The 262,801-nt window shown below is 47.7% G+C and overlaps 2 protein-coding genes, 1 non-coding gene and 1 pseudogene across 3 annotated transcripts; 3 read left to right on the top strand and 1 right to left on the bottom strand.

Moving 5' to 3' along the window:
- Nucleotides 1-7,657: 7,657 nt before the first annotated feature.
- Nucleotides 7,658-10,154, top strand: DRD5 (dopamine receptor D5). Its single transcript, XM_020908699.2, has one exon. The coding sequence runs from the start codon at nt 7,674-7,676 to the stop codon at nt 9,582-9,584; it is 1,911 nt and encodes a 636-aa protein (XP_020764358.2). The 5' UTR covers nt 7,658-7,673; the 3' UTR covers nt 9,585-10,154.
- Nucleotides 10,155-46,390: 36,236 nt separating this feature from the next.
- SLC2A9 (solute carrier family 2 member 9) lies at nt 46,391-251,052 on the bottom strand. Its single transcript, XM_070457990.1, has 12 exons — nt 250,990-251,052; nt 242,271-242,369; nt 225,952-226,112; nt 214,629-214,753; nt 209,356-209,501; nt 173,559-173,691; nt 145,123-145,310; nt 132,977-133,087; nt 113,265-113,366; nt 109,904-109,979; nt 72,327-72,454; nt 46,391-47,246 (listed from the first exon to the last, which is right to left on the bottom strand). The coding sequence occupies exons 1-12, from the start codon at nt 251,050-251,052 to the stop codon at nt 47,013-47,015; spliced, it is 1,566 nt and encodes a 521-aa protein (XP_070314091.1). The 3' UTR covers nt 46,391-47,012.
- On the top strand, nt 145,504-145,576 carry TRNAG-GCC (transfer RNA glycine (anticodon GCC)). The gene has a single exon. It is a non-coding gene; the product is annotated as a tRNA-Gly (tRNA).
- LOC110137858 (protein S100-A11 pseudogene) lies at nt 189,780-190,303 on the top strand (annotated as a pseudogene).
- Nucleotides 251,053-262,801: the final 11,749 nt, after the last annotated feature.

The raw sequence follows: 262,801 nt of genomic DNA, 5'->3' as shown, positions 1-262,801 counted from the left end.
ACTTAAATGGGCGGAAAATCCAACAAAGAGGGGCTGTATGTATATGTATAGCTGATTCACTCTGCTGCATAGCAGAAGCTAACACAACATTGTCAAGCAACTATATTCCGATAAAGGCTTCCCCAGTGGCTCAGTGGTAAAGAATCTGCCTGCATTGCAGGAGACACAGGAGTCATGAGCTCGATCCCTGGGTTGGGAAGATCCCTTGCAGGAGGAAATGACAACCAACTCCAGTATTCTTGCCTGGAAAATTTCACAGAGGAGCCTGACGGGCTTATCCACAGGGTTGCAAAGAGTCAGACATCAATGAGCACGCACGCATAGACTCCGATAAAAGTTAACTTCAATGTTATTTATTTGCTATTGGAGAAACTCAGACGACTTGGTGAGGTCACCGCTTCCTGATTAAGCTGTGCAGGGGTTTCCAGACTCCAGACGGAGCGCTGTGATGGGGGAGTTTACAGGCTGTGAGCTCCCGGGATGGGGCTGAGTCTACATCTCTTCAATTCATCTCTGATGTTCAGTACAGTGTCGACCGAGCAGGTACTTAGCAAGTATCAATGATGCCACACATGGTTAACTGCCTTTGCAGATGCAATTCCTCTGCTTGCTAAGAAAACCCTGACTTTGGATGGGGATGCAAAGTCCCTGGTCTCAGGTGACGACCCACGGTTTGTTGAAGCCAAGCACGGGCACTTTGTTCCGTTTTCCCTGGTCCTGTAAACAGTTTTCGAACTGCTTTGTAGATGGGGTGGCCACGTGGTTCCCTTCTGGCTAATGAGACAGAAGGTCCTTCTAAGAAGCTTTTCTTCACTGGTGGCAGGTGAGAGACACATCAAGAAAAGTCCCCCTGACATAGTCTGCCCCCATTTTGCACCTGGAGGTTGAACTTGGTCATGATGCCAGAAGCCATAACAGTCATCCTGTGACCACGAGGCCCCAAGGACGCAAAGCCACAGTGTTGAGAAGGTGAAGCATTTGAACGAAAAAATGGAAAGCATCTGGGTCCTTAGTCGGATCAGTGAGCTTCTGCACCAGCCCTTGCTGGCTTCCTCTGAATTTCCTGCTGTGCTGTGTCCAGTCGCTTTAGGTGTGTATGACTATTGGCGACCCTATGAACTATATAGCCCATCAGGCCCCTCTGTCCATGGGATTCTCCAGGCAAGAGTACTGGAGTGGGTTGCCATTTCCTTCTCCAGGGGATATTGCTGACCCAAGGACTGAACCCACACCTCTTATGTCCCCTACATTGGCAGGCAAATTCTTTACCAGTATGTACATCTTCAGTGCTTAAACTGTGAATGGTCAGCCTTTCCATTATGCACAGCTGAAAGCATTCTTTTTTAATTTTGAAAGCGCTCTTAATCAGTACGTTTATTTAAAGTTTCTTTAAAAACTTATTTTATGTTTTAAATTGTAGTTGATTTACAATATTTCAGGTGTAGAGCAAAGTGATTCAGTTGCACATATATAAACATACATATATATTCTTTTTCAGATTCTTTTCTATTGTAGGTTATTACAAGATATTGAGTATAGTTCCCTGTGCCACACAGTAGGTCCTTGTTGTTAATCTACTTTATATGTAATAGTGTGTGTGTTAATCCCCAATTCTCAATCTATCCCTCCTCTGCCCTCTTTCCCTTCCTTCCTTTCCTCCCACCCTCCCTCCCTTCCTTGTTCCTTCACTTTTCTTTTTTTTTCACAAGGAATTCATGGATTTTCACTTTATTGAGTAGATTATAGTCCACTATTATGATTATTAGTTCTGATGCTCACATTATCCCAGATTTGGCAAGTGGGAGCCCCTTTAACTTGGTTACCATGTCCTTTCGACATTTCCATCATTCTTTGAGCACTTTCTTATCTTCTGGCACCATGAGATGTCCTGCACTCGTGTGGTACCTTCTCCACCCAGCTCTGGCCTCAGCCATTTCTCTGAGATTCTCTGAGTCCTCTTGGAGATGGCTGGTATTTATAAACCAAGATCTCGGTGCCCTGTGGATACTGAGCAACATTCCTTTTGAAGCCACCAGAAAGGGAGCAAGGCTTACTCATCGGTGTATTAGTCATGTTAACCAAAGTGACCTGGAGAAAGAAGCATATATCTTGCTCATGGAGAGTCTGATGCAGGCCAGTGGATGCTGGGAGATTCCATCTTTGCAGCCCTCATATCCCCACATGACATCATTGCCGAAGAGATGGCCGAGGAGTTAAGCCGGTTCTCGAGGTGCTTCCAACAAGGAGCATCATTTTTGCTTGTGTTTTTAATTGCCAGAAGCACAAGGGCAGCACAGAGAACAAATGGGTCATTGGTGCACTCTCCCCTTTCTACCACAATGCTTTTCTTTTATTCATTCAACAAATACCAGCTCTGCTCCTTGTAGCCAAGCTGAGTCCAAGGGGCTGAGATAACTTTATCTCAGGTGGTTTACAGCAGGGGGAGAAAGGTGTCTGTGTGTGTGCATGTGCACGCACACGTGGGGTTGCAAAGAGTCGAACATGACCGAGTGACTTTCACTTTCACTTTTCACTTTTCAGGGATCAAATCCATGTTTCTTATGTCTTCTGGGGCTTCCCTGATAGCTCGGTTGGTAAAGAATCTGCCTGCAATGCAGGAGACCCCAGATCAATTTCTGGGTTGGGAAGATCTCCTGGAGAATGGATAGGCTACCCACTCCAGTATTCTTGGGCTTCCCTGGTCGCTCAGCTGGTAAGGAATCCACCTGCAATGTGGGAGACCTGGGTTCGATCCGTTGGTTGGGAGGATGCCCTGGAGAAGGGAAAGGTTACTCACTCCAGTATTCTGGCCTGAAGATTCCATGGACTGTATAGTCCATGGGGTTGCAAAGAATAGGACACGACTGAGCGACTTTCACTTTCACTTATGTCTTCTGCACTGGCAGGAGTGTTCTTCACCACTAGCGCCCCCTGGAAGCCCTGGGGAGAAAGATAGGCAAACAGTAAGTGAACAGACTGTCACATGAGAGCGGGCCTGCGAGTTGTAACAGTGGTCGGTGCCGTGTGCTGCAGCAGCACTGAATGGTTACCTCCCTGGAGTCCTGAGGAAGACCCATCTGGCAGGTCCACTTGCACTAGGTTTGAAAGGTGAATGGGAGTTAACTCCCACTCAGAAGAGGGGTTGGGACATCTCAGGTGCAGGAGAGATCTAGGGCAAGACCCGAAAGGAAGACCCGAAAGATCTAGGCATACAGGGAGACGAGGGAGGCATTTGGGGTGAGTGGAAGATGGGGTCTACTGGGATAGACTTGGGAGGCAAGGGATGAGGCTGATAACAGGTGGATAAACAGGTACATAGGTGGTGACCAGACTGTGCTAAGGAGTTTGGGATTAACAGATTAATGTTTGTTAGTTGGGTGAATAATTAATAATGTGGGTCATGAGGCATCATGAAAATGTGTTTAAGTGGATGAAAGTCGTCCCGTCTGTGTATTAGGAGGAACTTCTTGATGGCTGAGCATCAGATGGAGAGGAGAGAAGACACCAAGACCAGGGACCTGTAGGGAGGTTCTGGTGACCGTACGGGCGGCATGTGATGAGGACCTGAATTGGGGGTGGCAGAGGGGACAGAGAGAAGGAGTTGGTTGTCGGAGCTATCTGGGAACAATGACATCATACTGCGGACCATGTGGCTGATTATATTTGCTCACAGTTGCTCCTGGCCTTCTCAGTGGACAGGGCATAGTTCTCACTTGCCCGTGTGACTTGGCTTTGGTCAAGGGTGCATGACTGACCATGTGCTCCATCTCACCCCAGGCTCCAAGTATGTGTGTTACCATTTTAATGACAAGGAAACTGAGGCTCAGAGAGGTTAAGTAACTTGCTCAAGGTCCCAGAGCTAGTATATCAGAGAAGAGGGATTTGAACCCAGGACTGTCTGACTTGCAAAGCCCTCTCCCACCCTACATGAGTATGCTAACTTCTGGGATAGCTACATGAATATGCTAACTTCTGGGATAGCTACTTTTACCTGCCAGGAAAAGCCGCTTTCAGTTTTCTGTGTTTCTGAGGTGGGAAGGGGTGGGGCCCAGGGAACCAGCCCTTGGGTTTGAAGAGACCCCCAGGTCAGCATCAGTGGATGTGTGCTTGAGAGGTCTTCTCCCACCTCTGGGATGGAGGCTGATAATTCACCTCTACCTACCTGCTCGGGCTCTGCTGAGCCAAGCTGAGCATGTTGCCAGCCTGTGTGTATCCCATAGGCAAGGAACTAAGCCTGCCCTGGTGTATAAGAGAGTTGACTCTTGATGCTAGCCACGGCAGTAGCAGTGGCAAAACCCTGGCTGTTGGCCTATTGATTTAGCTGGATGTCTCAGAGAAGCAAATCCAATTTAAAATACATCTTCAGAAAAAGAAGGATCAGTGAGTTGAAATGGAAAGCTATTAGCTGGCTGAATTAGGAAAACTCCCTTTGTCCTAAAATGGTCTAAGAAAAATCCTCTTAGTACAATTTTGCAGGAGCCAAACGTGTGAGAGGATCACTCTGTCTCTGTCATCCTCTGAGGGCAGGGCTCTGGCTTGGATAAAATAAGAGAAGGAGTTTATTTAGTTGCCTTGTTGGTTAGAACCTGTGCCGATGAGGCTGGATTCTGAGGCTGACCCAGGAAACTCCTTGGTTCTCAGGCTGACCAGGAGACTCCTTGCCCAGACTCCCTGGGCACTTTGTATGCCCAGTTCTTTTGAAAAAATGTGGAGAAAGAGCTTGGATGAGAGAGGGCAGCCACTGCTCACACAAAACCATCATCCCTAGCAGGCAAGTTGCTCCTGGTGAGGATGGGAGAGACATGGGCTGAAGCACTCTGCTGCTGCTAAGTCACTTCAGTCGTGTCCGACTCTGTGCGACCCCATAGACGGCAGCCCGCCAGGCTCCCCCATCCCTGGGATTCTCCAGGCAAGAACACTGGAGTGGGTTGCCATTTCCTTCTCCAGTGCATGAAAGTGAAAAGTGAAAGTGAAGTTGCTCAGTCATGTCCTACTCTTCGAGACCCCATGGACCGCAGCCGACCAGGCTCCTCCGTCCACGGGATTTTCCAGGCAAGAGGACTGGAGTGGGGCGCCATTGCCTCCTCCACTGGCAGCATATTAATTTAATTTGCTTGCATTAAGGTCTTGTGGATAAAGAGGAAAATCTCAATTTCCCTAAATGATGAGACACCTGGTCTTTTGGATAACAGAGGGAAAAGTCCTGGAGTTCTGAAGTCTGTCTTTTCACAGACGAAGCTTCATGCCTTTGCATGCTGTTCCCTCTGCTAAGAATGCCCTTTCAACCCCAGAATGCTGGTGAACCCTGTTTCACGCTCCAGCTTGAACATCCTCTCTTCCGTATTACCCTTTCCTCTGGTGCCTGCCCAGGTCATCACTCATACTGGAATGATTCTGGTATCATCACATTTATCTCTTAAACTACTACGATCAACTCGTTTTGAAGATGAGGAAACTGAGGCTCAGAGAAATCAAATAAGCTTCCCCAAATCTCAGAGTTAGTCAATACCTGTTCCAGCCTGCCCTGCCTTTCCTTCTCTTTTCCCCTTTGCCTTCTTCACTGAGATTTCAACACAAAGGGAGACTTCCTCAGGAAAGACCTCCCTAAACATTTTGTCTTGGTCAATCCCACCTATTGTACACTTTCATAAGGCCATATACTCTTCCTGCATAGCACTTGCGACAGTTGTAATTGTACATTTCTCTGGATGACTCTTGGATTAAAGCCTATACCCAATACTAGACATAACCTTGTGGAAGGAAAGGGCAATGTATATATATTGGCCTTCCTGGTGGCTCAGGGGGTTAAGAATCTGCCTCTAATGTGGGAGACCTGGGTTCGATCCCTGAGTTGGGAAGATCCCCTGGAAGAGGGGATGGAAACCCACTCTAGTGTTCTTCTCTGGGAAACCCCAGGGACAGAGGAGCCTGGTGGGCTACCGTCCATGGGGTTGCAAAGAGTCGGACACAACTGAGTGGCTACACCTTGACATATATATACCTTTGTATTCTCAGCAAATAAAACAGCAGCTGGGACATAATAGGTGCTCAATAAATATTTGTTGGATAAGTGAATGAAGAACTGAAATTCAACCCCCTGTCTCTAAAGTCCAAGTTCTTTTCTAATATCACATGTTGCTGCTCCCCAGGAGGACAAGATGGGATGGAGGTAATTTCAGTGTGGGGGATTACAGTACAACGCATTAGAGAAATTACCATTTGTGGGGTGTGTGTGTGTGTGTGTGTGTGTGTGTGTGTTGGTAGTGGTTTGAATCCAGCTTGTGTGTGGAGGAGGGGCAGAAGCTGGGGCACTGGGCAAGGACATAATGGTTAAAAGACTTAAAAGGATCAAGGGTTGCAGGGAGCTACTGAAGGTTTTTCATTATGAGAGGCTCATAGTTATATTTGAGAAAGATCACTCTGTCTGGCACCGAGTGGAGAGTGGATAGAACCCAGAGGCTAGGATCTTGTCATCATGAAACAGCTTAGAGGAGGAATAGTCCCGGGCAGGGATGTCAGTGGAGAGAGGGGTGGTCCAGCACCTAGGAGATGGGGAGGGGAACTAGTAAGTGTGAGTAAGTCCTTAGTTTTAGACATAGACCGCTGGACAGAGCGTCTTGTCATCTATGGGAGCAGAAAGCACTGACGCAGGGAGACGGTTTGAGCGGGGAGAGGCTGTCTAAGGACGAGCAGGCTGGCTGTGGGACTAGGGTGCAGGTGGGGGCCAGTGTGGATGGGGCAGGTGGGTCAGGATGGAGCGAGACTAAAGAAGGGATAAGAGAGTCCAGCCCGTTTCTAGATCTCAGTGCAGTACAGGTGTGTGGATCAGCGGGTCTCCAGTGAGACTGGGCAGAACCCTGCTGCCTCGTCCATTTCTGTCTGCAGCTGCTTTCCGTGGAGCTTAACACCAGACCTGACCACTCACAACTGGAGCTTGTCAGCTGGGAGGGAGGTGAGATCCAGGCACACCGCCCACTCTGTCCAGTGTTTCCCCACCTTTGTTTTAAGAATCTGGGCTTTGGGCCATTATTCAAGTGTCAGCTTCCTCTTCCGTTAAGAATGAGACAGGAATCCATCCACCCCTCTGAAGGAAGGTCTGAAAGCACCCTGCAGGGGGAAACCCTGGACTGGCTGGAGGTCCCTCCCTCCTGCTTGCCTGCTGTATTCACCCGAATTGTTCCCCAAAGGGAAAGCCATGTAAGGATTGGGGGTGGGCGAGGCGAAAGGGTTTTCCCAAGAGGTCAGTATTAGGATGGATGCTCGGAGAAGTTGGGAGGAGATGTTCCCTGGAGAAATCACCTCCTGGCTTCACTGAAACCTACACCACCCGATGGGGAAAGAATCGTCCCCCCATTTTGTGGAGGAGGAAACCAAAGCCCAGGGAAGTTAAAGAAGACTCTTAAGGTCACATAGGCAGGAAAAGAGTCCAGAGTGGGGCTTCGGTCTATGAGAAATCCAAAGCCCTCCTCTTGAAACACTTTCCCGGTCTAGAAGCCAGTGATTACAAACGTGGTCAGGGCCAGGGCACCAGGGCTGGGCTGGCACCTCTTCAGCTTCCTGGGGGCGCGGGTCTGGGTCTTCCCAGGGCCAGGGTCTGGTACTAGGGCGCTTCCCGAACCTGCGGGTTTGGTCGCCAGACTCTGGCGGTCTCTGCGTGCAGAGTAAGGGCGCCAATGCATAGGTGGGGCGGGCGCGCGGGAGACTGGAGCGCCGAGGCGCTGGGGCGGGAGCGCCGGCCCCGGGAGCAGCCGGGGACCGAGCAGGCAGCGCTCGCCCGGCGCCCCCGCCCCCTCGGGGGCGGCTCGCTCTCCGCTTCTCCGGCTCCGAACCAGACACAGCCGCCACCGCCGCCGCCGCCGCCGCCGCCGCCGCCACCGGCTGGTGCGCTGCCGGCGGCCGGGAACAGCCCCGCGAACACCAGCCGCTCCCCGGCACCGGAGGGGCGCACCGCGGCCACCAAGCCGGTGGCACTTGAGGATGCGAGAGGGGTCCCGGCGCGCTCCGGGGACCCCCCCAGCGCAGCACATGGTGAGCGCTCCCCGGGACTCAGGGATCCCTTAAGCTGCGGTTCCCGGGGTGCCATCCCCCGGATACCTGATGGGGCCGCCCGGGGGGCGGAGGGCAGAAGTCAGGACCGCGCGCAGCCCGCCTTTGCCGCCGAACGCGATATGCTGCCTCTGGGGCGCAACGGCACCTCGCACCGGGCGCGGTCCGGGCAGCAGCAGCTGGCGCAGGGGGGCGCCGTGGGGGACTCGGAGGGGGCGACGCTGCTGGGGCCAGCGCAGGTGGTCACGGCCGGCCTCCTGACCCTGCTCATCGTCTGGACCCTGCTGGGCAACGTGCTGGTGTGCGCGGCCGTCGTGTGCAGCCGCCACCTGCGCGCCAAGATGACCAACGTGTTCATCGTCTCTCTCGCGGTGTCCGACCTCTTCGTGGCGCTGCTGGTCATGCCCTGGAAGGCGGTGGCCGAGGTGGCGGGTTACTGGCCTTTTGGGGCCTTCTGCGACATCTGGGTGGCCTTCGACATCATGTGTTCCACTGCCTCCATCCTGAACCTATGCGTCATCAGCGTGGACCGCTACTGGGCCATTTCCAGACCCTTCTGCTACGAGCGCAAGATGACCCAGCGTGTGGCCTTGGTCATGGTCGGCCTGGCGTGGACCTTGTCCATCCTCATCTCCTTCATCCCAGTCCAGCTCCATTGGCACAGGGACAAAGTGGGCTCCAGGGATGGGCTGGACCCTCCATCCAACCTGGCCAACGGGACGCCTTGGGAGGAAGCCGGGGAGTCGGATAGGAGTGCGGAGAACTGCGACTCCAGCCTGAACCGAACTTACGCCATCTCATCCTCGCTCATCAGCTTCTACATCCCGGTGGCCATCATGATTGTGACTTATACGCGCATCTACCGCATTGCTCAGGTGCAGATCCGTAGGATCTCCTCCCTGGAGAGGGCCGCGGAGCACGCACAGAGCTGCCGCAGCCGCGACACCTGCGCACCTGACACGGGCCTCCGGGCATCCATCAAGAAGGAGACCAAGGTCCTCAAAACCCTATCGGTGATCATGGGGGTCTTCGTGTGCTGCTGGCTGCCCTTCTTCATCCTTAACTGCATGGTCCCCTTCTGCAACGGACACCCCGAGAGCTTCCTCTGCGTCAGCGAGACCACCTTCGACGTCTTCGTCTGGTTCGGCTGGGCCAACTCCTCCCTCAACCCCATCATCTACGCCTTCAACGCTGACTTCCGGAAGGTGTTCGCCCAACTGCTGGGGTGCAGTCACCTGTGCTCCCGCACTCAGGTGGAGACGGTGAACATCAGCAACGAGCTCCTCTCCTACAACCAGGACACCGCCTTCCACCAGGAGATCGCAGCTGCCTACATCCATCGGATCCCCAACGCGGTGACCCCGGGGGACGCAGAGGTGGACAAGGAGGAGGAGGCAAGCCCTTTCGATCGAATGTCCCGAATCTCTCAGACGTCCCGGGAGGGTGACCCTGCTGGCCAGTCGGTCTGGGAGCTGAGCTGCGAGGGGGAGATTTCGTTGGGCAAAATCACACCTTTCACCCCAAATGGATTCCATTAAGCTGCCTAAGCACCCTTCTTTGCGGATCAACATAGCTGCACAGGCATTAACAAGCATGCAGAATACACACGGGACACACATAAATATATTTTCACTGCTGCTAAGTTTATCAGGCCTTCAGTGTCGGTGTAGTAGCCCTTGTGCTCAGAAACCTCAGCGACTGATTTGTTGTGGAATGATTTGGAGAGAGCAGTTGGAAAAATCTTGGTCAAATGTACCCTAAGCCTAGCAGAGATGGACCCACGGTTCTGCTAGAGAAGATAAGATGGTAATTGATTCCCCCCCACACCAAAAAAGTGGTACTTGGTCTTTAAAAAATATACTCTCCCCTCCCCTTTTAAGTGAATAGATTGTTCATTGTGAACAAGTGACTTCAATGTGTTTGGGTTGATTTTTAAGCAATAGGTTCAATCTGTGTGTAGCCTGATGGGGACTGTCTGTATGTCTTTCCTGTATCTTGCTTCCTGTGGCCTGAGTTTTGTAGTTTCTGCTTTCTGTATGTCTTTGCTCCAGCTGAGGAATTCTTCCCGATCTGTTCTGATGTCTAATAAACACAAATTATGTGTTCTATGGGGTGATTATTGTTGCTTTGCCAGATTGGTTTTCAGGACAGCTCCTGGAGAAGCCACAATAGCATCCTTAAAAGCAGGGATGATTTTGGCTAGGTCTGGAAGCACATATTTATTTTCTTTACTGACACTTTGGCTTTAAAGGTACACACAGGGGCAAGAGTTTCTGATATCTCAGACTCTTTAAAAATTAGATATACACATCTCAAGTCTATGCTGAAATCTGGCTCCATGCCACAACATCAAATATGGACTTCTTAGGCTCGCTATCCCAATTTTTTTTTCTCAGTTGGAATCTTCTTTTCAAAACTACATAATGTAAAACATTTCTCCGGATCCCTAGACAGATGCTATTGGTTCATTGGTTCTATGTTATTCATATAGAATAATTGCTGGTCTTTCTCAAACTCAAATCTATAACATTTTAAAGTTAGCTGACTTTTGATCTACTGTGTTTTCTGAAGGAGCTTTGAAATGTTTGAGTTGATATGCTTTAAAAAACAAATCCGATTTTTAAATAGACATTTTCATTTGTGGACAACAGGAAGTGAGGGAATGCATTTTAATTAAAATATAGGAGCCAGAGATGGTATTTGAGTGACCCTGAAATCAGGAAATCTTTCAAGGTGCTCAACAAAAAAGCCCAGTGAATTCCAGTCTTTTAGTTTTTCCTCTCTGCCACCTGCACTGCAGAGGGGAGGCGTTTAGTTCCAGAGCCATTCCAGACCAGAGCATCTTTTTACCCTTAGATCTAAACGTGAGCATTGTTAATGGAAGCAAATGAAATGTGAATATGTAATTTCATACAAGTCCCTACTTTGAAGCAGGTTTCTCAAGGACAGTTCAATCAATTTTGGTCTCTTTAGGGATAATTTTATTGTCAGTCTCTTGAACAACCAGGTCTTGCTCACTGCAATATGTGCAGTGCCTGGCATGTAATGCTTAATAGACAGTTGTTGAATGAATAACGCACTCTCTCTGGAATGATGAGACTGAAAGTGAATCCTATTTAATACATTAGTTTTCATTTATGACTGAGTCAAATTGATCTGAGGTCTAATGTTCCATTTGTGACCCCTTGTGAGCTGATTGCTAAGGGGACCATTAAGGAAATCAAGGACAGGGAAAAGCATCCTGCTTGGAGATTCAGGAGAGAGCTGTGTGACCTTGAATGGGTCAACTAACCTCTCTGGGCCTAACTTTCTGTCTGCCTCTGTAAATTGAAAGACTTATACTAAGGCACAGTTTTCCAAATCATGTTCCATGCTGCAAAAGTCAGTAGATAAGGTCTAGGGTGAAATAAATTTAGCAAACCCAGGTCCAATATCTGTTTCCTACAGGGCTTCTTAGAGCTTTACCTGTCAACAACAGTGAATCTCCAGGCAGGAGAGAATTCTGCATTGTTTTCTAATGTCTTTGGCCTCATGAATCCTTGTTTGGGGCAATTCCTTTTTGCTCTCTTGCTGGAGGTCACAGTTGCAGGGAACACAGTTTGAGAAACTAATTGGTCTGAAAATCTCAAAAATGCAACTCTTCTATTCTAAAGGACCCGCTATGACAAGAAAATTTTTTAAATTGCTGCCAAACATCTTTCTAGGCCCAAGTTCAAATAATTTCTGTGTTAGAAGATGAATTATGTGGGAACTTTGGGAATGCCTTCTGCAAAATACTACTCATCATCCATTATAATCATTTATACCTACTATGTGCTAGGTACTCTTCTAGGAATGTAATCCCCAATTAACTCCTCTGGTGTCGGGAAACTTATGTTTTGTTGGGAGAGAGACAGCAAACAGCACTTCTCCAGATGATGCTACTACAAAAAAATACTGTACTGTACTGCAGGATTCTGCCATCCAGACTCTGAAATGTCACATCAGGCAGTGATAACTGAGAGATTTGAAATAAACCAGAGTGAGTTGAGTGATGTGGCTGCTGCTTAATTTAGGGCGGTCAAGTGGGAGTTATGAAGGGAGACTCAGATGGAGAAGGAAGGCTCAGGGTGACCATAGGGTCCAGGGGAGGAGTGCTCTGGGTGGGGGGGGGGTGTGTGGCCAGTCCTGAGGGGTGCCGTGGGAGAGAGAAACATGCCCAGGTGACTGCAGGGCTGGAGAGGGTTACGCTCAGGGCAGTGGCAGGCACAGTAGAGGCTCATTCTGTGCCCGGCTGCACATGTGCAGATTCATTCAATCCTCGCAACCCCACAAGGCAGGCACTTCTGTTACCCTCATTTTACAGACGGGAAATGAAGGCATTAGGAAGCTCAGGAACTAGCCCCGGGTCACACAGCTCATAAGTGGCCGAGCTGGACTGGAGAGCCTGGCCGTGGAGTCTTCCTAAACTGCCCTGCAGAGGTGAGAGGAGCTGCCAGAGCATCTCCTTCAGCAAATGCACTGATGCTGGGATCAGGGTACTCCTCGTTCACTTGTTAATTACCTGGTGAACAGATGCACCCCTATGAAACACTGCGGTGGTTAAGTTGCTAAGTCGTGTCCGACTCTTGCAATCCCACAGACTGTAGCCTGCCAGGCTCCTCTGTCCATGGGATTTTCCAGGCAGAAATACTGGAGTGGCTTGCCATTTCCTTCTCCAGGGGATCGTCCCGACCCCGGGGTTGAAACTGGGTCTCCTGCACTGCAGGCAGATTCTTTACCGACTGAGCACTCCTATATCCACATGTAAAGCTGATTTTCTTTTTGTTTATTTCTAAAATTAATCTTCACATTTTATTTTTTTGTTGGAGGATAATCGCTTTACAGTGTGGTGTTGGCTTCTGCCATACAGCACCATGAAGCAGTCATAATCGTACATATGTCCCCTCCCTCTGAAGTCTCCCTCCACACTCCCATCCCACCCTCGAGGTCATCACGGAGTGCCAGGCTGGGCCCCGCTGTTACACTGTACACACACCCTGGGTGCTACTTTGTGTTTGGAGGGGAGGCAGGAGTGGAAAAAGCAGCCTGTATTTTGACCAAGTGCTTTCCTAATCCCTAGTTAAATCTCACACTAACCTTACATACTATTATTTTCCCATTTTACAGATGAGAACCCTGAGGCACAGAGAGCTTAAGTTGGTTGTCCAAGGTCATATGACGAGTAAGCGGTGGAGCCAGGTTTTTCCCCAGGCCTGTGGTTCTCAGTAGGGACAGTTCTCATCTTGGGGGATGTGTGGCCGTGTCTGGAGCATTTTTTGGTTGTCTAATTGGGTGTGAGGTGCCATCTAATGGGTAGAGGCCAGAGATGCTGCTAAACCTACTGTGCACAGGATGACCTCCCACAACAAAGAATGATTCGGCCCTGAATGGCCCCTGAGCCCAGGTGCCAGATGCCTGCCCCCAAGCCACGCTGCCCAGGCTTTGAAGTACCTCAGCCCCACGTTCAACATTTAGCTCCCCTTTTATTTATTGTCTGAATTTGGGCATGTCTTCTAGCTTCAGTTTCCCTGTCTGAGAAATGGATACCTTAACCCCAAAAGTCTGGGCAAGGATTGAATGAGTCTGTGTAACACTGAGGTTATTTTTGTGTCTTTCTTTTCCCCCTTCTTTTCTTTCTTTTAAAGAACTGTACATTTGATACATTTTAAGACGACTTGGAGGTTCCTTGCTTGGGTAGAGCTACCTCGTCCTGGAAGTCAACAGTCCCAAGAGCTGAGACTCGTCTTGTCTTGTTCCCACAAGTCTTGTTCTCCTTCTCAGCTTAGACCAATGTTGCGCATGGAGTCCTGAGGTGGTGCCCGCTCCGCTGTGTCTGACTCCTTGTGACCCCACAGGCTGTGGCCCACCAGGCTCCTCTCTCCTTTACCGCGGAAAGCCATGGAGTAGTTGCCAGGCTCAGGTGATGTCCCTGAGTATTGCTGCTGCTGCTGCTAAGTCGCTTCAGTCGTGTCTGACTCTGTGCGACCCTATAGACGGCAGCCCACCAGGCTCCCCCGTCCCTGGGATTCTCCAGGCAAGAACACTGGAGTGGGTTGTCGTTTCCTTCTCCGATGCATGAAAGTGAAAAGTGAAAGTGAAGTCGCTCAGTCGTATCCGACTCTTCGCGACCCCATGGACTGCAGCCTACCAGGCTCCTCCATCCATGGGATTTTCCAGGCAAGAGGACTGGAATGGGTTGCCATTGCCTTCTCTGGATGTCCCTGAGTAACTAGGTGTTTACACAGAGAGTCTGAGGCTGTGTAGTCTGTAGAGGTGGCGGTCCTCACATCTGGGGCTTATCAAAGGCTTGCAGGGTGGAAATCCTCACGAGGAGTGTTATCATGGGACAGCACACCTGAATGCCCTTTATAACTAGCGAAGTGCCTGCGGAGTGTTACCCTCCCAGTCCTCCAGTGAGGTCGTTCCAGCCTGCCCGGTGAAGAGGTGAGGCAGTTGACCTGGGGAGGGGTCCAGAGCCTCACCCTCGGTCACCCAGCCGGAGGCACCCACACTGAATTTAAAGGCGGCCTTAATCCCAGCATCCTCTCCACCACACTGCATGGAAGGAGCACGTGATGACAGATGCGTGGTGAGCATGTCCTTAAACTTTGCATCTTCACTCCCCTCAACCTGGGGCTTCTCCATGGCTCAGCAGTAAAGAATCTGCCTGCCAGTGCAGGAGCCATAGGAGACACAGGTCCGATTCCTGGTGTTGGGAAGTTCCCCTGGAGGAGGGCATGGCAACCCACTCCAGTAGTCTTGTCCGGAGAATCCCATGGACAGGGGAGCCTGGTGGGGTAGAGTCCACGTGGGTTGGAAAGAGTCAGACACTACTGAAGCAGCTTAGCCTTTCTGTGCTGATTTCCTAAAAACAAGGGATTTTCTTATCTAACCTACATGCCTTATCAGATTTCATGATAATGGTTTTTCATAGTGAAACAAGCCAAGACATGTGTTGCTGGTTCTCTTTGTGTGTGCCCATCACTCAGTAGTGCCATCCCATGGACTGTTGCCTGCCAGGCTCCTGTATCCTTGGGATTCTCCAGGCAACAATGCTGGAGTGAGTTGCCATGCCCTCCTCCAGGGGATCTTCCCGACTCAGGGGTCAAGCCTGGGTCTCCAGCATTGTAGGCAGATTCTTTACCTGTTGAGCCATCGGGGAACCCCAATAGTGCTTCAAGTTTCTCTAAAAGGACAGAGCTGGGAAATAGATATATGTATATACATACACATACATATTCATGTGTACTTATGCACATTTCCATAAGGATTCACATATCTCTATACCTAGCCATGTACATATATTAAGTCTGATAGGTTCATTCCATTATTTGTGGATTTTAACATCATCACCCTGATTTCAAATCCTGACTTTCTAATGCCTTAGAAAGAGAACTGGAAGTCAAAGATTGTTACTCACCAAGTTTTTTTTCTTATCATTAAAATGGGGATATTGACTGGACTTACCTTTATTAGCAGGGTTGCACTATATGGCGCAGGTGGAGTGTGTAAAGCCATGCACACAGGGAGAATCAGAAAACCATCAGCTCTGTGATCGTGTTTATAGCACCTGAGGACACTGGGAAGGACCTCTGTGTCCAGGTAATAGTTCTGTGCTCCATTTCAGGGGTAGTGTGGGGAACAAGACCTCGGGGCCACGATCTAGAAGAGGGATAGGATGGAACAGCACACCAGACTTGGCCATTCCTGGAACAGAAGGAATAGGACAAGATGTTGAGCTTGATAAGGATGCCAGGGGAGATCTGAGAGGAGAGTGTTCTTGAACTCATATGGAACCCCTGCAGCTCTAGGTCACTTTGGGGAAGGACTTAGAGGGAACATGCCTACCTCCTTTCACCAGTGGGCAGAACCAGCAGACTCCTGCTTTGAGACGGTTAAAGAGGTGCGGTTTTGGCATTCCCAGTTTGGGGCCTGGGGATGCATGTGTCCCATATATAGGATGTTAACAAATTACTGGGTCCAGGGGAAGCACTTAGAAGCATTGCTTTCTATTCTAAGACCATCTCCAGGAGCCTACACTCCACCAAGAGTAACAGAGTGACACTTAGCATTTGCTGGCCACATACCCTGGGCCAGGTGCTTTATCTTCCTCTTTTCATACTGTCATTGCAATATTATAAAATAAGTGCCATTATCTTCATTTGGAAGATGAGGAAAAGAAAGTTCAGAGCTATTCGGTCATTTGTGTAAGTTCACACTGCTAGTGTCAGAGGTGGGATGTGAAGAGAGGGTTTTCCATAGATGGAACCATAGTCTTCCTCCTGGAGAGCCCTCCTTCTGGGCCTCACACACTCAGAAGAGGGTCACTCCTTCATACGTATTACCCCAGGGGTCTTCTCTGAGCTGAACATCTTGGGTCCAAGACGTGAAACCAATCCTCACCAGGCCTGATTGTACCTTTCCTCCACATGTTGGCCCTTGTCTATGCTTTTCCAATGCCCTTTAACAACAGACAATTAAGCCTCAGTTGTCTATATCAGATTTGGTGTGTTAAGAATCGGAGGGTTTTAGCTTTCCACACCCCTAATAATTTCAAGAATTGGGAAAGCGTGTCTAATATTGCTTGTCAGAGACTGTAAATATGGCCCAGTTCACATGTCAATTTCAGTTCTTTGGTAGTGGCTGCTGAAAGTCCTGTGATGAAAAAGATTCGAAGTCTGCATCCCACTCAATGGAAAAGAGGTGCCCGATTGACTGAGGATATCTGTCTGGGGCTTAGGAGATGGGGGACACATGCTAAGTGTAAGCACTTGCCATTCTGGTTCTACCAGTGGTCCTCAATCCTGTCTGCCCCATAGAAGCACTTGAGGATTAAGATATTAGTGTCTGAAGCTCACTCCAAACCAGTTGAACCTGAATTTCTGAGGAATAGAAACTATGATCTGGTATTTTGAAAAAATTGATTGTGTTTGAATGTACAGACACAATTAACAAGCAACACTGGTCAGTACAATCCATTAGGCAGGTTTCAAATTTATCTGCCTTGATCCCGCCTTGATTCTTCAAGTTGTACTTTTCCTACAATATTTGATTGGTTCTTACTAGCAACGACTACTTCTGACAGTACTCTAGAGCTCTTATTCTCTTTCATCAGTCTTAGATTTTCCGCCACACACACACACACACACACACACACACACACACACACACACACACACACACACACACACACACACACACACACACACACACACACACACACACACACACACACACACACACACACACACACACACACACACACACACACACACACACACACACACACACACACACACACACACACACACACATGCAATCCCAATGGCTAGTCTTTGTGGAAGATAATCTAAATAGTTAAACCAACTCGAACCTCACTGCAGGTGTGGTTAGAACACTCTCATTGAAGACGAATCCTAAGGGTCCTTTTACTGAAGGAAAATAATCCAGTGGGCCAAGAGGTAATATTTTGCCTCTAATTCTCAGACTCCTCACTGGTAAGATGGGATGAAGAAAATGAGAAGTATTTAGTAAGTTCCTAATAAATATTTGCTGATTAAATAAATTAGTGGAGCACAAAATGAGAATATTTGTTAAAAATCTTGAAAAGAAGGAGAAAGATACCACAACGTATGCTTTGCCTCTTATACCAGAGACAGTGGATGTCTTGTGCTTCATATGCCTATAGATTCGGAAGAATTCTATTCTAGGAGCTGTGTGTAAGGATTAGTCCTAAGGAGCTTCCTGCAATCCCTGGGCCTGATTTGATGAGGTTCTGAAATTTGAGCTGATGCAAAGTGGGAGGAGGCTTTCAGGGATCTTGGGAGGGGAGCGCATGTATTTTTCTTGTGGGAAGAATGTGAATCATTGGGGGAAGCCAGAGGACAGACAGGTAGCAGCTTCTGAGAAGGCCTCCAAGGACCCCCCAATCCTGGTATTTTATCCTGTGAAATCCCCTCCCCTCCCCTTGAATGTGGACTGAACCTAATGACTGGCTTCTAATGAACAGACTGTGGAAAAAAAATGATGGATGTCACCTCCGAGATTAGATGACAATAGACTGTCGCTTTCATCTCACTCGCTTGCTCTTGTTCTGCCAGAAGCCAGCTGCAGGATCATGAGCATCCTATAGGGAGGACCAGTGGCAAGAAACTGGTGGGGGCCACTGGCTAACAGCCAGCAGGGACCTGAGGCCTGCCAATAGCCACCTGACTTGGAAGTGGAGACTCCCTAGGTTGAGCCCTCACATGAGACTGCAGCCCTGGCTCACATCTCCATTGCAGCCTGTGAAGGACCTTGAACCAGAAGACCCAGCGAAGCATGGCCTGGGCTCCACACCCACAGAAACAATAAGGTAATGAATTCTTGGTGTTTTAAGCTGCTGAGTTTTGAGTTAATGTTTTATCAAGTGGTAGATAACTCATGCAGAAGAACAGGGAGGGAATAGCATCTGCCAAGCCCTTCACTATCCTCAGTTGTTCAGTTCAGTCACTCTGTCATGTCTGACCCTTTGCGACCTCATGGACTGCAGCACACCAGGCCTCCCTGTCCATCACCAACTCCCAGAGTTTACTCAAACTCATGTCCATTGAGTCCTTGATGCCATCCAGCCATCTCATCCTCTGTCATCCCCTTCTCCTCCTACCTTCAATCTTTCCCAGCATCAGGGTCTTTTCAAATGAGTCAACTCTTCACATCAGGTGGCCAGAGTATTGGAGTTTCAGTTTCAACATCAGTCCTTCCAATGAATATTCAGGACTGATCTCCTTTAGGATGAATTGGGTGGATCTCTTTGCAGTCCAAGGGACTCTCAAGACTCTTCTCTAACACCACAGTTCAAAAGCATCAATTCTTCTGTGCTCAGCTTTCTTTATAGTCCAACTCTCACATCCATCCATTACTACTGGAAAAACCATAGCCTTGACTAGACATTTCTCTAGTCACTATCCTCAGGTGTACTATAGACTTTCTCATTTCATCCTTGTGTCAACCTGGATGCAGAAGATGCTGGGCAAATGCCAGAGATAAGATGTGAAGTCAGATCCTTTGATTCTAAAACCTGTGCTAATTTCTTAAGTCCAGGATGCTACCCAGGAGACATTTTCCATGTTTCTAAAGTCAGCAGTATCAATAGAATGACTAATGCTGGTGCTCAATGGTTTGCATACAATGAGCCGTTACTAGTGTCTGTACACTCAGCAACCTGCTGTTGCTGACCCCCTGTGTGTCTCCCATTAAACACACACCAGGACACTTAGGCACACATATCTCACATGCACACACAGGCCCCTGTTATACACTTGTGCCCAAGCTACATTTATAAGCATGTTAGCTCACATATGCACACATAGGCGTGCACTGGCACACACATGTGCCCTCACATCCACCCACTCTCCACCTTCATCTTCTAAGAAAAGACTCTTTATGACAGTCCTTTCCTAAATAAACATTCAACATGGTTTTCACGCCTGAGCAGAAATGGCTACTGTCATTTATTTTCTTTAGTAATATCCCATGTACTTTAAGCAAATCTGAAATCTGACTGGAGACTTCAGAAATCATTTTGTCTACCCCCTTCACCATGCACATGCAGAAACTGAGGCTCAGAGAATGTGGACTTGTCTAAGAAGCCCAGCAAGGTTGTGGGAACTAGAATCCAGGTCTTCTGACCTCAGACCACTGTTCTTTCCCTGGCAATATGCACCTGTCCCAGAGGCTGGGGGTTGGGGGAGATAGGGGGTTGATGGGTGGGAGTATGGGGGGTGGGGGAGATGGCGATGTTGGTAGGGGGCATGGATAGCACTCCTTGACCTTGGAAATTCATTTCCAAAGGAGATTATATGTGCAAAAATGTTCAGAGTCAATTGTTCTTTCTGTGTAAAAGAAGTTGACGTTTATTCTTTTCCCTACACTATCCCCTGTTAAGAAGGAACATTGTTCACCTGTTTGTGGATTAAAAACAGATACCCAGGGATTTTTAGGACCTGATTAATTCTGAGTGAAAGAAGTGTGGAGAATGATAATTTACAAAAGAAAAATGTTAGCGCTTAGGGGGGCAAACCAGCATTTCAAAGGCCAGTTTTTTGTTTGTTTTTGGTGTTTCATGAAAGAGAGCAGGCCTTTCTGTGCAAAGTGTCAGGAAGCTGTTTTCAAGAAGGAGCTCAGTGGGGAAAGAGGATTTTAAAAATGAATTGAAAACAAACTCAAAGGCACTGGACCTTCATTATAAGTTCCTCCTGTTGGGTGAGAAATAAAGAATTTAAACAACTTTTCATCCCCTTTCTTCTTCTCCTAATTTGGTAAAATTATTTGGATATCAGGCAACAAAGAATGAGCATAACACCTGGAAGTGAGAGATTTGGGTTCAAATCCCAATTGTGTCATTTTAAGTAAATGATGCATCTTCTCTGAATTGGGTCTCCTCAGCTCTGATAATGAAAATCATCATGTTTATATCACAGGGTCACTATTAATGTACAAAAAGACCACTTGCTAGAATTTCCTTCATACCAGATGCCCTGTTAGAACTTGGGCAGAGTGATTTCACTGACCCTTCACAGCAGCCCTTTGAGTAGGTCTGGGCATTCCTCTTGTGAACTTCCCAGGTGGTGCTAGTGGTCAAGAACCTGCCCGCCAATGCAGGAGGTATAAGAGACACAGGTTTAACCCCTGGGTTGGGAAGATTTCCTGGAGGAGGGAATAGCAACCCACTCCAGTACTCTTGCCTGCAAATCCCATGGACAGAGGAGCATGGAGGGCTCCAGTCCATAGGAGTCAGACATGGCTGTTGTGACTTAACACACACGCCCAGGCATTCCTCTTGTACAGGAAAAGATGCTGAGGTTCAGAGAGGTCATGCTCCTTGCCCCAGGCCACACAGCTAAGAAGTGATGTTAGGGATTCCAACCCATGGCTGTCTGACTTGCTGCCATCACACATGGTAAGAATGTGATGACAACAAGTAGCAAAACAAAACAAAACCCACAAGCTCTAAAGACATTTGATTGCCCATTTGGTCCATCCCCATCCCCGTGCTAGGAACCCAGGATTTAAAATGGATTAACATTATGTGCTCTGCTTCCAGGCACCTGATATCCTGCTCTGTGGAGCCCTCAGAGGCTGGGGAGGAAGGGAAGTCTGGCAGTTTTGGGGAGGAGGGGTGATGCTTTTGAGTTTAGCTTTGGACCCATGTTTAAGGTGCCTTTGGGCATCCATGTGGGTGGATGAGGTTCGGACCAGGGCAGAGGTTTGGGTCTGGGATCACCACTGCCAGATATAATAGCCAACATGGATGACTGCTTAATTTGTGCCCTGGGATTTCCAGCAGTTAATCTACTTGGTCCTCACAATGATGCTGTGATGTAGCTGTTACCTTCATCCCTGCTGTGCAGAGCGATGAGGGGACCTGCTTGTACTCCACACTCAGGCAGAAGGTAAAACCTCAAGGCAGATGGTTCTCATGAGTCCCAAGTTTCTCCCACTTGATTCACGGATCAATCTCCTCCCTCAAGCTCCAACATCCCCTCTATTTTGAGTCACTTTCAGTCTCGTAAGAGCTCCCCGTGCTTTTGTCTCACTTCATTAGATCCTTCTGGTCACTGTATGTCAGAATTCTTCTCCCTGAGACCTGGAAAGCAATTTTGTGACCATTGGGTTGAAGGACCCTCAAGAAGATACCTTTATATGCCGATTTGTTGTTGTCGTTCAGTTGCTGAGTTGTGTCTGACTCTTTGCCATCCCATGGACTGCAGCACACTAGGCTCCTCTGTCCTCCACTATCTCCTGGGAGTTTGCTCAGATTCACGTCCATCGAGTCCATGATGTCATCCAACCATCTTGTCTTTTGCTGCCCCTTTCTCCTTTGCTTTCAGTCTTTCCCAGCATCAGGGTCTTTTCCTATGAGTCCCCTCTTCACATTAAGTGGCCAAAGTATTGGAGCTTCAGCTTCAGCATCAGTCCTTCCAATGAATATCCAGGGTTGATGTCCTTTAGGATGGACTGGTTGGATCTCCTTGCAGAAGGAGGCACTAAGCCTTAATTCCCGATCAAACAGAAGGCAGGAAAAAGTTCACCATCTGGACTGTGGTGAGGGAGGCACAGACCTGGTTGGAACACAGGCTCCTGAGCCCCCAGTCCTGTTCCCTGAACAAGTACAGAACATGTCCATGCTCTCTGCTCCCTGAAGACCTGGAGCTCCAAAGAACACTCTGAGCAGGGAGAGTCTTGATAATTGTGATTTATTGACTGTTTGCTACATGCACACACTTCCTGCTAAATATTGTATAAACATTAACTCATTTAATGTTCACAGGAGGTAGGTGTGATTAACACTGCCTCTGTACCAATGACAAAAATAGAGGAATGGAGAGGTTCAGTGCCTCGCCCAAGATCACACAGTGAGTGTACCAGAGCTGAGATCCAGACCCGGGCAGTGACTCTCTGGCCTTTTCTTTACACCAAGCACCCAGCCTGGCATGGCTTCGTGGCTCATGTTCTAGTAGGACTGGGTCCTGGGGGCCATGGGAGAGCCCTCAAAGGCCCATCCAGGCATTGATCTGAAAAAAATGCACAACCTAAAAGTTGAAGATTATGTTTTGTTCAGTGGACAAAACTGAGTCTGGGACATAGCCTTTCAGATAGTTCTAAGGGACTGCACTAGACAGGTAAAGGAGAAGCTAGGACATACAGTTTTTGCAACAAAGACCAGGTAGTCAGAACAGCAAAAGATGACTGTTCATTAAAGAAAACCAGGTATCTCAAGTTAAGGAATTCAGCGCTCTTTTATGTATGGGAAGATGCAGGAGTGTGGGCTCACTGAAATCATTCCTTTAACATACATCTCAGCTCTCTGGACTTCAAGGAGATCAAACAAGTCCATCCTAAAGGAAACCAGTCCTGAAAATTCGATGGAGGGACTGATGCTGAGGCTGAAGCTCCAACACTTTGGTCACCTGATGCGAAGAACTGACTCATTGGAAAAGACCCTGATGGCTGGGAAAGATTTAAGTCAAGGAGAAGGGGATGACGGAGGATGAGATGCTTGGATGGCATCACTGACTCAATGGACATAAGTTTGAGCAAACTCCGGGGGATGGTGATGAACAGGGATGCCTGGTGTGCTGCAGTCCACGGGGTTGCAAGGAGTCAGACATGACTGAGCAACTGAAAAACAGCAACAACAGCCCTCTGGGGCAGTATCCTGTGCTTTCCCATCCTGAGTCCCCCCAGGGTGCACTGTTGGGGAGGCTGTGATGTGAGGGCCTGATGGGGCAACATCCTTTGTTTTTCTGCTATGGCAATACCATTTTTTCACTGATGGATCCCCGTGTTTTCTCGAGCAGCCCTTGTCAACAACCCCTTGACGTTATTAAGGATGTTTTTCTGACCTTCACAAGATCCTGTGTAGCTGTTCCCAGACCATTCCCAACTCCCACAGCCGTCCTTTCTCCGATGAACTTGACCTGTGTTTCTGATGGACCTGAGGGGTTCATTTGAAGGCAGGAAGTGAACACGGGTACCATTCTCAGTGGAGTGTGTGTCACATTGGAGGTGAGGGGTCCATCCGGAGGTGGAACCTCAGCCCCCAGTGACATCTGCCCCCTTTGTTCTCAGGGTGCTGGAATCCTCTGATCAATGATTTTATTCCACATGTGGAAGCAGATCTCTCTCTAGGAAAGGGCACACGGCCTCCAACCCACACAGTGGTGCACAAGTGGCCAATGCCAGCATGCTCATCCGCCTGCTCATTCATTCCTTTGTTAATAACAAGAGACTTTGGTTTTTTATTTTATTTACTTATTTTTGGCTGTGCTGGGTCTTTGCTGCTCTGGGCGGGCTTTCTCTAGTTGCAGTGCGTGGGCTTATTTATCCCTGCGGTAGCTTCTCTTAGCCAGAGCACAGGCTGTAGGCACACGGGCTTCAGTAGTTGCGGCTCACAGGGTCAAAAGCACAGGCTCAATGGTTCTGGCTCATGGGCTTAGTCGTTCTGCAGCACGTGGGATCTTCCCAGATCAGGGAGCAAACCCATGTCCCCTGCATCGGTAGGCAGATTCTTACCCACTGCGTCATCAGGGAAGTCCAACCCTGCTCATTCTTCGGCAATGTTTTTTTTTTTTACCAGCTTCTAGGTGCTGGGGTTCTGAACTGGGCCCTGGATTGCAGAGGCAGCAGGATAGAGACTGTGGAGCCCAGGAGAAAGAGGATTGACTGATTCCAGGAACTGTAACAGGGTTGAAAGGCCTTGGTGCCTCACGAGAGACAAGAACACGCAGGGAGGGAATTCAAAGAGGTTGTGTACGCCTGCTAAGTTGCTTCAGTCCTGTTTCTGCGACCCTATGGACTAGCTTGCCAGGCTCCTCTGTCCGTGGCATTCTCCAGGCAAGAATACTTGAGTGGGTTGCCATGTCCTTCTCCAGGGGATTTTCCCCACCCAGGGCTTGAACCTGAGTCTCTTTCTTATCTAAAGGGAACATCAGGAAATATTTTGTAGCTAAGATAGTATTAAAATTTGTCCTTAAAAGGTTTGTAACATGAGAACAGATGAAAAGGAATGGGAGAAAGCAATACGGGAAGGATCAGGATGAGCAAACAAATGAAGGTGAACAGATATCTCATCCCTCCCAACTGAAACTGAAGATGTTTTGGCTCTGAAAACAAACATTTTAACCATAAGTATATCAACACTGACAAATATTTCCCAAGCAAGTATTTTCCAGTATAAAATGCATTGAACAAATTAAATGCATTGATCCCTTTTCTCTTTGGTGCAATTAAGTGATTTACAACATTACTTTCCATTTTCTTTTTTCAAATCTTACTAAATTTATATTGATCGAATCAATTATTTTCTTGGAACACCTCACAGTGAAATTTTGATTCATTAGTCAGTTTCTTTTCCCCACATCAAATTTCATGCATATCTTTTGCCATTGTGTCTTCTGTTTGTGGGGGGAAGGGAGTTACTTTTAGCAAATTATCATTTAATTTTGCCACTGCCAGGCTGATTTTTTTAATTGATGATTTACATCAGTAATATTCATTGTGAATTAGATTAAAAACTAATAATTTGGATTCATCATTTAGCTGACCCATGAGAAATTTGTGAGTAAATCTTAGTTGTCCTAGAATTGGTGTTTTGTCCTGGACTGACAAATTATACCACTAATTGGATTTTTTAAGATACTGCCCATTAGGTTGAATATTGTAGCTCATTGTTTATACTGTGGAGCAGAGAGAAAGAATAGGGTCAAGACGGCAGGGTAAAAAGATGTGAGTCCTTATTTCAGCTCAAGAAGCTGGAGAGAGCAAAGCACAGGGCTTTGGACAGGGGTCCGCGATCCTTGGTGATGTTGGTCACTAGTGGGCAGGGGGATGCTTGGGTCTTAATATCACAGCTGAACCAAACACTGCAGGGTTTCTTGTTGTAGCTTCACAAACTAGTTTAGGTCATTGCTAAGAGTCCTTTTATTGCAGGCGGTTGGTGTAATATAGTGGCTAGATGTAGGAGAAGCGTAGGGTTTGAATTTTGTCTCAGTGCTCACTAGCTGTGTTACCCTGGGCAAGTGTCTTTGAACATTTGCTTCCAGGTCTGAAAAATAGCAACGACACCTATCTCATGGGATGCTGAGCACAGTTCTTGGCCCCTGGTCCATGTCCCATAGTTCGGGTCCTTGTTTTCAGGAATTAATGAACCAACTGCAGAGGACTTACACATAAGCACTACATACATGCTGAGTCTTCTCCTCCCTTCCCCCATCATTCTCCTTCTCCTTCCTCCTGCTCCTCTTCGTCTTCCTCTCCTTCTCCTCCTCTTCCTCCTTCTCCTTCTCTTTCTCTCTATTGGCTCTGTTTCTCTGGAGAAAGTGAAAGTGTTAGGCGCTCAGTCATTTCTGACTCTGCGAACCCGTGGACTGTAGCCCGCCAGGCTCCTCTGTCCAGGGGATTCTCCAGGCACGAATACTGGAGTGGGTTGCCATTTCCTCCTCCAGGAGATCTTCCTGTCCCAGGGAGGGAACCCACGTCTCTTGCATTGAGAGGCAGATTCTTTATCACTGAGTCATCTGGGAAGCCCCATATAATGTAATAGTCAGGCTCTATTGTGATAATGCTACTTAACGAACAATCCCAAACATCTCAGTGCTAACAGCAAACATTTACCTTTCACGTTCATAGGTAAGGGATGGCTCTACAGGACTCTAGTGAGTTTGGCTAGGTTCAGATGGTCCTAGGGCTAGGCTGTGAGTTGGGCTCATGTCTGCTTCATTGGCTCTTCCTAGGGGGTCCAGGAAAGGAGCCCCAGCTCTCTGAGGCATGTCTCACTCAATGCCTTTCCTGGATGGAGGCATCTCTAAGTTTGTTCACATTCCATTGACCAAAGTAGGTCGCACAGCCAGGCTTGCCATCAGTGGGGGGGTCATGAAGGGAGGGGAAGCAAATGTTTTCTGAACAATAAATATATAATAACACAACCTCCCAGAGCATTATCAAATGTTTCTTGAGTGCTTAATAGCTACCAGGAAATGTTCCGAGCACAGAGATTCAGAGGTGAATCAGACAATGACTCAGCTCACAAGGGCACTCTCACCCCCATGTGGTCCCTGCCGTAGCCGGGGGCACAGGAGGCCACGAGGAGGGCCCCCCCACCCAGGAGAGCTTCAACCCTCCGGGGTCCAGCAAGAATGATTTTAATTCTCACGAGCTCCATACATCAGGTATCATATCTCCTTTACATATGAAGGAACCAAGACTCAGAGAAGTTAACTCACTTTCTTTTGGTCCCACAGCCAGGAAATCACTGAACCTGGACCCAAAGTCTGGCCAGATTGTCCCAAGGCTCCAGTCATGGTGCTGGACTCAAGGGTCAAGTCAAGGTCAGGAGGGCCACAATAACTGATGGAGACTCCCAATCCTGGCAGGAGGCTGGTCCTTGGTCTCCACAAACACAAGCTCCGGCAGAGATGTCTGTAAGCCTAGATCTTCACAGCTGGACTAGTGGCTTCAACCATCTGGAGGGCAGATTCAACAACTGCCAGCAAGATGTGCTGTCCAGAAGATGCTTTCTGCATGGCCCTGCAGTGCTGAGTCCCCAAGCCCAACCCCAAGGTGCCTGGTGTTCTTGGTTGCCTAGAGTTTTCACCTCCTTTGTCCCCAGTGCTGGGCGCCTTCCCTATTTAAGTATTATCCTAGGTGATCACTGCTTACAGAAAGTCCATATCCTTCATTTTCATTGATAGAGTTCTAGCCAGAGCTCTAGCCAGTGCCTGGCACCGAGCAGGGGCTGAATAAGAGGGTGTGGAGGGCTTCTCTGGTGGCTCAGTGTAAAGAATCTGCTTGCCGATGCAGGAGACACGGGTTCCATCCCTGATCTGGGAAGATCCCACGTGCTGTGGAGCAGCTAAGCCTGTGCGCCACAGCTACTGAGCCTGTGCTCAAAAGCCTGGGGCTGCAACTACTGGAGCCCCTGCACCTTCGAGCCTGTGCCCTGCAACAAGGGAAGCCGCTGCAGTGAGAGGCCCGTGCACCGTAACTAGAGAGTAGCCCCTACTTTCTGCAACTAGAGAAAAGCTGGGGCAGCAATGAAGACCCAGCGCAGCCAAAAAGAAAACAAATAAATATAAAATTATTTAAAAAAACAAACAAAAAAAAAAAGGGTGTAGAATGAGTAAACGACTGGCTGGATCACTAGAGGCTGCTGTGTCCCCTGCAAGGAGAGCAGGTGAGGTTTCTTTTTGTTCCTGTCCTCTCTCGAATCTCTGGAGGCATCATGACCAGAGTGGGTCTGGGGCATGGAAACATCAGAGTCCCCCCAGGGGACACAGGCACAGAAGCGAAGACTTGGCCCTCCCTTGGGTGTCTCAATAAAATTGGGATGGGATGCCTTCGTCTTTTGTCTTCTGAGAAGTAACCTCGATGTCCACGGTGCTCCATAAGCTGGTGTTAACCCTTAACCCAAATACTCCCCTGATGAAATGCAGTTAGTCCAGACGAATCAGCAGTGGTACCTCCCCCATCAGTCTAGAGCATCTGTATGGTCACAGACCTGCACCCCCACGTCCACTCCAATCAGAGCCTGCCAGAGAAGCCTGATTTTCTTTGTGGGTTATTTATAACCAAATCACAGCGGGAATCATTATGGAAAGAGAGCTGCTTTCCTCTCCTCCCTCAAGGCTGTCAATTTCTCCATTTCAGGTAAGGCTTCTGGCTGCAGTGATAAGACTTAATGAATTGGCTTGTGAATGGAGAGTGCTAAGGGCAAAGGAGCCTTATCTTTAAGAGACAAAGAACCCCAGAGATAAATAGAGCTTTTCTGGTCTAACTATCCCATGCCACAGATGGAAACACTGGAGGATCAAAGAAGTTAAAAGACAGTTAGGAAAAGGGTGGGTATTTGGAAATATGAATCTTCAGTTCTAATTCAGGTTTAATCACTCATAATATGCATGATTTAGAGCTGGTTACTCAGTGTTTCTGAGTTTTCTTTTCTGGCAAGTGGGGAGAGGAATATCTATTCTGTGATTATTAGAGATGAATGTCTAAGTAGGTGGCTTATGGGAGTTGCTCCAGTGATGCTGAACGAAAAGAGTTAGTGCTGGAATTATTGTTCTCTTCCCATCACTGCACATGGCTTCCACCAGCTTCATGCTGCAGAACAACAGACTTCTGTGTTCCCTGCCTTCTCAATCTGACTCATTTTGATTTTTCATGGAAACAGAATAAGCAGGATCTATGGGAGTTCTTGGGGCTTCCCAGGGTGGCTCTAGTGGTAAAGAACCCGCCTGCCAATGCAGGACAGACAGAAGAGACATGGGTTCTATCCCTAGTCGAGAAGATTCCCTGGAGGAGGGAATGGCTACTCACTCCAGTATTCTTGCCTGGAATATCCCATGGACAGAGGAGCCTGGTGGGCTATGTCTCATAGCGTTGCAAAGAGTCAGACACGATCGATCAACTTAGCATGCAGCACATGGAAGTTCTTATTCCTCTAGATGGACAGTAAATACCAGCAGGAGGGCTCAGAGTAGGACTGAAGGAAAGGCTTGCTCCATGATCTTCAGGAACCCCATCCCTTGGTGTTTTCTCCGTGTTTGGTGAATTGCTCTGCAAAGGAGCATTGTAGGGCTCCCTCCCACAGAGGTTTCTGCCCCCTCAGCTCCTCTCAATAGCAGTTCTGGTGAGCTCTCAAAAGATAGCCATCTACAAGCCAAGGAGAGAGGACTCAAGAAGAAACCAACCCAGCTGCCACCTTGACCGCCAGCCTCCAGAACCGAGATGACAAGCTTCTGTTGTTTAAGCTGTCCAGTCCGTTGTCTTTGTCATCACCCATTTAGAAAACTAATAGGGTCAGTTGCACCCCCTTTAGCTGGAGAACAAGTGAGGCTCATTCTCATGGTGCTACATTTAAAAACAAAACAACTTTCCCCTACCTTCATTTACAAAGAACACAGCTCCTCCTCCGGACGCAGACACAAACACCCACACAAGAGGAGCTAACAACAATAATGACGGAACTGGGGGACAGCGGGACCTTAACACCAGTCTGTGTGCCTGAATTGGGTGTCACTGGGAATTCTTCCTCAGATGTGAGCCAGTCAGAGGCTTGGAAGTCACTTGCCAATCAGGGTCTGCCATCTTTTGCTGCCTTTGCAGACCTTTCTTCTGCCATGTGCGTTGGACACATGGCTCAGCCACCCCTATTGCTCCAGCTGATAGCCAGCCAACCACCTGGCACATGAAAGAGGCCATCCTCTGTCCACCTTTCTCGGCTGACCCACCATCTGGCCACAGATGCAAGAGCAAACCCAGCCAAGATGAACCCAGAAGGCGCTCCTACTGACCCAGACACTCATGAACTAAACAGTTTCGGACAAGGTTTCCTACAGCTGTGGCTATGGCTAATTGAGGGTAACTATAACCTAAAAGAGTGAAATCTAGTTGAGGGTGTGGTCCACTGTGGGTTCAATGCCCCCCATCAGAGACACTGTAGGACTGTGTCTGAAGGTCAACATTATAACTCGAGGGATAAGAAGTGATGTATTTACTGAGTATTTTCATTCCTTAATGTAAAGAGCTGTTTCCATGGGCATTAACTCTCCTGAACTTCCCAGCTGTGGGACTGAGCCAGCTTTCATGGCTTCAGAGAAAGCCTTGAGGCAGAAGAGTTGGGAGATCAGACAGCCCTTGCGATGAGGAGCTTCTGAGTGCTCGGGAACTGTCCGTCTTCACAGTGGTTGAAGTCAGAGGTGGGCCCAGAAGATGTGGGGTGAGTGCTAATGGCATCTACTGAAGATGGGGCATCTTAGTGATGGATGGAGTACCAGGGAAGGAGGGAGACTGCCTTCAGAGAAGGGGTTTGAGAGTGCTCTGTAAACTGCCGAATATATGAATTGCAACGGTTATTCTTAATATATGGGGGGATACCTCTAATTGTAAACATTTCAAGCAAAGTGGGAGTAGGCACAGGCTCCCAGGAGCCTGGTTGGGGAATCTGTGCTGGGGCTGCAGACCTGGAGAATTCTTCTCCATTCCATGCAAACAGCTCACTGGAGGAAGCTGTCTGCTTTGCTAAGTGTGGCCGTGTTCCTGCTTCCGTAACGACAGGGATTATGAGCGCGAAATAAGAGCTTGTTAGCCAAGCTTATTTACTCAGGGGCTAAGCCTGTTCAATGGCCATTCCAGTGGAGGAAGAGGAACATGTGTGTATGTTTGACTAGAGATGAGGGATTCACAGATGAATGGTTTGGGGAGAAACGTTTCCTACACGTGCTTTTTTTTTTTTAAAGCCAGAATTTGAAATGAAAAGAAATGAATTTCAAAGAAGTGGCAGTCTGTGGATACTGACAGTGAAAAATTAAATGGGGTCCAGGGGGTCGACCCCAGGCAACACTTCCCCGATGTGTTCAGGAGACAGTCAGCACCATGGGAGAGATGGGCTCTGCACGCACGTGGAGGATGGGCCCGAATATTCTCTTTAGCAATTCATCTCCCCTAGAGGATGGGCAGGAAGTCAGGTTCCCTAATCTTGCCTCCCTCAGAGCTCCCAAAGGAAGTTGATCACAGGAACATTTTGGGGGCAGATCTCAGATAACTTCTCCAGGAATACCTGTAGGTACCAGACTTCATGAACATATCATTAACCCACTTCCTTCACAGGTAGGTGGTCCCAGGGGAAAATAGACTTGCTCAGTGTGTATCATGGGAGGAGGGCTGGCCAGGGTATCAGAAGGGCTGGCACCTGGCTTAGTACTACCTTGCTGTTTGATCTGGACAAACTACCCATCTTCTGTATTGGTTTCAACATGTCCAATTCTTTCTGTTTTTCTCATCTGTAAGATAGGGTTAATAGTAGTTGGGTTGTTTGAAGATTGAATCCAAATTCACGGAAAATGCTTAGAGTAGCCTGGAACATACTATGACCTATAGGCTGTTACTGTGATGATGACATGATAATGATGATGAGCTGAGCTTTTGTTTATGATTTTGCTACATCATCTAGCAATATTGTCATTTGTTGATTGTGTGTCTACCATGAACTATACTAAGTTCTTTCTATACATTTTGTTGTTCAGTCCTAAATCATGTCCAACTCTTTGTGACTCCATGAACTGCAACACACCAGGATTCCCTGTCCTTCACTGTCTTCCAGAGTCTGCTTAAACTCATGTCCATTGAGTCAGTAATGCCATCCAACTATCTCATTCTCTGCTGCCTCCTTCTCCTCCTGCCCCCAATCTTTCCCATCATCAGGGTCTTTCCCAATGAGTCAACTCTTCACATCAAGTGGCCAAGTATTGGAGCTTCCAATGAATATCCAGTCCTTCCAATGAATATTCAGAGTCAATTTCCTTTAGGATTGACTACACATTACATTATTGGTTTTAATTTTCAAAACAACAATTAGGATAGGCAATATTCTTCCTATTTTACAGATGAGAAAACTAAAACTCAAGAAATTTTTGCTACTTTCCCAAGACCCCAAAGCCAGTAAACAGCAAAGTCAGGATTCAATACCCACCTGAAGTCTCATTACCACGAAGAGTAATTTACTGTCCATCAAGAAAGACCAGGGGAAATCTTTGACTTCCTGCTTTACAGAGACACTTTCCATCTCTCTCTGAACCCTTATTCTGATCGAATATTCTTAGTAGCACTTATTATTATTTGATATTAAGTTATATGTCTATGATCTGTCTGGCCTGTGGAAGGCAAATTCTGGAAGGACAGTGTTCTTTAACTGTGGTGTCCTCGGCACTGATAACTCAGGTGACACATAGTAGGTTCTCAATAAATATTTGTTGGGTCAATGAATGAATGGTACACTTACTAAACACCTGTGTGCTAGTGAATGTATTCGAGCCTCTGGATACAATAGTCACCAATGAAGATTGCTTCCGTATTGGGATAAAGCTTGGAGGAAGTTATACTGTAGTAGGTCTAGTTTCACAGTGACCTGGGAAAATGGACTTTGTCACCCCTACATGGTCATTCTCTTAAAAGCTGGGGAAATGGCACTCTGCTCAGGGCAGATGAGAGGCGCTGAAGAGGATGCACTTGATTTAAAGTAGCTTTTGGGGAGATGCTGGTACTGGTCAGAGAAGCACTTGATGGGCTTTTAGGACTCTTAAGGACTGGAAGAGACCAAATCCATCAATAATCTTTTTTTTTTCCTGAGCTGCGTTCTCAGCCCACGCTTTGACTTGCCTGGTGTGGGCAGGTGTTTACGCGCAGTTTGGGCTTCAGTGCTGGGGTCTGAGTACAGAAAGATTGACCCTGTTTCACAAAATAACCCCAGCTCCACGTTGCATCCATCCTCTTGGTGTGTGGACAGAGGAGAACTGTCATGATTCTTGGGGGTGGCTCCTTCATGAGGGACAGTTCGGGTGAGGTCCTCTCCCTCATGCCTTTGTACCTCTCTGGCCTCGGTCACCTGTCATCTCCTCTGGCTCGGGACTGCTACCATATGGAAGTGCTGCGTCCCTGGAACATGCCAGGCTGCTTCATGTTCCCATGTTTCCACTGATTTTATTTCTTCAAGAATGCTCTTTCTTCTATCTTTGCTATGCATTCCTACACTCTGTCAAGGTCGAGCTGAAGTGTCTTCTCCTCCAGGAAGCCATCCCTGCTTGCCATCACCTTCCCTGCTAATAGCGGGTCAGCTGCCTCTCCTTAGAATCGATAGCCCTTTTTGACATTTGCCACAGACTTCTCCTGCCCATTGAACTGAGCTCTTCAAAAGCAGGCACCATTCATTCTGCTCTCTCGTTCACTGCTCACTCCAAGTGTGCAGCATTTTTGCATGATGGATACTTATCAACTGGATGATTGATCATTCAAAGACTCCATAAACTTAAATAACCAGCGTTGATCTCAGGAATCATATCGACCTTGCTGGGGTGTAGGGGCCAGGGTCCCCCAAATCAGCCTGAGTCTTGATGGAGGATTTGGCTAGAATCCAAGATCAGCCACCCAAGTCCTTGGCCAGTGCCAGCATCCAGGGCCATTTCTCCAACATCTGCAGAAATGCTGGTCACCTGTGTGCTTCTTATTATTCTCTAGGCTCTGGGTTGAAATTGTAACAGAGCATCCTTACCTTTCAAGTGAATTTGAATGCTGTGGACCTCCAGGCTTTGTTTAGCTCTTCAGTCCCACCACACCCTGCCATCTGGCAGCTGGGTCAACTCAAAGGCAGGATGGAACCAGGGATCAAGTTCACTCTTTCCAAGGAGGTCCCCTGGCTCCATGGCTCTGTCTTTGGCCAGGTGGAAGCTGCCTGCCATGGTATCCAGGCTAGATTTTTGGGCTTGTGTTCATTCCTTTCTAGCAGTTGTGCACAGCTTCCCTTTACCTCAGGCCAGACTTTTCTCTGACAGCCTATTTCCATTTTGATGAGGTTCTGGGCACCCTGGGACCAGCATTGGTCCATCCTGGTGTCCTTGGCTGTTGGCATATTACATACCTGTCTTTCAGGAGCCTTTGATCACACTGAAACTTTAAAGCACAGTTGGGGCTTCTGCTGATGCGCTGCCTGTATCAGACACAGTGGGGCTGGTCAGCCTTTGGGGTGGTGAGTGGTACCTGCTGAGGGACTGGATGTGGCCAGTCTCAAGTGGAGGTCACAGCAGTCACTCTGGGGCATGGGACAGGATAACACTTTTACCCCTAAGCCAGATGATGAGTTGATGGTTGTTCTGGGGTGCTCGCTTCGGCAGCACATATACTAAAATTGGAACGATGGTTGTTCTGGGGACTGTGGTTTTCCACATGAGGAAACTGAGACTCAGTGGGGCTACAGAACCTGGTAGAAACAGCTTCCTTGGGGGGCCAACCAAGGTGGCCCTTGAGATGAGACTTGGAGGATAGTTTGGAGTTTTCCAGGGTAAAAGAGATGGAAAGGCATTCAAGGCAGAGGGAACAGCACCTGCAAAATCTTAGAGTGGAAAAGGAATGGAGCTCAGGCAGGGATGGCAAATGGGACCAGAGACGAGGATTTTTTTTTTTCAGTCTTTCAACAAGCATTTATTGAAGATACAGGCACTGAGACTAATGCAGTAATATTGATACAAGATCAGATCCAGACCAAAAAAAACGTGTTAAGCTGGGGAGGAACACAAGCACTTTGTTGTAACTTGTGAAAATAAGTATAGGAAATTGCAAGTGCAAAAGACACTAGATTTATAAGATTGCAAGAGTTTATTTTATTTTATTTTTTTTTTTTAATTAGTTGGAGGCTAATTACTTTACAATATTGTAGTGGTTTTTGTCATACATTGACATGAATCAGCCATGGATTTACATGTGTTCCCCGTCCCGATCCCCCCTCCCACCTCCCTCTCCACCCCATCCCTCTGGGTCTTCCCAGTGCACCAGGCCTGAGCACTTGTCTCATGCATCCAAACTGGACTGGTGATCTGTTTCACCCTAGATAATATAATGTTTTGATGCTGTTCTCTTGAAAGATCCCACCCTCACCTTCTCCCACAGAGTCCAAAAGTCTGTTCTATACATCTGTGTCTCTTTTTCTGTTTTGCATATAGGGTTATCGTTACCATCTTTCTAAATTCCATATATATGTGTTAGTATACTGTAATGGTCTTTATCTTTCTGGCTTACTTCACTCTGTATAATGGGCTCCAGTTTCATCCATCTCATTAGAACTGATTCAAATGAATTCTTTTTAATGGCTGAGTAATATTCCATGGTGTATATGTACCACAGCTTCCTCATCCATTCGTCTGCTGATGGGCATCTAGGTTGCTTCCATGTCCTGGCTATTATAAACAGTGCTGCGATGAACATTGGGGTGCACGTGTCTCTTTCAGATCTGGTTTCCTCGGTGTGTATGCCCAGAAGTGGGATTGCTGGGTCATATGGCAGTTCTATTTCCAGCTTTTTAAGAAATCTCCACACTGTTTTCCATAGTGGCTGTACTAGTTTGCATTCCCACCAACAGTGTAAGAGGGTTCCCTTTTCTCCACACCCTCTCCAGCATTTCTTGCTTGTAGACTTTTGGATAGCAGTCATACTGACTGGCGTGTGATGGTACCTCATTGTGGTTTTGATTTGCATTTCTCTGATAATGAGTGATGTTGAGCATCTTTTCATGTGTTTTTTAGCCATCTGTATGTCTTCCTTGGAGAAATGTCTGTTGAGTTCTTTGGCCCATTTTTGGATTGGGTCATTTATTTTTCTGGAGTTGAGCTGGAGGAGTTGCTTGTATATTTTTGAAATTAATCCTTTGTCTGCTGCTTCGTTTGCTATTATTTTCTCCCAATCTGAGGGCTGTCTTTTCACCTTGCTTATAGTTTCCTTTGTTGTGCAAAAGCTTTTAAGTTTCATTAGGTCCCACTTGTTTATTTTTGCTTTTGTTTCTAAAATTCTGGGATGTGGGTCATAGAGGATCCTGCTGTGATTTATGTCAGAGAGTGTTTTGCCTATGTTCTCTTCTAGGAGTTTTATAGTTTCTGGTCTTACGTTTAGATCTTTAATCCATTTTGAGTTTATTTTTGTGTATGGTGTTAGAAAGTGTTCTAGTTTCATTCTTTTACAGGTGGTTGACCAGTTTTCCCAGCACCACTTGTTAAAGAGGTTGTCTTTTTTTCATTGTATATCCTTGCCTCCTTTGTCGAAGATAAGGTGACCATAGGTTCGTGGATTCATCTCTGGGCTTTCTATTCTGTTCCATTGATCTATATTTCTGTCTTTGTGCCAGTACCATACTGTCTTGATGACTGTAGCTTTGTAGTAGAGCCTGAAGTCAGGCAAGTTGATTCCTCCAGTTCTATTCTTCTTTCTCAAGATTGCTTTGGCTATTCGAATTTTTTTTTGTATTTCCATACAAATTGCGAAATTATTTGTTCTAGTTCTGTGAAAAATACTGTTGGTAGCTTAAGGATTTAAGGAGGCACGTGGAGAGGGTGGGGAGATCCAGATCACAGGGTGAAGGGCCCTGGGGGCGGTGCAGAGGGGCTGTAATAGGGAGTCGCGGAATTTTGAAAAGGACATAACATGACATATCTGTGCTTTAGAATGATCCATCTGTTGCTCTAGGGACAGTGGTTTGAGGGACAGCAGTTCTGGAGCTATTGCAATGATGCAGATGGGTGAAGATGAAACTCTGATGGCAGGACACGGGGAGGGTGGAGAGGAAAGGGAAACACACCTTTAGCATCATCAAGGCTTGGATGCTGACTTTGTGTCGTGGGAGAGGAAGGCAGAGGCTGGTGGCCCTCGGGCAGGTGAGGGATGCTGCTGTCCCCTGAGTTAGGGCGACAGAAGGAGCAAGAGGTGTGACTCAGAAGGGGGTGGACACGCTGATTTGCAGCACCCCCGACAGCGTCCAGTGGGCGCTGTCTAGCCGGTACCGGAACCAGGTCTGCTGCTGGGAAGGGGGTTCTGGCAGGAGGTGGTATCTGGCAGTCTTCAGCTGGACGGGTTTTTGAAACCGTAGAAGTGAGAGATACCGTCCGGGGATGGCATTTAGATGCGAGATGGGATGAAGGCTGAAGGTGGCTCGTCAGTAAGAATAGAAGGAGCGTGAGTCAGCAAGGAAAGCTGAGCGGGAATGCTCAGAGAAGAGGGCGGCCCGGGAGACCCCATGTCAGATGATTCAGTGCGCTACAGGTCACTAATCTCCCCGGGCAGGCCAGGGGAAGGGCTCTGGAGGTGATCTCTGAACTTGAGCCTTGAAAAGTGACTGCAGCTAGTGAGGAAGGAGGGATTTGGAGAGGACAAAGAAGTTAAGGACACACCGAGGCATAACATGTGACACTATTCGGTGACATTCTGGGGAAAACCCAGAAGCAGGCTAATGAAGGAACAATTCCTTGGCTCTGGATAGCTTTCCAATACAGCCCCTGACGAGGTCATTCTTGTGCTTCAAATAAATACTCAAAGTCCCCAGAGGCTCTAGCAGGTTTCCCACGGAGTGTTCCGTGGATGGTTATAGGTGTCTCATCCCTCCTGTCTAACTATGTTTGGAAAAGAGTGGGTTAGACAGAGTTAACTGGGTTTCCATACTTCCAGACCTCTCAGAACTTTCAATGTACTCTGTGACTGTCCTCGAAAGGGGATTATAGGAGGGATTTCCCAAACCCAAGTGACCACGGAACCCCTCTTTCCTGGGGGCCCCTGGGGTCTGGAATTTCATGAAGCACTCTTTGGGAACAGTTTGCCTTCAGCACCGAGTCCTTATTCCTCAAGATGGCATGCAAAGTCCTGTTTACTCCTTTTTTTTTTTTTTTAATTAATTTATCTTTGGCTGTGCTGGGTGATCGTGGCTGCTTGCAGGCTTTCTCTAGTTGCAGAGAGTGGGGGCTACTCTTCACTGCGGTCGCAGCCTTCTCACCGAGGCGGGTTCTCTGGTTGCAGAGCACAGGCTCTAGGCTCATGGGCTTCACTAATGGTGCACACAGGCTCGGTAATTGTGATGCCTGGGCTTAGTTACTCTGTGGCATCTGGGACCTTCCCAGACCAGGGACTCAAACTGTGTCCTCTGCATTGGCAGGCAGATTCGTAACCACTGGACCACCAGGGAAGTCTCTTGGTTGCTTCTTGAGTCTAGAGTCTCACTACATCTTCTTACCCTCCTAGAAGCCCCTGTGCCCTGGCCTCACCAGTCACAAGTGTGTTTCCCATGTGCTGTATCAGCATGTGTTGTTGGATCTCTGAGTAGTAGCTTTTCCCCTTTTGCAGGCCAGGCCCTTTCTCTTTTCTGGGGCTCCCTTCAGTGAGAGCCCGCCTCCTCCAGGAACTCTTCTCTGATTCTCTCAGTTGGGTTAGGTGTCTTGCTTTAATTCTGTATTGCACCTTGCTTGCCTCCCTCCATACCAGAAATCTCTCCATGATTCTGTGGTGCTGAAATCATGCACCTGCTGCCTTTCTCATCAGACTTTGCTCTCTTTGATGGCACGGTTGGGCTGGGTTCATTGCTTTATTCCTGGGGTTGGCCATATACTGAGAGCTTCTAATCATGGTTTTGAGTTAATGGAAAGATGGAGAGAGACAGAGACAGACATTGTTGTATAAAATGTCCGCAGGGCTAATATTCTTTGGCCAGCTGTTACCAACCTACCAGCCTTTCCTTACATTCTAGAGTCCTGTCCAGTGTAAAAGACACTTTCTCATAACTCTCACACTTCCTGAGATGATAAGTATAGTTTCATACTTGATTATAATTTAAAAAGAAATTTTGGAGTGCGGTTGCCAGTGCTTCGCATGCACAAATAAAGATTGTCCACACATGGGATGAAGCCTCATAAACCCAATCTCTGAGAAAGGCTGGTTCTCCCTTTTACACCCCACTTGCAAGGTGAGCAGCACTGTGAGTGCTGGAAGGAACATCATCTTCTGGCTTAGGAATCTTTCCCCTCTGTCTTATTTGGTCTTGTGCTCAGAGCTGCCCTGCATAACCCCAGGGGGCGCCATTCATGAAAAGGAAGTGGCAACAGGATGGCCCTGGCTTGGACCCTCCCTGGAAGGCACCAGTTCCTTCTTGTTTCAGACGCTGGGCTTTCCCTGCAGCCCTGGAAGTGGGAAGCATTTCATTTGGGTCAACTGGTCTTCCACGGGAGGCCCGTGATGCAACCGAATAGAAAGAGGTAGGGTCTATACGTCTCGTTTTGGAGATGATTGTAATTTTCCCTAATTTGGGGAAACCCATTTTCATTGGAAAAGATTCTGATGCTGGGAGAGATTGAAGGCAACAGGAGAAGAGGGTGACAGAGGATGAGACGGTTAGATAGCACCACTGACTCAATGGACGTGAGTTTGAGCCACGTCTGGGAGATGGTGACGGGCAGGGAAACCTGGTGTGCTGCAGTCCATAGGGTCGCAAAGAGTTGGAACATGACTTAGTGACTGAAAACAACAATAAATTTATTTTGTGACATGATGTGGCATGGTAAAATGAACATTGGACTAGGATTTAGAATATTTAGGCTCAAATATAAACATCATCACTCGTCATCTAGGAAATCTTGTGCAGGTCCCCAGACTTCAGATTAATTTTTTTTTTTTTTTTTTTTTTTTACCATATACAAATGGTACAAGGTGGTGGGGCAGGGTGAGTGGGTCAGAAGTCCTTGGGGGTCATGTCCCTAATCCAGCCTCAGACTCAGATGCTGAGGTCCCTGGGGGCACTGGTGTTGGGCTCAGAGGCTGTGGAGCATCTGGTTAGTGGGGGTTGGAGGGATGGGGCTGATGGGTATAGTCAGATGACTTCTCCATGCCAATATAAATCACTCTGCTGACCACCAAGGGGGAGATGGTTCAGGGAGGGTCTCTGGGGCATATTGTGATAGAGAGAAGGGAGCAGAGTGGTTAGAGTAAAGGAGGAAACCCAGGGAAAGGCTGGAGAGAGGCAGCGGGGTGGGGCCAATCCCAAACAATCCCTCCTGGCCTGCGTGGCTCACCACATCCTGCCCTCTCCCAACCTCTTTTGGGATCAATTATTCAACCTTGGGGAACCCCAGTGGCTAAATGATGAGACAAATACCTGCCCTGGCATAGTTGACATGAGGGTTAGAGAAGAGTTCATCTTAGTTATTCAGCACAGCTCAATAAATTATAGATATTCTATTAGTATTAATGGCTTTAACCAATCCTGACCTATATAACTCTGCCCTAGCCACACTCCAAAGTCCTTTATCCATGTGATGTGTTGCTAAACCAGTTCTCCCCCTTCTAGATTTGTGCATGATGGTACTCTAGAGGGAAATGGGTCCAGTTGACCTACCTTATGGGTGGGCACTTCCGATCCATGAGTACCAGTTTGATGCTATTCTTCTTATCGTTCTCTGGCACCAATTGAAAGTCACATCCCAAACACTTCCTGGCATGGCTCCATGTTCCAAGAGTTTGCACTCCATTTATCACCACTGGATTTGTTTTTGTGGCATGTATCTCCTTCCACTTGAATGTCAGTTTCATTATAGTTGGAAATTGTTTTCTGTACCCTCATTATCCCCAGCACCTGGGACACTGCAGGACAGAGTAAGTGCCCTGTGTATTAAGAGTGGTGAGGCACTATCTCATAGGTAATGGTGGCCAGTTTTGTGACCTTGGCCAAGTTGCTTTTCTAAGTCTTAGCTTCTTCTGGTCTAAAGTCAGGACAATAATACCTGGAGATCCAGCTTGACTTCAGGCATCTCCAAGGAGGCCTCAAGGAGATGCCTCGAAGGGTAAGGTTTTTGCAGACTCACCATGGCCTGACTTTCAGCCTTAAAGATGAAATCTTCTTATACCTGAGCTTTAGTTGGACTGGGAATGACTCATTCCTACTATTCTCACAAGAGACTGATATATAAGCCAGGCATGGTGATTTACTAATTTGTGCTATGAAAAACAGAATTATTGACAAAAATCAGAGTTCAAATTGGTTTCAGCATTTTGCTGGAAGCCAATTTATAATGTGAAGCCTGTCAGGGCATTATGGAATGAGAAAAAGGGGTGCTAGTCAATTGGTCTAAATATTTGTTATTTCTGGCATCTGGCTTTGATAACTATGCATTCATTTCCAAAATCAGGAGGACTGGACAGGCTGGGTCTATAAGTCAGGGCATTCTTATCTTTGAGGAGACTGGTGGTCTCTTCCCTGTGATGATTCAAGTTTTGTTTTCAGGCTTTTGCAGCTGATTATCATCACCTTATGAGAGACAGAATTTGCCTTGGACTCTGCAAGTTTTAGTTTTATCTTTTAAACTTTTCCATCTTCTGGCTTGCTGGGGTCTCCCTCCTCGATTCTAAGCAGCTCTGGGAAAGTTGTCAATTAGATTGCACTACCCACTGCTTGCCACTTCTGAGTTGAGCATCTGAGCAACTCATTGTCCCTGGCCACAGTGGTTGACCTGGCCACATGAATGTGAGCTGAGTAGCTGAGTAGCACAATCAAAATCTTTTTGCTGGCTATCTGGACACTGGGGAACAGTAGACTGTTTGCAAAGCTGGCCACAATAACCCTTCCCATCCCCTGTGCCCCTTTGCAATGAGACTTTAGCCACCTCCCATGAAGAGGTGGAGTCTATTCCCCCTCCTCTTGAATTTGGGCTGGTCCCATGAGTTGCTTTGAACAGTCAAAGAGATGCTTTTTGAGTTCTGAACCTCAGACTCTAGAGGTTTTGTAGATTCTGTTCTCACTCTTGGAATCCTGTTGCCTCGTGAGCAAGCCAGGTTGCAGCTGCTTTGAGATTAAAACATTTGATGCAGACAGAAATGATGGAGAGAGAAGCCCAGACATCCCAGCTATTATAGCTATCTCAGTTGAGGCCCCTGACACATGAATCAGACCATCTGAGGCCAACCAGCCTCCTGCTGACACCATCTGACTACAAATTCCTGGTCAGCTCCAGAAGATGCCACATAGATTCAAAGAAGTATCCAGCTGAGCCTTACCTGACCTGCTGACCCACACAACTGTGAGCAGAAAAGTGACTGTTACTTTAAGTCACCAATTTTCATGGTGTTTTGTTCCATAGCACTAGAAATATGATTTTTTCCCTCCCATTGGCAACCAAGCCGAGAAGGTGCAAGGCTGGGGCTAAAGGAGGCTGCTATAATGAGAAACTCAGAAGTGACAACTAAGTAGAGACCAGCAGAATGGAGAGATGGCAGAGTCGGGACCATGAATGATATTATTTGAGTCCCTGAATCCAGGCAAGAATTAAGTTGGCTGCCTTACTAGCTTCCCTGTTGAGCTTACTAGCTTCCCTATTCCCTGTTGAGCAAAAGAAAAACTTCCTGCTTTAATTTTTAAGTTAGTATGAGTTAGGACTCTGTCCCCTGAAATTAAGGAGTCTTAACTGATACACATTCATTGGCTGGGTGTGTGCTAGCTTGTTGCTGTTGTTTTAGTCATTAAGTGATATCCGACTCTTCGTGACCTCTATGGACTGTAGCCCGCCAGGCTCTTCTGTCCATGGGATTCTCCAGGAAAGAATACTGGAGTGGGTTGTCATTTCCTCCTTCAGGGGATCTTTATGACCCAGGGATTGAACTGCATCTCCTGCTTTGGCAAGTGGATTTTTTACCTCTGAGCCACCGGGGCTTCCAGGTTTCAGCCAAATTGTACTGTTCTAATGACTTCTGGTATCTTTAAAGTATGTCAGTCAAAGTTCCTTGATTAAAAAAAACCTCATTCACAATTTGTTCATTCATCAGCTCTCTGTTTATTACTCATTATGATAAAGGACTGTGGTTACTGCTAGGGATTTAGCAGGTAACCAGGTGGTGCTAGTGGTAAAGAACCTGCCTGCCAATGCAGGAGATGCGGGTGATGTGGGTTCTATCCCTGAGTCAGGATGATCCCCTGGAGTAAGAAATGGCAACCCACTCCAGTATTCTTGCCTGGAGAATCCCATGGATAGAGAAGACTGGCGGGCTATAGTCCACAGGGTCGCAAAGAGTTGGACACGACTGAAGCGAAGCATTCTTCTTCTTCATGACACATTAGGTGTCCCCAGTATCCACTTCAGGCTATTTAGTTAGAACTGGGCTAAATTACAAGAAGGTAAAGAAATGGGCATTATGAGCAGATGCACAACCTACCCCACAGTTTTGTTGTGAGAACCAAAGGGGGTAATATGTGTGAAAACATCTAACATCATTCCAGCATAAAGATATTTATTTTTTTTTTTTGCTCATGGGATGAAACCACAAGCCCATTTCTGAAGGATCTGATCCCATCACTGAAAATACCTTCATGTAGCTGTTCTTTTCTACTTCTAAATCTTACTCGGAATGTAACAGTCTCAGTTTGCCAAATAGTGGGGTAGTGAATAGAGGAGATGTGTCTGCTCTAAATTTAAGAGGCATACAGTCCTGGAACTCCTGGAGGTCTGTGCTTCCAACACACTTCTGAAATACAGCCTCCGTCCTTTTACCACCCACACTTCCTGCTGAGAACACAAGTTTTTTTTTTCCCGTTTTCCTTAATTACTTCCAAGCTCTAGTTCTTGGCTGAGACAAACTGCAGTCCCCAAATGCTGTGATTTAATGAGAGGAAATTTACTTGACTTACTGTACAAATTTGCCAGGGGAAGTCATTCTGATAAAGATAATTACATCCACATCTTAGTGTAAATTACAGCAAATGTTTGAAACTGTGAGCAGCTGCTGAGTCCTGTCACTCAACACGACCTCCCTCCTTTGGGGCGCACAACTAGCTAATGAAAGTCCAGTGGAAGAAAAACGAGGTCTGATAATAACCATCTGACTGACCCAAGTCCCATCATTTATTCAGTTGAGAAGTAGTATCAGAATAGGGTGTTTCCTGCATAGACTGAAGTCTACCAGTCAGAGATGGAAGCTGTTGGGGAGGGCTTAGTCCCAGGCATATTTAGGAGATGGAGTTGGTGCCACAGTCGTTATTTTTCAGTCTAGACCAAAACTAGAGACCAGGCTCATCTTCTGCTCTTATCCTCACATCCCCCTTGTTTGGTCACACCAATAGTTTGCTATTCTCTGAATATGCCATTTACTAGTTTGCTCCAATGCCACTGGCCCTTTTGTTTCAAACACCTTCTATCCATCTTCTTAGTCTGATGAAGGCCTAATCTTCATCTGACATGCAGCTCACTTGCTTTCATTCAAAAGAATCTGTCTTAATCACCCCAGGCTACAGTCATTCTGTCCTCAGGGCTCCCATCACATCTTCTTCACAACTATGCCATGGTATTTATTCATTCAGTCAATATGTAATGAGCAGTTACCAAGAAGATGGTATCCTGAGATGAATCAGTTATTTTCTTGTAGGATTCCAGAGTCTAGTAGGGGAGACAACTTGAGTTAAAAAAAAGACCACCACAATTCTAATGCAGTGATTCATCATGAGAAACACTCAGCTGGATGAATCACAAGCTGGAATCAAGATTTCCAGGAGAAATATCAATAACCTCAGATATGCAGATGATACCACCCTTATGGCAGAAAGTGAAGAACTACAGAGCCTCTTGAGGAAAGTGAAAGAGGAGAGTGAAAAAGTTGGCTTAAAGCTCAACATTCAGAAAACTAAGATCATGGTATTCAGTCCCATCACCTCATGGCAAACAGATGGGGAAACAGTGGAAACAGTGGCAGACTTTATTTTTTGGGGGCTCCCAAATCACTGCAGATGGTGACTGCAGCCATGAAATTAAAAGATGATTACTCCTTGGAGGGAAAGTTATGACCAACCTAGACAGCATATTAAAAAGCAGAGATTACTTTGCCAACAAAGGTCCATCTAGTCAAGGCTATGGTTTTTCTAGTAGTCATGTATGGATGTGAGAGTCGGATTATAAAGAAAGCTGAGTGTGGAAGAATTGATGCTATTGAACTGTGGTGTTGGAGAAGACTTTAGAGATTCCCTTGGACTGCAAGGAGATCCAACCAGTCCATCCTAAAAGAGATAAGTCCTGAGTGTTCATTGGAAGGACTGACATTGAAGCTGAAACTCCAATACTTTGGCCACCTGATGTGAAGAACTGACTCATGTGAAAAGACACTGATGCTGGGAAAGATTGAAGGCAGGAGGAGAAGGGGACGACAGAGGATGAGATGGTTGGATGGTATCACTGACTCAATGGACATGAGTTTGAGTAAACTCCGGGAGTTGGTGATGGACAGGGAGGCCTGGTATGCTGCAGTCCATGGGGTCACAAAGAGTTGGACATGACTGAACGACTGTACTGAACTGAATCCTCAAGGAGGCTAGATTGGGCTTCCACAAATGATGACATTAGCACATTACAAGGGAAAGCCCTGAAGTACAGCTGCTTACTAAACTTCTGCTTGTGTCACATTTTCTGATATCTCAGTGCATGGCCAAGTCCAGACTCAGTACAGTAGGGAATTATACAAGAGCATGCATACTAGGAGGCCTGATTCACTGGGTTGATAATTCCACAACCCACCACAGACAAGCAGATGTCAGGGGGTCACAGTGGAAGGGATCAGGGATACATATTAAAGTCATTGTTCTGGAGACAAGGGGCTGGGCCAAATTCCTGAGGTCCCTAGTACAGTGATAAGTGCACTAAACTTAGCTGGGTTTGGAGCTGGAAAAACTCCAAGGGTTTGGATCAAATTAAATGAATCCAATAATATATACTTCAGAGGTTATCTCCAGCATTGTGAGCAATAATGTGAAAGTATTTTGCAAGCTTATAAAGAAGAAAAATTAGAACATTAGTCAGAAATCCCAGATCAGCACCATAGACAGCTCCCAGACTACCTCAAAGCTGCAGCAACCACACAACATGAATATGAATCCATGCTCCCTTAACATGCAGTCACCTGTGCCCCGGACAAACAGACTGCTGACTGTCTAAATTATTGGGCTTGCTTCATATATTCTCATTTGGCTTGGGCTCTTCCCTGTCATGACCCAGATGAATTGAATTTGGGTTTAGATGTGAGGAAGAGAAACCCCAAATAAGAGTAGCTTAAGCAAGACAGAAATTTTGACTCTCACATGCAAAGGTTATTGCTAGACAGTTCAGGACTGTTACAGCAACTCTGTTCCATGAAGTCTAGACTCGGGACTCTAACTGCTTACTGCTGTGTATCCTTAGGGTGTGACCTTCAACATCATGATCTAGGTGGGTGGTCAGTGCTCCTGTAACTACATCTGCACTGTTTCATTTGCTCCTTCCTCCAAGAAAAGCAAGTCTTCTGGTGTGCACTATGGACCAGAAATAGATGAGAGGGTGTTACATGTGTGAAAGTAAAAGTCAGTAATCTTGAAATTCTGAGATGAGGAGACTCATTCTTAACATTGTCCTTTTTAATGGAATGGAGTTCCATTTGTGGTCCTGCTTCTCTTAGCTTCTGGAAGTTACTTCTCACATCTGCCTCTCCAGGTCTTCTATATTGATCCCCTTTATGCTCCCTGTGAGCACATCTGATATTCAGAAAAGATGTTTTGGAAGCCCCCCGGGATGGCCTGGAAGAGATAGAACCTGGAGGGTGGTGGGTTGGGAGCAGCCTCTCCTGAGTCTGAGATCCACAAAGCAGGGTCAAAGATTGGAAATGGGCATTGGTTAGGAGGTATGAAAACTTTCATCCAGGATCAGAGCCAAGGGTCCCTGAAGGCTTCAGGATCCAGGCTGAGGGCCGCTCAAGGCTACTATTGTTAGAGCTGGAACTGGAAGCCCTCCGAGTCCTCTGTCAGACCAGATCGTTGACCTTTGAGAAAGCATTCAAATGCTGTGTCCCCAGTTTAATTTCGAAACCATGGGCTAAGTCGTGAAGAAGGCAGGACATGGATCTCTACAGATGAATGCTGGGTCCACTAAAAGATAGCATGATTCCAGCTGCCAGAAGACTTTGGGGGATTCAGCTGTGAAGAAACCCCAAATGGGTTGCAATGTTAGATTAGCAAAGGCTTATTTTAAAATATTTCATCAGGCTAAACTTGCAGGGGACTCTCCGGTTTTAAAATGGTGAGCCCGTCCGTTCAGACAACCCTGTTTTTTGACTCATTTCTCCAGTGCAGAGGAGGAGTCTGGGTCAGGCTGAATGTTTGTCTTATCATCAGTTACCGATGAGTCAGTTTTCCCCTCTGGTGGGTATGCCTTGTTTCTTCTGGCGAATGCCTGGCTGATTTCTGCATGGGTTCTGTTTTTGGTCTCAGGCAGGACAAAATACAAATAGAGAGCACCTGTGAAGCAGATTGCAGCAAAAACCAGGAAACAGTAGGTGTCCAGACTTTTCTGTGGAAAGGCAGAGATAAAAAGGCATCAGAAAGACAATTGCTAGACTGGCTGCAAAACCATCTCTGGGCTGATTTTTTAAAATATAGTTTTCCATCCCTGGATCAACATTTCTGGGTTAAACATGGCATGTGTGAGGCTGCCTCTACAAGCCACGGTGCCTTACAAATGTCTACCTGAGGCGTTCTCACATGAGGCACACATGAATCAGCTTCAAACCCTGGCAAAGATGAGGAAGTGGAAGCTTTTATTTATTTTGAAAACAAGGCATATAAAAATGAATCATCATGGGGACTTCCCTGGGTAAGTCCAGTGGCTAAGACTCTGAGCTCCCAATGCAGGGAGCCCAGGTTCCATCCCTGGTCAGGGAACTAGATCTCACCTGCTGCAACTAAGAATCCCACATCCTGCCACAAAGATCAAAGATCCTGCATGCTGCAGCTAAGACCTGGCATAGCCAAATAAATAAATAAATATTAAAAAAATTAATCGTCACGAAAGCAAAACGTGATACTTGCTGAATGTCATCCTATGTCCATATTTACCATTAGCCACATTCCACCCCTCCAACGCCTGCTACTATACACATGAGAAAAGTGTGATGTCAAAAGGGAAGTGAAATTCCCCAGTTGATAAGAAAATTACAGCGCACAGGCTAGGTCAAGATAACACCATTTTTTTCTAATATGCAAAAGATGTAATTCACTGATTGCTCCCCTAATACAGCTTCACACAAATAAGAGAGACTAGAAAAAAGTGAAATGTTGAAGGTAATCACCCAACAGTACTTTATATATCCTGACTATAGCACTTAATGCTTGGACTGGAATGACCCTGGCCACTGCACTAGACCTTGAGCTTCTTCACGACTCGGTCACCTCTAGGGCCTCTGTGTCTATCCACTGCCTGGCTCGTGGTAGTTGATCAATAAATGTTTGTTAAATAAAAGACTTTATAGGTTCCGGTTGTCAGGGCTAAGCTTTTTTCATTCCACAAAGGTCTGTTGATTCAAAGATGACACTATTTTTGAATGATACCTCAGAGTCAGCAATATCATTATTTTAGTCAATTACACGCTACTCTTTGATTCGACAAACACTTGATTTTGACACATGACATAGTGTTGAAGGGCTTGATCTCTGGATCACCCCCTAGATCCACCATTTACTGACTCTGAGGCTCTTGGTGCCTCAGTTTCCACAGCTGTAAAATGAGGATAATAATGGGAGTTGAAGGCTGTTGTAAGGATTAAATGAGACATTCTCTGTAGAAGTCATAGGGCAGTTCTGGATGGCATAAACATTCCACACCTCAGAGGGCTTGTCTAGAAGGGTATGTGCTTTCCACTTGTCCGCAGAGATTCCAGGAGCAGAACAGAGAAGAGGAAGCATGGGCTCTGAAGTCATTTGTGTGGGATTCAAATCCTGACTCCATCATTTACGGAGGTGTCAACCCTGAAGATGTGCCATTTAAGATAGAACTTCAAAGCACTGATTGAAGTTTCCCCATTTATAACACAGTCTATACCACATGTTGCTTTGAAGATGAAATGAGATATATCCACCTGGGCTTTCAACATCTCCACTTGTATGCTGAATGGGCATCTTGACTTACTGGGTCTCAGTAGAGCCCCTAAACCTGTTCCTGCTCTGGTCTTCCCCATCTCAGTTGATGGCACCTCCATCGTTCCATTTGCTTAGACCAACTAAACACTTTTTCTCTCTCACACCTACATCTGATGCATCAGGAAATCATGTCGTCTCTACCCTGATGTATATTCTGAATATGAGCACTTGTTACCACTTATCCTGCTACCATTTTGTTTCAAGTTATCAGCATCTCTGGGCTTCCCTGGTGGCTCAGTGGTATAGAATCTGTCTACAATTCAGGAGATGCAGGTTCGATCCCTGGGTCTGGAAGATGCCCTGGAGGAGGGCATGGCAACCCACTCTAGTATTCTTGCCTGGAAAATCCCATAGACAGAGGAGCCTGGTGGGCTACAGTCCATGGATTCACAAAGAGTCAGACACGATTGAAGCAACTGAGCACACACACATATCGTGTCTGGGTCGGACTGTTAGTATAGCTTCTCAATGGATTTCTCTGCTTCTCTGGTGCCCCCTGCTTAATATTATCCTCGAGAGAGAAGCCACAGTGATACTGTGAAGCAAAAGACAGAGTGTGGGGGCTTCCCTGGTGGTCCAGTGGTTAGGGATCTGCCTTGCAATGCAGAGGACGTGGTTTCCATCTCTGGATGGGGAACTAAGATCCCACATGCTGCAGGGCAACTAAACCCATGCACTGCAACTACGGAAGAACAACTAGAAAGTCTGTGCACCACAACAGAAAGATCCTACACACTGCAACTAAGGACCTGATGCATCCAAATAAATAAATATTTTAAAAAAGACAGAGCAGGCCACTCCTATGCTCCAGAAACATCATGACATCCCAAGTCGTGTGAGCAAAGCCTAAGTCCTTACCATGGCCTCTAAGCCCAGCCACCACTCAGCCCCCTGACTTCTCTGACCTCCCTCTCCAATGCTGTTTCTCTGCTCCTGCTACAATGTCTGCCTGACACTCCTCCAGCATCCTGCCTCAGGACCTTTGCACCTGCTCTTCCCTTTCCCTGGAATAATCGTCACATGTCTGCACATCTCACTTCTCTTCATCTCAGCTCTCTTTCTCAGAGAAGATCTTCCAGCTTCTGCTTCTGAAGGGCTTCCCCAGCTCTCCACTTACCCTGCTTCACCGCTTACCAAATGACTCTCCACTCCGCAGCAGGATCCTTCGCTAACCCTCTCCCCCACCACGAGGTGAGCTGCCGGAGGACAGGCATTGTTATTTTTCTTGTGTTTCCAGAACCTGGGAGACCACTTGACACAGAGTAGGTGGTCCAGAGGTGTTCACTGGGTGTGTAGACGCACTGAGGCTTGGAGCAGCTCCCTGCCTACCCCGGCCGCACCTGGAGATGCCGGCGACCTCTCAGAGGGGTCACCTGCAGAGCTGTCTCTGGCTTGGGTTCCTTTCTCACAAGACCCAAAGGGTGGAGCTGGGATTTTCCTCACCATGTCACAGAATTGAGCCAAGAAACCTCCGGTACTGCGGGCACCTTGGGAAGGAACACTGTCCACCGTGGGGCTCTCGGAAGCCAAGTTTATGGGACGGCCGGGTGAGAGCGCCCACCTCCGAGGCACAGGTCCTACTGACCCTCGGAGGAAAAGTCTGGCTGAGTCACCCTCATGGGGGTGGAACTTGCGGCAGACACACATGCCCCCCAGAATCCCCCAATCCTAGAGCTGGCTGTGCAGATACCTGCTCCTGAATGAGAAGCGTCATTAGGAGGGTGTTGGGAGGCGGCTGGAGATGGAGAGAAGGGACTCGGCTAGACAGGCATCTCCTCTGCCGGGTTGGTGGAGCCGGAGCTTTCCCACGCATGTGCACTTCCCGCCTTGGGAAAACAGACGGGTCCCTTGTTACACATGGGGAAATCAAGGCAGAGGGAGGTCATCCTGCCTGTCCAGGGTGACACGTGGCGGGGTGAGAATGGGGCTGGAGAGGTGGAAGAGGCCAGCCCGATCTGACAGTTTGTGTGTGTGTGTGTGTGTGTGTATGTGTGTGTGCGTGCACACACACACACACATAAGCTCAGTCATGTCTGGTTCTTTGTGACCCTATGGAGTGCAGCCAGCCAGGCTCCTCTGTCCATGGAATTTTCCAGGCTAGAATATTGGAGTGGGTTGCCATTTCCTTCTTCAGGGGATCTTCAGGGCCCACAGATAGAACCTGTGTCTCCTGCATTGACAGGTGAATTCTTTACCACTGAGCTACCCTGGGAAGCCTGATCTAACAGCAGGCTAACTAACAGATCTAACAGACTGATCTAACTGTTGATTTAACATTGACTGATCTAATGTTCCCACCTACCCTATGGCACGTGTGCTGTTTTTCCGATAAGAAAACTGAGAGGGATGCAGTTATGGGTGCAGTGTTCAGGACCCAAGAGGCAAAAGCCGATTCAAACCTGGCCGTCTGTCCCCCAGCCGGTGTTCTTCACAGAGTGCTCACAGTCTAGAAATTAAGGATGGGGGAGAAGACGAAGAGAGACCTGGCTCATGAGTCAATGAGAAACCCCCCAATGTACAGCACAGGGAACTCTATTTAATGCTCCGTGGTGACCTAAATGGGAGGCGAATCTGCAAAAGAGGGAATATATGTACATGTAGAGCTGACTCACTCTGCTGTACAGTAGAAATTAACACAATATTGTGAAGCAACTACGCTTTAATAAAAATTAATCTAAAAAAGAAAAGAAAGCAGTCCTCAAAAAAAAAAAAAAAAAGAGAGAGAGAGAAAGTCAACAAGAAAAAGAAGCCTTGGGCCACGCGAAGCCCAGAGGTTCCTTCAGGAAGTCCGGGCCAGCACTGGAGAGGGCAGGAGGAGACCTGGATGGATGGGGAGCAGAATGGCTGGGAGCTGGAAGTTCACCCTGGTCCTGGCAGCTGAAGAACCTTCGTCGGCATCTGCCCTAGATAATTTCCTGCCAGCAGTCATGCAGCGACCTGGCATTATTGCGAGCTGTGACTGCATTTAATCTGGGAAGAGAAATGCACTTATTAAGCACCTCCTGGGTGCCAGCAATATTACAGACATTATCTCATCTGATCCCTGTAGCTCACAATGTGATAGAGCCATTTATCTTTCCTTTTTTTTTTTTTTTTTTTTTACAAAAGATGAAACAGGATTAGAGAGCTTCTGAAACGTGTCCAAGGCCTCGTAGGGGTCCATGAGAGTCAGGACTCACACTGAAGTGAGCCCACCTGGGAGCTCTCACTCTCCATTACCTCTGAGGACTCCCTTGCTGGTGTGTGTGTGTGTGTGTGTGTGTGTGTGTGTGTGTTTTGGGGAGGGGAGTGGAAAATACGTTACTGGGATCCTTTGGTGTTTACGAACAGCAGTTGTGAAGCCAATCTTCCTAACCTTCTCTTACAGATGAGAAAGTGAGAATCAGAAAGGGCAAGTGATTTGCCTGTAGTTCCCCAGCTGGTGTCTGAATTTGAATCCAGTTTGACCTGATCTGGCACTTCCTGGGTGGCTCAGATGGCAAAGAATCCACCTGCCAATGCAGGAGATGCAGGTTGGATCACTGGGTTGGGAAGATCCTCTGGACAAAGAATGGCAACCCACTGCAGTACTCTCGCCTGGAAAACTCCATGGACAGAGGAGCCTGGCAGGCTACAGTCCATGGGGTCACAAAAAGTCGGACACAACTGAGTGACTGACACTTTTCCCTTTGACTTGATCTGGAGGCCATTGTCTCCCTTTCATTCCTGCCTCCCTTGGGCAAATTTATTCAGTGAAGCAAGTCTGGAAAAGTACTGTCAGAAAATGTATGTGTCACTTTCCCCCTGTCTCCTCTCTTACTTTACAACAACTTAGAAATTCACCTTCTGCCCAGCTGCTCCTGAGAAGTTACTCAACCCCTCCTAAATATGGATGGTGTGGGAGGGTCTGTCCAGTGTCCTCTAAACTCGGAGATTTTAGGCAGCACATTTGTAGTGAGAAGGACCCTGTCTAAGAAGCAACAGACCTTGCTAAATTCTAGATCAGACTCCAGCAAATATGCAGCTCATCATTGATGCTGGGGAGTGCCACAATCCATCTGGGCTTTATTTTCCTCATCAGTAAAATGGACATAATCATATTGGAGGTTTTCTGTGAAACACTTTCACATTCACAAACCTTGGTTCATAAATTAAAAAAAAAAAATCTGACTACTCTAAAATCAAGAACATCTGTTCATCAAAAGCTACCATACAGAGATGTTTCTTTGGTACACTAGTCCACCATCCTCTTGGCCTGCTGACTTTCCATATACAGTCACTATTTCTTGCCCCAACAAAACAAACAAACTAAGAAAAGGTACCATACAAAGAGTACAAGGGCCACAAATGGGGAAGTATTGTGATACAAAGTGAACAAAGAATTTATAACCCTAATTAAAAAAAAAACTCTTCTAAGTCAATAAGAAAATGATGACCTTAATAGAAAAAAGGGCAGAATGTATGGACAAGCAGCATTTTACAGAAGAGGAAATACAAATGGCAAATACACTTGTGAAAAGGTGCTTATTGTTCTTAGTAATTCAGAATAATATGAGTTAAAATCATAATTTTATACCATTTCACACTATCAGACTGGCAAGAGTGTGAAGTCTGACAATGACACTACCAAGTGCTGATGAGCAACATGAATTTTCATACCCATGGAGACACAACTGAGACTGTAAATAGCTACAGCTTCTTTGGAGCACTGCTGGGCATGCCCAAGTCAAGGCGAGCTGTGTGCATCCTACGACCCAGCAACGACACTCAGAGTGGATCTGTCCTAGTGCAACAGAGCCAGACCTTCTGGCCCTTCCCCCCACGCCCTCTGCTGGCCTTTTGTCAGTGGAAAATGTTAGTCAAAGAATAAGTTTAATCAGAGAAGTGAGAATATGCAGAAACAAGGAAAATGGTCAAAGGAGACCAAATAATAATTTACTCATTAAGCATAGTCAAGGACCTTTAGATCCTCAAGGGCTATAGACAATATTCTAAGTCATTTCCTGTGAGCGTCTTATAGACACTGAAACCCTCACCAGGTGGAGAAATTAACTACATGATGACCAGACTTTAACTGTGACATAAGCTGCAACTATTCTGAGCGTTGGCCTCAAGGAAATGGAAACCCTGGAACTAAACATTAACTCTACCTAAAACAATCAAGATGACTGTCAGAGCTGACTGTACTCATTCTGCATGTAGCCTACAAAGGCTCTTACCCCTACTCGTCATGGGGGGAGTTGGTCTTTGGAAAGATGGCTGCCCTCCCACTCAAGTTGCTGGCATCTAAAATTCAGCAAACTTTCCTTTCTACCACCCTGGCCTGTTCATTGGCTTTTGAGCAGTGATCAGCCAGACGCTGATCTGGTCAGACCGCCCCCCTCCACGCCCCGCCCTCTCGGTAACACCAGAGGTGCACTCTTTGACTTTCTATTAATTAAAAGTTCAGTTCTTCCATTCCACTAACCACGTGCAGGTCTGCAGGCGTCACAGGGCTGGTGTCTGTCTCCTGCATTGCATAGCAGATGTCAACATTCCCGTCAGCACGGAAACTCTTGAGCGTTGTTCCAGGATGTTCATGATAGCACTATTTCTAGAGCAAGGAAATGGGAACAATGCCAGTGCTCATGGGAGAGGGAAGGGATAAATACACTGGGATACATCATACAAAGGATTCTTAGAGCAGTCAAAACCAAAGACCTGTAGCTGGGCATATGACACAGATGGCACTCAACAGTATATATGGTTCAGAAAATACCTTCAGGATGATTCTCTTTGTATGACTATAAAACCAGGAACAGCAAAACACTAGCTTGTTAAGGGACACATTCATAAAGAAGTCAAATCCTAAAGAAACCCTAGAGAATAATTAGCACAAAATCCCTGCTAGCGATTGGAGAGAGGCACCCAGGGGATTAGGCTTCCCTGGTGGCTCAGTAATAAAGAACCTGCCTCCCAATGCCAGAAACACAGGTTCGACCCCTGATGTGGGAAGATCCCCTGAAGAAGGAAATGACAACCCACTCTTATGTTCTTGCTGGGAACACCCCATGGACAGAGGAGCCTGGCATGCTACGTTGCAAAGAGTCAGACACAACTTAGCAACTGGACAAGACAACTCAGGGGGTTGAAATGGCTTACACTGGCTAAGTACACTGATTTTTTCCCTGATACTTTTATATATAATGCATCCTGTAATTATAATAATTTTTCTCTTTGTGTATGTGAATGAAAAATATTGCCTGCCATATCAGCAAACAAAGGATGTTGCAGCGATCAAGTCATCACGTGAGAGCTGCTCTGATGGTGAGCCCAGAGGGAACTCCGGATAGAAACATAATGCTTCCTGCCATCAAATCATCAGACACTGTAGTCAACCCCCAACGGTACACCCTGAGGAAACTCAGGATGAGAAAACTCAGGGTATTGGCCCCGCATAGATAAGGTGCACATCAAAGGAATGATTTCAGTGAGCCCAGACTCTTGCATCTTCCCATACATAGAAGAGTGCTAAATTCCTTAACTTGAGATATCTGGTTTTCTTTAATTCATTGCAATCTTTGGGTGTTCTGACTACTGGTCTTTGTTGCAAAAACTCCCATATATCCTGGTTCCCCCTGCTGCCTCTTTGGAACAGCATCTCAGAGTGATGCTGAGTTTTTGCCTGAGTTTTTTGCCCACCAAATAAAACATAGCTCTCATCTTTTAGGTAGTGCATTCTTTTTCAGTTGACATGCATATGATATATTTCATACTCTTTTGCGTATGATGTGTTCCATAACATAATTTAAAAATATAAAGTGTTAGTCGCTCAGTCGTGTCTGACTCAACTACCACCCCATGGACTGTAGCCCTCCAGGCTCCTCTGTCCATTGAATTCTCCAGGCAAGAATGCTGGAGAGGGTTGCCATTCCCTTCTCCAGGGGATCTTCCTGACTCAGGGATCAAACCCAGGTCTCCCTCATTGCAGACAGATTCTTTACCATCTGAGCCAACCAGGGAAGCCCATATTTATATTGTGTAATTGAAAGAACCTATACTCAAATAGTAATTCACTCATGGTGAACAAGTATCAAAAGGAGTTTTACCAAAAGGAAGTGCTAAAGCTCGAGTCAGACGCAAGCACTTTAATTTAAAAAAATCTTCCAGGATGCAGGGCTCACCCTCCTAGGTGGTTCAGCTGAGGACAAGTCTGGAAGTGGAAGGAGGATGCTCAGGATCTCCTGGGAGCCTCAGAGGGAAGAAGAGTAGTAGACACAGTAGAACCCCATCAGGTGTAGGTGCTGGGCCCTCTCACCCAGGTAAACTTCCAACTTACAAAAAATAAGCTATAGTCACATCCTTTCTCTAAATATACCTTTTGTGTTATTACAAATGACCATGAAAATGTTTCATAGTCTTTAATATGGAGAAAAAAATTTTCTTTTGGGAATGCACTCTACCACCAAATTACACTAAAAGTGTAAGGCAATTGTGGCAAAGTGCTGCTTTTAGGCAAAGATCCTTGAGAGCAAAGAGAAATCTCAGCTTTCTCCTCCAGTTTATCAGAATGGTGTGAATACAGAGCAGCTCTTTAAAACTGCCTGCTTTCCTGAACAAGGAAGATGCATGTGAAGTAAACGTGCAGGGAACAAAGTTGTGGGCTCTGGCAGATTAGTCCTGGATTCCTTTGTGTATCAGCCTTGTTGTGTGCGGGTAGGGGAGGGCATGGGCACTGCCTAGAAATCTGATCACAGTTACACATTCTAGATGCAACAAAATGATAGCCTGGTGCAATTCTGGGTCCACTTTAGAAGTAGCCATCAATCAGATGATCAAAAGCAAAAGGTGTTCTGAGTTAGAATGAAAAATTCCTTCAATAGTGGCTCTATCCTCCAGAAGAACTGACCAGAATTCTTCCTTACTTTACTTAGAAACCTTCCCTTCCTCTTTCACCCTAGGTCCAAGCATGTCCACAAACCACTGTGAGCATATCCTACTGTTTGTGAGTTGGTGGCATTCCAACACTCTCTGAGGACAGAGGGCACATGTCACCCCTCTCTGGGTACCAGGAACGCATCACAGTGTCTGGCATGGACTCTTTTCATACATAAGTTAATCACAGTATGTTTAGAACAGTGCCTGGCATCCAGTGTAATGTGAATGTTGGCTCCCCTCTCTGTGGGCACTGCACAGTATAGAGGAGGATGTTTGAGGCTGGACCACATCAGGTAGAAAAGTGAAAGTCATTCGTAACATCTCCTATCCTCTTAGCAGATTCTCCCCAAAGTCCTAGCATGTTTCTTTCTTTCAGTGGCTCCTCTACCTAGCCTCCCCTTGACATCTCCACTCTGGGAGTCGAGCCCAGGGGTGGGCAAACTTTTCCTGTAAAGAGCCATCCAGTCTCCATCAGAACCTCTTGGCTCTGGTATTGTGGGAAGGCAACGGGCGACGATGAAGCACACATGAATGTGCTTGGCTGTGTTCCAATAAAACTTTATTTACAAAACAACTGTCCTTCCTCCACATTGGTTCTTGGCCACTCCCACCTCCCACCATACTTCCTGCTGACTCTGTACCTCTTCCTCCAACTTTTCAGCTCCTCACCTGGTGTCCAAGCCCAGCCTGGGTTGTAAGTTCCATGATGGCAGAATCCATGTCCCCAGATCTCCATTGTAACCCGAGCCCGAGGCAGTGCCCAGCTCATTGTAAGCATTTTCTTAATATAAATATGTTGAATGAGAGGATAAAAGAATGACATGGGGGGACTTTTATGGAGATGCATGAAGGTACAAAAGGGGGTCCAAGTTAGATTTTCACAAGGAGACAAAAGCATAATTCCTCTGCTTAGTTTCCACCCTCACCCATGGAGCTGGAACACTGGCTCATCGGTGATTTACAGTGAGCTCTCAAGGCCTGGAACACCATTTAAGAATTGATGGGAAGTTAGGTGCCTTACACTTGTAACTCCAATTCCGCAAAGAGCTTTAAAAGGTCAGGCTGTTCTACTTTAATAGCAGAGTGGACCTGAAACCTGAGGATGCTTCCAGGGAAGCTAGAAGAGGGGGCAGGGATCTTAGGAGTGATTTACTTCTCTGGTGTGGGTTGTGGCTTCAAAGTCACTGGCACATGTACAGTTAGGGTCTTGGTGGTGCTGTCCAGGAAGCTTTGAGGTCGACATAGCCCCGTGGCTGCCTGATGGGTAGCGTTTCAATTCAACGAGCTCGCTTGGAAGCCACATTAACAACCCTGCTGACACTTTCCACTCTCAGCCGCGGCCTCATCCCTGGTGTGTCTGCTCCCTGTCCACCTGCTCTCAGAACCAGTACTGCCATGCTGCCGCCCGCCCAAGACAGACACCGGAAATCACCTTTGACTACTTCCTCCCTCTCTGCCTGTCTTTGCTATAACATGTCTTTGCTATAACATAAAGTCTTGATGACTTTACCCTGAAACATCTTTTCTCTTTCTTAAAAAGCATACAACTTTTGAGAAATATCATATGGCAGTCCTTATATGTGGAATCTAAAAAGAAATGATACAAATGAACTTACAAAGCAGAAAGAGACTCACAGACTTAGAGAATGAGCTTCTGGTTGCCGAGAGGAAGTGTCTGGGGGGAGAGATAGTTAGGAAGTTTGGGATAGACATGGGCACACTGCTATATTTAAAATGGGTAAACAAGGACCTACTGTACAGTCCATGGAACTCTGCTCAATGTTATGTGGCAGCCTGGATGGGAGGGGAGTTTGGGGGAGAATGGGTACATGTATATGTGTGGCTAAGTCCTTTCACTGTTCATCTGCAACTATCACAATATTGTTAATCATCTATACCCCAGCAGAAAATAAAACATTTAAATTAAAAATAAAAACATATACAACTTTTTATCAAGAAAGAATTTGCCCAAACCTTAAGTGCACTGTTGTTGTTGTTTAATCACTAGGTCGTGTCTGACTCTTTGCAGCCCCATGGTCTGTAGCCCGCCAGGCTCCTCTGTCCATGGGATTTCCCAGGCAAGAATAATGGATACCATTTCATCTCTAGGGGTTCTTCCCAACCCAATAATTGAACCCACATCTCCTGCATTTGCAGGTGGATTCTTTACCACTGAATCACCAGGGAGGTCCCTGTTAAAGGCATAGTTCAGTGTGTTTGGAGAAAAGTATGCCCAGATGTAACCAAAACCTCTCTTAAGAGGCAGAACACCTCTATTACTCCAGAAATTTCCTTGTGCCATTTTCTAATCAATTCCCCTCCTCCCCGCCCCACCCTTACTGTGCAACACCATTCTGATTTCTATCACCTTAGCATCCATTTCTCCTGCCCCTGCCCTGAATCTAGTTCCCAGCAGGCAGCTGAAGAAGTGCTTTAAAAGCACAAAATGGATCATGTCTTAAAATCATGAAGTGGCTTCCCAGAGTCTTTCGGATAAACCCCAAATCCCTCCTGTACTTTCAATGCCTTGAGGGATTTGGCCTCAGCTCCCTGTTCTCCCTCAGAATGACCTGCAATCCTCTCCTTTTGTTGGATGCCTGCTCCGTGCCTGCTCAAGGCTTCTGCCAACATCTTCTTCCATCTCCCTGCCAGGCATCGCCTCCCTCCCCCCATTCCAAGCATGTGCTTCCTTGGTCTTAGCTTGAGAGGTCGTTACACAGGTCAGCCCAGTTAAGCCCTTCGTTTTACATCCTCCTGTGAAACTACACACTTCCCATGAGTCACATCTGTTCTTTCCGAGATGTCAGGGCAGCCTGTACCTCACTGTTCACTTCCCTGTCTCTAGGTCTTAGTATGAAGCCGGCACCCGCAGGGGCTGAGCGGGTGAAAGATGCTCTCTCCCTGGGCGGAGTACCTGGCCCATCCAGAGAAGCTGGGGGCAGCTTCGCTTCCTCTTGGAGCCCACCATCCCAGATCAGCATCAGCTTTCCTCCTTGCTTTGCACAGGCATTTGGGACATGACCTAATATTTTTCAAGTTGAAAAGAATCATCTTCTCCCCTCCAGATTTTGTTGAACTCAAAAGGAATTTTTTAACTCCAGTGGAATCCAGCAGGCATATATTTGCATGTAATTTTCTTCCAATCAGAAATTACTGATGCTCATGGCAGAGGCCAAGTCATCTGGAGGAGTTTACAACCGATGACCCAAAGGTCCTAAGGATGCTGACCACAGCAAAGGCTCAGAGGAGAAGGCAGTCAAGTAATCTCCCCAGGGATCAAGGCAGCCTGGCTCAGTCCATCTAGAACACTTTGCAGGAGAGGAGAGAAAGGGAAAGGAGGGCAAGAAAGCAAGCTTTGGGAGGCCATGTGTCCCGATGGCTCAGCTAGTAAGGGATGGTGCAAGTTTCTGGTGTTTATAATGGTTGATCTTTCTGTCCTGTCTCCTCTTTCCAGGTGATCCTAAGATCTCCCGGCAGGAAACAGCCTTCCCATAGTGATCATGACAGCAACTGTCCCTTGGCATCTGTGGGTAGACACTGTGCTGAAGCCTTGACTTTGTCTCTTATTCTTCGGAGGGCCCTGCTGCAAAAGTGCGGGCAATTCTCTCATTTTGTAGACATGAAAATTATGGCTTGGAAGGTAACCAACATCAGACAAAGTTTGACCAGCCTGCTCTTTACCAAACTTTGTTGTTGTGCGGTCACTGTCATCTCTCACTCTTGGTGATCCCGTGGACTGCAGTGTGCCAGGCTTCCAAACTGCTGAGCTGCAAAGCCAGGATTCAAGGTCAGGTTGTCAGGCCCCAACGTCTGTGTGGTTTCTTCTTATTTCTCATTTGTACCTGGAGAGTGGCCAAGATGGCATAGAAAGACCCCAAGCTCACTTCCTTTTAGGATGACACCAAAGTCATAACTGTCTGCAGGACAACCATTAATGAAAAAGCTTGGAACCTACCAGAAAAGATCTTCTACAACAAAGACATAAAGAAGGAACCACAATGAGATGGGTAGGAGGGGTGAACTCATGATGTGATCATTTGTAGCTAACATAGTACCTGGTACATAAGGGCAATAAGAATAACCACCAATCACAGCAGCTACCACTTACTAAGCCTCGAGTAGGAAATGGCTAACCATTCCAGTATTCTTGCCTGAAAAAAAATCTATGGACAGAGGAGTCTGGCAGGCTACAGTCCATGGAGTCACAAAGATTTGGACACGGCTGAGCGAATGAGCCTGCACACGATTTGTATGTTGAAATTCTATCCCCCAGTGCCTCAGAGGGACTGTATCCGGAGACAGGGTCTTTAGGAGGGGACAAGGGAAAACGAGGTCATATAGGTGGGCCCTGATCCATGTGACTTGTATTCTTATAAGGAGAGACTATTAGGACCAGACATGCACAGAAGGAAGGCCATGTGAGGACACAGGGAGAAGATGGCTGTCTACAAGCCTCAAGAGAGAGGCCTCAGAAGAAACCAACCTTGCAAAGGCCTTTGTCTCAGGTGTGAGAAAACAACAATTCTGTTGCTTAAGCCCCCCAGTCTGTGGAACTTTGTTATGGCAGCCCCAGGAGGTGAATACAGTGGCTCTTGATTATGGCTGACATGGCTCCCAGAAGGGCTCTAACATGGAAATGGTTCATTTATGGAGACTACAACAAACAGAAGGTGATCCCATGGGAGGGTCCCAGTAGGGTGAGCTTGTGAGTCCTGTATTTTTCCAATGCCTTCATCATTGCCAGGGGCAGCCCCAAGAACCTGGCTCTCTGCCTTCGCTCCCATCCAGAAAGGAAATTTAACCATCATGTTCTCTGGCTTGGGTCAGGAGGCTGACATTTCCCTAATTCTAAATGTGGCCTCCTGACTAGTGTCTCCATCAGTGTGACCAGCAAGGCCATTCAGCTCAAGTCAAAGTCATACCCTCAAGGTTTCCTGAACAATCCCTGAAAACCCAGAGACCCTGGGGAAGTTCTAGCTGGCAGGAACTCTTCCACAGTCCACAGAATTCTCCAGGCAAGAATCACATCCATGGGCATAAGGAAATGTGTATACTAGGATGCCAGGTGAGAAAAGCAGAAACCAAAGCAAAAAAAGTGGTTCTAATTTTTATAAATATGAAAAATTACCAGTATTTGAAGGAAGGGTAAGAAACAGCATCATTAACTCATAACATGAGTGTTTTCACTATATTTTCATAGTTGCTACAGTGCACCTGAGCCATGTATAATTAGAATTGCCTCATAACTATACAAGGGCTTCCCTGATAGCTCAGTTGGTAAAGAATCTGCCTGCCATGCAGGAGATCCCGCTTTGATTCCTGGGTCGGGAAGATCCGCTGGAGCAGGGATAGGCTACCCACTCCAGTATTCTTGGGCTTCCCTTGTGGCTCAGCTGGTAAAGAATCTACCTGCAATGTGGAAGACCTGGGTTTGGTCTCTGGACTGGGAAGATCCCCTGGAGAAGAAAAAGGCAGCCCACTCCAGTATTCTGGCCTGGAGAATTTCAGGCCAGGACTATACAGTCCATGGGGGTCGCAAAGAGTCGGACAGGGCTGAGCAAATTTCACTTTCACTTTTCCTATCTATCATCTTTCTTTCCATCAACTGCCTTCTGTTATTTTTTTGGTGAAAATCTGTATTGTTGCTTCATGTCTGTGTTTTAAATTTACATAAACAGCACCGGGCTACAGACTCCACTCGGTGCTTTACTTGTTTCACCACTGGGTTTAGATTCACACATCTTGTTGATCAAGATTTAGTTCACTGCTTTTCACTGCAGCATAACGTTTTGGTACCGTATACCTACTATGCTTTATTCATGCTTCCCCCAAGGTGTGGTTACTCAGGTTACCTTTCATCCCTTGTTGCCACAGATAGTACTGTAGTTAATATCCCTGCACAGTACCTTTGCAAAAATCTCTGGGTGGAGTTTGGGGTCACAGGATATATGGATACTCAATATTAATTGGGCTTCCCAGGTGGCGCTAGTGGTAAAGAACTTGGCCTCCAATGCAGGAGACACAAAAGACGCGGGTTCAATCCCTGGGTCAGGAAGATCCCCTGGAGGGGGAAATGGCAACCCACTCCCACATTATTTCCTGGAGAACTCCATGGACAGAGGAGCCTCACAGGCTACAGTATATGAGGCTGCAAAGAGTCGGACACAACTGAGCGACAAAGCAATATGATGAATTGGCACTAGACTGCTCCACCAGTACCTGAGGGCTCCTATTTCCCTAGGTCTCTGCCAACACTTGGTATTCTCCAGATGTCTAATTTTGACAACTGGACAAATACACAGAGGTATGTTATTAGGGTAGTTTGCCTTTCTTTGATTTAAACGAGTTTAAATCTTCTCTTCCCCTGTGTTACCATTTAGGCTTCTTGTCTGGGAAGTGCCCTTTCCTATTTCTGATCCCCTCTCCTAGAGGGACTCGGGCTCTTTTATTGTTGACTCACAGGAGGTCCTTCCTACTCTAAGTGCTAATCCCTGATTGGCTTAGAGGTCACACATGGCTTCTGTCATCATCTGTAGAACCCTTGACCTTGCCATTCCTCATTGGCTGGAAACCTCCCCCCACTCATTTTGATATAATTGGACGTGTCCCTTCTCTCCCCACTGTTTATGCTGTTAGGGGCCTTGTTCATCCCCAGTCTGGGTCACAGAGATGCCTTCCTACTTTGTCCTTTGTTTGATTTTTAGTTTCACTTTTCACATTTGGTTTTTGAATTCATCTGGAATCGTTTCATACATTTCATCTATTTAGTCCTGGTTCCTTCTTTTTAAAGTTTGAAAGTTTTTGCTTATACAAAGGGTTCAACGGGGAGAACTATTAAAAAAGTTGCTGACCTATAAAATGCCCTCCCTCTAAATAGCAAGGAAGAAGGGACCGAATATTTTTGGAAGGCTCCGTGCTTTGGAACTTCTGAACTGTGGCGCTAGGGTCACATCCATGGACATCCTGCCTGGGAACAAATCGACAATCAGCGCTGCACTAACGGGCCGCTGGGAAAGGGAAGGAATGAGCTGGGCTGAAGGTCAAGTTTAAGGAGGAAAGAAGACCTGGCCATCAGATGGGCCTCTCAAGAAGCCCTTGTTTTATGGATAAAATCTTCTGATGATGATGCCAATGGCAGTGTTGAAATCATATAAATCTTTTGTGGACCAGTTCAGAGGTGTCTGAGTTCAACTTTAAAGGCAGTGCTGCTGATTGGCTGACACTGGTCTGTAACTAAAGGTGATGAAGACCAACGATGTGTGATTGGTCCTGATGGCAAGATGACTGTTATCAGCTTGGCTGTCCGTCCAGCCAGGGTGATGCATCTGGGCCAGGTGCTGCCTTATGTAAGATCCTCCTCCCCACTCTGCAAAGTGGATTTACTCTGCTCCTGACTGCTTTCCCCACCCCACTCCCATCCCCTCGCCATCATCCTAATCCAACCCTGAGCACCATTTCTCCTACAGGTGACAGATAACCTCAGCCACCAAGTCTCCCTGCCCACAAGCTTTTCTCTACCCGCTCAATCCAGCCTTCAGGCTGCCAGGATGAATCCAGAATGATGGATACTTCTTGGTCTCCATCATTGTTTCCTAAGTATATGCATGGTGGATTCTCAACCACAGCTATGCTTAGAATCATCTGGAACACTTAAAAAAATACTAATAATTACAATCCCCTCCCCCTGCCCCCCCCCCCCCCCCCACTGATTCAGAATCTTTGGTGGTGGCAGGTCCCAAGCATTAATCGTTTATCTTACGCACCCTTCCCCCTGATCCATGGATCTCATGTTTCTGGAGCTGAGAACCCCTGGTCTACAGGATCAATGGCAAGTTTCTAGCGGAGCATTCAAGGTCTCGTAGGGTCTACCCAGCATTTACTGAAGAAATATCAGATGCCTGACACAAAGGCCTGGGATGCAATTACTATTTTTGTTCGTACATGAATATCCACTCTGTTTCCGGCTACTAAGTGTGTCCAGGCCCTTTTGTAATCTACCAGGAGCCCTACCACCCCAGAACTGGCATCGCCTGACTCCTCCTAGGGGTCTCAGGGCCACCTTGTGTTCACTCTAGGGGGCAGCAGTCAAGAACCCAGCATCACATCCACCGGGTTTCTTGGTACCTCTGACCTTGTGTCCAAGCCTGGCTTCCAAAACCCACCTGTACTTTGTGTCATCAGCTATGCAACACTTTGACTTTGGCTCAAAGGAGACTCAAAAATCTTGACTTTCAACACCTTGACTTTGGCTCAAAAATCAGGGAGACTGATTTGGGACTTCTGGCCTCCACAGCTAGAAGACAGTAGATTTCTATTGTTTTAAGCCACCCAGTTTGTGTTAATTTGTTACAGCAGTCCCGGGAAAGGCACACACTCCCCATTCCTCAACTCTGTGTTACTACTTTGCTGACTCGCATCCCCTTCAGACTCCCTGAAGTCCCACCTGCTGAAACTGATCCACCTGTCTGCATCTTTGCCATCCCCACCCATGGCCTGTCCGCCTGTGTGACCCATGTGTAATCAAACTCTGCAAGTATTGTGATATCCTCTCACAATAACTCTAGGAGGAAGCTCTGTTATCATCTTCCATACACAGACGAGGAACAGAGGTCTGGAGAAATCCCAGCTCAGACAACATATCAGCAGAGAGCAGGGACTCAAACCCAGGTCCTCTGATGACAAATCCTGAGCCCTCAACCTGTTTCCAGGCTTATTAAGTGCTATAAGCAGAGCTCCTAAAGTTGTGGCTAACTTGCCGGACAGCAGGGTGGAAGATCCACGGAGTGATTGCCCCGGCCTCTCACTCAGCACGCAGAAGCATCAGGGCAGCTGGGAGCCCAGGAGCACGTGGTGATGGGCATGTCTGCTCTGCAGGCTGACAAGAGCCAGTGTCCATCCAGTGCCAGGGAGAGTGGCCTCCAGGCACTGGGCCAGGGGCTTGACACAGGATTTCAGGTCGGTAAGAGGGGTAGCCAGGCCTGCTCTGACCACTAGCTTCCACCCTAAATCGGTTCCCCCAAATAATATGCTGGAGGAATTTGACAAGAGCAAGTCCACAGTCACTTAGATCCTTGGTTGTTGTCAGCTAGTTACTCAGTCGTGTCCAGCTCTTTGCGATCCCACATACTGTAGCCTGCCAGGCTCCTCTGTCCATGGGGATTTCCAGGCAAGAATACTGGAGTGGGTAATCATTTCCCTTGTTGGCAAAGTAATGTCTCTGCTTTTTAATATGCTGTCTAGGTTGGTCATAACATTTCTTCCAAGCAGTGTCTTTTAATTTCATGGCTGCAGTCACCATCTGCAGTGATTCTGGAGCCCAAAAAATAAAGTCTGACACTGTTTCCACCGTTTCCCCATCTATTTCCCATGAAGTGATGGGACCAGATGCCATGATCTTAGTTTTCTGAATGTTGAGCTTTAAGCCAACTTTTTCACTCTCCCCTTTCACTTTCCTCAAGAGGGTCTTTAGTTCTTCTTCACTTTCTGCCATAAGAGTGGTGTCATCTGCATATCTGAGGTTATTGATATTTCTCCTGGCAATCTTGATTCCAGCTTGTGCTTCATCCAGTTCAGCGTTTCTCATGATGTACTCTGCATATAAGTTAAATAAGCAGGGGTGACAATATACAGCCTTGATGTACTCCTTTTCCTATTTGAAACTAGTCTGTTGTTCCATGTCCAGTTCTAACTGTTGCTTCTTGACCTGCATACAGATTTCTCAAGAGGCAGGTCAGGTCCGTCTAGTCAAGGCTATGGTTTTTCCAGTAGTCATGTATGGAAGTGAGAGTTGAACTATAAAGAAAGCTGAGCACCCAAGAATTGATGCTTTTGAACTGTGGTGTTGGAGAAGGCTCTTGAGAGTCCCTTGGACTGCAAGGAGATCCAACCAGTCCATCCTAAAGGAAATCAGTCCTGAATGTTTATTGGAAAGACTGATGCTGAAGTTGAAACTCCAATACTTTGGCCACCTGATGCAAAGAGCTAACTAACTCATTGGGAAAGACCCTGATGCTGGGAAAGATTGAAGGTGAGAGGAGAAGGGGACGACAGAGGATGAGATGGCTGGATGGCATCACCGACTTGATGGACATGAGTTTGAGTAAACTCCAGCAGTTGGTGATGGACAGAGAGGCCTGTCATGCTGCAGTCCATGGGGTCGCAAGGAGTCAAACACGACTGAGTGACTGAACTGAACTGAGCCATTTCCTACTCCAGAGGATCTTCCCAATTCATATATCAAACCAGCATCTCCTGAGCTGCAAGCAGATTCTTTACCTCCAAGTTGCCATGGAAGACCTTAGAACCCTTGACAGTGTCATTTCCAAGCCTGTATTGGCACCTTTCACCCTCTGCATGGGAGACACTGGTGAAGATGTGTGGCTCTTGGTGGACACTGTAGAGTCCAGTGGTCAGGAATGCACACCCTGGAGGTGCAAGGGTTTCAGTTCCCCCTCCGCCACTCGTGATGTTATCTGGGCAACCCTGGCTAAGGGACTTAACCTTTCTTTTTTTTTTTTTTTTTTTAATTTTTATTAGTTGGAGGCTAATTACTTTACATCATTACAGTAGTTCCTGTTATACATTGATATGAATTAGCCATGGATTTACACGTACTCCCCATCCCAGTCCCCCCTCCCACCTCCCTCTCCACCCGATCCCCCTGGGTCTTCCCAGTGCACCAGGCCCGAGCACTTGTCTCATGTACCCAACCTGAGCGGGTTATCCGTTTCACCCTAGATAATATACATGTTTCAATGCTGTTCTCTTGAAACATCCCACCCTTGCCTTCTCCCAGAGTCCACAAGTCTGTTCCATACATCTGAGTCTCTTTTTCTGTTTTGCATATAGGGTTATCGTTACCATCTTTCTAAAGTCCATATATATGTGTTAGTATACTGTAATGGTCTTTATCTTTCTGGCTTACTTCGCTCTGTATAATGGGCTCCAGTTTCATCCATCTCATTAGAACTGATTCAAATGAATTCTTTTTAATGGCTGAGTAATATTCCATGGTGTATATGTACCACAGCTTCCTCATCCATTCGTCTGCTGATGGGCATCTGGGTTGCTTCCATGTCCTGGCTATTATAAACAGTGCTGCGATGAACATTGGGGTGCATGTGTCTCTTTCAGATCTGGTTTCCTTGGTGTGTATGCCCAGAAGTGGGATTGCTGGGTCATACGGCAGTTCTATTTCCAGCTTTTTAAGAAATCTCCACACTGTTTTCCATAGTGGCTGTACTAATTTGCATTCCCACCAACAGTGTAAGAGGGTTCCCTTTTCTCCACACCCTCTCCAGCATTTATTGCTTGTAGACTTTTGGATAGCAGCCATCCTGACTGGTGTATAATGGTACCTCATTGTGGTTTTGATTTGCATTTCTCTGATAATGAGTGATGTTGAGCATCTTTTCATGTGTTTGTTAGCCATCTGTATGTCTTCCTTGGAGAAATGTCTGTTTAGTTCTTTGGCCCATTTTTTGATTGGGTCATTTATTTTTCTGGAGTTGAGCTGGAGGAGTTGCTTGTATATTTTTGAGATTAATCCTTTGTCTGTTGCTTCGTTTGCTATTATTTCCTCCCAATCTGAGGGCTGTCTTTTCACCTTGCTTATAGTTTCCTTTGTTGTGCAAAAGCTTTTAAGTTTCATTAGGTCCCATTTGTTTATTTTTGCTTTTATTTCTGAAATTCTGGGATGTGGGTCATAGAGGATCCTGCTGTGATTTACGTCGGAGAGTGTTTTGCCTATGTTCTCCTCTAGGAGTTTGATAGTTTCTGGTCTTACATTTAGATCTTTAATCCATTTTGAGTTTATTTTTGTGTATGGTGTTAGAAAGTGTTCTAGTTTCATTCTTTTACAGGTGGTTGACCAGTTTTCCCAGCACCACTTGTTAAAGAGGTTATCTTTTTTCCATTGTATATCCTTGCCTCCTTTGGGACTTAACCTTTCTGTGCACCCATTTGTCTGTCCATCTGTGAAATGAGGCCGTAATGGCACTTGCCACACAGGGCTGATGGGGGATCAAATGAATTACAATACGTACAGAGCATAGTAATTCTTGATCAGTGTCAGCTCTGACTGTCCGTCTGGCTGGCTTCCTACTCTGTTAGCGTCCTCTGACTGTGGTAACAAATTACCATAGATGCAGGGTTTGAAACAACAGAAATGCAGGCTCTCACAGCTCTAGAGGCCAGAGCCTGAAATCAGCATTACTGGTGTTAGCGGGGCCACATTCAAGTGTCCTGTGCCTGTCGTGGGTCCTTGACAGACATTACCTCTCGCTTCGCCATTCATTTGGTTGTGACCAGACCTCGGGCTACACAACTGGATACAACATGGCTTAGGGCCTGGCCTGCAGGCTTTGGTCACCTTGTTCTGGAGACAGACACAGAGGTTCACCTTCATGGCCCCGTTGTCTTGGCCTGTACAGGGGGGTGGGCTCTAAGGATTAGGTGTGTGAAGATGAGCTTGCCCACCTCTGGGGGCCCTGAGACCCTTGTGCTTAGAGGACTCCAAGCAAAGGCTTGTTGATTGCCTGGCAGAGTTGCATTTAGGGGATTCACAGGGAGGGGGCTCCTCTGCCTACACTGAGATGGACCATGTCCTTACAAGCTTCTTGCTTTCCAGGAGACCCCACTGCCTGTTTTTCATGATGGGCTATGCTGACCCAGTGGGCTTCTGCAAAGAGGGTCCTGCAGTTGGAATTCCTCCCTGGGCTCCTCCAGACCACCTCCCTCTATTCACTAAATGGCTACAAACATTGCCCAGCAAGGTCAAGGTCAAGGTCAGGGTCAGGTGGTCCCTCTCTGATGTGGGACCCACATCTCTCTCCAGCTCTAGACCCAGATGCCAAAGGCAGTGACACAACCTGAGCCTGATGCCTCCCAGGGAATGGATCAGGGACCTGCCTTCCAGGCCTGCCCAGCCCTGTCTTTCTTTGCCAGTCCCTGGACTTCTCCCTGAGCTGCTGCAAGCCCTGAAACTTGCACCTGTAAAGAGTGATTCCCCAGGCCTCCTGTGACACCTGTGCCCTGAATCTCTGAGAGGAATCAGCCAATCTGGATGCTCTAAGACAGGCATGCACACGTGTATCACTTGTGCCTGGTGGGGCCTGGCTCTGTGAGTAGGGGGCACCACGTCTGCCCCTGAACCTTTAAACAGGGCTGTGCCCTCCTTCACCTTATCCCCTGCTCCTGACCAGGCTCTCGGCATCCCAGGGACTGACTTCTCTATGAGGGCAGCCTGATAGCACAAATAGAAGCATCCGTACATGTGGTGACAGTCTTAGCATGCGGCTCTTTCAGGAAGGGCATCATGGCACTCAAGAGTCCTACTCTGCCCTGGCTCATCACAGCACAGTGACCCAGCATGAACAATGATCCCAGAAACCTCTCAGGCTCCTGGGGTTTCCAGCCAGGTGGGCGCCCAGCTGGAACTGAGTCGGATGAATGAAGGTGACCCCCTAATACATCTTCAAAGCCGTCAGAAATTGGGTTATTGTGAAAAGAGTGTGAAACCTGTAAAAACTGTGAAGGGAGAGGAAGGGCAGAAGTCTGTGGCTGTGACCGTATTCTTACAGATTCTCACCAGCTCCCGGGACTTGGGCAAGTCTCCCAAGCCTGCTGAGCCTGACTTCCTCCCTTGAGAAGCAGCCTAGAGCCCTCATCAGGGAAGGACACAGACTTTCTATCTCCTCCCCTTTGGGACACTAGGCAGCATGCATTTCTCCTTAGGTAAGGTGTGGCTGTGTGATTTTCACTCATGGGAGTTTGCCTGGAACACACATTACTGCCATGCCAAGGCCTTAACTGGCAGGTGTGAGACTTGCCACATTCCTTCCACCTGCCATGGGGCGGTTATTCCAGAGGGAGAGGGCTTTGCCAACCATCATCCCTAAAGCTCTGGGGCAGAAAGTGAAGCTGCTCAGTCATGTCCAACTCTTTGCGACCCCATGGTCTGCAGCCTACCAGGCTCCTCCATCCACGGGATTTTCCAGGCAAGAGTACTGGTGTGGGTTGCCATTTCCTTCTCCAGGGGATCTTCCCGACCCAGGGATCAAACCCAGGTCTCCCTCATTGCAGGCAGAATGCTTTGCCGTCTGAGCCACCATGTGCTAGGGGGAAAAAAAAAGCTCTGGGGCAGAATCTGCACTTAATCTATAGGAAGATGGGGAGCTATGAGCTGAGAGAAGAACGATTGGAAGAGAATTCTCCCCACGGTAATGAATATTTTGCTGACGCCCAGCTCTGTTGGCTTGGAGCCAAACTGGGAGAAGCCATTGAAGGTCTGAAGTCAGTTGAACAGACGACTTGTTATGTTCTGAGCACAGCCGGACAAACATGCCCCGAGGATGGAGTAGATGGATGTGGATTCCCTGGTCCATGGCCTCCCCATGTCACTTATGTTTCAGAGATGCAGTGGCTGCAGCTAAGTCAGGAGGCTTTACAAGTTACACAGTGGGGCAGCCCTTAACTCTGATCCTGAGAAGACAGAGCAGTAGTAGATGGAGAATGCAGAAGAGAAGAGGGGGCGGGGCGGGGCCACCAGTTTGATTGATGACTTGGAACCTCGGGCTGACCCCGTCTACTCTCCGAACCTCAGCTTCTCTGTAGGATGGAGAGGATGAGAAAGCACAGTGCAGGGCTGCCTGAGGGCATCGTGAATTCATAAAACCCCAGGCCAGGGGCCTGGCGCAGAGTAACTGCTCTATAGCCGGGCATGTAGGAGTTCCCATCATGTGGACCTGCCTGCAGCAGAGTCTCTGAAATGTGCCGGGCTTGGTGCTAGTTAAGGAACAGGCAGAGAATTAATGGAGGGGCTGGGGAAGGTTGAATTAAGCCCCCAAAATGGAGGGTGGGTTCTTGCTCAGAGGTTTCCGATGGAGTCTCACCTTCACCTGGTGTCACCTGCTCTCTGAGCAGTGGGGAGCCCTAGTGGGCCTTAGAGCAGGGAAGCCTAAGCCTCCCTCCTGGTGTGCAGCTGGGCGCCTTGCTCTGTGAGGAACATTTGTAAAGTCCTTGTCTTTTGTGTTCCTGGCCCTGGAGAGCTCTCTGACATCTTTTATCGCCTCTCTTGTCTCTTGTGCTCCTTTGGTTTCAGCCACACTGGCCTCCTTATACAAAAAGAACTTGTATCTGTTTCCTGAGTTATCATTCTCCTGTCAAAGGTTGTCACCCTTGGGACAATGACCCCCATTAGCTGTGGTGATGCTGAAGACAACGAGGATGCTACAGGCATGTCAGGGTGGCATGGGTACTGGAACCATGACACGGACCTTGTCTCACACCAGGGCAAGTGCATTGCAGGTTTGAGATTCTCACCGAGGATTCCCTGCAGACCTTCAGTGATGCGAATCTGCCCCAAGACAGCCCTTAGCACTCAGGGGCAACTCCCAAAAGATACAGGAGGGAGAAAGAGGATTAGAGTTTGGGCCAAAGCACATTTCTCCTATCCTCAGGCCAACAGAATTTCTATTTGAGAGAGAATCAACCTTTGCATTATGAATCATCCATCACTTGGAGGGCCTCTCATGACCAAGAGCTCCCGTGTCCGTCTCACCTGAATGAATGGGAAGAGGAGGCCGACGGCAAAGTTGGAGAGCCAGTTGATGGTGCCCACCACGGTGAAGGCAGCTGGCCGCTGGGCTTGCTGGAAGAACTCGCTGGTCAGGATGAAGGGAATGCCACCTGCAACCAGAGCCAGGGCATGGGTTAATCACCCCAGGGAGGTCTGGCCACCAGCACCCATCTCTTTTTGGCAGGGGAGCCCCTCCTGGTAAGAGACGGCTCTGCCTGGGAGAGTGACACTTTGGGGCATGAGTGTTGGAACTGTAGCCTGTAACCCCTAACGATACATAAACCATTTCTCTGACCTGGTCCTCCCAAATGAGAGATGATTCATCTAGGCTCTCCCGTCTCAGTTTGGGAATCACTAGGTTGGACTTCCCAGGTGGCAATAGGGGTAAAGAACCCACCTGCCAATACATGAGACATGAGAGACTCGGGTCCAATCTCTGGGTCAGGAAGATCCCCTGGAGGAAGGCATGGCAACCCACTCCAGTATTCTGGCCTGGAGAATCCCATGGATAGGGGAGCCTGGCGGGTTACAGTCCATGGGGTTGCAAAGAGTTGGACATGACTGAAGTGACTTAGCACACACGCACAGGCTGGATTCACTCATTCCATCAAGATTCAGTGATTACTGGCTGTGCTGGGGCTGGCCCCACAGTCCTGGAGGAGAGTGGTCATGCCCCTGCCCTTCTGAGACTCCCTTATCTGGTGGGGGAGAAAGGATGACTTGTTTATTACAAAGGAAGTGAGGGAATGATAACTAATGCAGCATGTGATAAGTGCTGGAGGAAATGCTCAAGGCAATGGAGGGGTGGACATCCACGTTAGCAGTGGTGGGGAGAGCTCTCTGGGCAGGTGATGGTGGAGATACAGCTTGAAGGAGGAGATGCAGCTTGTGAAGATTTGGGATGATCATGACGATGGAAGGACAAAAGGGCAGAGACCCTGAGGGATGAAAAGGATTGAGAAGACTCCTGAGAGTCCCTTGGACTGCAAGGAGATTAAACCAGTCAATCCTAAAGGACATCAACCCTAAATATTCACTGGAAGGCCTGATGCTGAAGCTCCAAATACTTTGGCCATTTGATGCAAAGAGCTTACTTGTTGGAAAAGACTCAGATGCTGGGAAAGATTGAGGGCAGGAGGAGAAGGGGATGACCCAGGATGAGATGGTTGGATGGCATCACCGACTCAATGGACATGAGTTTGAGCAAGCTCCAGGAGATGGTGATGGACAGGGAGGCCTGGCGTGCTGCAGTCCATGGGGTCACAAAGGCTCGGCCGTGACTGAGCAACTGAAAAACAAGGTCTATAACAGAGGCCATCCTGTTTGGACATCTGAGGGGGGTGGAAAGAGGAAGGAGATGGGATGGCCAAGGTGAGTACGGCCAGTTAAGCAGCCTCTGGAGATCAAGGAGAGAGGCTATCATTGAGGAAAACTGATGAAGGGTTTAATGGAGGGGTTGATGTGATCAATTTGTGTTTCGTAGAGACCACTGCTGTTTGGAGGAAGGACTGGAGGATGCAGAGGTTGATGTAGGAGGCTGTTGGGGCTGTCAGGAGCAGACGATGGTGGTGTAGAGGGTTCGGATGGTGGCAGTGGGGATGGATGGAAGGGGCTGATTTGGGTAGTTGCCACCCCATGGATGCAAAGCTTTCAGGATGAGCATTGCACCCTGAAACCACAGCACTCATTGTCAGGTTCAACCAATCAACCCAAGGTCACACAGCCAGGACCAGCTCAAGCCTGTGTCTCTCCAGAGCTTTCACCACGACTGCCCCAGCATGCTGCCAGCAAACCTTGGAGTCTGCACCTCAAAAATGACTCAGAATGGACCACCCATGACCCACGCCCTGTCCTGGCCCTGCTAGACTGTGAGTCCTCCAGGGAAGCTGGCATCTCCATTTGCCTGGCAGAGTAGACAGGTGGCTGATATTTACGTACTTGAAGTAAGTGCTCGACATTTGATTTTGAAAAAGTTTGATATACTGTTTGCTACAAAAAGGTGGACGCTTTATCATGAAGGTGTCTGTCAAAACGATGTGCAGGGACAACGGTTGCCCCCTGAAGTCCGTGACAACCAGCCTTAGGTCTGTGGAGCACGTGTGAGTGACACTCCCACCGCCGCAAGCATTGCTGCACATCCCGGGGGCAGTTCACAGGGCTGAGAGCTGGTGTTTCACCTTCCTGACTTCCCTGGGTGTGTTTTGGAAGCATCTGTAGATAACTTATTAACTTATTAACACTTCTGCTGCTGGTTTATTAGTTTACAGTGCAGCAGAATATTGACAAGCCTGCCTCCTTGCACTTTCTTCATTGTTCAGGGCTGAGGCCACGACTTGGTTACTGGTGACGGAGCCTCCTCCCAGCACGGGACCTAGGACACACACAGCAGGTACTCTGTAAAGATTCACACGATCAGTGGAGGAATGGTTAAGACACCTGGGTTCACAGGACATCTACATCATGTCTCCTCTCTCTTTTCTTCTCAGGCCTTCAGGCCACCCCTGCAGGACAAATATAAGCAACCATGAGAATCCTGCACAGCCCACAGTGCCCATAGGTTTTCATTTCCATTATTTCATTCGAACTTCCCAGCCAGAGAAGGTGGTGAGACGTGGCAGGTTAGGGCTCTGGTGTCAGTAAGAACAGGTGGAAGTTCTGGGTCCACCAGATCCCTCTAGAATGCAGATCTATCACAAGTGAGGTATGATAGAAGGGACTTACTAGTGGGAGGAGGGGGTTTGTGAGGTTTAAATGAACTACTGTGTGCAATCACTTAGTATAAGTCTGCCCCATGTGAGGTACTGAATAAACGTTAATTATTCAATAATTGTTAGCTACTAGATAATAGTTTTAAACTCATCTGCATTATTTCCTCCCATTTTATGAGCTAACTATAACTCAAAGAAGGGGCGTGACTAGCCCAAGGTCTATTGACAGGAGTGATAATGGTGATGGTGATGATAGTGATGATGGTGATGGTGATGATGGTGATGGTGATTATAGTGGTGATGATGATGGTGATGATAGTGGTGATGGTGATGATAGTGGTGATGGTGATGATAGTAGTAATGGTGATGGTGAAGATGATGGTGATGATAGTGATGATGGTTGATGGTGATGATGGTGATGGTGATGATAGTGGTGATGGTGATGATGGTGATGGTGATGATAGTGGTGATGATGATGGTGATGATAGTGGTGATGGTGATGATGGTGATGGTGATGATAGTGGTGATGGTGATGATGGTGGTGATGGTGATGATAGTGGTGATGGAGATGGTGATGATGGTGATGGTGATGATAGTGGTGATGGTGATGATAGTAGTAATGGTGATGGTGAAGACGATGGTGATGATAGTGATGATGGTTGATGGTGATGATAGTGGTGATGGTGGTGATGGTGATGGTGATGATAGTGGTGAAGGTGATGGATGATGGTGACAGTGATGATAGTGGTGATGGTGATGATAATGCTGCTGGTTGTGATAATGATGCTAAAAATGATGGTGGTGGTGATGATGATAATGATGCTAGTGATAATGATGGTGATGATGGTGATGGTGGTGGTGATGATGGTAGAGACAATGGTATTTCTGCAGCTGCTGAATGATGGTGGTGGTAACTGTGGCAGGCATTGGGAAAAGCATTTGACATACATTATTTCACTTAATTATTACTACTATGTGGTCATAGGATTCCCTGGTGACTCAGATGGTAAAGAGTCTACCTGCAATGCGGGAGACCCAGGTTCAATCCTTGGGTCGGGAAGATCCCCTGGAGAAGGAAATGCACTCAGTATTCTTGCCTGGGATCCCATGGATGGAGGAGCCTGGTGGGCTACAGTCCACGGGGTCGCAAAGAGTCGGACACGAGTGATCGACTTCGACTTTCACTTTTTTTTTCACTATGTGGCAGTATCACATGACAGTTAGAGCATGCCCGGGCATATCACACGATGGTTAGTGCATGGGATGGGATGTAATTATGGTTAAGGGCGCTGGGCGGCAAATGGCCCTCAGCTCCTGTGTCTCTGGCTCAGCTGTTGCAACACCAAGTTTTCTTGGACAACTGCAACCCTGGTGCCCACCACGAGGAGCCGTCTGACACAGGTCTAGTCTCACAACCTTTCTCCCGCAGGGGACAAACCTGATTTCAATTCCCACATCTCTATCTACTGGCTATGTGACCAAGTGAGTGAGTGAGAGTCACTCAGTCGTGTCTGACCCTTTGCGACCCCGTGGACTGCAGTCCTGCCAGGCTCCTCTGCCCATGGAATTCTCCAGGCAAGAATACTGGGGGTAAGGACATCTACAGCTCTGTTTTCACATCTATGAAATGATGATAAGACTAGTTCCTGCCCCTTAGCATTGTTTTGAGGATCAGATGCAGCAAGCTTAGCAATGTGTGTCTGTCCTGTTATTTATGCTCCCGGCAAGCCTCTCTAAACATTCTTTAGTTCCCTTCCTCTTGCTCTGCTGTTTCCTAGCTCTTGCCAGGTACCTGAGAAAAATCTCAATTTCTACATAAAAGAAATAAAATGCAGCTGTCCAAACTTTCTTATGATTCATATTCATTAAAATTCTTCAATGGAACCACTATCGTCAATTTCAAAAGCCCTTTAAAAGGCCTAGAAATCCCTTTAAAAATCTCCATCAGTGTGTCCATAAATCACATAATCCTTTAAAACACATTTTCCCCTGGAGTACCAGCTTTGAAAAATAGCTTATGAAAATTTTTGAATCAAATATAATTATTTTGAAAATTCTTTATGGCTATTCTGCTGTTTTTCACTAGGCTTAATCTTGTTTGTCCATTGGCTCACCCATTTTCATCCAACGTTTATGTACCAAGTCCTTTGCTGAGTATTTTCAGAATCTACTAGTTCACATCCTAATCCTCCACTGGACACGTGAGGAAACCAAGGCACAGCGCAGAAGAATGGCTTGCTCAAGGCAGTACAAGCTGTAAATGATAGTGAGTGCCAAGTCATGTCTGACGCTGTGTGACCTCATGGACTGTAGCCTGCCAGGTTCCTCTGTCCTTGGGATTCTCCAGGCAAGAATCCTGGAGTGGGCTGACATGCCCTCCTCCAGGGGAATCTTCTCGACACAGGGATAGAACCCACGTCTTATGTCTCCTGCATGGGCAGGTGGGTTCTTTACCACTAGTGCCATCTGGGAAGTCAGACCTGATCCCCAAACCAAGAGCTTCTGGTGTGGGGAAAAGATTCTCTCCCTTGCTCTTTCCCTAGGAGATGTTAGACAGAGGATAAAGACAGGGTTTCCAAAGAGCTGTGTTTTATGATGGTAAGCACAGCCTGCAGCTTGAGGACAGGGAGCTGGCGCCGGAGCCCAGTCAATGCAGGAAGGAGGCTGAATGCTTGGGAAGCTCCACAGCTTTGAGGTTGCCAATTCAGCCAAATGGGAGAAGCAGGGCTGCCCCTCGTCTCTGGGGAGCTCGGATGCCCACACCCTCGTAGCACTTGTGGAGGCTTGTCCCATCCTGACTCAGTGGGCGCCTCTGGCTCTGCAAACTGCAAGGTGGGAGGTTTCAGTTCTCCTCTAAGCCTCAGTTTTCCCACCTATAACCTGAGCACGGGGGTGAGCTATTTGAAACCTCAGTAAGATCTGTTGACTTGGCACATGTCAATTATGACTATGCCAAGGCATCCGGTCTAACAGCTAAGAGCACTGGCTTTGGAGTCAGATAAACTCTCCACTTCTAGCCTGTGTGTGTGAGACCACAGGCAAGTCACATGGCTCTAAATTTTCCCGTCCATAAAGTGAGGATAGAGCCATAGTTCCTACCTCTTAGCATCGTGTGGGGATTAAATGAGACAGGGCTGAGGACTTCCCTGGTGGTTCAGTGGATTAGAGAATCTGCATTGCAAAGTGGGGGACTCAGGTTCAATCCCTGGTTGGGGAAGTATGATCCCACATGACTCAGAGCAACAAGAGAGGATCCGTGCATTGCAGTGAAAGATCCCATAGGATGCAGCAATGATCCCATGTCCTTCAACTAAGACCTGAGCAACCAAATACATAAATACTTACAAAAATGAAAAAAATGAGACAGTGCTTGGCAAAATGTACAATACATAGCAAAGGCTCAACCATGTCAACTGCTATAGCTCTTCTTCTCTTCATTCATTCACTTAATATACGTTCATTGTATATTGACTATAAGCCAGATGCTGGGGGGCTTCCCTGGCAGCTCAGCGGGTAAAGAATCCGCCTACAATGCAGGAGACTCTGGTTCAATTCCTGGGTTGGGAAGATCCCCGGAGAAGGGACAGGCTACCCACTCCGGTATTCCTGGGCTTCCCTGGTGGCTCAGCTGGTAAAGAATCTGCCTGCAATGCAGGAGACCTGGGTTCTACCCCTGAGTCGGGAAGATCCCTTGGAGGAGGGCATGGTACCCACTCCAGTATTCGTGCTTGGAGAATCCCCATGGACAGGGGAGCCTTGTGAGTTACAGTCCATGGGGTCACAAAGAGTCGGACATGACTGAGCGAATAAGCACAGCACAGCAGCACAGATGCTGGGATGTTGATGGTGAGAAGCAGATTTAACTGCTGATTTCCAGGAGCTGCCAGCATCTGGGGCCCCACTAAGTCGAGAAAGCCAAAGCTATCACAAGACTAATATTCTCCTGGACCATGCCTCTTCTGAGCAATTTTAACCATAAAAATAGTTCAGGCATTAAATACTTCCTGTGCGCCAGGCTCTGGAAAAGTTTTCCCTTTGTGGAGTTTTAAATTATTTCAGAGATCAAGTGACAAATTTCACAGGGATATGGCATCAGACATGGTTGATCATGGGTAAGGAGGAATTACAAGTCACCAGGAGTCGCTGCTCTGAACTGAAAGAACAAAGGCAGTTTGCTCCTTTTGTGTCCAGAGATGCTGCAAAATTGAGTACCACCTGGAGACTTTCCTGGTTGGTCAGTGGCTAAGACTCTGTCCTCCCAGTGCAGGGGGCATGAGTCCAATCCCTGGCCAGGGAACCAGATATGCCACAACTGACAGTCTGCATTCTGCAACTAAAGATGTTATGTGCTGCAACTAAGACCTGCAACAGCCAAATTAATAAATAAAATAAAATATTAAAAAATCAGGTACCACCTGTCCAGCCCCATCCCCATCTGCCAGATGGGGAGACTGAGGCCAGAGAGGTGAAGTGTGAGTCTCCATGTTTGAGGATTTACAAACTAGCCTGTCTGCTCTAGTCAATGTCCTCCCTGGGAATTCCTAGCTCCTGCACATGCTGACTATCCCCACTGCTGGGAATGCCCCCGGCTTTGGGCACAACCCAGGTCACAAGGGATGTAGCAGTTGGTTTATCATGGGCTTGGCTCCTGGTTTTTGTTTGTTGTTCAGTCGCTAAGTCGTGTCCAGCTCTTTGTGACCCCATGGGCTGTGGCCCATCAAGCTCCTCTGTCTTCCACTGTTTCCTGGAGTTTGCTCAAATTCATGTTCATTGAGTCAGTGATGTTGTCTAACCGTCTTGTCCTCTGTTGCCCCCTTCTCCTGCCTTCCATCTTTCCCAACCTCAGGGTGTTTTCCAGTGAGTTGGCTTTTTGCATTAGGTGGCCAAAGTATTGGAATTTCAGCTTCAGCATCAGTCCTTCCAAAGAACATTCAGGACTGATTTCCTTTAGGATGGACTGGTTGGATCTCCTTGCAGTCCAAGGGACTCTCAAGAGTCTTCAAAAAAAAAGTCTTCAGCACCACAGTTCAAAAGCATCAATTCTTTGGCACTCAGCCTTCTTTATGGTCCAACTCTCATATCTGTACATGACTGGAAAAACCATAGCTTTGACTACACAGACCTTTGTCAGCAAGGTATACAGACCTTTTTAATACACTATCTAGGTTTGTCATAGCTTTCTTTCCAAGAAGCAAGCATCTCTTAATTTCATGGCTTCAGTCACCATCTGTGGTGACTTTGGAACCCCCCAAAATAAAATCTGTCACTGCTCCCACTTTTTCCCATGAAGTGATGGGGCCGGATGCCATAATCTTAGTTTTTTAATGTTGAGTTTCAAGCCAGCTTTTTCCCCTTTTCACTTCCTTGAGGAGGAAATGGCAATCCACTGCAGTATTCCTGCCACAAGAACCCTTGAATAGCATGTGGCTCCCAGTAGGTGATAATATATAAGTCATGCCACCTTTCTCCCCTTCCTCCCAGCCTAAGCACAGCCCAAGAAGTTAGCCAGCAGACGTCCTGACCCCAGCCTATGTTCTCGCTTGCATAAAGCATGTCTCCTAAGGAAAGGGAAGGGAGGCTCCTCTAGTTGGGAAAGTGAGATGCAGGTGTGAACTGAACTAGACAGGAGGAGGAGGTCCTGTCCCCACCACCTATTCCTCCCATGGATGGCATCATTGCCTCTTCATTCCTTTATTCTTTGCTTGTTTGTTATATTCTTTGTGGGCAGATATCTTGTTTCTTTTCCTCCCTGTAGCAACCTGCGTCTATTAATAGATGTTTATGCTCCATAGATGCTGTGGAATGGATGACTAGACAGGAAATTATGACAGTTAAACAGGTCTTGTAATTGTGAGTGGAAATTTACTCTGTGGATGGAGGGCTAACAAGGTCCTGGGGCCAGCATGGGGCAGAATACGGGAGAGGGTCTAGAGGATGCTCTCTGGGGGGAACCCAGCTTAGGATGGGGGAGATAGGATAGAAGAGGCATCGTTTGGAGGGTCCACTGGGTGGATCCCAGGGTATAGATCACTATGCGAGGGGGTTCGGAGTTTGCAGGTGGGAGGTGCAGTGGCCAGCCATAAGGGTTTGGCAGGAGAGAGCCATCGTCAGATTTCTGATGGGAAAGTATCGCCGGGCACGGAGTGGAGCTTGCATTGGTGAAGGGAGAGTGAGGAGGCAGATAAAGACGCTGGTTAGGACATGATCATTGAGAACTTGAGGAAAAGAACTGGAAAAAGTTTGTGTAAAAGCACTGCAAGGCTTTCAGCATCATTAACGACCATCTTCTGTGATTCTCACTGGAATTTGCATGGGATCAATCATAGATTTAGCTGCCTTCTTGAACTGCGCTCCACCGAAACACAGAGTGAGTCCCTTTTTCACTACCAATTAGTGCGTTTTGATAAAGACTTTATTCCAGTGGAATTTCTTTCATCTGGACTGTTAAGAAGACCCATTCTTCAGTTTGAAGGTTTCCATGCTGGAGTTTCTGGGGGAGGGGATGCTTTTGAAGCATTTCAGGAGAAAAGAGGCCACATAAGGCCACATGGACTCTGCTAATTCTAATGAAAAATGAGGAGCTGCACACGCTAATGAGCGCAGGCAGCTAATTAGCAGGTAGGAAAACACAGTTCAAATCTATCAGGACCAGCTCACAGTGACGTGTTTGTTCTGTTTGGTGGGTTCACACCCTCGGATGATGCTTCAAAGCTTGGTCAGGAGTTTACATTTCCACAAAGTCAGAGATCAGAGGTCTCCATAGTCAGCTCTCCTGTGCACATTTCAACACCCTTCCTTTGGATGAGCACTGGAAGGGCTGTCGAAGCAGACAGGCAAGGGTGCCTGGATAAGGAAGGGTCTTTGGTCCGGGTGCTGCAGCTGAAGGCAGCCTGGAATGAGCCAAGGCAGTCACACCCTCAGCCTGGGTCTTGGCAGAGTGGTTTTGTACGTTCATTTAGTGTGCACAAACGACTGAGTTCTTGGCTCTGAGCTGAGGTGGTGCTGAGCACTGGGGACACAGTTCCAATGGAGTGATGGTCCCCGGGCTAGATGGCATCTTAGATCCTGTGGGTTCATGGTGCTGTCTGTCTCGAAATCCCAGAATGCCGAAGCACATGTGGTTGGTGGTCCACCCTTATTCCAGGCCCCTCCCATCTCAGGGCAGCTGGCCCAGCACCCTCCTGCCAGCTGCAACCCTGGCACATGGCTTTGTCTGGCTTTCCATCAGCCAGAGGGCTGGGAAGTTGACACCTCTTTCTCCCCAGACTGACTGCAGGGAGTTCGGATGCATACTTCTGAGGGGATGACTCTGAAATGTACATTTCCTACAGCTTTTCAGCAGGATTCTGCTCTGGTTGTCTGGAGAAGTAATATGCTCAGGACTGTACCTTCCATGGGTTGGGAAGACCCCCTGGAGGAGGCAACCTACTCCAATGTTCTTGCCTGGAGAATCCCATGGACAGAGGAGCCTGGCGGGCTATAGTCTCCCTAGGGTCGCAGAGTCAGACACGACTGAGCAACTTAGCATGCAGGAAGAACGTCTCTTCCTTCCACTTCCTTCCTTTCCCACTTCAGTTGCCCATTTTCAGGCATTTCCTGGGATCAACCCCCAAATATTAATAAACTACTTTCCTCGAGTCCTTAACTTATCATCTCTTTGTGGGAAACCCATCCTTGTTTTCAAAGTCCTGCACTGCCCAAGACTGAAGCCCAGGCCAGCCTGCTCTTTTCTGAACAGCAGTTGAGATATAACCTAGACTCCTGGGCCACTAGCTTGTCCCAGCTTTGCAAACAGAATATCCTGCATTTCAGAAACCCTGGGGGTGGCTGGTCACTGCACTGGCATATCAACTTATCTCCTGACTGATTAGCAGAGGTTATTGTGTTTATGAGATGTGGGGAAAGAGAAAATTCAAGTTGTCAATATTTCCGGATGAATCGAATTGATCTCCAAAAGAACTGAGCAGAAGAAGAGACAGTGGAAAGGGCTTTCAAATGTGAGTTTGGAGAGGGCAGGAGCTGGGCTTTGTGGAGACTCAACACATGAGCACTGCGGAGAGCAAGAAAGATGGAGAATGAAGTTTTCAACATATCCTGCTGCCTGCTGTCAATGGTGTCCTTGTGCCTGGATATCTGGTAGAGTTTAATCGCTGCTTCTCTTTGGCTAGAAGACGTTCTGTAAATGCGACTTGGCTGAGGCTGACTTACAGCGGGCAGGCACTTTCAAATTCATCAGGAGTTTTCCTCTGCTTTTTCCTTGTTCATCTTCGAGGGTGGCCATGTCGTGCCCCATTGATCAAGGGGTGGGGAGACCGTATGATGTGTTTTCAGAGACTTGGGGGCTGCTCTTGATAATGACATCTGGACACCCAGGGCAAGCTGACACTGTTCCAGGCAAACCGCTGAGGAGGGAATCGGCTCAAGGTGAAAACTCTCAACTGAGGTCCCATAGCTGGTCAGGCAGTGGCAGAGGAGGGATTCAAACCCAGGTCTACTGGGCCTTCCATAGATGCTCTCAGTCAATGCAAACAGTTTGAATATAATAATAACCACCACGTGCTGCCTGCCCATGGTGTGGCTGCCTGTGCAGAGCTATAGTAATTAATTAAGTGATTAACATATATTAATTACTATATACTAATATGTAGTTAATTAATTATAGTAATTAAGAGCTGCTTGCTCTTTCTAGGTAGGTCGTGTTATCCCCAGCTTAAAGATGAAGGAACTGAGTCTCAGAAAGGGGAGGCGACTTGCCCAAGGTCATTCATCTAACACGTGGCAGGGATTTGACGCGTCGTCTCCCTGTCACGCCAGCGATGAGGCTGAGTCAGGGTGCACAGGGAAGGAAGCCCACGTAAACAAAACGGGAAGCCCAGGAGGGACGCTGGAATACATATCAAGTGGCCAAGTTGAAGTGCTCTGTGCACGTGTGACCTCAACAGGCCTTGGGGCTTTTCCTCACTTTCCTCGGAGTGTCCTCAGTGGACAGGTGAGCTTATTCTTCTTTTCCGGCAAAATCTCAAATCTCCTCAAATCCTCGTGGCCCCCAGCTCCTGCGGCCGTGGCAGATGTTCAGGCTGAGATAGAAGCTCCCCTTGGAAGTGGGGGAGCGCTGTCTTTGCAGAAGTAGCAGCCCCAGCTGTCTCCATCCCAGACTGGCTGTGATGTGCCTGCCTCAGTACAGCTGAATCATTTCCAAATCAAAAAGCTGAAGTCCACGGGGGTCCGCTCAGCCTGGGCTCCTGAGGGTGGGGGAACAGAACCCTTCCTGCTGGGCGGGACCACAGCTGCTCAGCTGGCCTGTTTTCACAGCCTCGGTTCTCCTGCCAGCCAAGCTGCTACCTTGCTGGACAGGGCAAAGCCAGCGAGGACAGCCTGCAGGGCCCAACCACACCTGGCCTGCACCTGGTGGCTCCTACGGGATCCCCTTCCCTTGCCTTCTCTTCTCACCTGAAAAGCTCTCACGTTTTAAAATTTACCACTGCCCCCTTCCTCTGCAAGCTCATGGCCCCCTGGCACTGGGGAACATGACCAGTCACTGCCCGCCCCCCCAAGGATCCCTGAGGGCTAAAGGGACAGGCCTGGCCTAGATGGAGTGCTTGGGAAGGGGTTAGTGAGAGAAGGGGTGGACAGTGAATGAATTGGTGCCCTTCCATTCACTTCCATTCAGTCCTGGAGGGCTGGACTCCAGGTGTGCCTGGCTCCTTTCTATGGAGTCCCATCAGCACAGTTCCTTGTATACCTCAAGTGATGGGGAGCTTACTTCTTGCAAAAGAATGAATTCAGCCGTTACATGGAGCCTTAGCCTGAGTCCCGCCCCTCTCTGAGGCCCTGGCTTCGGGATTCCTCCTTCCCTGAAAGGTCCTCCCTGAGGCTGGCATGCTCAAAGACCACATCTTCGTCTCACTCACTGGTGCATCTTGCTACCTGGATCAGCAACTTGGGAGCTGCAAGCAGGGAATCACACCAGGGTCTGTGCACTGGCTGTCCCCTCTACCTGAGCTGCTTGTCTTCAGATACCTGCAAGGAGGCCTCCCTCCCATCTCTCAGATCTCTGCTTCATTGTCACCTCTCCTAAGGAGGTCTTCTGTGCCCCCTGCCCGTCTCAGCACCCTTCCACCATCTCATCCCTCTCATTTTGCACAACCTTTCTTTAGAGCACTCATCAGTGTTTTTACATATTTATATTTTTATGTGCTTACTCTAACCCTCCTCTGACAGAATATCAGCTCCTTGGAGGCACATACATTGTCTTTGTTCCATTTGTTCAGTTGCTAAATCATGTCTGACACTTTGCAACCCCATGGACAGCGGCACGCCAGGCTTCCCTGTCCTTCACTACCTTCCGAGTTTGCACAAACTCATGTCCATTGAGTCAATGATGCCATCAAACCATCTCATCCTCTGTCGCTCCCTTCTCCTCCTGCCCTCATTCTTTCCCAGCATCAGGGTCTTGTTCCATGCCCTGCCCTAATTTCTAGAACAGTCTCACTGTATAGAATATGAGAGCACAACAAACATTGGTCAATGGATGAATCAATGAATGAAACCGGCTGCCTCTCCACTAGGTAAGTCCTACTCCTCTTTGCTTCTCCTGGGACTAGAATGGAGTCATATGCACAGAAGGTGATTACTAACAACTTGCTGAATGAAAGACTGAAAATACAGCCACATTGCTAACATTTTGAGATTGGATCAAATCCCTCCTTGCTTCAATATTCCAGTAATATCCCACTGCATTGAAAATAAAATCCTAGCTGCTTACCAGAAAGCTACAAGTTCCTCCATCTCTGGGCCCCTCTTTCTGTCCAACTTCACCTCTAACTTCACTTTTCTCCCTTACTGACAACACTCCAGCCTTCCCTGAACCTGTCAAGCTAGTTTCTGCCTCAGGACCTTTGCACATCCTTTCCCTAGATCCTCACAGGGCCACTTCCTTCTCAGCATCCCAGCCTTGCCTCCAGTGCTCACAGCAGCCCTTCCTGCCCACACTCACTAAAGGCAACTCTTCACTTACCACTCCAGTTCTCAACCTATTTTTTCCTTCTTAGTTCATGTCACTCATCATAAAGTATTAGTTTACTGGACAGGGTCCTATAAATATGCACTTGTTGGGGGTGGCTGCTTGGGGTCTGAGCACTCCCCCACCTCATCTCGCCTCTCCAAGAGGCTCTCTGCCATTCATCCTGTGTCTCGGGTGCCGGATCAATATAAGGAGTGCTTGATAAATACTTTTAAATTAATGAATGCACTTTCCTGTCAACCTTACTCATCCTGCTCCTCTTTACTGTACCTGACCCTCAAGTTCAAAGAATTTGTACTCTCCAGGTTATTTTTCCAGTTTGTAGGTCATAATTGTTTATAATTATTTTACAATTTATACCATGCTCAGTTGCTTCAGCTGTGTCCTATTCTTTGTGACCCCATGGATTGTAGCCCACCAGGCTCCTCTGTCCATGGGATTCTTCAGGCTAGAACACTGGAGTGAGTCGTCATGCCCTCCTCCAGGGAATGTCCCTGACCCAAGGACCAAACCCGTGTCTCCTGCATTGCAGGCAGATTTTTCACTGCTGAGCCACAGAGAAGCCCTGTATAATTTATGTATTTATGTATGTTATTCACATAGTCACATCCAACTCTTTGAAACTCTATGGACTGTAGCCCGCCAGGCTCCTCTGTCCATGGGATTCTCCAGGCAAGAACACTGGAGTGGGTTGTCATTTCCTTCTCCAGGGGATCTTCCCAACCCAGGGATGACACCTGGGTCTCCCGCATTGCAGGTGGATTCTTTACCATCTGAGCCACCAGGGAAGCACTTTATAACTTATAATCATGTATAATAATTTCAGGCTATAATTATTTGATGTTTATCTTAATTAGATGATGAACTCCCAGAGATGGAAAATGTCTCTGACTCTCTGTTTCTGCATCCTGAGGGTGGAACACAGTACCTGGCACATGGTGTGTGTTCAAAATACTTTGTTGAATGAAATAATTGGGACCATAACTGAGAAAGATAAAAGAGCAAAAAATGTACTGTAAACTGCCAAATACGTTTCAGGAAATCCATGCACTGAAGCACATGCCTGAGTTTTCTTTATAAAGGAAGCCCCGCAGGCCCTTTTTAGACCTAAAAAGCTTGATTTTCTATTTTTGCACATTTTATTTAAACAAAGAAGCCGGGTGCACACAGGGAAACACTTCAGGGGTGAGACAGCACACGGACTCGCGCCAGCTCCTCCCCTGGCTCCGTCTGAGAAATGAGACTTCACGGTGGGTGAAATTTTCCATTAGAGACGCCATTGTCTTAGAAAAATAACCCTCGGCCTGTTCTGTTTGATGTCCTCTCAGAAGCAATTCTCTTCCCGAAGACTTGTTTGATTTAGTGAAGACTCAGGTCTCCAGAGCTTGGCCTCCTGAACTGCAGAGAGCTGGGTGGAGGGTGGGGGGCGTGGAGGGTGGGACCCACTTCTGCTAAGACGACACCCAGCAGGGGCTGTTTTCTTAAGCACAGGAAGCTGACCTGTGGCTTAGGAAACTTTGTAAGAGCCCCGCTCCTTGGGTGCTTTCTGTAGGCTGGAATTCTATTAGGCACTTGGCAGACATTTCTTTTACACTCAGATCACAGCTTTCTTGTATCCATCATCCTCCTATTATAGGTGGGACTGGACCAGAGAGCTGAGCTAAGCTGCCCAAGGTCACACAGCTGGGAAGTGGGGTCCTGGCCTTCGGGCTCAAGGCTGGAAGAGGATGAAGCACATAGTTTCTTGACTACATCAAGTGGCCCATGGGAAACATAAAATAAGAGGAAATGCCGTTTCATATTGCAGAGTTTCTCTTCCCCTTGTGCAAACTTGGAGCGTACAGGATGCTGTGACAGATGGGATGCACGCGTGAGCAGTCACTCAGTCATGCCTGACTCTGCGACCCCATGGACTGCAGCCGGCCAGGCTCCTCCGTCCACGGGATTTTCCAGGCAATGTTGCTGGAGTTAGGTAGCCATTCCGTTCTCCAGGGGATCTTCCCGACCGAGGGATTGAACCCAGGTTTCCTGCATTCAGATTCTTTACTGTCTAAGTCACCAGGGGTGCCCAGCAGATAGAATAATGTCCCCCCAAAGAAGTCCACATTCTAGTACCCAGAACCTGTGACAATGTTACCTTACATGGCCAAGGGACTTTGCAGATGGCATTAAGAATCTTGAGATGCGGAAATTCTCCTGCCTGATCAAGATGGGCTCTGTGTCCTTAAAATAAATGTCTATGCAAGAAGGAGGCAAGGGGGTCGAAGTCAGAAAAAGAGATGTTATGACAGAAGCAGAGGTGTGAAGATGGAGGAAGAGACGAAGAAAACAGGAAAGAATAAATTCTCCCCTAGAGTTCCTATAGGAAGAGCTTCCCTGCAGACTCAGTTTAGACTTTTAGGCTCCAAATTGTAAGATAATTAATGAGTGTTGTTTTTGTTGGCTAAGTTTGTAGTAATTTGTCACAACAACAAAAGCAAACAATGCAGAGTCTAAAAGATACTCTGTTCTTGCAGACACTGGCGCCCGAGAGAGACTGTGGCTTAGAGCCAAGAGGTGGTTTGAAGACCCTCTCTCCTTTCTGTCCTGAGCGTGTGGGCATCGGCATTTGAGTCATCGCCTGCTGCCCCCTCTGCGCTGTCTTCTCTTCCTCCAGCTCTCGGGATGTTCTGTTCCCACATGGCTTCACATCTTTGTTCAATTGTCACCTTGTCTCTAGGACCTTCCCTGACAAGTTGCAAAATCTTCCCAGAGAAGCTTCCTGGCCGCCTCCCCTGCTCAAATGTTCTCTGTAGTGCTTATTCCAGTCCAATATACTTGATAAGTGAATTTTCATATTGTTTTATATTGTTTCCCTATACAAAGGATAGAAAGTCAAAGTGTTAGTTGCTCAATCGTGTCCAACTCTTTGCGACCCCATGGACTGCTGTGGCCCACCAGGCTCCTCTTTCCGTGGGATTCTCCAGCCAAGAATTCTGGAGTGGGTAGCCATTCCCTTCTCCACGATACACAAAGGATAATGTCTCACTATAATAAACATTCCAGTGCAGTTCAGTCACTCAGACATGTCTGACTTTTTGCCACCCCATAGACTGCAGCATGCCAGGCTTCCCTGTCCATCACCAACTCCTGGAGCTTGCTCAAACTCATGTCCATCAAGTCGGTGATGCCATCCAACCAAATCATCCTCTATCGTCAGCTTCTCCTCCTGCCTTCAATCTTTCCCAGCATCAGGGTCTTTTCCAATGAGTCAGTTCTTCATATCAGGTGGCCAAAGTATTGGAGTTTCAGCATCAGTCCTTCCAGAGTGACAGGCATTTTGTATTTTTTTATTCTTTATCATTATCCCTAGCACCTATAGGAGTGCCTGGCATGTGGCTGCCATTAGTAACTATCCACTGAATAAATGGATGCATTTAATCCTTACAACTTCCCAGTGAGGTGGGTGATATTATTATCTTTAATTTTCAGGTGATGCCCAGAGAGGTTAAGCAACTGGCCCCAAGTCACACAGTTGGTCAGAGGAAGGATAAGTATCTGAACCACGGAAGCTTCTAGTTCTAGGAGCTTCACTTTAGATTACTGTTATGGGATGAATTGTGATATCTCTAGAATTTATGTATTGGAGTCCTAACCTCCAGGATCTCAGAATGTGACTGCATTTGCAAATGTAGATTTTCAGATTAAATGAGGTTATATGCACGAGTCCTAAGCCGACCTGACTGGTGTTTTTACGAGAAGAGGAGACTAGGACACTGACACATTAACAGGGACAACCATGTGGGAACACGGTGAGAAGTGGGCTTTCCACCGCCAAGGAGAGAGGCTGCAGAAGAAACAGCCCTGCTGACACCTTGATCTTGGACTTCCCGCCTCTAGAACTGTGAGACAACACATTTCTGTTGTTTATGCCACCTGGTCTGCAGGACTTGGTTATGGCAGCCCCAGTGAACTAGTACACTCGCTATACTTTGGGCACCTGATGTGAAGAGTCAGCTCCTTGGAAAAGACTCTGATGCTGGGAAAGATCGAAGCCAAAAGAGAAGCAGGCAGCAGAGGATGAGGTGGTTGGATGGCATCACCGACTCAATGGACGTGAATGTGAGCAAACTCCGGGACGTAGTGACGGACAAGGGAGCCTGGCGTGCTACAGTCCATGAGGTCAAAGAGTCGGACATGACTTATCGACTGAACAACAAGTACTGGTTGAATTACAAGGCAGAGTCTGATCTGGACCAGCTTACCTCTTAACCCCTCCTGCCAACATTCCCAGCTCCCCTGTGACACCACCAGCCTCCTGACTTCCTGCCATGTCCAAATATATCCTTTCCCATGCCTTTTAGCCTTAGGAAATGCTGTTACTACCTGGAATGTGCATAACCACCACCCCATGCCTTTGCAATGGTGTTGACTCCTAATCCCCAGAAACCATGAATGTTATCTGGTATGACAAAAGAGGTGCTACAGATATGATAATGTCAGGATCTTGAGATGGAGATCTTGAGACTCTTCTGGATTATCCTACCGAATTCGGGTGCATGCAGAGTTGCTCACTCAGTTGTATCAGACTCTTTGCCACACCATGGACTGCAGCCCAACAGGCTCCTCTGTGCATGGGATTTTCCAGGCAAGAATACTGGAGTGGTTGCCATTTCCTACTCCAGGGGATCTTCCTGACTCAGGGATTGAACCTGCGTCCCTTTCATCTCCTGCACTGGCAGGTGGAGTGTTTACCACTGAGCCACCTGGGAAACCCTCAGTCCAGGTGGGCCCAATATAATCACAAGGCCCTTATAAAAGGGAGGCAGGGGGTCAGAGAGGAGAGAAGGTGCTACCCAGCTGGCTTTGAAGACTGAGGAAGGAGCCACAGGCCAATGCATGCGGGCAACCTGTAAGTAGGGAAAGGCCAGAAAACAGACTCGCCCAGACCAGAAGGAACCAGCCCCGCAGACACCTTGACCCTGTCCCACTGATGACGGTTTTAGGCTTCTGGACCCCAGAGCCCTGGAGAATAAACATATATTTGTTCTGAGGCTAGTGGGGGTTTGTAACAGAAACCACAGGACTCTGACACAGCCCCTGCCCCACCCTGCCTTGCCCCCAAGAATTTCTATTAACCTCTCAAGAAGCAGACACTTTTTCTGCTCCTTTTTATAAATCCCAGGCCCTGTTTAGCAAAGGTGACTTCTTGCCTAGTATTCACGTTGTGTTAGTTGACATTTACATTGCATGGGTAACAGGAGGTTAAAACAGAGCTTCATTTGGACTCAGAACCAAGACACAACAGACGCAGCAATTGCAAAGTCAGCTGCAGGTTTCTGCCTGCACGGGGAAGGCCAACAAGGGTTGGTTTTGGCTCTTGAGCCCCTTCACCCACTGTGAGGTTAGAAGTGGGTGAGACAGGAGAGAAGGAGAGAGCATTTGTGTGGAGATTGAGGGGTGCAATTGCTCAACTCTGAGCCCTTCTGCCATCGCAAGAGCAGGTGGGGCCCTCCATGTACCCCATCTCCTAATCCCTGGAGCCTGCGAATACTGCTTTCTATGGCAAAAGGGATGGATGGTTAAGTTAAAGTTCTTAAAATTCAGGCTAAGGACGTGCTTATCCTGGATTATCAGCATGGGTTCTAAATGCAATCACATACATCTTTCCTGCCATAGCAGTAAATAAAGGTTGTTACAGTCATCAGCGATTCGAGCCACCACCAAGGGTGAACAGGTGAGCCCTGAGGGGACTCAGGATGTGAAAATACGGCATACTGGTCCCAGAAAGCTGAACGTGAAAGTCATTCGGTCGTGTCTGACTCTTTGTCACCCCATGGACTATACAGTCCATGGAGTTCTCCAGGCCAGAATACTGGAGTGGGTAGCCATTCCCTTCTCCAGGGGATCTTCCTAACCCAGGAATAGAACCCAGGTCTCCTGCATGGCAGGCGGATTCTTTACCAGCTGAGCCACAAGGGAAGCCCAGATAGCTGAGATGCATATGAAAGGAATGATTTCAGTGAGTCCAAACTCTTGCATCTGCCCATAAATAGAAAAGGGCTGAATTCTTTAACTTGAGATTTCTAGTTTTCTTTAATTAGCAATAGTATTTTGAAGTTCGGACTACCTGCCCTTTGTTGCAAAACTTCGATATAACTTGTCTCCTCCCCAACCGCCCCTCTCAGAGCACGTCTGTCAGGATCACTTGAGATGCTGCCTTCGGGGCTGGACGTCCTAAAAATTCCTGCCTAATAAAACATAACTGTCAACCCTCAGGTTGTGAATTTATTTTTAACCATGTTTATATGGGAGAAGTGGGAGGGGGCTGGGGAGGTACATAGAGGAGGAGGCAAGATGAAGATGTGGCAGAGATTGGAGGGATGCGGCTACAAGCCAAGGAATGCCAGCAGCCACCAGCAGCCAGGAGGGAGGTGTGGACAGACTCTCCCCTGAGCCTCTGAAGGAGCTCAGCTCTCCTGATACCTTGATTCTGGACCTTCAGTCTCCAGACTGTGACAGACGAGGCTTCGGTTGTTAAAGCCATCTGTTCGTGGCACTTTGTACATCAGCCAAGGGACACTAGTCACCCAGACAGAGATTCCTCCTCTCACCATCTCAGAGGCTGCAAGGAACAGCTAAGTGACAAATCCCCCTGCCTGGTCCCAGGATTGCCCCATCACAGCCAGGAAGAAGACTGCTGCTGGGGGAATCACAGGGAAGCCTAGAAGCTGGGGTTGGGAGGTGGTGTGTGTGTCACTGACTCTGGGGCTGCAGAACCAGTGTTTTCAAAACTTTCCATCTTTCTGTTGCAGATCCAGCCTTCTTCCCTGAAACCTTGGAGGGCTCAAATTCACTCTCAGAACAGCATTTGCTTAGGATCGCTTCTGAGGGACCATCTTTTCTGGGGACAACTTGGCAGACAATCATAGAGCGCAATGCCGAATTAACACGGCAGGAGATAAACTCACTAATTAACTCTGCCTTAGGCTGCAGAAAAGAGATAAGGAAGGAAACTAAATGTCTGGAAAAACAGGAGGGAGAGTGGCAGGAAAGGTGATGTCAGAGTCAGATAGATGTAGGTTCAAATCCTGGGATATCTCCGCACCATATGATGTGGGCAAGGCATGCTCCTGGAGCCCAGGTGACCATGTCGGGAATAGTGTGTTTCCTTGGCAGGATGCTCTGAGGATGAGGGTGACTGTGGTACCTAGCTCTGAACAGGTGCTCTGCCTAAGGAAGATAATATTAATTTTAAAAGTTCCCCTTGGTCTTCCTGAATAAACAGAAAGCTTACTGTGAGCTTGGCGAGCAGCTTGCCCCACCATCTGTTTGGCATTAGTGATGATGCAGACGATGATAACTTGATGATAGAAGTCTGTCATTTCCAAAGCCCACTGGCCCCACATTGACTGCTGCCTGGGAGACAGAAAATATTTTCCTGCCAACATCATGGCTAGCTTCCTAGAGCTACGCTAACACATCACCAAAACATGGTGACTAAAAACAACGTATTTATTCTCTTGCAGTTCTGAAGGCGAGAAGTCTGAAATGGAGGTGTTGGTAGGGTTAGTTTTCTCTGGAGGCTGTGAGGGAGAAACCATCCCATGTGTTTTGCTTTTTTATTTTTAAAACAGTTTGTATTATTTATTTATCTTTGGTTGTGCTGGGGGTCTTCACTGCTGCACGCAGGCTTTCTCTGAGTTGCACGAGCTTCTCATTGCAGTGGTTTCTCTGGTTGCAAAGCCTTCAGTAACTGTGGAACAGGGGCTCAGGAGTTGTGGGCTCCCAGGCCCTAGAGTGCAAGCTCAGGAGTTGTGGAGCATGGCTTAGGTGCTCCACAGCATGCGGAATCTTCCAGACCAGGGATAGAACCTGTGTTCCCTGAGTTGGCAGGTGGATTCCTATCCACTGCGCCACCAGGGAAGTCTCCACGCCTTTCTCCTAACTTGCAGTGTTGCTGACACTTCTTGGTGTTCCTTGGCTTGTAGGTTCATCGCTCTGATCTCTGCCTCCATCTTCATGTTACCCACTGTCTCTCTCTGTGTGTCCTCTCCTTGTCTTATAAGACACCAGTCATTGGATTTAAGGTCCACCCTGGCTCTAGTCAATCCCAAGGGAAATCAGTCCTGAATATTCATTGGAAGGACTGATGCTGAAGCTGAAACTGAAGCTGAAGCTGAAAACTGATGCGAAGAACTGACTCATTGGAAAAGACCCTGATGCTGAAAATGATTGAAGGCAGGAGGAGAAGGGGATGACAAAGGATGAGATGGTTGGATGGAATTACTGACTCAATGGACATGAGTTTGAGCAAGCTCTGGGAGTTGGTGATGGACAGGGAAGCCTGGCATGCTGCAGTCCATGGAGTCGCAAAGAGTCGGACACAACTGAGTGACTGAACTGAACTGACGCTAGGACGATGCATCTTGAGATCCTTAACTAATTACATCTGCAATGACCTTCTTTCTAAACAGGGGCACTTTCTGAGGTTCTGAATGGATGTGAATCTCAGAGGTGGGTATCAATGTTCACCGCATTAAGGTAGAAAAGAGCACAAACTTCACCATCCTCTGACATCAGTAGCATCTACATGTATGACTTAGAAGAGCCACAAATTTTTGGAGGCTCATCTTCCTCACGGTCAAAATGGGAATAAGACAGTCTGCCTGTGGGGCTGGTTGAGGGCTGAGTAAGATGGCTTGACTGAGATACTCAGCACAGAATCTGAAATGCTGGCTAAATACTCAATTGTTCACACTGTCAGCACTCTCATACAACTTTCATGTTGTCCTGAGAGCCGTGGAGGAGAAGTGGGTAGCCAGTAGTCAGTTTGGCCAGCTTACAGGTGTGGGTCTCTGGGTAGCCCCATGGTTGGTTACTAAGCCTGGAAACTTCTACAAACAAGACAGTGCTTTTGGGCTGAACTGTCTGCTTGGGAATCTTCCAGAAAATGTGCTAAAATGCCAATCCTGTTGCCTACCCAGCAGTCTGGATCATGGATAGGGAGAACCACAGCGGGTTCTGAAACACAGCCACCCAGCTAGAGGGCCCCTAGTCTGGCTCCTCTATCCATGGAATTCTCCAGGCAAGAACTCTGGAGTGGGGTTGCCATTCCCTTCTCAGCGGATCTTCCTGACCCAGGGATCGAACCTAGGTCTCCTGAATTACAGTCAGAATTCTTTACCATTTGAGCCACCAGGGAAGCCTGAATTTGGCACAGCCTCTCATTTCACTGAGGTCAGTTCATCAAAAGACAAAGATGTAAAATTCATTTGTGAATAAGAGAATCTTATTCTCTTACTCTATCGATGGGTGTGTATCTCTTGCTCTCTGCACCTTTGCTATCCAAACTCTGGCTTTCCAATCAGGAATCAAATAAATTAACATAAGTGTGCTGATATATCTCTCGCTATCCAAACCCTGTTACTTGCTGTGTATATCAGTCTTTGGAATAAAATGGATTTGGAGAGCGAAGAAGACATACATTCTTACTGTTGATACAGATATATTTTATGCTGCTCAGCTATGCTTTTTCTTGCCCCAGTAGCCTTCAGTTACAACAAGGAACTAAATTTAAAACAAGGGGGACTTTTCTCCAAATTCACTTATGCAGGCAAAATGAAGAGCAACACTGAAATAGATGAAAGGTGTTAAAATTGTTGGGTTCCACACAAAGTCTCTACATTCTTAAGAGAGAATTAAAAGGAATAAGATAAATTCTGCAAATAGCTTTTCTCTATGACATGGCTTTCAGGGATTTGACCATTCAGTGAGTCGACTTTTGATGAATTAACTTTCTGTAAATTGCTTTGCTTCCTGCATGGCCAATAGGTGGAGGAGTGGGTGTTCATGTCATACGTTGAGACCTTCAAAATAACTAGGGTCTTTGACATTATCCTGTAGCCTGTCTTCACCACTGCAGTTTGCCTTTTCAAATTATGTCAGTGGAGTTTGTCATACATTTCCAGCAGGGACGCTAACTTTTGACTGTTACTTAAAGTAAGCTCCCTTGAGGGGAGGGACTGTGTGTGTGTGTGTGTGCATGCGCACATGTATACATGTGTGTGTGTGCATGTTTGGCTCATGATTTTATCACCAGGACTTGAAGGATGGTTTTTCCAGTTTGCAGTCAATAATTATTTGTGACATGGGTGAATAAATGAATGACACCTATTTCTCCCTAAAATGAGAGTCTTGAATTGTCATCCCTTGCCTAGTCTATGGTTACAGCTTCTGGAGACGTTGCAGAATGGCCATGGTACTTTTCAGCCCCTCCAAATGGAGGTAAAGTCTTTTCCACACCACTCAGTTCCGGGCTGGCTTTTTGACTCCTTTTGGCCAAGAGAAAGGGACAGAAGTGAAGCCTGGACCTTGGCAGGTTTTGTACATTTCTTTTCTTCAACTTGGCTACCATCTTGTAAATGAGCTGGGCTAGCCTGCTGGGTGGTGACAGACATCGAGTCACTCCTCTTGATTACAGATCAGTGGTTGAGGCCACCTTGGACTGACTGGAATTCATCCAATCTGCCAGCCAAATGCAGAGATGCATGAAGATCAGCAAAGCCTGGGCCAGGTGTAGCAAAACTACTGTGTCAGTGCATAGACTTGGGAGCAATTATAGATTTGTTGTTGTTGTTCAGTCGCTCAGTTGTGTCCAACTCTTTGAGACCCCATGGACTGCCTCACACCAGGCTTCCATGTCCTTCACTATCTCCTGGAGCTTGCTCAAACTCATGTCCATTGAGTCGGTGATGTCGGCAATTATAGGCGGTTATTGCTTAACCTGCTAAGTTTTGGGGTTATTTGTTACACAGCGATAGCTTCCTAATACATTCCTTAATGACCCCTAAATTTATGCCTCTTAAGCCTCTCTCAGGCTTCCCAGATTGTTCAAGTGGTAAAGAATCTGCCTGCAATGCGGGAGATGCAGGAGACTTGGGCTTGATCCTTGGGTGGAGAGGATCCCCTGGAAGAAGAGATAGTACCGCATCCCACTCCAGTATTCTTGCCTGGAGAATCCCGGGGCAGAGAAGCCTGGTGGGCTACAGTCCATGGGGTCTCAAGAGTTGGACATGACTTAGCTACTGAGCATGCACTCACTCAAGCCTCTCCCATCTTCCGTATTTCCCCTCCATGTAGTCTCCGCAGTACAGACTTTTAAAACAGCAGTCTGACAATGTCACACCGTAGCCTGAAACTCCTCAGTGGCCGCCTACTTCCGGGAGGACAAAGTCCAGCCTGTGAGGGCCACGATGTCCTGGCCCTATTTTCCTTGTGTCTGGACCCTCCCTGCTGCCCCCGCGCCCCCGCTGTCTCCTCCTGCGACACTCTGTGCCCTTGGAATCCGCCAGCACACTCTGCTCGCTGACTGTTGGCCTCTGCCCAGATGTTCCTTTCGTTTCAGCTGGGCCACTGCTGACCCCAATGGCACTTTTGCAAATGAGAAAATGTGCCCCTTCCTCAAGGAAAAATACTTTCTACAGTAAGTAGGTTTCTGTATGACCTGAACCATCACACACCGTGGCCCAGCATGGCTTCACCGAGGAAACTCTCCAGACACCTGGCAGGCGGCAACCCTGGCTGGTGACCATGCGTGCCAACCATCTGCTCACCCAGGGCAGGCACACCTGGGCTTCCCCCACCTCCCACCCTGATGGCGGGCATCCAGGCCAGATTTGAATTCAGGCGAGGGATGGCCATCAGGCAGCTGAAAGTGGATAAGAAAGGAATGTCTTTCCTCACACATGTGAGAGGGGGCCACACACGTGTGTACATGTATGTGTGAACCAGTGTGTGAGGCGTGCTTTCCTGAGTGCATGCACGGCTGGGTTTGCCTGTGGGCTGATGTTCTCCTATGTTATGTCTGTCTAACACGGGGATGATGCGTCTTTAGACGTGGCACCATGGGCAGTTCACGCTCTGAGAACTATGATTGGTGGCTCGGCTTGTTTCAACTCAACACTCAGAAATCAGCTTAACTTTACTCCCTCCAGGTAACCTGACTTCCCACTTGTCCAGGAACTGTCTTCTTCATGCTTCCACAGTGCCAGGGTCCTGACTTCTCTTGGTAGCCTACTGCATGTGGATGTTAAGAGGTCGGGCTCTAGATTCACACTAACCTGAACTGGAACCCTGGCTCCCCTGCTAATTTGCAGTGTGACTTTGGGTAAAGCACTTAACCTCTCTGAGCCTCAACTGTCAATCCAGCCCCCTTCTCCAGTGAGTCAACTACTTCCTCTTCTTTTTCTTTACTTGAAAACTGGCTCTAACCAGGGCTCCAAGCTCCTGGTTGGGATGTTTCTCATTCCTCTTCATGCTCTTGGGGATGAAGTTACAGCTTGTACTGACTTAAAAAAAAAATCTATGAGTTTACCTTCCTCATGCATTCTCAACTGGGATGAAAATTAGTTCTTGGAGGTGGAGATGGTGGCGAAAGTCTTAAATATAGCAACGGTCCACAGGGCTCCCCAGAGCTGTCAAGCTCAGTCTTCACAGCACAGTCCTGTTTCTTAGTATCTAATTTCTCTTATTTGGGAGAAATGATTATTAATTAAAATTCATCTCCCTGATGCCTGTCAGGCTTGGGGGGTGGGGGTGACCCTTCCCTCTGTCCATCTTTTATATTGAACCCATTCACCTGCCTCTCCTCTGAAAATAGGCCATTTGTGCAATTTCCTTTGAAACCCCAGCTGACAGTACCTTCCTGCTGGACCTTGACCTAGTTACAAATTTCTATGATAGTTGAGAGTTTGCAGGGTAGTTTTAGAAAGGTTATCTCATAAGTCCTTGCCCCGGATCCCAGGCGGTAATGGGTGTGGGCGTTTGGTATCCTCTTCTGGATGAAGACAGTGAAGGATTAGAATCCACATTACTGGAGTTCAATCTCACCTTCTGCATCAATCCCTTTTAGAGATACAAATATGTTCTGAGAAATGACTGCTACTTTTTTTTTTTTAAGCCTGGACTTGTGAGACATTCCCATTTATTGTCATTAAGCCATTAAAAAATATTAGAACTGTATACCTATTTGGTGTCAGGCTGAGATCTCTTGATTTATAGCTCTAATCATTTTAATGTATGTAGACTGATGTCTTCCACCCAGTCATCTCTCCTTGGTCAAGAGGGTTAGAGATTGATTTACTTATTACTCTGTTTTTCACACAGTTTCTTAACTTCTGAGGAGGAATGAATCATCTGACTTGACCTCCATCTGAATTCTGGGCTACTTGATGCAACTGAGTGGAGGCCAAGGCCATGGATGGAGTTACTCTCTCATTTATTCATTCATTCAACAAGCAGAAATGTCTGGGTACCTATACCTGCCAGGCACTGTGCTAGACTCATGCTTGGGGAAGATCTCTTCCAAGCAGGACCTGGCCTCCTGCCCTGACCCCTGATCAGGCAGTTGAGGCCTTGCTGCCTGCTCACTGAGCTCCGTTCTGGGGCAACATCCCCAAGGGACAGAATCTCACGCCTGCACCTGGCCTGGCATAGTGCCTGCCCCATGGCATGGGGTTCAGAGCCAGACAGAGCCAGGGCTGACTCTGGACTTCCACCCACCTTTGCCAGCTGTGAGATGTTGGATTTGACCTTGCAGATTTGAGAGAATTCAATGGGGTCATGTCCAAGCAACATTTGCCCAAATGCTGGTCACTTGACATCCCCTGGTTCCCTTTCCTTTCTTCCTGCTCCTGCCCTTGGGTAAATCCACTGAACGAGATCACCCATTCCAGGTCTGTCTCCCGTGGACTCCTCCAGGGCAGGAGCAGCATGTTTTCCATATCCTCCCCCCAGGCAGAGCAGGTGCCAGGCTGGCGTTCAGTTCATGTCACGCATGTGTGTGGTTTGGACTCCATTTCCCTTGACCCCTCTCCCTTCTCCAGGCTCTCTCTTGGGTCTGCTGGGCTTAGCCTCTCCCCTTTCCAGGTCTCATGGGCTCCGTCAGGGTGGATCCTCAAAGTTCAGTCCCAGATCCAGGCTTGCACTTCCAACCTTGGCCAGTGGCTGAATGAACCTCCGGCCTCTCCCCTCGCAGTGGTGCCCAGTGCTGCAAGGGGTTCACAGTGCCAAGGCCACAGGGGGCGAAATGTCCGAGGCGGACGTCCAACTGTGGTGAATGAAAACTGTTGCCTGTCATACTAGTAAACAACTAGTTGGGTCACTGCAGCTACCCCCTATGGTGAGCCCTGAAGGGACTCAGGATGGAGGCAAATGGGCTGCCCAGTCCCTGCAGTCACCCCAACAGTGCACCCCAGGGGACTCGGGACTGGAAAGAACAGGAGGCATGCATGCAAGCAAGTCGCTTCAGTTGTGTCTGACCCTTTGTGACCCCATGGACTGTGGCCCGCCAGGCTCCTCTGTCCATGGGATTCTCCATGCAAGAATACTGGAGTGGGTTGCCATGCCCTCCTCCAGGGAATCTTCTCAACCCACAGGTTGAACCTTCATCTCTTACATCTACTGCATTGGCAGGCGGGTTCTTTGCCACTAGTGCCACGTGGGAAGCCCGGAAAGAACAGGATACTGGCCTCCACTAGCTAAGGTGCAGATCAAAGGAGTGATTTCAGTGAGCCCAGACTCTTGCATCTTCCCAAGACACAGAAAAGCACTAAATTCCTTAACATCCTTGAGATATCTGTTTTCTTTAATGAACAGTAATCTTTTGATGTTCCAACTACCTGGTCTTTGCTAAAAAAACTATATATCCCAGTTCCTCCCCTGTCTCTTTGGAGCAGTCTCTGAGAGGCTGCCTCTTGGGCTTAAGTCCTCAGTTTTGTCTGCTGAATTAAATGTAATTCTCACCTTTCAGGTTGTGCATCTTTTCAGTCTACAGACAGATCAATGTCTGGATGGGATATCTGAGAACCCTCCCGTGGTCCCCAGGACCCAGGACTGCAGGAGCATCAGCCACAAAGCCACGCCAGGCTGGGTGCTTGGTGGGGAGAGAGGGCTCTGGAGGGTCACTGCCCGGGTCCGGATCTCAGCTCTGCTGCTCTGAGTGACCTTGGGCGAGTCATTCATACACTGTGCGGCTGCTCTTCCGTGGTGGCAGCGACGCTGTCTGTCTCGTTCACTCTTTACCTCCAATCCTGGCCCAGAGCCTGGCACTGTGGGATGATAAATATACATTTGGCTTTCCCCCCTGGTTTCTGGTAGAGAGCACAGTTCCTGGTACAAAACATGGAGTTCCTCAAACCCTTGGAATTTCCTGAGTGATAGGAGTGTCCTGAACTTCCCCAGTGGTTCAACGGATAAAGAATCTGCCTGGAATGCAGGGACCGCAGGAGATGCAGTTTAGATCCCTGGGTCGGGGAAGATCCCCCAGAGGAAGGGATGGCAACCCACTCCAGTATTCTTGCCTGGAGAATTCCATGGATAGAGGAGCCTGGTGGGCTACAGTCCATGGGGTTGCAAAGAGTCAGACACGACCAGAGTGGCTTAGCATACCATAACATGCAGGAGTGTGTTGTTTTTCCTAATGAGCCCCTCTCCTCCCCACCTAACCTGGTGACTCATGTGGGCTCTTGGGTGCAACAAGAAGTTGGCCTTGCTAACACGGCCAGAACTCAATCCCCCAGATGTAAATCTGGGGAGGGGTGGTGGCCTGGAGATTGAGTTCGGTCCCCTATGGCCAATGATTGACTCAGTCATGCCTACGTAATTAAACACGACAGAAACTCCTAAGGGGTGGGGTAGGGAGTGTGCAGGTTGGTGGACTCACAGAGGGGCTGGGAAGGGTGTACACCCCCATAGCACATGGATGCTCCACACCCACTCCCCCATCCCTTTTGCTGTGCACCTCTTTAGAGTGAACTGTTTTAAACAGAGCACGTTCCTGAGCTCTGGGAGTCGTTCTTGCAAACATGGAGCCTGAGGGGATCCGTCTTGGGAGCCCCTATACTTCAGTCAGCCAGGCAGAATTGTAGTCACCTGGTGACCCCAACTGCAGCTGGTGTCTGAGATGGGGGAAGGCTTGTGGGGCTGGACCCTTAACTTGGGGGGTGGCGGGTTTCTGTGCTCACTCTGGGTTAGGGAGTGTCAGAACTGGATTGCATTGCTGGACATGCAGCTGATGTTAGAACTGGAAGATGGGTGTGGGAAAAAGGGCATTTGGTATTGGAAAACACAGTAGGGACTCCATGAGTGAGTGTTGAATGAATGCATGAGAAATACAGTCATGCACTGAGTGCTAACCAGTTGTCAGGCCCTGTGTTTCGTGCCTGGAATACAGAAGTGATAGAAACAAGGTCTCTGCTATTTCCAGATATTAGAGGAAATTGAGCAGCCTCGGCCATTGTAATAGGGGGTGGAGAGGGTGAGGTTAGCAACAAGTCTAGGGGGTGGGGCTGAAGGGCACAGAGGAGGAGCTCTCTAGTTTTAAGAAAGGTTCAAGGGTCAGTGTGAGTGGACAACTATTTTTAAAAGACTTTTTTTTTTTTGACGTGGACCTTTTTTAAAGTGTTTATTGAATTTACTACAACATTGTTTCTGGTTTCTATTTTGGTTTTTTGGCTGCAAGGCATGTGGGATCCTAGCTCCCCAACCAGGGATGGAACCCATAAACCCTGCATTGGAAAGCAGAGTCTTAACCACCAGACCAAGAAGCCATTCCTCAGATGGATTGTGCCAAATTGGCACTTCCCATCTACCTCTACAAGGATTAAATCATGAGCTGCTGCAGCTGCTGACCTTCAACATCCCCTAAAAGTTTAGGTTGGAGATCAGAAGTGGGGCACTCTCTGCTCTGGGAAAAACTGGCAGGACAGCTCTTCAGGTAGTTGGATGGTTTCAGAAGCTGATCTTATGAGCCCAATTCTTATGTCTCCTCATATTTAGAAAGGCACTTCATCCCTTCATGGTGACATTAGCTCCCCATAACGAGCAGAAAACTTCCATAAAGATAAGTGCTCAGTTGCACAAACTCCCCCTTCACCAAAATCACATGTATGTTGACCTTCCCCCCACCTCTTTGGAGCAGTTTCTCAGAGCTATCTGAGATGCTGTCTCCCCGGCTGCAGTCCTCATTTTGCCTCAAATAACAACTCACAACTCTGACACTGTGCAAATTTTTCCCCCTTGACAATGGGAATGCATAAGGGTGGGCCCTAGGTGGGAGGACAGATGTGTAAAGTCAAGGACACGTGAGTGGCATGGGGCAGCTGCCACCAGCTCCAAGTGGCTGGAAAGCAGGGAGAGTGTGGGGTGGGCAGCGGGAAGGGGTGGGCAGGGCAGAGATCCCCACGGTCCCTGCAAGGGTTGGTACATGCGGGCGGTCTTTTCAGATTACATCACTGTGATGGGCAGAGGTGTCCCCTTTCCAAGCCAGGCATGTGCTCCCTGGGGGCTCAGACGGTAAAGAATCTGCCTGCAATGCAGGAGACCTGGGTTCGATCCCTGAGTCAGGAAGATCCCCTGGAGAAGGGAATAGCAACCCCATTCCAGTATTCTTGCCTGGAGAATTCCATGGACAGATGAGCCCGGTGGGCTACAATCCTTGGGGTTGCAAAGAGTCAGACACGAGTGAGCAACTAACATCATTAAAACATCATCACATGCTCCCTGGGCACTTGGCATACTCCCCCATCAGGACGGCACAAGCCTTCTGGAAAGCTCAGATCAGATCCTGATGCACCCATTTATACGAACAGTGATAACTCCATCTTGCTGTGTGGACCAGGGTGCATCAGTCCTCCCCCACTGGCTGGTAAACTGCCCTTAGAGGGTTGAACTCAGAGCCGGCACAGTCCGTTCGTCCTAAGACTTTTCAAACTGCAGTTGACATGCTTTGAGGATCATCTCCTTTCCCTCAAAGATAAAGCTCTTTTATCCTGTGCCTCATTTATTAGGCCTCTCTGCCACTGCCTTGGGGTTATGCACACAAATAAAATATGTAGCAGGAAACTGCCTTTCTTGCTTTCTTTCTTTCTCTTCACCTAATTTCAACTCCCTGTCAAGTCTCCTTGCATTGATCCGCTCACCACAGAAGCTGCCTCAGGCAAATGTACAGCTTCTCTCTTGGGAAGATGATTTTTTTCCATTTAATCATGGAGGGGCAGGCTGCTTGGGAGGCCCTTGGCCATTTATCTCCCAGCGGTTCCGAGCCATGCATTCCCAGGGTAGTTCCTCCGGGGACCTGTTCCTTCCTGACCACTTAGGGAGATGCAACATGATCTCACAACCCCAGTGGCAAGGCCTCTTGGACAGGTAATTTCCCCGGGGGCTTAAGCTGTGTGCTGTCAATGTGAGTCCAAGTGAAGTTTCTAAGCCCTGGTCAATCTCGTGGCTACAGTAGCTGGAGTGGGCGGCACCCAGCTGCTGGGTGAACATGGGGTGTCTAGGGGAGCAGAGGGTAGGGACCAACAGCTGATCCAAGATTGGGGGGGTGCACCTAGACCTCCCCTTAGGGAGCCTCCCAGCTACTGATGGAGAGCAGATTCTAAAATCCCTGAAACTCAGCACAGTCACGATCACGAGAAAGCAGCATTTGCAAATGCTGGGAGGGGAGCCAAGGTCATGGCAGGAAGGGCGAGATCTTGGGAAAAGGCACAGAAGGCAGAGCTTTGTAGGTTGGGTCAGGAAGGCCTTTCAGGCAGGTTTGCGGATGGGTTCAATTTAGCATCTTTGTTTAAGTGGACAGAAGAAGGCCAGTCTGTCCACGGAGAGATCATGTCAGCACTCACTGTTCTTCCTGGAACAGCTGTTATCAGAACAAAACAGAACAGCGCTCAGATCCCACTAAGGGATGTGGGGCTTCCCCTCAGTGGTCTGACTCAGCCCAGAGCCCATGTCCGCGGGGTCCCTGCCGGCTGGCACTGCCCAGGCCCACCGCCCTCGTCTGGTCCTCGCTTCCTGTAGCCTGGGTTTCCCACCTGGCCCCCGGCTCATGCCACTTGGCTACATATATTTTCCCATCTGCCTTCCAGATCTGCTCTTCTCACAGCAAACCTGGCCTGCGAAGTTCATGCTTAAATATCTCCCCCCAGCAGACCTCTCTGGAGCTCAGAGTAAATCTTAACGCAATGCCCCTGGACCTGCCTCCAGCTCCTCGCTGACTTCCGACTGGTCCTGGGCTGTGTCCCCACCCCAACCCACCCTGGACAGCGGTTCTCACTGGGTTCAACCCTGGAGGTCCAACGGAGCCTGTGTCAGGAGAGGTCCGAATCAGCATCCACTCTAGTTCTCTCAGCCCCTCAGGGGATTGTAATGCTTTCAGCCAGAGTTGGGAAAGATGGCTCTTGCCCAGGGATTTCCAAGTTTGGCTGCAAGCTGGAATCACCTGGGAACATTAGAAAATATGGCCTGGGTCCCACCCCCAGATGCAGCCTGACCATCAGGACTTTTGAAAGCTTCCCAGGTGATTCAGCAGTGTTTGAGGACCACTGCTCGGGCCCTGCTGGGTTATTTGTGGTTCCTTTGCAATTAACCTCCTTTTATATCCTGGCATTTCTGCTGTATTGAAATTCATCTTTCCCTCCCTCCTAAGCTAGCTCACTCTCCTTTTTTCCAAAGGTCAGAACTGAGGGATTCTAGAAGGGCTGGCAAAATTTTTCTGAAAAAGGCCAGATAGGAAATATATGAGGTTTTTTAGATCACTGCGGATGGTCTCTGTCACACCTTCTTCTTGTTTTCCCCTTAAAATGTAAACACCATTCCTTGCTCATGGGTTATACAAAATAGGCCATGGGCAAGATTTGGCCCACAAGCCATAGTTCCCTGATCTTGGACCACAGCATTGGTTTGTTAGCTAGTGAGTTCCCTATCATTGGAAGCAATCAAGTCATAGTCAGAGGACTTCTTGGCAGGGAAAGCATAGCTTAAGCTTCCAATGAATAACTGGACTGAAAATTTCTCTGTTCTTTCACGAACTTAGGATGCCTTCGTTCTAATTCATCCCAGCTCCTGGGCAGAGTTTCTCATCTGCCAAAGGATCTCTGAGGTCCCCTGGGAGCTCTGAAAGCATCCCCATGTTCTGTTCTGCCTCATTGTGAAGGTCTGGATGTGTCACACAGCCTTTGTGTCAACAATAGGTGCTATGATTTAGTTATGTGAGTTTGAGACAAAGAAGAAAGACTGCTCCTGCTCCTGACCTGTGTGCACAGATAACGTTTGAAGCAGGAACAGCTGGAAACCATGAAAATCAAAGTGTTCTGAATTCACCTTCAGCCACGGACATCTGACAACTAGACACAAATGGCAAATTATACCTTTCTGTACTGACACAAACAGGACTGATTCATGATAATGCAGAGTAGACCTATCACATGAGGATAAAGATAGAAGTTTTCTCTCTTATCCCAGATTCTCTGTGTCAGTCCTGAGGTCAGTTTCCCAATGGGCCTAATTCTACCCACCTTTCAACAACCCGCCAATGAGAAATGACCATGTGCATTGTTGTTGTTTAGTCGCTAAATCGTAACCATGTGCATAGGTCAGAGTTAAGATTACAGGTCCTAGAACAAGGTGGTGTCAACTCTAATCCAGCACTCACCTCTTAGATATGAGGCTTGGGGAAATGATTAAGATTTTTACTTTTCATCTATAAAGAGGATATAAAATTAGTTTGGGAAGGGAAGGTTTTGCAGCTGACCTGTAATTCACCTTCTACAGCTGGGATAGGGAGAGGGAAAAGAGAAAAAATAATAACCTGGTCCATTCTGTATATAAACTTGCTAATCCAATCTCATAATGGTAGTTGTAGCAGAAAGATAAGAGAGTCCTTATGTACAAATGCTTTAAGGATGCTTTACCTGGCTTATTTAGAATGGGATGTATAGCTATGCGGAGAGTTCACTGGAAAATGTCAGTGTCAGCTATGTAATTATCAAAGTGAAAATGAAGATGCTTCATGAATAAAATATCTTCTGGATGTGTATTGTCCTGCATGTTTTATTCAGAGACTCTGGGAGTTTAATCTGGACCAGAGTGCACTCTAATCTTCAAGGAAGAATCTAGGGAGCCGTGCTGATGGCTTTAAACTTCACCTATGTCTTATGATGACCAGTATCCTGAGAATTATTAGTCAAGTTTGAGTCTGAGTAAAATCCCTGATTCTTACTATTTTATTTTCACAACTTGATTCTGTGTTATCTAATATTCATACAGGATGTTTATGAGCATTCAAACACTTAAAACAGGGCCTGGAGCATAGTAAGTGCTCAATAAATGTTATTATTATCAGAGAACTGGTGTGAGGACTAGATCAGGGGACAGAGATCAGAGATTGGAACGTGCTGGAAAAGCTCAGAACAGTGCATGGATGTGAATTGCTATCCTTTGCAACAGGGTGGGAAGAGCACAGGTTTTAAAGATCTGGGTTCCAATCTTGACTCCAAAATTTTCCAGCTGGTTTATGTTACGGGACCATGTAACCTCTCTGGGCTTATTTTCTCATCTGTAAACTGGAGCAGTTAATCCTAATTTCAAGACTATCATGCAGATTGGGGGTGATGTGTGAGAGAGATGCCGTGTAAACAAGAGAGCTTAATGCCTGAGCGCTACTATGTGTGAGGCCAGGATGGGGCAAAGGGCAGGATGGGGCCAGGGAAGCCCTCAGCCATGGCCTCTGTGTTTAACCAAGTCACTTTGGGGTGACTTGTCCCCTTCTTGGAAGAGCTCTAGCCGTGACAGTGCCTGTTCTGGCTCCCTTCTGAGCTCTGAGGATGAGATAATGAACCACAAACAGGTTCTTTTAGAGCTTATTTTCTAGATCGAGGGAGACGTGCTAAACCAGACATCAGCGGACCGCAGCCTTCAGCCCGCACCCAGCCTGCCACCTGCTCTCGTGAATAAGGTTTCTTGGGGACACAGCCGTGTCATCTTTCATTTACACACTGCCTGTGGCTGCATTTGCACGACCACTGTGGAGCTGCAGAGTGGCCGTGGAGTCTGTGGGGCCTGGAAAATATTTACTGCCTCGCCCTTTACACAAAAAGATGGGCAATCCCTGTATTAAATCCTCATCTGAGAATACCGTGAGCAGATGAGCCAGGGAGAGAGGCTGAGAAGGAAGTAAACCAGGATAATGTGATCGAGGGTAAGTGTGTGTGTGTGAGTGACTGTGGCTTGTGTGAGCACATGTGTACATTTGTGTTTGTGTATCCTTGTATGTGTATGTGTGTGCATGTGTATACTTGTGTTTGTATATGTATGTACACTTTGTGTATGCTTGTGTATATATGCATGTGTCTGTGTACATTTTGTGTGTGCATGTATGGATATGTGTGTACTTGTGTGTATGTATATTTGTATGTGTATATTGTGCATATGTGTATGTGTATATATACTTTGTGTATGCATGTATGTGTGTGCATGAGTGTATGTGTATACTTGTATGTGTGTGCATGTGTATACCTGTATGTAGGTATATGTACATAAGTTTGTGTTTGTGTATGCTTGTTATGTATGCATATGTGTATGTGTATACTCTGTGTATGCATATGCATGTGTGTGTGTACTTATGTGTTTGTGTACGTGTGTGTTGATTTTAGACTAAGTGGTCAGGACAGGCCTCACGGGGCAGGTGAGAGGCCGGGTGAGATGGTCACACTAGTCTATGAGCCCCACGAGAGCAAAGACTGCCCCCTGGGTTTATTTCCCACAGTCCCTGGTCTTGCATGGAGCCGCCGGCTGCCCACCTCCAGGGGCCGCGATGTGACAGCTGCGTGAGGAGTGGGTGGTGTGGAGGCCCTGTGGGATGGAGCATATTCCCCCCTTGAATCTCCTTTAACTGCTTTGTGGGCTCCTGGTTCGTCCTCTTGTCGTTAACTGTCCCCCTGTCCCCTGGAAGATACCCCCTGTTCCTCCAGCCGTCTCGTCACTGCAGCAGTGTGTGTGCGTCTGCACACGCATATGCATGTCTGATATCCTCCCCCAGTCGTGCCACGGCCCATCCCACCATCTCATTGCAAACTTCTGTTGTCCCTGGTGGGGATAAACATGACAGGACATGGAACATCATGGCCTGTGAAAATCAGCGCAAGGGAAGAAAGAAAAGTTCAGGTCCGTTTGTTCTGATAGAAATATTTTCATCAACAGAGAAACCCAAACAAAGGAGAACCACAGCAGGGCCTCCAGGAGAGAGCTCTGCCTGGAGACACCTTCCCAGCCCCAGCACGGCCTCTGACGGGGCCCCTGCGGGACACAGGCCCCCAAGCCAAGCGTGGCAGGGCCCCTAGTCCCACCCGCCTGACCATCTGAGGCCCTGGAGGAGCACAGGGCCTGCCCACTAGGGAAACGGCAGAGCTGGGGCTGAAACTGGGTCCAGGGTAAACTGGGGCTCAGAATACTCCAGACTGGACGCTCATGCAGGGACAGTGACAGGTGGTGGTTAGGACCCAGGGGCTGGGCGATTCCATCCCTGCCCGCTCTAGGCAAGCAGCTTCCCTCCTCTGCCTTCTCTAGGGCTGTCACGGGCCTTAAATGAGATAACAGGCATCGAATGCTTGGCCAAGTACAGCACATAATCAATGGTGAATAAATCCTAGACATTGCCATTATTATATCATTATACCTTCCATATGAAAATGTAGCCTCTCTGTGGGCACAGACTGTAACTTGAGTATCTTTCATTCATCCCAGTCCCAGCTCTCCCAGCTGTTAAAGATCGCTATGTTGTAGTATGTTACCACCTACGCATCTTTGAGTGAGTTTGTTACTGACCATCAGGTGGATGGAAACCAAGACGATCACTGCATTTAAATAGGTGGGGACTCTCTGTTCCCCCTCCACTCCCAGTGGCGCTTGTCCTTCCTCAGACCACAAGCTTTGCATCTGTACAATGAGAACACCCTGCCCTGGTGGCATCGTGAGTCCCTAGGCCGGCGGGTGAGGAAGGAAGAGAGCCTTACCTGGCCCACTGCAGAAGGCGGCGATGACGGCCAGAATGCACACGATACTCAGGTAAGGGATCCAGGGCGCGTGGTCCTGTGAGAGAGCAGTTGGGCAGATGAGGGGGCGGTCATGGTGGAGGACCTGAGTACCAACCCCCCCCCCCAGCTCCTCCTTGATCCATCTGTGAGACCTGGGGCAGGTCACTTTACATCTCTGAGCCTCAGTTTCAGCATCCATAAAGTGGGGACGATAATAACCCCTACGTCATTCCATCTGTCTATCTTACAGAGGTCACAGTGAAATAGAATGATGCCTGTGAACATTTAGCAAAGTCCCAGCATTTGGCTTCCCAGGTGGTGCAGTGGTGAAGAATCAGCCTGCTAAAACAGGAGATCCCTGGGTCAGGAAGATCTCCTGGAGGAGGGCATGACAACCCGCTCCAGTATTCTTGCCTGGGAAATCCCCTGGATAGAGGAGCCTGGCGGGCTACAGTCCATGGGGTCTCGAAGAGTCAGACACGACTGAGCAACTGATTATGCACAGCATATGGTAAGTGGTAGACAAATGAATAACACCATTTGAGGGCTTAGTTGGAAGCAGTCAAGATGAGAAAATTTTACAGGCAATTTCACTTTTAAAAATTTTTCTCTAGGCCAATCTCTGTTATCATTTAAAATGCTATCTTTCTCTCTCTGCTGTCCTTACAAGGTGTGAGATGAGTTAACTCATGTCATTAAATATGCTTGGAGAGGCTGTCACTTGTCTGGCGGGTGGGGGTGGTGACTTCACGCCGGGTGGGAGAGAAGTTTGGGAAATCGCTTCTGCTCTAGCAGACTGGATGGTGATGATGAGAACGTGTCTGAGAGAGACTTGGGCCCAGTCTAAGAGAGACTCAGCGAGGAGAGGAGTCTATGCTTACCTTTGAAGGCTGAGCCGAAGTCAGGCAAGAGGAAAAGGAAAGGAAAGGTGTTCCAGGAGAGGGTGTCCCATGGGCAAGGGTGCGGAGGCATGGGAGAGCCCAGTGAGGACCTCCAGGGTGGAGGGGAGCGGGTAGAGGGGAGAGCAGCCCTTCCATGCCAAGCTAAGCCCACCAGCTGCAGCAGGGTCTAGGGCTGGGAGGAGCCTCATAGCCTTTTGTACTAAATGGGTCTGATGCCTTGAGTCATCCATCCATCCATCCATCCATCTGTCCATCCACCCATCCATCTGTGCATCCATCCATCTGTCCATCCACCTGTCCATCCACCCATCCATCTGTCCATCCATCCATCTGTCTATCCGTCCATCCCATCCATTCATCCATCCATCCATCCATCCATCCATCCATCCATCCATCCATCTGTCCATCCACCTGTCCATCCACCCATCCATCTGTGCATCCATCCATCTGTCTATCCGTCCATCCCATCCGTCCATCCATCCATCCATCCATCCATCCATCTATCTATCCTTCCATCCATTTGACAGATTATTCCAAGGTCCTCCTGGGAGGTAGGAATGTAGAAATGATATGGGCATGGTCCTCACCCCTACAACTCACTGTCCATTGGTAGAGAGAGATGGTTCAACAATGAAAGCCAAGGCTATGTGTAAAGCAGTGTTTTAGGTCTGCCCCTGGGATCCTGGGGAAGACAGAGGAGGGTGCTTCAGACAGCGGGTAGGGGAAGGCTTCCTGGAGGAAGGGGTATCCAGGAGGAAGCCAGGGTCTCAGAAAACAAGAGAAGCCAGTTGAGCAAGGAGGGCGCTGGGAAGAGGAAAGAGCCAGGCTCTTTCACGGGCAGCTGCTGGGGAGCAGGGCTGGGGCGACAGAGATGAGGGTAGCTGAGCAGGAAGGAGCTCTGAGACCTTGTGGGGTGAGGCCCAGAGGGGTTCTCATGCTCCAGATGGCCCTTCCAGACGTCTGACTCACTCCACAGAAAGACCACGACCCAGAACATCCAGCTTGGTTGGTCCAAGGAGCCTATGAGACTGTTCAGGACAACCCCGTCTGGCTGTGGGGAAGGAAGGTCTCTGCCAGCACATAATCCCAAGGAGGAGATTTCCACCTCCAGCCTGGTCAGCATGCCCGGCAACAACTCCTTTTTGAAGGACAAGCTATTGTCTCTCAGACATGTGCTAAGGCGCTTCAGTAGTATCCGAGTCTGTGCAACCCCATGGACTGTAGCCCACCAGGCTCCTCTGTCCGGGGGATTCTCCAGGCAAGGATACTGGAGTGGGCTGCCACGCCCTCTGCCAGGGGCTCTTCCCGACCCAGGGATGGAACTCAGTGTTTCTTCTGTCTCCTGCATTAGCAGGCGGGTTCTTTACCACTGATGGCACCTGGGAAGCCCACCAGCACGCCGACGTTGCCTTTTTCTAGACCTGTGGGGACATTAAGACCTTTGGCAGCTGACCACCACATGTGATTTCCATTTAGGGATTCATTTTTGAAAACTGCAAATTCTCATTGACCACTGTGACCTTGCCCCACACTTCCCACAGGGCTGAGATGACCTTGAGGCATGGTGTAAATGCCCAGTGAACACAGGCTGCCCTGAACAGTGCAAGCAGCAGGAGGAATCCCCAAGATCCCAGGACATGATCCCAGCTCTGCCCTTGCCCCGCTGTGAAAGCTTGGGCAGCTTCTTCATTGAGATGTATGTCTGTCTCCTCATCACCATTAAAGGAAAAGATACCACTTTCATAAGAATTAGCTCTGGCTCCATGCATCCCCCCTGCAAACAGGCATTCACTGAGCACTTACTGTGCTCCGGGCAGTGCTGGCCGCCCTACAAGTGCATGTCTTATTTAATCCTCACGATAGCACTGGGCATAGGGTAACCATCCCATTTTAGACACGGGGCCCTGAGGAGCACAGAGGTTAAGAGACTTGCCAAAAGTTTCATGGAGGGTAAGTGGGACATTCAGGATTTCCACCAGGCAGCTGGCTCCAGGGCCCCTGCTGGTACCCACGGGCATCGATGTGGTAATTGCACAGGGGTCTCAGGGCCGTGCCAGCCACCCTGAGCGGGAGCGTGAGAGCTGAAGGGGGCATCTTCGGAGACATTTACTGCAATCTCCTCTATTCCACAGATGGGTAAACCAAGGGGGACGGATCTTGCCCAAGATCACGCAGATTTTAGTGACTTCCTGACAGGGCCAGAAGTCAGGTCTCTTGTTTCCCCCTCCCTGGCCCCCGCCCCTGTCCAAGGACCCATTACTAACACCTTTCCCCAAGGGCGCTCAGCAGCTTCAAAGCTGAGATGCCCTTGGAAACTCCACATCACAAGAGTTGCCTATAGACTGGACGGACTCCCCGAGCCAATGGCCCCAGAGCACGAAGCCAAAAGCCACACCCATCCTGAACTCCCTGGGGAAGGGACAGGCGCGTCCTCTCACCTGCAGCGTCAGCGTAATAGTGAGGATCCCAAAGAAGAGGGCCATCAGCCCAAAGCCGCCAATGAGGAGGGGTCTCCGTCCCACGCGCTCGATGACCAAGCCCTGGGTCAGGGTCAGAGAGAGATGGTTAGTACTCCCCTTCTAGCAGTGAGTGAAGGGGACCCGTGGTGCTGGGGTCATGGTTAAAGGATGGCTCTGACCTGGAGACCCCCGGCCACTTCCTCCAAGGCCACAGCCAGAGAGGGAGGGAGAAGAAAGTCACAGTTCATGAGCACCAGCTCGTTCACCTTTCTCCTGATCTTCCTCATCGGGGAGGATGGGTTTATCCTCAGAAGGGACATAGTTGCCCAGCCCTCCCCCCACCTTAGGAGTCAGTAAGCAGGCAGAAGGCAATGGCTCTCTATTTCTCTACGCCGTGTGTTGTGGATGTCCTAGGGGTAGACTCCCGGGGCATGGCACTGGGGTGGGAGTGGGCAGAGAAGTTCCCACCTCCTGCCTCTAACTGGCCCTGAGTCAGTCGATGCTTCTGTCTCTGTCGCTCCTCTTTCCTGATGGTGGTGGGTTAGTGTGGGTGATTGAAGCTGATGACCATTCGTCAAGCACCTGTTATGTGCCAGGCTCAGTCTTTCTATGTGTCCATTCATTTACCTGTCACTAAAACTTCATGAAGTGTTTTGTTACCCTCCTACACTGTTGGCGGGAATGGAAATTGATGTTGGCACTATGGAAAACAGCATGGAAGTTCCTCAAAAGGCTAATACTAGAGCTACTATATGATCCTGCAATCCCACCCCTGGGCATAGAGCTTTTTGATTCATTGTTGTTGTTCAGTTGCCAAATTGTGTCCAACTCCTTGCAACCCCATGGACTGCAGCGTGCCAGGCTTCCCTGTCTCCATCTCCTGGCATTTGCTCAAGTTGATGATCACTGAATTGGTGATGCTATCCAACCATCTCATCCTCTACCACCCTCTTCTCCTTTTGTCTTCCATCTTTCCCAGGATCAGAGTCTTTTCTAGTGAGTCGGCTCTTCGCATCAGGTGGTCGAAGTATTGGAGCTTCAGCTTCAGCATCAGTCCTTCCAATGAATATTCAGGGTTGATTTCCTTTAGGACTGACTGGCTTGATCTCCTTTTTTTCTGGAGAAAATTCTAATTTGAAAAGATACATGCACCCCAAGGTTCATAGTAGCACTATTTACAATAGCCAAGACAAGGAAGCAGCCGAAGTGTCATGTCCATCAACATGACATATGGATAAAGATGTGATGTGTATATATATGTATATATGTATATATATGTGTGTGTGTGTGTGTGTGTGCATATATATGTGTGTGTATATATATATACACACACACACATACACAATGGAATATTATTCAGCCATAAAAAGAATGAAATAATTCCATTTATAATGCCATTTATAGCAACTTGGATGGACCTAAAGATTATCATACTAAGTGAAGTAAGTCAGAAAGACAAAGACAAAAATCATATAATATCACTTATCTATGTAATCTAAAATATGATATAAATGAACTTAATGAAATAGAGATAGACTCACAGATATAGAAAGCAAACTGATGGTTATCAAAGGGGAAAAGAGGTGGGAGAGAGATAAATCGGGAGTTTGGGATTAGTAGATACAAAATACTACACATAAAATAGATAAACAAAAAGGTCTCACTATAGAGTATAAAGAACTAGGTTCAATGCCCTGGAATGGAAAAATAATGGAAATAATGGGGAAAAAAAACATGAAAAAGAATGTGTATGTATAACTGAATCACTTTGCTATACACCAGAAACTAACATAACAGTGTCAATCAACTATACACCAGTTAACATTTTTTTTTAATTTAAAAGTTAAAATAGGTTCTATTATTTGTTTGATTATATAGGTAAAGAAACAGACACAGAGGCTTTGGAAACCTGGTTACGGTCATGAGGCTGGCAGGAGGCAGAGCGGGCATCCTCTATAATCTTTCCTCGTCCGTAAGACATTAATATTTTCCCCAGCAGAATAGACAAAGCTCCACTTGGCAGAGCTCACAGATGCACCTGGATGCCCAGCGCCTTCCTCCCTGTCCCCTGACCCTCCTCCTCTGTAGAAGGCTAGGCATTTCATCTTTGTCTTCCCAGGACCCAGAGGACCCCCTGGTAGGTGTGGAGCCAGCATCTGCTGATGGAGTGAAGGTTTATCTCTGTATGGCGGGTATGATGATCCTCCTTTCTCAGAGGAGAGGGAGATGAGGATGGCAGGTTTACCCCGTGGGAAGCCAGGCCCACTGGGAGACATGGAGGTAGCAAAGGTCAGACGTGGCTGGGAAAGTTCTAGAGAGAGAGAAGGGCATGCGTCTAAGTCATCTCTCCTCTCCCAGCTTTCGTGAACTGAGTCCATCAAAGGGGAGGACCTGGGAGGGGCTGCCAGGACCAGAGCAACATGGCAGGAAGCTGCGTCCCTGCGAGGTGGGGATGAAGAAGTTTGGGAACACCCGGGATCAGAGGTCCAGCAAGATTATGGAATTTGTCAAAAGTCACTCAGAGCTCCTCAGAGATGAGAAAGTGGGGGTAATGCTCTCTCACGCCCAGGGATGTTTGAAAAACAGCTCTACTCTTGAACTCAGTCATTCACCTTTTGGATATTTACCCTAAGGAAGTAGACATTTGGTCAAAACTTTATGAACAAAGATCTTCTTCATAGTGCTGTTTATGTCTCCGTGGCTTCAGTCATGCCTGACTCTTTGCTGTAGTCCACCAGGCTTCTCCGTCCATGGGGCTCTTCAGGCAAGAGTACTGGAGCGGGGTACCATTCCCTTCTCCAGGGGATCTTCCCTACCCAGGGATCGAACCTGTCTCTCTTAAGTCTCCTGCAGTGGCAGGCATGTTCTTAAGGAAATAGAAATCTAGAAGTCCATCAACAATTGAATTAGTTAAATAAATACTGGAACATCCCCATGATAATTGTGTAGGGATTCACATATTTTCAAAGAATTTAAAACAACAGAAAAATCTTTAGGATATACTTTTAAGTGAAAAGAGTAGGGCATAAAGCTATAGAGACATCGACAGTTTTGAAAATTGCAACTATATGAAACTAATGCATTCTGGAAAAATAGATGCTAAAATAGTTTTTAATGGCAAACTGTAGTTGGGGGAATAATGTATGATTGTGATTTTACTTATTATTTTTCTGTCTTTTCTAAATTTTCTGCAATGAGCTTTTTAAATGAGCAGCCATGTAACTTTTATTTCCATCTAGTTTGCTCCCCTTTTTTCTACTTCATTTGCAGCTCTCCCATTACATTTAGTTTATGTTTTCCAACTTCTCCATCTCTTTTTTTTGGATGTTCTTTCTCAAGCCTTTATCAAGTGTAATAGAAAAGCTTTTGTATATGTATATAATATGTATACTATATATATTTTAGGAAGCTCATAAATTTTCACCTAAAAATTTATGACATGTTGATTCCACTTGTTTGACTTAGTATGAATAGAATGCTAAATTTCTAATTAAAAAAAAGATATGCAACAAGTAACAAAGGTTTACTGTATAGCACAGGGAACTATAGTTAGGATCTTTTTTTTTTTTTGCTAGGGAATTTAAAATTTAATTCTATATCTATGTCCACAGGATTTATTATTATTATTTTTGGATCTGAAGGGCATTATGTTTAATGCACAAATCTCATTTCAAACGATCATACACTAGAGGATCCCATTTATATAGCATTCTTTTATATATATATATAAATTTTTTTTGTTTTTTAATATAAATTTATTTATTTTAATTGGAGGCTAATTACTTTACAATATTGTAGTGGTTTTGTCATACACTGACATCGAGGAGGGGTTCAGGATGGGGAACACATGTACACCCATGGCAGATTCATGTCAATGTATAGTCAGGATCTCATAATAACCTATAGTGGAAAATAATTTCAAAAATATTGTATGTGTATGTGTATAACTGAATCACCTTGCCATGCACCCGAAACATTGTAAGTCAACTATACTTTAATAAAATATGTATATTAAGGAAGAAAAAGAATTTGATTAATTAATGTACTTTTAGCTGTGCTGGGTCTTTGTTGTGCATGGGCTTTCTCTGGTTGTGGAGAGCAGAGGCTAGTCTCTAGTTGCATTGCAGGGCTTCTCACTGAGGCGGCTTCTCTTGTTGCAGAGCACGGGCTCTAGGCACGCAGGCTTCAGTAGTTGTGGTGCAAGTGCTTCGTTGCACTGTGGCATGTGGAGTCTTCCCAGACCAGGGATTGAACCCGTGTCCCTTGCCTTAGCAGGCAGATTCTTAAGCACTGGACCACCTGGGAAGTCCTGCAATGAACTTTTCTAAATTAACAAAGGGTTAAAAGACTTAACTAACACTTGAAGATGCAAACCCCTACTCCCTGAGTCACCAATCCAGTCTTGACTCTTTCCCAAGCATCCATGATTTTCAATACCTGCACTGGGAAATTTTCATCACCATGTACAATATGTTTCTGCTACAATCTAAGGACGTCATAATCATCCTTACGCTTAATGGGGTCAAACCCAAAGTTACAGCTGGCACTGGAAATGCAGGCTGCTCATAACTGGACTATCTGTGGGCTTCATCTCATAAGCATCTTAGAGGATTCAGTTAGTGTAGCCAGAGACAAGAGTGCAGAAGTGACTAGAGATGTCACCATGACAACCATCACAGTCACTGGGAGACATTGAAGTTGCTACACTGAGATTGATGCATTGTCACACCTGAACTTGTTACTGACTTCACTGCGCTGGATATTTTCCATTATTTGTATTTTTTATTTTAGTTTCTTTAAAGGCACAGTCATTGATTTCAGAGTCAGGAAGTGTGCCCCAAGAACAAAGCAGCCAAGACCCACTCTCATACCATCGTGTCAACATTCAAGTGCTTTCAGGGGATCTGGCTGCTTCTTTTCACTAAAGTGTCTGCACAAAACAGTAACCTGAGCTGAAGTAAAGCTGAAACATCGTCTTTGATTTGGAAACAGTTTGTAAATGGTCTAGGAAGATGCCAAGGAAATGTCTGTGAAACAAAGAGAAGATGGAAACCCTCTCCATCCTAATGGGAAACAAGGTCAGTCTCCAGGGCTCTCTTCTTCCTTTAAATAGCACTGAAGTGCATCCTGTCAAAAGGGATTAGAGTCAACATGGTATTTCCACTCAACATGGAAATCATTAGTGAAGACATGAACTCAAGGTGAACAGCAGCCTCTGAAGGCTCCTGGTGTCAGCTAGGGATGAACTGTTAGCTTCCTGATGCTTTAAAGAAAGTCCCTCTGGGGACTCCTGAGCCAGGGCAATTAATCTATTCAGCAGCCATTTACCTCCACCTGCTGCCCACTCCATAGTGCTAGGATCAGTGGTGGAATAAAAATGGTAAAGCTTTTTTTCTTGTTAGATTGATGTGTAGTTAGATTCAGTAAAATGTACCTGTTCAGTAAAATGTGCAGTTTGGTAAGTTTTGTGAGACTTACACACTCATAAAGCACTGACCACACCAAGATATGGAACATTTCTGTCATCTCAAAGTTCCCTGGCCCCAAGCAACTGCTGATAGCTTTCCACCAGTATAGATTAGATTAGTTTAGATGAGATGATATTTCCTTACTGGTCATCAACATACTTTTGGGATTCATCTGTGTTGTATACATTTGTAAATTATTCCTGTTTAGTGCTCAGTAGTATTCCATTGAATGGATATACCACAATTTGTTTCTCCATTCATTAGTTGACAGACATTTGGGCTGTTTCCAGTTTGGGCTCTTATGAATAAAACTGTTATGAAGATCAGTGTTCAAATCTCTGTGTAGATGTGTGTTTTGATTTCTTTTGGGTAATTATTTATGAGAAAATGGCTGGGTTGTATGAGTAAAACTTGACAAGAAACTGCCAAACTGTTTTCCATTTAAAGTCCCTCCAGCAGTGTACTAAAGTCCCAGTTACTCCAAATCTTCATCACCATTTGGGACTCTTCATTGTTTTAACTTTAGTCATCCTTATGGTGAGTTGTGGTATCTCATTATGGGTTTTAGCTTTAATTGCCCTGATGATTATTGGTGTTGAGCAAATTTTCATCTGCTCATGGTGGGTTTTGGTATTTTCTTTCGTAAAGTGTCTATTCAGTTTTCTGATCTTCAAGGGGGTTGTTGGTCTTCTTATTGTTGAATCATTGAGAATTCTTCACATACTCTCGATTCAAGTCCCATGTGAATGTGTACTTTGCGAATATTCCCCAGTCTGGCTTGCCTTTCCATTCCATTAACATGCTTTTAAATAGTCACAGCTTTTGCTTTTTAGAAAGACTCATTAATTACTTAGCCTGCATTAGATCTTGTTTGCAGCACATGGGGTCTTCATTACATCATGCGGGATCTCTCCTTCTGGCACATAGGCTCTCTAGCTGTGGCATTCCAGGTCAGTAGCTGTGAGCTTAGAGGCATATGGGGTCTCAGTTCCCTGACCAGGGATTGAGCTCACATTCCCCTCACTGTAAGGCGGTCTCTCAACTGCTGAACACCAGGGAAGTCTCCAGCTCTTACTTTTACTTTTGATGAAATCCAACTGGTCAATTAAAAACAAGCTTCATCACCAGAAATTCACATCAGTTCAGTTCAGTCACTCAGTCTTGTACGGCTCTTTGAGACCCCATGAACTGCAGTACACCAGGCCTCCTGTCCATCACCAACTCCCGGAGCTTACTCAAACTCATGTCCATTGAGTTGGTGATGCCATCCAGCCATCTCATCCTCTGTCATCCCCTTCTCCTCCTGCCCTCAATCTTTCCCAGCATCAGGGTCTTTTCCAATGAGTCAACTCTTCGCATGAGGTGGCCAAAGTATTGGAGTTTCAGCTTCAGCATCAGTCCTTCCAATGAATGCCCAGGACTGATCTCCTTTAGGATGGACTGGTTCGATCTCCTTGCAGTCCAAGGGACTCTCAAGAGTCTTCTCCAACATCACAGGTCAAAAGCATCAATTCTTCGACGCTCAGCTTTCTTTATAGTTCAACTCTCACATCCATACATGACTACTGGAATAACCATAGCCTTGACGAGGTGGACCTTTGTTGGCAAAGTGTCTCTGCTTTTTAATATGCTGTCTAGGTGGGTCATAACTTTCCTTCCAAGGAGTAAGCGTCTTTTAATTTCATGCTGCAATCACCATCTGCAGTGATTTTGGAGCCCCCCAAAATAATTCACATAATATTGTACAATTATGTTTCAATTTAAAAAATAGTTCATGCTTCTTACATCCCACCTAAGAAATCATTGCTTACCTCAAGGTTGCAAAGACTTCCTCCTATGTTCTCTTCTAGATGTCTTGTAATTTTATCTTCTATGTTTTAGTCTATGGTCAATTTTGAGTTAATTTGTTTGTGTAGCATGAGACAAGAGATGTTTCTTTTTTTTTTTTCGATGTGACTATCTAGTTTTTATGGCACCATTTCTTAATAAAGACCATCATTTTGCATTAAATTACTTTGGCACATTTTGTATTTCTTTACTTTATTCTATGACATTGGTCTGTAGCTATCCTTATTGTCAACACCATACCTTGATTATGGTTTAGGGAACACCATTATAGCACTTACTATGTGCCAGACATAGTTCTAGACACCTTTATATATAGCAATAACTTAATCTTCATAATATCTCTATTATGCTATTAGGGCATGCTAATAGGGTATGCTACTGTCATCCTCTGTTATATCCAGAAATTGAGGCTCAGAAAGGTTTAGCAGCTTACCCAAAGTCACACGGAGGCAGAGCCACCATTTTAGTCCCGGCAGTCTGGTTCCAGAGTCTTGCTCTTAACTCCTGTACTATATTACCTGTCCTCACTGTCAGTAAGACAAAGTAACATCTAGAACTTTGAAAAGAACACACTTTCCCAAAGCTTTCTTTCCTTCACTGTGGGAGACCCTGGCACTGGGGCACAGAGGAGAGACAGGCGTCCCTGCCCTTGGGGAATGGATGAGCTGAATTGCGTCCTCCCCCGAGGACAGGTTGAAGGCCTAGCCCCTGGTGTCTCAGAATGCCACCTGATTTGGGAATAGGGTCTTTGTAGAGGTAACCGGGCTTCCCTGGTGGCTCAGTGGTAAAGAATCCGCCTGCCAATGCAGGAGACGCAGGTTCGATCCCTGCGTCTGGAAGGTCTCTTGGAGGAGGAAATGGCAACCCACTCCAGTATTCTTCCTTGGGAAATCCCATGGACAGAGGAGCCTGGTGGGCTATAGTCCATGCGGTCACAAAAGAGTTGGACACAACTGAGCAACTAAACAATAACGACAACAACCACACAGGTGATAGTCAAGTCCCAATGAGGTCCTTAGGGCCCTAATCCAGGATGACTAGTGTCCTTACAAAAAGGGAAAAATGTGCACACACACACACGCACATAGGGAGAAGGCCATGTGAAGATGAAGGCAGGGATCAGGGTGATGTTTCCCCAAGCTGAGGAGAGCCAGCGATTGCCAGCAAATGTCCAGATGCCAGGGGAGAGTCCTGGAACAGATCCTCCCTCAACCTCAGAAGGAATCCACCCTCCAACACCTTGTTTCAGACTTAGGACCTCCAGAATGGTGAGAGGTCTGTGTCTAAGCCACTCAGTTTGTGATGCTTTGTTATGTAGCTGTAGCAAACCCATACAGGGAGCTCAAGTCTGATGGAGAGCAGGGCTTAGCATATTGTCTGTTAAATGATGAAGCAAATGAAGAAAGAAGGAAAGGGTGGAAGGAAGGAAAAGAGAGCCTAAGGACAGGGAAGCCTGGCATGCTACAGCCCATGGGGTCTCAGTCAGACACGACTAAGTGACTGAACAGTAACAAAAAAAATTCCATTTATTTCAAATGTGACTCAATCAAAGCTTTCAAATCTGACTTAATGTGTCTCTATAGTATTTCACATACATTGCGCATACTCAATCACTTCAGTCATGTCAGACTCTTTGTGACCCTATGGACTGTAGCCTGCCAGCCTCCTCTGTCCATGGGATTCTCCGTGAAAGAACACTGGAGTGGGTTGCCATGCCCTCCTCCAGGGGGTCTTTCCAATCCAGGGATCGAACCTGCAGCTCCTTCATTATAGGCAGACTCTTCACCACTGAGCCACCACGAAGCCCTTCACTTAACATTACTTTATATGAACTTTATAGGTCAATCTTTGTCTATACTGTGTTGCCTGTTTGCAGCTAAGTGTCTAGGGTTTGAAGAACTCAGCAGCTGGTAAAACTTCTGACATCTCAGGGTTGGCAGGGCCCTGTAAGAGTTCACTCAGTGGACTCAATGGTAAAGAATCCACCTGCCAATGCAGGAGATGCCAGAGACGTGGGTTCGATCCCCAGGTTGGGAAGATCCCCTGGAGAAGGAAATGGCAACCCACTCCAGTATTCTTGCCTGGAGAATCCCATGGATAGAGGAGCCTGGCGGGCTACAGTCTATGGGGTCACAAAGAGTCGGACGTGATTGAGCACACAGATAAATACACCATGTTCTTCTGTCCTATTCCAGGCCGGGCCCTTCCTGATCCTGCTGGCTCCTGTGGACTCAGCCTTTGCCTGGCCTGACTTCATGCTCCTGAGCAGCTGTGTATGCTGACTGTGTGCAGGGCTTCAGAGAGAGGACGCGCTGATGCCGGGGTCTCCATCTCCTTCAGAGCACCTGATCTGACTGCTGGGAGGCAGAGGACGTGGATCCCAGCCAGAGGCAAAGCGCTCCATCTACTTAGCAGATGCTCCTTTCCCAAACGGCTATAATTGAGTCTCACTCAATTAAGCAACTATGTACTGAGTGCTTATTATAGACTGGCTCTTAGCCTAGGGGAACTCACACAGACCCGGGCTGCAGAAATCCAGCTTGACAAAACTGTCAAAATTTCTTCAAACCTACTGTGTCACACACACACACCACACACATACACACACATGCATGCATGCACACAATCTGAACACTGGAGCAAGATGCCTCCCAGACAGAGGCCAGCACTCCAGTATTCCAAATGGTGGTCCTTGATCTTGACACTTGGGGATGGTGGGGTCCCTGAGGAGCCCTTGCCACACCAACAATTAGTGATGCTCTAGACAGAAGCTGGATGATTGGTTAGGCTTTACTTATGGAAGGATGCGAGAAAGGAACACAGGATGCACTTGTTATTATTGCTGATTCAACTCTCTTGCCAAGAAAGGAAAGCCAACACAGACTGCATGAGAAAAAATGTCAAATTACCACATTACTTTTTACTGCTAGTATTTCTGTTTTAAATATGCAAGTGCTAATCTAATCTTTGCCTTCACAAATTTCAGACTGAAAAGAAGCAGAGACCTTGTAGAGCTGTGGTTATCTGAGAGTTTAAGTCTGTGTTCAGAAGAAAGGGTCTCAGAAATCGTTTTCTACTTGAAAATGGCTCTCTCTAAATTGCGCGTTAAAAATAATCCACTGAAACATAAATTTTGTTTGGAAAAATGAAAGTCGCCAGTTGTGTCCGACTCTTTGCAACCCCATGGACTATATAGTCCACAGAATTCTCCAGGCCAGAATACCGGGGTGGGTAGCCTTCCTCTTCTCCAGGAGATCTTCCCAACACAGAGATCGAACCCAGGCTTCCCACATTGCAGGTGGATTCTTTACCAGCTGAGCCACAAGGGAAGCCCTTTGTTTGGAAATTCCTATTTCAAAGATGAATGTGTGTGAGACATGTATCTCTGTTTGGGCCAAAGGTATGAGAAAAGAAGAAGGTAACTTTCAAAATGATTGTTATTCCAGGGTGGTCAAATGCTCCTTAAGTATAATAAATTCAAGTGGTCTTGAGACATTTCAAGCAAACGGCAAAATCAGACTTGGATGGGAACCCCCTGGAATCACAGCAGAGGTTGCCAGCAGACCAGGCTTCTCCAGGTTTTCAAGTCCTGGGAGGACCTTCTCCTCTTGAGTCACTTTAGAAATGACTTCAGGCCAGTGCTTCTGTAGCTTCTAAGGGGGACATAGCCCTCCCTCCTTCCTCTCTTGGGAAAGTAAAATGTGGATCTTAAGAGGTTTATGATCATAATTTAAACCATTCTCAACTTTCGGCAGACGGGAAAAAAAATAGCTCTTAAAGGAGTTGAGAAAGACAGAGTGGCCAGCGGACTTGGGAGTCACTGCTCCCACATCTGGAGCCTGGGATCCCCGCCTTCCTCCCTTGGATGGGGGACACTGTGGGAAAACCCAGATATGGGAGAGCCCAAGGAGGCTACTGGAGTGATGGGGAGGGAATCAGAAGAAGTTTGGTGGGAAATAAAGTTTTAGGCATGTGGCAGGTGGGCTGCAGAGAACATCCTTGGCCAAACTCAGAAACAGAACCACCTGATTAAAGGTATCATGAGTTGGGAGTGAGTGGGAGGGTTTGTTATTGTTGGTTAATCGCTAGGTCATGTCCGACTCTTCAAAACTCCAAGGACTGTAGCCTGCCAGGCTCCTCTGTCCATGGGATTTCCCAGGCAGGAATACTGGAGTGAGTGAGTAGCCATGCCCTCCTCCGGGGATCTTCCCGACCCAGGGATTGACCTGTGTCTCCTGTGTTGCAGGAGAATTCTTTACCGCTGAGCCACCGGGGCTTCCCAGGTGGGAGGCGTACTTTGGAGAAATGGGCTTCCAGCGCAAAACTACTCGTCTGCTTGGGGATGCTGCGCCCTGACTCTGCACCCGCCTTCCTGGCTCCCCTTCTAATGCTCCCTCCCATGAGGAGGAATCCTCGGAATCCGAGGGTCCCCATGTCCACAAGCATTCTTCTCACCAGGCAGTAGACTGCGTCAGTGCTTCTTGAATGATGATGTAAGCGCCAGATATGAAAAGCTGCTTAGCCAGTGTTTTAACTTCTCAGCTCTGGTGGGTGCTGCCCACTTGGACGGCGCCCGGGGAAGCCATCTTCCAGGGAGCTTGGGGGCCGAATGAGAAGCATGGGTGATTCTGTTTGATGTGACCCCTCCCCACCTGAAATGGTCTGAAATCTTTGTTAGAAACATTGGGGACTTAGTCTTTTAGTGGAAGTAGGGGGTTGTTTCTCCCTGCCAATCTGTGGCCCACAGAAATACTGCAGGATCATTATACATCAATGGAAGAGTCTCCCCCTGTCGGGGAGGATTGAATGAACTCAGCTTTGAGGCCAGCCATAGAGCACCTTCAGTTTGATGATTCACTGGGTAAAGCAGCCTCTCTTCAAGCCTCCCCACACTCTCCCTGCTTCTGTCCTCACCACCGCTGCCCACATCTGTTCATGGTGGCCAGAGAGATCCTTCTAAAACGCAACAGGACACCCTGCTTCGACACCCTTGGCTGCACCCTCTCCAGCCCCGCCGGGCCCCAAGCTGTCTCTCTAATTTGCAGACATACTCCTGCTCCTGCACAAAGCCTACTCTAGACATCCTCCACCCGCCTCTCCAGATCCATATGTCCTGGAGGAACACCTGCAAGATCAGATCAGCAGCCCCCTTGCCCTCTGAAAAAGTGAAGTTGCTCAGTCGTGTCTGACTCTTTGCAGCCCCATGGGCCCACCACGCTCCTCCATCCATGGAATTTTCCAGGCAACAGTACTGGAGCGGGTTGCCATTTCCTTCTCCAGAGGATTTTCCCGACCCAGGGATCAAACCTGGGTCTCCCGCATTGAAGGCAGACACTTTACTGTCTGAGCCACCAGGGAAATCCAGAGAGTGTCACCAAATACGGCTCCTATAAGAAATCAGGAGGAAGGGAGTGGGGCCAGGTGATGGTCCCCTGGTTCCTTTCCTACAAGCACATTGTGGCTGCTGGGTCCTGATGACCTACAGACCTGCCCATCCTGAGTGAATCGGCCCTCCAGCCCCTCCTGTTCGCTGAGCTGGGTCGGCCCTCTCCTGCCGGGGTCTGGCTGATGCAGGCCTTCCCTCTGGCAGCTCCCTCTGCCGTCTATGTTGTTTTGTTTTTACTTTACAGCCACGTGGCACGTGGGATGTGTCTTCTCCAACCAGGGATCAAACCCATGCCCCTTGCACATGGGATGAGGGATCTCCCCAGCTCCAGTATGATCTCCATTAATTATATCCGAAATGACCCTCTTTCCAAACCAGGTCACACTCTAAAGTACTAGGGGTTAGAACTGTATGATCTGAATTTTCAGAGGACACAGTTCAGTCTATAACAATAATGAACAATTATTGAGTGCCTGCTCCATGCCAAGCACTGTGAATTACTGTATGATTCTTAGGATAAACCTGTTGAGAAAAGGATTTGTTCTCACCCCCAAGAGGAAACTGGGGCCCAGAGAGGCTGAATAATGGGCCCAAGGTCACCCAGCTGGTAAGTGCAGGGCCTGGGGACCACATCACACTGCATCATCACTTCCACCCACTATCTCCTCTAATATGCAGCTGATCTGGGGCTCGAGACTGAAGGAAACACTCAAGTTTTTGATGAAATTGTGAGACTTGTTGGGAAGCAGAGTGGGTGGTAGAAATCAGTAGATTTTTTTTAACTTCAGCTCGATGACATAGTCCATTCCCTGACAATCGCAAACGCTTACTGAGGAAAGAGTAAGAGTGGTTTATATGAATTCTGCTTCCCCTGATTTAAAACGCATCCCTGCCTCTTAATGGAATGTCTCGCTTTCCACAAGCCAGCCATGTGGTGGCGGACCCTCGGGCCCGCGTGGCCTGAGTGACACTCCGTGGACCTTCACTCATCAGAGAGTTTATGCTGTGTCAAGAAGGGCAATTTGGAAAACCAGCTCTTTCTGCAAGATGGCAGTCATTTACAGCTGCCCAAGCTGACCGGCAATGCCAGGAGCCGAAATTAATTGCAGATCAAATGAACAAAAATGTCTTTCTTGGTGTTTTTAGGGCCCAAAGCCATTTTAATAGACTGTCAAAAATCTCAGTGAGAAGAAAGAAAAAAAAAAAAAACTTGGCAAGTCCTTTTGATAGGCAATTACTGCCCAGGTTTGGAGGAATAGTAAGTATATATTTGGAAACAAGGTAATAAGAACTTGGGAAGGGCAAGTGTTAGTTGCTCAGTCATGTCTGACTTTGTGGCCTCATGGCTCCTCTGTCCATGGAGTTTTCCAGGCAAGCTGCCATTTCATTCTCCAGGGGATCTTCCCGACCCAGGGCTTGAACCTGGGTCTTTCACATTTGCAGGAAAATTCTTTACCATCTGAGCCACCGGGGAAGGGGCAAAAGATGTCCTGAATACTGACTGTCAGGACCACCCAGGGGACCTTCGTGTACTTTGGGTTTTGTTTCCGTGACAAATTCTGTAAGGTGGTGCATTAGTTTTCTGTGGCGGCTGTAAAAAATTACCACAAACTTAGTGGCTTAAAGAAACATATATTTAGTCTCTCACAGTTCTGGAGGTCACAAGTCTAAAACAGGTCTCATGGAGCAAAAGTCAGTCGTTGCAGGTTTGATTACCGGGCCAGGAAGATCCCATGTGCTGCAGTTCAACTAAGCTCATGCACCGCAACCACTGAACTGCGCTCTAGAGCCCAGGCACAGCAACTATTGAGCCCAGGTGCCTCAACTACCGAAGCCTGTGTGCCCTAGAGCCTGTGCTTCCCAACAAAAGAAGCCAGCACAATGAGAAGCACTTGCAGGGAAACGAGTAGCCCCTGCTCTTCGCAACCACAGGAAAAGCCTGTCGACAGCAACGAAGACTCAGCACAGTCAGAAATAAATAGATAAATAACATTAGTTTTAAAAAGTCAGTTGTCAGCAGGGCTGTGTCCCTTCTGGATCTGTTCCTCACCTTTTCCAGCTTCTCAAGGCCGCCTGCACTCCTTGGCTTGCGGCCCCTCCCACCATCTTCACAGTCAACATTACACCACCTCCACTACACCATCACATCTCTTTCTCTGAATATGGCTCTCCTGCTTCTCTTGTAAGGATGCCTGTGATTACCCTGGACCCACCGGATAATCCAGGATAACCTCCCCATCCTAAACCTTTGACTTCATCACATTTGCAAAACCTCTTTTGCCAGGTAAAATAACACATGTGTGTTTCCAAGAATTAGGATGTGGACACTTGGGGAGTTGATATTCTGCCTCCCATGGGTGGGCATGGTTATGTACCCATTTTAAAGATGCACAAAGAAATCCAGAGATGTTGGGCAATTTCCTCCAAACCACTCAGCTGGTAAAAAGATGATTAGGATTTGAATTCAGAGCCTCAGGTCCAAGAGTCCAAACTCTTTCTCCCTTCAACACATTTGTTCCATCCCAGACTCCCAACCTCATGCTGAATTTAATCTCATTATTTTTCTGGGGATTAGGGTAAATGTTACCATTTTAAGGACTGTTTCCAATGAACTAGTCTGCATCTTCAGCTCTCCTAGAAGATAAACTAGGGAGGGAGTGCAGGTTGGGAGCTTGGACACAGGGCCATGGGCTGCACTTTACCTGTCTAGCTCCTGCTGGCCCTTCAGCTCTCAGCCTCTTGGGTCCCTCCTCCAGGAAATCCTCCTGGAACCCCTGTTTCTCCTGAAACCCCAAGAGCTCATCCCAGTGTTACACAAGGCACATGTCTGTTTCTATGACTTTCTCCTTAGGTCACAATAATGTTACTGGTGACCTTGAACCACAAGCATGATATAAGCCACTTGTGGCATGGATGGACTCATGAATGAGTAAGTCCACCAACACCTGGGGCTTCCCTGATAGCTCAGCTGGTAAAGAATCCACCTGCAAAGCAGGAGACCTGGGTTCGATACCTGGGTTGGGAAGATTCCCAGGAGAAGGAAAAGGCTACCCACTCCAGTATTCTGGCCTGCAGAATTCCATGGACTATGGAAGTCCATGGGGTGGCAACCAGTCAGATACGACTGAGCGACTTTCACTTTCACCAATACCTGGGCTTCCCAGGTGGTGCTAGTGGAAGAGTCCGCCTGTTAATTCAGGAGATGCAGCAGATGTGGGTTCAGTCCCTGGGTCGGGAAGATTCCCTGGAGGAGGGCATGGCAACCCACTCCAGTATTCTTGCCTGGAGAATCCCTTGGACAGAGGAGCCTGGTGGATTGCAGTCAGACGCGGCTGAAGTGACTTAGCACGCACATATGCACCACCAACTCTATGAAACCGATGTCCCTGCTCTGGGCCCTCACCGAGATGCCCACACCTCTGGAGTGTACAAGATCCAAATGACCGTGGCCCATCAGAATCCAAACTTGGAGAAGTGGGCAGACTCTTCAGAGGTTGTGACCCCTAGCTCTGATCTTAGAAAACTCCTCTGTTTCTCTCCCAGGAGGACAAAGTCATTTTCCTCCTTCCTGGGACTAGTCCTCATAAGCAGGACTTCATCAAAGGCTGTCGGCTTTATAGAGGGTGATCTGCCAGCCAGAGAGTGGGCACCAGAAGCCGGGGGTCAGAGAGACGGAGGCTGGAAGCATCACCACGCCCTCTGTTGGCTCCTTTTTCAAACAGTCACCGGACTGCCAGGACTGATGTGTACCTTCCTGAGACCTCAGGTAAAGCACTCAGGGTCTTGGGAAGAGAGAGGCCTTAGATGTTAGTGCTCCCCACGCCCTCAGGCTCTGACCTACTGCTGTGGGATCCTGAGTAAGTCATTTCTTTTGGTCTTGGTTTCCTCAGATGGTTGGACAGCATCACCGACTCAATGGACATGAGTTTGAGCAAGCTCCAGGAGTTGGTGATGGACAGGGAAGCCTGGTGTGCTGCAGTCCATGGGGTAGCAAAGAGTCAGACACGACTGAGTGACTGAACTGAACTGAATTGGTTTCCTCAGCTATGGAAAGATTGCAAGAGACCCTACAAAGTTCTGCTCTCTGCAAGAATGTCCATCACAGCCTTATTTAAAGTGACAAACAATGGGAACCTACCTAGCCAGAACGAGAATAATTCACACTCACTGAGTTACATCACGTGCCAGGCATTGTGTTCATCATGAAGTATGTGCCCACTTGTTTAATCCTCACTCCTTCCCTATGAGGCGGGGATGGTGTCCTTATTATAGAAATGGGGAAACTGAATCACAGAGCTGTTGAATATCTCACTGGGGTCATGCAGTTTAAAAGGGGTGGAGCTGGGATCAGATTCTGGCCAGTGTGGCTCTGCCATTTGCGCAGAGACACTCAATAACCCCACCCCGTAGACAACGGTTAAGGACATGGCTTTACAGCCAATTCTTGAAGAATGATACAGCTGTCACAACTAGTGTTAATTCAGAGGGGGCAACAATCTGTGTACTTTTTCCGTATATGTGTCATACTTCAATAAAAATTTCCCTGGTGGCTCAGTCAATAAAGAATCGCCTGCAATGCAGGAAACCTGGGTTTGATCCCTGGGTTGGGAAGATCTCCTGGAGAAGGAAAGGGCAACCCACTCCATATTCTTGCCTGGGAAATCCCATGGACAGAGGAGCCTGGTGGGCTACAGTCCATGAGGTCACACGAGTCGGATAAGACCTGATGACTAAACCATCACCATCAATAAAAATTTACTCAAACAATAAATAATAAAATGGAAAATCCTTTGGGCATAAGTTTAGGTGGACAAAAAGCAGAATTAAAACTAGTCTAGAGACAGGAGTTTTAAAATTATAGTTGATTTACAGTTTGTGTTCGTTTGTGGTATATAGCAAAGTGATTCAGTTATATGTATATATTTATATGTATGTACACTTTTTCATATTCTTTTCCATTATAGGCTATTACAAGATGTTGAATATAGTTCCCTGTGCTATACAGTAGGACTTTATTGTTTATAATATATATAGCAGTGTGTATCTTCTAATCCTAAACTCCTACTTTGTCCCTCCCGCCTACACCTTTCCCTTTTGGTAACCATAAATTTGCTTTCTATGCCTGTGAGTCTGTTTTGTTTTGTAAATTAGTTCATTTGTGTCATAGTTTAGATTCCACATATAAGTGGTATCATATGATATTTGCCTGACTTACTCCACTTAGTATGATAATCTGTAGGTCCATCCATGTTGCTACAAATGGCATTATATCATTCTTTTTATGGCCAAGTAATATTCCATTGTGTATATCTATACCACATCTTCTTTATTCATTCCTATGTGGATGGACACAGGTTGATTCTATGTCCTGGCTATTGTTAACAGTGCTACCATCAACACTGGGGTGCATGTATCTTTTCGAATTACAGTTTTCTCTGAGTATTGGCCCAGGAGTGAGGCTGCTGTATCATAGGCAACTCCAGTTTTAGCTTTTTAAGGAAACTCCATACCATTCTCCACAGTGGATGCAACAATTTGCATTCTCACTAACAGTGTAGGAGGGTTCCTTTTTCTCCACACCCTTTCCAGCATTTGTTATTTTTAGACTTTTTAATGATGATCATTCTGATTGGCGTGAGATGATACCTCATTGTAATTTTGATTTGCATCTCTCTAATAATTAGCAATTTTGAGCTAAAGATAGCATTATACTGAGTACTAGATTAATACAGCTGTCTATGTCTAGAGAACAAAAGAAATTTTGCCAAACTTATCTGGGTAGTATGATTGTAGGTATTTCTTCTTTGTTTCTATTTTCATATTTTATGAATTTACTCTAATAAGCTCATGTTGATTTCTTATAGCAACAAAATACTTTACACAAAAACCCTCAAAAAACAAACCCATCACTTTCATTCCAGGCTGACTGTGCTTTCTTGCTTATCCATGTAAAAATTGCTAATGACAATTGAGTGCTTTCTGTAAACTGAGACAAGAATTCTGCGAAACTTCCAGGTTGTGAAACATCAAGATATGTTTTCCTCTAACAAAAAGACCATGAGTGGAAAAAGGGGACAAGCATCAGGTCTCAACAATTTCATGACATGCGTTTTTAAAAGCATCTTGTTAGAATGCACCATTAAGAGCAAGGAGCAAATTAAACTGTTCTTTTGAAAATGAGGCAGGAATACAATTAGAAGCCTCTGCCTGTTGGCACTGGCATCAATCTTGGCAACACAAATCAGTGAGCACAAGTGGAAATAAATGAGCTACTTCATCAAGGTCAAGGTAGAAGAGAAAGGAATAGCTCATAAAGGGGGAAACTGAAGAACAGAGAAGTGGAATGCATTGTCCAACACCACACAGTCAAGAAGTTCCAGAGCCAGGATTCAATTCTGGTTTGGCAAAACCTGTGCAACTGCTGCCAGATTCTGAAAACCCTAAGGTTTTATTTTCCCCTCAATGTTTATTTTACACACTCAAGTTGAGAAAGAGTGATGAGCTCTATGTCTCTCTTCTTTTGGACACTGTGGCTTATTATTAAAGCTTCCCTCTTGAACCGATGGACTGAAGCGTCCTTTCTCCTTTCTTTGGCTGGCAAACCCTTACATGTTTGAGGGTGGTGATGACAGCTGATGGTTTTAAAGTCATGGTAACAGAACTTAGGTTTGTACAGACTCTGATCTGGCCTCCCAGGGAGCCATGGCCCTCTTCACAGGGTGCCCATCACAGCGTGTCATTTACTAGGTGAGATTTCAAAGAAAGGAGTTACTATTAAAAAGAAGACAACAGGGAAACAAGATGTAGATAAGAATGTTCTCTAGATGACTGAAACATCTGTGGCAACTTCATGATAAACTCCCCAAATTCAGACACCTTCGGAGTGACAAAGGCACGTTCCTTTAAAGGCATTCTGGTTTGTCCCCTGGGGGTTCACAGTGCTATTTAAACCCCACGATGTTCTCAGGAATAATCCTCGATTTACTTACAGAGAAGATGGCAGCCAGAGTCTCAGTGCCACCTGTGCTCAAGGTGATGTATGGGATCTTTTCTGGAGTGATTCCAGCTTTTCCAAAGATACTGTTGGTGTAGAACCAAATCTATAAAGTAGGAGAGACAAAGAAGGCAGAAGGGTCAGTGAGAGGCATCTGCTTCCTAAACTAAATTCAGGTACAAGATGGTCTCTGAATTTGCTGCTAAGTCCAGAGGCATAAAGTGGAGCTATGAGCCAAGGTGATGACTTATTTTCTTCCTTCTCCCATTACTAAAAGAATGTCAACATTACTGGGAGTGTGCTTGGCTAAGTGTGGCAATGAGATAAGAATAGAAATCTTGGTGGGGTTTCCAGGAATTCTCCTTAAAAGTAGGTTTTCACCAAAGAGGTGTGATTCCATTTTTGCCCTTCCTCTTTTCTGCTGGTCAGGATGGTGAATGTGATGGCTGCAGCTTCAGCAGCCCTCTTGGGACAGTACTGCTTTTAGCCCCAAGGTAACATTCTGAGAATAAGGGATGGTCTCTGATCCACAAGACATTTTACTATCATCTTTTGGAAAATTGTCAGAATAAATCTATAATGGGTACAACGTGAATGAAGCTCCTGCGCGTTCCACAACTCTCAAGCTGCATAACTATACATAGAACTCTTATGGGGTGAAAGCCACCTGTTCAGATGCTGGAGCAAGAAGTTAGAAGGAGACTGCCTCCATTCTCACTAGGGGTGATTTTATAGTTCATTATCCAAACCTGAGCACTTTGGAGAGTGTTAATAATGTTTCTAGGATATCAGCTATAATCAGGACTGCCTTCTGCAAACCATGGAATGTGGTCCTGGGACTATTGTACCAGCCCTTTCAATTTCCTTCATGTGAGAGAGAAGGCCTATTGTTTAGGTTGCTGTTGAGGTTTCTGCCATGTGAGGTCAAACCTAACCTTAACAGGCACTCACATTACATCAGACACTCACAGGGCATCAGAAAATCACTGATTTGGAGTTTGGAGACCTGGCTCCATCTTGAACTACCTGTACGACCTCAGACAATTTTCTCTGTCCAGCTGAGATTCCTTCTTCTTGTCGGTCAAAAGAGGATAACTACATACCCTTCCTGGGAGATGTTAGGAACTGAATGAGGCTTGTCACTATTCTTTGATCCAAACTTTTGGACCAATAGGCTGAACATAAATCATTGTGTTCCCTCAATCCCAGCCATTTCCTTGAAAAGCAACAGTTTGCTGAATGATAGAAAACCATGCACATCTCGAGACTCTCTGCAGGAGGAAATGGCAACCCACTCCAGTATTCTTGCCTGGGACATCCCATGGACAGAGGAGTCTGGCAGGCTGCAGTCCATGGGGTCACAAAGAGTTGGACATGATCAAGCATGCACATGTACACACACACACACACACACACACACACACACACTCCAGTAAAAACCACTGCACATAATTCTCTGAGCTTGTGGGCACTGATACACCTGGTGGCAAAAATGGGTTTTAGTGTTCACATAAAAGAAAGCCACTCCTGTTTGTGTCTGCCTCTCATTTGAGGGAGCTGATAAGTTAGAATTTTAAACTGTATCTTTGCTGTCACACCCATAGGGCAGAGAAGTGACTCCTGATAAATTCATTAATTCCTAGAGCTCCTAGGGCTACAAAAGAAGCCAAAATTTCCCCAAAAGCCTCAGTCTCCACTGGATTTGTTTATATGTTGAAGGTGACCGTGATCCCCAGCACGTCTTCAGGGTTGGCTCAGAGCAGTTTAGATGCCTTTCTTAATCTTCACCCAAATTCATGGATTTTCAACAGTCAGTGGTCTCTCGACCATGCCCAGTTTCATTTGTGAAATGAAATATTTCCGGCCATATCCATGGGCAAGAAAGGTCACAATCATCAATGATTTCGTAAAGGTGAATGAGGGCTCCCAAAACGGAACACAATCCCAGCGATCCAGCAGATACCATCACCCCCTACGATGGTGACTGCTGAGGAACTCTGGGGAATGCAAGAAGCAGCCATCCAATGAGGCTAGGACAGGGAATTGAGGATGTAAGCAATTAAGAAACAGGAATTGGCCCCAGATAACTGAGGTGCATATGAAAGGAATGAATTCAGTGAGCCCAGAGGCTTTCATCTCCCCATACATGGAAGAACACTAAATTCCTAAACTTGACATCTGATTTTCCTTACCTCACAATAATCTTTGGTGTTCAGACTGCCTGCTCCCTTTGTTGCAAACTTGTATACAGCCTGGCTCCACCTCCCACCTCCTTGGAGCAGTTTTCTCAGGGCTACTGAGATGCTGCCTCCCAAGTTCGGAGTCTTTAAGATTTCCACCAAAGAAAACTACTCTACTTTCAGGTTGTGACTTTTTTTTTTTCCCAGTTGACACCCTGCTGCAAAGGTGGAGCTGATGTTTGTGTTATTCTCAGCGTCAGCCCTGAACCCCACGCCCTGACCTGTTCCTCTGTCAGAAGCTTCCAGTCTCTGATCTCACATGATCTGTGTTCTCTGTGGAAGCTGGCGCCACATTCCTTCCTGCCACTCACTCCCCTTCCCACCCCAGCTTCTTCCCTGCCTCCAGCTCTCCCTGGAGCAAACTGCCTCGGGCACTCCTGACGGGTTAAAATGTTAGCGGAGAGTCACTGTGCAGAACACTGCAGGCTCACAGGGACAGGTATAAGTGACCCTGTCTTATGTGCGTGCTAAGTCACTTGAGTCCAACTCTTTGCGACCCCATGGACTGTAGCCCATCAGGCTCCTCTGTCCATGGGATTCTCCGGGCAAGAATACTGGAGTGGGTTGCCATGCCCTCCTCCAGGGGATCTTCCCCACCCAGGGATCGAATCCACATCTCATATGTCTCCTGCATTAGCAGGTGGGTTCTTTGCCACTGAGCCACCTGGGAAGCCCCCAGTTCTCCTGTACTTAAATGCATTTCTGCAGTGACAGGCAGAAATCACTCCTTTGGACAGTCTCCTCATCCAGGGCCAGCAAGGGGGACCTGCTGGACTGGCCTTGTCCCCACAGGGAGGGCCCGCGCATCACACGAGCTGCCTGTCTCATTGGCTTCCTCCACAAAGCCACGTCTTTCTCCCTGCATCATCTTACAGAGCCGGATGGTAACTGCCTCTGTCTTTGCTTCCGCTGAGGCTTATTTGATCTGGCAGTTTGAGGGCACTGAACTGCATGGAGACACGAAGTCTGGAGCGTGTCCCACGGCGGACCCTCCCACGGACTATTTGTGTTGACCTCACCCCAACACAACCGTGCTCTCTCTGGTGGCCTGACTGTCTCCATCCACTGAGGCAGACGGTGGAGAGGATGGAGCTGTGATTCTGGGAGGCGGGCGAGGCGGGATTTCAGTCCCAGGGCTGCCTCTGGTGACCTGAGGGTCTGGAGGCAAAAGATTTCACGTCTCTGAATCTCCTTTCTCTGAAAGAAGGTAATCATACTCTCTTTCAGACTGGTGGTGAAAGCTTTTTAAATGAAAGTTTTTTAAAGCATTTTTTTCTCTAATGGGTGCACAACAAACAGCGGGGATCACTCTGGAAGACTCCCGTCACTCTATAGAGATGCCACTGCTCCTGGATAAAGGAGGACATGGGACAGTTGTGCGCATGCCCAGGGCGGAAGCATCTCTCATCTGCCTCCATCCAGGCTCCTCCCTGTGGGATGAACCTGTAACTGGGAAGGGTTAATTTTAAATTTACACTAGATCTACTTCTGTGACTTTAACCCTTTTTGGTTTTTATCAACATACATAATGGCCTCCCGCAGGGAAATAACCTGAGCCTCCCACCTGTGAAAGATTGTAGGAAGGGAAACTAACACATTCCCCTACCCAAGGCTTGCCATTCTAGGGGAAAATGCAAGGATTGAATAGTCTTTTTACCTTATTTCTTCACCTCCTGCCATGATCCTCTGATCCATAAAAGAACCTGGCAACCAGGCCCTGATAAGGGGGTTATTTTGAGGTGCTGGCCTGCCATCTTTTCAGTCAGCTGGCTTTCCAAACAGTCATCTTCCTTGACTCAGCACCTCGTCTCTTGGATTCACTGGCCAGTCCTGCGGCGAGCAGAGCGAGCTTGGACTGGGTAAGCAGAGCAAGCTTGAACCCAGTAACAGACCTTTAAGGGACTTTGCGGGAGCTGGTGGGAAAGGGGCACAGCAGGAGGATTTGGGCTTCCTTGACCCCTGCCTCTGATGCCCTAAAGCCCTCCTTCTTAACTCATGACATGTGTTCTAGAGACAAAGTGTAACATGCAAATGACATGCAAATCATTTTCACCTCTCAACAGCATGGAAGGGGACATTGCCAGAGGATCGAAGACCACACACAGCTGACAAGGCAAGAGCCAGACAGAGACCCGGGCCTGTGCTTCCTGCAGCGCGTTCTTCCCACTTCATGGGCTGTGCTGGGCTCTGAGTACAGGTTCAGTTCAGTTCAGTCGCTCAGTCGTGTCCAACTCTTCGCAACCCCATGGATTTCAGCACACCAGGCCTCCCTGTCCGTCACCAACTCCTAAAGCTTACTCAAACTTATGTCCATAGAGTTGGTGATGCCATCCAACAATCTCATCTTCTGTCGTCCCTTTCTCCTCCTGCCTTCAATCTTTCCTACCATCAGGGTCTTTTCAAATGAGTCTCTTCTTTGCATCAGGTGGCCAAAAAATAGTTTCAGCTTCAGCATCAGTCATTCCAATGAATATTCAGGACTGATTTCCTTTAGGATGGACTGGTTGGATCTCTTTGCAGTCCAAGGGACTCTCAAGAGTCTTCTCCAACACTACAGTTCAAAAGCATCAGTTCTTCAGTGCTCAGGTTTCTCTATAATACAGCTCTCACATCCATACATGACTACTGGAAAAACCAGAGCTTTGACTAGATGGACCTTTGTTGGTAAAGTAATGTCTCTGGTTTTTAATATGCTATCTATGGTCATAGCTTTTCTTCCAAGGAGTAAGTGTCTTTTAATTTCATGGCTGCAGTCAACATCTGCAGGGATTTTGGAGCCCAAGAAAATAAAGTCTCTCACTGTTTCCATTGTTTCCCCAATTTATTTGCCATGAAGAGATGGGACCAGATGCCATGATCTTAGTTTTCTGAATGTTGAGTTTTAAGCCAAAGTTTTCACTCTCCTCTTTCACTTTCATCAAGAGGCTCTTTAGTTCTTCTTCACTTTCTGCCATAAGGGTGGTATCATCTGCATATCTGAGGGTATTGATATTTCTCCTGGCAATCTTGATTCCAGCTTGTGCTTCATCCAGCCCAGGGTTTCACATGATGTACTTTGCATATAAGTTAAACAAGCAGGGTGACAATATACAGCCTTGACGTACTCCTTTCCCTATTTGGAACCAGTCTGTTGTTCCATGCCTGGTTCTAACTGTTGCTTCTTGACCTACATATAGATTTCTCAGGAGGCAGGTCAGGTGGTCTGGTATTCCCATCTCTTTAAGAATTTTCCAGAGTTTGTTGTGATCCACACAGTCAAAGGCTTTGGTGTAGTCAGTAAAGAAGAAGTAGATATTTTTCTGGAACTCTCTTGCTTTTTCGATGATCCAATGGATATTGGCAATTTGATCTCTGGTTCCTCTGCCTTTTCTAAAACCAGCTTGAACATCTGGAAGTTCACGGTTCATGTACTGTTGAAGCCTGGCTTGGAGGATTTTGCGCGTTACTTTGCTAGTGTGTGAGATGAGTGCAGTTGTGAGGTATTTTGAACATTCTTTGGCATTGCCATTCTTTGGGATTGGGATGAAAACTGACCTTTTCCAGTACTGTGGCCACTGCTGAGTTTCTGAATTTGCTGGCATATTGAGTGCAGCGCTTTCACAGCATCAGGAATACAGGGGACACAGCATCAGGGGATGCAGGGACTGAGCAATTATGGCAGCTCATCCCCGACGGGCAAGTTCCATGTTAACATCTGAACATGTTGTTCCATGTTCCATGGCTGAACATAGACAGTTGAATTTAGAACTTCCACTCTGGACCACACTCTGGGTGGCCACATGGAACGGCCCTCATTTAGCATTCTCTTCAGTCACGGGGACAGAGCAAGTTCTTCTAGTGAGATGGTCTCAGTTATTAGGGTAACAGAACATTTAATTCCTCTAATTTGAGTTAGGAAGTTATTTGGAAAGAGATCTTGAAATGAAAGCTGTTCATAATGCTTCTGTTCTCGTGATGAGAAGTTATGTGCGGAGTATGACTTGGCGTTCAGAATTCCTAATGATGCTTAGACAAGTGAAAGGGACACTCACATGGCCCGGTCCAGGCTGGCAGAGGGGGAAGGGGTCACGCTTTGCTACAAACCTGTCTCAGGCTCTCCTGCCTACCAGTCTCCCTTCCTTCTCCCAGCCTTGTCTCCCTTCCTTTCCAGTGTTTATCCAGAGTGCAGGATCTCCGGCACTCTGTGAGGTACAGATGTTACCTAACTCCTGTGGGGAACAACACACCCATTCCTGCCCTCCCAGATCTAGTCTAGCAGGGAAAGGAAGCGTTACACAACAGTCACACAAGTAAAGAGTTCAAGGGGCACACCAGCTCCCCAGGAATGCTGTGATGCTTGGGCCCCCACTGAGTGGACAAATATGCTGGCAGTAATAAAAGGCCTCTGAGCTTCTAGAATGAAACTCACCAGACCCACGTGGCTTCCTACCAACCTGCGCTCTGAGCCTCCCCAGTCTTGTTTTACGTTTATTTCTAACAAGCTTGGGTGTCTTGCTTCTCAACTACGGTGCATGTCAGAAGCAGCAAAGTTTAAAAGTGTGAGGCATTGAGAGAGAAGAAAACGTTGCCAGGAACAGTCTTGCTGATACCAGCTAAGAGGAAGGGAGATCTCACAGAGGCCCAGCAGTTAACATCAGAGATAGTCCCCATCCATAATTTCACCGGGCTTCCCTGGTGGCTCAGATGATAAAGAATCTGCTTGCAGTGCGGGAGATCTGGGTTCAGTCCCTGGGTCTGGAGGATCCCTGGAGAAGGGAATGGCAACCCACTCCAGTATTCTTGCTGCAGAATTCCATGGACAGAAGCTACAGTCCATGGGGAAGAGTTGGACATGACTGAGCAACTAACACACACACACATGATTTCATGCAATCCTCATGGTAACTGTGCAAAAAAAAAAAAAAAAAAGGATCTACATCTCCATTATCCATAAAAGGAAACTGAGGACTGGAGGAGTTGGTATGATTGGCCTCCTCTGTTGAAGAAGGGATAAATTCAAAAGAAGGAAGGGTAACCTAAGGTAGATGAGAGTTCACTGTCATTCTTGACATTCTAGAAGATTCCAGAAGGTTCAAGAATATGGCTTTCTTGTCTCAGGTTTGGTAATTCTGTCAAATTTTCAGCCCAAGGACTTGGTAGAAACTGTACCCTCCCTAGCCCTGTTCTTCTTACTTCCTACTCCTTTCCTCACATGACACTCAGCTGCCTCTCATGTGTCATGGACTGCTGGAGACCCATGGACCCTGGGAAGGGTCTCCATTCTCAATGATGGTTATGGGGAAGGAGCAGCATCAGAAAGACTCATCATTTGCACAAAAACCAAAAACAAAAGTCTGTTTTTTGTGCAAAGGACAAATTGTTGGAGGAAGGCAGCTACATAAAATAATTTTAAGTGACAGGTCTAATTTTAGAGATGGGAACTTGAAAGTTACCATGAGAAGGAGGGGAAAAAAACAATCTGACGCTGAAAAGGGGATGAGAAATAACTAAATGTTATGTTCAACTTTCACTTGATTTCTAAAGAGTGTGAAAACCATGCATCGACTCTTCAGCCAAAAGAAAAAAAAGTACTGAACAATATGTAATGTTTGTTTAGGACAGTGGTTCTCAACTGGGGGCGATTTTTGTCCCCAGGGGACGTTTGGCCACGTCTGGAGACATGTTTGTTGTATGGACTGCCACCTAGTGAGTAGAGGTCTGGTGAGCTGCAAAACATCCTAGAGTGTACACGTCCATGACAAGGAATTTTCCAGCCCCAAATGTGCACAGTGCTGAGGCTGAGAAAGACTGGTTCAGTGCAAGGTATATGTTCTCAGAGATGCGCTGGGGAATCTGGCAGAGCCCTGGTGCCAGGACATGTGCATCTGACAGCACAGGTGTCACCCATCATGACCGTGAGCAAGTCCTTGACCCTCTGCAAGCCTCAGCTTCTTCATTTAGAAAATGGGGATGGAGCCACCTACCCTGCAGGACATTTGGGTCCAGAATAAAGTGATGAATGGAGATGCCTGGCAGTATTTATGACTGTCTTAACATATAGACGGTGTCCTCCCACATTCATTGTTGTTGTTCAGTCATTAAGTTGTGTCCGACTCTCTGAGACGCCACAAACTGTAGTGTGCCAGGCTCCTCTGTCCTCAACTATCCCCTGAAGTTTGCTCAAACTCATGTCCATTGAATAGGTGATGTTACCTAACCATCTTCTCTTCTGTCGCCCCCTTCTCCTCCTGCCCTCAATCTTTCCCAGCATCAGGGTCTTTCTCAACGAGTCATCTCTTTGCATCAGGTAGCCAAAGTACTGGAGCTTCAGCTTCAGCATCAGTCTTTCCAATGAATATTCAGGATTGATTTCCTTTAGGACTGACTGGTTAGATCTTCTTGCAGTCCAACAGACTCTCAAGAGTGTCCTCCAGCACCACAGTTCAAAAGCATTAATTCTTCAACACTCAGCATTCTTTATGATCCCCTCACATAATTTCTGGTAAAACTAAGGGGACAGAGCAAGTCTTAAAGTGCATTTAAAGGCTTTCATCTGTGTTAGCTAGCTCTCTCCTTTAATCTTGTGAATTATTTTGGGGTAAAAGGTAGCAGGTGCAGGGAGGGAGCTTGGACTGGGGCACAGAACAGTGGGCTCTGAGGCTGGAATTTGCTGCTCACCGGCATATGTCCTTTGGTATGTAAGAATGAGGGTCTCCTGATAGCTCAGTTGGCAAAGGATCCCCCTGCAATGCAGGAGACCCTGGTTTGATTCTTGGGTTGGAAAGATTTGCTGAGAAGGGATAGGCTACCCACTCCAGTATTCTGGCCTGGAGAATTTCATGGACTATATAGTCCATGGAGTTGCAAAGAGGTGGATACGACTGAGCGACTCTCACTTCACTTCACTTCATGTAAGAATGAAGTAGGACTTGTCCCCTTGACTCCCTAGGGATGACCTAGGGACCCGGGCGGTGACATACACAGGTATACTCTGAAGCACGGAGTCGAACTGGGGTGGTTGCCAGGGGCTGGGAGTGGGTGAAACTCAGTGTCATTAATGAATAGGTATAAAGTTTGAGTTAAGCAAGATGAACAAGTTCTAAAAATCTGTACAATACGATGCCCATGGTTAACAATGTCATATGGTGCACTTAAACGTTTGTGAAGAGGATAAATGTCATGCTAACTGTTCTTACAATGATAAGACAGAGGACTTCCCTGGTGGCATGGTGGATAAGAATCCGCCTGCCGATACAAGCGACACGAGTATGATCCCTGGTCTGGAAAGATTTCATGGTCGGAGCAACTAAGGCGGTGCACCACGACTGGTGAACCTGTGCTCTAGAGCCCATGAACCACAATTACTGAGTCCACGTTCCACACCTGCTGAAGCCTGTGTGCCTAGAGCCTGTGCTACACAAGAGAAGCTACTTCAATGAGAAGACCGCAACTAGAGTAGCCCCCCTCCACCCTCTACAATTAGAGAAAGCCCACGAAGAGCACCGTAAGAACTAGCACGACCAAAAGTAAATAAATACATTTTAAAACAAAAGAAGAGAAAAGAGTTGGAAAGCAGTCAATGCAAAGGAAAGTGATTGAGATCTCAGATCTGTTGGCTCTGGGAGCAGAGATTTCCCCCCCCCCTCGCCGCCGCCCCATCTATGCTTATGCAGTGGGGCTTACAGAAACACTCGAGTGGAATTTACAAAGTGGTACAGCGTATGCAAATTGGAAAATTATGTCTCACAGAAGGAGAGAATTCTGTTCAGAAATGTCATGGTTCTCGATCTAAATGCCTCATTACAGACAGATTCCATATGTGGTTTTACAATTCCACATGTAAACTTTAAGAAACAGATGCTTTCTCTCTCTGCTTACTCAGAACAGGGAGGGAGCATTTGAAACAGTCTGGCATGACAAAGGTCCATGTAGTCAAAGCTATGGTTTTTCCAGTAGTCATGTACGGATGTGAGAGCTGGACCATAAAGAAGGCAGAGTGCCAGAGAATTGATGCTTTTGAACTGTGGTGCTGGAGAAGACTCTTGAGAGTCCCTGGGAAAGCAAGGAGATCAAACCAGTCAATCCTAAAGAAAATCAACCCTGACTACTCTTTGGAAGGACTGATGCTGAAGCTGAAGCATCAATACTTTATCCACCTGAAGAGCTGACTCACTGGAAAAGACCCTGATGCTGGGAAAGATTAAAGCCAGGAGAAGAAGGGGACAACGGAGATGAGATGATTGGATGGCATCACCAACTCGATGGACATGAATTTGGGCAAGCTCTGGGAGATGGTGAGGGGCAGGGAAGCCTGGCGTGCTGCAATCCATGGGGTCACAAAGAGTCAGACACAACTTGGTGACTGAACAATAGCTAGCATGACCTTGGTCTTATCCAGAGGAGGCAACAATAGGACTAGGTCAAGGTCAAGCAAGTTAACCCAGGTGCCCTCTCCTTCTGCTGACACAACTAGACCAAGGGTAAGCAAATAAGCACCAAGATGATTGTATTTCATCCTGATAGTTCCAACAAGAAATACAAGAGAAACAAGAGAAATGAGGCTGAGCATTGTACTTGCTAATTTCCCTCCCCGACTGGAAACACTCCCCTTTCAGGTCGCCTCTCCTACCCACCCACAAACACCCTCCCTGCTGACTCTGAGATGCCAGGCTCACACACACAGGGCAACTCTTTCATCTGGGCTTCTTCAGAAGCTCCCTTCTCCTGCCCTCTGGACCCAGCCACACTTGTCTTGAGCTACGTAAGTGACCTCAGAGGGAATCTGATTGCTTCAGTGCAGGAATCTCCTCTACGTATTCCTGCCAAGTGCTTGGCCAGCTGGCTTGCACACTTTCACGAACGGGGAACTCACTAACCCTGGAGGCAACCCACTGTTTTCCAGAAGCAGCCATAACAATAATGATCCCAAGTCTGCCTCCCTACTCCTCAAATTTCTGAATTCTATCTTTTGGAGCCCCTAAGAGAGAAGGGGAGGCTTTGTCCATTGGTGGGTTAGGGTACCCCAGAGAGGAACCCCCTCCTCTGGTTTACCTGCCCACATCAACTCGGGCCTCAAGAAACTTTTCTTTAAAGCCTTGACATTTTCTCAGGTCAAAAGCATGCATTGAAGCCAGTCCAGCCAATGCTGCTGCTGAGTAGTCGCTAAGTCCAACTCTTTGCAACCCCATGGACTGCAGCACACCAGGCTTCCCTGTCCTTCACTATCTCCTGGAGTTTGGTCAAACTCATGTCCATTGAGTCGGCGAAGCCATCCATCTATCTCATCCTCTGTCGTCCCCTTCTCCTCCTGCCTTCAATCTTTCCCAGCATCAGCCCAGCCAAGGGTACTTTTATTTAAATGATCTCAATGTCAAGTCGCTTACTTGTGACTTCCTAACACCTTCCTTAAGAAATATGACTTTTAGACACTTCTCTGGTGGTCCAGTGGTTAAGAATCTGCCTTTCAATGCAGGGATGCCAGTTCCATCCCTGGGCGGGGAACTAGGATCCCACGTGCTGTGGGACAACTATGGAACCCATGGAGACTGCGAACCACAACTAGAGAAAAACCCGCATGCTGCAAGGAAAGATCGTGACTGCTGCAAGTAAGACCTCGCAGCCTAGTAAAAAATAAATATTTTTTTAAAAGACACATGACTTCTAAGTGTTTCTAGGGATAAGTAATTAAAGTGATAGGCAGCATTTAGTCAGAGGTAATTCTCAGCTAGCTGCTTCAGTGAACACCTCACATGGATTATTTCTCTCCATATTGCATCATCCCATTTTACAGATGTGGAAACTGATGGTCAGGTTACATGATGGCCCAGAGCTGGGCTGGAACCCAGGGCATCCAGGGTCTAAGCCCTGATCCACCTCCGCCCACCCCTCCCTCCGGTTCCTCCATCTGTGCAGGGGTGCTCACCGCATTGAGGCCGCAGAGCTGGTAGCAGCCCATGGAGATGACCACGGTTATGAGCTGCCAGCGGACGAAGGGACTCCTGAGCAGCTCCAGCACGGATACCAGCCGGATGTTCCTCTGCACGCGGCTCTCCGCCAGGACCTCCTCCACCTCGCGGGAGACGTCCTCTTTGCCCAGGAATGTCCGGAAGGCTGCCAATGGGGAGGAGCATGGATTTCAGTGGGGATTATCAGGACGTCCACTGTGTCTGATGTTGGGCCCCCCGGGGATGGTCCGTCCCACCACCCAGACACACCAGACTGTTGTGTATCGAGATGGAGCTGGCAGGGGTCTTTGAGGCCATGGAGTGCCAAGCCCTTGTTTAAAAGTAGGAAAACAGGGACCTCCCTGATGGTCCAGTGGCCAAGACTCTGTCCTGCCACTGCAGGGGTCCCAGGTTGGATCCCTGGTCAGGGAACTGAATCCCACGTGTCACAACTAAGCGTTCACATGTGACAATGAACAGCAAGATTCTGCATGCTGCAAGGAAGACCCAGAGCAGCCAAATAGATAAATCACACACACACACACACACACACACACACACACACACAGACAAAGACCCTGATGCTGGGAAAGATTGAAGGCAGGAGGAGAAGGGGATGACAGAGGATGAGATGGTTGGATGGCATCACTGATTCAATGGACATGAGTATGAGTAAACTCCAGGAGTTGGCGTGCTTCAGGGAAGCCTGGCATGCTGCAGTCCATGGGATTGCAAAGAGTTGGACATGACTCAGCGAATGACCTGAACTAATATATATACACAAAAGGAGGAAAACAGGAGGCCCACAGAGATGCAGTGACCTGCTCAAGGTCACTAAGTTGACCAGGAGAAGAACCCCTAGAGAACCAGCCTTCCCTGATTGCCCCCACTGCAAAGCCGAGCATGCCCAGGGTTCAAATCCCATCTCTACTACTGGGTAGATGAGCAGTGTCCATGCCTCAAAAGGTTCCTGTAACGACCGAGTGATGTAACATATTCTAAACCCCTGGCTCCACGACATGCACTTAGCACCTCCTGTCTGACCCGCACCGTGCACTCATTCTCACTGGCGGCCTCTAGACAGAGGTCAGAGGGCCACTTGACCAGGATGCCCAGAAAGGGGATTGAACTAAATGATCTCCAGGGCCCTTTCCACACAACCCTGTGAAACCCAGAAAGCCGGACTGAAATATTCTCAAAGAGCCAATCTTCCCAGGATTCAAGCTCACCCCTGTGACTCAGGCTTTCCCAGGCTGAACACTGCAAATTTCCAGCCTCAGTGAGCTTGTCATTTTTTTTTTTTTTAACCAAGCCTTTAATTGTGCAAACCGCCATGGATATATGCATGAAGCTGGGCTGTCTGATTAGACCCCCGAGATCACAATAATTAGATCAGGGGAGATGCCTTTAGAATGCAGATTTAAATATTCAGCACTTAGGTATTCATCCTCCTACAGGGGAGGCGGCTCATGATGGCTCCTGGGGACAGTCCATTCCCAACACTGTGGGCATTATCCCTAAAAACATTGTTCTGAGCCTCAGGCCAGGTGAAACTGCTCTTCTTAGGTAGGAAAAAACAAAACATGGTTGTTAAACCTCTCCAGATTCTGCAAGCCCAGGAAGGCTCTGAGGTGTTATTTCCAGAAGTATAGTAAAAACCACCTCAGAATGTCTCTTTTGTAAGCTGTAATTTAATACTTTCCCTAGCATTTATTAAAGATAAGTGGAGGAAACAGCTGAGAAGGTAATGTTTCTGCAGCATTCACTAAACCATAGTATTTCTCAAAGTTCAAAAATGCAGTATTGATGTGATAAAGTAAGCCTAGAGTTTCAGGGCAAGAAAATATCTCTCTCTCTTTCCTGACATACATGCTTCCCATATAAAATAAGGAGAACTTGAGAACCTTCCCCCCCACCGCACCCTTTTCACTTTGGCTGCCAGGAAGCTCTCAGTTAAACTCAATGTTTAGCTCTTAGAGTTTCCTGGAGCAAAAACTTTCTTCCACTTAAAAGCTCTGATCTCATTATTTTTTCCTTTAATTTTTAAAAATTACTTACTTATTTTTGGTTGTGCTGGGTCTGTTGCTGCTCTGGCTTTTCTCTGGTTGCAGCGAGCAGGGGCTGCTCTCTGGGTGCACTGCATGGGCTTCTCATTGCAGTGGATTCTCTTCCTGCAGAGCAGGGTCTCTCGGGTGTTTGGGCTTCAGTAACTGTGACCCCTGGTCTCTAGAGCACAGGCTCAGTAGTCGTAGCACCCGGGCTTAATTGCTCCAAAGCATGTGGGATCCTCCTAGACCAGGGATCGAACCCACATCTTCTGCATTGGCAGGCAGGTTCTTTACCACTGAGCCACCAAGGAAGCCCCTTCATTCTTCTTTTGAAGTATCTATCCAACATTCCTGATGTATATGTGTTCATAAAAATAGCTTGTTTCTACTGTCCCACATCCCTTCTTTTATGGTTCCCCTGACCGAGTGAGGAAGAGTAGCTTGTGTGACTTATCTGGCAGACATGAAGACGCACCACTGAGGTCCCCTTTGGGAAAGGACTGGGCTGCTGGGCTGGAGGAGGGTGGTTAGCTGACAGCCTCTAGCTCTTAGCATCACGGGCGTCTACCTCATCTTGGAAGCCCAAATGATGCTATTCTCATAGTGGTCCCAGCCCACAACCGAGTATGGCAGTGGTATAAGGACCCAGCCATCCCCGCCCAGCAGGGACTCGTGTGATGCTCAAGCCTTGCTCCAGGGCCCCCCTGTGACTGGCAGAGCCCCTGCCAGGTGGCCTTGTGGCCTGATGCTTCTCCTGCTCCATCCTGCTCCACCCTTTCCAAGCTCAGTTATTATCTCCAGTGAAAGCGAAAGTTGCTCAGTCGTGTCTGACTCTTTGTGACCCCATAAACTATACAGTCCATGGAATTCTCCAGGCCAGAACACTGGAGTGGGTAGCCTATCCCCTCTCCAGGGGATCTCCCCAACCCAGGGATTGAACCCAGGTCTCCCATGTTGCAGGTGGATTCTTTACCAGCTGAGCCACCAGGAAAGCCCATTATCTCCCGTGAACATCTGCAAACCAAACGCCTTCTCAGCCTCTGCTTCCTGGAGAAGCCAATCTGCAACCCAGTTGACTTTGACAGGGGAGAACCAACCATCAGTTTCTCTCAGTTTCCAACTTCGGAAGTGCCGAGCTGGTTTGGTCCTCACAGCTGTCCTGAGCTATTGCAAGAGCGATGGCAGTAGCCTGGAACTGCTCTCCCGCGTCCAGTCTTCTCGTGCCCTGTGGAGCTCCACCATAAACCCCTTCTGCGCACTGCAGCATCAGCAGCCAGCTCACCAGTGTATTTGATTCTAAAAGGCCTCGTGGGGGGCTTCCCTGGTGGCTCAGTGGTAAAGAATGCGCCTGCCAATGCGGGAGACACGGGTTCGATCCCCGATCTGGAAAGATCCCACACGCTGCACAACAGCTAAGCCTGTGTGTCACAACTGTTGATCCTGCTCTAGAGCCCTGGAGCCACAACTACTGAAGCCTGAGCATCCTAGACCCTGTGCTCCATCATAAGAGAAGCCACGGGAATGAGAAGCCTACACTGCAAGGGAGAATAACCTCTGCTCGCCGCAACTAGAGCAAAGCCCACACAACAAGGAAGACCCAGCACAGCCAAAAATAAATAGATTTTAAAAAAATAAACAAAAATAAAAGGCCCCCCCGGCCCTCCCCTCCGCACAGAATGAAGCCCAGGCTCCAGAACCTGGCCCATGGCTGTCTTTCAGTTTCACTCCTAACTGCCCATCTTTGCAGGCTTCTCTCTTGGACGTGCAAACATGCGTTTCCTCTTTCCTACACATGCTATGCTTTCTTGGCTCTCTGCGCTCGGCCACGCCCGTCCTTCTGCCAAGAATGCTCTTCCTGCCTTTCCTCCCCTGGCTAACGTCTCCCACCTCGATGTCAGAGCCTGGGCTCTCACAGCCCCTTGGGCTTCTTCCCATCCTGCCACTCTCTCCCCACGTTGTCATCAGCACCTTTTTTCCACCTGCTGTGAGCACCCGGAAGTCCACTGCCTGGTGCCCGGGGAAGACCAGGCTCCAAGCTGGTGTTTCTTGACCTTGTGGGGACAGCACTGGTCATATAAAGGGGCTGTCTCATGTGTGGCGGGCTGAAATCATGGGCTGTCCAGAGCCAATTCTCAGTACAAGCTTACTGAGCATCTACTATGCTCCAGACGGTGCACTGGAGAGGTGGTGTCTCCACCACAATCACAGCACATTTCCAAATGAGTTTTTGTGGAATGCCAATCAAAGGAGAGGCTCCATGGAAATGAGATTCCCTGATCAGAGAAGTTTGGTCTCATTGTATGAGTGCTAGCTCTCAGGGGTTCAAACGTCACATTAGACTAGTAAAGGTCCTGGACTTCTCTGGTGGTCCAGTGATTAAGAATTTACTTGCCAATGCAGGGGACATGGGTTCGATCCCTGGTCTGGGAAGATCCCACATGCTGTGGAGCAACTAACCCTGGGTGCCACAAGTACTGACGTCCTTGCACCCTTGAGCCTGCGCTTTGCAAAAAGAGAAGTCTCTGCAATGAGAAACCTGAGCATCGCGACTAGAAAAAGACTGTGTGTAGCTATGAAGACCCAGCACAGCCAAAAATAATAAAATTAAGAAAGAAGGAAAAATTTTTTTTAAAAGTAAAGGTTCTGGTAAGTCTTGCAAGAAAGACACCCATCTCATTTTGTTTAGTTTCACACTTCCCAAATGTGTTTGTTGGTGCATCGACTAACATTGTGCAGAAGTCCATCAAGAAGTGTGATTCTAACTTTACATGGCAGTGTCACAGAGAGAGCAAATTCAGGACGTCCTGGGAGCCAGGAGGGGAACTTTATGGACGGCACTGGGCAGAGAGGAGGCAAATATCACCAGGTTACTCCCTGTCTCTGTCTTTTAGGAGGCACTTTGAGAGCAGAAAAGGCCAGAGGTAGGGAGAATGACCACCGATGTCAGTCCACGTTCGAATCCCCAGGACCTGTGAATAAATTAGCGTTCATGGCCAAAGGGGCACTGCAGATGTGATTAACATAAATACCTTGAGATGGGGAGGTTATCCTGGATTATCTAGGTGGTCCCAATGTCATCACAAGGGTCCTTATAAGAGAAAGGTAGGAGAGTCAGAGTGAGAGAGAAACTGATGTAACCATGGAAACAGGGCTTGGAGGAGGGATACACTTTCAAGGAGGAAGGGGCCAGGAGCCAAGGAGGGCGGGCCGCCTCTACAAACTGGAAAAGGCCAGGAATGATTCTCCCCTGGAACCTCCAGAAGGGATCACAGCCCTGCCGGCACCTTGATTTTAGCCTGTTGAGTCCTATTTTGGAGTTTTGACTTCCAGAACTATAAAATAATAAATTGATGTTTTAAGCCCCCAGAAGAAAACCAACGCAGAGCCACTGAAATGAGGTAGCTGTAGGTTCAACCCCACCACCACTCACTTTCTGCAGGACACGGGGAAAGCACCTGATCTTTCAAGCCTTAGGTCTTAACGGTAGGATGGGGCTGAGGCCACCTGTGTGTCCAGGTCACCATGACAACCACCTGCAGCGTAGGCAGGGCACCTGGAGCCTGGGGCCTGGTTCAGCCTGGAGCTCAGTGCCGTCAACGATCCCTTTTGGGGACAGGTAACCCGCTGGGAAGCTAGCGGGCACGAGTGAAACCAGCGTCATGCAGGACTTAGTAAGGGCAAAGGGGGATGTGTCTGTCCAGAACTGCCAGGGATCTGGGAGGGAGGGCTTGGAAGGGATGGAGGTCACAAAATTGCATGGCACTTGGGCCATGCAATTGCAAGCCTAGGGCTTAAGCACACAGCCCTAGATGCTGCGCCCTGGTTGTGTGGCCACGGAAGGGTCACTCAGCCTCTCTGGACCCCGTCCTCACCTCTAATTCAGGGGGAACACTTATGCCAGCCTCTTGGGGTATGAGGACTGGGTCGTGGGCCCTCACCTGGAGGGGTGCTTGCTCCTGAAAAGTACTTATGTGGTACTCTAGACCAGCTGGGGAGCAGGTTGGGGTGGGACCTCTCGGCTCACCCAGAAGCTTGCCCTGGCTTCAGGCATGGGCCTTCCTGGTGCCAGCTCTCTTGGTTAGTGAGGGTACAGGACAGGGTTCTGCTGGCATCTGGTTCTCCCTGAGCAGCCACAACTGCCCAGGACTTAGGGTTGAGAGGGATTCTGAAGTTGTCCTCTCTGCCCAGTGGGGAAGAATGGATGATGGACCAGGCAGAATCCAACAGAGCAGGCTGGTGGCTCATGAGCCACGTGTTAGCTGGACCCATGCGGACAACACGGGCCAGGAGCGTCCAAGGGATGGGTCTGAGAGACCATTCATGGCTGGAGCCCGGGTTTGGAAGTGGGTGATGGGGAAAAGGGAGGATGAGTTGGATGCTGTGTGGTCCCACGAGCTCCTATCCTCACCATCTAAGACAGCTGAGCCCGCATCCTGCCCGCCCACACTTCACACCACAGCACAACATAGAGAAATCAAGAAAAACAGGTGTTCTTGGCCAGGGCTGACTCCCAGCTCTGACGTTTCCCAGCCCAATGATGCCCTCTCTGGTAGTGGAGCCTGAGCCTGGCAAACTCAGAGAAAGAACTGAAGGTTGAGGGTAGCCTGGTTCAGGCCCCGAAATACCCACAAAATGCCATGCCCTGAGTAAAAATGGGAAAAAGTGTGTAGTGAAGAGGAGGCGACGGCCATGGAGACAGGCTGAACTGGGTTCCACCCCAGATCTGCCGCCCGTCGGCTATGGAGCCCTGCAGGTCTCTGCAGCCTCACACATCTGTTTCCTCGGATTCCAGAGGGGTGGAATGGCATGGCAATCTGGTGCGATGACACCTGCAAGGTCACCACACCTGTTGATCGGTTGTGTAACAGTGGGTGATGGTGTTTAAGAGCCCCAACTCTGGGGCCACTCTGGGTGAGTCCCCATCTTGGCTTCACCATTTTTCACCTAGTCCGATGCCAAGCTGGTTACTGAATGCTTCTGTGGCTTAGTTTTCTCATCTGTAAAATGGACAGAACAGCCCTGGGCTGCCAGCAGTATTAAACATCAGCACTCATGTATTCCTTCAAGCAGGGCTGGCTCTTAATGACCAGGGAGCATTGTAAGGCTGCTAACTATGACAGAAGAGACTTGCTATAGCCTCCTGGGGCTTCCTTCTTTTACCTTCCTTTTATCTTAACCTGACAATGAGTACAAAACACTATAACCTCCTGTGGGATGAATTCTGGCCCCATACACATTATGTTCAAGTCCTAACCTACAGCTGGTTTATTTGGAGCAGGGATCTTTGCAGGTGCATTGTGATATCAGTGAAGCTGAGGTCATCCTGGAGGAGGGTGGGCCCTGAATCCCGTATGACCCTTGTAAGAAGAGGAAAAGAATCACAGACAGACGGAGGGGAGTTGGCCACGTGACGGCAGAGGCAGGTGTTGGCACGATGCGGCTGTAAGCCAAGGAATGCAAAGGATTGCTGATGACACCAGATGCTGGCAGGGAAAGCAGGTCCTGTTGACACCTTGATATTGAACCTCTGGCCTCCAGGACCATGAGAAAACAAATTTCTGCTGCTTTAAAGCCTCCCAATTTGTGGTACTTTGTTGTAGCAGCAACCACCTGTGATCACCTTATGTAGGCATTTATCATGTCATGCTAGAGCAAAGCACAGAACAATCTGGAGAACATGTTATCATGACCCGGAGGGGCCCTGGGACAAGGCAGGCCAAGGGATTTTCTGGGGAGCCCAGGGTGATGGCCTTTGCAGTCACAGGTAAGGAACGGCACTGAACTCAGCACAGTGTGGGCCTCGGTGTTTCTAAAAACAGGAGGTTTCACCGATACATGGATTTTCTCACTGTATTGGTATTTAAAAGGAGGAAATCACTGGGCTTTTAATTTAGGTTTGGTTTCTTTTTAATATTGACAGCAGTAGGATCCACAATACGGGTAGTAAAAGATATTGGAACTCCTGTTGTAGTTTTATAACATTTCATCGTGGAGCAATCCTGGAGTTTTCACACAGCCCAAGAGAAGGGGTGTGGGGGCTCCACCAATCACTGGAGCTGTCAGCCCTTTGTCCTTCTTTGTTTTTGGTGCAGAGTTATATATTAAAGATTTAGACCTATAAATATCCAGTGGGGGATGTCAGAACCATGATGTTGAGTTAAATTTTTTCAGAGTGGCACTGATATCTTGATACCAGTATAAAATGTTAAGTTTATACAAAAACACTTTTGTCTATTGGTTATGGATGTGATTATATGTAAGCAAAAGCTCTGAAACACACAGAATAGATTTCAATCTAAAAGTGGTGGATTCAAAGGAAAAAAAAAATAAAGTTACATGTGTAATTTACAGATTAGTGGGTCTGAGAAGGGTAGTTTTCAATTTTAACAGAATCAACCATGACAAGATGGAGATAGGCTATCCACTCCAGTATTCTTGGGCTTCCCTTGTGGCTTAGCTGGTAAAAAATCCACCTGCAATGCAGGAGACCTGGGTTTGATCCCTGGGTTGGGAAGATCCCCTGGAAAAGGGAAAGGCTACCAACTCCAGTATCCTGGCCTGGAGAATTCCATGGACTGTATAGTCCATGGGGTCAGCAAGAGTTAGACACGACTGAGCGACTTTCACTTTCAATCATGACAGAGGTACAGGCAGCTGATAATGAATCCTCCAAAGAAATGACAGATTAAAGATAAAATGAACAGAGGCAGCACAAAGACAGGACAGCAGACCTGCCACCTCGCTCCAGGCACAAGCCTGTTGTCAGCTCCCGTGGCTGCGACAGGGGGCGGCCTAGCAGAAGTCTTAAAAGTTAAGACAGAAGCAGTCTATCTTCTCAAGGTAAGGTGACATTTTAACACGAGAGTGAGAGTAGCAACTTTTTGATGAAAGTTATTCTATGAAAAAAGATGTTTGAAAACACTTCTGTCACCGTGTGGCTTGGAAACCAAACTGATGGACACAACTCACCTATTCAAATGCTCGAATCTGCTCAGTAAAAACATTTTGCAAACATTTAAGAAAATTATTTCTGTTTGAAAATATTCCAGAAGAAGAGTTTCAGTGAGTTTTCCTAAATTTTGGTTGTTAAAATATAACAAGGCAACATCTTCTGGTTATTTTGTAAGAACAACCAATAGACAGCTGGGAAGATGGAAACCCACCAGCTGCACTTCCAGAGCCTGTGAATAACCATATCCCTTCCCTCTGGTCTTTAGGTGAAGGCCTGCAATCAGCCTCTGGAGCGGGGATCTCACTCACAAGGGGCAGGAAACTGCCAGGGTACAGATCATGCAGGGTGGTGACAGGGGTGTCCTGCAGCTGTCCAACGGCCACCACTGCTGCCTCTGTCATCACTGGAGTCCCACCAGCTCCAGGCAGGTCCTTATACTGGTGCGAAGCTTATGACATCATGCCAGAGACTGGGTCTCATTCAGGGCCTGGTATGCAGCAGGTGCTCAAACCATGCTGGAAAAATGTAACTGGACCCTGCTCACATTTGCTGATGAGTTGGGCTTCCCTGGTGGCTCAGCTGGTAAAGAATCCACCTGCAATGCGGGAGACCTGGGTTCGATCTTGGGTTGGGAAGGCCCTCTGGAGAAGGGAAAGGCTACCCACTCCAGTATTCTAGCCTGGAGAATTCCACAGACTGTATTGTACAATGGTGGCAAAGAGTCAGACATGACTGAGCAACTTTCACTTTCACTTTAGTCCAGAGGAGAGGGGGCTCTGAGGGAGAAGCCTGGATGTGGGTGGGGCTGGTCTTGTTTTCCTTGGCCCTGAATCAGACCAGGACCAAGGGCAGAGCTGTGATGAATGGGATGTCAGCTCGCCACAAGAAAGAATGGTCGGACTGATGTGTTCCAGGGTGGGCTGGGCATTGTCTCAAGCAGTGAGTTCCCCATTCCTGGAAGTGTGCAAGGAGAGGCCTGATGACCACCCACTAGAGATGTTGTGGGAGGACCCCAGGCCTTAAACAGGAAGATGGGAAGAGGGATAAAGTCTCTAAACGCAAGCACAGAACCCCAGAAGTTTGCAGGTTCCATGGGAGGGGGGAGGCGCGTCTGGGTGGTGGGTGGGAGGGGGTGAGACAGACACGGGCAGTTGTAACTAGCTGTCTATGGAGAGAGAGGAAGGGGCTTTGGAAACCACTAGTCTGTGAGCCATTTCCAAAAGTCATCCTCTACGGAAGACAATCCTCCCAGAGGAGTCCATCTTCCTGAATCCCCAAGCCACTTAAACAACTCACCTGTCTACCCCAGAGCTTCCCCTCCTGCTCAGCCTCCCACCCACCCTTGCTTCTCAGGGCTCATGTCTCTTTCATATTCCCTCTGTGTTCTAATTGCTAACTCCAAAGACCTTGAAAATGGAGTGAGAATTTTCATTTCCCACCTGGAAAGAAACCCCTCTTGGGGGGCATGGTTAACTGCCAGGCTGGGAATGGGAGGCATTTTGCAACCAACTCTTGCACCAGTTAAAGACTGGCCTTTACTCGAGGGGACTCAGAACACCAAGCAGGTGCGAGGCGGGGAACATTTACTGTGCACCTACTGTGTGCCAGGGGGCTTCCCTGGTGGCTCAATGGTAAAGAATCCACCTGCAATGCAGAAGATGCAGGAGACGTGGGTTCGACCCCTGGGTAGGGACGATTCCCTGGAGGAGGGCATGGCAACCCTCTCCAGTATTCTTGCCTGGGAAATCCCATGGACAGAGGAGCCTGGTGGGCTGCCATCCGTGGGGTCGCAAAGAGTCGGACATGACTGAGGCGACTCAGGCATGGCAGAGTGTGCCAGACCCTGGGCTGGGTGTCTTATAGACTTGGCTGCAACTCCTAGTGTGGTTTAGCCCCCTGAGCTTCAGGGACATTAGAAGGCCTCCCAGAGATCCCAGGTAGAAAGGAGAGAGTCAGTGTTCTAGCCTGGATCCGTCTGATCATTCTTTCCACACACCTCAAAGGATGATGAAAAGACACAGTGGAGCGGAGAAGCTACCAGAAACAGATTCAGTTCACTTCAATTAACCTGCGGCTTCTGAGAGCTTTGACATGCCACAGGTGCCAAGGTCTACTATGTTAGTAAGGAACAAGGCGGGGTCTTTGCCTGAAGGAGTTCTCTCGAGTGGGAGGCAGAAGGCAACTCGCTACCACTCCGGTGGGTGGAGATGGAGGTGGGGGTGGCAGACGCTGCACAAACCCCCTGCAAGATCAGTGCTCTGACCGCCGTTAACAATGGGGAAACGGGGGCTCAGTAGGACCACAGGATATACCCACATCACACAGGAGAGCTGGCGTTTCCACTCCTACCACTGCCCCTGCCCATGGGGTGATGCAGGCCTGGCCCAAAGGATGATGCTGATGGGAGGTGGTCACAGACGGTACAGACATCCTGGTGTCACCTGAGCTTGTTCAAACTGCGTAACTGAGACTTCGTGCCTGTTGATAGCAGCTTCTCATTCTCTGTCCCCCCACTCCAGTCCCTGGCACTCACTGTTCCACAGCTGGGTTGTCTGAACTTGACTATCTAATTAAATTAAGGAATTAATTAATTTTAGGGGTTGCAACCCACAAGGGGACTACACTTATTTTTTTGAGTCTTTATGAAATTTGTTACAATATTGCTTCTGCCCTGTGTTTTGGCATGTTGGGTCTTAGCTCCCTGATCAGGGATGGACCCCACACCCCCTGTATGGGAAGGTGAAGTCTCAACCACTGGACCACCAAAGAAGTCCCTGAACTTGACTATTTCAGATAACTCATAGAGGCGAGAACGTGCGGCAAGAGTCCTCCTGTGACTGACAGCTCACTCAGCATAATGTCCTCCAGGGCCATCCACGTTGTCACATGTTACAGGATGCCCTCCTTTCGCAACGCTGAATAATATTCCATGGTATGTATATCACATTTCCTCGATCCATTCATTCAAAATCAAACATTTAAGTTGTTTCCATATCTTGGCTATTGTGAACAGTACTGCAGTACCGGTCAGAACAGGAATGCTAACAGCTCTTTGAGATCTTCGGTTTGATTCTTACGGACCAATGGAATAGCACAGAGAACCTAGAAATAAACCCATGCATATCGGGGTCAACTGGGCTTCCCTGGTGGCTCAGACGGTCAAGAATCTGCCTGCAATGCAGGAGACCCGGGTTCAGTCCCTGGGTCAGGAAGATCCCCTGGAGAAGGGAATGGCAACCCACTCCAGTATTCTTGTCTGGAGAATCCTACGGACAGAGGATCTTAGCGGGCTACAGTCCACAAGGTTGCACAGTGTCAGACACGACTGACAGACTAACACACTTAGAACCAGGAAATAGCAATGCAGGTGTATGAACGCCAGCAGTCTGGCTGGCTCAGAAAATCTAAGCTCCTAACCTCCACGGTGTGCCACCTCTCTGCAGCTCCGCAAAACCTGCAGAGGTTCTTTGTTCTCCTTCCAGGGCCCTGAGTTACATCTGTGACACACACAGACACAAGTACACACACACACACACACACACACACACACACACACGTGCTTGCTTGCTTTCTAAGCTGCCTCAATTTTCTCCTCGACTTCTATAAATTAAAAGATGGAGTCTCTAATACTTAATCAAGAGAGAAAAATGAAGGCTCCAGTGGGTGGTATGGTGAGGCCACTTGACCTTCAACCTCTGGCTTCTGCATCTCTACGACAAGGACCTGCGTGCAGACACCCTCACAGCATTGTGGTACTTACTGTCCCACATGCCAATACAAGGGCTTGTAAAAGTCAGTGTCACTCTTGCTCCAATAAACCACTGTCATGGAGCAAAAAGCTAGTGGCAGGACGATCACGGTTGTCTAGCAGGTTAGAACCATGGGGGCACCGTCAAATTTAGGCTGGTCCTTCCCTGATCTTAGCCTGCGGCTCCTGCTCCTCCTTGGGGATGGGAAGGGGGAATGAGAGCCACATGGACACAGGCCAGGAGGAAGGGCCTGGCTCCAGCTCAGGCACTGACTTGCCCAGGGCCTCCAGCCAGCCGTCCACTCCTCTGCTCAGGCTGCAAAAAGCAGGCACTGTGTCCATGCCAAGTCGCTTCAGTCGTGTCCGACTCTTTGCAACCCCATGGACTGTAGCCCACCAGGCTCCTCTGTCCATGGGATTCTCCAGGCAAGAATCCTGGAGTGGGTTGCCGTGCCCTCCTCCAGGGGATCTTCCCCACCCAGGTGCCAATACGTCACCTGCATTGGCAAGCGGGTTCTTTATCACTAGTGAGCCTGCACTGGCCTTGGCTCATTTCTAAGTCCTGAGACTGGAGGAAGGTCTAGGCTGAGCTCAGCTACTCTCCCCCAGATGCCTTCTGTTTGAGCCAAACCCTGTCCTCCTGCTTTTCAGTCACCTGTGTAGATCCCAGATGCTGTGGTTTTATAGACCAAGACAAACTTGGGTTTAAGAACTGGCCCCAGCACTTACTGACTTTTGGCAGGTTGTACCAACCTCCCCAAGTCTCTGTTTTCTGACCTGTAAAATGGGAGTGAGAACTCAGATCTCACAGGTGGGGACGGGTGTAATGGGTGAGCCACAGGGACAGGACAGGTGCCGCAGGACCTTAGCACGTGACAGCCCCCTCCCCCTTTCTCTCGGGTCATTGCACAGAGTTAGGACCTCCTCTACCTGTGCGCCTGTGCTTTAGGCAGGCCATGTTTATTTCCTCATGACAGTGTATTAAAAAGGGAGAGACATCCCTTCGCCAACAAAGGTCCATGTAGTCAAAGCTACGGTTTTTCCAGTAGTCATGTATGGATGTGAGTTGGACCATAAAGAAAACTGAGTACCGAAGAATTGATGCTTTTGAACTGTGGTGCTGGGCAATACTCTTGAGAGTCCCTTGGACTGCAAGGAGATCCAACTAGTCAATCCTAAAGGAAACCAGTCCTGAATATTCATTGGAAGGACAGATGTTGAAGCTGAGGCTCCAATAATTTTGCCACCTGATCTGAATAGCCAACTCATTGGAAAAGACCCTGATGCTGGGAAAGATTGAAGGCAGGAGGAGAAGGGGGCAACAGAGGATGAGATGACTGGATGGCATCACTCACTTAGTGGACATGAGTTTGGGCAAACTCCAGGAGATAGTGAATGACAGTAAAACTGACGTGCTGCAGTCTATGGGGTCATAGAGTCGGAAACAACTTAGCAACTGAACAACAACATTTAGTGCACATTTATTGAATGTCTTCTAGACACCAAAAGCTCGCCTTCTGTGAGCCCTCATTTCAGTTACAAGTGCTTGGGATTTGACTTCAGGGAAGAGTGACCTTCAGCTTGTACATCAGTCTCTATGTCTCAGCATGACCACTTTGAGTTGGGGCCTTTCCTGAACACTTCATAAACATCCCACGTCTGGTTCCGTCCATCTCAGCACACGTTCAGACATCCCTGCCTCCAGAGTTTTCCTGCCACTATGAGAGGCTGCAAGCAGTCTCCAAATTAGGTGACTTTGTATAAACACACATGCTTTGCTTTGACCTGGAAAATCTACCCTGAGGCAGACTTCTTAGGTACAGAGGAAGAAACTATCAAGGCAAAAATATCAGAAGGTCCAAAGTGACTCTCTGAAACATCTCCCTGGTGAAAACGGCTGGTCTGCATCCTACAGCACCCTCATCCCTGTCTCCCCCTCTTAACCTTCTTCTCCTTTATGTTCCCAGGACAGGTCAACCTCCCTCCAATTGCCATTAGCAACTGCCAGAAGTCCAGAGCTCTGAAGACCAGAACACATACTGCGTTGTGAGGTGTGCTCTGTACTCTGCTTTCGTTCATCCTTTTAACAACTGTTCAGTGAGCACCTGCCACGTGCCAGGCTCTGCTCTGGGTGCTGGGGTTTCTGCAAAGAAAACAGGGAAATTCCCTGCTCTCAGGGAGCTTTCCTTTGAGTGGAGGAAACAGATGCTAAACCAATTAACCTAGAACTAGGCAAATTCTGGTCATTGATAAAATTCCAGTGAAAGAAGAAAATCGAATGGGGGTGAGTGACAGTGAGGAGGAGAGCATGCTGTTGGAGCTACTGTACTGGGAAGATGCTTTAGAGGAGATGCCAGTGCAGCAGAGAACCCACTGAAGGGAGGGAGGCAGGGCCGGGCAGACGCCTAGGGAAAGAGGCTTCCAGGTGGAGAAGCAGGTGCAAAGGCCCTGGGGTGACAGGTACCAGGAATATCCCACCTTTACTAGCTGAGTTAGATCCTGCCCACTGGGACTCAGTCCCAAATCACCCTCTTAGACTCACTCCTGTGTTCCCGGGCTACCATCGTGCAGTCCACATTCCCAGGACTCTGTGCTAGCCCACTCGTCAGGGTGCACCCATGAGACGCACTGACGCTGGGCAGAAGGTAGGAAGAAGGAAGATGCTCCTCTGCACCGGGCTGAACCTCTGGCACCGGGAGTGGTGGTGGCTCCGGCTCAGCCTCAGAGACAGAGGCTCTGGTGTCCCAGGGGCGAGGACAGCGGCCACATTCAGGCTAGCAGGCCTGCTCCGCAACCACAGGTGTGCTGCCTGCGGTATCAACAAAGAGCGAGGGCTCTGGGGTCCGAGCCTGAGTGAGGACTCCGGGGGACCCATCCTGCTGCCCTGCCCAGCACCATGCCGCTCCATCTGAAATGCTGTGCCTGTTACTGCTGGGTTCCAAGTGCGACAGCTCAGGGACCGTGATGTCATCTCCCTGCACCTCTCTGAGTCTTAGTCGTCCCATCTGTCTAATAAGGAGTAGAAACACTGCAGGACTTCCCAGGTAGGACAGTGGTAAAGACTCCACCTCAATGCAGGATACGCAGGTTTGATCCCTGGGTCAGGAAGACACCCTGGAGGAGGGAACGGCAACCCACTCCAGTATTCTCGCCTGGGAAATTCCACAGACAGAGGAGGCTGCTGGGCTATATAGTCCACGGGATCTCACACAGTCAAACATGACTGCGCACATGCACAGAAACACTGTAGGCTTTTTTTTTTTTCGGTGAGGGTTAAGACAATGGATTCAGAAAACACATTTCTGTTAATTTCCTGTGGCTGCTGTAACATGTTACCAGAAACTGTGGCTTACAACAAGGCAAAAGCATCATCTTACAGTTCTGGAAGTCAGAATCTGAAAGTGGTTTCTGTGGACCACAAGCAATGTGTCATCAGGGCTGAGTTCCTTCTGAGGTTCTAGGGGAACTATCTTCTCCGGCTTCTATACTCTGCCTGCTTTCCTTGTCTCATGGCCCCTTCCTCCATCTTCAAGGCCAGCAACTTTGGGCCCAAACCTCCCCATGCAGCTGTCTGGTTCTCTCTCTTCTGTCTTCCTTTTCCACTTAAAACAATCCTTGTGATTCCACTGGGTCCAGGTGAACAACCCCAGGGAATCTCTCCATCTCAGAGCCAGTCAACTAGCCACCTTCACTCCACCTACCCTCTTCATTCCCTTGTCACATAGCCTAACCTGTTCACAGGCTCTGGGAAGTAATACGTGAATACCTTTCGGAGGCAGAGGACCATTGCTTTGCTTCCCACACTAGCACACATTTTATTTCGTGTCATTGCACTGTCCCTTCGGTGGCGAACAGGACACTCCAGCAGTGACACCTGTGACCGCCCTGTAGTGTGAGCCCATGGGTGGTAGCAGACCCCGAGGGCCTGTTTCCCAGGAGCCCAGGGCCCAACAGAAGTTCCTGCTTCAACGTGCCAGAGCCTGACCACAGAGTCTGCAGCTAGACCAGCCTAGAGGAAGCATCTCGTCCATCCTGATTACACAGGGGGAGAAACCACAGCTCAGGGACGCAGCACAGCAGGACCAGGGTGCCTGATACCAGCCAGGGTGTAACTCTGGATCCCATGGTCTCTCTCGGTGCCTGCTGTCTATAACGGCTTGATGGGACTGATGCCCACGAGCTGATTAGCCAGGATGCTCAGAGGACGCATGCGCGGTTCCCGGAGTCACAGGGCCAATCATCCCCAGCTGCATCTCACCCGTACCCCCCACTCCCACCAGGCAAAGCTGATGCGTCCCAAGGCCCAGGTTTGGGACTGAAAAGTCTCCATTCCACTGCTTCCGACATGGAGCTCTGTGGCTCATAAAATATTAAAAAGGGCAACTTGTGGACTCTGGGAGAAGGAGAGGGTGGGATGTTTCAGGAGAACAGCATTGAAACATGTATATTATCTAGGGTGAAACGGATAACCAGCTCAGGTTGGGTACATGAGACAAGTGCTCGGGCCTGGTGCACTGGGAAGACCCAGAGGGATCGGGTGGAGAGGGAGGTGGGAGGGGGGAGTGGGATGGGGAATACATGTAAATCCATGGCTAATTCATATCAATGTATAACAAAAACTACTGTAATGATGTAAAGTAATTAGCCTCCAACTAATAAAAATTAAAATAAAAAAAAAAAAAAGGGCACCGTTGCTTTTCATTAAACACCCAGCGTAGGAAGAATGAGTTCTGGAATACTTAGGGAGCTGTTTTGGGAGGTGCTCTGTACCCACCAAGCACATTCATGAATTCTGGCAGGTTCTTCAACTCTGAGTGTTGACGGGGGGTCTTCTGCTGGACCATCGCTGCCCATGTACCTGCCCCTGCCCAGAAAATGGGGTGCTTCTCCTAGACCCCTGAGCTTGAGGGGAAAGATGCCAGGTGAAAGGGGACTGGCAAGAGTCTCCCTCTGGGAGTCAGGAGCCCTGGCTTTTGAGCCCCGGCTCCAGGAGCAGTCAGGTGTGGGGCGGATGGCGCGTACCAACCCCTCAGGATGGGTTGCTTGGCTGCAGGAAGGAGAGGCCGAGCTGCCTTCTCCTCGACTCGCTATTGTTAGTCAGCTTTCTCCCTTGTGGCTCAGCTGGTAAAGAATCTGCCTGCAGTGCGGGAGACCTGGGTTCGATCCCTGGGTTGAGAAGATCTGCTGGAGAAGGGAAAGGCTACCCACTCCAGTATTCCGGCCTGGAGAATTCCATGGACTGTATTGTCTGTGGGGTCGCAAAGAGTCGGACATGACTGAGCGACTTTCACTTCACTTCTCTTCACATTGTTAATGACTTTCACAGGTGAATGGTCTTCCACACTTTGGACCACACTTTCAGGGCCTTGATATGTTTTCTTGTCTTTTAAGAATGTAGCCAAGTGAAAGTCTGGGCTGAATTCAGGGGATAGGGGAGGAGGCACAGCCCTGAAGGAGATGCAGGCAGTCTCTGTCCTGTGTGGGATGGGAGTCGGGAGGGAAGGAGACTCATTTAACAGCAGGTGACCCTACAGGGTCATCATTCCCAGGGTGAGATGACCGGGCGTGTGAGGGACAGGGTGGGGTTGCGATGGTCAGTGCAGTGTGTCATCCTGGCTGAGCCACAGAAAGCAGATATTTGGTCAAACACCCGTCTAGATGTCATGGTGAAGGCAGTTCTTAGCTGAGAGTAACATTCACATCAGTTAGACCTGGAGGAAGCAGATGATTCTCTGGAATCCGGGTGCGTGCGTCCATGTGTGCTAAATTGCTTCAGTTGTGTCTGATTCTTTGCAACCTTATGGACTGTAGCCCACCAGGCTCCTCTGTCCATGGGATTCTCCAGGCAAGAATACTGGAGTAGGTTGCCTCCTCCAGGGGATCTTCCCAACCCTGGGATTGAACCCTCATCTCTTATATCTTCTGCACTGGCAGGCGGGTTCTTTACCGCTAGTGCCACCTGGGAATTTGGGTGGCCCCACCCAATCAGTTGAAGGCCTTAACAGCCAATGACTGAGGCCCCGATGAGAAAGGAGCTTTGCCTGCAGCAGCCTCCAGATTCGAGCTGCAACATCAGTTCTTCCCTGGTCTCCAGCCCACTTGGCAGATGGACTTGCTGGGCCCCAGAAACACGTGCACCAACTGCTTAAACTGAATCTCTCTCTCTGCCTCTACACACACCCACCCCCCCCCCACACACACACACTCACTCACTCACACGCACATACGCATACACCATATTGTTTCTGTTTCTCTGGAGAGCCCTGACCAGTAGAGGGGTCGCCCTAACCAGCCTGGGGCCCCCAGGAAGACGTCACTCCGTCTCCCTCCTCTGTTGAGGGTGCCCTTCTAGAGCCACGTGGCCTCTCTCACTGTAGTGGCAGGAGGACGTACCCACAGAGCCCCAGTTACAGGGCTCTGATATGTTTTCTTGTCTTTTAAGAATGTAGCCAAGGGTGGCAGACCTTGTGCTCCGCAAGCCCTCACCCCAGATGTCACTCCAGGCTTTGGGTACTGCTCACAGCAGCTGGAACGCGGCTGGGAAACTAAGGCAGCCTTGTTCCTGGGACACGGGGCTCCCCGGGGCTGACGTTGGCTGGAGGATGTGTCAGAGCCTTGCTGAGTCTCCTCTGTCCTGCGCAGCACCCAGGACGCTTCTGTCCAAAGCCCCGTCCCCGGTTTCTCCGCTGCAGGCTGGGCTGGTCCCACGTCTGTGGTGCCACTTCCTCCCCATTCCATGCACAGGCACCCAAGCCAATAAAGCCCTGCTCGCTGGTCCACCTCGTGCCAGCTTCTTAGGGGACCCTGACCGATGGGCAGTGGTCCAGACACTGAATTCCAAGGCCCTGTGGAGATGCACAGAGCCTCCCAGCACGAGCAGGAATAAGCTGGGAAAGAAGAAAGGATAAGTATCTTCAACAAGACAGGCTTCTCCCAGGCCTCTCAACAGCCGTTAGAGACAGAATGTCCTCCCAGGGCCCAGGACCTCTCTGTGTGACTTCAAAGTCTCAGTCCGGATGCTTGTGTCCTCTATGGGCAGTTATTTCTTTCCCCTCCTGGACAAGGACCTACTTGATAAACAATGAGTGTTTGTTGATTGACTGATTTTGGCCACATGATTACGGTGACCATAGCTGATGTTGCTACGGCCTTTTTGCAGGCTGCAAAGTGTTCTCACATCCATGATATTTCATCATCCTTCCGGTTCCTGGAGATAGGCATTTGTGCTATTCCCATTTCACAGATGAGAAAACTGAGCCTCACCCAAGATGATGAGCAATTGCCTGAGCTCATAGGGCTACCACGTGGGGAAGTAGAGCCTGGGATCCGTCCCCCACCCTGAGTCCATACGCCATGGCTTCCAGAGAGCTCGGGAGTCTCAACGAGCCACAGTGATATTACTGGTATGAAGAAGAAAAGAAAAGCATGTTTTAACTTAGCGGCTGACACCAGAATATCTTTCAAGGAAAGAACTGTCTTGGCTGAGAAAAATATTTTGATAAGTGCCTGGAGGAAGAGGGGTTTGCTGAATGTTTGCATGGCAGGTGCTTTCAGCCCCAGAAAGAAGAGAAGCTGCTCCACATGCTAGAAGGAGAGGAAATTAGAGCTAGGGTGTCCTCTGAGCAGGCAGAGGGGATGAGCGGAGGTGAGAGGGGAGATCACAGGCTGGTGGGAGGCAGGAAGTCAAGCACCCTGGGTCTTGATCCCCTCCGGAAACCCTCTAGTGATCAGGGGGCGTGACTGCTGCTATGCTGTTTGGGGAAACCAAAGTGGGTGCTGAAGTTCAAGTTGGGGCTGTTACACTCAGAGGGTAACAAGGGTTTCAAATGTAACAAGAGAGCAAGCAAGTGTGCTGGTGCTCAAGATGGCTCAACTTCTGGAAGCACTCTGGACTTCAGAGACATTTGAAGGGGGCTTTGAACATCCCCATGCAGTACAAGGGGGGCAAAGGCAATTCTTCCCAGTGCTGAGGGGCATGGGGACCCCCAGGAGACCCAGGGGCTACCCATGGATGGCACTAACCACAGGCACAAAGTCAAAAACATCCTCTGCTTGCTGGAACCTTCCCTGATCCTCCAAGTGTAAAGTGAGTATAAAACAGCAATGGTTGGTGAGGCTATGGAGAATAGGGAACCCTCATAAACTGTTGGTGGGAATGTAAATCAGTGCAATCACTGAGGAAAAGAAGATGCAGGATTCTCAAAAAACTAAAACTACCAAGTGACCCAACAATCCCACCCCTGGATATATATTAAAAAAAAAAAAAAAAACGAAAACATGAATTTGAAAAGATACTTGCACACCAGTGTTCCCAGCAGACTTATTTACAATAGCCAACATATGGAAATGGGTACATATATGCAGTGGCATACTACTCAGCTGTAAAAAAGAACAATGTGTTGCCATTTGCATGAACATGGATGGACTTGGACATTATGCTTAGTGAGATAAGTCAGAGAGAGAAAGACGAATACTGTTTGACACCATGCGTGCATGTGTGCATGCTCAGTCACTTATTTGTGTCTGACTCTTTGAAACCGCATAGACTGTAACCTGCCAGGCTCCTCTGTCCATGGGATCTTCCAGGCAAGAATGTTGGATTGGGTGGCCATTTCCTCCTCCAGGGGATCTTCCTGACCCAGGGATCGAACCTGCATCTCAATCAGGGGTACAAAGACCTCCCCTTCCCTGAACCTCAGATAGGCCCTCCTGGAGGTGGAGGGATGGAGGTACAAGCTATTCGGTGTATGGCCATAGGGATGTACTGCACAACACAGGAAAGAGAGACACTGTTTTGTAATAACTTTTAATGGAGTGTAACTTTTTAAAAAAGCACAAAAAATGTAAAAACTAATCTACGCAAGAAATTGAAACACTAAAATAAAGGTAAAGTGGGTGTCGTGTCTGATTCTCAGTCTCTCGCTATTTGGAATGAAAACGTGCCTTGTGCTCTGGGAAACTGGGGCTTTTACAAGGTGTTTTCTGAGCTGTTTTCCTGCCTGGTGTGGACCCTTGGGTGTTTTTAAGGGAGGTGTCAGGCTCCCTGGGCTGCAGGTCCTTTGCTCTGTAGCCCATCCCGCGAGCAGACTCTCCAGCCAGGGGACGGGGAGCCAGGGGAGGACAGATCTTCCTGAGGTGGGGAGAGGCTCAAGGTCACTCATCATGGCCACACCATGAAGATGAAAGCAGAGTGACAACAGGGGAGGGTCTTCCAAGAGCAGGTGACTGTGCTGCTCGGGGCAGAGGGAAACGTCTCCTTCCCCTGCCACATCCCTCTGCCAGGTCCGGGATGTGGCACCATCCTTTGGTTGACAAGTGTGAGCCCAGGGCACTCACCTCCCCTCTGCAGACCTCTCCAGTATCTCTAGATGGACACAGCATGGCCAGGAGCTGCCAGGCCAGAGCAGGGGCTGGGCGGGGCTGACTATCCCAGGGTTTCCTTGGGTACCTTGGTACCTTGGATGGCCATTTCTGGACTTGGCTAGGGTTTTGGTGGATGCATTTGTGGGGCTGGAGGCTGCAGGAGGACCAGCTCACGTCATGCATCCTCCCTTATCAAGAGCCCACACTGCACAAATCTCCATCCAGGTCTGCCTTCTCCGCTTCCTGCCCTTGTCGTTTCTGTTTAGTCACTGAGTCCTGTCTGACTCTTTGTGATCCCATGGGCTGCAGCACGCCAGGCTTCCCTGTCCTTCACTATCTCCTGGAGTTTGCCCAAACTCATGTCCATTGAGTCGGTGATGCCATCCAACCATCTCATGCTTTGTTGGCCCCTTCGCCTCCTGCCCTCAATCTTTCCCATCATCAGGGTCTTTTCCAAAGAGTTGATTCTTCACATCAGGTGGCCAAAGTATTGGAGCTTCAGCTTCAGCATCGGTCCTTCCAATGACTATTCAGGACTGATTTCCTTTAGAATTGACTGGCTTGATCTCCTTGCAGTCCAAGGGACTCTCAAGAGTCTCCTCCAGCACCACAATTCCAAAGCATCAATTCTTCAGTGCTCAGCATTCTTTATGGCTTCCCGCCCTACTTATCTCTATTATGTCCATACTTTTGTGATCACATGGCTTATTTTATGTTCTATTTTTTCCCCCACAAAGCATTATGTACTAAGCATGCTTTCATAATGCTACAATCATCTTATAATTGTTTGTTATGTAAGTGAACCAAGTTGGCTGGAGGACAGGACTTTTAGTTTTCAATTCAGATGAGCAATGACTAATTTAACTATTCCCTGATGCAATAGATGTATGTCTGGAGTTCAACCCTGGGTCAAATATAGAAAATCACAATATGGCAGTGGACATTTCTCAAGGTTTTAAACCTAGCAACTAATGGATCAATCATAGTTTGCTAATACATTTGCCTCTGTGTATATGCCATGTACATAAATTCATGTATACATCCACTCAAGGCATCACCTTGCCCTAGTGTGAATTCAGGACCACAGTGGGACTGCAGGCCAGGGGTTCAGTGTCTGAGTGCTGATTTCCTCCCTGAAGTCTCTGAGTTTCTGGAGACATGTGATGTTGAAGACAATGAAAACAAAGCACCTTGTGTGGAAAGGGCACTTGATAAATGATAGCAAAAATGGCGCATGGGAAACAAACAACTTTAAAAGTTTCATGCCCCTGAAGACCTTTCACTCAGTTATTTGTTATAAATAAAAATCAGAAACCATCAGAATGTCCAACCATTTTGAGAATTCAAGTAAAAAAAGGTTCGTTTTCAAAATGAAGGTAAAGTCCTAGTTCAACTGGAACTGATTTTCGTTACTTAATGTGATGTCTGTTTCCCGTGTTGCTCTGCTAAATCACCACGTCCCCTGCGGCTCAGCGGCAAAGACCACCTGCCAGTGCAGGAGACGTGAGTTTGATCCCTGAGTCGGGAAGATCCCCCGTAGAGGGAAATGGCAACCCACTCCAGTATTCTTGCCTGGGAAATCCCATCAACAGAGGAGCCTGGCAGGCTACAGTCTATGGGGTCGCAAAGAATTGGATACGACTGAGTGAGCACACACGCACAGGCTTACAATGGCACAAGCTTATTTGACAGTTCTGCGGTCAGAGGCCCAAAAGGGACTCATTGGGCTAAAATCAAGGTGTCACCAGGGCTCTGCTCCTCCTGGAGGCTCTAGAGGATGGTCTGTTCCCTGGCCTTTTCCAGCTTTAGAGGTGGCCCGCATTTCCTTGGCTCCTGGCCCCTTCCTCCACCTTCAAAGCCGGCAGCACTGTGTCTTCACCCACAGCTCCTTCTCCGACCCTGACCCTCTTCTTCACTCTTTCACTTCTAAGGAGGCTTGTGATGCCACTGGATTCATCCAAATGATCCAAACTAATTGTCCCTAGAGGAGTCTGGTGGGCTATAGTCCATGGGGTCACAAAGAGTCAGACACAACTGAGCATGCACACACAAGACCCTTAAACTGATCACATCGGCAAAGTCCCTGGTGCCATGCAAGGTGACAGTCACAGGTTCTGAGAATTAGGATGTGGACATATCTGGAGGCCATTTTTCTTCTGACCACATATGATAATAATAATAAGGAAACAGTCATAAGGAAACATGGTTAAGGCACAAAAATGGGGATGGTACCACCAATAAACATGATGGAAATGTCACGGAAAAGGACAGGAACAGCTCAGGTATAAATGACAATTGATTCATTAGAGAGTTGGGGGTGATTCTCCCCCCAACATTAAACAAATTCTCCATTCCCAGAGCAAAAGATATCACATCACTTTAGCCATAGAATCCCTTTCTTCAAAAGCAAGGTTATGCAGCAAGCCACCTGGCAAAAGCAGACAATCTCCTTTTTCAGTGCACAATCCACAGATTGCCAAGCCCTCTTCCTAAAAACATCACTGTACTTGATCTTGTCTGTCTCAACCAGAGGCTGAACAGTTGTGATGTTTCCCTTCTTAGAAATTAGGAAGCCAAGGCCTAGAGGAGGTTGGTGGATAGTGGAGTAGGGTGTTGATTGAGCTGGACCTTCTGGCTGCTTCCAGGGGTTCTTCCTACTCCTGCCTGGCGCTCAGACACCTCCAGAAATGAGAACTCCCTGCCTGAGTAAACAGCCTGTTCCATACTTGCATTTCCTCTTAAGACAGCCTGGGATTTGAAACCCATTGCTGCAATGCCTGCACCTGGACAAATTTCTCCTCGAGCAACAAAGTACAAAGGAGCTATGAGGGACTAAAAATAACTGAGCGCATGCGCAGCTGGGGCAAATTATGGCCATGCCTGCATGCCCCGTCGCTTCAGTCATGCCAGACTCTTTGTGACCCCATAGACAGTAGCCTCTATCCATGGGATTCTCCAGGCAAGAATACTGGAGTGGGTTTCTATGTCCTCCTCTAGGGCATCTTCCAGACCCAGGTATCAAATCCATGTCTCTTATATCTCTGGCTTGCAGGTGGATTCTTTACTGCTGGGCCACTGCTGTCCCAAATTATGGACAACAAAATACAAAAAGACCAAAAAAAACCCCTTAAATGCCACTTCTGAAGAGCTGGAGCAAAAATAGGAAGTTGGAAGCAAAAGCAGGGTACTGGAGCATGCCCCCTGCACTCAACACCACAAAGGGGTGGGCAGAACATCTAAGCCACCCCGCTGGCCCCGCCCCTGGACACACCCCTGCCCACAGACCAGGCGAGGTGTATTTCCCGTGGTGCCAAACAAGGTGCTCATGTTGATGCATGTAGGATCCAGAGCAAGACTGTCAGAGTTCAAATCCCAGGGCTGCCGTTTGCTAGCTGTCTTTATCTAAGCTCTCTCGTGGAAGTAATAACATGATCTACTTTCTAAGGTAAGAAGGGATTAACAATCTAATACACCTGAAGTACTGAAAGTGAAATAGTTCTCAGTGTGGATAAGCCGTTAATTAGGAGTGTGTGCCCGGCCCATAACCAGGTGTCCCTGTTACCTCCTGGGGAGCGGGAAGGCTATCTTTTGTCCCCTTCTCCCTGGCGCCTGGCAGAACACCCAGCACAGTAAATAGCCATGTTTGCTAAATGCCTGGAGTGAAATGAGCACTTTTATTAATATTAGTACAGATGCAGATTTCAATATTCTGTGTCAACCCAAGGCCAACATTTTTGTCCTTTTTCTAAAGCGCACATGTAATATTTATCACTTTTTACCACTGGCCTTCTCTCTCATTCCCTGCTGTGCTATGAAATAAATCTTTTAAACCTTTTTCACTGTCGGGCATGCGCATGCACTGCCCATTCCAATTGTACTTAATTGGAACGTTTCCCAAGAGTTCCTCCCCAGTGGAGTTAGATGCGTGGATGGAGGTCCTTGCCCGCCAGGAGATCAAGCTGGAGGAATTGCTGCCTTCTAACAGCTGGGAAAGACTGAAGGCAAAAGGAGAAGGGGGCGCGGGGAGTGAGATGGTTAGATAGCATCACCGACTCAGTGGACGTGAATCTGAGCAAATCGAGGGAGACAGTGGAGGACAGAGGAGCCTGGTGCGCTGCCGTCCATGGGGGAGAAGAGGATCAGACACCTTTAGCGACTGAACATCAGCAACATATAACCCAGTTGCTTTTGGGAACCAGATCCCATTGGCTCTTTCTCAACTTCCTTCTTTTTACTCCAGAGCCTCCACCAGCTGACCATCAGCCTTCTTTCCTGAAGCCTGATTTTTGGATATTTTGCCTCCCCACGGGCCCCACGGGAAGATTCTAGACCACTACCCATCCGTGTCCCTCTGTGTGTGTGAGAGAAGGGAGGACAGTCATCTTTGGGTTTCAATCCTTCTTTTATCCCTAGCTGGCTGTGAGATGGGGGTGGAGCATTAACCAGGGTGGGCTTTGTGGGCTTCTAGGGGAGAGGGTTCAAGTTCCATCCCCAGCACCAAGCTCCACAAATTTTGTGTATGTGGGCGCTCTACAGAAGAAAGATCTGTCCTCTCCATCAGTTTTTAAAGGCCTCTAGAAACCAGAAACCATATAACCACAGGCTTGGAGAAGTCACTTCACCCCTGTAAGCCTCTGTTTCTTCATCCAAAAAATGAAGGTAATGATAATGCTCTCTGATCTCATGTTATAGAAACGTTGTAAATGAGAAAATAGATCCAAACCCAAAATTGCTAAACAAACACAGGGGGTGATTAATATTTCGTCACAATATTTGTCAATTCGGAAGATACTTAGGTTACTTGGACTTTAAATTTTGGATTTTTTTTTGCACAAATTATAGTAAACTAAAGAGTACATATAATTCTTAATTTTTTTTTCTTGGATGTGGATGTTAGGGAAATTTAGATTAGAGGACACAGTATGGATAATAAGAAAATGGACAGAGAGCTCAGTAATGATGACAGCAGGTAATACTGTGGACTGAATATAGATATAGACATAGATACATATACCTACTTTAATCCTTCCAAGAAGCCCATAGGGGAAATTTATATCATGTCCTTTTTACAGATGTAGATTCTGAGAATCAGAACAGTAAAAAGAACAGGTCGAGGTCAGACCGCAGAGCTGGGATGTGAAGGCTGTACTAGTTACTCCCAGCCCTTGTGCTGAACCACGGTGCTCTCGACCATGTCCTGTTTAATAAAGCTAAAAGAATGGGGATACTGTTGTTGACTCTACATTGTCTGTCTCCAGGCAAAATCATTTTGCTTTTTCTGGACTCTGTAGAAATGCCTCTGATTCTTCAAGCTGTGCTTTGAATCTGGTTCAGCACCTCACCATTGAAAGGGTTAAGAAAAGCTACACAAGACAACTGGCAAGCCCTACGTGGGCCTCAAGCTTCCTTCCTGTAAAATGGGTATATTTCTGCTCCCTCGAAGGGCTGAAACGAATGTTCCATTGGGTCTTGGTGCAGAGGCCCCATGCTGGGGTGACATGAGGGCTTATTCTGTGCTTGATGGGAAAGCTGATCAGTGAGGAAGAGAATGACAGAGGGAGGGCTAGGATAGACTGAACCACCAAGAAACCTGTGCTTGCAGCATCTCTGGGGTTGGGACCACCCAAGAGGTGAGCAGGCCTGGGTCTCATCCTGCTCTGTCTTGGCTTTTTCAGGGTCTCTCTATTGATAACTGAAAAACTGTCACCAGCCATCTGGTTCTATAAGGATTAAGTCAGTAGCTACTTCAGTCGCTGAGCTTCAATACCCCCTGAAAGGAGTTCAGGGCAGAGATCAGGAATAAGGTGCTCTCTCTGCAAAACTGGCAGAACATGCCTTCAGATAGTTGGATATTCTCAGAAGATTTTATGAGCCCAAAGTCTCGCATATTCTCACATCTAGAAAGGCACTAAAACCATTAATGGTGACATCTGCTCCTTGTGACTTACCAGCAAACCTTTGCCAACATGCATGCTTGACTGCATGCATCCCGCTTCACAAAAATCACATATATACTGACACTCCTCATATCTTTTTGGAGCAGTTTCTCAGAGCCAGCTGAGAGGCTGTCTCCCAGACTGCAGTCCTCTTTTTCCCACAAATAAAACTTAATGCACAACTCTCACAATGTGCTATTTTTTTCAGTCCACACTGTGATCTGTGTCCCCACTCAGGGCCATGCACAGACAGATAGATAGGAAGACAGATAGGAAGGCGAAACGGGATGGGTGTGCGTGCATGCCCTGTAGTCCTGACCCCTGTAAAGAGATGGGAGCTTCATGGACGAGGCAAAGGGCGCCCTACCTTTCTCAGCTCCCTCCTGGTCATGCTTCTCCAAGAGCAGGTAGCACGGGCTCTTGGGCAGAAAGGGCAGGCTCACCAGCTGGACCAAGGCAGGGATGATGATCACTCCAAACAGGTATGGCCAGGTGCTCTCCTGAAGGCAGAAAAAGGGGGTTGGTGAATGATGAGGTCATTGTTTGAGGGGAGCTGGACCCCTGGGCCAGGCAGCTTCTGCTTTCTGCACAGGGTCCCCCTTACCCAGGATAAACCCCAGGAACAAAGACTAGGGAGGGACTGGACACTGGTTTTGTTAGGGAACCGTTGACTGAGACCGCCCACCCTGGCCATACTGCTCGTACGAGTTGTTTCACGACAGGAGGTCCCAAAACTAAATGGGAAAATTCAGGAGGGGCCAAAAGAGGGGAAGAAATGTCCATCCATGATAAGTCCTGCCAACCTCCCCGAAGCCCTCACTCGGGAATCATCTTGTCTAAGAGATGCTCGCATGACCAGGAAGGACCCTGATTCACATCAAATGTGGGCAGAAGCAAGATGATTGGCCAGAGACAACCCCAGAAAGCTGACCCCACCCCCTCAAAGCATGAGACTGTGGTTTAGTTAGGGGAACCAATGACCGAAACCACTTTCCCTGGCCAGGCCTGATAGCAACCACTTGCGTGAGTTATCTTACAGCAAGAGGTTGTGGTAAGGAACACGGAGCTAACAAACTACCACCAACCAGAATAATTCGGGAAAGGTCAAAAGAAGAGGAGACGCCAGTTCAAATGTCCTGCCAACTTCCCAGAATCCTCCTTGCTGGAATCCATCTTGGCTGAGCGATACCCGAACCTCCAGGAAGGACCCTGAGTCAGAGTGATTGGCCAGAGACAACCTGGAAACTAGTCACATCACCGCAAAACCCAAGACTGTGAGCCACCTGGCGGAGCAGTTCTCCTGGATTCCCTTAACCCTGCTGCTCTCCGCCCGGGCGCCCCTTCCCAATAAAGTCTTCTGCTTTGACAGCACGTGTGTCTCCTCAGACAATTCACTTCTGTATTAGACAAGAGCCCACCCTGGGACCCTGGAAAGACTCTGTCTTCCTGCAGTAGGGTGACCCTGAGAAGGAGGAGTTTGGGGAAGCCAAGAACTGGCTGAGTCAGAGGCCCCGGGGGCAGCAAGGCCAGCCTGAGGGGCTCTGGTCTAGCCAGGTTGTGCAGCTGAGATCATTCTCATGGCCCCTCGAACCCCCTTCTCCTCACCTGGGGAATGGGGACAGCTGCGGCCACCTCTCAGGCAGTCGTGAGAGTGGGCTCAGATAAAGCTTGGCCTGTGAGTTTTGTGCTTTGCCAGCACCCAGTAGGTGTGCAGAAGAAGTGACTGCTCTGCTGGTGTCACCAGCCAGACACCTCTGAGGCCTGTGACCTGACTCATCTTGCCCCCGTCAGTGAAGGTCAGCTGGAGCTTTCCCGAGTCCCCATGGAAGTGAAGGTGGTGGGGTCTCCAGACACAGGCCACCCCTGAACCTACAGCATACCCTATTAAAGAGGCATTTTGAGCCCCTTTGAGAGCTTCCGAGGTGGCGCTAGTGGTAAAGAACCCACCTGCCAATGCAGGAGATTTAAGAGACGTGAGTTCGATCCCTGGGTCAGGAAGTTCCCCTGGAGGAGGGTATGGCAACCCACTCCAGTATTCTTGCCTGGAGAATCCCATGGACAGAGGAGCCTGGTGAGCTATAGTCCATGGGGTCACAAAGAGTCAGACACGACAGAAGCGACTTAGCACACAAGAGCAGCACCATTCAGCTATTATATAGCTTAAATGCAGCACAGAGCCTTTATTATTATGCTGATTAAGGCAGCATTTGCCCTGATTTTTTTTTAAAACCCAGGTTTACAAATGAACTCTCACTGCCTCTCTGAAAGAAGTCAGAAGGAGGAGTTTTGAAGGGGACAAAGAGGAAAAACAAAGTTCTCAACAAGGAATTCTCAAGCGTTTTCTTTCCTAAGAAAGTACAAGGAGACAGTCAAGGAGAAAAGGAGATGTGTCCAGACCTGGAAAGACTTCGCACCTGTCAAAGGTTCAGCTGGCCTCTGGTCAGTCCTGCCAGAAGGAGTCCATCCTGAGGTGGAGACTGCAGTGCCCTTGTAACAGAGAAGAGCCCAGTTCTGACTCCATGTTGGATCTGTTTCTTTGACTTTAACCCTTGCTTTTCGTTTTTTTGTTATTATGTGTGTGCTAGGTGGATTCATGCAATCCCTTGGACTACAACCCACCAGGTTCTTCTGTTCATGGGATTCTCCAGGCAAGAATACTGGAGTGGGTTGCCATTCCCTCCTCCAGGGGATGTTCCCAACCCAAGGACTGAACCCGCGTCCCCTGCATTGGCAGATGGGCTCTTTACCACTAGTGCTACCTGGGAAGTGCTGTGTTGTTGTTCTATATGCTACATGACAGGAAAATAAATTGGAGACAAAATGTTGAGGCAAGGAATACAACTTCATTCAGAAAGCCAGCGACATAGAAGATGGCAGACTGGTGTCTCCAAAAAGCCATCTTCTGGGGGTCTGGATGCCAGCTTCTTTTATAGAGCAGAAAGGAAGAGGAGGTGAGGAAATAAAGAAAAAAGGCCATTATCTTGCAAAATAGGAGGGAAAATGTTAATATCTTCTTTTCTCCAGCCATTCACAGGTGGGCAAGGTCAGATTGTCTCCCTGCGAGCTGAAAAAGCCACTTTGCTGTTGTTCAGTTGAACAGTTGTTCAGCTGATCAGTTGTATCCCACTCTGGGACTCCATGGACTGCAGCATGCCAGGTTGTCTTGTCCTTCACTGTCTCCTGGCATTTGCTCAAATTCATGTCCATTGAATCGCTGATGCTATCTAACCATCTCTTCCTCATTCTGGACACAGTAACAACTTATATTCCCAAACAAGGAGCAGGCTCAAGGAGTTAATCATTAGAAAAACCGCATTGCCCAGTCACTTAAACAGTTATCCAGCCTTAGAGTGGCAGGGACCTTGCTTGCTCCCTGGGGAGAGAGATGGCAACCCAATGCATGTCCTTGAGTTGTTTCTACAGAAACAAAGACCCCACCACATGGAAACTGCCGCCCACCAGCATGTAGACCCCCAGGCTGGCTGGAGTCAGCAAACTGACATTTAGATTCCTGAACCATCATCTTGTTGCCTCACCACCAACCAGTCAGGTGATAAAGATAACATTCCTTCTTGATCTTGGAAGGGGCCACGATGATGCTTAGATTTGGATTGCGTAAACTGTCAATTTACACACAGGAGTGATTCCAGAAATGCTGCATTGTAGATTCAAGGAAATGGAGGGTGTCCATCTCAGTTCAAAGGCTCCTGGTTGTCCTCAGAGCCGGGTCCAAGGGCCATCGAACAGCAGCAAAGGCATCCGTGACCCATCCTCCAGCCAAGCTCCCACGTCTCCAGCATTCCCTGGCCCTGCACTTCCTCTGCAGTCATCATACCCAATGAGCCTGAGTGGATCATGCCTCTGCACATCTGTACTTGCTGTTCCTCCTCCAGGAGTACCTTCCAGTTCCCCTTCTTCTTCCACCCGAAGGCAGGTCCAAGGATGCCACCACTGGGAGGTACCTCTCTAATTTGATGCTCTGGGAAAAGCCTATGGTGCTTGCCCCTCATGTCCTCCACCTGCCTTTTGTCTGGGGAAATTTTTTAGCCAAAGAGTAAGTTTAATCAGAGAAGTGAGAAAATGCGGAAACAAAGGAAAACCATCCAACAGACTAAATAATGATAGTTTAGTTATTAAGCAAAGTCAAGGACTTTTAGTCCCTTTTCAAGGACTATGGATAATATTCTGAGCCATATCCTGTGAGCTGTCTTATGGATATTAAAACCCCCATCAGGTGGAAGAAGTTAATTATATGATGACCAGACTGTGGCCATGACATAAGCTGCCACAATTCTGAGAGCTGGCCTCAAAGAAATGGTGGTGGTGGTGGTTTAGTCGCTAAGTCGTGTCTGACTCTTGCGACCCCAGGGACTGCAGCCCGCCAGGCACCTCTGTCCACGTGATTCTCCAGGCAAGAATACTGGAGTGGGTTTCCATTTCCTTCTCTAGACCCAAATAAATAAGCAGGAACTTTTTTGGGAAATGAGAACAAACCAATTCTGGAACTGAAAGTCAACTGTACTTAATCAAAGTGATGCTGATCAGGCATCTCATGACCAATTTCAAGATGGCTGTCAGAGCTGAGTGTGCTCTTTCTACATGGAGCCCCCTCCCTCCACCTGTAAAACCTCTTGCCCAACCCTGATTGTTGGTGGTGGTGGGGTGGGTTGTGGAGTCAACCTTTGGACAGAAATCTGCCCTCTCACCCAGTTGCCAGCAAACAAAATAAAGCAAACTTCCCTTTCCACCAAGCTTGCCTCTGTATAGCCTTTTCAGCAGCAAGCAGCTGGACACACCTTGGGCTGTGTCTGCCTAGGGCTTCCGGAGTGACCTTCCTAGGGCTTCCCAGGAGGCACTAGAGATAAAGAATCCGCTTGCCAATGCAGGAGACATAAGAGATGTGGGTTCGATCCCTGTGTTGGGAAGGTTCTCTGAAGGAGGGAATGGCAACCCACTCCAGTATTTTTTGCCTGGAGACTCTCATGCACAGAGGAGGCTGGCGAGCTATAGTCCATGGGGTTGCAAAGAGTCTGACATGACTGAAGTGACGTGGCATGCACACACATGACCTATCTAACTCAGGACCACTAGGAGCTACAGAGAGTAAATCTCGGATGAGTCTTTTTTTTAATTTATTTTAATTTTAAGTGGAGAGTAATTGTTTTGCAATATTGTGTGTGCTTCATCGCTCAGTTGTGTCTGACACTTTGAGACCCCAGGTCCTGTAGGCCCCTAGGGTCCTCTGTTCGTGGAATTCTCCAAGCAAGAATACTGGAGTGGGTTGCCATTTCCTTCTCCAGGGGATCTTTCTGACCCAGGGATTGAACCCATGTCTCCTGTGTCTCCTGCATTGCTGGCAGATTCTTTTCCCACTGAGGGTTGGATTCTGCCATATATCAACACGAATCAGCCATAGGTACACATATGTGCCCTCCCTCTTGAATCTTCTTTCCACCTCCCACCCCATCCCACCCTTCTAGGCTGATGAGTCTTTTTGATGCCAATTGGACCCTGATGTGTTCAGTAAAGCCTGAGGTCAGAGCCCTTACACATGCTGATTTCACTTGAGAAGAAAGAAAAATGGATAGTCTTGTCAGCAGAGATGATTATCACTTTCTCTTTGGTAAGGTGAGTGAGTCTCGAAGAAACTCAATTGTCTTCCTCTTTAATCTACCGAGACTTCCTTTTCAAAAATAGACTTCTAGGTCTTATCTCCCTCAGGCTATAGATGACCTCAGGTATTTCCATAAATAAAACCCTCCTAGACCCTGATGAGACAGCTCAAACTTTTAAGTAGAGTTGGAATCATTGATCTTATCCCAAGTCATGTTCTAATTTAAGGACAGCATATTATGTCCCCTCCAACCCCCCCCCCCCACTCAAGTGGATGCTGGGGCCACTCCTACCACCACCAGGACAGGTGCTGGAGGTGAGAAAGGCTAGAAGGAAATCTCTCTCACAAGGCTAGTTGAGGGGATAAAATGGGTTATTTTTCTCTGAATGTCTTCCTATTTAAAATCTCATACACTAGAATCAAGGCTAGCATTTATCCACTTCTCCACGTGGCAAGTTCCGTGCTGGATACTTTACAAATGTAACAGCAATGCAGTTTCAAAACATATAGTTCATGGTGTTATTGAAACACAATCTTGGTTTTCATCTCCTGTGCATGCATGCTAGGCCGCTTCAGTCATGTCTGACTCTTTGTGACCCTATGGACTGTAGCCTGCCAGGCTCCTCTGTCCATAGGATTCTCCAGGCAAGAATACTGGAGTGGGTTGCTGTGCCCTGCTCCAGGGGATCTTCCCAACCCAGGGATCAAACACACATCTCTTGTATCTCTTGCACTGGTAGGCAGATTCTTTATCACTGCACCGCCTGGGAAGCCCTTATATCTCCTACATTTGTTCAAAATGGAATCAGTGAGGGTGCCCTTCCCTTCCCCATCTCAGTGGTTTTAGATGGTCTTAAGACCACAGTTTCAAAATGATAATGAAATCAACCTGATTGAATGACGTATTTTCTATTCCCCCAGTCCAAGCCTGCTTCAAGCTGGAGTCTGCAGTAGAAAGAGCTGGGGGTGGGGGAATGATGGTTGCTTCTCATTTTTCATCCTCCCCCTGCAATTCCCTGGCTTCTATTCAGTGTCTGACTCCTCTGAGATGAAACAGTGGTGACGAACTGGGTCAGGTCTCTGGGGCTGGCAGATGTTTCTCATGGATATTCTTGCCTCCTGAGCCTTTTCAGGGGAATTCTGTAGAGTTCCATCCTTGGAACCAACCACTCTGCCACTACAGTTTCCCTGACCTGGGAGTTTGCGCCTCATTCTCTTCTGGAGAGTCCTCTCCTCTGCAGTCCCGAGGAACCCAAGGTCAAGGCTCCTGAGTATTCTGAAAGTTGTGCCCAGCACCCCAAGAGGTGAGTTGAGGCTGAAGCTCACCCCTCTCTGACCTTCAAGCTGAGGGCCCTCAGGGCTGGCCTATTAACTATGCTTTTTATTTCCTATGTTTTATGATGATCTGATATCTTGCAGCCTTACTGATCCTGGAGATACTTCCCCTCCTAGGCTAGTTAATTCCTAGCAAATAACTTGCCTGGGAGCATGCCTTTAACATACAAACCAACCAATCCAGAGCCTACATGGACTACTTCCTCTGTCTAACTCTCACACACCATGTCAATACATCCCCTGTCCTAAATTACCCCAGGGCCAGGTAGTAGGCAACTAGAGATAGCCCCTGTAGTTCTGGGACCACTGTAACTATTCAGACTATGCCATCCTGAGCTTGCCTATGCTTACCTACTCGGGCTCACCCATTCCTTCTGTGGAAGCCACAATAAAGTCTCTGGGCTACACCCTGCCCTCCCTCCTTCTGCTCCTGACCAACCCTGGTGCTTCCTTGCCCTGCATGGGGTGGCGTACCCCCTCCACTGGAGGACTGTGAATCATAGACTCTTCTTCCGCAGGAGCTTCTGTGTCTATCATCCTTTCATGACAACGACTTTAAAGTCAAATTCTAGGTACATTTTAGGGCATCTGGGTCACCCTCACCCTAGGCATGGTACCACATCAGTTCTTGCTGCAAGGGACCACATCTTTGTGGAATACCCTGCCCCTTGCCTTCCAGGACACCCCTCTCCTGGTTCTCCTCCAGTTTCTCTGAGCCCCTCCCCAGGGCTTTGAGCCCAACGCGCTTTTCTGTTCTCCATGGCTTCAGGAGATGCCATGCCCTCAGGGCAATGTTTCTTAGACATGGTTGCACATTGGAATCGCCTGTGGGCCTATGAAAATGACTGACGTTCCTGGTCTCCCACAGGTGGAGATTGGGGCTAACTGGCCTGCATGTGTGGCTCGGGCGCCGGGTTGTTCAAGCTGTCTGGGTGGCTCTGGAGGCAACCAATTGAGAGCCTAGCATCTCCCCTCCACCTGCTGCAGACAGTGGTGTGTGACCCAGAACCAAGGGGGTCATCCTCCACCTGCCAGGCCTGTTCTTGGCTATGGGGCCACAGCTGGGTCCCTGCCTTCCCCCAAGACAAGCCCTGGAAGGATGCTTCCTCCACAAGACTACTCACCCATCCTTAGGAGCAAACTGCATCCAAAGGCTAGCTGGTGCAGGGGCACAAAGGCTCTCCCTTCCCTCCTCTTCCCTCCGCTGTACCTGGGCCCTCCCAGGTCCAGAGCTACCTGTGGGCTGAGACTTCTGCTGTGACTAAGGGCAGCTAATCCTCTCCTTCTGCTGAGTCCTTCCTTTACCACCTGGAGGTGTTGATCTGAGAACACTCCCCAGCCAACTTCCTACTCAAAAATCCCCATCTCAGGGTCTCTTCCCTGGGGAACCCAACTTAAGACACATGGATGGGGCCATGACCCCAAATCTCCACATCCAGCCCACAACTCTTATTGGGGGCTCCTCACACTCATTTCCAGTTGCCCAGTGGACGTCTTTGCTGGTAACCCTTAGGTTCCATAATTACCACCTCCCAGCCCACCCATGCCTGCCCCTGGACCACAGCTGGGGCCATCCCCATCTATGCAGAAGTCCACTTTGGAAACCTGATGAACCTCCATTCCTGCCTTTAACTCACAACCATCCCACTGCCATCTGAGCTGCTGCCTACACTAAGATAGTCCTGTTGGCTGTTTCTGAAATCTCTGGGCATCTCCTCCCCTTCTTACTTGCTAGCATATGCCTTAGGGGAGGTTCTGACAGCATTTTTACCTTGATTCTACCAACAGCATCTTAAAACTGTCCCAAAATCCCCCCGCTTCCCTAGGATTCCCCTCAGTCTCAGAGTGGTCCTTCTAAAACGTGAATCTGATATTCTAAGCTACTTCTTTGTCTGAAACTTTCAGCAGCTCCCTACTGCCCTCAGGATCAAGTTCAAATCTCTTAGCCTGGAATACAAAGCCCTGCCTGATGAGAATCCATCCAGGATTCCAGCCTTGCCACTGGCGAGACCCCAGCCCTCTGCTCCTCTGCTCTGGTCCTGCCAACCCACGGGCGTCTCTGAGTCTAACAAGCAGATTCCATGATGCTGTGCCTCTGCACAAGCTGCTTCCTCTCCCAGGGATGCCTGCTCTTATCCATAGAACATCTGTGTATCCTTCCAGCTTCAGCATTTCCTCCTCTGGGTGGCATCTCTTCCCAGTGCAGAATTCCACAAGAACACTCGTTACCTGTGTAGCATGTATTTCTTTATAGGTGCATCACTCTAAACTAGACTGAGCAGCCCAGGGCCACCCCCTGCCATGTTCTTTTATGTTTCTTTCCAACACCCGGCACCTGGCAGGTGTTCAGTAAATGCCTCCAGTCTGAATGCATATTGGGTAAGAAGAAAGGTACAGCAAGCGATGCTGCAGCTGAAGATGGAGACCCATGAAATAACACACATCCCTGCTTTTTAAGTAAGATATTGGGTTGGCCAAGAAATTTCTTCAGGTCTTTACATAACATCTTATGGAACAAACTTTTTGGCCAACCCAATATCTATCTATCTATCTATGCTAAAACTTTCCTTTTAAAGGGCTAAAGTAGCATGGTATCCTATTAAAGGGCTAAAGTAGCATGAATAACATTCTCCTATAAAGTGTTATTATAATTTCCAATCTATAGAAGAGAAAACTGAAATTGAGCAAGGTGAAGTAGATCAAGCAAGCTCACATGAGAACCTGGGTTGGGGGGGGGGGGTGCTGCAGGATTGAATGGGAGCCTGACTCTTCTGATTTGTGCAGGGGGCTCTTTTGTGACATTATCGCTGATACCACGCATTTCTCAAAGCAAAGCAATAGCCATCACTTTCCCTCGTGGCAGCTGCGAGCTGAATAGTGAATTGATATGCAGATGACATTAGGCTGAGCCAGTCCTGCTCTTCTATGGAAAGTTCTGCACAGAATTCATCGGAATTCACTCGAGCTCAGCTCCAGTGGTTCGTGCTGGTACTGAAACGGGCTCCACCAAACCGAGGTGCAGCAGGCACGGGGGCAGCCACTCGGGAAGGGACACTCACTTTCCAAAGGGATGTACTGCGAAAAGGTGATGCTCGTCCCTTGTTACTTGTCACAAGCTGAGTCTCATCAGGCAACCAACACTAGTCAATGAATGTCCATGGAACCCTTGACCTAGATGTCCCCACAAACACCTTCCAGAGGGAGACCCCGCTGGCCGCAGCTTACAGAGCCCTGGAGTGGCGACCACGTGCCTGGCTGTGTCTGCCCCGCCTTCCACTATCTTAGAACGGGCCTGTCTGTCACCATATCCCAACAGATCCTGCAGAAGTCAACACCACCTGACACCCCCGGGGTGCAAACTAGGTGCTAAGATGCTCAGGTCATTGCAGCAAGTGTGCTGTTCGAGAATGGCTGTTTCTGGTACATATTCATGGCCTGACTCTGACTTCAACAATGAAAGACCTCAAGAGCATGACTGGATGATTACCCTTGTATTTCTCTGTCTTAGCAACAAGAGTGAAACTACCCTCCCAGGGCATAACATTCACATCTCAGAGAGATGTTCCAAGTACTAGATGTGAGTTAAGTGACCTGCCTGAGGTCATCTTTCAAGACACACCAGCTCCCTCTCCTTCCCTGAAATAGGTTTCTGCTTTTTAAAGGGTTCAAATGTCTTCTGCCTTGCTTGGTTCTTGAGCAATCTGGAAAGTAAGGTCAGTAGCTATTATTCCCATTTTATAGACAAGGAAATTGAGGCTGGAGAGGTGGAGGGATGGGCTAAAAGTCCTGCCGCAAAATTTTCCATGAAATCAACCTTGTCCCTTCCTTATTTCAGAGAGAAATCTGTGCATTTTTTCAAGTTTGTTGACCTGCAGAGTGCCTCCCTCAGCCAACCTACAGTGATAGGCTGGTGCTAAGCACGTGCGAACTTGCTGAGTGGTTCACACAGAGTGACTCTGTTTCACCTTCACAACACCCCTGCTTCACTCCCATTTGACAGATGAGAAAACCGAGGCACCAAGAAGTTATGCATTCATAATCAGGCATCTTATAAATGGTAGAGTGGCACACCCACCCCGGGCAGTGAGGTACCAAGCTCTGTGTTCCTAAGCCCTGGGCAGTCCAATATCCCTGCTTCCATACTTACGGAAAGCACCCTTCTCTTTCCTGAGGGCATTAAACCAGCGTTCCTCTCTAAATGATGCTCCCTGAACTTGAAGCCCATTATTAATACCTTTGTCAGCCTTCTGGGTTCTATTTGGAGCATCCTGGTTTCTGGTCTCGTTGTTCAGACCCACTCATACCACTGTTTTGTCTGCCACCTCCTTCTTACAAATTCTCACTGCGAATCATCTGAGATCAGATCAGGGTTTGCCAGAGAGGAAGACAAAAAAAATGTGGTTTGTTCAAAGGCTCACAAATGCACAAAGATGCAACATGATTTGGACTTTTCCTATCAATGACCTGGATTCTGGGGACATGGAAGGTGTGGCTGCCAGTGGTCAGGGACCAGCCTCCTTAGCCATGAGCTCTATGACCTGGGGTCACAACCTCGGGCCTTTCACAGTCTCACTCAGCTTCAGTGTTAGGCCCAAGTTGAAATTCTGGTTCTTCTACTTACTAGCTCTGGGGCCTTGAGCAAATTCGGCATCCTTGCATTCTCTCTGGAATCACCCAGAGGAGAGTAATTAACAGTTATTTTGCAAGGTTGCTATGAGGTTGACTAGGTGGTATTCTAGCATGGACCTGGCACATGATTGGGAGCCAAGAGATGTTCCTTCCTTTTTCCCTTTGCTGTGGTTCTGAACCAACACAAGAGGCCATCCTAATTGAAGGGTGGGGCTGAGGTTAGGGAATTCCCTTGTAGCTCAGAGGCAAAGAATTTGCTTGCAATGCAGGAGACCCAGGTTCAATCCCTGGGTTGGGAAGATCCCCTGGAGAAGGGGACAGCTATCCACTCCAGTATTCTTGCCTGAAGAATTCCATGGATGGAGGAGCCTGGAGAGCTACAGTCTATGAGGTCCCAAAGGGTTGGTGTTTGGCTTCCATGCTCGCTATTAACATATTTTGGGATTCCCTGGTAGCTTAGCTGGTAAAGAATCTTCCTGCAATGCAGAAGACCCCAGTTTGATTCCTGGGTTGGGAAGAAGATCCCTGGAGAAGGGAGAGGCTACCCTCTCCAGTATTCTTGGGCTTCCTTGGTGGCTCAGCCAGTAAAGAATCCTCCTACAATGTGGGAGACCTGGGTTCGATCCCTGGGTTGGGAAGATCCCCTGGAGAAGAGGACAGCTACCCATTCCAGTATTCTGGCCTGGAGAATTCCATGGACAGAGGAGCCTGGCAGGCTACAGTCCATGGGGTCACAAAGAGGTGGACACGACTGAGCAACTTTCAGTCACTTCACTCTGAGGTTAGGTCTGCTGCTCTGAGCCTGTGACTTTGTGTCTGGGCTGAATGTGTGAAACCCACCTCTCAGACCTCAGCGGGAAGTCTGGGAGTGGAAGACCAGCCTACCCACAACCAGGGACTCCCATCTCGTTTCCTCAGCCACTGTCCCTCCTCCTTGGAGGCTCTCCCCCCCTTGGGGGTCTGTCAGCAATCTGGTACCCCTCCCTGGACACAGACACCCCTGGTGGTTCTTTCTGGAGCCCACTGACAAACAAGCGAGGTACCCCTCCCTCCCAGGCGCTGACTGCTCATCTGTGAGATGCTAGGCTGCACCTGTGTGTACAGTCCCATCCCTTCCACCTCCGAGCTCGCTCCACTCTCTGCGCGCTTTGGGCATGGGCTGGATTTTCAAAGCAATGCTAACGTCTCATTTCCTTAACTTGTTCACATTGCCATGCATTCGATTTGTGAAAGTTTCCTGAAGGACAAGGCAGGTTTGAGCAGGGGGAGAGCAGTAGGTGGGGTAGGGGGCTGGCATGGAGCCCTGGGCTGTGTTTTTTAGCTTTTCCCAGTGAATCTCCATCATCCACTTTCTTGGGACCCCTCTCAGCATGCTGTGGGTGGGCGCTTCCCAGCCCCCAGCAGCTACCCGCTGCCTTCTCATGGGGAGAGCTTCCACTTGGTAACATCATTTTTCATCAAGAAGGGGGCTTTTTCAGAGCCTCACATTTTCACCTTATCTTTGAAATATCTTAAATGTCAGGAGGAGACTGAAGTCAAAAGAAGCACAGAGATTTCAAAAGGAGGGCAGTTTTCTGGCACTGTTGCTTGTCCTCAGCCACTCGGCACATGGACATCCCTCCTTCCAGGCTGTGTGTGATTCAGGGAGTGGGTGTGTGGGTGAGCACAGGGGGGTCGGGAGAAAAGGCTGGTTGGGCTTCTGAAGAGCCCCCCCGCAGATTGCTGTGACCTTTGTCCAGGAGGCTAAGAAGGAGAGACCACACGTTGTCAGGGAAAGAAGCCACCAGGATCAAGCTCTTCAGCATGGCGCTCAAGGCATTCCATGTGGCCCTGGCTGCAGGCCAGTGGCTCCTTCCCCAGTGGTTTCAAGCTCTTTCACAGGACTGTTCTCTGACACCTCTGATCTTTGTGTACGCTATTCCCTTTCCCTGGAAGCTCCTTGACTGCCGGTGGCCTGCCTGGCACACTCTTCCTTCTTCCCTTAATACCAGCTCAGATGTCACCTCCCTGTGGGTCCTGCCCTGGCACCAAAGGCAGTTAAAGGACTCCTCAAGGATGCTCCACCGGCACACACTTCTAAGACTGCCCATCAACACGGCATCCAGTAAATTTCTCTTGGTGCTTACTTCACATGCTGGAGTCCAGTTCAGTCAAGAAGCTGGCTGCGTGGAAAGTCACTGCCGGCCAGTGACATGTTTGAGCATTTTGCAAATGGACTGCCAAATGTTTAATCTTGGACCATTTGGAAAAGATCAACCACAGGCACATAGAAAACTAAAGATGTAAGAAATAATGATGGAGGAATTATTAACTCCAGGAAAAACCAAAAGCTTCATGAGAAAGGAAAGTCATCAGGGTACATAATCGTAATGATATAAATATCAGCCAGTGAGCTATAAGAAGCTGTGCTATAACTACACGGTGGGACAGAGCAAGAGGAGAGGAAGGATAGTGTAAGTGTGGGCTTGGACCTCAACTGTTACAATAAGATGTCAATGAGAATGTCCAAAACGAATGAATCCGGACATAGTGTTATAGCAAATTATTTATGTATAGATATAGTTTGTTATAAGGAACTGACTCAAATCATTTTAAAATATAGGGGGATTACCAAATAGTTAAAAGAGATAAAAGAGGCTCAAGGGGGTAAAGCAAATGGACCTCTTTTCCTTCTTACATCCCCTATAAGCCTCCTGCGTGCGTGCTAAGTTGCTTCAGTTGTGTCTGACTCTGCAACCCCACAGACTATAGTCCGTCAGGCTCCTCTGTTCATGAGATTCTCCAGGCAAGAATACTGGAGTCGGTTGCCATGCCCTCCTCCAGGGGATCTTCCGGATGCAGGGATCAAACCTGCGTCTCTTACATCTCCTGCATTGGTAGGCGGGTTCTTTACCACCTAGCCACCAGGGAAGAAGCCCTATAAGCCTCTGAGTAGTGTTACATTTTTTTAAACCATTTGCATGTAATATTTTGACTAAAGAAATTTAAAATTTGTTTCAAATAAAATATGAAGTTGAGACATGAATATGTTTTATTTGGGGCACTTTTCTAGAATCATGCACTTTTCCAGAATTTCCTTTGGAATTCCAGATGGTAAAATCCCTGGTCTATAGGCTCAAATCCATTTTCTGTGATTCAGCTTCACAACTAGAGCTGGTCTGGGCCTCAGAAACCTGAATATTCATGCCTGGGTCTGATGGATGGGTGTGTATGTGCAGGATGGAGAGGGGGAGGATTTCTGTCAAATCACTGTCATTGTCAACACCAAGTCCTCCTGGGCAGGGACCCAGGCTGCTAACTAGGTGTTATTCTCCCTTCAGTGTCCAAAACACAGAAAGGAATGTTTGTAAGTGAGTGCTGCTTGGGAAGCTGAGAGGTCAATTTCCACGTGAGCGGAATCCTATTCTTCCAAGCACTGAGACTTCCAATCCGCCAGAAGCAACATCTGCCTCATGCAATTACGGGAGTACAGAGGCTGGGGTTTTCATCTCCCCAGGGCCCTGTGTCTTCTCAGCTCGCTCAGACTCCATTAAACCACGCAGATTGGCACTGGAGAAACAAAAGAATTCCTTCTGCCTGGAAGAAAACAATCTCTGCTTCCACTAGACCAAGATGGCCCCTCCATCCAATTAAGCCCATAAGAGAGGTGCACAGCCTCCCTCCAGAAATGCTTCTTCAGTCAGACAGCATCATCTCCCCCACACCAGGCAGTGCAGGAAAGAGGAAGGTGAATCCAAATGAGAGTGGTCCAGCCCCTAATGGGCTTACAGGCAGGATGAAACCAGAGGCAAGCACAAAGAAAGGGCACGTCCTGATGCTACCAGAAAGGACCAAAGGCATGGGAAAGGGCTATTACGAGGATTCAGCAGAGCGAGCGAAAGCTTTTGTCCGGAGCATCAGGCCAAGCGCAAGGGATGTTCAGCTTCTTTCTATTTTCGGAAGGGCTGTTCAGTTATATTCCTGTACTGGAGTTTGGAGTTGGATCTTTCTGGAAGGCCGAAGGATGTGGATTGAGAGACAGAAAGAGAAAAAATGGTACCTGAGTGTGGGAACAGCAGGAGGATTTTGGGATGGTGGGGGAAATAAGGGGGGATTTGGAAATATGGGCAATTGAATGGGGCTAGAGGTTAGATCACTTCATGGCAAATAGATGGGGAAAAGGTGGAAACAGGATCAGATTTCATTTTCTTGGGCTCCAAAATCAATGCAGATGGTGACTGCAGCCATGATATTAAAAGACACTTGCTCCTTGGAAGAATAGCTATGTCAAACCTAGACAGTATTTTAAAAAGTAGAGACATCACTTTGCCAACAAAGATCCATGTAGTCAAAGCTATGGTTTTTCCAGTAGTTAGGTATGCATGGGAGAGTTGGACCATAAAGACAGCTGAGCGGCCAAGAATTGATGCTTTTGAACTGTGGTGCTGGAGAAGACTCGAGAGTCCCTTGGACTGCAAGGAGATCAAACCAGTCCATCCTAAAGGAAATCAGCCCTGAATATTCATTGGAGGGACTAATGCTGAAGCTGAAGCTCCAATATTTTGGCCACCTGATGCAAAGAGCGAACTCATTGGAAAAGACCCTGATATGGGAAAAACTGAAGGCAAGAGGAGAAGGGGTGGCAAAGGATGAGATGGTTGGATGGCATCACCGACTCAACAGAGTGAGTCTGAGCAAACTCAGGGAGATAGTGATGGACAGTGAAGCCTGGCATGCTGTAGTTCATGAGGTCGCAAAGAGTCAGCCATGGCTTAGAGACTGAACAACAAGAGGCTAGATGGATTAGAATGAGAGACTAGGCCCCAGTTCAGGGGCCTCGGGCGCCCAGCTGAGGAATTTAGGCTTCATTTGCTGAACCCGGGATCCATTACTTGGCCAGATGACAACTATTAATATTTACAAAATTAGACAATAAGACTTTTCCATGTAGTAGCTTTTCTAATGCTATAAAGCCCTAGGGATGGAGGCTGGGGACCTGGCCCACTGCCCAGTGCCGGCCACACAGCTCCCCGCTCGCATCCGCGCGCCTCGCTCCTCTCCGACATGGCAAAAGTATACAGCCCTATGGAGACTGAGCGATGCATCGAGTCTCTGATTGCTGTTTTCCAGAAGCATGCTGGAAGGGATGGTAACAACAGCACACTCTCCAAGGCCGAGTTCCTAATCTTCGTGAATACAGAGCTGGGTGCCTTCACAAAGAACCAGAAGGACCCTGGTGTCCTTGACCGCATGATGAAGAGATTGGACCTCGACTCTGATGGGTAGCTAGATTTCCAAGAATTTCTTAATCTTATTGGTGGCCTGGCCATTGCTTGCCATGAATCCTTTGTTAAGTCCGCCTCTGGCCAGAAGTAAATTGGAGGAACCTTTGCGCCTGGCCTCCAGGCCACTCCCTTTCTTTCCAGCCTCAGTTATCTGCTCTTCACAGCCCCCACATACCCTGAGCCCGGCACACCCACCTACCCAGGCAGGCCACTCCTGTTAGTAATAAAACAATATTGTTTTTTAAAATGAAACAAACAAATAAAAAAAAAGCCCTAGGGAGTGTGTATTATTGTGCCCATTTTATAGATACAGAAACCGAGACCAGCAGGGAGAGGAACGAAGCCAGGTTAGATGAGGTTCCTGCAGAGGCATCTCTAGGAAAAGGCTAGGATTCTTCCCCCAGCAATTCATCTCTATGGCTCCCATGTTTCATATGCATCTCGGCCCCAGAGATATCCTCCCCCCTGCTAAAGTGGCCTGAATTGGGGCCCAAGCTCTCATTCTAATCCATCTAACTTCTAGCACCATCCAACCACCCGTATTTCTAAATCTAAATCCTGTCCTCACCACTTCCGCTCTGCTTTGTTGCACAGAATTCATCACTGCCCGACTTTAAATATTTACTTGTCTCTGATCTGTGTCCTTCATGAAAATGCAAGGTTCATGAGGGCAGGGACCCTTGTCTGTTTTGTTTTCTTCTGGATAAAGCCTAGAATAGTGCCAGGCACACAGTAGGAACTCAGTAAGTGACTGTCAAATGAATGAGTACATCATCAATAGACAAAGTCCAAATGGCCTGGGCTCCTGCTGGCTGCAGATACTAGAGGGTGTCTGACCACAGGCTGACTCTGGGTGAAGGACCCAAGAGAGCCCCATACTTTGTGATCTGGGTCTTGGGCAGGGGTTCTCTGTAAAGTGAGAGTCCTGGGCTGGATGGCTTTGGTTATAGGCAGACAGGGTGATACAAGTGAGGGTCTGGGCCAGACTGCCTGGGCTGAGTCCTGGCCGGGACTCCTGCTAGTGGGTGGCCTTGGGCAAGTTCTCCAAATTCTATGAGACTCGGTTTGCTTATCTGCAAGATGGGTGTAATAATAGCAATCACATCCTAGAGGATTGTTTTGTGTTTTGGGGATCACATCAGATAGTACCAGTGAAGAACTCAACTCAGTTCCTGAAATAGAATGACACCTCTGGAAATGGGGGAGGTGCTTTGACCCATTTATTCAATAGCATCTTCTGTGAATCTTCTGGTTGAAGGGCACATGCTCTAAGGATGACAGGTGAACTGGCTACTCCTGTCCTCACCGAGGGGAAAGGAAGGACCAAGCAGTGTGCTCGGGGGTCTCACATATGATAACACACTCCTAATGCCTCCCCAGGTTCAAATCACGTCCAAGATCACTGGCCAGATAGCTCTGGACAGGGTTTCTCTTTTGAGTCTCCATTTTACAATCTGCAAAATGGGATGATGATAGAACCTACTTCCCAGGTTGAGGCAAATTTAAGTGAGATGATGTGGATGAAGCCCACTGCTCGTCACACGGAAAACATTTTGCAAATTCTGGTCTTTCTACTCCACTGTGTGAATGCAGGACCATCCTGAGCCTCCCGGGGGGGCTGGGGTTCAGAGGCATCAAGTACAAGGCAGTTGAGCAAATCAAATGTCAGGATGGGACTGAACTGCCATCTCGGAGGCTCAGCCCCCAGGAGCCTCCTCAGACCATCCCTGTAAGGCTTACCCTCCTCCCAGGGTGATGGTGGGGTCCGCATGAAGTGACTCAGGACCTGTTTCCAAGACACAGTGGCTGCTACATGGTGGAAGTGATGGGGCTGGGCCTGGTAGCCAGGAGCTGAGTATACCAACCTCCTCAGCAGTTGTGCAAACCAGAGTCAGGCACTGAATAACCCTGAGACTTGTTCTCCCCATCTGAGAAATGGGTCTAATGGTGGCACTGCCCCGGGGAGGATGTCATTGCACAAAGAGCCCCGGAGGCTGCAGGTGATGTGATCCCTTTGCACACTTGTATTGCAATGTGCAGATCACAAGGCATTTCAGGTCCACCTTCCTCTTGTCTTTCCAACAGCCTCGTGAGACAGAGATGATGATGAAGTGGCCAAACTCCTGGAGGTGATGAGGGTGCACCAGTGCTGTTCAGAAGGATTTGTTGAAGAGAACGTGTTATAGACCAGCCAGACAGTAAGAGCTGGCTGTGGGTAGGGAGCATTTTTTATAAATATTTCTATTTAGCTGGGTTCTGCCCGAGACAGGTCAAGGCCAAAACAGCAGGGATTCTAGCAACCTGCCTTCAAACCCCAGCTCCACAGCTCATTACTTGTGTGATCTTGAGCACATCTGTACAGCTCTCTCTGCCTCAGTGTGCTCATCTGTGAAAAGGGGATGATAGAGACCATACCTAATCTATAGGGTTATTGCATGGATTTCCTGAATTAACAGGTAAAACAAACCCATAGGAAATGTGAACTTTTGGAGTTTGGGGCCCAGGTCTGATGATGCAATGACCCTGCTCTCTGCCTGACCTTTGCTGAATTGTTCCCTCCGAGGCATACCAGCTTGGCTGTCAGTGAAGTTGCTCAGTTGTGTCTGACTCTTTGTGACCCCATGGACTGTAGCCTGCCAGGCTCCTCCATCCATGGAATTTTCCAGGCAAAAGTACTGGAGTGGATTGCCATTTCCTTCTCCAGGAGATCTTCCTAACCCAGGGATCGAACCATAGGTCTCCTGTATTGCAGGCAGATGCTTTACCATCTGAGAAGCCTGACTGCTGGGGCCATGTAAACCACAGGGCACGAACCTTATGACCAAGCAAACCTCCAGAGCTGCCCATCTTTCCCTTCAGGGGGCTCAGGGAATTCTCTCTCCCCTCCAACACCCACTCCAGGCCACCTACTCAGAGGGCAGCTGGGCTAATTGTTTTTCCCTGAAGCTGTCTTGAAGACAAGATAACAAAGTTCAGGCAAGCTTCAGAGACTGCCTTTAAAATTCCAGATGACATGGCTTCAAGACCAATTAAATTTATCTTTGTATCCCTTCAACCTTCCTTGCTTGCAGGCTGAGATACCAGCTGAGCTGACTGGGGGCTGCGGCGCCCCTAGCCCAGGGGCACACGTCACCCAGAGCATTAACCATCACACAGCAGCCAGAGCAGACAGGAGCCCTGCAGTGACTTCCATAAAGGCCCCTCCTTTTAGACACGAGGAACTTGAGGTCAGGAGAGGGGACCGCCCAAAGTCACAGTTCAGTACTCGCTGGCCTGCCGCTTGCCCACACACATCACAGCAGATAAGCCTGGGGGTCTGTTTGTGTTCTCAGGAGCAAAGAAGCATTAGAAATTCATGAACTGGGGCATCCATCATTCCAAGGTCAAGAAAAGTTTGTGCATTTCCTCTACATTAAGGGAGCATCTCAGTGTCACAGACCCCACCATCAGATCTATGATGATACAAAGAACTAAGACCTCAGACCTCAGTTCTTGGGAAAGACCATCGCATGGACAACCACTTGATTCCACAGCAGACCCAGCCAACTTCCTAAGAGAGGAGTAGCTTTTGCAAAAGACTGAAGTGCGTGTGTGCTCAGTTGTGTCCCATTCTTTTCGACCACATGGACTGTAGCCTTCCAGGCTCTTCTGTCCAGGGGACTTTCCAGGCAAGAATACCAGAGTGGCTTGCCATTTCATCCTCCAGGGGATCTTCCCAACCCAAGGATCGAACCCGCATCTCCTACGTCTCCTGCCTTGGCGGGCAGGTTCTTTACCACCTCGGAAGCCCAAAGACTGATGAGGGAATGGCTAACTCTAGCGTCTCACAGGAGAGAGGTGATGCGGCGAGAGGTCCAGCATATACCTTGCACGGAGTGAAGCCAAATGGAACTAATTAGGGAGCAAGTCCTGAGAACTGTGTATCACTACATCTAATTTTCACCACTCAAGTGAGCTGTGCACACTTATTCCCATTTTACTAACAAAGATACACAGAAGCTAAGGAACAATTCTTTTTCCTATTGTTTGAGAAGAAGACTGAATTAGAGCCGAGCCAGGAAGCTAATGGGACCCACACTGCCCCACCAGAAAGCCTGAATTATCTAAAAGAGAAAATTCATGGCTCAGAAGGTTGTCTGAAGGAGATTGGGCATCACCCTGTGAGGAACTCTGAAGTGGCAGGAAGTATGCAGAGGTGACAGTCTCTAATTTTCTTTTTTCCTAGTTCCCATCAAAGGAAATTCATCCTGCTGCTGCTCCCAGCCCACCAGAACATTTTCTCCAGTTACAGAAAACATCTGAGCCATGCCCCAAATGAGATTCTTCATTTCAAAGAGAAAAGATGTGATTTCTCAGTTACTGGAGACATGAAGAGTCTCATAAGGTGAAAATGCTGCTGGACTGTTTGCAACTACTCTAACGTGGATGAATATGTGTCTTCTCATATTTTGATAAGAATCAAACTGTCCTTTCTTCCTGGGCTTGGATGAAGTACAGAGAGTTCAAGATGAAAAGCTTATAGAAAAGAAGTGCTGTCATATACTCAGGATCTGGGTCCACGTAAGAAAAATATGAGATTGAAGAGGATGGCCTATGACTGCCTGACTTCCGATGCCAGGGCTCTAAGCTTTGGGGTGCCTCCCCCTGCTCCCCATCTGCAAGCCCCGCTCTGCAGGTCCTGAAGCTCAGAGGTCACGGCTTCAAAGCCAGGAAGCTCGGGCTCCAACGAGGCTCTCCCGCCTTCTTGCTGTAGCTATTTGGGGTCATTATCAACCTCTCTGAGACTGAACCTTTAATCTTTAACATAGAAAGTAATAATATCTATTTCCAAGAACTATTACATGAGTTAAATGAGATCTTGGCTGACATCTATTTAGCATCAGTTCCAGGTACTGTTTTAAAGTGCTTGACATCTATTTCCTTCTTTAAGCCTTGCAAAAGCCCTCACGAACCAGATGTCATTGTAATTTCATTGAATAGGTAAGGCAACGGCTGACAGGTTCTGAAACTTATTCAAAGTTCCACAGCTGTGCGTGGTGGGACTGGAAGGCAGACTCAGGCAGCCTGACACCAGAACTATAGCTCTGTGACCTGCCCTCTGGAGTTCATTCTGCTATGATAGAATCATATTTTCTCTCCTCTTTTTAATCTCTCATGAAATTCCAGTATGAGAGCCTTAGTATTTTGTAGATTAACAATAAATATTGTGATGAAATCACAGTCATTAATAGTAGCTCTGCATATAATGTGCCAAGAAAGAGCTACTGTTCTTAAGCAAACATGGAATATTTACAAAAGGTAATTGCAAGCCAGCCACAGAGTAACCTTAACATGCTCCCCATCGGAGGAATTTAAGGGTTACTCTCCATTTACACAACAAAATAAAAATCGCAGTGAGTGACAAGAACAAAGACACATCTACTGGGAACTGAAAACATTACTCTAATTAATTGTTCAGAGTACGGAATCAAAATGCAAAATTATGTAGAAACAGTAACATCGAGAGTGACATACTAAAATTTTCAGGATGTCGGCAGACCTGTGTTCAAAGAAAAAAATGTATGAATAAGAATGGGACAAAGCAGAAATCAATGAAACTGGAAAGCAATAAAATGGATAACAGGGTTTAGCCTTGCAAATAAAATCAGATGCAACCTTTTGAAAATGTTATCTAAAAGGGAGAGAGCAAAAATCAAATAAACAAAATTAAATCAAAAGAGAAGATATAAAGAATAGACACGAGGATATTAAAACATAGTTGTATGTAGGGCTTCCCTGGTGGCTCAGTGGTAAACAATCTGCCTGCCAATGCAGGAGACACAGGTTCAATCCCTGATCTGAGATGATACCACATGTCACGGAGCAACTAAGGCTGTGTGCCACAACAATTGAGCTGTACTCTGGAATTCGGGAGCCTCAACTACTGAGCCCAGGTGCTGCAACTACTGAAGCCTGTGAGCCCTAGAGCCCCTGGTCCGCAATAAAAGAAGCTACCGAAATGAGCAGCCCTCACACTGCAACTAGCGAGTAGTCCCTGCTCCTTGCAACTAGAGAAAAGCCCACGCGGCAACACAAGGAGACAGATTAGACTGTTAATTAAAGAAGAAACTGATAAAATATCCGCCAAGAATTTCTTTCTGAAAAGACTAGGTTGAGATGATTTTACTAGTGAGATCTTTTGATACTTTAATTACTAATGTTATATGATATCATCCAACCTAGACAGCACATTAAAAAGCATATTACTTTGCCCGACAAAGGTCCATCTAGTCAAAGCTCTGGTTTTTCCAGTGGTCATGTATGGCTGTGAAAGTTGCACCATAAAGAAAGCTGAGCGCCCAAGAATTGATGCTGGACAAGCAATTGGTGTTGGAGAAGACTCTTGAGAATCCCTTGGACTGCAAGGAGATCTAATCAGTCTATCCTAAAGGATATCAGTCCTGAATATTCATTGTAAGGACTGATGCTAAAGCTGAAGCTCCAATACTTTGGTCACCTGATTCGAAGAACTGACTCATTTGAAAAGACCCTGATTCCGGGAAAGATTAAAGGCAGGAGAAGAAAGGGATAACAGAGGATGAGATGGTTGACTCATGGTTGTCCATCACTGACTCGATGGACATGAGTTTCCACAAGCTCCGGGAGTAGGTGATAGACAGCGAGGTCTGGCATGCTGCAGTCCATGGGGTTGCAAAGAGTCAGACATGCTTGAGTGACAGAACTGAACTGAGAATGAGTAAAAGATGAAAAGAGATTTTTTAAATATAGATTAAGCATTTAAAGTCTAGATAAATCTCATCTCTGGCTATAAGTATATAAGTCTAAATAAGACACTAATGAATAAAATTCAACAACATTTAAAAAATGTTCCATAGTGACCAATAAAGATATATCCCAGGGGTGTGAGTATGGTTTAACACAAGGCATTCTAATAGTATGCCATATCTAATAATTGATTGTCAGGTAACAAAGAGGCATCATTAGCCTAATAAAAACTAGAAGATATTTTCCACATTGCTGATAGTCTACAGAAACTAAGATGAGATATATAATTCCTAACCAAGATAAATAATATCCATCTTAGATTGAAAAATTAACATATTTAAATTAATGATGAAACACAGTAAGTATTTCAAATAAAACAGAAAAATAAAAAAGATGCCCCCTGAAGTCAACATTATTAGCATAGCCTGGTCAATGCAATTAGACATGAATGTCAGTAAAACAAAAAAAAGGACAGATTAATTATCAGAAAGGAAGAGACAGAATTGTCAGTCATTACAGATGCTATCAGTAATCACTCATTTGAATTGTCTAGATAAATAAGCAGCCAAAAAGTATAAGAAAATAAAAGAGAGTTCCAGACTAACATATATAATCAGTAGTTTTCCCATACATTTTGTTAACAACCAAACGTAATGGAAAAAAACTCCAGGAGCAGCAAAAAGATAGAAGATAACTATAATTAACAAAAAAATTAATCCCCCTTTTGTTTAGTTAGAAATACAACAGCAATAAAAATAGCTGAGTGATAATAAGGAAATCTAGATAAAGAGGTAGGCATCATGTGTTTCTCAGTGGAAATAATGAGTTATGAAAAACAATCTTAATTGGGTTCAAACAGTTTAACACAATTCCAGTCACAGCTTCAAAGACTTTTTTGTATTGAAAATGAGGAAATAAAGTTCCCATGGGAGAATATACAAGCGAATGTTTCCAGGACAGTTTTGAAAACCAACACTAGGAGGGACAGTATTAAACATATAAAAAACTTATGATCGTGAAAATAAAGTGTGGACACTAGAATAGAAATGAAGGAGCAGAGTGGACGGCCCAGAAGCAGAAACTCATGTATGCTGTGAATATAATGTGTAATAAAGAAACCTCAAAAGTCAACAGAGGAAATGTTTGAGTTAAAGAGTAGTTTAGGAAAAAGTGGCAAGAGAGGTGGGAAAAAGATAGGTGCAAATGCTTCATACCACATTCTAAAATAAGTCAAAAGATTGTAAGAATTAAATGTAAAAACTGATACCATAGATGACCCACAAATAAATACAGATAAAAATTTATTGTATTCCTATATGCAAAACAGAAAAAGAGACTCAGATGTATGGAACAGACTTGTGGACTCTGGGAGAAGGCGAGGGTGGGATGTTTCAAGAGAACAGCATTGAAACATGTATATTATCTAGGGTGAAACAGATCACCAGCCCAGGTTGGGTGCATGAGACAAGTGCTCGGGCCTGGTGCACTGGGAAGACCCAGAGGGATCGGGTGGAGAGGGAGGTAGGAGGGGGACTGGGATGGGGAATACATGTAAATCCATGGCTAATTCATTTCAATGTATAACAAAAACTACTGTAATGATGTAAAGTAATTAGCCTCCAACTAATAAAAATTAAAAAAAAAAATTTATTGTATTCCTAAGAAGGAATTTCTAAGATAAAAACCATTGGAAGAAATCTCAAAGGAAAAGAAAGACTTCGTTATATTTAAAGATATATTTTTAAAATCCACACAATGAAAATAAAAAGGAAACTAAATGTAAAAACAAGCCAAGCCATAAAAATATATGCTAGGAATACATCAAAAGGTTAATATCCTTAAAAGCAAGAGAGGTGGTAAAAATTACTAAGAGAGTCATTAGCATCGGTAATGAACTCCTCAAAGACACCCATATTCTAATCTCTGGAACTGTGCATATCAAATTATGTGGCAAAATATTTTTTTGCAGTTAAAGATCTCCAGATGGAAAGATTATCCTGAGTTATCTGGATGGGCTGCAATCACAGGTGTTCTTATAAGAAGGAGGCATGAACTAAGAATGATGCCTGCCATATCAGTAAATAAAGGAGGTCATGGCCATCAGTGAATGCAGCCATCCCACTGACAGTGAGCCCTGAGGGAACCTGAAACAGAAACAAGGACTGTCCACCATCTAGCCATCTTCAGGACTGCAGCCACCTTTGACAGTAAACCCTGAGGAAACTCAGGATGGGAAAACACAGGGTATCGACCCCAGATAGCTGAGGTGCATATCAAAGGAATGATTTCAGTGAGCCCACAGTCTTCCATCTTCCCATACAAAGAAGAGCGCTAAATTCCTAACCTTGGGACAACTGGTTTTCTTTAATTAGCAATAATCTTTTGATGTTTCTACTTCCTGCCCTTTGTTGCAAAAACTATATATTTCAGCTCCTTCCTTGCCTCCTTGGAGCAACTTTCTCAGGTTGAGATGCTATCTCCCCGGCTTGAAGTTCTAAGAAAGTCCGCAGAATAAACTATAGCTCTCAACTTTTAGGTTGTGATTTTTTTTTTTCAGTTGACAGAGGCAAAGGGAAATGTGACCAAAGAAAGGAAAAGAGGAGGCAGTGTGATCACAGAGTCAGAGATTGGAGTGATGGAGCCACAAGCCAAGGAATGCTGGCTTCCACCAAAAGCTGGGAGAGACAGGAATAGACTCCTCCTCCTCAAAAGGGCCCAGACTTTCTGACACCTTTATTTCATCCCAGTGAAACTGATTTTTTTAGGGGAACTACTGACCGAAACTGCCTGCCCTGGCCAGATCCAACAGCAACCACCTGCAAGAGTAATCTTACAGTAGGAGGTCCTGGTAAGGAACTTGGAACTAACAAGCTACCACCAACAGGAATAATTAAGAAAAGGTCAAAAGGAAAAAGGAGATGCCAGCCTGTAAGTCTTACCAACCTCCCAGAATCCTCCTCACTGGAATCCATCTTGGCAGAGCTATGCCTGCACCACTAGGAAGGACCCTGGGTCAGAATGATTGGCCAGAGACAACCCAGAAACTAATCCCATCACCATAAAACCCGAGACTGTGAGCCACGTGGCCGAGCAGTTCCCTTGGGTTCTCCTACCCTCTGCTCTCCACCCGGGCGCCCCTTCCCAATTAAGTCTCTTGTTTTGTCAGCACGTGTGTCTCTTTGGACAATTCATTTCTGATTATTACACAGGAGCCCACTCTTGGACCCTGGAAGGAGGCCCCCTTTCTGCAACAGTTTTGAACTTCTGGGGTCCAAGAATAAATTTCCATCTCATTTGTGGTGATTTGTTACGGCACCAACAGAAAACCAATGCACTTATGAAAAATCCAACCTTGTTAATTAGCACAGAAACACAAAATACTATTTATTCTAAAGCAACACTATACTGTTTTTGCCTATCAAATACTCGAGTTATTTAAATGCTACGGATGACAAAGGCATATTGACACAGTGTGCTCTTGTGCGCTGCTGGTGGGAAAGCAAATCGAGGTGGCCTTTGGAGAAAGATTTGATATGCCTGAAAGCCTTAGATAAATGTATATTCCTTGAACTGTTGTTTTCATTTTTAGGGTGCTAAACCACACAAATAGAGTTTTGAATAATGATTTATGTAGAAGATTGTTCATCCTAAGTTTAAAAATTCAGTGTTTCAATAATAAACACAATCAAAATGTCCAGCAAATAAAAGAATAATGAAACAAATTATGGCAACTCAGAATAATGTACAACTGTTAAAATTATCTTGACAAATTATTTTAATGACTTGTTCACAACATTGTGTTGTGAAATAATCGGCTTGCAAAAGGTTATGAATGTAATGAACCAAATGTTGTGTTTGTTTATGTCTGTGTATAAATTTATCTGATTAAAAAACAATGGAAGGGACTTCCTTGGTTGGCCAGTGGCTAAGATTCTGCACTTCCAGTGCAGGGGGCCCAGGTTCAATCCCTGGTCAGGGAACTAGAGCCCACATGCTGCAACTAAGCTCTGGCACAGCCCAAAAATCAAACAAATATTTCCCTATGACTGATTCACGTTGATGTTTGACAGAAACCAACACAATTCTGCAAAGCAATTATCCTCCAATTAAAAAAAATTTTTTTAATTTAAAAAATGGGAAAAAGCCTTTAAAACTGTTAAAATATTTATCTAGCAATGGTGAGATATAGACATTTAAATATTTTTATTTATCAATTTCTTTTATACTGTGGAAGAATAGATATGGATGCAACATAATCATAAAAATCAAGGAAGTTAAAAGAAAGGAGTTGAGAGATTTATGAAAAATATCTGTTTCCTTATGGTTGATGCTAGTGTAAACTCAGGAACAGCAAAAGCATTCAATATTGGGCAATAGTTACAGTGCACCTTTGCGATGGAATATAAAGTAACACTGAAAATGGATTTATGAGAGAAATGACTTTGATAGTATGGTGATTTTTTAAAAAGCAAAACACGAAGTTAAACACAATTTGTCTCTATTGCATAACAGATGAATAGAAATATAGACAGTAATAGATGTAGCTGTCTTCCCTAACACGGCAGAATTTCAAGTTGCTTTATTTCCTTTTTTGTATTTCCCAAGTGTTTCAAGCTAAGCACTAAATATTTGTATAAAGGAACAAACTGGACGTAAGTCGTGTGTGAAGTGTGTCCCCACTGGAGCACTGATGAACCCCAAGCTCCTACTTCTTTCTTGGCCTGATCCTCATCCGGAACGAATGCTCTCCCAGGCATATGAAACCATTAATTCATGGCCTGAAGCTGTTCCCATATCTCCTCACACTTCTGCCTACAATTTTTATCTCAGTTCCTTTCTTCTTTATCATTTTAGGAGAAATGGCTAATTAATATGCTTTTTGAAATATTCTTTGGAAATATAAAATGTCACATCAATGTTCAATCCCACAGTGTTTTATGATGCATCTTTGATTAAATTCAGGGCACCAGCATTCATTCCTACATTTACTTCCCTCTCTTGCCTTCTGGCGTCTGTTCTAAAAGCCTTCTTGCTACTTCCTCCAGCCTCTGCCTTTCAGAGCAATTGCCTGCATTGAAGCACAGCTTTTCTCTCTTTAATTCTTTTTTAGAAACTTGGTTGTCTCTTTGAAGGTAAATGAAATTCGATTAAAATAAAGAAAATGAAATGCTGACACTTAGTGAAATAACTGTAGATCTCACTTGGCTGGAGTATTGCAAATCCCCAAAGAGATGAAAGAAAATTTCCCATTTGACATCCTTTCCTGTATTAGAAGCCCGAAATCCATCTTTCCTGAGCACGAATATGAGAAAAATAACAAAAAAAGACATTCACTGAGTTACTCACATATCCTCCAAGACTATCTGAAATAAATCCAATCTGATGGGAAAAGACAGTCTACAAGGACCAATAGCATTACCTTCTCAGCTGGCTTGGGGTCAGAAAGTGGGCATGGGTGCCACACTCCTTGGCCAGCATCGTGCTTGTGAGCTTTGTTACTGCCAGGAGAGGCAACCCCCTCCTGGGAGCCCAGGTACCTGGGTCTTGAATCAGTTCTGCTTTTAAGTTGCTCTGTGACTTGGGCAATTCATTTCAGAGATTCTCTGAAGAGTTGCTTCTCCTCCAGGGCTCCCTATCTTAGCATCTGCTACTGCCATGCTACCTGAGTGATATGCCAGAACCCAGAATTATCCTTGACTCCTCTTCCCTCGGGCCCTGCATCCCATCACTGCCTAAGCCATCTCATCCACCCATTCCTTACCTACCACTGTCACTCTAATCCAAGCTCCCAGCATCTCACCTCTGGACCAGTGTAATTTCCCTGGGCTTTGTTGGGATCCAGTCCTTTCCCCAAAAGTCTTTTTTTTTAAGTGCTCATCTTATTCTGTCATTGCCTTACTTCAACCTGTCAAGGATTTCTCATTGTTCTTCCACAAAGATAAACCTCCATAAGCACACAAGTCCCCATCAAAGTATGTGAAAAATGGCCCACAGGCTGACCCAAACCCAAACAATTTTCAGTTATTTAAAAATCAAGAAATGTGACATAAAAATTCAGACTTGTAGCTTCTCTTGAAAATTGGATATGACTCAGCTGGTTAAGAATCTACCTGCAATGCAGGATACCTAGGCTTGATTCCTGGATTGGGAAGATCCCCCGGAGAAGGGAAAGGCTACCCACTTCAGTATTCTGGCCTGGAGAATTCCATGGATTGTATATTTCATGGGGTCACAAAGAGTCTGACATGACTGACACAGTTAGACACTGTAAATGCTATCACCTTAGTCAAGCAGGGGTTTTCCTGGTGGCTCAGATGGTAAAGATTCCACCTGCAATACAGGAGACCTGGGTTTCATCCCTGGGTTGGGAGGATACCCTGTAGAAGGGAATGGCTACCAACTGCAATATCCTTGTCTGGTAAATTCCATGGACAGAGAAGCCTGGTGGGCTACACTCCATAGGATCACAAAGAATCCGACACGACTGAGCGACTAGCACACACAAGAGACAGTTAAGTACCTGTCGGGGAAATAGTAGCAGTACCTGTCTACCCTCATTGGACAGGTCTACAGTCTCCACTGAGCCTCCTCATCTTGCTCACCCTTCAGTATACTCACTCTTCAGGTGTGTTACCTTTCCAGTAGCACCTCCCTCTCCCTCTCGGTACTCCAGGTCCCCTAGGGTTTCTGCCTCTCAACAAATGCCAGGGCCTTCACTTATACTGTTCCCTCCACCTGGAACACCCTTCCCAATTTTGCTTCTCTCTCTCTCTCTCTCTCTCTCTCTCTCTCTCTCTCTCTCTCTCTCTGTCTCTCTCCACCACTCCCCCATCTGGATAAATCCTATTCATCCTCAAGACATGAGTTTGAGTGTCATCTCTGCCAGAAAACCATCTCTGACCCCCTATTCTAGGACAATGCCCTACCTTTACCCCATCATGCTGATCATTCATCAGTTGACTTTCCTGTGAGCTCCCCAAGGGCAGGGAATAGTCTGAAATCCTCAGCTTATGACCAACAGCCACCAGCCCAACACCTGTCCCAGAGGACAAGCTTTCTAAATATTTGCTGAATGAGTGAATCAACTTGAAACCTCTGGGCTTAGTATACATACACATCAATAAGACATGACCTACTAGAGGACAAAGCAGAAGCAAGCAGAAATAACAGCATGGACAGGTATGTGTTAGGTGTTCATTCTGGGGACATGCTGAACTGGTCACTGTCTGCCAGAGATGTCCCCTTGGAGGAATTTATGATGGAGTGGAGCTTGGGGATTTGAGACTTGCGAGCATTCCTCCCCAAGGAGGACACTGGCTCATGGAGGTGAGTGACCTGTCCAAGGTCACACAGTCCCTGCAGACTATGAGCAAGATGAAGGTACAGACTGTACCTGGCTCATGTTTACCATCAAAGAGGCTCCAGCATCCAACTGAGTGATTTGCAAGTGCACCGAGTGAGTGAATAGATGAGTGAAGGAAAAGAGAAGACAGAGGTTCAAGACAGAGCTGAGACCTGCTCTGGACTGAATGAGACCCCGTCAAATTCATATGTTGAAATCCTCACCCCCAGGATTATAGTATTAAGAAGTGGGGCCTTTGGGAGGTGATCAGATCATGAGGATGGAGCCCTCGTGACTGGGATTAATGCCTTTAGAGGAAAACACACAGGAGATGACCTCTCTCCCCGATATGAGGACACAGTGAGAGTGTGGCTGTGGGTACAAGGCAGGATGAGCCCCTTGCCAGAAACTGACCATGTGGGCACCTTGATCCAGAACTGTGAGAAATAAATGTCTGCTGTTTATAAGCCACTAGTCTATGGTATTTTTGTTGTTGTTCTCAGTCACTCAGTCGTGTCCGACTCTTTGCGACCCTATGGACTGTAGCCCGCCAGGCTCCTCCATCCACAGAGTTCTCCAGGCAAGAATACTGGAGTGGGAGGCCATTTCCTTCTCCAAGAGATCTTACAAGTTCAGTTCAGTTCAGTCACTCAGTCGTGTCCGACTCTTTGCGACCCCATGAATCGCAGCACGCCAGGCCTCCCTGTCCACCACCAACTCCCGGAGATTACTCAAACTCATGCCCATCGAGTCAGTGATGCCATCCAGCCATCTCATTCTCTGTCATCCCCTTCTCCTCCTGCCCCTAATCCCTCCCAGCATCAGGGTCTTTTCCAATGAGTCAACTCTTCGCATGAGGTGGCCAAAGTACTGGAGTTTCAGCTTCAGCATCAGTCCTTCCAATGAACACCCAGGACTGATCTCCTTTAGGATGGACTGGTTGGATCTCATTGCAGTCCAAGGGACTCTCAAGAGTCTTCTCCAACACCACAGTTCAAAAGCATCAATTTTTCAGCGCTCAGCTTTCTTCACAGTCCAACTCTCACATCCATACAAGACCACTGGAAAAACCATAGCCTTGACCAGATGGACCTTTGTTGGCAAAGTAATGTCTCTGCTTTTTAATATGCTATCCAGATTGGTCATAACTTTCCTTCCAAGGAGTAAGCATCTTTTAATTTCATGGCTGCAGTCACCATCTGCAGTGATTTTGGAGCCCCCGAAAATAAAGTCTGACACTGTTTCCACTGTCTTCCCATCTATTTCCCATGAAGTGATGGGACCAGATGCCATGATCTTAGTTTTCTGAATGTTAAGCTTTAAGCCAACTTTTTCACTCTCCTCTTTCACTTTCATCAAGAGGCTTTAGTTCCTCTTCACCTTCTACCATAGGGTGGTGTCATCTGCATATCTGAGGTTATTGATATTTCTCCCAGCAATCTTGATTCTAGCTTGTGCTTCTTCCAGCCCAGCGTTTCTCATGATGTACTCTGCATATAATTTAAATAAGCAGGGTGACAATATACAACCTTGATGTACTCATTTTCCTATTTGGAACCAGTCTGTTGTTCCATGTCCAGTTCTAACTGTTGCTTCCTGACCTGCATACAGGTTTCGCAAGAGGCAGGTCAGGTGGTCTGGTATTCCCATCTCTTTCAGAATTTTCTACAGTTTATTGTGATCCACACAGTCGAAGGCTTTTGCATGGTCAATAAAACAGAAATAGATGTTTTTCTGGAACCCTCTTGCTCTTTCGATGATCCAGCGGATACTGGCAATTTGCAAACCCAGGGATCAAATCCATGTCTCCTGTATTTCAGGCAGATTATTAAACATCTGGGCCACTGGGGAAGCCCATAAGCAGCCCCCAAAGGACCAAGACCCCTGTGGTCCTTGTCCTGGTTCTGGTGTGTGTGTCCTCAGTCACTAAGTTGTGTCCAACCTTTTGTGACCCCATTGTAGCCCACCAGGGTCCTCTGTCCATGGGATTTCCCAGACAAGAATGCTGGAGTGGGATGCCATTTCCTTCTTCAGAGGATCTTCCTGACCTAGGGATCAACCCAAGTCTTCTGCATCAGCAGGCAGGTTCTTGACTACTGCCACCAGGGAAGCCCCATGGTTCTGGCACCAAGCTCCTAAAACCCTTGGTATTTCCTAATTGATGAGTTTATGTCAATGAGGTGACTTTTGGACTACACCCAAGGATGGGGGCTTGTTGCCAGGTGAATCGACCAATTGATTAGAGAGTTGGAACTTTTGGTCCTACCCTCTAGACATGTGCGGAGGGGAGAGAGGCTGGAGATTGCATTCAATGCCAGTGACCAATGCTTAATCAATCATGTCTATAGTGAAACCTCCATTAAAACCCAAGAGGATGGGATTTGGAAGGCTTTCTGGTTGGTGAACATGTTTTTAAAACATGGAAGCCCCATACCCTTTCCCTACACCTTGCCCTAGGCAGCTCTTCCATGTGGCCATTCTTGAGTCACATCCTCTTATAATAAACCAGTACCTAGTAAGTAAGCTGGTTTCCTGAGTTCTGTGAGCCACTTTGGCAAATTAATTGAACCCTAGGTGGGGTCCTGGGAACCTCTGATTTATAGCCTCTAGGTCAGAAGCACAGGTAAAGACCTGGACTTGAGAATAGCGTCTGAAGCAGGTTCAATATTGTGGGACTGAGCCCTTAAGACCTGTAGACTCTGACACTGTGTCTGGGTGGATAGTGTCAGAATTGAGTTGAAGTGTGGGACACCCGGGCTTCCCTAGTTGCTCAGCGGTAAAGAATCCACCTGCAATGCAGGAGCCTCAGGAGGATTAAGTTTGATCTCTGGGTCAGGAAGATCCTCTGGAGAAGGGACTGGCAACCCACTCCAGTATTCTTGCCTGGGAAATCTCAAGGACAGAAGAGTCTGGCAGGTTACAGTCCATGACTGAAGCGACTTAGCACACACACACACAAGTAGGACAGCCAGCAGGTGACATAGGGAAAGGATCCACAGGCTGGAACTGGAGTCAGTCTTAGTCACACTCCCAGAGAACCCAGAGGGTCCCATCCGGACTGTGTAAGACACACCCCACATGAGGAGTGCAGGCAGGCAGATTTGCGTTCTGGCTTCAGCTCCAACAATTTTTTTTAACTAGTTAGTTCTATCCCTTACCTCTCTCAGCTCGTTTCCACACCAATATAAGCCACTCACAAAGCAACTATCGGGTATGAATGGCATTAAAGATGTGCCTCACACAAGCACCATCGATATGAGCGTTTGTTAGGTTTGTTTCGGTTGCCGCCTGCCTCCTGGTAGGAGGCAGCCCAGGGCAGGGTTGGTCAGCCCTCCTCTGTTCAAATGGCCAGAAGTGGTGGCCATTCAACATTGACCTTCAGCCGTGATTTATTCTCCTCCCTCCTGGTCCTCTTGGGGAAGGGGGAAAGGGATGACTCTGCTTCCCTAGGAGGCATCTTCGCCATTCTCCCTCCCTCATCTTCCCCGGACACTCAGGCAGCAAGGCTGTGGATTCCATCACCCCTCCTCTCTCTCTCCTCCCGGCCACTGCTTCAGTCCCCACCTCATCCTTCCCTGGCCAATAGCAAGTCCCAGTTAGGTCGCTCTCCATCCTTTGACTCCCCTCTAGCCCACATCTGCCCCCTACCTCCAGCTTCTCACTCAGGTCTGGCTAGGTCACTCCCTTGCTCTAACATCGCCCAGGGCTCCCTACTGCCCCAGGAGGAAGTCGACTGCAGCTCCACGAACAGGTGCCTTGCCTCTCACGTTCCCCATGCCCATTCTTCTCTCAGCCCCAAAGCCACTCCCAGGTCTCACATAGCCCCATTCCCATCCCAGGGCCTTTTCTTGGTTATTTCCTTTTCTTCGGGGTCTTCTCTCCAAACCCCCTCATCACCTGCCTAACTGCTCACCCTTCAGGGCTCAGTTCAGAGGCCGCCTCTTCTGAGCAGCCTCCCTTGATCACACCCATCCCCACTCCAACCTGGGTGAGGTGTTCCGCCTTGCTGAAGCCACATGGCAAGTACATGGCTATGCTGGGATTTAAAGTCAGGCCTTCCTGCTTCCAAAACCGAAAGCCAACCACCAAAGACCGTGAAATTACATATGAATGTGGGAAAGCGTTCTAAATTCTTTCTAGTTTTTGCCATTACCAAAAAAAAAAGCTGCAGTAAGCATTTGCGTACATATTTTTATAGAAACCTAATTTGAATTTCTCTGGGATGTATGCCTGTTAGCACAATTGATAGGAGGTATGGTAAAGGAACTTTTAGCTTGTGAGAAACTACCAAATACTTTCTCCTTAATGGCCATGTCATTTCACATTCTCACTAGCAATTTAAGAGTGATCCAGCTCTCTGAACGATTGCTAGAATCTGGTACTTTTACTATAGATATTCTCCAATGGATCAGTGGTAAAGAATCCGCCTGCCATGCAGGAGACACAGGAGTCATGGGTTCAATTCCTGGGCTGGGAAGAGCCCCTGGAGCAGGAAATGGCCACCCACTCCAGTATTCTTACCTGGAAAACAATCTCATGGACCAAGGAGCCTTGTGGGCTGCAGTCCATGGTGTCACAAAGAGTCAGACACAACTGAGCGACTAAGCACGTGGGTGAGAAAGACTCAGGAGTGCCGTAGAGCTGAGCCAAACCCTGGAGAGATGCCCAAAACATATTAAATGAAGACAGCAAGGAGCAGAACAATGTATTGGGTTGGCCAAAAAGTTCCTTTGGGTTTTTCCATAAGATATTATGGAAAATATTTATGGAAATATTATGGAAAATGTTCCATAAGATATTATGGAAAACCCAAATGAACTTTTTAGCCAACCCAGTGTATGGTGTGATTCCATTAAAAAAAAAAAACAACCTATGTGTATATAAGTTATCTAAGCAAAGTCAAAGCCTAAATGAACATAAGTGATCTCTTGACAACAGCCATTGGGCAGATGGATTCATACATTCTGTACATTTTGAACTGGTTTGTATATTCTTTATTTTCTAAAAAGATACTCAAACCCAATCAAAGAAACTCAGCAAGAGCTTTTCTCCAATCATAAAGGAAATGCTTGAGTGCTCAAGAATTCTGAGGCTAGGGACAAGCTTTTGGAGGAAGGGCTCACCTCTGACAGCCCGTCGTCTGGAAAGGGACACGGGGATCGGGGACGGTGACATGAACTGAGAACGATGTGGCTGGCTGGGAAGCCGCACTTACCTTTCCCAGCAGCTCCGGGAGGCCCAGCAGTTGCCCCGCCAAGACCCCGATGCAGATGAAGATGGCGGTCACCTGCCCCAGCGAGCCGCGCATCTCCTTGGGCGAGATCTCACTCAGGTACATGGGGAGCGCGCTGAGGGCGATGCCTGTGGGGGAAGCACGGCGGCCGTGAGAGAGCTGTCTCCTTCACAGAAGATGCTGGTCACCGTACCTCCTTCTGCTTCGCACTTGACAAAAACAGCGCTGTAACCACAGCACCAATCAATGTGCTTCAAGTTAGGTTGGATTCACGCCAGTTTCTAGCCTTCAGGGAAGCCTTTCTGTGAAGGGCTGCCCCCTGTTTATAAGCTGAGCACCTCGTGCATCGCATCTCAGCCCAGGAGAACTTTCTGATTCTAGAACACAAGGCAAACACGCCTAAGATGCAAAGAGACGGCACTGTCTCTGAGATGGCGACATAAATCAGATGCTATTTGAATTTTTATCCCCAACACACATGTTGAGATCACTGGTCCTCATGGAAAAGTCATGCGACCACAGATCAATTTGGCACATGGTTGCTTAGGAGTCGTGGAATAGAAACCTGCAGGATTCAAGACCCACAGCCCTGATTTCCTCTCTAGGTGGCCTTGGAAATAAACTGGATTCTCCTAGCCTCTGCTTTCTCATCTATGATAACTGGCTATTCCTATTGCAGTGGGAATACAAAGACTACATACAAAGCACCTGGCTCATGTGGGGTCATTGGATGGAAGTTTGGGAAACTGTTAGGTCTTTACCCTGACACTCCTGCTACCCTCTAGGGATAATTATCATCACATCCGTGGTGGCTCCGGCTTCCCTTGTAGCTTAGCTGGTAAAGAATCTGCCTGCAATGCAGGAGACCTGAGTTCGACTCCTGGGTTGAGAAGATGCCCTGGAGATGGTAAAGGTTACCCACTCCAGTATTCTGGCCTGGAGAACTCCATGGACTGTGTAGTCCTTGGGATTGCAAAGAGTCGGACACGACTGAGTGACTTTCATTTCACTTCATTTCCCTGGTGGCTCAGATGGTAAAGAATTTGCCTGCAATGCAGGAGACCTGGACTCAATCCCTGGATCAGGAAGATCAACCTGGAGAAGGGGATGGCTACCCGGTTAAGTATTCTTGCCTGGAGAATCCCATGAACAGAGGAACCTGACAGGCTACAGTCCATGGGGTTGCAAAGAGTCAGACACAACTGAATGACTGACACTAACTCAAAAAGCTAGTAAGGAAATATTAGGGCCAGTAGAAAATATAGGGCCAGTGGATCGTGGTGAAGGACAGTAAGCATGCCTCCTTCACGAGGTGCTGTTCAGACTGCATCCCTGGAGGCCAGGGGATGCTCAGCAGAGGGCCAGGCCCATGGGACGCTGTCAATTAACCGAGACCCTTCTGACTTGTCCGTTGTGAAGTGATACGGAAAAATGAGATGTTGATGGCTCAACAGGTGAGGACATAGCCGCTGTATGATGACCAGCTCATCCCCGTTTGCAGGGGACCAACTTGGCTTTAGGGCTTCCCCGGTGGCTCAGTGGTAAAGAATCTGCCTACCAAGGCATGAAACACAGGTTCTTTCCCTGGGTCGGAAAGGACCCCTGGAGGAGGAAATGGCCACCTGCTCCAGTATTCTTGCCTGGGAAATCCCATGGACAGAGGAGCCTGGCAGGCCACTATCCATAGGATCACAGAAGAGTCCAGCACAACTTAGTGACTAAATAACAACAATGACATCCTGGCTTTAGCACTGAAAGCTCTGTATCCTGGAAAGATTCTGAGTTCTAGGCAAACGAGGATGGTTGCTTGTCTGGAACCTGTGGTGTGGTACCAAGCGTCCCATATACCTGAGTGGACCCTCTCAACCTACAACCCTGTTGCCTACCATTCTCCCTGCCCCTTGCCCCCAGGTGTTCCAACCATAAGGTTTCAGGACTCTCCAGGTTCATTCTGATCATGGGACACCAGCCTTCGCTGCTGTTTCTCCCAAGTGCTCTGTCCTCACAGCTCCATGGATGGATGCTCTCCTATCCCTCCGGTCTCAGTCCAGCCTCACTACCTCCTGTTAATGGGACCTAATGAGACCCAAGGGGGTCCTTTGCAGATGTAGCCAGGTTAAGGTGAGGTTACACTGGCTTAGCATGGGCCCTCAACCCAGTGACTGGTGTCCCTACCAGATGGTAAGACACTTGGAGACACAAAGGGAAGAGGGGCACTTGACGATGGAGCAGAGATTGGAGTGATGGGTCCACAAGCCAGGGAATGCAGCACCAGAAGCCAGGAGAGGACATGAAATAGAGCCCCCCTTACAGCCTCTGGAAGGGACCAACCCTGCAGATACCTTGATTTTGGACTTCTGGCCCCCAGAACTCTTTTTTTAAGCCCCCCAGTTTGGTGACTGCAGCCACAAGAAATAGCCACAGCTCCTCACAAGGCCTTCACCTCTGGAAATCAACCCTTCCCCATCACGCTTATGTTCAGTCTTATGTTCCTCATGGCACCTAGTGCTTTTTGAAAGTTATCTTGTTCAGTATTTACAGCGGACCCTTGAACAATATGGGCTTGAATCACACAGGTCCACTTATAGTTAGATTTTTTAAAAATAATATTTATTTTGTTGACTGTGCCAGGTCCTAGTGGCAAGCACACATGATCTTTAGTTGTGGCATGCAAACTCTTAGTTGCGACTTGTGGATCTAGTTCCCCGACCAGGGATTGAACCTGGGCTCCCTGCATTCCGAGTTTGGAGCCTTAGCCACTGGACCACCAGGGATGTCCCCTGGAGAGTTCTTAATGCAGCAGACATGGGCTTGCATCCCTGGGAGTTTGGGCAGCCCTGGGAAGGTGGTGGAAGGAGCCTGTCCACCACAATCATCCACAAACACATTTGCACCCTGATCTCAGCTTTACAATCTGCATGGATTCGGCCTCCAATCCATGTTGCACCATGTTAGTTTCAGTGTCAAAATAATGTGTTTATTTTTGTTCCAAGCCTTCTGGAAATAGGACACTTTAGGCAGGTGTCTGACATTTTCTGCGATAATTCCAAATATTCCCTCTGAGAACCCAGTTAGAGCAACACAACCTCCTGAAAATCCTCCGGGCTTCCCGTTTGGCTTTAAATTATTTATTTTGAGCAGGACAGCAACTCATCTCATGACCAGCAATTTTCTCTTCTTTCTTACCCGCCGCTTCACCTTAAGTGCCCTCATATTCCAGTCTCTGCTTTGAGAGGGTCTGATGAGAATAAATGACACGCAGCTTCCACATCTTGGCTCAGCTGCAACAGGCCACATTAGGAGTCAGAAAGAGTGTGTCTCCCCTCACCCACTTCTTGATTTTACATTTTTCTACTTCTTTTGGAAAAGTTCACAGGACAAGAAGTTTAAAAGATGTTTGTCTTGAATATGTGGTTTTATAAAAATGGCATCTCTCTTTGAATCCAGCTTATTTTTAATTAGGGAAATTCAGAGAGCATCCAGTTATGTGTGATGAGTAAGTGTCACCTCCCCCAGACTAGCTAGATGGGCGAAGTAGCAGGGAAGAGGCTAAGTGGATAAAATACAAAACTGCCAGGAAGACAGGCTTCAGGGGACTCCATCAAGAAAGGACTTTCAGATGCTCCCATCTCACCACCCTTCCTCCTGAGCAGGCAGGGACTTCAAACCCAGACCATCTGTCCGAATCTTGAATCTGTATCTTCTTGTTCATTCGCTCAGTCGTGTCTGACTCTGCGACCCCATGGACTGCAACTTGCCAGGCTTTGCTCTCCTTCACTGTCCCCCAGAATTTGCTCTAACTCATGTCTTTTGAGTAGGTGATGCCACCCGACCATCTCATCCTCTGTCACCCCCTTCTTCCCCTGCCTTCAATCCTTCCCAGCCTCAGGGTCTTTTCCAATGAGTTGGCTCTTCCTATCAGGTGGCCAAAGTACTGGAGCTTCAACTTCAGCATCAGTCCTTCCAATGAATATTCAGGGTTGATTTCCTTCAGGATTGACTGGTTTGATCTTCTACAGTCCAAGGGACTCTCAAGAGTCTTCTCCAACACCACAGTTCAAGAGCATCAGTTCTTCAGCACTCAGCCTTCTTTATGGTCCAGCACTCACATCCATACATGATGATCTTGTTAACAGAATAAAAATGATAACAGCAACAGTAATGGCAATGCTACCATTACTGGTGCTGTGGGGAGGTAACAGGGCCTGGAATATGCTCACTGTGCACACACAGCACAACTTTAAATTTTACATTCCCTAACAAGAAGGTTTAGGAGTACTTGGTCCTTTTGCATAAGAGAGAAAGAGGCTAAGACCGGCAGGCAGACTGCGGCCATCCAGGCTCCCTGTGTCCGCATCCTTGGGTGGCTGGACGCCTCTCACCCTGACTCTGCACCTGGCCATGGCACTCAGCTTGGCCAGTGGGACTCTAGCGAGTGTGTCCAAGCAGACTTGACAAGCGCTCGAAGATGGGACTTGCCCCTCTTGCTGCTCACTGGAACCCCAAAAATCTCCCTGGAAGAGGCTTCACCCCATTATTTAGGGACTGGGGTGTCTGTTCACCACTGTGTCCCCAGCATAGATGAACACCAGGCACAGCTTGTGCTCTGTAAATGCTTGGAGCATAAAAGAAACAATGAATGAGTCCGAGGCCCAGACAGGAAACAACCCTCATAAAAACTCCCTGACATAAAAACCCACAGACCTCTTGGGATAAGAATTTTATGTTGAAGATGACAAAAAGAACACATGATGCGTAGAAAACCATTCCTGTCTTTGGTATTGGTTTGGGATCATCCCAGTCTACACTTCTCCATGAGAGGAGCATTGTGGGTGAGTGGTCCATCCCATGGGGCTGCCTCACTCCATGCTGGGTTCTCGCATCCTCGTGCATGCTAAGTTGCTTCAGTCGTGTCTGACTCTTTGCAACCATATGGACTGCAGCCTGCCAGGCTCCTCTGTCCATGCCATTCTCCAGGCAAGAATACTGGAGTGGGTTGCCATGTTCTCCTCCAGGGAATCTTCCTGACTCAAGGATCGAACCCATGTCTCCTGCATCTCCTGCATTGGCAGCTGGGTTCTTTATCACTAGCACCACCTGGGAAGCCCTCTTGCATCCTCAGTCTCTGCCAATTCAGTATCAGTAGGGACCCAGTTGTCTGACAGCCACAAAATACCCATCACATTTTGATACACACACACCTCCCCGCCGAGGAATGTGTTACTGCCTCCTCCTCTGACACGATGAAGTCTCACCTCCATGCACGCCCATGATGAAACGTCCCACGATGAGCATTTCCAAGGCTCCAGCTGGGAGAGAACAGGCCATCAGCAACGCGGCAGAAATCCCAAATCCATTGTTGACCAGCAAAGTGTTCTTCCTGGAAGAAAAAGAAAAGGTTTGATGAGGCTGCCACTGGCCTGTCCACTCCAGGAGCAAGGTCCAGACTCCTTAATGGACCCACCAAAACTTTTGGCCGTGTGACCCTAAGCAAAGCATTTCCTTCCTCTGGGCTCTCCACTGGGGTTGATTAGGTTACCTCTGAAGGCATCGCCAGCCCTGACCTTCTGTGGATTTCCCTGGTGTAGTGTTTTATTTCATTGGTTCTAAGACCTTCATTTAACATTACAAAGTCAAAAATGTGTCTTATAATCCGTGAGTCAGAGGTCAGGTAGGAAAATGAAAACCACTGTAGTTAGTTTAACAGAGAGAATTTAACATAGGGAATTTGTTAAGCAAGTACCAGGGGGTGGAGATGTCGAAAGGGGGACCTCTGAAGTGGGTGTGATGTCCTGTGGTGCTAATGCCTCAGGGGCTTGGAAGGGAGCCTAAAATCTTCAGAAGTGGTCTCTGGTCCAATGGAGTCATTCTATCTCACTAAAAGAAAGTGAAAGTGAAGTTTGCTCAGTCTGGTCCGACTCTTTGCGACCTCGTGGAGTGTATAGTCCATGGAATTCTCCAGGCCAGAATACTGGAGTGGGTACCCTTTCCCTTCTCCAGGGGATGTCTCCAACCCAGGGATCGAACCCAGGTCTCCCACAGTGCAGGCAGATTCTCTACCAACTGAACTATGAGGGAAGCATCTCACTAAAGCCTCAATTCAAATGTGACCTGACACCCTTTGCCATGACCGCTTTCCCCAGTTGCACAGCCCATCCTCTCACCCTGTTCTAGCCTCTCCACAGCCCCAACATTACAGGAAATTATCCTCCTGTTACTTGTTTTATGCTAGCTGTCCATCTTCCTGTATTAGAATGTAAGCACTAGTGGGCAGAGACTTTGTCTTGTCACTGTCCCCAGCAACTACACCAGTTCCTGACTCAGGCAGGTGACCCATATATATTTGCTGCATGAATGAAAGAATGAATCTAGGAGTCATGTCACGTGGACCCCACTTGCCCCACATGGCCCAGCTCTGATCTGCCATGAGTCTCACTTTAGCTTCCACATCTGCGGGCTGCACAGCTGCCGTTCTGAACCCACCTCCAGTAATGTTCCTGCTTGGACAGTCCATAGTAATTGAACAACTTTGGAAAGACTTCTTACCTCTCGCAGTCTTGACCTGATTTACTCCCCTAGAAAATGAACATAATAATGTCTATCTTGTAAGGATTCTATGAGAATGATTTATGTAAAGTGCCTAGGATGTCACCTGGAACGTGAGATTGGAGACTCAGTAAGGTAAAATAAACAAACAAACCATGATGATAGCTAACATTCATAGAGTCCTTATGATGTGCCAGGCACCAAGTCCTTTACACTCATTGAAAACCCTGCAAGTTAGGTGATTTACTACTGTATTTTCCACATGAAGAAACAGATCTAGAAACTAAGATTTGGCCAAGGTCAATAGGGCTTCCCTGATAGCTCAGTTGGTAAAGAATCCGCCCGCAATGCAGGAGACCCCAGGTTGATTCCTGGGTGGGGAGGATCGTCTGGAGAAGGGGTAGGCTACCCACTCCAGTATTCTTGCGCTTCCCTGGTGGTTCAACTGGTAAAAAAAAAATCTGCTTGCAATTTAGGAGACCTGGGTATGATCGCTGGGTTGGGAAGATCCTCTGGAGAAGGGAATAGCTACCCACTCCAGTATTCTGGCCTGGAGAATTCCATGGACTTGTATAGTCCATGGATTCGCAGAGTTGGACACAACTGAGAGACTTTCACTTTCTTTGTTTCTTCAAGGTCACAAGCTATTCAATGGGATATTTGGCATTCCAGAATCCAGGATACTAAGCTGTTTGCAATGGTGGCTACCACATATACTCACATTCATTCATTCTTTCAGCAGTCTTTTTTTCATTCAGCTGACATTTATTCACTCAACACATGTTTGAAGCTGGACTGGGTGCTGAGTAGCATTCTATGTTGTGGCACACAGCCATGGATGTGGCCAAGTCCCTGATTTTATGCTCCTCTTAATAAACAAGTAAAAATAAAACATGTGGAGCATATAATCTGGTGAGAAATGTTGTAGAGAATATAAGAGCAGGGGAGGGGGTGCAATTTTACATGTAGTGGCCAGGGAGGGCCTGCCAACAAGCTAACACCTGAGCACAGACTGAAGAAAGTGGGTGATTTGAAGAATGAGAAGACGAGCTATATGGACCCTGGGGAGCAGCAATCATGGCAGAGAAGAGCCAGACGTAGACTGTTTCAGCAACATTAGTGAGGCCAGTGTGGCTGGAAGCAGAGGAGACCCAGAGAGCAAGCAGTAGAAGGTGAAGGTGGAGGGGACTGGAGCTTGTAAGGGGTCTGCAGGCCACCATGAGAACTTGGGTTTCTATTTGAATAAGAAGGGCAGCCTTTGAAGTTTCAAAGGAGAGAAGAGGCATGGCCTGATTTTAATCAGACCTTTCCATCTTCTATGTTGACCATGGGATGCAGGGGTAAGTGTGGGGTCAGGGAGGCCAATTGGGAATATTGCAATAGATCGGGCAAGTGCTCACAGGAATTTGGATCAGGATGGTGGAGGGAGTGAGCCATGGCAGGATCTTGGTGTGTTTTGAGGACAGAATTGATGGAATTGGTTGGTAGTGATATTGTGATTTATAGTAGCAAAAATATACAGTCTTCATCCCTGGTTTCCAGCTCATGGTTCCTAAAACCCTTGGAATTTCCCAAGTGATAAGAACCATGGGGCATCTTTTGTTATAACATTTCATCACTAGACCTCATTTCCTAAAATCGCTTCAGAGCCAGAACAATGAAATCAATGTTGTGCTATTCATAACAAGCCCACAAGTGAGCTCATGTCAATTCAGTGACTTTTGGAAAAGAACTAAGGATGGCGGGATGGTTGCCAGATGGAGCCAGTCATGTGGCTAGAATGTTGAAACTTTCAATCCCATCCTGACCTCCAAAGAGAGGAGAGGGGCTGGAGATTGAGTGCAAACACCGATGGCCAATGACTTAAGCAACCATGCCTGTGTAACAAAGCTTCCATAAACCCCAAAAGGACAAGATTTGGGGAGCTTGTAGATTGATGACCATGAGTAGATTTGGGGAGAGTGGTGCATTCAAAGAGAGCATGGAAGCTCTGCCCTCCTCCCCATCTTTGTCCCATGCGTTTTTTCCATCTGGCTGGTCCCAGTTATATCCTTCTGTAATAAACCAGTGATCTACTAAGGAAAATGTTTCTGTAGGTTCTATGAGCTGCTCTAGCAATTAAAACCCTAAGAGGGGGATCCTTGGAAGCTCTGGTTTATAGCTGGTGATTTTGGAAAGGAAATAAGGATGGGGGGATGGTTGTCGGTGGAGTCAACCATGTGATTAGAAGATTGAAACTTTCAATCCCATCCCGACCTACAGAGAGAGGAGAGGGGCTGGAGACTGAGTCAGAAGCATAGTTGACAACCATGACATGCTATTAGCATCTGGAGTTGGAAGAGGGGAGGGGAAGTCTTGCAAGACTAAACCCTTAACCTGAAAGCCAACGCAGGGGGTCTTTGGAACCTCCAGTTCAGAGACAGATGGTCAGAAGCTCAGGTGACAACCTGGGCCTAGGACTGATTTCTGAACTGGGAGAGGGGCAATCTGGTGGGACTGAGCCCTCGATATTATAATCTGATACCATCACTGGGTAGATAGTGTCAGAATGGAGGTGAATTATAGAACAGACAGCTGGTATCTGGAAAATGTCTTGATGATGTAGGGAATACCCCCACCCTGGCCACAGACACTGGAAACTGGTATTCGGAACCTAAAATATGGATGAGTTGGATAGAAGTGGAGAGAGGAAGAGAAGCCATGGATGCCTCCCAGGACTTGGGTCTGAGCTCTTGCATTGGATAGAATGGTGCATTTTGTGCTATGCAGGGGATGTTCAAATCACATTCAAGTCTGACTTGAAACATTTGCAAATTGGGCTGCACACCTTCTAAGCAAGTGTCTCATATTAATGAATTTCTTCCCAAAATAACCCCCAGCATGACAATGTCCCAGTGAGGAGGGAAAACTTATTTGCAGATAATTCAAACACTGACTCACTAGCGTTCAGAGACGGGGATTTTAATTATTGTGTTTCCATATTTTTCCCAGGGATGAACATGCAACAGAACAAGAGGGACCAGCACCATGCCATTTCTGAGAGCAGAACTCCAGTGCCCCTTGGGACCCCCAACTGCGTACACCTGATTCAGTGCTTTGAGCTTCTCCAGTGATGCAGAATCTTCCCAGAGCAGCCCAGATTGTCAGCTCTTGGCAGCAAGGGGTAACAAGGAGTTTGGAGGCCATGTCCTTGAGAAAAGGTCAAAGGGACTGGGGACATTCAGCCCAGATAAGAGAGGGTTCAGGGAAAGTGTGAGAGCTGCCTTCCACTATTTTACCTTGATGCGCAGGACCACAATCAGGAGATACAGGGACTACAATTTCAGTTTGGATTTGGAAAGTACTTTTCATTAAGCCCTAGTAAAATGGGGGAAATTCTGGAGATGCTGGCTCCTACCACTTACCCTTCCAACAGTTCTTTAGCTGACCAAGCCTATAAACCAAGACGGGATCTAGCTTCTACCATGTCCATCTATTCCTGCTTATCCAGCTTGAATTCCAAGGTCCATCATTTTAAACATTCATACACCCTCCATTCCTTGATCCGCTCACTCTTCTCCTTCATTCTGTGTTGCTGAGATAATGCCAACCCTAGTTAGATCTCAGTCTATCTTGCACATGTATACAAAGTTCATCTTGGCTGGGAAAAAAAAATACATTGAATTATGTTGCCTGGTCTCACTTGAAATTCATGACCACCCAACTCAAGTGGTCTTTAAGCCCCCTACCAACCATTCTAGAGTTTCCTGTTTTGCTCAGTCTCCCGGTCTCCTAGGGGACTATTTCAAGCACCTTCTCTCTCTTTTAATCCCCTTGTCCTGTTCCTCAGCTGATGACCTTGCTTTCTAGTCCACCAAGAAAGCAGAATCAATCCGAAGAGACGGTCCACATGTTCCTTCCATGTCATTCAACCTACCAGCATCTGTGCCCATAAGCTCTGCCTTCCCTCCTGTTTCTATGGATGAAGAGTCTCCACTCTCACCTGAAACCGATCCCTCCAATGACCTACTAGTTCCCCACCCGCTCTGACCTGCTCAAGGTTATAGCTTCAGCAAGTTTCACCCCTTGCTCCTGACTATCCATTTTCCCCTCCTTGCTGGAACATCTCATTAATGTACTGCTGCATCTCCCATCTTGAAACACAAAAAATGCTCCTGATCCTACCTGTTCCTCCATCCACCACACCATTGTCTCTGCTCCCCTTAACGGTAAAACTCCTCAAAAAGATCTTTTAATTAAAAAATAAATTAATTTTAAAATGATATTTTTAAAAAGTGGTCTGCACTCACTGTCTCCAGTTCTTCTTGTTTCTTTCTCTTTTAAACCCACTCCCACGATTGTCTACTCCTTTGTGCCCTTGACATAGCTCTTGCCAAGACAACCAGCCACCTCCGTGTTGCTCAATTCACCACCCAGAGCTCAGGCTGGTCTTCATTCCTTGGCTGTGTTGGACCTGGTTGATCACCATCTCCTTTCCCTCACATTGTAGGTCTCATTCAATGGTAAGACTGCTTCTACCTTGTTGGGTGATCCTTAACATCTTCCCAACCCTCTGAATATTAGAGGGCTCCAGGCTCAGCTCTTGAACCTATTCCCTTGGTCTCTACTTTGCTGTTCAGTGGCTCAGTTGTGTCCAACTCTTTGTGACCCCATGGACTGCAGCACACCACACTCCCCTGTCCTTCACCATCTCCTGGAGTTGGCTCAAACTCATGTCCATGGAGTCCGTGATGCTATCTAATCATCTCATCCTCTGCCACCTGCTTCTCCTTTCACCCCCAATCTTTCCCAGCATCAGGGTCTTTTCTAATGAGTCGGCTCTTCTCATCAGGTGGCCAAAGTACTGGAGCTTCAGCTTCAGCATCAATCCTTCCAATGAATATTCAGGGTTGATTTCCTTTAGGATTGACTGTTTGGATCTCCTTGCAATCCAAGGGACTCTCAAGAGTCTTCTCCAGAACCACAGTTCAAAAGCTTCCATTTTTTGGTGTTCAGCCTTCTTTATGGTCCAGCTCTCACATCCATACATGACTACTGTCTAGCTTTGACTAGACAGACCTTTGTCAGCAAAGTGATGTCTCTGCTCTTTAATATACTGTCTAGGTTTGTCATAGTTTTTCTTCCAAGGATCAAGCGTCTTTTAATTTCATGACTGCAGTCACCATCCACAGTGATTTTGAAGCCCAAGAAAATAAAGTCTGTCACAGTTTCCATTTTTTTCCCCATCTATTTGCTGTGAAGTGATGGGACCGGATGCCATGATCTTATGTACCTCCTATGTAATCTTGTCTTATCTCCTGGCTTTAAGTGTAAACTTTGTACTGACGACATCTAGATTTACATCTGAGTTCTGGCCATTCCGGAGTGCTGGACTCACAAATCTAATTGTGCCCTTGACATCTCCACTGGAAGGGCTAACAGACAATTCAAATGGAGTATACCTGAAACTGAGGTACCAGTCACAGCCCTCAGCTTTGACAACCTGCAGTATCTCTGCACATTGTCAAATGTCCCTAATGGGGTAGAATTGGCTCCTTTTGAAGAGTCTTCACAGTTTGCAAGCTCTCTTAGGGAGGTGAGATTCATTCCAGTATTGTTTCTTCCTTTCCCCCCAAATCCTTTTTTCTCAAGGGTTTCCCTACTGCAAAAAGCAACTGCTCAATATTCTGTAATACCCTAAATAGGAAAAGAACTTGAGAAAGAATAGATATGTGTGTATGTATAACTGAATCACTCTGCTGTATACCTGAAACCAATACAGCATTGTTAATCAGCTCTGCTCCAATAGAAAACTAATTTTTTTAAAAAAAGCAACACAATCCTTGCTCCTTGTGATTGATCAAGACAAAAATGTTAGCATGATTTTTTATTTCTCTCTTGCTTCCCACATAGTCCATGAGCAGGGCTTGTTTTCTCTACTCCCAAACTATTTCCAGAATGCAAACAATTCTCACCGTTTCTGTGTCTAATGACAAACCTGGTGCAAAATGAATCACGTCACCTGACTTATGGCAGGATGTTCCTAACCAGCCTCCCTGAGTCCACTGATAAGAGCAAGCCTTGCAAACTGTGAGTCAGATCACAAAATACTCCAGTCATTTCCCATCTTACTCTGAGTCAAAGCTGGAGTCCCAACCCTTCCCCACAGTGTCTTCCGCCTCTGACCCCAGTGACCCCTCCTGCTTCATTTTCTACTCCTGGACTCAGCCCCAGTCATACTGATCTCCTGTCTTACCTTCAAAGGAACCAAGCCCATTCTTCCCCCAGGACCTTTGCACTTCCTGTCCCCTCTGCCTAGAGAACTGTTACCCCAGGGACTGTGTCAGTTTTGTGCACCACCAAGTGCTTGGTACATAGAAAGCTCTCCATGAATATTTGTTGAGAAAAATAAATGTATGGGTGAATAAAAAGCATGCAGGCAAGAGAAGGATGGTCATTTGGGGGAGTTATGTTGGAAAATGTTCAAGCATTGAGCACTTTCCCTCCATCCTTTCATACACCCAACAAATGTTTGCTACTTGCCTACTGCGTACAAGCTCCAGTGCCATGTGCTGGGGCTCATGTATAGACACGGCTCTTACATTGAGGAGCTCACCTTTCAGGGGAGACAGAAATGTAACTAAATCATTGTAACCCCAAATGCCAAGTGATGTAACAGAGGGAAACATGAAGTACTTTGTGAGCTCAGAGGAGGCCAGCATTGTTTCTAGCAGATGTGTGGTGGGCAGTGGGTTGGAGCTAGAGTAAAGGTTTCTTACAACTTTTAACTGTCACTTCCCAGTTCATGCACATTTAATACCAAGCGGACTATGTCCTTAAAACCAACTGGTGATGCGCAAATCATGTGTACTGGAGAAGCTCTGTGCTTTGGGTTTGCTGACTCCCTCTGTTTGAGACTTTGGCCTCTAGGAGCTACCAGTCACAGCCCTCAGCTTTGACAACCTGCAGTATATCTGCACATTGTCAAATGTCCCTAATGGGGTAGAATTGGCTCCTTTTGAAGAGCCTTGACAGTTTGCAAGCTCTCTTAGGGAGGTGAGGTTCATGCCTGGGGCCTGTATGAGGACTGCTGGAAGAAGTTTGTGGCGGGAATGTTCAGTAGGAACCATATCTGTCTAAGTGGCTTGGGCCACTTCGCCCCCACGTGGGCAGAGGCCACCTGTTCATGAAGCCAACACAGCAAGGAAGAGCTGAGAGGAGAGAACACAGATGCCTTTTCTTACGACATTATAGGAGCTATTGGATTCAACTGAATTACATTTCAGCCACGTGAGCCAACTAACTCCCTCTAAGGCATAAACCAGTCTGATATGGGTTCCTGCCATTTAAAAAGTGACTCGGGGAGTCCTGAGTGACAGAGACTTCTGTGAATCTTATCTCAGTCACCCTCAGAGCTACCTCTCAGGTGGGTCGCTTATCTGAGCTTTACAGACTTGGAAGCGAAGGGGGCACTCGTTGCATCTCCTTGTCCTCGACCGCCTGTTCAAGGCCCTTCCCACAGTCAGAACGACTTGCACAGTGAATTGTCGTGGGCCTGCCTCCTCTGCGGCCCAGAGCACCAACCCCAGGCAGCGGGCGTTGTCTCTCTGTGTGTTGCTAAGTGCAGACACAGTGCCTGGCTCCCCAGAGGTGCTCAAAAGCGTGTGCTGAATGGATGAGCCATGACTTTGCTAGAGAATCTGACTGAGGATCTGATTTCAAAGCCAGAGTGAGTTTCCCTATGGTTTCCCACATGCTTTCTCCACTGCAGAGGGAAGAACTAGATCTAATGATATGGGAAGGAGGCCAATCTGAGTGCAACTGAAGGAATCTATTCACCATTGGCCCCATCAGGCCCCTCAGGAAGAGCTGAGGGTGAAGGGGATGGGATGACAATGATGCAAGGGAACATAAGTTGGATGCTGGGGCAGCCTTACAGTATAAGTGCCCACAGGCAGATATAAGGTAAGTGTGTGTCACCGGCAATAGAGTCTGGGGCTGGAGGCGATTCCATCTACAGGAATACGTGAGAAGACTGCAGCCGTAAACTTAGCAACAGTGCCTTGGAGATCCTGGAAAGGGGTGCCGATTTGAAGGTCAGCTGGTCACTTACTCCTTGTCAAACAGTCAAGGATATCCCCAAACCACTGCCAGCAGGACACTAACTACAATCTCCTGGGCAAGTGGAAAGATCACGGTGCCATGGCTGACATGTATTGGCTCCAGCGTGAACTCAGGCACCGTGTGAGCTGGCTGAGCTTGGACAGATGCTCAGACCTCGCTCATTCCCATTCTCTTTGGATAGAACCCGTGGAGTAGAGAGAATTAAGTAAGACAGTGGGTGTGAGTGCCTGGAACACAGAGGGGCCTCAGAAAACCCTGACTATCCCACACTATCTCCTGTGTGCTGAGTTCCCATAGCTGCTGCCCTGGAAGCGGCCTGGGGGACATGGAGAATGTTGGCACCTGCTCTACCTCACTGGGGTATCGCAGACCTTTATGAGCATCACAAGGATTTCTTTTCAGAATTTCAGAATGACCTCCTGCTCCAGCCTTTGAAAAGTCTGCTCTGAACATCACCAACCCTAATTTGAAGATGTGAGGCCAGGTATAAAGCAGTGGGTAGCACCATTCTTAACAGTGTTTCTTTCTGTAACCCCAAAGCCCAGAGGGATTTCCAGGGGTCTGATCCATCTTTGCACCAATTCAATGCAATATGGAGATTTGTGGACTCCCTGCTATGTTTCCCCATGGGAATTTCCCTCGTGGACTTCCCTTGGGGCTCAGCTGGTAAAGAATCTGCCTGCAATGTGGGAGACCTGGGTTCGATCCCTGGGTCAGGAAGATCCCCTGGAGAAGGAAATGACAATCCACTCCAGTACTCTTGCCTGGAAAATTCCATGGATGGAGGAGCCCGGTGGGTTACACTCCATGTGGTCACGGAGAGTCAGACATGACTGAGTGACTTCACTTTCTTTCTTTCTTTCACTTTATTATGTTTGGGTGACCCCCTGCTATGTCAAGGTGATGATGAGAAAATAATATGGTGGATAATAATAGCTTCTTTTCATTGAGCTAATGGGCCATTCTCCCCCATTAATTTTCTCTAGCCCTTAGAGCATCACCTGCAGGGTAGGAACTCTTTGTCGCTATTGCACAGATGAGAGACCTGAGGTTCAAATGTCAACACAGCCAGGAAGTAGAAGACTCATGATTCAACTTCACATGTCAATGCTCTGAAGACTCTACTCTCTCCACTAAACACCTCAGCATCCCCAGGAAGTTGCTATGAGCAAGGAGACAGAGCAAATGTTTGGGGGAACTTATTGCTATTTCAACCTTACATGAGAGAAGGCTTCACATAGAAAATAAAAGACAAGTGAAACACATGGGTAAAGCAGATCTGATTGGAGAGGTTGATGTTGGGGAATTTCAACATGAAATTGATATTCGTGGCAGCTGTGTTTGTAATGGGAAGAGTTTGACATGGCCTAAATGTATCTCAGTCAGGAGCTGATTAAATAAACTATCATCCACTCATACAATAGAGGACTGTTTAAAAAACTGATTTTTAAAAAGCAGCTCTATAGATATTTCTGTGGAAGAGTCTCTAAGACACTGTGCTGACTCTTGCCCAATTGCTCCCACATCTGGGTCCCTCTCCACTATCCCCTCCCTGCTCTGAGCCCTGGAGCTGGTCCTCCTGAGCCACACCAATGAGACTCCTGGGTTTTCAGGCTTCCGCTTGGGTTTGACCAATGAGAGGCGCCTGTGGCAGACTGGAGGGCCAGCAGACAGAAAATCCAGAGTATTTCTTCCCAGCTCCTCCCTGTTTGGACAGTAGGGTCCTGACTTAGCCTGGTGCCTCCACAGCCTCAGCACCTGCCCCTCACCCCTGGGTTCACTTTTCCTTGGCCTCCGGTACCCTATTTCTGCTCCTTGTCCTTCTGGCATTACAATCTCTTCAGCTGGCTGAGTGGAACCCTGTTGCCTGCTGCAATCCTGCCTCTAATACAGACATAGTATGGACATTGCAGAGGGGCCCCCACTGACCTCCCAAGAAATTTTCCGATCAGCTTCACCAGGAACGTTCCCACGAGTCCACCGATGGCGAATATGGACACGGTCACAGACCAGAGCAGAGTCAGAGTGTCTGAGTCTATGGGATGTCCACGCTTTCTTTCCCATGACTCATTGTAAAAGGCCTTGATGTACTGGAAACAAACAACAAACCATGTTATTCCTCCCAGCTGCTCGAAGCCTATCTGTATATAAACAAAATTACTTTTATGGAACACTGATTTCATACCAGGCATTTCACTAAGCTCTATTTGAGCTCTGTTTCATTGAATCCTTCTAACAAACTTTGTGGATGGACCTTATTTTTACATCCTTTTGTAGGTAGGGAAACTGAGGCTCAGAGAGACAAACTGACTTGTTCAGCTGAGTGGCAAACATGGGAGTTAAACTCAGATCTGACTCTGAACCAAGGGGAACCACACAACAGAATCACCTTGGAAATGTGTTTAAAATGTTCATACCTAAAGAAGGGAAAATATTTGCCATCTTGGGGTGGGTAAAGACTCAAGACACACACAGAAAAAACCACAAAAGAAAAACAAAATGTTCATTTGGATTTCCTCAGACTTAGAGTGTTCTGCTCTTCAGAAGGCATCATGAAAACTGGAAAGACAAGCCACCAACTTAGCTAACAAATTTGCAACCTATGTAAATACAACGGATTTGTAGTCACAATACGTAAAGAGTTCTAACAAATCAATAAGAAGACAACACAAGTAGAAAAGAGTCAAAGACTTGAACAGATTCCAAAACAAATTCAACTGACCAGGAAGCTAATGACATAATGGTCCACATGTTTTGTAACACAGAAATGTAAATTAAACTCACAGTGAGGGCTTCCCTGGTGGCTCAGTGGTAAAGAATCCACCGGCCAATGCAAGAGACATAGTTCGATCCCTGGTCCAGGAAGATGCCATGGAGTAAAAAGCCTATGCGCCACAACTACTGAGACTGCAGAGCCCAGGTGCCACAGCTACTGAAGCCTGCGTGCCCTAGAGCCTGTGCTGGGCAACCAGAGAAGCCACTGCAATGAGACACGCCCCCATCACAATGAAGAATAGCCCTAGCTCAGGGCAAGCAGAGAAAACCCTGCGGGGTAATGAAGACTAAACACAGCCAAAAATAAATTTTAAAAATTATTTAAATAAACCACAATAAGATGCCCACTTCATGCTCACTAGACTCTCCCCCACCCCAACACACACACACTGACTCAGTGGGTTTGGGATGGGGTTAAGTGATTCTGATATACACCAAAGACTGAGGTCATGAACTGAGCTCCCCATGAGAGTTCCATCTCCAAGAAGCACATAGCTCCCCATAGGTACGCCGAAAAGGTCCAGAGACCTCTCTAATAACAGCCAGTGTTATAGCATGGCAGAAAAAAGCATAGGGTCTGGTCACACAGGCCTGGGCTTGAATCCCAGTACCATGATTTGCTAATGATTTAAGCCAGCTGAACCTGGGCTTCTTCATCTGCAAGATGTGAGTGATAACACTGATGTCTCAGGCTGTCATTAGATCACCCAAGAACTCAGAGCAGCACCCAGTACCTGTATGGAGATCACCCAATCCCCAGGGAAATTAAAGATGAACAGGTCTGGTAAGGGTTCGATAGTGACTAGCAGTGTGTACTCTGGTACACTGATGGTGGGAATTTAATTTGTACAGTCATCTTGGAAAACAGTTTGGCATTACCTAGTCAAGTTGAAGATCCTAACCTAGAACCCAGCAAATCCATTTCTAAAAAACTCCTCTTAATTACCAAAGAGGATATTGGAGGTGGAGAGAGGTAAGTTAGGAGTTTGGAATTAACACATACATACTACCCTACATAAAACAGATTAACAACAAGAACCTGCCGTAGAGCACAGGGAACTATTTTTAATATCTTATAATGACCTATAATGGAAAAGAACCTGAAAAAGAATATATCTGTTCTCCCTGCAGAGATTCTGAGCCTGGCTCGCCAGCCCTCCCACCTCTTGGGAGCTGCTCACTATTTTTTCAATGCCTTCTTTTTTTAGCTTCAATCAGACAAACTTGCTGTTGTGTCTAACTCTTGAAACTCTACCAAAACACATAAATAATTCTATTTCATACTCATGAGAACCCAAGTGGTTGACACCCCCGTTTACAGAGGAGGGAGCCAAGAGTAAGGTATTTACCCACATGGCTAGTAAGTGGTGGAGAAGGATTTTTGCAAAGTCTGCCTGGCTTCAGAGCTTGAATACAACCACCCACCTGTGACTCCACATTTCATGATGAAGGTATGAGAGTGAAGCAGCTAAATCCAACAGGACATGTGTTTATTTATTTTAAAACCATCATCACACCATTTTTGTCAAACATCAGACACCTTTATTATTGTTTATTTTTGGCTGCGCTGGGTCTTCGTTGCCGCGTGGGCTTTCCTCTAGCTGTGGCGAAAGGGGGCCACTCTCTAGTTGCGCTGTCCGAGTTTCTCATTGCTGTGGCTTCTCTTGTTGCAAAGCACAGGCTCGAGGGCACGTGGGCTTCTGCAGCTGCGACACATGGGCTCAGTAGTTGTGGCTCACGGGCTCTTGAGCACAGGCTCAATCGTTGTGGCTCACGGGCTTCATTGCTCGGTGGCATGTGGGATCTTCCCGGACTAGGGATTGAACCCATCTCCTGCACTGGCAGGTGGATTCTTTACCACTGAGCCACCAAGGAAAGCCCAGGACATTTACAGGTTTAAAGATCAGTACTGATTAGGTCCTTGTTAGGTTGCCCTGTCAGGCCCCAAAGAGCGTAAGGAGGACACCCCTCAGGAAGCCAAGTATAGGGCGAGAAACAGCATGGTTAGCACTAAGCCAGAGCGATGGAGGGGCCGCAAGAAGGCAGTTGGGCTTCCCTCATAGCTCAGTTGGTAAAGAATCCACCTGCAATGCAGGAGACCCTGGTTCAATTCTTGGGTAGGGAAGATCTGCTGGAGAAGGGATAGGCTACCCACTCCAGTATTCTTGGGCTTTCCTTGTGACCCAGCTGGTAAAGAATCTGCCTGCAATGCGGGAGACCTAGGTTCAATCCCTGGGTTGGCAAGATCCCCTGGAGAAGGAAAAGGCTACCCACTCCAGTATTCTGGCCTAGAGAATTCCATGGACTGTATAGTTCATGGGGTCACAAAGAGTTGGACATGACTGAGTGACTTCCCTTTGTTTCACTTTCACAGGATGCCCCCAGGACTACCAACAGGGTCCAGACCCTCCAGAGAAGATGGAGTGAGTGCCCAGGACTTCTCAGGTCTCTAACCCAATAATCAGGAGTCCTTCTGGCATTGAAGGTCATTCTTGGATATGACTTGGTCCCTACCACAGTCCTGCACGGATTCCAGTGGCTGCACTGGGAAAAGTCTTGCTGATGCCTGCTCTCGACAGCCTTGTCTTCCCACGCCTGCAGCAAGGACCAGCATCCTGAGTTTACATGCAGAAACTAGAAGGATGCTGTTTGGGAGGAAATGTTCTCTTTTCGTTTCCAAGCACTCAGGAGCCTGGTGGGGGAAGAGGCAACTTTCACATCTCCCACTGCTAGGCGCTGCTCTGGGAGTCTCTGCAGACGCTTCTTATTTCAATTTGGGGAAGCTGGAGAACGGATGCATCTGCAGGGGGCCGGAGAAGCCTGGCAGAGTTGCCCCCTGTGGAAACACGTCTCCAACAGTCCCCGAAAGCTGGTTTAAAAGCGACGCCTTTAGCAAGTAAACACTAGTCTTTGGGTGTGAATTCAGCCAAAACCAAGATGAAAGGCAGCCCCAAAGCATATGTGAGAGCAGGAGCCAGGCGATGAGGCTTGTTGAGCTAATTCACTGCATGACTCATTCATCAGGCTAGAGATTCATGGAGTATGTTGGCACGGACTGGTAGTGCCCAGTACAGAGCAGGTGCTGAGATGAGTGTGTGTGTATTAAATTGAGTTTCTGCTACAGGCTGGGCATCATACAATAATCAAAATAGGGAACCCATACATCACATTCTCCACGTGCCATGCACTAGTCTAAAAACTGGAAACACATGAACCCATCCCCTCGGCAACCCTCTGAGACAGGTCCTGTGTTCTGACTTGTCTCCTGGGCAGATGAATCTGAGGTACAGCCACGGGACTTTCCCAAGGTTCCATTATGGTCAGGACTCAAATCTAGGCAGTGGGACTCCAGAGCCCACCTCTTAAACATGGACAACTCTATCCCCATTCTTAGTCTGGAAAACACAAAGATGATCACATTAGTACCCCCAGGTACATGTGGAAAGACTGAACCAGAGGAGAGATGAGGATGTGGCATCAACATTGACTGACTGCTAAGTATGTCTCCATCTGTATTCCCCCTCCTTGGCTCACCTGGAGCCATTCTGTGATGTTTCATCAGAGCTGAAAACTTTGGAGTGAAGTGATGCATCTGAAAGCTGCTCTGAATCCACTGGGACTGCAGAGCCTGCCCGAGATCACAGCATCTACCCTCTTCCTATTCCTGCCTACACTGCCACGTCACACACCTCAGTCCCTTGAATCTGGGGGTGTGTGGTGGGGCGGGGAGGGGTTCATAGGACCATTTCTCACCAAGGATGTGTGAAGAGATGTTAAGAGTTCCTGGACCTTCTCCTCATTCACTCCCTTTTCCGGCAGGCTGGACATTCACAGAGGACCCAGCAGAAGCCTCTGAATCTCTCAGGGATGGGGGAGCCCACTCAGTAGAAGGAGCCTGGGCCCCAGGGTGTCTGCATGGAGCAGTGCACCCCTGCTCACCTGCTCACCTCTGTACTGGGCAACAGGGCTGGGAAATTAACTCTCATTGTGTTCAGCCACCAAGATTTAGGGGCTGTGTGTTACGGCAGCTGGTTTACCCGAGCGCAATCAACCTGACCCCCAAGCCCAGACCATGACAATAACCATGACATGAGGTTTTAAGAAAGAGGGTATTCAGTTCAGTTCAGTCACTAAGTCCTGTCTGACTCTTTGCGACCCCATGGACTGCAGCATGTCAGCCTTCCCTGTCTATCACCAGCTCCTGGAGCTTACTCAAACTCATGTCCATTGAGTACCATCCAACCATCTCATCCTCTGCCGTCCCCTTCTCCTCCCGCCTTCAATCTTTCCCAGCATCAGGGTCTTTTCTAGAGAGTCAGCTTGTTTCATCAGGTGGCCAAAGTATTGGAGTTTTAGCTTCTGCATCAGTCCTTCCAACAAATATTCACTGATTTCCTTTAGGATAGACTGGTTGGATCTCCTTGCAGTCCAAGGGACTCTCAAGAGTCTTCTCCAACACCACAGTTCAAAAGCATCAATTCTTCGGTGCTCAGCTTTTGTATAGTCCAACTTTCTGTATAGTCCAACTCTCACATCCATACATGACTACTGGAAAAACCATAGCTTTGACTAGATGGACTTCTGTTGGCAAAGTAATGTCTCTGCTTTTTAATATGCTGTCTAGGTTGTCATAGCTTTTCTTCCAAGGAGCAAGCATCTTTTAACTTTATGGCCTTAGTCACCATTTGAAGGGATTTTGGAGCCCCAAAAAATAAAGTCTTGCACTGTTTCCATTGTTTCCCCATCTATTTGCCATGACATAATGGGACCGCATGCCAGGATCTTAGTTTTCTGAATGTTGAGTTGTAAACCAGCTCTTTCACTCTCCTCTTTCACTTTCATCAAGAGGCTCTTTAGTTCTTCACTTTCTGCCATAAGGGTGGTATTATCTGTGTATCTGAGGTTATTGATATTTCTCCTGGCAATCTTGATTCCAGCTTGTGCTTCATCCAGACCAGCATTTCACATGATGTACTCTGCATATAAGTTAAACAAGCAGGGTGACAATATATAGCCTTGACGTATTCCTTTCCCGATTTGGAACCAGTCTGTTGTTCCATGTCCAGCTCTAACTGTTGCTTCTTGACCTGCACACAGATTTCTCAGGAGGCAGGTCAGGTGTCTGGTATTCCCATCTCTTTCAGAATTTTCTTAAAATTCTTATTAAAATAGATTGTTGTGATCCACACAGTCAAAGGTTTTGGCATAGTCAATAAAGCAGAAGTAGATGTTTTTCTGGAACTCTTGTGCTTTTTGATGATCCAGCGGATGTTGGCAATTTGGTCTCTGGTTCCTCTGCCTTTTCTAAAACCAGCTTGGACATCTGGAAGTTCATGGTTCACATAATGTTGAAGCCTGGCTTGGAGAATTTTGAGCATTACTTTGCTAGCATGTGAGATGAGTGCAATTGTGCGGTAGTTTGAGCATTCATTGGCATTGCCTTTCTTTGGAATTGGAATGAAAATTGACCTTTTCCAGTCCTCTGGCCACTGCTGAGTTTTCCAAATTTTCTGGCATGTTGAGTGTGGCACTTTCACAGCATCATCTTTCAGGATTTGAAATAGCTCAGCTGGAATTCCATCACCTCCACTAGCTTTGTTTATAGTGATGCTTCCTAAGGCCCACTTGACTTCACATTCCAGGATGTCTGGCTCTAGGTGAGTGATCACACCATCGTGGTTATCTCAGTCAATGAAGATCATTTTTGTATAGATCTTCTGTGTGTTTTTGCCACCTCTGCTTAATAATTTTGTTCTGATAAAATGTGGTCCACTGGAGAAGGGAATGGCAAGCCATTTCAGTATTCTTGCCTTGAGAACCCTATGAACAGTATGAAGAAAGAAAGAGGGAAGATTTAGGCAAAATCATGAAGGGCAGCTAGGTGTGGCGATATGGGCCTTTGACTAGAGATTTCCTTTCATGTTTTGGGGACCTTGTAAGACTTTATTTGAAAGAAGTATTCTGCAATAAAATATAGTTTTAATATTGCCATATTAGCTAATCTCTAGGCTCATTTCGGGCCATCTCATTCATGGAGTCCACCTTTTACTTTTCAATTGGACCTACTTCTAAGAAACCCATTCTTGTGTCTTTTATCTGGACATTCTTCCCTGATAGCTCAGACAGTAAAGAACCTGCCTGCTAATGCAGGAGACATAAGAGATCCCCGATTTCGATCCCTGGGTTGGGAAGATCCGCTAGAGAAGGAAATGGCAACCCGTTCCAGTATCCTTGCCTGGAGAATCCCATGGACAGAGGAGCCTGGTGGGCTAAGGTCTATGGGGTCCCAAAGAGTCAGACACGTCTGAGCAGCTAACGCTTTTTTGCTTTTCTGCTTCCTCCTACCAGAGGCCCAGGTTCCCACCCTGTCTTCTAGAGACAAGTCCTGCAGTCCCTGCCTCCAAAGAGTGCGAGATCTATTGTGGACACAAGAGCCAAATAAACACTCACTTACAACATGGAGCGGAAAGACCTGTGGCATCAGGAAGCCGAGAAGGGCTACAGCCACTCAGCCAGGTCACTCAGATCAAGGGATGCAAGAAGAAGGAGAGCGGGGGCTGGGGTTAGATGACTGTAGACGGCAGTTCTCAAAGGTGGAGAAGCTGATGGCCTAGGTGATGACACGGGAACCTTGTAAATGACTCGGTGGAGTGGGAAGGTGGCCCGGCAACTGGGGACAGATTGGAGAGCTAGGCAGACGTGGTCGGAAGTTGACTGCCAGCCCAAGGGGTCCACGCTTCATCCAGCGGGTGTTGAAGAGCAGTTGAAGGATTTGAACTTGGAGCTGAGATCCTCACTTGTGTTTCAGAACATTCACTGTAGGCATGGTGTGAGACTCAGAAGGTTTAGCCTGGAGGCGGCTGGACCAGTCACGAGGCTCCTGAACTGTTAAGAGATGATGAGTCTAATAGGAACATTTTATGAACTCACTGAGGAATATTTATATCATGACTAGCACTGACTAGAGCCCAAACTGCAAAGAAATAAATAGAGGTCACAGGGTTAAAGGAACGGAGACTCAACAAAGAGCCGAGAAGTCCTGGGTTCGGACTCACTCATGCTGTTCAGTCCCGTGTGACCTCCAGCGCGTGGCTCTGTCTCTGAGGGCTGGGTTCTCAGTGGTTAAAGGCCCTGGAATCCATTTCATCCAGCTCTCAGCTTGGCCACTTTTCTGCTGGGTGATCTTGAGCAAAGTCACTCAACCTCTCTGTGCCTTTGGCCCCTCATCTATGAAATCATTTTCCTCCCTAAAGAGTTACCATGAGGATTTAATGTGAAGATGAACATAAAGGGCAGTGCTGGGTCCACAAGAATTACAAAATTAAAAAAAAAATCAGAAGTTGGGGTGACTGGCGGGGGTTGGGGGTGTTGACATCATTGCTTCTGCCTTGTGAAAGAAGGGTTCTAGACTTGTTTACTTCTCAGGTCTATGAAGCCATGAATAATTTACCACTATCTCCCCAGCCAGCAACACACGGGCCAAGCTTTGGCAACTCATTGAACCAAGCAATGCCCAGCTGCAGGAACTGCCATAGAACACCTCCAAAGGACGACAGGAAACTGCCAGACAATGGGAGGCAAATTACCTTGTCGCCTGTTTTACGATATTAATGTTCCTGCCTGATTCATAGAGCTTGTCAGGAATCCATGTCAAATTTTTCTCGGGAGGGCTATGAAAATCCTCATACATAGAACCCTTGTGTGGATGGGCCAGAGCACACACACCATTGCATCACAGAGCCAGTCATGCTAGTTGCCTCCTCGGGGGTTTGCAGAGACTGTCCCACACCACTGAACATGCCGGCACCTGGAGGGAAAACAGCACAGAACTTTACAAACCAGGCTCTTCGAAGGGAGGACCACGCAAGGCAAAACTGTCAGCTCAGCAGCGCCACCTGGTGCCCGCTAAGCAGCACAACTAAGACAGCATGCTCAGTTGCTAATTGGTTCACAATTCCTTGTGACCCCATGGACTCTAGCCCACCAGGCTCCTCTGTCCATGGGATTTTTCCAGGCAAGAATACTGGAGTGGGTTGCCATTTCCTTCTCCAGGGAATCTTCCCAGCCCAGGGATTGAACTGTCGTCTCCTGTGTCTCCTGCATTGGCAGGCGGATATTTTCTGCCGCCTGTGCAGAAAAAGTGACCATGTCTGGCCTGAGACTTCTAACCTTTGAAAGGCCTGCTTGCTAGGTGAGTCCTGGGCTGGCCTTGGGGAACTTGGACTTGGGGAGGGAACACACCATTCCCAGAAGTGAGAAGAAGGGCTCCTGGGACCTAAAGTTTGCCAACAGTGTGGCCTGTGCTTCTTTTCTGGGAGTCAGGAATTGTGTACGCGTCTCAAGGAGGTGACTCTGTGACTGACCTCTGATAAAGGCCATGAATCCTAGTCTCTGATGAGCTTCCCTGAAGGAAGACTGCTCACAGAGGCGTCATAGCTTGCTGCTGGGGAAATTAAGGGCATCTGGCCCGCCTCCATGGGAGACGACCCTGGTCTCCTCTGCACTTCACCCCCAGGCACCTAACTCCTTGGTCGATTTCACTCTGCATCCTTTTGCTGTAATAAATCAATCATGAATAAGCCTCGTGGTGAGTCTTATGGGCCCTTCTAGCAAATGATGAAGACTAAGGTGGCCTTGGGTACCCCAACCCACCTCCCAGGTCCTTAGGAAAGCATCCAGCTCCCTCTTGACTTAATATTCAGTTTGCAGCTCTGGGGTGTCTTCTTTTCTTCCTACTGTGAGATTCTCTTGGAGGAGTCTGGGTAACTGAGGGGTGAGGGAGAGGCCTCTGTACTTCTAGACATCTGAGAAGATTTCGCCCACTCAGCCGGCTTTCAGAACGAACACTGAAGGCGATGAAAGGGGACGCAGTAATTGCAAGCGATCATCGGAGAGGAAGGCTTCCAGAGTTTTCTGGGTTCCTCCCTCAACTACCTTTGTAATGAGGAAGGTGGCCCAACCCTTGGGTTTAATTATATAGAGCACAAAGAAAGAAAGTTTCATTTTCTATGTGGCCCAAGGCAGTAGCTGAGAGAAGCATATGTGCTTCCAAATATCCCTCTTATTAAAAAAAAAAAAATTGATCTGGAGTCTCTCTGCTGCTGGAACATTCTTTTGAGGGATCGTATAGCTGTGTTTAGGGCTTCCCTGGTGGTTCAGATGGTAAAGAATCTGCCTGCAATGCAGGAGACCCAGGTTTGATCCCTGGGTCAGGAAGATCCCCTGAAGAAGGGAATGGCTACCCACTCCAGTATTCTTGCCTGGGAAATTCCATGGACAGAGGAGCTGGGAGGCTACAGTCCATGGGGTCAGAAAAGAGTCCAACATGAATGAGTGACTGACGCGCGCACACACACAGCTGTGTTTGCAGGAGGACAGTGCATTTATGTAGACCTTCACTCAGATAACATTTCCTGCTCCTCTCTCTATGCCCTCTGGTAGGCTGGAGTGAAAAGGGTGAGTTCTTTCATTACTGTTCAGATTGCTTATGGCTGCTGAAAATCAGTCTTGAAGCAGTAGGGGATCTCAAAGGACATCCTGATTCAACCCAAGTGTGGGGTGATGGCTTTGAGCACCAATTACAGAATAACTTATTTGTAGAACAACCCAGGTTTGCAGGCATAACAATCCTGCAAGAAGGATTGGGTGGGGATACGTGGTCCCTAGCATGACGTCTAGAGTTAGTGCTCAATAAATCTCAGTGTTTTTCTCCTGCAGGGCAGAAAAAGAATGTTTTCAGTTTTATCTGCCTGGGTTTGTTCACACCAGTCATGCCATCCGATCTCCTCCATCCTGACTCCCTGCCTTGCTGGGCTGGCTGTCACTGGGCTCCCTCTGTCTGGCTACAGCAGCCAGGGCGCCCCCCCCTCCAGGGCGCCCACCCCTTGAAGCAGAGCTGCTCTGAGCTGGGAATATGGTCCTTTTCCCATTAGGCTCAACAAAGGCATTTCCCCCCAGAGGAGCTTTACGAAATGGAAAGATTTTGACTCAAAGAGGCAGGCATCTGAGCTCCCATAATCTGGGGACCCCAGAAGTAGGCAGGAGTGGCACCCACAGTTTGGAATAGTCAAACATCAACACCCCAGGCCTGGAAAGGCCCCCTCCTCCTGCCAGCCAGCAGTTCTGCTGGCTCTGATTAAAAGCAAACAATGACTCAGAGATCTCAGTTTAAACAGTGCAGCAGCATCTTGTACTGGAGAAAAATCGAGAGCAATCTAAGAGGCCCACATTGGGAAGGTGGAGCAGCCATGGGGGGCAGCAATACATAGCTGTTAGCAATCCTGGCGATGGGGAGTACTCAGTAACATGGAAAAAATGCGTACAAAATAAATATTGAGCTCCCAAAGAGGATATAAAATGCATATGTGGCTGATCTCTGGGGAAATAAGAAAAGAGAGGTTTAGACAAAGCCTTAAAAGTGGCCTCTGGGTGGGGCTGAGATTGTGACTCCCCATTGGCTGAGTAGCCTTGAGTCAGTTACCCCATCTCTCTCCCCACCCCCCCAGGCTCCCTGTTTTGTAAAATGAGATTACTGTCACAATATCTAGGGCTTCCCAGGTGATGCTAGTGGTGAAGAACCCCTGTGCCAAAGCAGGAGACATAAAAGATGCGGGTTCCACCCTTGGGTCTGGAAGATCCCCTGGAGGAGGGCATGGCAAGCCACTCCAGAATTCTTGCCTGGGGAATCCCGTGGACAGAGGAGCCTGGTGGGTTACAGTCCATGGGGTCACAAAGTGTCGGACATGAAAGAAGCAACTTAGCATGCATGCACGCATGTCACAAAACCTGCCATGAGAGTTGATATCCAAATGAGAGATTCAGTTCCTGCTTCATGCAAGAGGAATCATAGCAATAATTTTATGGGTGAATGATTAAAGTTGTGCTGTTTGTTTTTGCTAATAGCAGCCTGTTTTGCTTGCATAACTAGTGAGACATGATGAGACAAAAGGAAAAGAGAAAAAAGGAGAAAGCAAGAATGAGATTCCCAAATCAGAGGAAATGCTGGTCCACGATGAAATTAATCAGACGACTATCTCATCAAATTAATGGCCAGTTGTTTCTGAAATAATAAGATGTGCTGGTTTCTCCTGTAATCTTAGTCTTCTCCCACCAAGAGGTGGAGCCCCGCTCCCCGCCGCCTCCACTGGTCCCGATCCACCCAGATGTCTGTAACAAGCTCTACACTCATCAGCCCTCCTATTTAATCATTTTCCTTGTTAAAGACCTCAGACCACAGAGAGGCATCCCACGATGTGCCCTGCTTTTCTGAGAGCATGGGGGCTTCCAGAACAGCTGCTTTAAAACAACAGCCCGGGGTGGGATTAATTGAAAGGACCACAACTCGCTTCTGCCTTTCTGTCTGCTGGCTCATTGGCATTTTTGCCTGGGCCGGCATCTAACATCTGCCACTAATTGGGATGGCTCTGCTCTTGGAGAGAGAGGTGATGATTTTACTCCTTATCACTGCAGTGTTTACCTGCCCTTAGGGAAGGACTGGGGAGAGGAAAATGATAAACTACACCATTGCTGCTGGGAAATGTATGATGAGTCAAATTAATTGTTCTGCTGAAGCCCTGAGCTTAAATACTGACACAAGGGCAGGGCAGGGAGGTGAGCTTCTGTATCCCCTCCCAAGAAAAGAATAAATGTCACCAACTCAGAAATCATTAGAAAGGTGACTCATTATAAAAGCCAGACCACTCACTGTTATTTTTGTGGAGGCTGGTGTTGTTTCAACTAAGTCCTAGTTTATGTGGCTTGGGAGTGGGGACAATAAATTAGACCCCCTTGGCAAAGCAAAGTTCTCAGTTATTTTTTCTTCCTCATTTTCTCATTTAACAAACTTTTTTTCAGTATTTTTATGTTTAGAATATACTTTGTATGATATTCATTGTATACACAAAATATGCAAGCGTGCGTGCTGAGTTGTGTCCGACTCTTTGTGACCCTATGGACTGTAGCCCACCAGGCTCCTCTGTCCAAGGGATTCTCCAGGCAAGAATACTGGAGTGGGTGGCCATTTCCTCCTCCAGGGGATCTTCCCAACCCAGGGATCAAAGCCATATCTCTCTTGCATCCCCTGTATTGGCAGGCAGGATCTTTACCACTAGTACCACCTGGGAAACTGACTCTGGATTAGGCTTTGGTTAACGGAATGTTGTGTCTGGTGGGATCTTCCTTCCAGGCCACTACACCCTTCTGTAGAGCATCAGTAAGGCTGCTTTACTTTTTTGCCAGTGTATGTGTTCACTGGAGTAGCGCCTTTAATTTCCTTCAAGAACTAGTCCTTTGCATTCACAACTTGGGCAATTGTTTGGGGCAAGAGGCCTAGCTTTAGACCCATCTTATTCAGCATGCCTTCCTCAGTAAGCTTAGTAATTTCTAGTTTTTGATTTAAAGTGAGACATGATTCCTCCTGTCACTTGAACACTTAGAGTCCATTGTAGGGTTACTCATTGGCTTAATTTCAGTCTTGTTGGGTCTCAGGGAATAGGGAGGCCCAAGGAGAAAGAGATGGGATGGGGGAGGAGCTGGTCAGTGGACAGTCAGAACTCGCACAACACTGACCCACCAAGTTCTGTGTCTTATATGGGCCCAGATTGTGGAGCCCCAAAGCAATTACAACAGTAACATCAATAAGAGTCCTGGTCGGTGGACCACTGGTGATCCAGTGGTTAGGACTTGTGCTCCCAATGCAGGGGGCATGAGTTCTCTCCCAAGTCAGGGAACTTACATCCTGCATGCTGCAGGTGCAGCCAAAAAAAAAAAAAAAATCACAGATCACCATATGAATACAGTAATGGAAAGTCTGAAATACTGTGAGATCATCCAAATGTAACACAGACACAAGCAGTGAGTAAACACTGCTGGAAGAACAGTGCCATGGACGTGCTCAGCACAGGGTTAACGCAAACCTCCCATTTGTTACATATACAATAGCTGCCAAGAAAACCCAAAAGGCAGTAAAGCAAGGTGTGCCTGTGTGGAGACAGTCAAAAGACCAGTGGTTGCCAGGCTGTGGGAAGGAGGAACGCACAGAGCACAGGGGTGTTTGGGGACTGTTTTGTAACACACTACGGTGGTGGGTACAAGTCATCATGTGGTTTTCATCGTCATTTAGTCGCTCAGTCACGTCTGACTCTTTGCAACCCCGTGGACTGTAAACCTCCAGGCTCCTCTGTCCATGGGATTCTCCAGGCAAGAACACTGGCCTGGGTTGCCGTTGCCTTCTCCAGGGGATCTTCCTGACCCAGGAATTGAACCTCTGTCTCCTGCATTGGCAGGCGGATTCTTTTACCACTGAGCCACCAGGCAGGCCCACAAGTCATCATACCTGTGTCCGAATCTGTAGAAAGTATAACACAAAGAGTGAACCTTCATGTAAACTGTGGGCTCTGGCTGATAAGGATGTGTGAAGGTGGGTTCATCAGATATAACAAAGATACGGCCCTGGATGTTCAGAGTGGGTGAGGCTGCATGTGTGGGGGCAGGGAGTATATGGGAATTCCATGCTTTTCTCTAACCTAAAGCTGCTCTAAAACATAAAGTTTATTAATTAAAAACAGTTTCGAATGAGTAAACGACACGATTACTCCTTCCTCCTGTCCCCATGATCATTGCTTGAATTATGATGTTTCCGCACATGTCATTCTATTCCATGTTCAAGTTTTACAACTTTTACATGTGTCTTTGCCCCATAAGCTGTAAGTGATCCTCTACCCTCCGCTGGAGGCTCTGCTGGATTATCAAGATGAAGCAAAAGTGCAAATTCCCAGAGACCTGCCCGGTGGTCCAGTGGTTATAGAATCCACCTTGCAAAGCAGGGGACGTGGGTTCAATCCCTAGTTTGGGAACTAAGATCCCACATGCCACGGAGCTACGAAGCCCGTGAGCCACACTAGAGAATCCATATGCTGCAGTGAAAGATCCCGCAGCATGCAAGGAAGGTACAGTGTGCCGAAACTAAGACACAACACAGCCAAATAAATAAACAAATTGTGTGCTTAGTCATGTCAGACTCTTTGGAGCCCCATGGACTGTAGCCTTCCAGGTGCCTCTATCCATGGAATTTTCCAGGCAAGAGTACTGGAGTGGGTAGCCATTTCTTTCTCCAGGGATCTTCCGGACCCAGGGGTAGAACCGGAGTCTCCTGCATCTCCTGCGTTGGCAGGTAGATTCTTTACCACTCCATCACCTGGGAAGCCCAAGTAAATAAAAGAGTGCAAATTCCCAATGCCCTTAAAGGCAATTATGGACACATCAGACCCCATCTCAGGATGACATCACAATGACAAAATCAAAGCCATTGATTACTGCCAGCGTTCGGAGAAGCCATCTAGTCCTCCTGGCTTTTCAAACAATTTTTAGTATCAGAATCAGTTTTTCGAATGAGCTGACAGAGCCCCAAACATAAAAGGGTTAACAGAGTGAAAAAATGGTGCTTTTCTGCACAGATGGAGGCTGGATCCCTGAGGCACGTCTGCAAAGTCAGGGCTCCTGGGATCCCTTTGAGATTCACTGATTCGGCCTCCCCATGTGTTTTGCACATAGCATGCTAGGCCCCCAAACAAGGAAAAGCCTTACAAACACCCAGTGAAGTCCATAGCCTGCACTCTATCTGCCTCTTTAGCTCACGCCCTTACACTCTCCAAAATACATCCTGGGCTCCAACCATATCAGACCTGCATTTCTGCAAATGTTTCATATCTCAGGCTTCTGTGCCTTTGCTCCACAGTCAAGATGCAGCTCTGATATCACCTCCTCCAGGAAGTCTTCCTGTCCCACCACCCTTGACCCATCCATTTTACCCCAGGGATGAAGTTTGGTCAAGTAGAAGCCAGCGCTTACAGGAATAGGTAGAACCCAAACCTAACAGTCGAGGTGGGTGCAAACCAAACTTTCAAGTGCAAACCAGCAGAGTGATGTTAGGAGGGCCTGGGGAACTGCGCCCAGTGACCTGATTTCAGAAGAAAACAAGAGCCAGAGATGCATCTTAAACCAACCGTATACCCAAGTGACCTCTAGCTGTGATTAAAAGCCATAAACACAGACAAGGGAAAAAAAAAAAAAAAAACAGATCAGGGAAATGTTTCCATGCCTAAGATCCCTCCGTGAGCCTCAGATTCCGTGTTCCTTGCCCCGGAATAAGACCCTTAGGATCTGGACCCTGGGACCTCCTACGACCCCTTCTCCTTTTCCTACACTCTCCCAGGACCCTCCAGGAGCAAGGAACTGACCCCACGCTGTGCCATCATCCTCTTTCTGTATCTCCCACCTCCCCCTTGAGCGCGGGGTCTGCCCTTACTCTCTCTGTCCCTCCCCTCACCCCAGGGTCCAGCCGGAGTCTGGCACAGAACCGGCCAGCAAAGGTTTGCAGAATGGGGTACCATCCAAGCCTTGGTGAGAACACCCGGCTTTCCGCGTGGCTGCAGCGCCCTCTACCGGGCGCCTCTCGCGGCCGCGGGGGCACTCACCGGAGTCGGGGCGTTCACCACAGAGAGGTTGTACCCGTAGAGGAAGGAGGAGCCGAAGGCGCCCACGAGAGATGCCACGATCAACGAGCAGGACCAGTCCTGGGAAAGGAGGGCAAAGCAGATCAGAGCCGGCGCTCGGGGGCACAGCCAGGGGCCCGCAGGACGCAGGTGGGCTGTCCTCTTCCCTGGGGAGGATTCCCAGGGTAAGGATGCCAGTTGTCCAGGAGGGGCTCCCGTCTGGGTCCGGGCGAGGTGGGCGTGGCCAGTCCACGGAGCTCAGTCTGCCGTCCGCCCGCCCCGCCCCCCTCCCGCCTCCGGCCACTAGACTGCCCGCTTTGTCGGGCTGCAAGAGATCTGTGCATCGCAGACTTAACGTCCTTCGCAGGTGCTGTGAGCAGCTACAACCCTGTGATTTTAGCAGAATCTGGCCAGTCTCTGACTCATCTCCGAGGTAAAAAGCAAAGCCAGGCTAAGCTGCCAGCAGCAGCCAGTTGGGTTCTCGCTAAAAGCTATGGGGCCAGACATCTGTTCTCAGCCCTTTCTGGGAATTCTCCCACAGACTCATAGGATCAGTACATTTTATCTTGATTTTACAGGTGAGGAAACAGAGGCATGGAGTGAAGGAAAATTACTTGGCTCAAAATAGCCTGGAGTTAAAACTCCCCTCTGGGTCCTCCCCACCATTCTATGCAAAACGAAGAACTCTCTCACCCAGGAAAAGGAAAAAATTACATTAAGGTTGATTTGGTCCCAGCCTCTCGCTGATCTCCAGAATTCCTTGCTCCAGCCATTTAAGAGATAACTAATCCGAACCCTGGAGAAGAACTGGCCCCCTTAAGACAGTAGATTTTCACATATATATCTATATACTTACTCTTTTCTTGGGTTAGTGCAGCTGCTCACTAATCTGACTGCTGCCCCTTCTCGCCCCATTAAAGGTGATCTGTTCCTATAAAGTGCCGGTCTCATTCTTTTTTCCAAACCTTGCCCTCTCTAACTCCCTTACTCTACACGGAGCAGACCCTGGTGGTGTCTGGGATGGAGACCAGAGCCCACCCAAGTGGTCCGGCTCCAGCCCCCCTGCAGCACCCACTGCACCACACTGCCTCCCCCACTGACCCCTCTCCTGGGCGCAGCGTCTGGGGGGCTGGTGGCCCCAGGAGGCACACACCCCAACGCGTTCTCTGTTCCAGGCTGAGCTGTCCACCTACAGGCTGGTGTGAGCGCCTTGGCAAAGGACCCGTGGACAGAGAGACAGGACTTGGCCTGGAGGACCAAGCACTTGTCTCCATGTAATCCTGCCTGCTGGACCCATCCGTGGATGGCCACAGCCACCATGGGACCGGGAGTACAAGCAGCTGGGCCCCTTGGCAAAGGCTGGCCAGCGGCAGGGGCTGGAGGTGGGAGGGGCTGCCATCCTAACCTGGCGAGGAAAGCGTGGACCACTTGTCAGAACCTGGGCGGGGGAGGGACCTGGTGCTCTCAGAAAGCACTTTCTCTCCATCATTTTTCATGTGTGTGTGTGTTCTAGGTGCCAGACCCTGACGAAGCCCCAGGGAATGCAGCAGTAGACATGATATTAATTGCTGAGGCAAGGGAATAAATCAAACACTGACCAGAAAAGGAAGCTAGACTCTGACAGCCAGTTCCCTGCTTGGCCCACCTTGGCAGCCTCCTCCAGCACGATCTCCAGTGCTGGACTGCTCCACCATGGCTCTGGGACCTGTCCAAGGCCTTGACCTTTCTGGGCCTCAGCTTGCCCAGCTGTAAAACGCGCAAATTGTAGCCCACAGCTGTAAATTGTAGCCACAGCTGCATAGACTGTTGTGGATGTGCAGCTGGCTGAGGACATTGAGAGGGTGTGTGCACACAGCCACTGTTCTGAAAGGCTGTTTCCTCTGTTTTCTCTCTCTGCTCCTTCTGACCAAGCCATGCAGAATGCCTGTTGCCTAAGCTACGTGCCAAGGTCTCTCACCCTGGTTGATGCCCCTGTGCCCCTTGAAATCCTCCCTTCTGGAGACCTTCATATCTAAGACCCCTTGAAAGTCACCCTGAAAGTCCCACCTCCTCATTTTTACTTTTCTATCCCTTTTGTCTGACCCCCATCTCTGCCGAGGCTTCCCTTGTAGCTCAGTCGGTGAAGAGTCTGCCTGCAATGCAGGAGACCTGGGTTTGATTCCTGGGTTGGGAAGATCCCCTGGAGAAGGAAATGGCAATCCACTCCAGTATTCTTGCCTGGAGAATCCCATGGACAGAGGAGCCTGGTGGGCTACAGTCCATGGGGTCGCAAGAGTCGGACAGGACTTAGCGACTAAACCACCACCACACCATCTCTGCCAGTTACAATTGTGTAAACTTAGACCAGTGATGTAGCTCCTCTGGGACTTGAAGTCCTCGTCTGTGAAATGGGGATGTTAACAGACCTGTTACGGAGTCCAAGCAGGCTGAGAAAACAGCCTGTCTCAAAATGTCTCAAAACAACCATCTTATCAGGGTCTCATGCCTGGTTCTCTTATAGAACATAGATGGGGCAGGGGAGCTGTGAGGAAACAAAGTAAAAAGGTCATTAATCTTGCAAGTATCTCCTAGAATGATAAGTCTTGGGCAGGGACTGTGTTAACTTTTTCCTTTCTGCAGTGTTCTGAACAAAGGCACTTGAACAGTCGGCCAGAGGGACAGGGCTCTCTGAAGCAGGCCCTTATATATGATCATAATAACAAAAGCCATGAAAAGCAAGTCAAAGAAACAGTTCCAAAACAGAGTCAGAATTGGCCCTTCCCTGCAACAGACCCACCTCATGGGATATTCTGCAGAAGAAAGAAGTTAGAATAGATGTCAGGGGGTAGGTACCCTGAGTATCAACAGCAGAGGCTGGATAGTTGGTGTGGGTCTTACTTTTTGAGGGTGGGGGTCTTGCTTTCAGGCCCCAAACCTGCTGAGAAAGTGCTCTGTAAATACTGGTGATCAGACAGAGGCCAGAAGGAGGATTTATGGACCATAGAGACGGACGCTGGCAAGTGTGGGGCCAGAGTGCTTTCTGCAGTAAGAGGAGTGGGGACTGAATGGGATGCATTGACGGAACAGAATCACTTTTGGACACCATGCCCATCCTCCATCGCCTTTTGTCTTTAAACTCATCCTCTGGGGCTCGGCTCAGATGTTGCTCCTTTTGATCCCTGGGCTGTGTGGGTCCCCAGGCTTCCCTCACTCCTAGCCTTGGTCATTACATCCTTGTCTGCATCCATTGGAGAGCAGAGAAGCGCAGCCGAGAGGCCTGTCCCCCAGAGCTCCCAGCCCTGCCTGCCCTCCAGGTCTCAGCACCCACCCCACGGTGGGGATGGAGACGATGGGAGGGCACAGCACCGCGCCTGTGATGAGAGCAGGTCTCTGTGTGGCCTCATTGCCCGAGCACCGCCGCACTGCCAGAAGAAGCTGGCAGGAGCCCAGGGAGCTGCGATGTCAGAGCTGGAGCCCCGAAGCCAACGTCACAGGGTCCAGGAGCCAGGAGTCAAGACCAGAGGCTTTTCAGAAAGCCGAGAGAGCCCTCCGTGGCCCGGACAGAGGCCAGGTGCTGTGTTCACCTTTCTCCTCCTGCCCAGCATCACAGTCCTCGGATGGGCACGCCCGTGAGGCCCTGGGTGGCTGTGGGTAAGGGGAGCTGAGCCGTGTCCTGTTTAGCGAAGACCCGCCCGCTGGCCCTCCCCGCAGCTGGCTCGCCTGAAGCACCCCCAGTCGGGGCTCTGCCAGGCCATCTCCCTGAATCAGGAGGCAGAGTCCATGGAGGGAGGGCACGGGGGCGCCCGAACAGGAAATGTGGCAATTGTATCTTGTCTGAACAGGAAATGGGCAATAAAAATTTTTCCCATTCACAAGTCTTCACCGCAGCAGCTGGAGAGGCCTGAAAGGGAAATTTCTCTTCCCAGAAATCACCACCCTGAGTACCTGATTCTTCTGTCTACTTAAAAAAAGGAAGAAAGAAAGAAATTGCATAGCGTGAGTGTTGTGAATTTTTATTTGGGGCAAAATGAGGACTGCAGCCCTGGAAACAGCACCTCAGATAGCTCTGAGAAACTGCTCCAAAGAGGTGGTGGGGGAAGGTGAATATATATATGATTTGGGTGAAGTGGTTGGTTTAGTCACTAAGTCATGTCCGACTCTTGCAACCCCATGGACTGTAGCCCACCAGGCTCCTCTGTCCATGGGATTTTCCAGGCAAGAATACTGGAGTGGATTGCTATTTCCTTCTCCAGGAAATCTTCCCAACCCAGGAATCTAACCCAGGTCTCCTGCGTTGCAGGCAGATTCTTCACTGACTGAGCTATGAGGGAAGCCCAGTGGTTTTAGAAAAGGCAGAGGAACCAGAGATCAAATTACCAACATCCTCTGGATCATTGAAAAAGCAAGAGAGTTCCAGCAAAACATCTATTTCTGCTTTATTGACTATGCCAAAGCCTTTGTGTGGGCCACAATAAACTGGAAAATTCTGGAAGAGATGGGAATACCAGACCACCTGGGTGAAGGGGAGTTCATGCAATCAAGCACTTAGCTTGGCTAAAGTTTTCTGCTAGTCACGAAGAGCAGATGTCACCATGAAGGGATGAAGTGCTTTTCTAGATATGAAGAGATGTAAGAATTGAGTTCATACTATCAGCTCCTGAAAATACCTAACTATCTGAAGGCCTGTCCTGCCAGTTTTCCCAGAGCACAGAGTGCCCCAATTCCCTACCTCCATCCTGAGCTCCCTTCAGGGGATGTTGAAGGTCAGCAGCTGCAGGAGCTGAAGATTTAATCTTTGCAGAGGCAGATGAGAGGGAAAGTGAAAGGCACTTAGGTGTGAAAAGTCGCTCAGTCGTGTCCGACTCTTTACGAACCCATGGACTGTCCATTGAATTCTCCAGGCCAGAATACTGCAGTAGGTATCCTTTCCCTTCTCCAGGGGATCTTCCAAACCCAGGGATCAAACCCAGGTCTCCCGCATTGCAGAGGTAGATGGCACGTGCCAATTTGAAGTTGACACTCTCTGGCATCTTTTTCTTTCCCCTCTTAAGGCCAGCATGCTGGGAGGGGAGCAACTAGCATGAACCCAGAGCAAAATCTCCCTGAGGCCTGGGACAGACAGAACACTGGCTCCCGGAGAAGCCTGGCAGGGTTCCAATCATGGCTCTACCGCTATTTAGCTGTGTGTCCTTAGGCAAATTGATTTGCTTCTCTGAGCTACCACATTTACAAGTGCAAAATGGGAGCTTGATCCCTCCCTGATGATCCTGCAGAGTCATTCCGAGACTCAAATAGAAAACACAAAGCCCTGAGCAACATATTGGAGATGAAGACAGGCTGCCCTGCAGCTCTAGAACAAGCAGGGAAGTTGTGGGTTTGGAAGAAAAAGAATTTGCCATTGATTGTTACTCTGCCCTGCTCGTTCAGGCGGGCTGGCTCAGGGAAAGCATTAAGGAGGCAAGATCCCTCATGCACACCAAGATGTCATGTGAATTAACTCCCTGTGCGGCTGACTTGCTCGGATGTCAGAGAAGGGCCTTAAATCATGTTTAGGACATGCCTTGGCAATTTGCGCCCAGAGCAGAGACCAGGTGTAGAGACCAGCAGAATGATGGCAGGCTCGGGGAACAGAGGACCCCTAGAAGGCCAGGGTGGCTGCAAAGCCACAAAAGAGAGACCCAAAGCCGGCAACCTGGGTTTAATGGAAAGCACATGGTGAAATAAAAGCTATGGATCGCGGCAGAATTTCTGGGAGCGTGGATTGTCAAGTGCACAAAATCATCCAGGTCCGGGGATGCAGATCAGTGGAAAGGGAGCTGCTCAGTGGGGAACCGAATCTTCTAAAAGGAAAAAGCCAACCCTGAATAATTAGGCTGGTTATTTCTGAGTGCATGAATGATTCAGTGCAATATTCATTCTGCATATCAGTCATGCAGGGAGGCCGCTGGGAGAATTGGCTGTCTCTGAAATAAATTTTCAGCCAGTTGGCCAGCTCCCCTCACAGAGCCGGGTCCAGAGCAGGGTTCTAACATGGAAGCTCTTGATTGTGGCATCACATTCGAGAGCTGAGGATTCCCCTGGGAAACATGGAGGAGGCACTGAGCCAACCTGGGGCTGATCCTGGAAGACTTCCTGGAAGAGGTGATTCCAGAGCCGACTCTTACAGGATGAGCAAGCCAGGGGAATAATGCAGGCAGAGAAGGGCGTGGGGTGAGAGGGCAGAGCCAGTCCTGCAGACACGGATGCCCTGGGGTGTGGGGAGAAGCAAAATAATTGAGTGAGTTGGGGCCTGAAGTGTGGGAGGGGTAGCACAGCTATTTCACTGTGCAGAGAGGAACCCGCTCTGTGGTCCCCTGGGTGTCTTATTCATCATCTCATTTCCTCCACCCGCTCCTTGACTCAGGCCTTTCCACATATCCACCCTGGTCTCCTCTCTTTAACAGGGCGGGTCTCTCTGATCTTGCTAAAACTCACATTGGGTCAGTGACCTGCCTTTTTCATTTAAAACTGTTCCAGGTTCCCACTGGTGGTTGAAAACACTAAAGGCCCGACCACCCAGGCGGGGTGCAGACTGGAGGTGGGGGGGAGGGGGCAGGTCTTGGAGGGGAGTGGAGGGTGGGGACAGCCTTCCAGCAGCTGTCCTGACCCTGGGTTGCACGAAGGGCTCTCCCAGAAACACGGACTGGACACCCCTCAGTGAAACAAAAGAAACTTGCAGGAAGTCACTTCCCCTTTTTGCTGCAAAGCCTGGAGGCAGCGCTTAGCCTGAAGAGTTCTTCCTATTGGTGGAACTGACTGTCTATTAATTCCCACCCCACCCCCGCCCGCCCTCCCACAAACCAGCCCAGAGGTGAGCAGTGACGTCATACACTGGAGATGGGAACCCAACTGTCCTGGCTCAAGTTCCAGGCTGGGCTTGCCTATTTAGGAAGCCTGGTCTTGGGGTTAACCATGCTTTCTTCCTTCAGACAGATGGGGGACCTTGGATTCCCAGGGGCCACCCCAGAGCATCCCAAGGTGAGAAAACAGATAGCTCCATTCTTTTGAAAGCCTTGATGAGCGTGATGAGAGCTGCTCTCTCTGCTTGCCACAGCTCAGCAGGTTAACCCCCAGACAGTGGCGCCCGAAGAACCGCCTGGCTTTGGGTCTTAGCCCCGCTTCTGACAACCTGTGAGCTCTTGGGCAAGTTTCTTGGCCTCTCTGGCATGGTGTCTTCATCTGTAAAATGGGCCTGATGATGGTGCCACCGCCTCTTAGACTTGTTAAGATCTGAAGAGTTTGTGTATGGAGAACACTAAAAACCCTGGAACCTAAAACAGCACCCGGTCTACAGCCAAGCACACGATGAATACTCGTCATTGTTCTTCACATCCCCCCGTCTCCCTAAAGAGCTGTTTCTTGGCCCAGTGCTCTTATTTTCATCCTTTTCTCAACAAAGGACACGGTAAGTACTCCCTGTAGAAAGATCCCCCCTGGGTCCCCCTGCCCCCAACCTCGTGTCGGTGTCCACAGCAGGCAAAGAAAAGGGCTGGGGCCTGTGGGGTGCAGCTGGGCCATTGCTAAGGCTGGTTTTCCCGCTTGAGCGCCACACCTCTGTGATGAGCACCCTCCGGTGAGGCTCTGTGAACCGGATGACAGCTATAACCGGGGCTCCCGTTAACCATCTCCCAAGACACGTCTACACTGCTCTGCCCTCCGCCAACTGTTCCCACCAGCAATACCACCCACCCTCCCAGCAGGCTCAGGAGGAGCCGCTAGGGTGACGTCATGGGGAAGAACAGAAGTTCAGGCAGAGCCTGGATTCGCCTATCTGCAAATCTGATGCCAGCCCCCCAGCCACGCGGTCTGTGGCCCATGCTCTCGGGCAGGTCCTAAGGCAATTCACTCTATGGAGGACGTGGCCGGGGCTTCCCTGGTGGCTCAGATGGCAAAGCATCCACCTGCAATTTGGGAGACCTGGGTTCGATCCCTGGGTCGGGGAGATCTTCTGGAGAAGGAAATGTCGACCCTTTCCAGTATTCTTGCCTGGAGAGTTCTAAGGACAGAGGAGCCTTGGCGGGCTACAGTCTATGGGGTCTCAAAGAGTCGGACATGACTTAAGTGACTTAGCATGCACACACGCAGTACAGTTGTAACCTGAATCCCTAGCACAAAAGGAGTGGAAAACTATACTGCTTTTCTGGAGTTTGAGAATATGTCTCTAGAGCTGGTGTTGGACAGGGAAGCCCGGTGAGCTGCGGTCCATGGGGTTGCAAAGAATCGGACACAACTGAGCGACTGAACTGAACTGAGACATCATGGTGTATGTATGTCAATTCCAAACTCCCAGTTCATCCCACCACCTCTCTTCTCCCCTTGGTATCCGTACATTTGTCCTCTACATCTGTGTCTCTACTGGAAAAGAATATTTTTAAAAATGTGTCTATGTGTATAACTGAATCACTTGCCGTAGAGCAAAAATTAGCACAACATCGTGAATCAATGATACTTCAAGTTTTACACAATGATTTTTTAAAAGAAGAATGTGGTCATAACCCAGCAATCTTGGGCATGCCGGGCCTGTCCTGACACTCATACACTCCTCCACACACACACCACTTACCAGTGCCCCTAATTTTGCTCATCCTTCAGTGCTAAGCCCTCACCACCTCCCCCTAGGAGGGACCACCTCCGAGTCACCTGAATGCTCCTACCAGGGACACATAAGGGAACCAGGACTGACCAGTTTCTTTTCCTCCAAGTCGCTTTCTTTGTTATCTGCTGAGTCCTTTTCCCTGGGCTTCATGCTTCCTTGTCAGCCTTACTGGGCTTTTTTGTTCCTGAAAAGGAGAAAAAAGGGAGAAGTGGTTAGACAGACACTGGCTGTCACAGATGAGGAACCCAGGGGAGGCGGCCCTAGTGAGGACGCCAGGGTGGCGGGCCCAGCTTCCCCAGAGCCCCGGGCGTCTCCGTTCCTCTCTGGCCTGTTTCTCCATTTACAAGACAGTCGGGTTGGACAACTGTTGTGTTTTCCCATCCCTGCCACATCGCTGATCAAGTATTGGCCCCTCCCCAGGACATCCTCATTCGTAAGATCCCTCTTATGATGGGGTGTGTTTTGGAAACCATAGACTTTCTGTCCTCAAGATGTGAAAATAAAAGTAGCATGAATTCAAACAAAGTGCATGTCGCCTGTCAAATTGAAACCATTACCAAACAGTTAGCACAATTGTAGGAGCTTCCCAGGTGACGCTAGTGGTAAAGAACCAGCCTACCAGTGTAAGAGGCATAAGAGAGGCGGTTCGATCCCTGGGTCAGGAAGATCCCCTGGAGGAGGGCATGGCAACCTGCTCCAGTATTCTTGCCTGGAGAATCCCATGGACAGAGGAGCCTGGAGGGCTACAGTCCATGGGGTCACAAAGGGTTGGACAAGACTGAAGTGACTTAGCACACACACATGCAGCACAACTGTAACCAGAATCACTAGCATAACAGAAGTGGAAAGCTATACAGCTTTCCTGGAGTTTGAAAATGTCTCTAGAGCTGTAAAAATATTTTAGTCCTTTGGCCCAATGACTCCGTTTATAGTTAGCCTAAAGCAGTAGTTAAAATGTACAAAGATTTAAGCCTGAGATGATCATTGCAACATTTTTCATGGTAGAAAAATGGTCTTCACAATAGGACAGAATATCTAAGAGGAAAGTTTAAATTTTGGCACATTCATGTACTGGGAGCTTATGTTAAAGAAGAATACCTAATATCATTGGAAAATATTGATAATACATTCTTACTTGTCAAGATGAGGAAGATGTATAAAGGAATATACACTCAGTTCAGTTTAGTTCAGTCACTCAGTTGTGTCCGACTCTTTGTGACCCCATGAATCACAGCACGCCAGGCCTCCTATCCATCACCAACTCCCAGAGTTTACTCAAATTCATGCCCAATGAGTCGGTGATGCCATCCAGTCATCTCATCCTCTGTTGTCCCCTTCTCCCCCTGCCCCCAATCCCACACTAGTCGACATTAAAAATAGGTGTACTTGTTTTTTAATCACTAAGTTATGTCTGATTCTTTACAACACCACGGACTATAGCTCATCAGTCTCCTCTGTCCATGGGATTTTCCAGGCAAGAATTTTGGGATGGGTTGCCATTTGCTTCTACAGGGGATCTTCCCAATCCAGGGATCAAACCCCCATCTCGGGCATTGGCAGATGGATCCTTTAAGTTCATTTCAGTTCAGTCGCTCAGTCACGTCTGACTCTTTTCGACCTCATGGACTGTAGCACACCAGGCTTCCCTGTCCATCGCCAACTCCTGGATCTTACTCAAACTCATGTCCATCCAGTCAGTGATGCCATCCAACCATCTCATCCTCTGTTGTCCCCTTCTCCTCCTGCCTTCAATGTTTCCCAGCATCAGGGTCTTTTCTGTAGAGTCAGTTCTTCACATCTGGTGGCCAAAGTATTGGAGTTTCAGCTTCAGCATCAGTCCTTCCAATGAATATTCAGGATTGATTTCCTTTAGGATGGACTGGTTGGATCTCCTTGCAGACCAAGGGATTCTCAAGAGTCTTCACCAACACCACAGTTGAAAAGTATCAAGTCTTCGGCGCTCAGCTTTCTTTATAATCCACGGCGCTCAGCTTTCTTTATAATCCAACTCTCACATTCATACATGACTACTGGAAAAACCATAGCCTTGACTAGATGGACCTTTGTTGGCAAAGCAACGTCTCTGCTTTTTAATACGCTGTCTAGGTTGGTCATGACTTTTCTTCCAAGGAGCAAGCATCTTTTAATTTCATGGCTGCAGTCACCATCTGCAGTGATTTTGGAGCCCAAAGGAATAAAGTTTCTTACTGTTTCCACATCTATTTGCCATGAAGTGATGGGACTGGATTCCATGATCTTAGTTTTCTGAATGTTGAGTCATAAGCCAACTTTTTCACTCTCCTCTTTCACTATCATCAAGAGGCTCTTTAGTTCTTCACTTTCTGCCATAAGGATGGTGTCATCTGCATATCTGAGGTTATTGATATTTCTCCCAGCAGTCTTGATTCTAGCTTGTGCTTCATCCAGCTGACATTTCGAATGACGTACTCTGCATATAAGTTAAATATGCAGCCTTGACGTTCTCCTTTTCCAATTTGGAACCAGTCTGTTGTTCCATGTCCAGTTCTAACTGTTGCTTCCTGACCTGCATACAGATTTCTCAGGAGGCAGGTCAGGTGGTCTGGTATTCCCATCTCTTAAGAATTTTCCACAGTTTGTTGTGATCCACACAGTCAAAGGCTTTGGCATAGTCAATAAAGCAGATTTTTTTTTTTCTGGAACTCTTGCTTTTTTGATGACCCAATGGATGTTGGCAATGTGGATCCTTTACTGTATCTAAACTACACCCATGTGTTTTTAAATTTAAAATTAAATGTAAAACAAAAATGCTTATGCATTAAATGATTTATTAAGCTTAATGAACAATAATTATTCATTAAACTCCTAGCATCGAGGGCTTCCCTGGGGGCTCAGATAGTAGAGAATGTACCTGTAATGCAGGAGACCCAGGTTCAATCCCTGGGTTGGGAAGATTCCCTGGAGAAGGGAAATGGCAACCCATTCCAGTGTTCTTGCTTGAATAATTCCATGGACAGAGGAGCCTGGTAGGTTGCAAAGAGTAGGACACGACTGAGCGACTAACACTTTAATGCTAAGTATCTAGGTTACAGAAATGAAATCGTGAGCAAAACAGACCCCACCCTGCCCTGATGGAGCTTACATTCTGACAGAAGAGACAGTTTAGGAGGAGCATATGGACTTCTCAAGGGCTGTATGGAAGGTAAGAGGTCTGGCCCAGCAGGGGCAGACCACAGCAGGAGACAGTCTGCAGAGATGAGCGGACGGCTCAGGACGTACCTCTGTGCAGAGGAAGCAGTCATCCTTCAAGCAGCATCACATAACAGCAATTCCCACTCAGCTGTGCTTCCTCAGCCAATGTGTATCTGATTTGCTTTCCTACGTTTTCCAATTTTCTACACTAAAAAACCAATCACTTCTACAACTGGAAAACAAGCTTTTAGAATGTCTTCAAATGAAAGAGAAAGCTATTTTTTGCAAGAATGAAGCCCTTAGGGTGTCAAGGAGCCAAGTAGACAAAAAACTACAGTTCTGGAAGAATAAGCAGTTCTTACGCGTTGACAGGCTCTGAGTTTGAAGTCACGTAGCTGCCTGACAATGTGGACTGGAGGCCTTCCTCCGCGGGACCCACCTGCGTCTGACCGGCACACGCCCAGGACACGCCGCCCACTGGACCTCGTGTTCTGGCCCCTCTTGCTGTCTTTTAGGCCGGCCCCTGGGCTGGACTGCCTCCCCTCTTGTCTTTGTCTCATCTGCCAGGCTCACCTTCTCTGCTGTCCGTCCGTTCCTTCTGGAAAGTCTGAGTCACTACGTCCTGTGCCTCCCCGAGCTTTGTTCTATTAGCCTTGCAGGAGCCAGACTGGACTGAACCGCTGACGGTTCTTTCATCTGCATCCTCGACCGTGACTTTGACCCCCTCCTGAGGGTTCATTTTATGTGTCAGCTCAGCAAGGCTGAGCTGTCTAGTTGTGTGGTTAGACATTCAGAGAACAGGCAAGCTGTTGCTGGTAGTTTTTAGGTATGACTCACGTTTAACAGGGCTTCCCTGGGGGCTCAGCGGAAAAGAATCTGTCTGCAAAGCAGGAGACTCAGGAGATGAATATTCCATCCCTGGGTAGGGAAGAGTCCCTGCAGGAGAGCATGGCAACCCACTCCTATATTCTTGCCTGGAGAATCCTATGGACCAAGAAGGCTGGTGGGCTACAGTCCATGGGATCACAGAGAGTTAGATGTGACTGAAGCAGCTGAGCATGCACGCATATTTACAATCAATTGACTTTAAGTAAAGTAGGTGGGCCTCCAAAACGTAGGTGAGCCTCATCCAATGAGCTGAAGGCCTTAAGAACAAAGACTAAGGCGCCCCGTAGGAGAAGAAATTCTGCATTAAGATAACAACAGAGAAATTCTGCCTGAGTTTCCAGCCTTCAGGCTAAGGTTGCAACGTCAATTCCTGCCAGAATTTCTAGCCTGTGGACTTGCCATATGGGTCTGGGGCTTGCCAGCATGCGAATGTGAATTATGTGAATTAATTCCTTAAAAGCTCTCTGTCTTTTTCTATCAATATCTACCTATTTATCTAGATATACATCCTATTGGCTCTGTTTCTCTGGAGAACTCTGCCTGACACACTCCTTACACTCTGGGGCCACAGCTGACCCATCTCTGTGCCCACAGAGTCTGACAGTGCCTGGTTTTAGCAGGGGAGCCCTCTGGGGTGCTGTGGGTGGGGTGGAAGAGAGGAGTCTGCATGGGGTCAGCCTAGAAGGGTGGGTTGGGGTGGGAGGTTCAAGGAAGGATCAAGAGGAGGGGGACATACGTATACCTATACATGTTGGTGTATGTCAGAAGTCAACACGACCTGTGCAGCAATTATCCTCCAATTAAAAATAAATACGTTTTTAAAAAGGAATGGTATCGGGTGAGATGGGAGGGGACCAAGGAATCCAGCGTGACAATGTCCATGGCCACCACCTGTCAAGTTCCAGGGGCTACACATCCCTTCTAGTTTATGTGAATGGCTGTCTTCACAGGTCTCCAAGGAGCTCCATTCACACAGGTGACACTGTCAGTGTCCCCTTGGAGTTATGCAAGGTGGTGGTCCTGCTGGTACCTAAGGATGAAGATGGTCTCCAAACACTCAGACAAGAGCCTGATTTGAAAAGGCACGGACAGAATGGGAAGAGCAAGGATGTTAGCATCAGAAACCTGGGTGCCAACCCTGGTTTTGCCTCCGTGACCCAGGGCAAGTTACCTAACCTCTGGGTCTGTTTCTCTATCCATCAGTGGATGGTGGTTACCATTCTCTCATATGATTCTTAGCCTAGGCAGAAGGTACATCAAAGGCCTGGGGCGATGCCTGGCAAATCCTTGGTGTCTAATTAATGGCAACCATCGTTCAGTGAGCTGCAGAAGACTCAAAGCAGCAGATTTGGGGATGGGAGGAAATAAAGAATTCTCTTTTGGAAGTGTGTGGCTGAGATGCTTGTGTGACATCGAAGTGCAAATGTCAGTTGGGCACTTGGAAATAGGAGCAATGCTCAAGTAGTGGTCTGGACTGGAGATATGTTAATAACATTTAACACCATGGGATTAGGTACATCACAGAAGAGAGTGGAGAAAAAACTTCCTAAGGAATTTAGACCAGAAAAGAGCAGGTGGGGGATGGAAAATGACAAAGGAAACTGACTCAGAAAAAACAGGGAGAGAGAACTTTGGCAGGAGAACTTTAAGAGGATGGGAGCGGTCAGCAGTTTGAATACGGCTCAGGGGTCATGGAAGAGGAGCTAATAGTGTCCATGGCTTGCAGCCACATGGAGGCCACTAGGGAGTGTGAGTGGGTGTGATCGGGACAGAGTACACGGACAAAGTAAGTGATTGAGCAGTTAATCCCCCAGGGGATTGTACGTGGGAAAAATATGGGAGACCTCTGTAAGTTAATGATCACTCAAGAAAGTAGGTTTGCTTAACCACAAACCCAAGCAGCCTTGCTTAGCAACAAACCCACGCAGCAGAAGTATGAGACGTGCCCCCAGACAGTAAAACCGTTGCTGCATGAGACCCACTCCCTGCCTGGTGAGCTCAGGAAGTAATTGACCTCGAAGACATGCTCTCTGCACACATAAAAGACAATAGTTTGTGGAAAGACGACATTTCAAAGTAAAGACCCTCATTGTACTGAGACTTGAAATAATTTTTTCAGTGTCATGACAGTCCTGGCTTGACCATGTAGAGACAAGAAAACTGCCCTGCCCAGCCTGGAGGAAGAGCTTATGATGGAAGTATGACGTCTAGTCAAGAATGAGGAAGAATGTGGTCTTTTCCCCCCGCCCCACTTTTCCTTTGATTATAAAACCGTAGCCCACTAAGTTCTCAGAGCCCAGCATCCTCTTACCCACCCACGTGTAAACTTCACAAGCATCCTATTCTAATACATCACTTCTTACCAATCACTTTGCCCTTCTCTGAATTCTTTCTACACTGAGACAGAAAGGACCAGAGCTCTGCAGAGCCCCCCGAAATGCCACCAAATAGTTTTAGGAAGCAGATAGGAAGAGCCTGGAGAAGGAAATGGCAACCCACTGCAGTGTTCTCGCCTAGACAATCCTGTGGACAGAGGAGCCTGGTGGGCTGCTGTCCATAAGGTCGCACAGAGTTGACACGACTGAATCGACTTAGCATGCATGCATGCATTGGAGAAAGAAATGGCAACCCACTCCAGTATTCTTGCCTGGAGAATCCCAGGGACAGAGGAGCCTGCTGGGCTGCCGTCTATGGGGTCACACAGAGTCAGACACGACTGAAGCACCTTAGCAGCAGCAGCAGCAGGAAGAGCCTGGATGCCCTAGGAGAAGGAGACCAGTCTTCCCAGAATGTTGACCGTTAGACTAAGCAGAGAAAGGGGCCAGCAGTAGGTGTGGAATCAGAGAACAGATTATGGGTGAAGCATGGGCAGGATGCAGGTTTGGAAGTGCGGGGATGGGGGACTTCTGTCAAATGGTATCCATGTTCTCAGCAACCAAGACCAGGCAACCAACTGAAGGGACAGAAAGATTTGTGAAGCTGAGAAATTGCCACCGGGAACCTCTGGGGCACAGCCTTCAAATGGCTAATTTATGTTGATGTTTGGCAGAAATCAATACAATACTGTGCGGCTTCCCTGATGTCGCAGTTGGTAAAGAATCCACCTTCAATGCAGGAGACCCCAGTTCGATTCCTGCATCAGAAAGATCCACTGGAGAAGGGGTAGGCTACCCACTCCAGTATTCTTGGGCTTCCCTTGTCGCTCAGTTGGTAAAGAATCTGCCTGAAATGCGGGAGACCTGGGTTTGATCCCTGGGTTGGGAAGATCCCCTGGAGAAGGGAAAGGCTACCCACTCCAGTATTCTGGCCTGGAGAATTCCATGGACTGTAGAGTCCACGCGGTCGCAAAGAGTTGGACACGACTGAGCGACGTTCACTTCATTTCACAATACAATACTGTAAAGCAATTATCCTTCAATTTAAAACAAATTAAATAAATAAAAGGAAGAGGAAAACCTGGCAGAAAGTGCAACCACACACAGACTCCCCAAGGAGTTCTTTATATACAAATAATAATGATGATAATAATGGTTAGTTTCAGTTCAGTTCAGTTGCTCAGTCGTGTCCGACTCTTTTCGACCCCATGAACTGCAGCACACCTGGCCTCCCTCTCCATCACCAACTCCCTGAGTTTACCCAGACTCATGTCCATTGAGTCGATGATGCCATCTAACCAAGTTAGTTTAGACTGTTCTAAATTGCAGTGGATCTACCTAGGTGGATTTCTGCATCAGGCCACTGTCATTAATGATCTCAAGGGCTTTGGGAATAAACTAGGGTGATTCAAAAAAAGAAAAGAAAAACCAAGCCTGGCGGGCCAGCAGGAGGGTGTGGACAGTCTATTCCCAGCTCAGTTCTGGGGAAGGCAGATGTGGCTCTTGGAGCACTGGGGTTGGGGGACAGAGGGTGAGTGGCAGGTGAGATGAGGCAGTTAAGGGAGGATGGAAGCAGACTGCAGGACCACAGAGAGAACACAGGATCCCAGCCGTGGTCAGAGGGTAGGTTTTTTGAGGATGCACATTACCCGTCCAAAGCTGGAAGCACCTAGAAGTCACGGTCGGAGCTGGTGAACAGTCCTGGATGAGAAGGAAGGAGTGGCCACAGATGTGGGTGGGAGAAGAGAAGGCAGCAAGTGGACATGAGCTGATCACAGTGTGTGCTGAATCGTCCTGTGGGTGCAGCTGAGGTGAGGAGACACGGGCAGGGGGTGGGAGGACCAGTGCGCCCCGCAGATCAGACTCGAGAGGGTGAGGGAATCCTCCGGGTTGAGAGAGGTGAGCTGTGCCCGAGGACGAGGATGGGGAGATACGTGTGCATTCTTCCCAGAAACATGCTGCAAATGGGGAAGACTGCTGGTGCTGGGGGGTTTGTGGGGTGCAGGGGCCACAGACAGCTCTGACCTTCTACTCCCCCGTCAGCGAGGATTATTAAGTCCATAGGAACTCACCGCCCAGGGGAGTTACTTGCAGCATAGGCTTAAGACTGTGTGTTTCCCACACAGAGGCCACCAGGGAGCTGAGAATGATGTCATCCTTGCCATATCCAGTCACAGGGAGAAGCTGCCAGCGGTGTAGTACAAAGCCAAGTTCAGGCAGCTCGCACCCCAGGCAGCATGGAGCCATGGGTTCAAGCTCCAGCTCTCCAGCTCACTAGCTGTGTGACTTAGGGAAAGTTACTTAACCTCTCTGAACCTCTACTTCTTTGTGTCAAGCAGGAAATAGTAATAGGATCGGCCTCATAGGGTTGTTGTGGGGTTTAAATAAGTCAATGTATATGAAGCACATAGTAAATGCTAAAAGATCATGAGCTGTCAACATCACCACAGGCTCCTGGGAGATCACATGGAATGAATGGTGTCTTAGAATGAGTTCAGAGGTGAAAGAGGGGAACTCACTTAGTGTTTGACTAGAGGAAATTACAGCTTCTCTGGTGGCTCAGTGGTAAATAATCCGCCAGCGCAGCAGACAGGAGTTCGATCCCTGAGTTGGATCAAAGATCGAACTTCTATCTCCAAGATCCCTTGGAGAAGGAATTGGCAACCCACTCCAGTATTCTTGCCTGGGAAATCCCATGGACAGAGGAGCCTGGTGGGCTACAGTCCATAGGGTCACAAAAGAGTCAGACATGAGTAAACAACAGAGGACCTTAAACTACCCCAAAATAATTCTCTCGTACCTCACTTATCCTATCTTCTGCCTTTGTTATTCTACTGTTGGTTCCCTCCAGAGTGTTTTTTATCTCATTTATTGCATTATTCATTTTTAATTGACTCTTTTTTATTTCTTCTAGGTCCTTGTTAAACGTTTCTTGCATCTTCTCAATCCTTGTCTCCAGGTTATTTATCTGTAACTCCATTTTGCTTTCAAGATTTTGGATCATTTTTATTATCATTATTCTAAATTCTTTTTCGGGTAGATTCCCTATCTCCTCCTCTTTTGTTTGGCTTGGTGGGCATTTTTCATGTTCCTTTACCTGCTGGGTATTTCTCTACCTTTTCATCTTATTTAGATTGCTGGGTTTGGGGTAGCCTTTCTGTATTCTGGTAGTCTGTGGTTCCTTTTTATTGTGGAGGTTTCTCCCAGTGGGTGGGGCTGGATATTTGGCTTGTCGAGGTTTGCTGGATAGAGAAGCTTGTGTCAGTGTTCTGATGGGTGGAGCTGGATTTTTTCTCTCTGGAGTGCAATGGAGTGTCCAGTAGTGAGTTTTGAGATGGGTCTATGGGTTTGGTGTGACTTTGGGCAGCCTGTATATTGACACTCAGGGCTATGTTCCTTCGTTGCTGGAGAATTTGCGTGGTATGTCTTGCTCTGGAATTTACTGGCTCTTGGGTGGTGGTTGGTTTCAGTGTAGGTATGGAGGCTTTTGGATGGTCTCTTATTACTTAATGTTCCCTGTAGTCAGGAGTTCTCTGGTATTCTCAGGTTTTGGGCTTAAGCCTCTTGCCTCTGGATTTCAGTCTTAGTCTTTCAGTAGCCTCAAGACTTCTCCTGCCATACAGCACTGATAATAAAACTTCTAGGTTAATGGTGAAAGGATTCTCCACAGTGAGGGACACCCAGAGAGGGTCACAGAATTACATGGAGAAGAGGAGAGGGAGGAAGGAGATAGAGGTGAGCAGGAGGAGAAAAGGGGGACTCAAGAGGAGAGAGACAGATCTACACAGTACTCTGTTCACTAAGTGTTCTCCGCAGCCCAGAACACCCACAGAGATTCACAGAATTGGACAGAGAAGAGAAGGGGGAGGGAGGAAATAGAGGTGATCTGGGGGAGAAAAAGGAGAGTCAAAAGGGGGAGAGAGTGATCAAACCAGTAATCACACTCCTGAGTAAAATGGGTACTGAATGTTGGATCAGAGAAATGCAAATCAAAACCACAATGAGGTACCATTACACGCCAGTCAGGATGGCTGCTATCCAAAAGTCTACAAGCAATAAATGCTGGAGAGGGTGTGGAGAAAAGGGAACCCTCTTACACTGTTGGTGGGAATGCAAACTAGTATAGCCACTATGGAGAACAATGTGGAGATTCCTTAAAAATCTGGAAATAGAACTGCCATATGACCCAGCAATCCCACTCCTGGGCATACACACCGAGGAAACCAGATCTGAAAGAGACACATGCACCCCAATGTTCATCGCAGCACTGTTTATAATTGCCAGGACATGGAAGCAACCTAGATGCCCATCAGCAGACGAATGGATAAGGAAGCTATGGTACATATACACAATGGAATATTACTCAGCCATTAAAAAGAATTCATTTGAATCAGTTCTAATGAGATGGATGAAACTAGAGCCCATTATACCGAGTGAAGTAAGCCAGAAAGATAAAGACCAATACATTATACTAACACATATATATGGAATTTAAAAAGATGGTAACAATAACCCTATATGCAAAACAGAAAGAGACACAGATGTACAGAACAGACTTTTAGACTCTGTGGGAGAAGGCGAGGGTGGGATATTCTGAGAAAATAGCATTGAAACAAGTATACTATCAAGGGTGAAATAGACCACCAGCCCAGGCTGGATGCATGAGACAAGTGCTCAGGGCTGGTGCACTGGGATGACCCAGAGGGATCGGATGGGGAGGGAGGCAGGAGTGGGGATCGGGATGGGGAATACATGTAAATCCATGGCTGATTCATGTCAGTGTATGGCAAAAACCACTACGATGTTGTAAAGTAATTAGCCTCCAACTAAAAAAATAAAATAAAAAAGGAAAAATAATAATTCTTTTGGCTTAAATAGGATAATAACATAACATTTTATATATATATGCCTAGTGATGGGGTTTCGAAAATATTAACTTTTGTTCTTACAGTCTGTGATAACAATACTAATATTGCTGCTATTCAAGTCTAACACTCAGCCAGTGCCCATCATTGTGGCCCAAAATGTCAGATTGCTGTTTCCATTTCTGAATAGCCACGTTCTACGGTCCCAAGGGTTCACCTGTCACAATCCAGCAGCTGCAGGCAGCAGAACTCTGCTCCCAGCAATTTGGCCCCACCTACTGTTTAGATAATCACCTCCACTGTACTATTGCTGCTGCTCCTTATAATAAAACCTTCAGGGCACCACGTGTTGGAGGCTATAACTGGCCATGGTAGAAGTAAAGCGAGCGAGGCTGGGAGGAGAATCTTTGCCCACCTAACCTGTCACAGAGGTGGGATCTGCACCCAGACTGCCTGAAGTCAGCCCCTTGCTCGTGAGCCTGCACTGAGTTGGACAAACGCGAAGAGAAGGCACCCACACACATTAATGCCGCACAAAAGATCGACAGACCATGCAGTGAAGGGGGACGTCTTCTCCCAAGCCGGCTCCTGCAGGCAGAG

This window comes from Odocoileus virginianus, chromosome 29, assembly GCF_023699985.2.
Source record: "Odocoileus virginianus isolate 20LAN1187 ecotype Illinois chromosome 29, Ovbor_1.2, whole genome shotgun sequence".
Lineage (NCBI taxonomy): Eukaryota > Metazoa > Chordata > Mammalia > Artiodactyla > Cervidae > Odocoileus > Odocoileus virginianus.
Note: the sequence above shows the minus strand (reverse complement) of the source record. Positions and strands in the feature narration are given on the sequence as shown.

Coding starts and splice junctions, on each gene's coding strand:
- SLC2A9 (XM_070457990.1), bottom strand. CDS start 251,052: ATGAAGCCCAGGGAAAAGGACTCAGCAGATAACAAAGAAAGCGACTTG. Junction 109,980..113,264: donor CTATTACGCTGACGCTGCAG/GTGAGAGGACGC, acceptor GCTCTCTCACAG/GACCACGCGCCCTGGATCCC. Junction 47,247..72,326: donor TCCTCTTCCCATTCATTCAG/GTGAGACGGACA, acceptor GCCTTTCCACAG/AAAAGTCTGGACACCTACTG.
- DRD5 (XM_020908699.2), top strand. CDS start 7,674: ATGCATAGGTGGGGCGGGCGCGCGGGAGACTGGAGCGCCGAGGCGCTG.